Source organism: Xiphias gladius, chromosome 9 (assembly GCF_016859285.1).
Source record: "Xiphias gladius isolate SHS-SW01 ecotype Sanya breed wild chromosome 9, ASM1685928v1, whole genome shotgun sequence".
Taxonomy (NCBI): domain Eukaryota; kingdom Metazoa; phylum Chordata; class Actinopteri; order Istiophoriformes; family Xiphiidae; genus Xiphias; species Xiphias gladius.
In genome coordinates this window covers 14,784,485-15,036,212 of record NC_053408.1, presented here as the reverse complement: position 1 = coordinate 15,036,212, position 251,728 = coordinate 14,784,485, and the positions used below count along the sequence as shown (strand labels likewise).

Below are 251,728 nucleotides of genomic sequence, written 5' to 3'. Positions count from 1 at the left end.
AAAGTTCACTTTATTAGAATTGAATATTAATAACAGCTGTATAGGCTGGATATAGTTATGTCTCTTTATCTTCTCATATTTATGTAACAAAATCTATTAAACAGTTTGGATATTTTGGAGTTTATTTCTTTTGGAGTATCCTTCACCATTTACTTATTTAATAAAAACAAACTCTATTAGAGAATAAAGTGGTAAGCTCTGTGCGTGTGTGTGCGTGTGTGTGTGTGCGTATCTATGCAAACCTGAGAGTAGGCTGCAGCTGATGGCCTCTATTGAACGTAGCCCAAAGTGCAAATGGAGGTAGATTGAATTTTAAAAACGCACTCAGACTCTACTGACAGTGGGGTAGAAAGGGTTGTGATGGGCCCCAGCAGCAGAGCATGCCGGGATGTGTCGGCGTTGGGCTGCCCATGGGTGATTTTAGCAGCCGGCCGAGGCCAAAAACAGCAAGTTTAGTCGACTTAAACCGGAGACCGAGGGTGTCAAGGAGTTGATTTAGCGGCCCGCACGGTCCTGCTGCAGCACCGACGGGCGTCACGCGGGCCATACGTATCTCCATAATTGCATCGCAGGCAATTAAGACGCAAATGAACAAAGTGGTGGACCCGTGAAGTGGAATATAACAGAGCCAGATGTGCAGCCCGTGCAATGTGTCCGCCATAATTCAAACAGCGATCAGGCATCCGTCAGTACAGGCTGGCAATAATACAAACCCAGCGTAGCTTTAGATAAATCAAACTTAAACCTTGTTTCGTCACCTGGTTGTTTCACGTATATAAACCCCACACGTAAGGCTGACATGCAAATGCTTTGGCGTTGGAAAATCCAGCCACCTCGCCACTTTTGGGAGTAGGAGGTGCGAGTCTGCGGCCTCTTGTTGCTCTACTTTCGGCTACATTAAAGACGTCCACGTTTCGCTACCAGTTGATTGTTTGGTAAGACAGAGGCGGAGCAGAGGGGGAGGAGGAGGGGTGAGGGGGTGGTGGAGGGGTCCCCTCTCCTCTCCTCTCCTCTCCTCACCTCACCCCCTTCACCTCCGCTCTCAGCCAACCAACCCCCCACCCCCACCCGCACTGGGATGGAATGAGACAGAATCCCCTACCCTACAGTGAGAAGGCACCCAGCTACGAAATACAATACAAACTCAATTAAATGCAGTCTCCGCTGCGATTTACCGCAATGAATGATAAATTGGTGGTCGTTCTCACACTGTAGGATCTCTGAAATTGCAATAATAGGCAGAATCGTTATGTAAAATATGCATAGGCACTCATTTACCAAATTTAGTCCAGAAGGGGCAACTGTGTCTCTGCGCCTTTGTCAGGGGAAAAAAAAAAATCCTGCTCAAATAACCAGGTTTGTCTCTAAAAGCGTGTGTTTAAGGTCAAACTGCTACATGGGCTAAATTGCCACATTGTTACCCGGAGAGAGGCAGAGAGAGAGGGACGGCCGCTGCAAAATAAAAATGTATCTACGACTTTCACATATTGCAAGAGTGCTGAATAATTTTGTGGCTGTCTAGCGTGAAATTAGTACATGGCAAAAGATGGTTTAGCAGTAAACAGTGTAAACAATAATTACAAAGGGGAAGGGGGGGGGGGGGTCCTTCACCTGCAGCCTCTGGAGCAGAGAGGAGAACAAAACCGTTCAAACTCATTTCAGACATTTTCCAAACCTATAACCATATTCACAACCGTTCCCATGTATTTGCTCTTCGACCGAGAGTTTTGTGGTGAGTTTGCAAATAGGTCAGTGAACGTTTACACAGCTTTTTGTTTACAAATCTGGCCAAATACCACAGAGGGTATAGTACTAATGACTGCAGGAGGAGTTGCTAAAGGAAAACAAGGAAAGGCATTTTTAATCCTCTTAATAGAAATCTCATCAGGTTCTAGCTTTGAAGAAAACGCGTTAACCTTATACACGGTGCGTGTTACTTAGTGGAGAGTAAATCCAAACAAATTTCATATACTTTCATACATGGTGAGGACATTGATGACGTTTTAAAAGTTTATAGTAGAGCAACACACAAAATAAGAGCCTTTTATTGTTGCTCAAAACATTCAGTAACCATTCACTTTAACAGAGATGTGAATAAAAGCACTACATTCCGTGTGAATCTGTAATTGTGTAAATTTTGTACTTTTTCTAACCTATGGATTGTACATCAGTCTCACTCTATGTGCAGTAATGATCATTAGTCAAAAGCTCAAATTTAAAAATTTCAGTACTCCTTTGTCCCCCAGACCGTGCTCATTACAAAATCTCAGGGGGGAAGATAGGGAAAAAAAACTAGAAACAATAATTTACCATTTCATGTTAAAAATATAAATGATTATATTTTATATAGGACTTGACACCACTGCTTTTGGGTAATAATTAAGCTTATAAATCTTTCTACTTTCATTTAAAATTATAGATTTTTAACCAGAGTTACCTGGTGAGTGTGTAAATATGTTGAGGATCAAACCTCTGAAACTCTTTTTATGACTCATGTTCATAGCAAATATCACAGCAAGTGGTATCACACTGATGCCAGCTCTGTGAGCTCGTAAAGTCAAGTGAAAACTATGGTGATTTTTTTAAAAATCTGATTTACTTTTGGTCATGTTAACAGATTTTGCAGCTTCAGAGTGAGAGGGCCAGCGAGCCTATCCACATTCATGCATATAGATTTAACTTGGTGAACAACCCCTCCCATCAGGCTCCATTCCCTTTGAGACATTTAACGCATAGTTCAATTCCCTCCTTACTGAGAGACTAAAACAACAACCCCACGATTCATTTGTGAACATATCTGCACATTCCTTTTTTTTTTCATCTCTGTCTTTACACACCGAAATTTTCTTATACAAGCCTTTCCCACTGACCTCACTGTGCTGAAACACACCAACTTAATACAACAGAAAAAGCAACACAGTGTTATGCTCCTTGGGCTTCTTTGTTTATTTATTTGTTTGTTTTAGAGACACCAGCATGTTGCTGCGATGGGACCAAACATGTTGGAACTGGTTGCAAAACATTATCTGTTAAGTGAGGAACGGTGACCCACTTATACTTTAGAAGAAGTGTGTAGAAATGTTATGGAGACCATGTCAGTTTGGTTTTATTAAAAAAATGGAAAACCTCCAAGGAACTGGTTCATAAACAAATCAAATACTACAATTTCAAACAGATGTGTGTAATTAATTTGGAAGTCTGATTGCAGCTCAGGACATTTAATATTTAGGGTTTTTTTAAGGGGATATCTGGATGTATACGGCAAAAAGCTAGAGCTGAGTATCATGGAAAAATATTGATTTTTGCAGTGGTCTGAGAAAGACAGACCCCCCCCCCTTCCAAACCATACCCCCACCCCCCACCCCACCTCACCCCAAACCCTCCCCACAATCCCTCCTCTTTATTCCATTAATCTCTCAGAGCAGTGTAAGATACTAGAGGGTTAGTCTAAAATATTCCAGCCCTCACTTTGCCTGTGGCATCCATATGTTTAATTTCACTACAAATGTTTTGACAGTAAATGGAAAAAAAAAAAAAAAAAAAAAAAGGAAACTCGTTTCTTTCTCCTCTTTTTTTTTTCCAACATTAGGTTGGGGATTTGTGGAGACCGAAAAAACAGTTCTTTTTTTTTTTACTCTCCGTCTCCGCTTCTAGAGGGCTTCTCTGGAGTGTGTGTGGGTGTGGGTGTTTCAAAAAGAAGCACAGTGATGCTTTATTTAATTGGTTGTGGACCACCTGGAGTTTCAACATTTCCCCTGGCTGATTTCAGACTCCCTCAGGTCAACTATACATGTGATGTCTGTAGCTGAAGGAAAGACAGATGAAATATGTCATTTGCAATGCTAAACTTCTATAATGATGCATGGATTGTGTTTTAAAAATTGTATGTTTTTTTTAAATTTGTGTTTTATTAAAAAAGCTGTTTTATGTCATGGTTCATTTTTTAAATAAAGAATTGAAAGTGGAAATCTTTTAACTTTTTATTTGTGTAACACATAATCCTTAAGCATCCGCCTCAACACACAAACACACCCACGCACAGACACACAAACCTACAGTGTAATTAAAGCACACAAAGCACACAATAAATAAAAGCACATGACCTGCAGGTGTGTGTATGACAGTGGACACCATCGACAAGACACTATACGCTCTGTAGTAGTCTCTCTCTCTCTCTCTCTCTCACACACACACACACACGATCCTGATGTGTGTGTGTGTGTGTGTACAGAGGGTAGACCAGGAAGGAAGGAGGCTTATGAGGTCACCAGGGGAGAAAGAGGAGGAAAGAGGATAGTAGACTAGAGAGAGCAGGGGTTTGTGTCTGTGTGTGTGTGTGTGCGCAGGTGTGCGTGAAGCAGGGCCAAGGTGGCAGGGGGGTTTCTAACGTGTGCTTCCGGCACAGGATAGCCCATTTATCATTCTCACATGGTGGGTTTACTTTGTTAGTGATAGAGAAAGGGGTGAGGAGCAGCACTACAGGGAGAATTAATGTGTGTGTGTGTGTGTGTGTGTGTGTGTGTGTGTATGCATGTGTGTGTGTTTATGTGACTGTCTGTGTGTTGGAGGAGGGGCACGTCAATCGAGAATGAGACCGATGGCCAAACCAGATGTGAAGATGTGTGCATTTGACTGTATGTGTGTGTGTGTGTGTGTGTGTGTGTGTGTGTGGCGGGGTGTGTCACAGGGTCAGATTTACTCCTCCTTCCTCCCCCTGTAGCTGACATACCTGTCATATACCACCTCTCTCTCCCTTTCTCCCCCATCCTCATCTACATAAAATTAGACAAAACACACACACCACACGACTCTATATTCCTCTATAGCACATAAAATCCCACAGATATGCTCAAGACAAACACACACACACGCACACACACACACATACACACACACACACACACACACACACACACACACACACACACAATCACAGCAGAAGATGTTAAGTTAAAGGCTGTCTTGTTTGCGATGACATCACACTACAATTGTTTGTGTGGGTTCAGAGTAGGGTCAGGTGACATAACAGATGATCCCGTCATGTCTCAAACAAACCTCTGCTGCCATGACAACGGCAAGATATGCAACAGGCCATCCTGAGAAAGGGGAGAGGAGGAGGAGGTGGAGGTCAAAGGCTGCAGGCGGAGGAGGAGGACAGATGAGGACTCACATTCTCCGTCAGTGTAAACTTCAACCACTGCAGTGACTTCACACCTCCTCTCTGCCTTCCTCCGGGTTTTTGTCCGTGCAGCTCTGAAACAGCTCAACTGAAACGCCTGGTGCTTCTCGGGGGCCGTCTGCCGACCTCTGACCAGCAGGATCAGCTGGTTATGGGAAGCCACAGGAAGGGTCTTAAAGGATGAGCCACAGCCTCCCCTACTGGACACATACCAAACCGCAATCTGACCAAAAAAAAAGGGACTGGAGTCTGATCCTGAATCATCTGAGTCTGATTAACTAAACCAATTAAAGGATCCCGATTAAAAGTCAGCAGATGAGGTGACATTTGATGGAAAGATTGGGTTTTTTTTTTTGAACCTTTAAGAGGGAGATGGTGAAGGGTGAGAGAGGGGACACTGAGGTGAGGTCGCCGTGGTAACTTGGAATTGGGAACACCTGTGGGATCCTGGGATTCGTCATATCATAGACATGCACTGATGCAGTGTAAATGTGCACGCAGGGTCCTTGTCCTCTCTTACTTTTTTCCTAGAAAACACACACACACACACACACACACACACACACAGTCACAAACACACACACACTTTCCTCTGAATTTGTTTGGGGTCACACAGAGGGGGACTGAAATGAGTTTCAAATGTTCACATTATTTATTATTGGGTATCATCTCACTGTACAAATCCCTTACAGATGTTAGCCTCTGGTGCATGCCTTGGCGTGTGTGTGCACGGGTAGGAAATGGTATGTAGAGACGACACAGGATAATTTTAAAAGGAGGTTGTTAGTGATTGGTGAGGTATGGAAGTCAGTGCATGTTAAGTGATGGTGCATCTTTGTGTGTGTGTGTGTGTGTGTGTGTGTGTGTGTGTGTTTGTTTGGGAGTGTGGGGGGGGGGTATGTGTGGCGGGTACGTGGGGGGGTGTGCTCTGAGTGACTGGAGAAGAAATTAAGGATGATCTTAATGTGGCAGCTTATTTCTTTTTTGTAATGCAAAAGGCTCAGAGGCCCCTAACTGCAGGCATCAAGCCCAGTGCAAGAGGGGCATCCGTCACTGTACTGTCAAGCAGACACCCACAGAACAAGGAGAGGAAGAGAGAGCGGCGCACACGCCGATCTGTTGCGTGATCAGCCCCTTGTGAGCTTCATTTGAGAGAAAATAGCTTCTCTTTTTGTAGAGAGAAAACAAGCATGGTGCAAGAGCAGGAAGATCAGTCACACACTGCGTGCACTTTCACAAGGTAAAGAGTCTGATGATTCTGTGAGGAGCGGGACATTGCACAGTGACGATGTGATCCAGGATCACAAAAGTTGAAGAAACTCTAATGTTACAGAAAAAAAGCAGAGTAAAGGTAAAAGTTTGGCTCTCAAATTTTCCAGCTGTAGATTTTGTTCGGGGTTCTACTTTTTCTTTGAATAGTAAATTAAGACAGTTGTGTCAGGATTTCCTAAATAGTGAGTAGTTTAAAAATGACAAATAAAGGGAAGTTCTCTAATATAGTTTCTAGAGCCGTAGCCCGGAGGAAACTAAGCGCTGTTATGTGAGAATTTGGGAATTTTAGGGACCTGGACGGAGTTTACATACTGCAATTGAGACTTAGATATGGTGGGTATTTTACAAGCTAATTGTAGTGATTTTAGATGGGATTTTATATTTGTTAAATTTAAATGTAACCACCTTTAAGCCAGATATTTAAAAATAAATAAATTAATTAATTAATTAAAAAGCTGTATTTCCCTACCAGAATTTTATTCCGGACTATGTGGACATTCAATCTTGCATTCAGATTTTAATGCAGGGGGGAAAAAATTACAGAAAATACAGCAGAGCAGTTAACCGAATAAATAAAATGTGAAAAAAATAATTTGGTTATTTTACAGCCTCTCTTTTTGTTGTCTGGTCAAGTCAAAACTTTCTGATGTAGTAGAGTTGCACTGGGGGAATTTGAGCTTATGACCAGTATTTCTAAAATCCTGGCTTCAGCCCTGCAATGAAAATTATGTGTCTCCAAATTTCAAGTTTCCATTCAAACTGAGGAATTAAGGAGAGTGAGAAAATCTTCTTTCTTCTTTGGTCAAAAAAAAACTCATGAAAGTCCTTTCGATTACCTCAAAAAGGCATTATCACAAAAATGCAAACAAGGCTGTTTTTCTAAGTTAATGATATAAAGTACAGTCAGCTGAGGTTTTGGACGATGACACAAAACTCAAATCTAAATGTAAAATTAATTTAATAACATTCTTTGTATTACAATTATTATAAGTAATATTAATATTATCATTATCAGAATTAGTATTTAAGTATTTATATAATTAGTTTTATTGGAATTATTACCAATAAATTAAAATGTGGCTTTTCTCATATGTGGTTTTTGAAACTGGTGAATTTCAGAAAACCTCTCGTGAAATAACTGATTTTAGGATTAGTTGGACATAAGGAAATAAATGAGGAAGCTTTACCAACCAATAAGATCACAGTTTATAATTTTGGGCATAGTGTCAGAATTACAAACCGCGAAGGAGATGCCTTAAAGACAGATGAGCTGCAGTTTGTCTGAGGTCTGGTGGCGACGAAGCGCTACGTAAAAGGTCAACAGTGAACTCAAAGGAAAGGAGCAGCGGTGGTGAGGACTGGTTGGTCACCACGTTCGCCTCGGGAAAGAGGGTCAGCCCTGTCGCAGTCTGGATAGGACTGCTGACCTTTCTGGTGTCGGAGCAGGGGTCTGTGTGTGTGTGTGTGTGTGTGTGTGTGTGTGTGTGTGTGTGTGTGTGTGTGTGTGTGTGTGTGTGTGTGTGTGTGTGTGTGTGTGTGTGTGTGTGTGTGTGGATGTGGTCTGGCCTGGGGGGGGTTTGAAGGCAGGTCATATATAAATATGCCCACATGTTGGGCCGGGGGATACATATCGCCTCTGCTTTGGGATTTTTAATTTTTCTTTTTTTTTTTTTGTGAGTGCTTTGGAGTTGGATCTCAGCAAATAAATGAAGAACACGCACACATATAGAGGAGGAGGAGGAGGGGACTTGGGTACTTTGTAAAACACCTCGGGTGTCTGTTTTTGGCCCACACACTAGAGAGTCCTTGGCAGAAGCTAAATGGACGAAAGTAAATAAAAGTGGCCATTATGTGTGGGCTCCAGTAAATAGCTGCTCTCTTGTCTCTCTGTGCTTCAAAAAGAGGGGCGGAAGATGCGATCACGAGGAAAGCCCGTGTCCTTTCTTCTCCAGCCACTATAGAGGGGGCCTGGCTCTCCTCCACTGCCTCCCCCCTTCCTCCTCTTCTTTACTCTCTTTTTTCTCCTCTCTCCCCCTTTCAGCTTTCTCTTTCTGCTTCCTGTTTCTCTCCCTCTCTCTCTCTCTCCCCCCATTTCACTTCTGTCATCCCTCTCCTCTTCGTCCTTCTCCTCTCGCAGTCTCCCTGCCGCTCCTCACTGACGTTAAAATCCGAGCTTTGCCCGCCCAGTGTTTCTCAAACATGCAGGAAGGGGGAGATCAATGGTGTCCTCGGAGAGGGAATTACACAGCTGAATTTCGATGAGAACAGAAGAAAAGATGAGGAAGGGAGAACAAGTAGAGGCGGGGAAGGCATGTGAAAAGGGAGAGAGGGAAGAAGGATAGTATATCCTCCAAGGGGGGAAAAAAAGAAATGGGAGGAATGTGGAAAACTATGTAAAGGACTGGATGAGTGTGAGTGAGCCGTGCAAGACTTAATGCTAAAATCGGGGGGGAAAAAAAAAAAAAAAAAAAAATTGCAAATCAAAATCCTTGAAAATTAATCTTCACGAGTGTAGTTTGAGGTGTTTTTATGTGTGTGTGTTTTGTTGAACTGATATAAAATCCATAACTGTGAGCATCGGCCCATAATTTGTGCTAAAAAGTGACTGCTTGTGCCTGTGTGTTATTTGCGGGGACTGAAGAGATATTTCCTGTTTATTGAGGGGGGATCTGCTGTGTTTGCACACAGTGGACCAGGCACAAGTGGCAAGAGACAGGGAGGAGAAAATCAGCAGCTGTAAATTAAGATTTGTATCATCAGTTAATCCTGGTGAGATGTTAACATGTATTCAGACTTGTGGGCTCGAATGTGACTTATGACCTTTGCTTCAATTCTTTCATTGTACATTTACTTTATTTGTATGCAAAGGAAACTTTAGATTTTTTTTTGTTGTTTTTTTTCAATGTTTCAAGCACCTCAAACAAAATCCCATGTACTTCCATTATACTGGTATAGCAGTAGAATGCTCAAAGACATAAGTCAAAACCTGGGCAAATTAACTACATGGCCTGATATCAGTGGAGATTAGTGAGAATTTTGATTGTAATTTGGGTGAACCAATCATTTAAACTCCAAAGATGACCCTTTTCAAATACAAGATCAGATCTTAATCACATTAAGTGCAAAAAACAAACAGCTAGTCTTATGCATGGCTTCTTGGCACAGGTAGATGACAAAATTAGGCAAACAAAAGTTCAGTTTTGTCCTTAAAATCGGCTTTGAAACCTCCATGTTCCCCTTCTCTGCTGACCCTGCAGCATTCTGCGCCTCCATGTGGCAAGACTCGCACAAGACTCAAGGAAGACTGTGAGAAAATTTTTATTTCACTTGGAGAAAACTCCTTTTCACAATCTGGAAATGGGAGCAAATTTTGCCAAACTATCCAGCTCAGACTCTTTCAGATCGCTAATGTCAAACTGTTGCCTGTTTCTTTTCGTCATGTAACCTATTTGTGGCTAGGAAAATTCATCTCACATTCTGTGCGCAGAGCACATTAAGTGCAATTCAAGAAAGAGACATTTCACAAACATTTTATAAAGGTTTTTTCACTCTGGTACTGCATCATCCAGGGCTGCTTACTGGGTTTGTTGGGGGTGTTGAGTCTGCTGACTATTCTGTCTCTGTCCGTAATAAATCAGTAAAGCAATAAAACAAGCAGGAATAATCCTAATATTCGTCGGGTAAGGACCTGGCTGTTCATGTGGTAAGTGCACTCCTAAAATCCTAATGATGCTGCTGGCACCAGAGAGCCATATAAAGCAGCGTTTCAAATGGAAGGCCTGTTTCTGGCTGAGCAGCCACAGACAGCCACAGAGAAAAAGGAGCAGTGGAGGAGCCTGAGGAGAACCGGGGACAACAGCGTCTCTCCTGGCTCTGAACTCCGCACTGGGCTCAAATGCCGTCAATTACTGCGAGATATACGGGCAGGCCCGTTTCCACCACTTTACTGAATCCCCTTCAGTTGCAGCCCACTTGGACTGTAAATTATCATTCCCCCCCTTTCAAGGTTTGCAGCAGTTTGGAGTCACCAGTGAGACCCTCCTCTGTCTCTTTCCGATTCTGAAGGAATTCCCTCCCCGTGTGTGCCAAACCCCAAGCCTTTGCAAACCAGAGCCGTGGAGCATGCAGCAGCACGCCCATGTGGACACGCTCACTCGCAAACATTGATTTAAACACACACAAATGCTCAAAAATGTTCGTATATGGTATATAAAATCCCCTGGAGCTATAGATCATTGGAAACAGGTAGAGAGTTTAACATACACACACACTCACACACACATGCACAGGCTGTAGATCATTGAGGTGGGCAGGGACGTCAGCACCACCATACACAGTGAGCCTTATTGCAGAGTTTAATAGAGGAAAGCCAGCATGAATCCCCACAGTCATTCTGTTCCAGTCAAACACACCATTCACAACACACTGGCCCTGTGTGTGTGTGTGTGTGTGTGTGTGTGTGTGTGTGTGTGTGTGTGTGTGTTCACACACACATGCACGTTCCTACATACTGTACACTATGTGCTTCAGGATTTACTTTGTGTGTGTGTGTGTGTGTGTTTGGTTAGATATGTATACAACATGCTTATATATGAATGTGCTTAAGTGTGTTCACATGCAAACATGACATACCATGTGTGTACTATATGTGTTGTGTGTGTACGAGCTATACGCGTGGTTATGCATGTGAGTGTGTTTACTGTATCAGTGACATCCGAGTGTGTGTTTGTGCACGCGCATGCGTGTGTGTGTGTGTGTGAATAGTAGGATGGGGGCCATATTGACCCATCAGTGCTGCCCTGTCACCTCTTCTCTTTATGACTCCGGCCTTTTAAAAACACACTGGATTTATGGCCGGTTTGTGCACTATCTCAGACATGGTGTGTATGTGTGTGTTAACTGTCAGAGAGAGTGTTGAGTCAAGGTAAGACCCCCCCCAAACACCAAACCTAATGTAGAAAATTAGTCTTGCTTGCTGTCAAAAGAGGAATTAAACACATAAACATTCAAAGTGACGAAAGGGTTATTAGCGCCACATGTTTCTCCAACCTCACAGTATTGCCTGTCTTGGGGTGTAACTGCAGGAGTAACCAATGAAAACAGGTATATTCCTCATTACCCGAGTTATCTCATCTATAGATTAAACAGCAAAAAAATTATGTTCCCTGCAGCAAGTTTTGGCCAGTTCAACATCAGACACTGGGAAAATAAATGACATTTTCATTAATATACTGCAAACTCAAAAGGAGTAAAATTAAAAATGCATCCGTGGTTCTCTGGTAATCTGTGTTCAGACGAGCACTGAAAGTAAAAATCACTCAAATGTTTTCACAGCACAGTAACGTGTTTAGTTTGGGGGTGTAAACAGTCTGAGTTGTGATGTTTACGTGTGTTGACCCAAAACCAGGTTATATGTGTAAGAACAGAATCCTGCGCGTAAACACGGTAATTAATGTCGATATTAACACAAGCGCATACACACACACACACACACACACATTTTGAACACGCATGCATACAGAGCTGAGCGGTGCAGATGGCGACTTGGCGTCTTTCTCTCTCTGTAACGCAAAAATCCCACGTCATCTTAAAAAATGCTCTGCTTCCAAATTGATTTCACAGTGCGAGAACCCCCCCTGGAGATTAACAAAGCAAATTCCACTTCTACTCTCCAAAATAAGCACCCACAGTTTTTTTGCTTAAACCTCAGATAAGCAGATGTGGAGGATTTTCTTCAGATTATACATCCTTTATCTGTGATTCTAGGTGCTATGTAATTGTGGATGGATTCTAATGTGTGGTCCATTTGCTTCATTAATGGGGCAGACGCAAGGCGTTCAGCCAAGAAAACGGCTATTGTTCCCTTTACCTTCCCATTTTTAATGTGTAGCATTAGTCCGGCAGTTGTTAGTGCTAGACCATAGTGCTTTGCTGATGGTCAAATGACAAAGTCTTAATAGAATATAGTGGGATGGGCAGGACAAAGGTGGGCAATGTTCAGCGGGATGCAGCCATTTTCTGTGTGAGAGGCCTGCCTAAAAACCCCATTCATAGGCCATCTAATGCTGGTGAGTAATTAAATGTGATTACTGGAGCAGAGGGCTTCTCTCTCCTTCTCTGAGGGCCACACACAGGACTGGAGGCAGCGTGCATGCGCTCATTAAGGAGGCGCTAACAGATGTACACAAGCGGCTACCACAGGCATACCTAAAAATCCAAGCCATATCTCTCTCCCTGACACACACACACAAACATAAACACAATTAAAAAATCACGTGTCTCCAAAATGTCAACTCAAGAAAAGCAGGATTGGATTTGAAAGGGAAAAAGCCCAAGGGTGGGAGAATTTTTTTTTAATCGGGAGTATGTAATCCTTCAACTGGACTTTAAAAATGAACTGGAGTTGCAAGTTTTTTTTTCCTGAAAGTTTGTATCCTACCAAAGTCTCTCCAAAATGCACAAAAACAAACAAACACATACCACGCAGCAGTAAATAAAACTCAGGGTAAACTATGACCTTCAGTCAGTGATAATCATAAGGCAAACAAGCAGAAATATAAACAAAAATCAATTATGGTTTCCATCCACACACACACACACACACACACACACACACACACACACACACACACACACACACACACACACACACACACACACACACACACACACACAGACACACACAACTTGTCTGGCTTGCTCTCTGGTCCAGTTTCCTGAGCAGACACAGTCCCCTGGTGCTCATGGGAAATAGTGAGCATGCCAGGCCCCACAAAGGCGTCCTTTCAGTTGCCCGCATGCTTGACCTGTGCAGGGTCACCGCTCTGCTTTGTGCCCCGTGACCCCTTAGTGACCTGGTGTCACGGTGAGGGCCCGAGGTCAAATCCAGATGCCTGCGTCTAATTTCACCCCAACTAGGTTATCCGTCCAAATCTGCCCTAACACCCCCCCCCCCAACACACACACACACACAAACCCACTACTACCTGCACACATGACTGAGTCCCATAGAATCACATAGGTACTCTGCAGTCTAATTGGACAACTGCAGAGTAGTGCTCACACTCAAGCTTTCTGACTCTCTGTCTCATACATGCACACATGCACACATGCACACACACACACACACACACACACACACACACACACACACACACACACACACACACACACACACACACACACACACACACACACACAGGCCTGACCCCCTGTAACTGCACTAATACCCCATCCCATGGCCTTTGGTCTATCTTGAGGGATTAGGTGCAGAAAGACACACATACAAGCACAAATACATCCACATACACACACATGCACGCATACACACACACACACTTACGAGCGCAGCAGGCCTGGCTGAGGGTCTACCTTGAGGGATTAGGTGCAGAGAGACAGGACCCTCCAGCCAATCAACCGGTCTGTCACATTGATTTTGAGGGGTCACTAGTGCACAATGGCCAGGGCTTTCCTGTCTTAACTTCTCTGATCACACACATATGCACGCACACACACTCGTACACATAATGACAATAGACTTCATTTATATCATATACGTAAAAGGCAGAACTATAAAAGGTTTATTTATGGTTCAAAAATAGAAATAAATAATGAAAAATAAAATAGAAAAACAAATAAAAATAAGACTGAATAAGTGTGTAAAACAGAAATCCTATAAGGATTGAAACTTTTCAAATACATAAGATTAAAATGATTAAAAATTCAAGTCTATGAAAGTGTGTTTTCAAAGCAGACTGTTAAAGATGATACTGAAAAAAAGTAAGAAAAAAATCCTCCAACAGGACTTTCCACACGTGTGCACACAAACACACACATTATTACAATTCAAAATTCCCCTGTCTGCCTCTCAAAGCTTCATCACATCCCTGCTTCTGCAAATCCTCAGTCCCCCTGGGGGAAAGCACACCCAGCCTAGGGAAAGCTCCCAGGTCACCCCCCCTCCCTCACTCCATCTTCTCTTTCCTGGTCAAACAACATAATAGTCAGAGAGGGCACTGGGCAGGCGGTTCGGCTAATGGAAATAAACCGGGACACTGCCAGCAGCATTTCAGGTGTTCAGGCTGACTATATTCTAGAAGAAGGAGAATCCTTTGCCAAGTACGTTTTTACACACACAGGAATTTGACCTCTGCACTTAACTCATCCGTGAGCAGTGAACACACACATACAAAAAAAACCACACACACCAGGAGCAGTAGGCAATGAGCACACATACAGTAGGAGCACGCCAGGACACGCACACACTTTTTCTGCTAGTCCAGGGGAATTGAACCGGGGAATTAAACTGGCGACCTTTTGGTCCCAAGCCGCTTCTCTAACCTCTAGGATGCCACAGATGCCCCCATCATCTCTGTCGTCATCCATGATTGCCATGTTCTGTTTCAGTATTTTTTGTTCCCCCTCACACCTTTAGCCCTCACATCCTTCTGTTGCCGGTTTCCCTTTCCGGAAGGGACTCTCTGAGGCATCTGGAAAAACAGGATTCATGCATGTCTGCTGGCATTGTAATCATTACAGAGTCTGCCAGTGGTGGAAGAAACACTCAATTTGTTTTTTTTGGCAAAATTTGGTATAATTTGACCTCTCTGGGTCGTGAGCAGTTTCAATCACAATGAAAAAAAATTGGATAGGTTTAGACAGGAAAATCCCTTTTTGGTGGATTGCTACCAGCTCATAAACATCTGAAGTAGCCACTATTTTTTTCTAAGAGGTCAAAAGCCAACAAGGTTTGGAATCACTGGTTAAATCTTTTTAAAATGTACTGTATTTTATAAGCTTGTGATTTTTAATCAAAATCTTAATTTGAAAAGTAACTAGTAACTACAGCTGTAACATAAATGTAGTGGAGTAGGAAGTACAATATTTACCTTTGAAATGTAGTGGTGTAGAAGTTAAGAAAGGCAGCATTAAAAGGGAAATATAATTGCAAATAAAGTACAAGTACTTCAAAATTGCATGTGTGTAAATGTACTTTACACCCCTAGAAGCTTATGTGTGGTGTTTTGGCGTGACAGTGACTTAACGTAAGACAAAAGAAAGTTTTTCGAAAAATATAATGTCATGATATTACTGGAAGAAAATGAAAGGAGGGGAAAAAAGGGACTTGAAGCTGATTACTTGCCCGAAAAGCATATCCTGTAGCAGTAAAATGATGTGAGCACTAGCGGGCGCCCAAGTATTTCAACAGCATTAAATCCAGCAGGCTGTGTCGTCTTCTCTCCCCTTTTCGACTACAACCCTTACTTCCTGGATACGCACTGAGAAAAATAGCCAGGCTGGATGATATTAGCATCTCACACCGAGTTTCCGTTAACCTGTAGCTTACACACACATGAAGACGACAAAGTCCAGCGATAAATGACCGTTTAATATCACGAAATTACCGATGATAACGTAAAACAGGACAGGGAGGCGGAGGGCGCAGAAGTCGCAGAGGCGGGTGAGTTAGTTCATGAAACTACTAACTAGCTTGCTAGCTAAAAGCTGCACTCGTTATCATCTATTTGTGTTCATTTTAATACGTTTTATGTTAACGTTTGTGTTCGTGTTTGGTTAGTGGGTGTTTTACAAAACAAAGGCAGGCTAAATCATGTCAAATGTTAAACTCAAGTTGTCTCTCTGCTCTTCCTCAGAGCGCCACGTCATTGATCGGCGGGGGAGTCAGAGAAACACACCCGGAACCAAGTCCGAACCCCCACTTTGGACCGGAGATTAGACGATTATACTTCCCCGTTAGCCTTCAGTGTCACACAGACTCCGGGCTATTTTGTTCTGTCTTACCGAGGGACGAGCGGTCAAGGAGCGGGCCAAAATGACGGCGTCCAACTCGGGTCTTATCATGAACGTGGTGAACAGCATCGTCGGAGTCAGTGTGCTCACCATGCCCTTCTGCTTCAAACAGGTGGGGGTCACCTGCGGATGTGCAGGTGCTGGGATAAAAGCCTCACCGGAAACACGACCCTTTATTTTGACCAGATGACTACTCAAGTAAAAGTAGCAGTAGAAGTCCGGCATTCATATAGCTGTGGTAAAAATGTAGTGGAGTAAAAAGTGCCATATTTCCCTCTAAAATGTAGTTCAGTAGAAAAATAAAGAGAAAATACTTAAAAATGAAAATACTTAAGTAAGTACGGGTATCTTGAACTACTTAAGTACAAAACTTGCTTAAATGCACTTAGTAGTAACTTGACCATACACCTGTATGTTTTAATTTGCACAAAAAAAATGATTATATAGGTGTAGGGAAATAGTTCTGGCAACATTAATATTAGCTTTTTATATAATTCCCTTAATATCATGTATCAAGCAACACAAGGGGACATACACACCCTGTAAAAAAAAAAAAACATGATAAAATATACTTTATGTCTGAAAACTTTGGCATGATTTGGTCCCTAGTGCATTATTACTAAACTTACAAAAAAGCAACACACACATTGTCCCACATGAAGTACAAATGCACATGCTTCAGCTTGATGCAGTTCATCAAAAATAATATGATGTATAGTCAGTTGTAGTTTGTGTAATGTGTTTGTTTTACATTAACCTCAGTGATATAAAATAGCAGAAAAAAATGTTAAAAACGCCTTTCAGCATAACACAACGCAGTTCAACAGCATCACAAACGATAGCCCTCAAAATAACCATGAAGTATTTAAATCAACAACTCTCTAAAACAGTTTCAACGAAAACTGAACATTATAACCTTCAGCTTGAGATTGATGAGAGCATGTTTCATTTTTCCCCCTGTGTGTTTTCGGTTGTCATTAGTGTGGACTGAAATTTGCTTAATGAATGACTGTGTTATTTTAAGGCCTGGCAACTTCCTCATAAGATCAATGGATGCTTGGTTGAACATAAACAGCATCCCCATCTGTTAGCCGACTGCATCCAGAGTCTTTATGCTCTTCCCATTACATCATTTAAACACATTGTCTTACATCATTTAAACACATTGTTTTGTCACAAATACAGGGCAAAAGAAAGAGTAAAGTATTGTTGAGTATCATCACAGTGTGATGTGAGGAAACAGTTTGCTGTGAGGCATTTCAGTCTTCTTCCTGCATCCTGCATGTTTTTGTTGTGTGCGGCCATGAACAAAGAGTACAAAGCTAAAAAGAATGTTCAACATTCATGCTGTATTTAGAGGCATTTCAGTACTGAAGGAACTTAAGAAGATAAAGGGTGTTTCACTGACTTTAAAAACCTAGGTCCTCCCCAGAATGAATATTTTCATTGGGCCATTGCCTTGTATTAAAAAAGTATCTCCAATATCTAAAGATCATTTAAACACAACAAAGATTTTTTTTAAAAACACAATTTATTCTGGTAGTATATAGTAAGAGTCGTTACTGTTATTCATCATTATGAAAAAGCAAGTAAAATATATATTGCCTTTCCCATTTTCTGCCACCACATTATCCCCACTCTGTGTTATTTTCATGCAGTCTCTTACCTCAGGAATTGAGACACTGATAAGTGATTTAATTTTAAATTTTAACAGTAAATCCTAGCTTTTGGTTTGTTTGTGTGTTCATTTGGGAATTTGTTTCACTGAGTCTCACATTATCAATTACCATCAGGTTGTTTCACTCATACCTTGTGCTAGTAACAGGCATAGGCTATAATATCACCAGAATTATAATAATAATTCATTTTCTACTGAAAATGACAGTGGAAATTAGTCACATTCAGCATAGCCTACATCATTTACATCATTTTGAGCTCCATTTATTTGTAGTCCTTTTGTTCCTGCTATGTTATCAAACAGGTCTCAGTTAAAGTTTTATCAAACACTCAATGGAAACTCATTGTTCTTTTCCTTTCATAGATTAAACATAAAAGTTAGGTTATTTTGCTACATTTTATGTTTTGGATATCCTGTACAAGGACAAGTTGTGCATGCTTTTGTTTGATCAAGTGTGTGTATAATTTTTCTCAGAATTTTCCTTTCCATGGACCTTCATGTTTTCAGTCAAATGCTTGTCAGAGGCATATTTGATATAAAACTCGCAAATTTGTTTCCTCTTTAGACTGGAGTTGTAATTAGTTTTTTAAAGAGTCTGTCTTGGAGTCAAGATAGTTTAGATGCCATTTTGTTTTTTAGCCAGGGCACCGAGGTTTACTTTTCACGGCGATGTTTATGTAATTTAATCGAAGGGATTATCTTGCATTTTGTATTTAACCAGGAAAACCAGATTTCAGGACATGTCTATGAAAGTATGTATGAGGTATGTTAACTCTCTGCTCTCACAGTGTGGGATAGTGCTGGGAACAATACTGTTGTTCTTCTGTTCCTGGATGACCCACAAGTCTTGCATGTTCCTGGTCAACACAGCCAGCAACACCAAACGAAGGACCTATGCTGGATTGGGTGAGTTTACGTTGTAATAATTGACATTTTTATGTAAATAAACGTTACATTTGCTGCTCTGTATTTATTACTGAGAGTACAGTAGTCTATATGCAGTTCATGAGAGGGTTTGTATTTACCACTTCTAATGTTCTCAGGCCTAGTTTTTTTGGAGGACATGCAGGAAAGTGATGTGTTTTGCATTTTGGTTGGTAGAACCCATTGCTCGTTTAAAATAGAGGAAGAAGTTAGCAGTAGCATCAATAAATATCATGAATGAACAGACAGATAAAATTGTGTCAGCTATAGGAACTCAAACTTAATTTCATGAAAACCACATTACTTCCCACAATAATAGTGAACAAGAATCTTGCAGATCATAAATTCAGGCACCTGTACTGTAGTACACACAGGAAACAACAAGTTAGGTAAGGTAAGCATAGTTATGCTAGTTTGACCTGAGGTATTCACAAAACAGACTATTTTAGAACACTGCCATCTGTTTGTCTTCATGTAGTTCACACTGACATCATTCCCTTCTCTGCAGCCTTCCATGCTTACGGTAAACCAGGAAAAACGCTGGTGGAGACGAGGCAAGTCTCATTCTTTTTCACAATGCACATTATGCTATATATTAAGTGTATGTGGTGACTTCATTTTCTGCAAGTAAATGTTATAGACCTTTGAATATTGGGGCATTTAAAGGGGTTCAGTTAATTCAGAATACCCATTGTATGAGTCTGAAGGTCAAATAAAATTTTCCAGATCATCTGCCCTGATAACAGTTGGTATTCCACCTGTCTCTATGTCGCCTCTCTCTTTGTCCCTGCAGTATGATTGGGTTGATGTTGGGGACCTGTATTGCCTTCTACGTTGTTATTGCGGATTTGGGCTCCAATTTCTTCGCTCAGCTGTTGGGTTTACAGGTTTGAGATCATGACTTTTATATATTTATGGCGCATTCTTTGAATATTTCAAAACACTTATTGATCAAATCATAAATTTAATCTTTTTTCTCTTCTGCCTTTTTCTTAACCAAAATACTCAAAAAACTGTAGCAAATGTTTGAAGCAACAAGCAAACAATAGGTAGAGTCAAGTTTGATAGTGAGTTCTAAAGAAACAGTGTTATACTATCATGTCATACTGTCCTCTAAAGGTGACCGGCAGTTTTCGTGTGCTGCTGCTGATTGCTGTGTCTCTGTTCATCGTGCTGCCGCTGAGTCTGCAGAGGAACATGATGTCCTCCATCCAGTCCTTCTCTGCCATGGCTCTCATTTTCTACACTCTCTTCATGTTCACGGTGAGCACACCGTCACACAGACAGCTGCACTCTACGCAATGCATCTGTATAGACTACAGTGAAAGCACATTTTGGCTTTGCTTACAAAGCTAAACAATCAAAATGCCTTAGGTAGAACCTTCCTTAGAAAAGATAAAAAAGCCCCTATCAAGTTAACTATACAGTATAGGACAGTATACAGTTTACAGTATTATAAAGTGCAGTGATATTCTGACATCTGCTTTACTGAAAGATGACATTTATTTAAATGAATCTTGCTACAGTTAAAAAGTGGTCAGTATGTATAAAAATTATAGATAAGATCTGGAACAGCGTTAAGGAAAGTCATCACTAATGTTGTAGTCATGCAGTCATACTGCATAGTGGATTAGAATCTGGATCAAACAAATTTACCATAGCAGTGGAGGACAATTTTTCTTACAGTATTTTGAGTATTTTTTTACACTAAATGTAAATTGCTAATAGGCCTCTTGTTCTTGCATTCTTGTGTTTTTCTTTAAGTACAGGATTTGATGCCAATGTGCTCTTTAACGTAGTTTTCTTCCTCAGTAGCGTAGTATATATGAACATTACAGACTTTAACAGGTCTCATGTATAACCTGAATAGCTCACTGGATTTACCTTCTGTTTTAAACAGAAACTTGTTAGATTTTCTGAATATCATTTGGGTAAATGTCATTTTTTTGTATTCTGTGTTAATTCCTCCTTATTTTCCTCCATTGTACTGTATGTCTTCCTTACCAACACAATACTGTCTTGCTCCTCTTTTTTTTTTTTTTTTTTAAAGAGCAATAACGTACTAAATCACATCAGGCAGAAAATAATTGCTGCATAGCTCTTTATTGGCTGAAACAAAGCCTTCCCATAGGAAGGAGAAACCACTTGGAAATTGGCCACTAGAGACATTTTTAAGCACTTTAAGTAAGTAAATGGTAAATGGTAAAAGTAAATGGTGGTCAGATGGTCAATTCCTATCTTTGTATATTTGGTCTACATCGGATGTAAATATGTCGAATGCAGTTTCATATATTTCAGACTCCCTCCAGACTTATTTTTCTGGCCGTTCAATTGAGATGCTGTTGATATGTAAAATGCATTTGACATATTACTTGTATTTTTTAGAAAAGTGAGCTTTATTCTCTTATCCTAAGTCAGAAAGACATTCCCATTTGTAAATATGTTTCTGCCCCAGCCAATCAGCAGCCATTAGCATCACAACTATGGCAGATGGCTGCTGAAATATTTCTGAGGTTAATACTTGCCTTAATAATTATATGGACATATCTCCTTCAGGAACCGGAAAAAATAAGATTCAAGTTTGCAGGGTCACATAAATTGCATTTTTAGCCCTGTAGCCCTTCCTCGACTCTTTGATGATGTTGGGGTTGCGTCTTTCTTTGAAACGTTTGAATCATGCTGCACTTCTGGCTAAACCCAAATCAGTGATGTCCAAGTAGCAGACTGTTTAATATAAAACTGTAATGTACTCATTTAAAACATTTTTTTCTGGTTAAAGATACTTTTTTTTCCCACTGTGCACATTGTTTTGCAAGTGATCTTGTAGATGTGTTTGCTAGGAGAAAACAATGAAGTAGAAGAACGAACTGGGGTTGCGTCCAACTAATTTTTTCATTATTGATTAATATCTTGGTTTTTAAAAAATAATCGATTAAGTGTATTGTCCATATAGTGTCAGAAAATGGTTAGAAATGCTCATCACAAGTTACTTGACACCAGGTTGACATCTTCACACAGGTTTTTTTTGTCGAACCCGCTGTCCAAAACCCAAAGATATTCATATTAAAATGCTCGCTCACAGCTGATTAAATTTAGGTTAGAGGGTGGTCAAAGGTGCAACATACTAAAAAGCTTAATTCTGGAGACCACTCTAGCAGCACTTTTCTGCCTCACGTGGTTCAGCTCATTTACTCTTTAAATGTGCACACGTGTGTGTGTGGCTCTGTTTTACTGACTTGAAATACTGCTTCCACAGACTTCAAACTGCTGTTTACAGTGTGATGTGACTTTTAGTTCCATAGCATGGCGATATCCTGGAGCAGTGGTGTGGTGTGTGTCTGGCTTTAGATCCAGGCCTGGCCCAGCCCGGCCCAGTCCAGAACCCTAACCCTCTAACAGTGACGTATCTCCTTCCCTCCCTCCTTTCATTCCTCGTCTTCGTTTCTATCTTCCTTTCCCTTCTGCTCATTGCACTACTTTACTTCTTTTCTTCTTCTCTTTTCCCTCATGTCCTCCTGTTCCTCTTCACTCCCCTCTACTACCTCCTCTCCTCTTCTACACCCTTTGTTTGCTCCCTTCTGTCCTGCTGCTGTTTCTGCTGCTGGTGCTGTAGATAGTGTTGTCGTCTCTGCGCTACGGCATAATCTCAGGCTCCTGGGTGGAGCGGGTTCACCTGTGGCGCTTCAAGGGCGTCATTCAGTGCCTGCCCATTATCGCCACAACCTTCTGCTGTCACCCGTAAGTAAACCATGGAAACCACCCCCAAAATAACACCACCGTAAGGGCAGTGGGGGGAAGCCCGATGTGTTCCTTGCAACTTTACGCTCCTTAAAACCCCCCCCCCCCACCTGAACCTTCCGCCCACTCTTCTCAGTCGTCCCCATTTTCACCTTTAATTAGGGTTTGGTCTGAGCCATTTCAGCTCTGTAAGTCTGTCTGTGTGTGTGTGTGCGTGTGTGTTTTTGGTGGCAGTAGTTACAGGGCAGAGGATTGTAACAAAGCGAAAGTTTTATTTTTGCTGCGCTCCCACCACCGCTTCATACCCAGGATGAGCAGCCTGGGTCTGGGTGTGGAAGGCTGGAGGGTCATGGAGTATTCTGCTGTCCTTTGGGACTTTATCCAGTAATTAAAGGAGCAAGACGTTGGAAACACATGCTGATCGAAAACCTGTGGGGTAGTTTTTGTCTAGATTACCCTTTTATATGCCTCTTCTTCTTTTTTTTTTTTTTTCTTTTTTTTTCTTTTTTAAAAAAATCAAATTTACAATTTCACTGTGATTCATCTCCTTCATTGCTCAACTTTTTCAGCTATGACAGGTTTTTTGTTCAGTATGGGGTTTCCTGTCATGTCTCTTTCCTTCTCTTCATTTTCTCCCCTCATTCATTACTTTCATTATCTGTCTGTGAGCCGTCAGCATGGGTGCAGCCACTCTCATCTTCCTCGTGCTCTCCCCCCTCTTGTCTTTATTTGGTTCGGGCTGTAACCCCCCCCCCCTCCTTCCCCTCAGATGGTGCTGTCCTCGTTCAAACACGGGCTGCTCAGCGGCTGGTGGCTAGGGCAGGTCAATGTGGTGCGCTGGGAGGGTGTGTTTCGCTGTCTCCCCATCTGTGGGATGGCCTTCGCCTGTCAGTCGTAAGTACTCCTCCAGCTCTCCACCCGCACAGGACCATGTAATGAAACTGATTTCAAATAAGACTCTAAAGAAATCTTAATCTGAATGCTCATTGATTCAGAATGACAGTAGTCCTAAAATTATGTGCTGGGTAAATCCTGAAATGTGGGTTTTTCCACTCAGCAATATAGTGAATTGAATTTTTAATTTCTGCTTGTAAAAACTGAGCAAATGTCATGATTAGTGCATGTATACTTCTATCATTCCTTTAAGCCACAGTGGAGGGTTTGGGGTGAGTTTGTCATGTAAAGAGACTCACAGATGTGGTGGAGATGAGGTGGTTGGTAAGGGGTGTCTAGTTGCAAAGGGAGGCTTCTTATTTTGCTCATGTGCTTTTCACAATAAGCTAATCCGTTTCTACTCCCCCGTTTGGTCTGACCTCTATATAATTAACCTGGACCTGCTTTTGTTTTTATCTAATGTGATGAGAATAAAACTCAATGTGGCGGTTATAGAAAGCAAACGTGTTGGAAAACGGTGCCATTCAGTTGTCAAGGTAATTTTTAAGTCACACAAACTCTCAAGTTTGCTTTCTACTTTGCTCCCAGAAAGATAGTCCAGACATTCATAATTTGATTACATGCAGCCAAGTCCTTAAGTTTTAGCGAAGAAAAACTTTCTGTTCATTCTGTTCATTTTCCAATCAGCTATTCTGATCTGAAACGTTAAAATTTGCAAAATACGCATGGATGCAGACAGAGCTTGTGTGGCAAATATGATACATACACTGAGATTTCTTTTATTTTTGCCAGATAGTAAGAGGGTTTTCAAGCCAATCTTTGCATTCCATTCACCTTCCCCACAGTGACGGCAGAGATCAAACTACTACATGTCACTTCTCACAGCTTAATCAGGGCTTCTCTGAGTAACCATATTCATTTATTTCTCCATCTTCACCCATCTGCATGCTCTGTCACTGCTTCTTTTGTCCTGTCTTCTACGCTTTAGTGCTTGCTCGAGAATTGCGGTGAGTTGAGCAGATTGTGGGTAACACATGAAGGTCTAATGGGATCTGGGTGTACGAAATCTTGTATTAGATTTGAATGCATTGCGGGGGAAGGATGTAGGCAGTGTTGCGGTGAGGTCATTAGGGGCCAGATGTTTGGGTGGTGGTGTTATATGGGTTTGTTTTGTGTGAGAGTGAGTGAGGTAAGTGGCAGGAGTGGGTGACTTTAGGTATGAGACTGAAATGAGACTTTAATAAATGTAATCGCACAAAGCCGACATAAAATTATGGTATGGCGGGTGTGTTCATTAGTAAGTGAGGTGTGCTCGTGTTAGAAGAAGAAGAAAGTGTCCGCTTGTGTGTGTTTATGTATGTCTGTTTTGTGTGCTGGTTCCCACTAGTGGTGCTGAGTGATATTTGGCATGGTGATTTCTTGGCCTGTGGTCAGGCCGAGCGAGGCAAGCGCTCCGTCAGGCGGCAGGCAGCTTAAGCCAAACCACTAATCAACACATTGGACTGCCGCCATTTTACAGATGCACACTGATGTATTCACAGGCTGATTAAACAGCTCTCAGCACATTGGATTTTTATTACATTCATGAAATGTGTTTACTTTCAGTTAAAACATTACTTAACATCACCATTATGACAAGATGGGAGCTGGCCTTGTTGTTTTTTGGCTGCATGTTTGAATTGCAAGGAGCAGTGAGCTCATAATAGAGGGACATAAGAAAAACATGTTCGGTGAAAATGCCCCTCTGTGATGCTACTGTCTGCATGCTTTCAACTCCCAGTTAATGATATTATCTACAGCACACACTCTAGACCTCCCGACACACGGACAATTCCACACATCCACTTTAAAGAGCTTCTTCATCATATTTCCTCAGTTTAAAGGGCAGCGTTAAAGCAAATAAAAACACATTAGCCTCTAAGTCAGGACTATTGGGTGAACATTAGATGCTTTAGCTCCCCACTTACAATATGCTGTTTTATTTAACCTTGGGTCTGAGATTTACTGGCTTTGCGGATTAAACAAGCATCAAGGAATAGCACCACGGGACAGTGCTTGCTCATAAAACCAGAGTGTGTGAAAGAGAGACAGGCAAACAGAGAGAACGAGAGGCAGAGAAAGTTATGGTTTCTTGCTCTTTGCCTCTCTCCTTCTCATTTCTTATCTATTTTTCTCCCTTTCACTTATATATAAGAGAGAGAGAGAGAGAGGAAGCAAGCACAAAGAGTCTGCCAGGAAAGTTTATAATGCTGTAAAACCTGCCACGCACTCGCTGTTATAAATAAATCCTGTAAATTCACTGGTTAATGTGCCGATGGTCGCCTCCACGCTGCCACACTGTCTTGTAGCACAGAACAGAAAATTACAGAGAGAAACAACTGGGTTAACAGACAGACAGACAGACAATCTCAGGTTCAACCTCAGCCCACCTTGACTACTGTCACCCATTCTGTGTCTCACACACACAGACACACACACATTGATTCATCTACTGCCATTTTGAAAATCTACTGCAATTTAAAAAAAACAATGGAAAAAGGAATTTTTAGTGAATTAAGATCAACGTATTCATAATGTGAAAAAATTCCACATGCTGTAAAACTAGTTGCATTCATGTGCATGTCAGATGGACGTACAGACAAACAACCTGTATGTTGATGTGCTTTATCTCTAGACTTAAAAGCATCTAGATTATGTCTGCTTGTGTGGGTTTGGAGGCCCACTTTTGCAGGTAATAAGATTGGTTATTGGTCAAAACTGGCTTCTTTGTTTCTTATCACCCATAGATTGATGCCATCTTAAGCTCCAGCAGAAGGGTTAAACCACTGTGACATTTGTTATCTCAAAATAATAAATTAGCAAGATATACGTAGTTTTTATTTGCTTGTTTGACTTTTAAACACATTCTTTTAGTGTAAATTTACATTACAAGTTTGTATTGAACTGCTTTCATTAGGAAACAATGCAGATATCTACATATGAGCATGTATAACTTCAGAATCAGTCAAACAGGAAATCTGACTACAGCTTATTAGACAATACAGATTTTAATTAAATGTTACCGATGACTGCCTTACAGTGTAAAAACTCTAATGGGCTAAACAAGCAAAAAGAAATCGCTTGTCTGAATAGGATGCTGGCAAGGACAGGAGGACAGTGATACATCATTTGATTATTGAGTGGCATAAATGGGCCTCCATATGGCTTCTCATTAAACAATATCTACAGAGCAGTATCCAGTACCAGACTTCAAGCAAGTAGCTGTGTAGACCATGACTGAGCAGCTGTTTGAACAGAAAAATCATGTAACATGTATGGGACTACTTTCCTTGCCCTCTCTTCTAGACTTTGGATGGTAAAGTGCCCGTAGCAAAAGTTGTATGTCTCATAATTCAGACAACACATGAATGCACAACAACAGTACCAGTGTGGTGATGTGTAATGCAGCATGCAGAGCATGTTTTTGGGCTTCTCGTCTCTCACAGGCAGGTGCTGCCGACCTACGACAGCCTGGATGAGCCGTCTGTTAAACGCATGAGCACCATCTTCACCTCGGCGCTCAACGTAGTCACCATCTTCTACATCACTGTGAGTGGAAATGCCACCACCATTCACACCAGTCACATTTGTCTCTGTCAGTGCTGTCGCATGAAAACCTTCTGATTTTGGATATTACAGTGTGTATGCTTGACCTGATCTTTTTCAGGCATATTCAAATCACTGCCTAAAAAGTTGCTGTATGTTGTCAGTTACTATTTTTTAATGTCTTAGTGTTTCTTCTTTACAGGCTACATTGTCTCTTATGAGAAATCCAACATTTTTAATTTTGTATGAGTGATAAAATTGGTCTTTTATTAAATCCAAACTGGCATTTGGATTTAATTGTATTTGACTGTATTGACAGGTGACAACATTTACATCACACAAAACAGCAGATGTCTTATGCATGTGCACACAGTTTCATCTAGAAAACAAGGAATTTAACCCCAGTTCTATTAAAAAAAAAAAAAAAAACAACTTTCTTTCTAAACCAGGTGGGGTTCTTTGGCTACGTCAGCTTCACAGAAAACATTGCGGGCAACGTGCTGATGAACTTCCCCTCCAACCTGGTGACGGAAATGATTCGCGTGGGCTTTATGATGTCTGTGGCCGTGGGATTCCCAATGATGATCTTGCCCTGCCGCCAGGCCATCAACACCATGCTTTTTGAGCAGCAGGTGAGCTCAAATACTACTCATACAATTTGTGTAAAGGGTGTTCAAAAGGACCAGGACACCAGAAATCTCATTCTGCCTGTTTGTGGTTGGACATCTAACTACAAATTATTCCTTGATGTTTCTTGATAAAAATGTAAATAATGTTAGTGATAGAGGGATAAAAATTTTAAATACAAAGAATCTGTGTGTAAAAATAGGTATACTTTCCTTTATATGTATTAATTTCAATCTTTACATTTTACATTTTAACCCATTACTGGGAAGTAGCAGCCACTCACATCTTCTCTTCACTGGAGTTTGACAGTTATAAAAACAGAAATGTGTTGCTCGTAAACAGAGCCCGCTGGAGACACATGCTGTGGATCTTATCTGTGGTATCTGTTGAATTTTTATCAAATCCAGATGTGAGCGCAGGCTGATAAACATATCTGACTTTTTCAAATCCTGTGACATGTACTATTTCTAATGTAGTTAAGAAGAATTTCTGGCATATACAAAGCTGAAAGTTTTTCGGGGGGGATTTCGTAATTCTTTGATGTTCAGAACTGCACCATAAGTAGCCATCTTTTTTGTCTTCCAGTGAAATAGGAAGTCCTGCTAGTGTGTTTTTTTGGTGGAAATTACACAGGGTTTGTGGATAGTACTGGCAATGTTTAGGCCACAACACGAGTGAATGCAGCAGAAACAGAAAGTAGTACAAGCTGTGTGGTGTGTATCGTCAAGAAATGAAAATCAACTTGTGCCCTGTAAAAAAGAAATTCAAATTAAATTGTAAATTTGAGATTGGTTACGCTCACAGCTTGATTTTTATTATTTATTTATGTATGTTTTGTCTTTCCTTCATTTTTCCATCAAATTCACTGTTTCCGTCTTACAGCAGAAGGATGGGACGTTTGCTGCCGGGGGATACATGCCTCCCCTTCGCTTCAAGATGATCACCCTCTGCATTGTGTTTGGCACCATGCTGGGAGGCATTCTCATTCCCAACGGTACATCCTGTGTGTGTGTGTGTGTGTGTGTGTGTGTGTGTGTGTGTGTGTGTGTGTGTGTGTGTGTGTGTGTGTGTGTGTGTGAGAACAATCAGGCATGGAGTGAATGAATTAAAATTGTATGTGTGTGCAGCTAGCTGGCTGGAGGTCTTTAAGGTGCATGTGTTCCTTTATGTGGGCGGAGTAGCTGGGGATCTTTACGACATGTGTGAATGTGACTTTACGAGTCAGTGACTGTCACACTTTAACACAGTCCTTAAATCAGGGCCCTAACTTTTATCTCCTTTTAGACGGGCAGACAGCAAGATAGGGCTATTATTCTCCCAGAGTCTCTCTCTCACACACACACACTTAAACACATGTGCACACCAATACTATCTCTCTGTCAGGTTCTTTGAGTCTTTCTGTCCCTCTCACAAACGGCTCCAAAATGGTGGATATGTCAAGGTTAGCATGAGTTTATGTTTTATTCATCCTTTTATATGGTGGCTGTTTGTTCAACTTGTGATTGGGTAGACACAGACACACGCACACACACATGCATAAACACAGAGTGGGTTTGGATGGCTCTCTGTGTGTCTAATCAGACTAATAGACTGAGAGGAAGGGAGGTAAGGACCCTGGGGAGAATGGACACTAAATCTGAGGGAGACAATATGGTGCCCATCCTCTGGATGAACAATGAGTTTCCAGGCTCGACACCAAGCCGGCCGGGTCTACAGAGACAGGGGTGGGGCTGGGGCTCCCTGCTGCCAGGAACTGGGTGCCATTGATGGGGAGCCAGCACAGGTCTGGGCGGGTGCTGGTTATGAATGGCAGAGGCAGGTATAAATGGAGCTAGTGATAAGGAGCATAGATTTGGGGAATTGCTTTGAGTTTTTTGACAGAAGAGGATGGAACAGTGTTCACACCGGGCCACAAACCTCTCAGCTCTGGCAGTGTTGGTGCCATGTTTTGCCCATTGGGCTCTACAGCAGTAGCTCCCAACCTTTTGGATTTGACACATTACTTATTGACATATTACTATCAGATAAGCTTGGAGTGGCAGCAGCTGGATCCTTCAAGCACTTATACATGACTTTTAGCCAATTATTGCACGTTTATCCATCAGTTACTCTATATGTTTATCCATTCATTTTTGGTTATTATTTCAACTATTTATTAATACAAGCACGTATAGCCTGACAACTGCAGAATTACCCTCGAGGGTACAAGTACCCCTGGTTGGGAATCACTGCTCTACAGGACCACAAGATAATCCTTGTGTTTTTTGTTCCCTTTTCTCTCTTTAGTGGAAACCATTTTGGGTCTGACTGGAGCCACCATGGGCAGCCTCATCTGCTTCATATGCCCTGCTCTCATCTACAAAAAAATCCAGAAGAATAGCATCATTGCTCAGGTTACATAGTCAGAATTTGCGCTTTTCTGATCATTTTCTCATTGAAAATATATGTTTATTCACTGTTTCTGATATTTTATGCTTCTCCTCCTTCTCTCTGTCTTGTAGCTGGTGCTTTGGGTGGGTTTGGGCATCCTGCTGATCAGCACCTTTACCACTCTCTCAATCTCAGCAAGTAGCCCTGGCACCAGAGTCCAAGCCCCTTCTCCTCCAGCACCTGACAAGAACAACCTGCCGCTGCTAGACCCCCGTGAACCGCACGGTAAAGATCATGACATGCACTAATGGCTGGCAATCACTTACCTACTTGATGGACTGTAGATGAAAGTGGTTCACTAATGAGCCATGGAAACATTTACCTTAACGGGCTGGAGCCAGGGTTGTCTGCAGCGTCTGAAATTGAACAGCAGTGCTGCATGTGATTATTTCATGCAAAAGGCACCAGCACCAAGAGACATGTTTATTTTTTGTTTTACTGTCAAAGTCATGGACTGACTGCAGCGCCCTGAAACAGCAACATAAAGAGAATATGAGCCAGTAGCACAGGACCAGTAAAACTAAAGCAAACGCACAAAGCCACAGCAAAAGAAAGGATTTCTTTCATCTCTGTGAGAAGAAAAGATGGAGACAGACAGAGTGACTGATAGACAGACAGACAGGCAGGGTGAGGAGATAACCTCTTGATAATATCTGAGAGCAGCACTGAGTGCTTGACATTGATGGAGCAAGAGTGATGCCTTTCAAATTTCAGCAGTTTCTCTCTACTCCTCTACGTCTGTTCATTTCTCCTCCCACTCCAAAATACATTGTCTACACCCCCACCCCTCCACCCCATATCTCTTGTGGCAGCTATATAATGCCTGCAAGCTCTGGATGTATAAAGGGAAGGGTTGATATGGGTTTTGGAGAGGGTAGAGGGGTGCAGATGAGACATAAAGGAAATCTGTGAGATAATATTCTCAGTTTTAGGGTGAAACAAGAAGGGCTTTTAGTTTCACTTCATCTTTACCTCAATTGTACCTTTATCTCAATCTGTAATTGCATCTTTTTCTAACATGTTCACTTACACCAGCAAAATCTGTCTACCTCCATCATTGTGATTCTTTCTGATCATATGAACTCTTATTTGATACATTCTTTCTTCCCATTGTTGCTCCATGTGAAATTCATGTGGTCTGACCTGCACACCTGTTTGCTGTTTGTCGGTTTCAATTTTAATTTATCTCCTTTATCTCTCTTTCTCTCTTTCTCTCTCTCTCTCTCTTTCTCTCTCTCTCTCTCATTCTCATTTATTTTACTGCACTGTTTGTGTCCATCTTGCCATTGTCAGTATTTGCTGCCACCTGGTGGATCTACTCAGCAGAAATCAGCAGCACAAAATCAATTACAGCTGAGTGTATCAGTGTGTGCAGTCCATGGAAGATATTTCTGGGTGTTAATTATTTTGATGCCAGCAGTTAATGTGTACAATAAACACCAATGCAATACGATACAGTAATTTCACTTTTCTCAGACAAGATAAAATACTGGAATAAATGAGATGTCACATTTATGGTTTCTTAATTTAGATGCAGTAATGTGTCTCATATTTTTCAGATTGACTGTATAGTCTGAGAGAATACAGCAAGTACAAATAAAAAGCATACATGGAACTGTACTTAACAAGACTAGCAGTTTCCTAGTGTGAAAACTCAGTTGTTGTAGTTGTACAGATCTATTAATAAATCACTTATAGTTGTTTTCCCTAAACAGGAAACACAGTTTGGCTAAAGGATCTTGAGAATAGGTTGGAAGTCTGATATTTTCATAGTGGTGATACCCTGTAGCAGTAATCTGTGTTGTAATAGATTGTAATTACTGTGTCTGCATGCAGACAATCCTCCAAACAAAAAGGCAGTGGAAATAGAAAAGCCTGACCTCCCAGCTGTGGAGTTGGTGCACCCTGTGGAGAGGGACCAGGCCGAGCCCCCCCAGATTAAAGGACCAGTGGAACTACCTGAGAGGAAGAAGGAGGAAGAGGCGCAGTTGAACCGTCCTGATGCTGGTAAGGAAAACTGAACCAAAACTGGAATCTTCACTGGATCTTCTATGAACTCTTGAGAATTTTCTGAGGTTTTTATCTGTTTGCTCAGGTGTCGCGTTGCCAGAGGGAGAGGCCCATCGCCATGAACCACCAATCCCTCATGATGAGGTCAAAGTAGACATAAGAAAGGAGGACAAGAAACAACCTGTTGGAGGAGGAGAGCAAGAACCCAAAAGAGATGGAGAGCATGGTTTAGGGAATGCTGAGAAGGTGGAAGAAAAAAAAGACAAAAAGATTGAAGAGAACCCAAAGCCTGTAGAGGTGTTTGTGAGGAAAGAGCAAGCAGATTTGGGTGGAGGTGAAGTCCTGTCCAATGAGGTGCTGGATAACCCGGTGGCAGGAGCAGGCAAAAAGCAGGATGTTCTCCCGCTACAGGAAGTGGAGAAGCTCGATTCTGTGAAAGATCCTCTGGCAGAGAATGCAGTCGTGGTGGCCAATCAGGCTGCGGTTGTACAAGTCGATAAAGTGGTCAAAGCTCCAGATGTTCCAGGGAAACGTAAGTATTTGTTGCTGTCCTTGTAGTGGAAGGTGGGAGGAAAGAAAGATCTAGAAAAATGAAATATTGACCTTGTGATATTTGTTGATTCTTCAGCTCAACTTCCTGAAGGAGAGCATCGTCCTGCTGTAGATGAGGTTCCAGCTGCAGACAGCAAAGATACAGCAGACGAAAAGATGGACGGTAGGAGTAGAAAATGTTCAAGTCATGGGGAGTAGACATGAGTTAAGTCTTTAGTCACTTGTCTGTAAATTCTGAAGAAAATCAGACAAATCCAAATTTAAAAATCACCCTAAAACAAGCTGCACTGCAGGGCAACTTTGGTACTTGGTGATACATTTTTCACTGTTTAATTTCCATTTTAGTTGGATGTGATGTAATCTAAAATATAGCTGCAAAAAAAATTTTATCCAGGTGACTTAAAGTTGGTACACATTTTGTATCAGCATTCAACAATCATACCAAAAGCAATCAGTTAATCAATCAATCAATCAATCATACAGTAGAGGGTGGGGATGCCGGTCTCTCCACTAGCAGTTGCCTCCGTGACCCAAATGCAGTGCACCGCAGCACATGACTGTTTTCTGTGTAGCCCTAAGTGGGTAAAATGACAGCATCACTATTGCATTTTCTACTTTTGTGTATACTGTACAGAAAGCCCTAATGGAGTTGTACATAAGTTATTGTTGAAAGGAATAGGAATTTAATTATATGAGATAGAGGCAGGTTGTGAGAGAGGCTGCACAAGAGAATCAATGACAACACTTAATCATAAAATAACTTCATCACAGGCTGATAATGATTGATGAAGGTTGGGTGGGTGGCGGGAGGTGGGTTTTCCTTTAATTGGCTAATTCAGGTGGTATTATATAAGGGTTTTGCTATGGTCTGCTGCATGCTGTTTATGTCCTTGCCACTCTTTTCCTCATCTCACTTTGCTTGTTTTATTTTATGTAATCTAATCTCCGTAATCTGTTCTTACTTACTGTGGCTATTTTTGAAGGTACACAGGAGAGATGTCTTTCCTATACTTCTTGACCTGGCTTGATACTTTCAGCAGTCTTTTTTTTTTGCTTTTGTTGACTCTTTTTCTGTTGTTTACCTTTGCCCTCTCTCTCCTCCATCTTTACCCCTTTTTCCTTTCTTTCTCTGCTGGACTCCTATCACAGTGATAAAAAAGTTGGTTGCAGGTATGAATTCCCTCTTGCCTTTTCTTCTCTTTACCCCAAGCCTGTCATTCAAATTTTCTGTTATCCAGTCAGTGGGCCATTCATCTATTAATAGATATTTACATATTCATACAGTACATATGGTAATTTGTGTTTTTATCATTTAACTAAACAATGCACCAGTGTAGAATGCTCCCACTCACCTTACCCTCTAACATAGTTTGTGTTTGTCCGCAGCTTCCCATTACTGCCCATTCCAGTTTGTGTTTAAGGCTAAAATCTAGAGATCTGTGTTTGAATGAATACATAAATAGTGGATTATTGTCTATTTCCCTCCCTCTCTTACATAGAGCTCGGCCCTACATCACCCTAACTGAGCTTCTTACAGATCCCTAACCAATGCATAAGTCTCACAGAGAATGTTGACTTCTTTTAATTCAATGTTTCTTTCTGCGTGTAGAGGGCCAGCTCGACCACGCAGTGCTACTGCAGGTGATTAAGGAGCAACAAGTGCAACAGAAGAGACTTCTAGACCAGCAGGAAAAACTGCTGGCCGTCATAGAAGAGCAACACAAGGAAATCCACCAGAAACAGCCGGCTGGTGCGTATACACATTATTTTTCCAGATATCAGTGCCCACATGAGACAGAGAGATGAAGACAAAGTCTCTATATCTTAAAGGTGCTGCTGAAGGCGAGGCAGAGAAAGGCATCCCGGAGCACTTGGAGGTGATGGAAGGTGGAAAGCACAAGGACTCTGGACTGGCCTTAGACCTGAAGCAGCCCAAGGAAGCAGCTGGAGCTGAAGACAGAGCTCCACAGGGTGGAGTGGTTGGACCCCACGCTGTGGCCCAGAATCAAGCTCAGGCTGGGCATAAGGTTGCTGAGGCCGGGGCACCTAAAGGAGCTGTTCCAGCTGCCTACAAGGAGGATTTCCCTGTTGCACCTGGAGGAGATTCTCATAAACAGAATGAGCTGGGGGCGAGGGGAGTTCCACTGGGAAAGAAAACAACCAATGACCATCAGCCTGTGCCTCAAAATGATCAGGTAGCCCAACTTAAAGATGAAGAAGGAACCCTAGATAAGGAAAAGGAGAAAATTGGAAATGATAAAAAACAACAGATAGAGAAAGAGGTTCAGGCAAGACTGGAAAAAGAACAGTTTGAGAGGGAGGTAAAGGAAAAAATGGCCAGAGAGCGGGAGTTAGAGGAGGAAAGAGTAGCGAGAGAAAGGATAGAGAAAGAAGTGCAGGCAAGGTTGGAAAAAGAACGGCTGGAAAGAGAGAGAAATGAAAAGCTGGCCGAAGAACAGGAGCTGGAGAAAGACAGAGCAGAAGAAGATAAACTTGCACAGCAGAAAGCTGCAGATGAGAGGCTCCAGCAGGAGATTAAGAAAGCAGACAATGAAATACTTGAGAGAGTGAGGAAAGAAAAGGAGGCAGAGGAGGCTCAGGAGAGGCTGGCCCAGCTGGAGCGAGTCATAGAAGCCCAGAAAGCTGAGAAAGCTGCACAGGGAGCTGAAAGAGAAGACGGCCAAGCTTTGAAGAAAGGAGGACGAGACCTCAAAGAGAAAGTTGCTGCTCAGGCGGACCCCGGAGAAGGTGCTGAAGACGGGGCTGTCAAAGCCAAGGCTCACCCTCAGGGCTCCCATGAGAAGGTCAGGGATCAGGGGGAGATGGATCTAAGACGGAGGCGCAGGGCAGTGGGACCTAAAGAGGCTGGAGGGCCCCCAGAGGAGACTGGTGTGTCCAGGGGGATGCCTGGGCTGGAGCCCCTGCTGGAGCTGGGGGGCTCAGACCTGCACGCGGCCCTGGAGGAGCAGCTACTGGCCGGGGCGATGGTGCATTCACGGCAGATTAAACAGGCCTCAGAGGATGAGGGAGCGAAATAACACAGACCAGACACACAGATTCTCATTAAATGGTCAGACAGCAAGTTCACACTTACACCTGCAGGACCTTCTAATACTGTGGACCATGATCTTGTTGCCTTACTTCCTGTCTTGCCTTTATGGACAGAAAGGAACATTTTCTTTTTCGATGCTGTGTACTCTGGAAACAACCCAAAGTCTTTATTAAAGAGCAAAGTGTATGTAAATATTAACTTATTTTTGTCTTGTGGTGGAGAATTTGAGGAGTTTGTTTAAATGTATATAAATCTATGCAAATACCATTATATGGACTGTTTTGACAAGGCAAATATATTCATGTTTGTATGTGAGTCACGTTAATTCTTTTCTTTTTTCTTTTTTTAACTCACCAGCTTGTGGACTCTGTACAATATGTGTTTGTGCTTTATCGTGCTGAGTTTTTATTAAAGTTCTGGTCAGTTTATGTGTTTTATACTCTGAGATGTAAATATTGTACATCTGATATGTTTAATTGTGATCAATGTTTAGGGTCTTTTTGAACCTACATTTACCACATATGGGATGTAATGTGAATTCAGGCCCTTCAAGTGTTGTTTCACTATACTTTCAAATGAAAGTCACTGAATTCAACCTCATGATGGAGCTACGAGGTTTACAATGTAGCCTTACTGTTTGCTAAACTGGAACATGAAGCATCTTAACCTCAACCATCTGGATCCATGATTCTCCTCCTAGTTGATTTTATTGGTGCCTTCCAATCCATATGCTGCAGTATTGATGGTTCATCAAAGCAAAATGTGGCAGTTTTTCCCAGTTTGTGGTCTTTTTTTCTTCAACATGATCCCTATTACTGTAAATGGTACAGTAATTTTCATATATAAGATTTGTACATTGTATCCAGAACAGTGGAAGGAAATCTGGACTATGTATTGTTTCTTAATAATCCAACTTTTCCGAAAATTCCTCCATCAGTTAGCACTTCAATACATGTTGGCCCTTCGCTTTGTACAAGAGCTTATTTTTCTGACTATTTTTCTATGTGCATTGCATTTCTGTACATTTTGGTGATAAAAATAAATGAAATATTTAGTACAACAGTGACTGTTGGTCTTTGTTTTGACAATAGACATATTATCAATAATTTTTATTCACATCTCTACAGTACAGAGTTAGATTGATCGTGCATGTTCTAGAGAGTGGCAGTATATTGCTGCCACCAATCGTGCAGCAATATACAGTTTCCACTTCAACACTGTCATTTCAAAAAGGGTCAGTTGATTTTCCTTTTCTTTTTTTAACCCGTGATACACATTCAGTTGATTCACAGCACTAAGTAGCAGCAATGCTATGTTATGTTCAACATCACAAGCCACTCAATACTTGGAAATCCATGTCTTCTGCCACAGCATTAAACGGTTGACCTTTGAAGTTTCTCCACTGCATTCACTCTTCGAACACAACCAGGACGGTTTCCATTTATTTTGCTCTTTTTTTGCCCTGTAATAAAAAATAATGATTGTTAAATGAATGTCCATCAATCACCTCTACACAAGACCAGTAGGAGGATTACTGTCTTTGCCACTTACAGCATTTGTAAAGCAGGTCTTCAGTGCTTCAAATTCCTTGGCACACAGGTCCCTCTTCAACTCCTGTCTGCCTGTTGTGGTAGCTGCCACACACTTCCCATATGTTGCTGCCTGAACAAGTTGACATTAGAGGAAATCAAATCGAGATATTTAAAGGCCCTATCCTTTAAATATCAAGAACAGTTGGTTACTTACTTCTCACTATCACCTGGTTTCTATACACTACAATTTTTGTTTTACTGTATATGATGCATGTATACTGTGTGTCTATATGTTAATGTATAATCTTTTCTTATGTAAATATACAGTAGTGTAATTTTTCTTTATTGTTACTATTACTCTATTATTACTCTATTATCCTATGCTAATTTAATTTTTAATCTTACTCATTCAATTTTTTTTTTTTTTTTTGTTGAGGGGTGACTGCATTTCACTGTGAAAACCTGTATTGTGTAATGACAGTAAAGCTGAACCTATTCACCCAAAGCAAAACCCCAGCCTAAATATACGAATAAATGTTGAATAATTAAATATATATATATACACACAAATAGGGAAGTTGTTTATGGCTAAACAAACAATTGGAGCAACCTTGTAAATTCATAATTACATGTTTTGGGGCATAAGCAGCTAGCTGGACTCAATTTTAGTGTGAAGTTAAAACAATTTCTGAGTCGAAAGTGCTAAGATGTGACAAAGCCCCCGCTCCTCCGTGTCCCTGCTCACCTCTCCCGCACACTGTGCAAAAAGTTCGGGGAAAAGTCTCATTTTCTCTCGGCTGCGACTCCACGCGTTTGACCCAGACATGGTGCTGTTCAGACGTTCACTTGAAGTCCTTTATGTCTAAATCAAATGAAAAAGCACGATAGAGAGGAGCCGATAATTCCGTAACCGACGCTGCCTCACAGCTTGTCAAATTTAGAGCCAAACTTGAAAAATACATATAAACGAGCATATGAGGCATTCTTGTAAATTATAGACAGCGCCATATTGTTGACCCTGCATCAGGGAAACGTCCAGTAAAATATTCGGTAATGTGATTCACTCATCTCCCTGTCAGTCAAAGTATTAACTCTCACTTTACTGAAGCTGATTCGCTGTTTTTTGACCTTAGGCGTATGCAGAAAGCCAATAGACTTGTGAATGCTACTTGCTTTACGGTGATTGGCTAGCTGTCACCTCGAGCCCCGCCTTCCCCCTGTACCCTCAAGAAGAAGATGAGTAACCCGCATCCAGGACTGCTAAATCATGGCAACATTTATGGAACGATTGGCTTTTCTTCAGAAAGTAAGTGCTTTTTGAGGTCAGTGCGACTTCAGAAGACAATTAACAGCCGAACAGAGCGTGTCGAGTTCCACGGAGCGTTAACGTGTCTGTTTGAATCTGTTAAGTTGTGCCATCTTTAGCTTGCTATTAGCCTGCTAGCTAATAACATGAAGAAACAAATTTGGTAGTAGCTTGTCATGTTTACTGGACGTGCCAGGATGTTTGGTACATCAGCAGACAGCCATGCAAAATTGGTGAAAACTAAACCGGTAACGACACCCTGCTGACATATCGAGGTGGTTTCCATTGTCAGGACCCGTTTCACTGTTAAACAAACTGATAAATGGTGTGTGAGCTGTGCGATTGTTGTGGGAAACAAAATTTGACACAACGCTGTGAACTTGTGTGATCTAGACTTGTGTCGTCATTCGTTCCTCCTCTCTTCCACCGTTTTAAGGTGCCAACTCTGATGAAGGCTACAGCAGATGATGAAAACCCCTGTCCCGGCTACCTTTTCCAAGAGATTGGAAGTATCCTTTGGCAGCTACTGTTGCGGTTCAGCCGGCAGCCCTGCCCCTGCTGGCCCCCGTAACCTCTGAAGACGGTATAAATATGATATGTGGCTCAAATGACACATGCAAATAAATTGCTTCAGCTGATATCTGCTGATTGGGTACAGAGATCATCTATAATCCACAAAAAAAGCTTATCTCAAATTTTAAACCTATTAAGAGAAAGTTAAAGGGTAGTACTGTGATCATTATGGTTCAAAGGGCTGAAATCCTTTCAATGATATGTCACATAGCAAAGCTCAATGATGCATCTCCCTTTTTCATGTAAAGGACTGTAGAGTTCTCAAACGGAGAATGGCAGTTCAAGTCAAACTAACTAAACTAATTGAAACTGTTTAGTGAAAATGAATGGACTGAGTCCATTGCCCAGATCCGACATATCTGATTACCCTGTGGTGATATACTTAACCATCACAATAGAAATCTCCCATGAGTCTTCAGGTTGTGGTCAGTGTTTGTTGGAGTACCTTTTGGAGAGGTTGCAAGTCGAGTCCTGTCATGTCAAGCTTAAGGTGAGACCAGTGCATTACTAAGTTTCTGTCTGTAAACTGAAACTTCCAAATAGAGATGTGGCACGTGGCCATGATCCGAAAAGTTGCATTCAATTCTAAATGTTTGTTGTCTTCTTTTCATTATTGTCTGTAAGTAAGTCAAAATTACAGTCTTGCTTCTGGTCTTTCAGGTGCTGAAGATCTTTGTCCATCTCTGCGGACATGGTTCAAACCAATTCCTCACGGAACTTAGAAGGAACTCTACCTTCATCCAGCAGGCATCAGGTTAGACACTGGCGCTTTTAGCTCAATTTAACTCTCAGCACTCTGTGGCTGCTCTGTATCTGTGAGTATTCACTTTGTTTGCTGGTGGGCAACTTTACTCTCCAAGTTTACAGTGGCCCACCTGATCCCAATCATGGCACAGCATTATACCAGAAAGTGAGGAATGCAGCACAGGTGAGAGACAGCTTGTATTTCATCATCTTGTCAGTCACATATCGGTGACGGCTAGGCAAACACACACTCAAATTTTGACTTTTTCTGTTTGCAGGAAGTGGCCAGGTTGCTTTTCACAGATACAATTTCCACCAGAAGCGGCATCTCCCTGCTAAACCTGGCCCCAACAGTGGGTGAGCAGTAAATATGATAACCTACTGATAATGATCCTACACAGCGCTCATCATTAAATGACACGTAATGTAGCGTTATTAATCATTTTACTGAATCCAAAGCCAGTATTAAGTCTGTGTATTTAAAAAAAATAAAATGAAAAACTATTTAGTTTTAGTGTATTTAACAAAACCTGTAAATAATGTAAAGGCCCTGTACACACTCAAAGGTATTTTCACTTATTCTGGCTAGTTAGACATCTGCTCAGGTGAAGTTGGCCATAGCTGTACTGGGAATTAAGTAATGTCCGCATACAGTCCAGAGAAGAAGGCTCGTTAGGCACAAGAAGAGAAAACTCCTGTGCGGGTGTACCAGGGCATTTAATATTTTAAGAGACACAAGTTTAAATGATGAGAGATCTTGGAACCCATTCCTACCGTCATATGTAATAATACTATACATCATCTGGCCTCTGATAGATGTGACCTCAGTTACATAGTAATGTAACAGATATTAGAAGCGCATGAGTGCCTGTATATAAATGATAGAAACATCTTTAATCATTTACATACATTACTGAGTCATTGTATTTTGTGAGCTGAATGCCATGGTACAGTAGGTCTTTTGTGTCTTTCTGTTCAGGTATGGGCTCAGCAACTTCCCACAAGTCAGGCATGCAGGGCTTTGGATACAGTCCAGGCAAGCAGGGGACAGGTGAGCGATGTGCGTACCACAACCACACACACACACACACTCACACTCACACACACACACTGCACACAAATCAAATCAAGCTTACGTCTGTATCTTTGCCTCCCAGCAGGCAGTGAGTCACTATTGGATAAGATCCAGAAAGCTGCAGAGGTAGTAGCCAGTGCTGTCCTTCCGCCAACTGAGCACCAGGGCATCCGTCTCCATGACAACCATTACAGGGCCGTAGTTGCGCCGTCTACACCCATAGAGGTGGCCGTGCCAGCGTGCGCCTATAACCTGCCTGCTCGCAGACCAAAAGGTCAGACAATGTTGGTGTGATGGAAACATGGACTTACGATAAACAGAGGGCTTCAATCTCAAATATTTACTGTAGGTCACAAACGCAGTCTACGAGTCACTGTCAAGCTCACACTGCAGCATTGAGACTCCCAGTTTAAATTCATAAAGGTCACCGTGACACCCTGGACTATCATGTGTCTTCACCACAGCAGTGACCCAGCGGTGCCCGGGGCAGGTAGGAGGCGGCTGGGAAGAGACAGACAGCGGCAACAGCTCCTCTCACAATTCCTCTCAGGACATCGCAGCCAACAGCAGGGCCTCTGCGGGCAGCAAGTCAGCCGGTACAGGGAGCCAATCGGGTGCAAGTAGAGAGAGCAGTGGGGACCTATCAGAACGGTCAGTGGCTAAAGTCAGCCTGTTCATGATGTGTCAGGAGAGATTTTTCTATGAACATGCATTTCTCGACTAAATCACAATGTAATGATATTTGATAGACAGTAGATTTATCTTTGGGTGCCCATACAGTTTTCATATTTCAGAGAAAAATAGCTTTTTACCGGAATTGCCATTTTCCTGAACATCTAAAATAGTTTTCTTTTCTGTGCAGTGTTAGTGTAACATAACACACATAATCTCACTTTTTGTACTTATTTTTTTTTCATTTCTCTATTGTACACTATCTGATCTCAAGGGTTGAGGCTTTGCAGTTGGGGGACTGTGGCCAGGAGATGGCGCTCATCGGCAGACTGACTGAAGGCTCCAGAGTTTTCCTGTCCAGAGAAGAGAGCCAGCACTTCATCAAAGAGTCAGCGCATCTAAAATCAGACTGAAAATAAGAGCCGTTTGGGCTAATCTCTGTTTATATGCTGTAATATTTTTCTGTTTTCTTTGCCTTTTAAATTAGTGACATAATATGTGTCTTTTTTCTAATCTGTCAGGTGCTCCATTCTTAACTGTGAGGTTGTGGTGGAGTTGCTGTCAAGCAGGCTTCAAGATCCCTCAAACACTGTTAAGATGGTAACAATGAATAGGCGTCGCTGATATCCCAGGTTTTTTTTTGATGATATCGTGCAATCATAATGTACATATATTGTTTTCCTCCAACTCTGCAGCGGGGACTGTGCGCTGTCGCATGCCTCATGACCTCTGACCTCCTTTCCCTGGAACAAATGTTTGGAGCTACACAGAGAAGGCTCAGCCAGCTGAGTGAGGGGCCCCCAGGACCTGTGGCAAACAAAGCCACCAAGGTGAGATTGACAGAAAATGAAAACTACACTTGGGGAAGACTCATAGGACAGAGCTGAAGAATGCTTTTCCTTTTTTTTCTTCTTATCTCCTCCTACCAGATCTTGCGACAGTTTGAGGCTCTGATGGGTGGACCTTTGAATGCTCCCAGGCAGGATACAGCGAATAGTAGCCACCAGGCAAAAACTAATCAGCCTCCCACAACTACATACTCAGACCCTTTACTACCAACTCACTCTGCTGACAGCACCAACCTCAACCATTATCAGCCTGACATCTTACCCACAGGGGTCATCCAACCACAAAATCACCCATTTGCCCCTTCTAGCCTGGCCTCGGTCGAGAGAGACTCCTCCTCAGGGGAGCTGCTGAACAACAGTGATGAGGCGAAACTTGCTCCCGTTCAGCCAGAGCCAGTCAGGACTGCTAAGGTTACACTGGCTGCTGAAGACCCAGAGCCTATCAGAAACAGGAGTTCCCCTCCGCCCTCTGAGCCCCAGGGTGAGCAGCCTTGTCTGAGCAGATATTCTCTGTTCAGCGGAATGGAGCTGGTGACCAAGGGGAGACCGCTGTGTGACACGGAAAGAAGAACATCCCAGACAAAGACAGACACAATGGACGACGACTTAGAGGACAATCCGGTGCATTCACCTCTCCCTGGCACCAGTAAAACCAGTGAGAATTCTCCTTCATTTTGCAATTCAGTTGCATCTGAAAGCAGCCAACCAGTATCAGCCTTCTCATTTCTCAAATTTTGACCAACTTTTTACAGATGGAACTGTTCCACTTAAACCAGTGATGTCATCACATATATCCTTTTAGAAAATCTATTTAATTTTATAAACCAAGATCAGACCTGTAAGGTTATACTGTGTAGAAAGCAGATTCACATTATGTTTGGGTTGTCTGTTCGCATCTGTGTGGTGCCTCCGTGGAAGGTGTACTTAAAGAAGCAGATTGGCTCCAGAGACAGAAATTCGGGACTCATAACTGTAGTCCCTGAGGCTGAGCTTGAATTTCTCAAAAGCATTTCACAAGTATGGTTGTCTTGAATTACAGGTTATAACTGATGGTTGATTTATCTCAGGATTTCTTTTAGGTAACAACTCGTACACCTCTGCAGCACGCCCTGAACCTCTGAGGGAGAAGCCCTTGATTTGTAATTTGCACTACAGTTGCTTTTCTTATGAACTCATAAAACTACAAAGGAGAGTTGTCTTCCATATTTTTTGGTACTAAGCTATAATATCAATGTAAATGTTATGAGTGTTAGTTTACAAATTATTTATTATGTCTACCCTGTATTGATTCAAATATACCAATGAGAATGGTTGTAGAGTGCATGTCTATGTTTCAAAAACTAACGTGTGGAGGACTAATGGGGGAAATAATTATTGAGCTAGTCTGTGTCCATAACCAATGTGTGGAATAGCGTTTGATGACACCTGCAATCAGCATAATGCAAAATATCTGCAACTTCATAAACAGTCGCTCATGTCACCAAATAAATAGCAGACTACCGTCACTATATCGCCATTGTTACTTCAGTTACATACTGCACTGTGGTGTTGAGTACTGTGGAATGTAGTACAAACTACATGCCCAAATGGTAATCCAACCTACCAGTACATACAACGAATGCTACTGTTTTGTTTCGCTGAATGCAAGCCATGCCGTTGCACATGCTTAAGAATAAAACATGCTGTATTTTTGCTGCAGCACTAACAACTGCATAAATGAGTCTTGGTATGCTGTATTTAACAAAACTCTAAATGCTCTCAGTGAAATGTTGCAGACATCACTTTCAGTAACACTTTATTTCAATGTCAAATGATTTGGAACATTACATAAAATATGAATCACTATCACTTTTCACACCTCTTATTTTATTTGCAACACAGTGTACTGGTCATATTAAACCATCCATAAACAAGTATGGCTGACAGGCTTATGACACACTCATACACATGATGTGTTCAACGTTAAAGGAGTAAACACCTGACTCTAAATAATTTTAGAGAGCCTTTTCTTGAGGGCTTGTTTTTGTCAGAAGCACTATGCTGAGCATACTGCTGCCAGCGCCACAGACTCCAGTGCCTGCTCTCAGAACTATAATTAGCCAGGGTCTAATCTGAGGTTGGATTTTGGTGGTGAGGCTCATGAAGAATCTCTGTTCCATTACCTTGAACCTACTGACCTGCCACACCTAAATGTTCTTGAGTCATTAGATGGTGAAAATAACTGCAAAATACAGTTTACTCTAACGTTATTACTTTGGTTAGAGAAAACATATAAGGCCTAAAATGTTTTTAACGGGATTGTTTCAATAATGCTCCTTAGGAGTGAATCCGTTGGCCTCCATCAACTTATGTTGTGAATGGGATCACGACAACTCCCACTTCACAGATACAAACGTGCGACTGACTTCCCCAGTCGAGAGTAAACAGAATGAGGAGCTGAGTAAAGTGCTTAGCTTTTTTAAAGTCTTGCAAGCACTTTGGATCATCATCATCACACTTTTCTTGTGTTTAGCACCAATGAAAATGTCCACACATCAACGCACGCATGTAAAGAGAATGATACCTCTTTATAAAGTGCACAGGGTGCGTGCACGCGCACACACACACAAACACGCACACGCGCACACACACGCACACGCACACATATCAATACTGCACAAAAAACCACAGTGGCTGGGCCATGGAAAGGCGGATGTGCTTATGGTCTTGACAAATGGTACATGGCAAGGTGGGGATGAGCTTTTGTGCCCAAAATCTGTAAACCTCCCCACACATCATCCCCCTCCCCCTGACCCGAGTATGTCGCTTGAGGCTTTCAAGGAGGAGCCACTGTGCCAGTAGTGTCTGCACTGATGGGCGAAGGACAAAAGGTCAGGAGTGGGGTCAGAGGTCACAGTCATGTCGAGCCTGGACGCCCTCTGGTCTGCAGACTGCTGAAATGTGCCTCCCTCAGGACTCTGTTGATGTAGTCGTAGGAGACACTGCTGCCGTTGCCATGGAAACCATGCTGCAAGGACCTGGCAGAATCTTCAGGCTTTGGGCTGAGGGAGTACTGGGAGATGCAGTTGTTCTGGCTGTGTATGCATGGTCTGGTAGTGACCACTATTGCTCTCTCTGGACTACTGATCCCATTACTGCTGTCACTGCTGGAAGACTGCAAACACAGAACAGACATGGGCTCTGAATAGCAGCTTCATGAATAGATGAAGACACTTTAAATAAAACATTCAGAGCTTTTCCAGACAGTGGTGCAATGCATATGGATTGCAGAGTGACGCATTTACACACATGATGCCAGGTTGCTTGCTCTATTCACAAACGTCAACATACTCTACATGATAAGCTTTATGAAAGAGAATGCATAACCTTAGCAGAAAGATTTATCCTCTCCCAAAAGATTACTTTCACCACACAGTCAGATGAAATCTGTGTAAATCTACCTCTGTGTGTTGGTCTAAAGATGAATGAAAGATTAATTCGGTCTCACCTCTGAGTCCAAATCTGACACAAGCAGGCTGGGACCCCCTCCTGACCTCTTGGCCTGAGGACTCAGCTGTTGGTCCTCCTCACTGTCACAGCTACGATGGCGCTTCCTGTGCAAAATAGAAATGGAACGGGAGTATTATTAATCTCAGGGGATGGTAAAGTGAACATAAAAGTGAAAGAGAGTGCGACAGAAACGATGCAGGGTTGGGGAAGAGAGGCAGTCTATCAAAAAGAGAGAACATGAAGAGGAACCAAAAATAGCAACACACACACTCAGGCAGTTACATGATCAGATATGTGGCACTCCCATTATGACAACAAATTGATTAACATCACTTCACTGGAGTGTATATAGAGCTTGAACGTACAGCATATGGATATATTGATACTGCATTGACAGATTGAACTGTCTAGGATCTTGTATTACAACAATATGTGATCTAGCTACAATGTTGCATTACAATTAAGCGACACGATGATTAAATGTAATTTTGTGTGGAATATGTAAAAATGGTTCTTCCCGTTACCTGTTGTCTGTCAGCATTTCTGCAGTCTTGATGAATTTTTTTTTTTTTTTTTTTTTGGCAAAGAGAAAGGTTGACACTCCGTTTGGGCCGGGCCGAGATGCCTTATTTTAAAGCTTTGGTTGTGTTACAGCTCCACGACCATCTCGCTGAAACTCAGTATGGCAAGATCCCTCTCATCTCATCAGGAAGTCCAGGACGCGCTTGTGTGTGTGAGCTATCTCAAGCCGGCGAAATCACAAACCTCAGCTGCGGGTTAGTTTCAGCCCTGTCACTGCTCCGTTTCCAGTCCGCCCTGCCTACGCCTCGGCGGGATCACAAACTGCTTCTGGACGTCTGGAAGCTAACCAGCTAACTGCTATGTACTCTCGTTTACACAGCGAAATCTCGAGGAACTCCAGGCATGACAGCAAAGGGAGCAGGCTAGCCTGCTAGCCGCTACCGTGCGACGTTATATCAGCTACTTGTCAAGCTAACTACTTTAGCTAAATACTGCTGCACTATGCTAACCGAAAGTTCTTCCGCTTTCGTATTCCGTCCACCCGCCGTTAATTGTGGTTAACTGTTGCCCGTGCTTGACAGCAGTCAGACGCAAGACGCTCAATGAGTACGGTAAAGAATACGTGCAATTTTAAAAGTTGTCCGAACTAAGTTTACCGATACCCCTGTGTCGTTAGGTGTGCCATCCCAGCAAGCTTGTCTTTGCTTGTCGTCAGTGTTGCCTGAAGTGAACAGCTCCACCCTTCTGTTTACATGACGTCAAAGCGGAAACGGCTTCCGGTGTCAACAACGCGGTGAACTACTTGCCATCGCTGGGCCATGACATCCTCTTTTTTTTTTATTTTTCCCCCCTCGAATAAGCTCATTGATTCGTCGTTAAAGAGAGATTTTGATTGAGTGTCGAGGACAGTCTTTTCCGCTGTCGAACGCAAGTGTTGCAACGTGTTGTATGTTGACTATATGTTAGAAATTTCATAAGTAATTTCATGTAGCATTGAGCTGTGAGTGAAACACATCTCCAGTGTTTGTTCAGGCAGGATTTTACCATTTATGTCCACTCACACACTCTCTGTACACATGTATGATCCTCTGGGTTCATAAACTGTAATTTTAATCCCTTTTTTTAATGGTTAAGAAATGATTTACTACTGCTTTATGTGTAAGTTGTAAGCCATTATTTAGAACAACCTTTTGGTTGCCAGGTTGTTAAAAAGCCTCCTCCAGCATGAACATTTATTTTTCAATGATTCATAAACCTTTATAATTGCAGACTTTTACAGCACTTTCTAGAACATCAGTGGTCAAAGAGTCCTTTAGCGGGGTCTCCCTAATGAATTAAAGAATACCCTAAAAAGATTGATGGTCCAAAACCTGGCAACCCAAATGTTGTTCTTATTAATGGCGTATAACTGAGCTATAAGGCATTAATATTTTCTGTGACAAATTACACATTTTACTCTGCCAGCATCCTCCTTTTTAGCTGCTGCAAAGGTATATATCACTGTGCTTAGATATAACCAGGACTTTTAGTTTTCAGAATTAAATTTTCATTGTTACAGCTCTTTTAAATACAGTATGTAATAGGCATCAATAGATAGCTATAGGGGTACTCGAACTGCAGCAGGGAACAAAAAGAACAAAAATATGTGATGGAATAGACATGTTGCATATTTTTACCTCAACTTCATCAAAGTTAATGGACTATATCTGCTGCAGATGAAGGTGATCCAGCACTCTGCAGAGACACTGCAAACAGCTTTGGCCTCTGATCTTCAGGACTTGGTTAAACTTTACAATAAGTACACAAAAGAAGAAAGGCGTCTTCTGGAGGAAGCATTCCACCCGGGGCAGCCGGGTTCCCTTTTCCAACCCATCGCAGTGCACTCTGACTCAGACTGGATCCCCGCTCACCCTGAGGAGCCTCAAGACTTTGAGAGCTTCTACAGAGACCCCTACCGGAAGACCCCCAATGCAAGCTGCAACGCTATTTATATTCAAACCATAGGTGAATATGTATGTGTCTCCTGCAGCTAGTGCCTCTGTTTTCCTCAGTTCTAATGGAGTGTGTCAGTGGATTTGTGAAAATGTTCTCACATACTGGCCTCAATAGATGGCCATTAGCACTGAACATAGTAAAGGGCAAGTAAGCATGAGTATATTTACTGTTTCTCAGTGCCAGGAATAATGCAAAATTAGTGCCAAATTACATCCAAGTGATATTGTGGGCTATATAGACGGATGAGGCATGTACGGGATGTTGTACAGTTGTTTTTTGGACTCTATTTGCAGCATGTCAAATGGTGGCTTGGCCTTAATTCTACCCTGTGTTTCCTGTAGGTTCCTTCGGGGAGGCGGGGGTCCAGACAGAACAGTATGTGGAGTGGCTTAGACAATACTGTCAGGCCTTCTTCTATGGACTTTCTGTCAAGTTGCTGCCGGCAGTTACTGTGGCTGAAACGGGATGCTCATTCCGAGTCAACAGTAACTCACACAACCTTCAGATCCTCACTGGTAAGTTAGGCAGTTCATTACTTCTTTCGTTTGGGGTATTTCATTCGCGTTCCATGTAGAAATGTGAGAGTGTTGGGGGTACGATACAGTCAACCCAAACTGCACTGTCCATGATATTGCTTTGTCGTTATGGCTTTCTCTTGAAATTTAGGTGACCTGCTACGATTTCTGGTCAATAGGAAACCAAAAGATGCTTTTTGTATCGTTGGAATCACAATGATTGACCTGTACCCCAAAGACTCCTGGAACTTTGTCTTTGGACAGGCTTCTCTCAGTATGGGTGAGATTTTACCACAAAGCCTTAGCTAAGAAAATGTAACTTTCCACTTTCTCTGTGATTATTAATTATAGAAGCTAACACACAAAACTTGATGATGATCCTCCCCTTTATCTCAACATACTGTAAATTGGTTGTTAAAATACCCTGATATATCCAGGACAGGCACAATATCAAAGAAGAGAGGATAAATAAACATCGCTTGATAGTTGAGGAATATTTAGTCAAAGGGAATCCCACATACAGTGTTTTCATGGTCAGTAGTAAAGTCACTTATGATGTAATGCGGTTGTACTACCACTAGACGGTGCTAAGGTGAAATACATACGATCTAGGAGAGCTTTTGTTGCCTACATCCTCATTTTTGTTTCGTAACTGTGCACAGGGATGGGTGTTTTCAGCTTTGCCAGGTATGATGACAACTTCTACAGCAGAAATTATGCAGGGAGGCTAAAGAAACGGCTTCAGCCAAAGCAGGGGGACTACTCTGTGTTTGACGGATATTACACTCCCCCTATCTCCAGCACTCTGCTGCTTCGATCCTGCAAGGTTTCTAACAAACATGCTCTTTCACTCACTCAGTTTTGGTGATATGAACTTTTGAGTGGTCAAAAGTCATCCAACCCTCTACTTTAACCAGCGCTGCTGATTAAAACACTTCACTTCTGTGCTTGTTTTTATTGTGTTGTTATCAGAAAAACCCTAATGTAAAATATTTCTTTGCAGACAATGACGCATGAAATTGGCCATATGTTTGGAATAAGGCATTGCCAGTGGTTGAACTGTGTCATGCAGGGCTCCAACCATCTAGAGGAGTCTGATCGTAGGCCTTTGGATTTCTGTCCCATCTGCCTTCGCAAGCTACAGGTTTCAATTGGCTTCAAAATAGCTGAAAGATACAAGGTAAAAAATAATACAATATAACAATGATAATATGATAATACCGTGTACTTAAGTTTTCTGTTTAAGTCTTTATACAGTATATATGCAGCTTTGCTTGGGTCTCATAATGAAAACAGCATGATTATGTCCTAGTTAAGACGCCGCCATCATAACATTATATACTGGAAGAAGTTCAACAGGACATTGTGCTTCAGCTGACTCTCTTACATAGAGTGGATTCTGTAATACAGACTCAACAGTATAGGAGACGCAGTAAAGATATACTCTACCCAAGAATAGTTCACTCTAAATGTTGAAAGTTAGTTTGGTTGCTCAATTACTTGGTGCTGGGTCAGTGACTTCAGTCCGAGTATCACATGCCAAAGTAATCCTTATTGTCTCAACCCACTTTCTAGTAACATCTATGCACTGCACTGAGAAATGTGTCAGACAGAATTTTAACTTGAGTGTACTGAGATCGTAGATATTTCACACTAATTCTGACTTTCACTATGATAGATTGCATTTTAACCTTAAATGTGTTTATTTCAGTTCCAGCTTTTTTTCCCAGAATTTCTTTTTGTTTTGCCCGTTAGCGGTACCTTATGGCTGCAGTTACTGTGTCAACTTCAATACACTGAGGTGATTTGTTGCACTATGCGCTCGTTTACAAAGAAGCTTCTGGTTTTTCAGAACCACAAGATGGTATACAAAGTCCAGTCTACCAGCAAAAATACTCAAATCGGAAATGCTTAAAGGTAGATTACACCTCGTTAGTAGGAAGTGAATACAACAAAGACAGTGTTTAAGAATTGGAGGGATTTAAAGGCATTTTTTCCGCACCTTCATTTTGAATCAGGATTACGGGAAGATCAGTTGACCAAAAGCAAAGAAACAATCAGATGCACTTGGATTTTTTGAATGATTTGAATGAATGTTTATCTGTGTTTATTAGGCCTTACTGCACTGGATGGAGGAGGATCAGAGACCAACATCTAGACCAGAGGAGGCCTCTGGCTGTCAGTCTTCACTCTACTTTCCCAAACCCACTGAAGCCTTTCATGCATCCACGCTTTGGCTCCGCAGGTGCCTGGACATACTGGAAAAAAGATGAACTATAGTATTTTCCTGGGGATCTGGAAATTTCCTGATCCTATTGATTCTATCTAGAGAGGAATGAGACATCAAAACCTTTCATGTACACCATGCAACATTTTTTTGTGCTTAAGATTTCTGCTGCTGTATGATACAAAAATTAATCTTCAAGTTGTGTATGAATGTTACGCACAATTTCAGAACGACCACAGGGCACACCCCTTATATTTTGCACTAACAGGTGTTGGCTCCCCATAGATATATACAGTATGTGGAAGTAGAGACTCTTCATATTAACATCATCAAGTATATATTGAGTAAGCAGTTTGGACACACACCTTGGGCACCTGTGGTTCCAGAGCAAATGAAAAAATTGGTTCAGCTTAATATGTTTTTTTAATGTAAATTAAGGATGCTATATGTACGTAAATTATTTTTATGTGAGAGGGTATAATATTCTATCAACATGAGGTAAACTAGCTTGGGACACTTCTTATCCACTCCTTTAGATAGTTGTTCCAATAAAGTAACTTGCCTCTTAGCTTTCTGTTAGAGTTCCGAGGTGGATGTGTTTTTTAATATTTGGAATAGCAACCAGAAAAGCTTATTGTAGTGTATCGGATCTTCTTTATCATATTTTGCAGTGAAGATGCGACAAATACAGGAGCACTTTGAACGGTTTCTTAAAGGTAAAGGTTGATAAAAAGAAACCATTACACATAATTCACAGGTTCAAATCACTCCATTTCTTTATTGTGACTGAACAGATTTTCATTAGAAAAATAGTTTGAGTCTGACATCTCATATCACATAACAGTGCATTGTCAGCTTTGTGACAGTTTTATTAAAAGTAAACTTTTAATCACATACCCCTGAGCTTAATGCATTTTCTATAACAGGTGTTACAGAATCTGTGCAATTTATTGTTCTTGCAGCTACATTTACAGTTTTTCTGGCTACCATTATGGTATTGATCCCCAGCAGGTAATTAGTTGATCAGTGTTTAATTGGTCTTCTCTCTGGAATATCTAAGACATCTCCATTAACACACTGCGTCATTCATGGTCCACTTTGAATAGGTCCATACCTTCCAGCAAAATTTCACACCACTGTGCATTAAAACAAGACAATATCAAAAGCTTACTCACTTAAAGCTAATTTAATAGTACACATTTCAATTATAACAGTATTGACTCTGGTAAAAACAGTTTGGTACATTAGGTATGTAAGGCATAATTGCTACATACATATTGTGATCTCAATATTGTGATGTCATTCTCAAGATTGCTCTCAGAAACCAGATCTACAGAGGTCTATGTTAAACACTTCATCTTGGTTGTCTTCTTCATTGTATTCGTGTCACTTCAGCATTCTGGAAGCAGTAGTCTTTACATAGCCTTTTACCTCTGTGTGGCTTGACCCTTTTAATTACCCTTTGCCTATGTTATCAGTTCAACCAAAACGTATAACCTCCTGGACATCTCTTGCAGCCCCTGCTTGGTTGTGGTCCAAGTTGACTTTTGCTTCGGAGCAACCGAGAGGACTGTCAGTTTTGTCCAGTTTATGCTCTCCACTCTTTTCCTCTGAGTCCTCTTTGCTTTCATGCATGTCTTCAGGGTGTTTTGAGTTCCTCTTCCTACAGAGTAATCCTTTCTTAGCAGGTTTTACCAATCCAAGGAACACGGCACTCAGCGCCATGCCGACTGCACAAGAGTAGAAGGCTGAGCCGTAGTTCTGAGTCACATCCACCAGCACACCTGGGGATAGAGGAGAATTAAAAGGAATCATTAAAGGGGCACTCCAACAATTTTATAAAATCGAGTTTGGTTTACTTGCCATGAGGGGTTATACTCATCTCAACAGTTGTAGAATGTCTTTGACTCTGTAGGGAGCTTGTTAAAATATGAGACTGTCGGGGTCATCTCAGCTTGGGTTTGGAGACCGCTTTTTTTTTAAATGTAAGTCCTGCATTACAAACTCGAGGTTTGGGTGTTTGCAAAACATGGGCGTTCACTAGGCAAGCAGGGTCTAATAAAAGATGCTTAAAGTGATGCATTATGGGAAACATTGCATTACTTTCTCCCTCTTTCACCCAATATCTTTCAGCTTGGATTGTACAGTATGTTCATTCTAACTATAAACAGTCAACGTAGCCCTGTATATTTATAGAAAACGTACACAGTTGCGGGGTTTTCAGTGCTAATGTAATCAAAATTAGATTTGTGTCATCAGGAAATAAAGTATCCTTGTGTGATCAGAAGATAAAACCTGTAGGAAAGTGTGACCACAGTATTTCTAGAAAACCTGGGATTAAAAGATAAATCTTACCTCCAAGTGGAGGTCCAGCCAGCCCGGCAAAGCTGTGTATGAACACGTAGACACCAGCAGCTGAAGACATCCTATCTATGCCCACCACATCATCCTCAGCCAGTATGGGGATGTGGGTGCATGCTACTGTCCCCATAAAGAAGCCATACAAAGTGCAGCACAAAGCCAGGCCATAGAACTCCGTAACCAAAGTAAATCCCACCAGATCCACAGTCATTATGATTACACATGCCAGAAGAACAAGCAGCTTCTTCCTCCTGAACTGCTTCCGTGTCAGGATCCACCCAATAGAGAATCGGCCTAGGATTTCAGCCACAGCCATGGTGGAGAGCATGTAGGTGGCACGGTCCCGCTCCACGCCTCGATTCACACTCAGCTCAATGATGTAGAGTTGAGGGGCGAAGAAGCCGAGTGTGGCAAACAGCCCAAACAGAGAATAGAAAATGAAGCTGCATTCTCTGAGGATGGAGAAATCTAGAAGTTTTGAATTCTTTGCAGATAGTTTTTCATCACCTGATTTATTTTCCTCATCTTTCATTCCTTGTTTCTCTGCATCTTTGTTCTCTTTCTCCTCCTCAGTTTCAGGTTCTCTAACCTCTGCCTTACCGTTTTCAACAAATTTCTGCTCTGTCTCTGACCTTGCTTCTTTGTGCAGTAATGTCCTCTCCTCTGGGCTGCTGTTATCTGTGTCGTTTAGAGACTGGACACCAGAGTCTCCAGTGTTCACAGAGCTTCTGGTTAGCTCACTGTCCAGACTGTGTGAAGCATTTCGTGCATGTGAGGTCTTGACTGTCATCGACTGCTCCGGATTCGCGCCCTCTACATTCTCTTGTGCACCGAGGGCTTCCAGTTCCTTTGGGGGCGATCTGTCAGTCTCTGTCTCAGGGGAAGCTCTGGGTTTTAAAACGATTGGCCGAAGCAGAGCACCACAAATGATGATGGTGCTTTGCAAAGCTCCTATCACTGCCATGGTATGTCGCCAGCCAATATGTTCCCTCAGTGCAGAAAAGGCTAAGAGTGAAGCGGAGGTATTCAGTAAGTGTTCATCAATAAAACTACATATGGGGTCTTAGGTACGTTGTGTTTGAGATCTGAATTGTACACAGACTGCTAAGGAAATTAACATAACAGGAAACAATGGACATGACCATGGTGTTGTCAGTAGTACATATAGCTGTGTTATGAGGATAAGGTTAGCAATTTTCTATATTTCTGTTATTGTCAACAAATCCCATGAAAAGACTAAAAACAACAATATGTTTTGTCTGTCTCTCACTTCCTTTCTGTGGCTCAAAGCCCAAGTCCATTACGTCCCACTAAAGATGTTTAAAATCTTTAAAAAACAGGTCATAAATGTATAATGTGATTTTGAAAATAGGCTATATCATTTCCCAGCGCAATGGAGCTTTGTAGTGCTTATCAAACATTACACAAACAGGAGTAAATAGTGTATTTGTTGGGGGCTACTACTGCTACTTTTCTGTCGCATGCTAGTGAGCATTTACAGCAGCAGTACCGTGTAAGTGGAATTGACTCAAAGTAAACTACAGTGCCCATATTCATGTTAAGGAAGAAACATGTCACGCAGTACAATAGTGTGACTAACTGATCTGTTTTTAATAGTTTTTGGACAACAGTGGAGCTCTATGGCCTAGAAAAATAAGCTATATACAGTACAGCTTTGACTGCACTGGTGATACTTCTTAGTAGTATCAGTACATTTTTGGTTTTAGTCTTTTCTTGGTAATTGTTGACAAAAGGATACCAGATTTATCCTTTAAGCTAGTACGAAACCTCCTGCTCATCCTCCACCTAAAGAAAACACTTATTAAAATTAATGGTTTAACCTACACCCTAAACTCTCACTTATCTTCTCCAAATGTATGCATAAAGAGGCTCTTTCATTCACCTGGCGCCAGGGCAAACATGGACAGGGACTCTCCTGTGGAAGCCACAGCTGTGACCAGAGACCGTCGACGGGTGAAGTACTGGGAAAGGATGGTCACAGTGGGCAGGAAGGTCAGACAGTAGCCCAGACCTGGAAAGTGGAAAATTTGCTTTTAAATTCTAATTCAGCTAGCCACTTGGTGAAAATCAAATTCCAAGAGCAGCATAATGTGATGCTCAAAGAGGGAGACACAGGAACAAGAAAGCAATTCAATACCGGCAACTAATCCATAGGTGATGTACATTTGATTGATGGAGCAGGTAAAGCTGGTGGCAATGGTACCCGAGGAAATAAGTAATCCTCCTATCATGACGACAATTTGGAACCCAAAGCGGTTGGTCATCACAGAAGATAGAGGACCTGAGGACCGATGGTGCACAAACAGCTGTTTACAGGAGACAATGGTGCAGTGATTCTCACAACTTCATTGTCATTTCGGTCTATATTCTCTACTTTGTTTTGTTTTTGCAGGGTTACACCCACTTATCAGCTATACTCACCATTGAAGGTCATGACAAACACACAAATGGAAACAATCCAAGAGACTCGGCTGTTGGTCTCTCCAAACTCCGCCATCAGGTCCTGGAGGAAGATGCCAAAGCTCTTGATGGTGCCATACGTGAAAACCTCCACCAAGAAGAAGGCCACAGCCACCACCCATCCCCAGCCTCCATCAGGGGCTTCTGTGTACACGTTGGGCCCCAAGAAACGCAGTGCCATGACTGTAAAAAGACATAGGAAAAAATTCATATGTGCATACTTTGATTAAATGACTGGCTTGAGAAAAAAGGTCCAGTAGCCGTAAATCTTATAAGTCATGCAGTGTGCTTGTTATTGTAGAGGTGCCTTATAAAATGTGAACACACACTTCACACACTGCACTGCACGGCCCTCTGTCCTCAGTAGCTAGTACAGTTTTAGGAGCAGATCTACAACCCATTAAAATTACTTTTTGGCTCTGATTCTGGGTAAACTGAGCATTAGGAAGGGGAGTAAGCATACCATTTACAGCTTTGACATAGTATATAATAAATCCTCATCCAACTAAATCCTGATTACGATCATGGTACCTTTAACAGGGGGTGGCTTTCATAAGCTGCAATGGTATGTTAAGCATAGTGTAAACCCCTTACATCAACTGCTGACTTCACTTCACCACTACTGTGTCCTTACACCTGCTGTAAAGTTTACAGAAACACAATTGCTCTGAATGGTATTTTGTAACTTTTAACATCTAATACATCTGGGTTTTGTAAATAGATGTGCTGACCGGGCAAAAGTGTGTTATCGTGCCCACCTATATTAATACATGCAAAAACAGAATAGCTGCCATGGACAAGTACCTGTACACTGAGTACTTAGTGTACCAACACATATTGAATACTAGTTACGTCTGCAAAGCACATTTAAGTCCCTTAGATTACTATAATTAAGGCACGAACTGACAGTGAGCTTCCGTGCAATAACTCGTGTTAAACTACAGCAAATAATGAACTACACTTAAAAAATTAATATTACAAGAACTAAGACTGGATTACAAAACATCCAAGTACATTAATGGATCAGTTGGCACACACACAGATTACAGGATCAAGAAGTTTATCATTTATAATGTAACATAAGAATCTCAAAGCTACACTTGACCAGTCAACACAGAGGTATAAGAGGTCCATATTTCTATATAAATATATATAGGCATGTATATAATAAAACTGGATGAACACCTTAAAATATATGGAGTAAATACATTACCCAGGAGTTCGCTGCTGAAGGTTCTGAAGTTCTGGTTTGGATTTGCTTTCTTTGAGGTGTTTTTTTGTTTTTGTTTTTTTTGTTCCTTTTTGTACTTCCGTGTTTCCAACAACAAAAACGTTTTAAAGTGGTTCCATTAAGACCACGTTTTATCACAGCATCATTAAATTCCATAATACCATTTCCTTTATGGAATGGGGAAAACGCATTAAGAGACCCCTGTTTTACAGGGTGTTGCTTGTTTTTTTTTTTAATAATTGGTTTTAAACAGGGGAATCTGTTACCTTTATTTCCTTTTTAATTAAGAGGGATGGGAGGGGTGATAATATTGACTTGGGAGCCATATGGTCCGTCCTCGTGAGGGTGACGCAATGGTCTCTGTCCGGCGGCGGCTCGTGTGGTCGGTATAGTCACATTGAGCACAAATACTTCGTGAGTACTTTGTCTCCTGTTTGAGCCATGTATTCAATTCAAGACGGGCTGGATGTAAAGTCTTGACAAAACAGTAGTTCGCCTAAAGCAAAGATAGCCGTTTAGAATAAAGTAATTGCTGTTTTAGCAGTCCGTCTCACCTGTGTGTAGCTAGTTTTCAGGCGGTAACTGTCGTTTCTTCGCTCGACTATTGCTCCTGTAATCCCGCGTGTCTCGCGCGCCGCGTCAGCGAACGGTGGAACTTCACGTACACATCTTCTCACGTGCACACTATTCAAAGGGAGACGCTCACATTGCCGGCACAAGTACAAACATGCTCTGTCTGACTCAAGCTGCATTCATGAAGCGCCCCCTCCTTCACCGGCACGCCGGGTGGGGGGTGGGGGGTTAAAGAGATCTGGTTACAGCCAGTTCTCTCCTCATATCCGTCTGCAGATTCCCCACAACCCCTTTGACTGCTGGGAATTTTACAGTTGTGCAAGAAAAGTCTGGGTTCACATAGACTGGTGTGTGTGTGTGTGTGTGTGTGTGTGTGTGTGTATGTGTCAGAGAGAGAGAGAGAGAGACAGAGGCTGAAAGAGAGAGTTTGTAGATAAATGTTGCCGTGGATTCAATTTAAAAAACAAATAAAAGAAAAAAAAATTAGTCAAATACGCAACCACTAATTATTAATTGTCATTGACATTTTATCCAAAATTCACAGTTTCTCCAAATTCAGAATTTGTGTCATTTCCATTAACGAACGGCTGCAATCTGTCCGGCATCAGTTCTACAGGTTATTTCAGTTTGGTATTCCACATTATTCAGTGTCTTTTGATGTTACAATATGTTTTGTGTCTTGCGTATTTAATAACCTAAACCCAAATTTAAAGGAAAAACCTGAAAAATTAGTGGAGAAACAGGAAGACAATGCCGCCGATCCTTAGGGCACGAGGGGTCGCTGAATTGTTTGATGAGTATGAAAATGATGTGAATCATATGCTGTGGCCTTCGCAGTCATCAGATCTTAACCCAACTCAACACCTATGGGGGATTATGGATTTACGTGTTAGAAAGTGCTCTCCCCGACCATCACCAAAACACCAAATGAGGGAATATCTTCTTGAAGAACGGTGCTCATCCCTCCAGTAGAGCTCCAGAGACTTGTAGAATCAATGCCAAGGCGCATTGAAGCTGGTCTGGTACATGGTAGCCCAGCACCTCACTAAAACACTTTATGTTGGTTTTTCATCTTATTTGTCGCCCGCCTGTATGTTCAGTCATTTCTTTTCCTTGGACTCTATACAGACCTGACATAATGTGAGTGGATGTTGTGGCGATGGTCCATAGTTCTGCTGTGGCAGAGATACTTCTATTCAACCACTGTTTCGACTTGATAAAGAAGTGGTTGGGAATCTAAAACTATGTTTCTTGTTTACAAGGCATTTGTGAAGTTTGGTTTGCTACAGAAAGGTTTCTAAATGATTTTCATAACATGTATTTTGAGCTGTGGGCCACTTTATTCTGACTGGGGCTGCTTTTTTGAAAAACTGTCCAACTCTTCATTATAGCTACACGTCTGGCTCTGCTATGGTTTAGCACTCCGGAGATCAGTCTGACCTCAAACTGTGCGACAAAGTAGCAGACAGCCACCCTTTTTTCTAGGTTAATGGCACTGACTCTCTTAGTATTGTCAGTGTCTGATATTAGTTGTGGAAAAACTACAGCAGCTCACACTGTCCAATAGGACAATACATGTGCTAATGTAACAACTTGAAAGAGAAAAAAACGTTTTAAAAAGTGTATAAGTTTTTCATCTTGATGTGTGTGTGTGGTGTGATGTACTGTAAGTACTTTATATCTGTATATCTGCAGTGCAAAGCTGTTGAGATCAGGAGCTCTGTAGGAGAACTGTCTTGTATTGCTCAACTTGAGCTACCAGCCTTGACAAACACAACTGATTATAAATGTTGTTTTTGCATAAGCAAAATGCAGATTTCATCCTGCACCTTTGCAGATTATCTCATCGGACATCTGGTAGGACTATGCAGCACCTGTCCAGTTAACATGTACTGTATAGTCTCATCTGTGACAAGCTATTTTAGTTAGACTTTTGTTTTCATAGCCTAAAAAAGTATAGAATGTGTAATTAATTTTTACAGAAACATGTTTTGTGGGTACACAGTTGGTGCAAACAGCTGGTCCAAAAATACAACATTTACCTCATCATTTTCCTTATGTATATATTACAAATAGAGCTAGTTTGGGAGGTAAATAGCTACAGAGCACTGTTTCACACGATGTGAACTTATTTGGTTACAGTTCCAAACACAGTTCCTTTTTCACTCTATAAAATCGGTCCCTTCCCTTATTAGTTTGAATATACTTTAAATCCCTCTAAATGCTGAAAGTCAGCTGGGAAATCAATCTGCCAAGTTTCACGGATGTCAGTCCGTATAACAAATTGACCAGGGCTCCCTTACTCAATGTCATCCCTACATTTCCCAACTTTATATTTTTTTAGAATTATGCTGACTTTTGCATTGTATCCTGTATATTTTGTTTATCGTCACATTTGCAGTGTGTTTGCATGCTGTGCTCCCGATGGTTTAAATGAAACCTGTGTAACGCTTGGCAGGTTTTGACCCAAAATGGCGGAGCCTTTCACCCTGTTTCTTCTGACTGGGATTCTGCTGTGTGGGCTGCTGTTCCACACGGTGTCCCAACATGGAGCCGGGGTTGATAATTCCAGCGAGAGGCCCAATTTCATCATCATACTTGCAGATGATATAGGCTGGGGTGACCTGGATGCTAACCAGCCGGAAGAGAAGGCAAACAACACACCTTACCTCAACCTGATGGCCAAACAAGGACTTAAGTAGAGAATTTATTAATTTATATCATACCTGACATGTATGGTATATATGTATATCATACATATATATGCTACATAACATACCTGATATGTTATGTAGCACTAAATTCCATGTCATATTTTCAGAGTCTTATGTAATTCCTATGAACCAACCTCTTTGATACCTCCACTGCTTAAGTGAAAGCATTGAGGTAATGAAAGATGATTATGTTTGGAATGTTTGGCCTGATGTTGGTGTTTCATGGTATTTCAGTCTGTGACATGGTGGAGTGAAAATGCGCTGAAAATGTTACATATGAATGACAAGATACTGAATCAGTTAGAAAAACAGGATGTTTTACATACTATATCCTTCTGTCAACAAGGCAGAGTGTAACTTGTTCCTTTTTCCAGATTAACAGACTTCCATTCCCCGGCCTCAACCTGCTCCCCATCCCGTGCTGCCATCCTGACGGGCCGCTATGGCCTAAGAAATGGGGTGACGCATAACTTTGCAGTGGGCTCTGTGGCAGGTCTTCCTCTCTCTGAAGTTACATTGCCCAAGCTACTACAGAAGGTGGGATATTACACCGCCATGATCGGGAAATGGCATCTGGGCCACAACGGACCATATGGTCCAACTAACAGAGGTAAGTGGGAGCTTGGCATTTACACCCCAGAGCTGTCAGGACCAAACTGAACATTGCAGCCTCAGATCAGGCAGGAATTTGTCAAAGAAGTTTTTGAATTTGGTTAAACTTTGTTCAAACATTGCACAAGGAAAGAAAAAAATCTCAGTTTTGGGATGAGTGAGCATCACATCAAGGCACACGTCATGGGGTTGATAGATAACAATTCACAGAACAGGATTAAACACTGGTGCATTGTGTGTGGGTGCCAAGATAGAAATATTTGCAGCATTTTACTTGTCTCCTGAACAGGTTTTGACTACTACTTAGGTATTCCATACAGTAATGACATGGGCTGTACTGACATACCAGGATATAACCTGCCCCAGTGTCTCCCTTGTGACGCATCTGGACCCCAAGTGTTCAGGTTTGGCTCTGTGCTCCCACTTATTAAATATGACACTCTCACGCCATAATGGAATTTGTTCTACTGGCAGATGTTGTTCTGTTAGATATTCAAATGCATATCTGTTTCTACGTGTACAAAAGCACCACAAAAACTGTAGACATTTCTAAAATAATGAAGACTGAGCCATGACATTTTTATCAGGGGGAATGGTAAAACTTGGCAAATTTATATATTTGATAGAAGTACAACAAGGAATGGTTTTTCAACCATTACTGTAAATGGATGAAAACTAAAATATTAGAATTTGACTTTCAGATTCACTAGTATGCCTCAGTCTGTTTATATCTGTCCATACTGGTATCGGGACTCTATATTTGAAGAGAAACTAAAGGATATTTGTGTCGATGATTTTTTTGCACATTCCAAATTGAAAAGTAATTGTATAACTTAAAGGTTTATCTAAGGAAAACCTAGGATGGTGAGTGCACATGTAGAATTCTTGTGTATGGAGAACCATAACCAGCTTAGAACTTACCAAACACAAACAGACTCTGTCACGCAATCTAAAAAAACTAACTATTGACTGCTTCCTTTCTGATTACACCACACTCTTAATCTGTACTCCTCCCTAATTACACAAACACATGCACACAAACATTTGTTATGTTATTATGCTCTATTGGTCTCATGTTCTAGGTTGAAGAGGAGTGTACATGAAGGCTGTTATTCCAAAGTGGGCCTTCCTCTGATTGAAAACAACAGTATTGTGGAGCAGCCACTCGACCTGTGGACACTAACGGAACAATACAAATCTGCTGCGACAAGGATCATACACAATGCAAGGTAGAATACAGCAGCAAAGATAGACAAAGTATAAAAAGAAATTTATATTACGCTGTTGTTCTGTTTTATGACGCAAACCATTTATACAACATCGCACATTTGAATTTGACATCCTCCTCTCTTTCCCATATTTTCTCCACTACAGTCACAGGTCTGTTTTGTATGTGTGTGTTCATAAATCGGCCACATGTTCAGAATTCAAGAGGGCTGCGGCTCAGTTTGAAAGTCTAATGTCTTGCATCATATAACTGACTATATGTAGTATTGTAATGCCTACATACATTTTCATATAATGATATTGTGAATCACAAGGTTGTGCTGATTCAATTTCTTCTTTTGAGATTAAAAACAACAGCATGCAAGATGTAGATATTTATCACAATAACACAACTCTACCTAAAAAACGACCCAAAAACTTTAGTGTTTCTGTATTTTAAGTGCCCTGTATTAGGTGTTGACAGACTGCTGCAGTACAAATATATTGTGAATGAATTAGTTCTCAAAATACAATCATACAGTACGGTATAATGCAGTCCAATACAATTGACCTACACTGAGTACTGCCTGGGTGAAGCCTTAGTTTATTATTTTCTGTTTAGTATATCAAAGAGATGTTAATCTTGCTGTATTTTGTGATGTTAAATTGAATGGGTAAAATTTTGATAACTTGCTAAGACTAAATACACACGTCATTCAGATACAGAAAGGCTTATTAACTCCAACTGGACTGTCTATTGATATTCCAGTGTGTGTGTGTGTGTGTGTGTGTGTGTGTGTGTGTGTGTGTGTGTGTGTGTGTGTGTGTGTGTGTGTGTGTGTGTGTGTTTGTGTAAGTGGGGCTGGAGGGGGGCGGCGAGCCCTGCTGTTTGCAGCTGTGTGTGAAAGGCAACATGCCTTCATGCTATAGCACGAGGTCATGTGAACCAGTGCAGCGGTTATCAGTCATGTAGCTGTCAAAACCCAACAGTATGCAGGCTTTTATACTATGAAGTAATTTCAAGTAACAAATGCTGTGTTCCAGATATGCTGGAAATTGCCCGTTCCTATAAAGAAAAATGAAATGGCAACATACACTTTAAAGTAAGAAACCTGCTCCAATGTGCACATTCATACCCTGTGAATGCCACACATAATTGTTTCCAACACGATTATATCCAAAAAATATACTTCAATATACTTCAGTCAGTTGAATGTGTTAAATGCCAGGTTTTTCATGCTAGCAAATAGGAAAGACAGTTTTTGCGTGGGGAATGCAATGTTGAGAAAATCACTGGCAGACTTTCACCTTTTCTGCTTCCTTTTTCTAAGCTTGACTGTGAGCGGACATGTGGTAATCCTGATGTAGAAACAGGGTTGTAGTAGTTCCAGCTTTGAGTGAACTGCAGCTTAATAAGGCTTTGTCATGACAGATATGAGGACATGTCATGACAACAGGAAAAGCACAGTTGTAATTAATAACACTGATAATGGCTGCTTTCCATTAAAATGTTTATCTCCAGGATAAATACAAAGGATTGTTATCATCTCTATTGCAGTGACAAGTCAACATGTCGAAAAACAAATCTGAACTGTGGGGATAATGGTGGCGTATTTTTGGAAACTAATGTGTGAGTGGATACTTTGTGAATGAAGAGTTTGTCCTGTCGTTTTGCTTTAACACAAATCTGCTTGTGAGCAAATATTGATTCAAAGAAGCCTTTGTCAGTATAAACTATCAGACAATGTCTCACTTCATTAATTGTCTTTTCAGGAAGCGAGGACAGCCCTATCTGCTCTACATAGCGCTGGCTCACATGCATGTTCCCCTGGCCCCGCCGCTCCCTCCAGATGCCCCTACCACTGCTCACCACCGGAGTGACGACAGAGTGTACAGTGCCAGTTTGCGAGAGATGGACAGCCTGGTTTGGGCAATAAAGAGTGCTTCTGATGACACAGACAAAAACAATACTCTCATCTGGTTCACAGGTGAGTCCGTTGGACGATTTATGTCTTTTCTTTGGCACTACCAGTGAAAGTGTTATCCTAGACAAGGCTTTATTACAGTCTTATGTGTTTGCATTGTGTTTAGGTGACAATGGTCCTTGGGAAAAGAAGTGCCAGTATGCAGGAAGTGTAGGACCCTTCATGGGAAAGTGGCAGACCAGCAGAGGTAAGAGAAATAAATGTGAGAAATTGAAAACTTCTCGGGCATTTAGACACCTGTGGATCATTTGTTACTTGCTAATGCTTGGTGGGTTGAGCAGCATGCTGCTGTGGGAAGCAACATGCTGACTAACTTGACATGGAGTTAGCTGCTTGTAGTCAGTTAACATGCTAGGATCTGGTGATATTGTAGACAAAAGTGAATATAACCTGTTATCTAGAGTAGGTTCGAATCTACTCAGGGACGTAGCATCTTTTATGGCCGTGGCTCAGGTGGTAGAGTGGGTTTCCACTGATTGCAGGGGTTTGTGGTTCCATCCCCAGCTCCTCCTGTCTGCATGCTGAAGTGTCATTTGGCAAGGAAAGGAACCCTGAGTTGCCTCACTTGTAAGTCACTTTGGATAAAAGCATAGGAATGCTCACCCAGCTTTTGGCATATCTAACTACATATTGATAACTGTCATAGCTGGCATGACCTAGTGCTACTGCTGCAACTGGGGCAGCTGACAACTATGGAAAAACAAAGTGACAACCTGGACAGAAAGCTAACAGAAAGAAAAGGCCCCTATTTAGGCCAACATCGACTGGCAATTCATGATGGCAGTGGCCTAGTATTTTACGCTGCACCAGCTAAGTTACAAGTAAGGAAAAGAGCAAACTTCGAGAGTCAGCAAGAGCAGGAGTGGAAGATGGATGGATGGATAGATAGATAGGTAGGTAGGTAGATAGATAGATAGCTATACTTTGTGCTAAATATACACTGTACAATGGTGGTAAAATCATATACTTTAATACTAAGAGGGAGCTAGAGGCTTACTTAGAAAAGCTGCATACAGATAAAGACAGGGACAGGGATGGGTTTAGATTTACTTCTAGATAGGCCCTCAATTGGGACAATTGACCATCCAATGGATGTTAAAGCCACAACTTTGAAAAAAGTAGAAATGGTGGTTAGATGAGCAAGGTCAGCATCAGGCTCTGGGCCTAATGGTCTGCCTTATAGGCTGTATAAAATTCTCCAGATGTGCTGTGGTTTTTGCAGCGGCTTATTAGGGTAGCATGGAGAAAGCAGCTTATTCCTAGGTCTTTGCAAAGGGCAAGAGGGATCCTTATTCCAAAGGAGAAAGATTCTGTTGATGTAGGACAGTTTAGGCCTTTTTGCCTTCTCAATGTAGGTAAGATTTTCTTCAGTGTAATGGCACACAGGTTGTCAAGCGACCTACATAGGAATAAGCTTATTGACATGTCAGTGCAGAAAGCCGGAATAACAGGTATTTCTTAATGCTTGGGGCACACATTCATGATCTGGCATCTGACTGGGCTAGCAAGGACAAAAAGAAGAGACTTGCATGAGGTATTCTTAGATTTAGCAAATGCATTTGGTTCTGTTCCACATAGCCTACTGTGAGAAGCATTAGAGCATTTCAAAGCACCAGACATAGCAAAAGGGCTGGTGAGGGAACATTTTCAGGACATCCAGATATGTTTCACAGCTTTTTCAGTTTATACAATCGCAATAGAGGTTATTATTAGGGCATCTAAGTGTGTTTATAAGGGTAGAGAGACTCCAGGGAGGGCAGTGTTTACAACTTATAAGGCCGTACATGGAAAACACGACAACCATCACTACCACAGTACCATGCCCCAAAAAGCTGCTCCATAAGTTGAACACTAACTTAAAGTGGGCAAGGAGGAAGCATAACACAGCCTAGTCGGAGCAAAGCAACAGCAGCTGGCAGGAGGAAACTGGTTGTAGAGGAAATTCAGAGGCAAGAAGAGGCTACTAGATGGGGACTTAGCTGGAGAGAAGTGCGGTGTATAGAGGCAGGTAGGGTTAGATTCATTCTAGGAGCAACTTATTATGCGCTTCCATCTCTCCAAAATCCAAGCAAATGGATAGGCGAGGACCCAACATGTCCTTGATGTTCAGGTATAGCTTCACTTTGGCACATTCTACCAGGGTGTAAAAAAGAACCTGTCTCAAGGACAATACACCTGTTGGATTAACCAAGTATTGAAGTTTCTAGCAGCAGCCATGGGAGTAAGCGCTTAGAGTTAAGCTCGTGAGGTTTCATGAGGGGGAACAAGTTAGCAGGGAGGGACTGGAAAATTAAAGTAGATTAAGGAAAACAGCTCATAGTTGAAGAAGATAGCTCCCATTAATCTAATACCAGATCTTGTTTTGTGGTTAGAAACACAGTGCGATGTGTATGGAGCTGAGAGTACCGTTGGAGGACACAGTAGAGATGGCCTATAAGAGGAAAAAGCTTAGATACACAGTGCTGGCAGTGGAGGCAGAGGAACGTGGTTATAAACTGAAGGTCTGTCCAGTGGTGGTTGGCTTAACTGTGTATTGATAACTGTCATGCATTCTTTATGAGAGGAAATGATGTGGTCAGTTGCATGGTATTGGCTGGAGCCACTGTACATTATATTGCTGTGAATCCTCATATTCCTAAACATATTTTATGCCTGTGTGTTAGGTGGAGGCTCGGCTAAGCAGACCACCTGGGAAGGAGGTCACAGGGTGCCAACAGTGGCCTATTGGCCCGGGAGGATCCCTGCAAACACCACCAACTCCGCCCTGCTCAGGTTACCAATATGCAGAGACTCAAATAAATCAATCGATTCTATTTTTACTGTATAGATCCTATGTATACATGAAAAGGATGTGATGGGCCCACCTCTGCACAGTGAGGCATATTATTAGTTCATGAGGCAGGAAGATGCTTTTGGAGACAACAATAAAGTTTATCATAAATACCAGTAGCTTAACAGAGCAAAAAATGGTAAAAGAATACCAAACCAAACCAAACCAAAATTGAATACTTTATGCAAAAAAGTCCTCTCTTCTTCTCTATGTGCCATCTTGCAGTGGTATGGACATCTTCCCAACTCTTCTGTCTCTGGCAGGGGTAACACCTCCATCAGATAGACGTTATGATGGCATTGATGCCACAAATATCCTCCTGCATGGCGAACAGACTGGTCATGAGGTACTAAGGAGTTTTAGTTGTCACTTTTCTTTGGTTTACATAAATAATTTTCCTTGTGTTGTCAGTGTGGGTGTGCATTAGGGTCTTGTTGCAGACTCTTCTTTTTTTGTAGTTTCTTTTCCACCCTAACAGTGGGGCTGCGGGGAAGTTTGGTGATCTGCAGACAGTCCGAACAGGGAGACACAAAGCTTTCTACATCACGGGTACGGGTCGAAAACGGGTCATATGTGCCCACAGTGTGCCCACCAGTCCCACTACATTACAGCCAGACATATAGCATATGTAATGTCAGTGATGACGTGTTTATTAATGCATGTCTCTGGTGCTACTTGTTATGACCTGCCACCATGGTGGATGGTATAAAGGACATTAACATGGTGGTACTAGTCTGCTAGCTTGTCTGTTTTTCTGTGCAGACATATTCTCCGAGCATGATTTTAAAGGCTATATGATAGCAGCTCCATTCTTATAGTGAAGCAAGTATGAATGAAAAATGGGATTCTTTAAAGTACTGTAAGTCATTAGTAGTATATTATTCATTAGTTCATATTACAGTTTATCACAAAAAGAAACGAGATAAAAGGCTAAAAAGTAATACAAACACACATCCCTGTCCCTTTGCAGGTGCAGCTGAGTCATGTGGGGGTGCAACAGGAAGGCAGGAGCTCCATGACAAGCCATTGATATTTGACCTGGAGTGTGACGAGGCTGAGGAAGCACCCCTGGAGGTCGGGACACCTGAATACCAGGCAGTAGCAGAGAGGATTGCCCGCAGGAGGGAGGAACTATTATGGGACATTGCCACCGACAAGTCTGTGTCCACTGCGGACTACAGCACAGAAGCTTCAGCGGTGCCCTGCTGTGACCCGAGACAGCCTGTTTGCCGCTGCCACTCTCTGGGCCGAGGATGGGAACTCGCACACAGAAACACTCGCACAAAAGGGCAAAAACGAAGCACACAGATGTAAGCCAAACAGATATGGAGACGAATATCTCCTTTGGATGTGCTCAGCTGTTTGTTTGTGTTGTTCGGGGTGTTCAATGTCCAGGTGCAGCAGGAGACGTGCAAACAAGCAGAGAGAGCAAAGAGAAGCAGGAGGGCATACTTTGGCCAGTCATTAGCCGGGTGGTTGAGAAGAGGTCAGGGTGACGTAGTTCTCTGTGAGATCAATCATTTGAGGAAAATAAGACCTCACAAACCATGAAACAGTTAAGACATGCTACAATTTATGGATCAATTTGTTGCAATGTAATTAAACATTAAAAAAAAGCCACAGTTTGTTGGAACAGTTGAATTTTCAGGGTAGAAATATATAGCTTTGTTATTAGTTCGTTGGACATTTGATGAAATTTAATAAAGGATTTAAACACTCACAGCATAAATTATGCTGTTTTTTAAAATCAGACCAGACAGTGCAGAGGTTGAATCACTTCGCAGCTTTAATGAGTCTCTGTGGTAAATGTTCGGTACTGAACAGCTCAATGCAGCGCAAGGGTGTCCTAACAGTGCCACCTTTTGGCAACTCAAATGGTATCACCATGTTACTTATTACAACAGTACTCTATATAAATGTTATATATACATTATACACACAGTAAAAATCGTCAATGTATATTTACGCATGGTAAGTTTATGTGTTGATGTGTAATACTTAAAACAATTTGCAAAAGAGCATTTAATACATCAAAGTAAAAATGACTGTGACTTCCATGTTAACATATTCAGCATCACGTCGTAAATAAAAAGGTCTTCAGGATATCACTGAAATTCAAGGACCTGTAACTTTGTCACGTACAGCTCATCATCAAGCTTTTCACATTTAGCTGTTGACTACACCTCCCACAGAGCCGCCTCTCCCGGATATATCATCAGGTTACATTTATGACTCCACAGGTTTTTGGTCTCATCTGTCGCTACCATAATTAGTATCGCAGTCATACAATACTTACTGCATGTATCATGACTTAAATAGTGTATCACGCTTACAACATCCTTTTCCGTCTTGAGTGAACTACTGCTTCTCTCTCTCTCTCGAAGTGTGAGACATTTAATGCCCAGTGAAAACGTCCTGATGCCTGATGGACAAATATGCCCTGATGAGAGATATTCAGATGCTAATTCCAAAGATTTTTTGGTGAAAGAAAACAGGACATGTACTTAAAAGATTACACTAATTTTATCAGATTATTGTTGACTGCACTTGGCTTGTAAGAAGCTGCTAAAATAAAATCATAGGTGACTTCTTAGTATCTCTCTTAAGAGCATTTTTGTGAATCTGCCGCCTGGTTACTCTACAACAGCTGCGGGCCAGGCCCATGCCCCTTGGTACCATGATAATATTGTGCAACACTAATGTCACTGAGATGTCAGGTCATTATTTAAAAAAGGATTAACACTATTTTTTATGGTGTAACATGGGAGTTAACAGTGGGACTCAGCAGACAGGCTTTGAATCTGTCTACGCAAAAAGCTTAAAATGTTCTGAATGTGGTTTTTTTAATGATGAGTGGACCTTCCACTCATTTTTTTAGTGGTGGGTTTTTTTTTTTTTTTTTAAATCTTTATTTCTTAAAAAAGTGAGAGGGATGCAGAACACAGAAACACTAGGAAGTAGCACTCTGGTATGTTTTGACCCTAGGCCAGCAGGGCTACATGTGGGAGGATGGGGGTGCCACAATGTCTCAACACGTCAGGAATATTTTTGTCCATCCTCTCGGCTTGAAACAAGTGAGTCTGATTGTTACGCAGGGATGGGAGTGTTCAGGGGGGGGTTTTGGTCAGTTACTCTGGTTGCTGACTGGTGGAAACTCATTCTCGTCATCCAGACAGACGGGGCCCTCGGCAAATTCATGCTCGGGGATAACTTCACCCTTCTGGGCTCCACCGTCTTCAGAGTAGCCTGGGAAGACGAGAGAGGAGACAGAGAAGGTTTTTGTACTGATATCATCCCTATGTCCACTCTAAGTTCCTCTAGCATCAGAATCCTTAGACTGGATTCACAAAACCTTAGCAATCTCAACTTGATAGGTGCTTTAGAATAAATTAATGAGTTGATAATAATTGATTATAGTGTTTGTGTAACTCTTCAAGAAGATGACATCTTTAGACATTACATTTAGATATTAGTTTACTTCCAGTTCCCTAAATTCATTGTCCTACATCCATCAATTAAACAAATCTACTTTTACTATTCACATCATAAAGCTTAATGTATTATTGACAATCCTAATATAATATTGATGCATATTTACATCCCATCTGCCAGGTATGAACCATTTTAAAGTTCTAATTAAAACAAAAGACAATGATATTCAGAAAATACTTCTTGTGTGACTATGTAAGATCTGACTTAAGAGCACTTTTGTTAAGGATTTTACTTTGAAGTATTTGCATTTGCGTGTGTTTTACTTTAAGCAAAGAGCTGCATGTTTTGCACAGGTTTCGAGAGTTGCGTAACAACAGTGGAAGCCATGGTTAAAACATAACACGTGAAACATAAGAGCTAGAAAATTGTAGCATACAGTGGGGTTTAAGGAGTAACTGTTCAGTATCCAGTTCAGGATGCCAGTGTTGCATCTTGGAAAGGCTTATGATTAGGAGCAGCCTACCCATGAGAGTGGTGGAGGAGGGTGGGGTTGAAGGGAGTGCCACAGTGGCAGCGTATGATTGGCTGGCCGGTTGGGGAGCGACATCATCTGGTTTCTCCTCTTCCTTCTGTTCCACCTGCTCCTCACTGGAGTCAAACAGCCTGAAGGGACAGAGTAGACTGAGACTTCACAACATCACAACACCCAACTCACTTTGATAACACAAGCATAAAATAAGATTACGTTGGAAAACTGGAAACCGGAACTGGGAATCAGTGAATTCCACTGACTAAACGGACTACAGTGAGAAAAATGTCGCACTATCACATATTAGGACCTAATGGATTTGCCTAATTTAATTTTGTTGTCGGTTGTTTCAAAATAATAGTCAACTGAATGAGAATAACAGTGTGAAGCAGTGCCTTTTTCCAGTAAATTACTTGCATTTTAAATACTTAAGAGTATAATAGAATCATTGTACCCTTTAAGCAGATATTTATGCATGACGCAGCCCATTAAGACACACACACACACACCTGTGTTTTTGGACGAGGACACACTCGCCTCCATCCTGTGGATCCACATTATAGATGTAGAGATACCCGTCTGAGGATGCCACCAGCAGGCGAGGGAGCTTCTGAATCCTGACAAAGAAAAAAAAAAAAAAAACACACACACACAGGATGTGAATGAACCTACACATAAACACACTGCTTAACACACACCCGTCTCTTGTCCATCTCTCTCTCTCTTTGCCTTACGTGGCCAGGGCGCAGATGTTCTTTAGGCCGAACATGTTGAGTCGTACAGTTGCGAAGGCTCTGTCCTGATGCATCATGTCGGACACCTGGGTAGGCAAGTAGGTGCTGGCTGCTGTGAACATTTTGCCCACATATGCTGACCATGTAGGAGACTCCTCCTCGTGACTGGAGGGAAAAGTGCAAATATGTAGCATTTTAACATCAATAAATCATTACTGGAGGTACTGGAGGTAAGCCACGTGGTCCAATTTTATTAGAAAACTGCTGAATTGCATTACATAATAAATACAGCTGGGGTTTCTGGCAATTCAATGAACCGTGCAAGGTGACAAAAAGGACAATGGAGACTTCTAATGCAGAGAAATCACATATCATTGTACGTTGGTTTGGAAAAAAGCATGTGCAAAATGAATGACATGTAATGTTCATCTTCAAAGGGAAAACCTTTTACAACAAATAAAAAAAAATTCAATTTGACAGGAAATACCAAGGTTTATTTTGACCTGCAGAGAAGTACCATCAAAACCACATCAGCAATATCAGCGCACAGAAGCTGGTTGGTCAATAAATTCTTTATTTGATTTACAGAAAACAAACCGCTGACTTAATTCATCAAGTAGAAACAAACAGTGTGAGTGTTTACCTGGGGCTGTGCTGCTCCAATTTAAAGATATGGACTGTCTCAGTGTTGCTGGAGGCGCACAGGAACTGGGCATCTGCACTGAAGGACAATGAACTGATACTAACATATCTGAAACACACACACACACACACACACACACACACACACACACACACACACACACACACACACACACACACACACACACACACACACACACAAGAAACGAAAATGGACAACAGTTAAGATTAAGCGAACACGTTTTGTTGAAAACCATGAAAACAAGGATGTACAACTCAAACACATGCAAATGATTTTAGAAATAATTAGCCTATATGTGAGCCACATTTTTAGCCCAAATTCTGTCCGGGTTTTAGATGAAATCTGATCATGACACTGTGTGTGCTAAAAAGCAGAGTGAAAACAGCCTCTCCAGTGTGTGTAAGTCTAACGTTTCCACTGTTTCACTGCTCACGCTGCTGTGTTAAACACTGATACTCAGTTACTGACACTGGTAGCTGCACAGTGCATCCACAACCATCTATCATCGGCTACTGAGCGGCAGGAGTTAAGTGTCCTACCTAAAAACTAACTGTTGAGGAATAGGAGGGTCATTTGAACTGCTAGCCTTCCTGTCACACTTTTTTTTTTTATCCTTTGGCATACAGTATGCAAGAGAATCGTGAATCAACTTGTTCACTGTCTATCCACAGTGTGCTTTTTAACAGTTTCTGATTTAACTATGAAAATGCAAGCACTAACCTCTTCATCCCTCGCCGGAATTCGAACAGTCTCTGTCCTTCAGGAGTGCTAAAGACTCTGATAACAGTACCCTGTGAGGCAGAAAATGGTTAAACTGGGGGGTAGTAAAAGAAGCAATAGGAGGGATAAAAGGCAATCAAGTCCTCACCTTCTCTGAAGCGCTGGCCAGTTTAGTGCCAGAGGCATTGAAGGTGAGGGCTGCCAAGGGACTGTCATGGGCTTGAATCAGCGTCACAGTGCTCTACAGGGGCAAACAAGTGCTTTCTGGTGACATTAACACTGGGCTGTTTTTCCCTATGGGCTTTTCAAGAGACGTGACAACAGCTGTAATTTTTGCATTGTTGCTCTGTTAAGAGTTTAATGCAGCCTCACCAGGTTGTTGGCATCATAGATTGTGATCTCTCCAATGGTGGCACTGCCAGGGTACGCCAGATAGGAGTTGCTGTGGTTGATGGAGAGGGCGCAGAGACCTACGAGGAGTAGAGAGGATAATTTAGGCTGTTTGCTGCCTTTTTCTCCTTCCTTATTTTCCCCCATTCTTTTTTTTTTTTCTTCTACACTCTTATTGGACCAATCTTGCCAGTTGCTTCATAATGGAGCTACATTCCGTATATATTATCTATCTGGGGCCATTATTTATTTACCTGCTGAACTGATATTTCTGTACACTTAGTGTACACTTTGCTGCTACAGCCTTACTTGGTCTGGTATGACCAGTAGCGTCTGGCAACTCACGTTAGCAAACTCTAGATATATATGGACCCACAACTGACATGACTATGTCAGCTGACTCTATGACTCTTCTCTGCTTGTGCTACTGTTACACTATGTTTTCGCATTTACCATGATCCTGTAATTGTCAATTATGGCAATACCAGTGTCTTTTCAGCAAAGGTTATACAATGTTGTTTTAAATTGAAGCAATTAACAAGATTTTGGTCAGAGTCTATAGGAATGAATGTACACACTATTTACATAATCTCTATATAGATGTCTATATAACAGCCCAAGTGTACCTGAGGGGTTGGTGGGTGTGTTGAGCAGGGTCTTTAGTAGTTTCATGTCTTTTATATTGTGGATGTAGATTGACTCCTCCAGGCACACCACCAGCCTCTGAGGTAATAGTGACACAGTGAGTGACAACGACAGAGAGATTAGCATGACAGCACAAACCAGAAGGATTACAGGTATGGAGAGGTTTATTTCCCTGTCTCTTACCTGTCTGTTGAGCCTGACGGAGAGGATGTTGTTGGAGTAGCTGTAGTTACAGATCTCTGTACCCTTCTTGAAGTGGTAGACGTTCATTCGTCGTGGCATGGTCAGACTGACCACCACCACCAGACTGCTGGAGAACAGCCGCTCCACTATGTACACGTCCGGACACTCAACTGGAAGAGGCACAAGAGGAAGATCTTGGATACTGCAGGTTACATCTACTCAGAAAAAGCTATGGAAACTTAAATGTAAGCTCATATCACCAATGAACAGTATATCCACCAAGGCAGATGCTGCATCTTGCTCTTTTGTTAAATTCCAATGCAATTTCTTACACTTTAACAGCTTGACTGCAATTATACACTGTGCATTTTACTACCACCCACTTTAATTGCATATGAAAAGAAAAATGCCAGACAAAGCTGCTGAGCTCAAGCTTCCTCAAACTGACTCTCAATTTTCTCTTTCGTTGCAGTTTCTGAGGATTAGAAAACTGAGCGTTCCTCTGTGTTTTCCCCCCTGCTGCTGCAGCAGAGCAAACATGTTGTGGCCTGTCTGAGCTGTTGTATGACCCAGGTGAACCTGACCACAGCTCAGATAATACGGTGCATGTCATCTCAGGGAGGGGAAGCTAACGTGTCGCTGTACCTACTGTATGCATGAAAGCAGTTTTATAAATATACCCACAAACAATTATATTCTGTATTGGTGATATGGGAGCAGTCATGTGGCATTATAGACTTACTGTGGCTGAGAAAAGAGACAGACAAAGAACAGTTTCCGTCCTACCTCCCTCATGGATGCAGTCCAGTTTGTCCACAGCAGTGACTGAGAAGAGCCGGTAGCCAGTCTTCGTGCCCACTGACAGGGAACTGCAATAAAACCACACACACACACACAGACACACACAGACACACACAGACACACACACACACACACACACACACACACACACACACAAAAAAACACAGACCATCTTACCAACCACATTGACCACTATTAAGGTGAAAAATACCTAAATAATTCTGTACAGTGGCTGAGAAAATGACCTCGAAACTGAACTCAACTTGAAATCTGACGCGTTATATTTGCTGTCACATAGATAACACTCACAAACAATTAAAGTTTGTTGTCAACATTTGGGTACACATAAAGTCTACTATTTTTGCAGTAAAGTAATGCCAGAACATTTTTTCTTTGTTCATACCAGAGGAGATAAATGAATAGATTTGGGTAAAAGTAACAGCTTGCTATTGAAAAGCAGAGGACCATCCATGCACAGAAATACAATAGTTAATATAGTCCTGCACATGCCAGGGGCCACTGGCCTTATGACTTTTAGCTATCATTTGAGAGTCATTCCGACCGTGTGGGATGAGTGTGATCATCATACACTTACAGCATATATTCATAGGAGCTGAGGTGACGTCTTTACAGTACTACTGATAACTCAAGTGTCATTGGTGTAATAGAGGCATGAGGCCAGTCTATGGACATAACTGAAAGGAGGCAGTTACCTGGTCAGATTCAAGCTTTACTTACTAATACTGCTGGATTTGTCTGTTAATTCATAGTTTACCCTCTAATAATCCCTGAGCATGGGACAATGGACAAGTACAGCGCAGGTATGACTGGTCAGAATTAGTGGGGAGTCAGAAATATGACACAGGAACTTCTGTTTGTAATGCTGCTTTCATTAAAATTGCTATAACCTCAAGAAATGACAATTTTGCTCCCACTGTTACATATTAATTATTAATTGTATGTTAATTGTTGTCATGCATCAAGGAGGGGGTAAGCAGGAGATAGGCATGAGAGACTTGAATGGGCCCACTGTATGTTCAATACATTGTGTTAAGCTGTGTCTTAGTACACAACAGTCAGAAGTTTGGTTACTAACTGTGTTGTTTGATGTGCAACAGGCCTAGAAGATTAACAGAGTGGCCTACTTCACTTTCAGCTGGTAGGGACTGATCTGGAAGTGTTAATAAGGCACACACAAGCTTGTAGTTTTGTTTTGGACGCACACACACAGCTGCCTACTCGTGGGCTCTGTTACAAAGTACCAGAAAATGAGCCACAGTGTGTAAATGCGACTGAAAACAATTATGCAACAGTCAGGTGCATCAAGGAGATTGAGTTCATGCTGGGCCCGGCCCGCAGGTCGCTTACGTGGTGTCCTGGTTAAACGAGGCACAGATGAAGCCTCGGTGCACTCCGGGGCCGTCCGGTGCGTCCTGGGACTCCATCCGAGCCGCCAAATTCGCTCTCCTCTCGCTGGCCGAGATCGGAGGCCTTGGGCTCGGGTCGATCCCCGCTTCCCCTCCTCTGCTCCCCGACTCCAAGCGCCACGCTCACACTCTTGAGGAGGAGGACTGGGCAGGCTGGCTCAGGTGGCACACATCACACACCGAGCGGACAATCCCGAATCTGAACAACACAAATGACAGACGATAACACCTCCCTATCGAGCCGTTCCACTTTAGTCACTCGACAGTGTTATTATAGTGTTATTAACTTTCAATATTCACACGGCAAAAACAAAAACAGCTGATGGGAGTCTGCGTCAGTCTGAGCTGCATCACGATTGGCTGGCAGTAACATATCGGCCCGCCCTCTTCGCCATTTCCATTGGCCGAGCTTCTTAAAGCGTCTGCTTGATTTGACACGACGGCTGTCAATCAAAGCAGAGGCGCCTAGTTAGAGGTAAAAGCTGTTGATTGGCCAACTATACTTTCAGTCTCGTCACGAGGAATTGTTTTTGATGATTTCATTGGATAAGAGACGTGTATCAAGCTTTGTTGATGACCGTGACGCGGACACATCACCGACTCTGAGAGGGATGTCCAACTGCGGGACAAAGATTTTTTTTGTTGTTCTTGACAAAAAAAATGTCAATAACATTATTAGAGGTTTTTATTAATTTGCCTGTTTGTTTTATTAAACCTTGTTTATCGTGCGAAAAACTGACGCAATCCCCCATCCCCAAAAATTACTATATTAAGATACATATTTTTCAATATTACACCTGATCAGTGATGGAAAGTAAATAACTACTTTTACTCATGTGCAGAAATTAAGTACAATTTTGAAGTGGTTTTACTTCACTAAAGTATTTCTGTTTTATGGTACTTAATAGTTATACACTATATTTCAGAGGGAAATAGTGTAATTCTTACTCCACTACATTTTTCTGACACCTTTAGTTACTTACTTAAGTAAAGCATCTAAAAATACCTACACTTACTTCGGCATCATGTGCAATAATTTATATTACTTAATATTTACTGTTTTTTTTACTTCGCATTAATTATACTGTGATAACTTTAACACGTTTAAATGTTATGCTGCGCAAAGTGAAAAGAGAGAAGTCTGCACTATTTGTTAGTGGTCCTATGACAATTTATTCATCTGGGGGGCCCAACTCTGACTTTTCTGTTCCCGCCAAGATATCTGCCTGTAATTTCCCCAAAATACAAGAATACCCTCATGTTTGAAATCAAAAGTAGTCCATGCACACTTCAGTGACCCGGTGGTTTTACGCATTTCTAAATAAGGACAACGCAGAGACATTCCTGTAATCAGGCTCATTTTTAATCAGATATCAGTCGTTTTTTTTTTTTTTGTTGTTGTTTTTTCCATTTTTAAAATATTTTCTTGACGTCACGGTTTCCGTGCAGTCTCCTTTAAGGTTGCCAGGGGTTACCGGCTCACATGTCAGAACGAGGAGAATTGACGTCAGTGACGACTGTTGATTGGTTCTCAGCCGTATCCGGTGGGGCAGCGGTCCAGGGCTCGGGGAAAAAAAATCGAAGCAAGGAGGATCTGGTAACGGTACGCTTTGAGAAATATCATCCATCCCGAGTCGCTACCGAAGGGCTCGGCAGGAATTTATAGTTTCTTGTGAGTATTTGCGTTCTTTCAGCTCATGGAACATATGACCTCTGGATGGGTGAAATTTGTTTCCTCCGTCTCTCGTTTGTTTATGATAGAACTCAAGATGGCGTCATTGGAGGAAAGCTTTGCCTTTGCACGGAGCTAGCCAGCTAGGCATCAAACTAGACACACTCTATAGCATTACGTAGGTCAGAGATAGTTAAGAAAAAGTGTAACACGTTTATTATTCATTTGTATTTGGTGTTTACTGGTCGCATTTGATTTAGGGTAGATAGTATCTCAGCATTAGTCTGCTTGCTGGAAGTTACTCTGCTGCAGCCGTCAGCCTCCTCATGAAGCCTTCCTGACCTAGACGGTGTTACACACAGGGCATTTGCTTCATACGTTTCTGAAGGCGATGACATGTACTCAGTTTGTACACCATTAGATGCGATATATCACCCATCCTCCCGTATAGTTATTTCACTTGTTCAGCAAGGTCATTTGTGCATCGCAGTGTTTTCTCTAATGTAATTGACAGCCCGCTTCTTAGTCGACAGCAGAGGTGATGCTGCCGCTGAGTAACCGAATTAAAGAATTAACCTGTTAATTGTATACTTTCACTACTTTAGATATTTCAAACTGAATGGGACTTATTAATTATATAAGACTGAAGAGCCCTGTATTTGGATCATGTCTGTAGTCTTAGCTCTTAATTTATACCAGAAAACAATATCATTTATCACTTAGTTATTCCTGTTGTAGGTTTAGAGTAAAGCAGGCCTGCCAAGTTTCCACCACAACTGTAGTTAGTTGCATAAAGCCTGTGCCAGCCTCATCTTTGATAACTAGGCTAGTAATCTCCCTTGGGCCTTGTCAGATTAGAAATTATCCAAATCCTATTATACTGATGCACATGCATGATACACTTGCAAGAACAGGATGGATTGGTCTGTTTGCTCCACAGGACTTGTTGTTCACTCATTTCCTCATTTTAAATGTACATGTTGGTTACAGCTGGGCTGTAGAGGCCTTCCTTCAGATAATATCAGATGATATGACAGAGGCTGATCAGATGATCTGGGATCTGTCAGGCGGTTTTGCTCAGCAACAGTATTGTGGCCTGAACTGTTCAAACCTCAAGCAAGTGCACTTGCTTTTGTGGTTTGGTCTGTTTCACAGTGGATTGATTCACTGGCTTCCACATCACCATTCATCTAAAATTAGGCCTTGGTTATGATACTTTTTCAGCCATAGCCAGTTACTGTCTCTGTGATAGAGGGCTTCTTTCAGGCTGGTGAAAAACTTAAATTGTTTTGAGTAAATAAACCCAACACAGACAGTGTGCCTGTCCTAGTTTGTTGTCTGTAGTCAGATATGTGTGATCACATCATATGACCAGTTTTCACTCTTGACACTTAGAAGCACTCAGGCTCCATGGTGCCAGAACAACACCCCATCTTCCTGTGCCTTCTCACTCTGGTTCTATTTTTCTCACATTCTCTCGTTTACTGTCTGTCCATTTCTCATCTCGACAGACAGACACTTTTATTCTGTGTCACTCTCTGGTAACCCAAAGAATCCGCGTTGTACAGCGATCTGAAATCATGCTCCGTTTTCCTGTTACCATCCACTCTCCCCAGCACAAAGGTTAGAGGTCACAGTGCAGGGTTGCAGTTGTCGTCATGGCATCTGGAAGTACGAGCAGTGAGGAGGAGCGGAGCCTGAGGGAGTGTGAGCAGTACGTGCAGAAACACAACATTCAACAGCTGCTGAAGGACTGCATTGTCCAGCTGTGCACCTCGAGGCCAGACAGGCCCATGGCCTTCCTCAGGGAGTACTTCGAGAGGCTGGAGAAGGTTTGTTTGTGTGTGTGTGTTGAATTTTTTTGTTTTTTTTGTTTTCGTCATTGGTAAGTTGACAGAAAGCAAATCATTATACAGTGAAAGCTGAGCATCATATACTCCTATATTACACCACACAGTTACTGTCTCATTGGCCAGCTAATAATTTCTATCAGAAATTGTAATTATTTACACTTGGTCACACTATATATCCTTTTTTTTTCTCAGGCAGAAAAATACCACCTAATTGAATCCGTTTGTCAAGCGACTTTTCAGTCATTTAGGTTGAAGCATTTTGTAGTTTATGATGTTATCAATATTTTTGTTAAGCATGTTTTGGATTAAAGCTTCTATAACCTTTTTTTTAAATCATTGTTTCCAAGAACAGCATTTTGGCTAAGAGTCACATAGTAATAGCAAAAATAGTTTGTAATATATTCAAATGAAGCTATTTAGCCCTCTAGCTAGCATGCTGACACCACTTTAATGACAGTTGTTGCTGTATTTCTGCCCAATTGCATGCATCAAATTTTATTATTCTTTCTTTCCTGTTGTTTATGTATGTTGATTTGTTCACTCTGTAGCCGTATGCTGTGAAAAATGTTACACGATTTGCGTAAACAGTATATACCTGCTTTGGACAGGATTTTGGACTCAGTAAGTGTATATGTACACTTTGGGATCAGGCTTCCAGAAGCCATGTTCAAAACCACATGCTACATTTACTTTAACTATCTGTAAAAACCTAGTCAAGCAAAGTTACTAATGCTTGATTAAATGATTCATTAAATCAACTATTACTATGAATTGGTTACAAACGTTTTTTCTGAAACTGCTGCTTATATGCTATATAGACCTATTAGTATTCGAGGTAGGATTAATTTTTGAAAATTAATTTAAGCTACTTTTACGGTTTATCGCCTTCTTATTTATCACATTTGTTTTTAGACACTCACCAGACAGTATCCTTCATGGAGTGTATTATTAGCTATACAAACACAAACAACTGAGAAACTTAGCTGACAATATTCCGTTCAATTGAATGGGAAAGTGGTTTGGACGTTTGGACCCCACTGTATATGTTCGTAGCCTTTGCATGGTCTCATGGTTGCAAAAACACTGGGTTAATTCAAATTAGTTTTCAGCAGTTATTTTATTTGTTCACAATGTAAATTTTGATTCATCAGTTTTCTTTTATGTTTTCTTATGTTGTGTTTTATGTGTTTATATAGTTTCAGTAGCACTTAATTACACATTGTTTTATAAATTACCCTTGACTTAACTTGAGTGAACCGCAGCATCTGGAAACCTTGTTGCCTGAAAGTGCTCCATCCGCTTCCTTTTTCCAGGAGGAGGCCAAGCAGATTCAGAACCAACAGAAGGCCAGCAGTTCCCGTTCAGACTCACGCGATGAAGAGGTGTCTCCACCTATGAACCCTGTGGTAAAGGGTCGCCGACGGAGAGGAGCCTTCAGTGCAGAGGTTTATACAGAGGAGGATGCAGCCTCGTATGTCAGAAAGGTAGACATACACACCCGAGCAAGCAGCTGTGAAGTCTACAAGAGTGTCGCAACACTTTAATCAACAATCTCATACTGCCAGTGTTATGAAAAGGTTACTTGCAGTAAAGTTGGTTGAAACTCTTAAGCGAGTGAAAACATCCTAACACACAACATGTCTGCGTGTTGTCCTCTAAGGTCATTCCAAAAGACTACAAGACGATGGCAGCCTTGGCCAAAGCTATCGAAAAGAACGTGCTCTTCTCACACCTGGATGACAACGAGAGGAGGTACCTGTATGCCTGCGAAGCCATGTTTGTTTTTCAAAGGTTTCAGTAATGAAGTTTGTGTAACTGTGTTCATCTTATCAACTCACAAATCTTTCTCTCTGCAGTGACATATTTGATGCAATGTTTCCAGTCACCTACATCGCCGGGGAAACGGTTATTCTGCAGGGTAGGGTTGCATCTTTTCAGCGTTGCGTTGATCAAAAATTGCTCCACATTTATGCGTGCCTCTGTGTGACGTTAACACTATCGTTGTATACATTCAGGTGACGAAGGTGACAATTTCTATGTTATCGACCAAGGGGAGATGGATGTGAGTATCTGATTCTAAACATGGATAAAAAGAAATGTTAAAAATATCATGAAGTTTTTAGTTCTTCCTTTTTCCATATTTTTTTTTTTTTTTTTTGGTCACTGCTACAATTTACTACCTTGGTTTCTGCCCTGCTAATCTGACAGGTCTATGTGAACAATGAATGGGTGACCAGCATTGGAGAAGGAGGCAGCTTTGGAGAGTTGGCCCTGATATACGGCACCCCAAGGGCAGCCACAGTCAGAGCTAAGACCAACGTCAAGCTGTGGGGCATTGACAGAGACAGCTACAGGAGAATACTCATGGTGAGGAGGCATATTATTGTACCTTAGGGTCTGTGATGCAAAGGAAGACTACTGTTCATAAAGCTTGGTTGGGAAATGTTTTTTGTCTCTTCATGTACTGTAGTTTTTTTTTAGTGTATTTTCTTTTTTGCTGCTGTAACAACCTAATAACCCCATAACGGCCGTCTAACGTTCATTGAATGTAATCCCTAGGTGTGCCATTGCGCTTATTTTCAAATTTATAATCCTGCAACAAATTCTTAACTGTCTTGAGTTTCATTTTTTCGCAAGTGCACTAATACAAATACCTTTCTCTTTAGGGAAGCACTTTGAGAAAGAGGAAGATGTATGAGGAATTCCTCAGGAAAGTGTCCATTTTAGGTGGGTTCATTTTTTTTCTTTTTTTAAAACAGCCTCATCCCAGAATTTAAAAATAGAAGAAGAGAAGCATATTACCTGTTTATGGTGCTGAGATTAAAATAACCTGAAAGCGCATATAAAAATATCTCACCTAAAAACAAACCAGTCACTTTCAAATGAGATTTTTTTTCAGCTTTTTCTGTCATTTCAACTGAGAACTTTCTCCTGTGTTCTCCCTCCTCAGAGTCTCTTGACAAATGGGAGCGTCTGACAGTCGCTGATGCCTTGGAGCCCGTCCAGTTTGAGGATGGACAGAAGATTGTTGTGCAGGGAGAGCCTGGAGATGAGTTCTTCATCATCCTAGAGGTATACACATGATCGCTAGCTCTCTCCACACACATCTTCATACTGGCTAGTTTTGACGCAATACCAGGATTTTACCTTTTCAAATATAATGTGTTCTGAAGAGATGACAGTAATTAATTGTTTTAGCAAAGTTTGCCTGTGTTGTTTGGGTGTCCGTCATTGTCACTTATTGTTATTTAATCCGTTCTGTATGTAGCTGTTGGCCCAGTTTCGTCAAACACGTCAGAGGGTGTTGGATCCACTTGTGATTTAATGCTGTTTCATGTTTTCAGCTGAACTATTTTAATCCATGTTTTATTTACACACACACACACACACACACACACACACACACACACACACACACACACACACACACACGCGCGCGCCCTCTGCTGGTGGAAAAATGTTGCTTCACCCTCAACATGCATTTGATCTAGAGCTGAAACCATTAGTTTAGGTGACAGTTTAGCAACTGCTGACATGACTGATGACTAATTTTTCAAGTAAAATGTGAAATATTTTATGGTTCTGGCTTCTGAAATATGATCATTTTTTGCTCTTTCTTTTCTTTATTATTTATTAATTAATTTGGGGTTTGGGACAGTTGATTCAGACAAATAAAAGAGTTTTCAAGATGTGACCTTTGATTCAACAAGATTCTGATTTTTAAATGATATTTTTAATGTTTTGTAGTTAAATTGATTAATTGATTAATCGAGACAATAATTGGCATTATAATTAATGCCAATAATTGATTAATCAAGCATGAAAATAACCATTATTTGCAGCCCTAAATTGTTCAAAGTATAAATAAAACTACGTATTGAATTTATTGTTGCTTAATGGTATTAAACTGATGGCAGTATTGTAACAGAGCCTACATGCATGAGATGCAGTAATTTCACTAAATTACTTATCATATCTGTGTTTCTGCTTTTGCTTAAGAACCTGTTCAGTTCACTGTTCTTTTTTTGCGTTAATTTGTTTAACTGATTGAATATTATGTCTAATTATGTGATTTGAATGTGACGACTCAGGGCTCTAAAATTAATTGGTAACACTTTATCATAAAGGTAAAAAAAACAGATGCTTAAGTAATGTGTAACTAATGAATATGTAACTTATGATGATTTCAGTGCTCACCGTTGAAAAACTATGAAGAGTTTATGTAATTAGTAAATGTTTAATGGATGATTAATTAACATGTAACTCAGGTATTGGAAAGGTTCACTGGTCATTTTCAAAACCTATTTAATAATAAGGGAAGCTGGTGCAACTAAACTGATCTGTTTTTGTGCGTGTGTGTGTTTTCCAGGGTTCTGCAGCTGTGTTGCAGCGTCGCTCAGAGAACGAGGAGTTTGTGGAAGTGGGGAGATTAGGACCATCTGACTACTTTGGTAAGAACTAAAACATTATCACAGCAGTCTTTTGTTTCATTTAATCAGTTAGCATTGTCATTTTGTGGTACTGTCGTGAGTGAAAAAGGAAATCAAATGCACTAGTGGCTCTAAAAATGGGATTTTGTTTAAAACTAGAAATAGAATCGTGTACTGTGTATATGCCTCTTGTGTAAACTGTAGAGATGGGTTAAAATTGAATACATTTATGACTCATCCCAAAATGAATTCCTGTAGGTTTTGTCAAAGACATTCTGTTAGTACGTTATTGAAGGATTCACGTTTTTTGAGATTTTGAAACTGTGTGTGTGTGTGTGTGTGTGTGTGTGTGTGTGTGTTTCTCTGTGCTCTCCAGGTGAGATTGCTCTGTTGATGAACCGTCCCCGTGCTGCCACCGTGGTCGCCCGCGGCCCCCTGAAGTGCGTCAAGCTCGACCGGCCTCGCTTCGAACGCGTCCTGGGTCCCTGTTCAGACATTCTCAAACGTAACATCCAACAGTACAACAGCTTCGTCTCGCTGTCTGTCTGAAGGGGGCGTGTCTCCCGACCCTCCTCTCTCTCTCCACCCTTTTCCCTTCTTCTCTCCTTTTAGACCCAGGGTCCACCAATGCAATTTGCTTTTTGTCACTTTCTTCTTCTTTCTGTTCACCTTTTTCTCCCCCCCATCTTTGATTTACACACACAGATCATTTTGTTGTTACCACCCATCAGGCAGAGGTGACTTTTAGCCATTCACCAGCGCTTGTACCAGCTGCTGTACGCTACCTTGTAGGCACAGATACATCATGTTACCTATGTTATATATGTATTTGCTGGTTACGCTTTCTTTTTTGACTTAAACACAAAACAGGATTGTCTGGAGATCTGAAAGACATTTGGGTCTCAGACTGATGAGACAGGACAATCAAACTTAACATGGCGCTTTTGGTGAATTTGTTACAGATTTATGTAGATTGAAGTGAAGAGGACTGCTTCCTCCCGGTTTCAGAGTTTCCTTTTTGACATCAAATAGCCTGATCCAGCGTAGAGCAGAACCTAGAAGCTGTAGAAGGCAAGAAGAATATGACTGCTTCAACTTTTTGTTCTTAGGTTTCAGCTGTGATAAGATGCTCCATTTGTTGTTTTTTGGTTACCTTTGATTGGTATGATGAGACACTGATGATTTTGCTTAGCTTGAGAGAGCTTGTGCAACTTAAGGTTTTTATTTAATTGTGCAGCTACCAGGCTAGTGCCAAATGTTGATGATTGTCCCAACGCAAAGATGCATAGCCATGGAAATGCAGTGCGTGTTCTATTCCCTGACTATTGGGAGCTCCACATAGGAAGTAGTTTTTACCCTTATTGTCCTCTTAATCGGTAGAATGACCATACAAGAACTGCCTTGACTGCTCTGAGGAAAAAAAATTTTAAAAAGAAAGAAAAAAAACGAGTATTAAGTGTATTTCAGTATTCAATTTTTTTAGTATATGCCAAATAACTTGGTCACTCTTCTGCTATGGTTTGTAATCAAAATGTTATCATAGTATAGTTAAAACGATCATAGTTCTATTATTATCATTAACGAAATGATAAACTTATGGTTTGGAGTGATGGTGATCTTAAAAATATCTTTAACTGTCTTTTGTAAACACTTATTTTTCCATAAATTCTATTTTAGGTGTCCAGTGCCACAAAGTAAATAAATACTTCTTGTCAACTGACAAAACAGTATGTAATTGTATTGTGTAAAACGTCATGGGTTAAAACTTTTTAAAATAGATCAAAAGGGTAAATACAGGTTTATTGAAGTGAAGTCTTGAAAAAAAAAAACAAAGGAGATGGTTTATGGATTTTCAGGACATCTGAAGTATTTATGCATCAAAGCATCACAGGTGAGCTGACAGGCAGAGTGAGCAGATATTTATTTAAAACTAGTGTCATTGCTTATTGCCTATTTGAAAAGGTGGCTGTCTTCTCATCAGAGTAGCTTGTGATCTGTTCTCTATGCTTACTTGGCATGATGTTTTAGGCATCCAGTGATCCGGTATGAATGGAAGCGTGAATTTAAAAAAACGTGCCCTGCAGCTGCGTGCAGAAACAGGAACTCTGTCAAATATTTGGTTTGTTACTCCCTAGCTTAACTGCTTCATGACTATTTAGATGGCATAAATTGTCAAGTCTGTCTTTTTTTTTTTTTTTTTTTTTAAAGAACTTTACCAAATCACACAATGTTGACTTATGGATTATAGGCTTAACTCTTCATTCCTGCCTCACTGTCTGTTAGCAGAAACGACCTAGAACCAGTCTCGTTTCTGTTTCTGTTTTATTTCATTCAAAGCACTTGTATGCGCCTAGAATCGAGATGTATGTTTGTGCGTCCAAAAAGATTTGATTTTGGTGCCGATTGCAGGGTAGTCAGGTTAGTGACGAGAGTTTTTGTTAATGTACAAGAGCATATTTTTCTTTACAGTTAAATCGAGCATCTTCATCTGTTCCCCCTAACCCTCAGGTTATCCTTGTGGATGTGGTTACATGTGGATTTGTGTCCATTGGCAGCACATCCTGTTGATCCTGATCCACAGGAAATGACTCCGTTAGGGGCGAGGGTTGGACTCACCTTTTGTTGAAATATTGTTTTCATGTAAATAGCGGCATCATCGGTTTTATTCCAAAATGTTTTTAGCCACACTGCAATCGTCCCGGTTTGCCTTAGCTTACCTAACCTGGGCTTCAAGTAGTAGTCGGTCACTCCTGTTAGCCCGACCTTCAGTGAGTTTGCTAGACCTGCAGCGCAAGAGAGCTGCAGGCGATCAGAGGACCATTCTTTTTCTATTCTACCCTGTATTCAGTTTGACCTCCTGTATGTGCAAAGATGTTTATCCTTTTGGTATAGATTGTTCCAGATGGCAGTTTAAGCAATAAAAAAGTAAAAATGATTCAGCTTTGTCTCAGGCTTCGTTCTTTTTTTCAGACTTGTGTTGTACCTTTGACCGTGTTACTGGTGGGATGATGGGGTTTGAGTTCATGATGCTTATTACCAAAACTGTACTTTTAATGTAACTGGTTTAAATGAGGTGGAATTTGTTTTGAAGACAATCCACCTACAGCTTCAACCAATAATTATTTCCATTATTGATTAATCTCTGATCATTAATCTATTAATTGTTTGGTCAATAAAATGTCAGGCCATAGTTAAATATGTCCATTCTAGTTTCCTAGAGTCCAAGTTGACATCTTCATGTCACCAACAATCCAAATCCAAGAAATATTTTATTTAAAACAGAGAAAAGCATTAAATACTCACTACTGGAAAACTATAAAAAGGGAATTTTGGGCATTCTTGCATTCTCACCAATATTGGGAGTGGAAAGAGGAAAAACTGATTGGACCGACTCTGAGGGTGAGAAACAGTTTGGAGACCTGCTGGCCCAGTATATGTTCAAAACGATGTAATACGAAATTTGTCCACTAGGGGGAACATAATGGTGCCCTAAGTCAAAAAAAGCCAGACAATCTTTGGTATTCATTCAATCCTGCAAAAAAATAGTCTATTTTATTTTTAATTTATACCAACATTTTAAATATACGTGTCTCAATCCTCATTATTTTACACATTCTTTGTCTGGTTAATGCTAAGTTATATCTTTTTTTCCTTTCCCTTTTAAGAGGATTTTTATGATTTTAGACAACTTAGATCATTTTTCCATGTAGTGATAGTTTCAAATAACGAGCAAAAGTTTTAAACTTTATTATTAACAATAGTACTTGGCTCTGGGAAACACCAACATTGCTGCTTTAAAACAGTTGCTCGTAGTTATTTGGAGTTTGGAAAAGTTCAGTCTGTTCCTTCGCTTCCTAATCGGTCATCCTTCATTTTTGACAGGGTTTTAAAATGTTTAGTCCTGTTGCTAGGTGTTAGTGAAGATATACTGTATAATTGCTGTAGTATGAAGGGATTTACCTGTGCTTGAGAGCAGATTTTATTATATGAATGTTTATCAGCCTCTGACTTTATTTGGCAGGATTCACCAACTCTTAAGAGCTCTTAAAAATATTTGTTGTTATTCGTCTTCACATCAAACCGAGATCCTGGAACAGATCAGGACTGTCGGATAAGAACAAAGAAAATAACAAAGGCCAAAGCACAGACATGTTCACAGAGGAAAACACACTCAGAGGAGTTGGCTTGGTTCAGAATTATTATAGTGGTGTGATATAACACGTTTGCTGTTTCTCCATCTCAGCCTGTTTTAGTTGACAGTGATGTTGTAAAGCTCTTTAAGCGCTCCGATGAGACAGAGAAGGATTACAAGTCTGGAAAATGGGGTGGAGTGAACTAAATGACTATTTAATGGGCAGCACTTTACTCACACAAACACACACAGACCGACTTACACTGTTACTTGCAGGTGATAACTTTTCCTCAAAACATGCACAGTCATCACATTAAATAACTATTTTCTAAGTATAACTTCACTTGGACGACAAACAAAACTTTCTTTCCACAGTCATATTATTCACCCGTTTTAATTTGATATAACAAAAACTTATCCAGTGCATCACAGCTCTCTTGTATGAACTTCTTTGCTGATGTTGATGTGTACGACACTGAGAGCGCGCCTGTGGCTTCATGTATGAATGAAATCGTCTGTATTCCCTGATACTGTTTTGTTTTTACGCTCCCAGCCAATTTTCCAGTTGAAGTTGGGCTTAAATCGTTCCTGAAAAGGTCTTCATTTATATGTATAAACCTTCTAACCACTCTGACCTATGTGCACATGGTGTACACGAAAAGTAACAGCATTCACATAAAATGCACCCTTGGGGGAATTTATGACCATGAGAGAAGCAAAAGAAAATAAAGGTATGTCTCCCTTGGCGATAGGAATTTGAGGCCTGCAGTGATTCATGTTCTGAACCACCACAATGAGATTCCATGGCGTCTTCCTTTTATGGCTTGTTCCTTAAATCGAAACCATCTGAGCCTTGTTAGGTCACAAGGTGACTGTGTCTTCACCATCAAGTCTTCTGTGGTACAAAAATCAAGTATGAAAAGGAAGGATGAGCCTGTCATCCTATGTTACCTGGTCTTTTTCATCTCTGTGGCAGTCTGAGGAATGGCTGTGGATTTGAAAAAGTCCTTGGTGATCACCTCGTTCTTGCCCAGCCTCCGGACGCAGCGCTGGACCACTCTGAGGATCTTCTGTAACCGGCGGTCCAGCGCTAAGAGGTGGGGTTCCGTCAGGATCGGACGTAAGGGGTCTCCCTCCAGGGACTCCCTCATCAGGTCACTGAGCCTGAACTCTGGTTGGGCCAGGAGCTGGAGCCGCAGCAATGTGGAGCGCTTTATCCTGAGAGGATGGGGACGTGGGGAATGAGAAGAGTGAAATACAACCATTTTTGTTTTGTTTTCTTCACATGAAAACTTAAATGGACATTTTTTGAGTAAATTATCCCTACGATATTTATGTATAAAGTAGCATTTTTAATTGTACACATACAATTTTGGTACGAAACCCTTCATATGTTTATCCACAAACAAACAGAGAGAAAAGCTGGTTCTGCTGCACTAGACTACATCGTACTTACATGCAGCACTGAGATAGTGGTGCCAGGATGGACATCTCATCTTGAGAGTGCTTCCCAAACCTGAACATAGGATGTTATGCCACATGAAGCATGTTACATGCTATAAAACATAATTTCACAGTAAATTTAATGCTCAACAGTGTTTTCTTCTCACCCTCTGGCATTGTCCAAGTGGAGAAGAAATCCTTCGTCTCCAAACTTGGTAAAAATCTCATAGTGATGTCTGTCCATGTTACCTGTAATAGAGGTTCAAAACATTTACAGAAATGTGTGGAAAGATGTATTGTGATAGTGAGAGATCTACTGGTTATATGAAGAGTAGAAAATGCAGTGGAATAAAATACCTATAAGGAAGTCAAAGATTGACATGTCTATGATGTTGAGGAGCCTGTTGCCGGAGTTATATGGATACAGCTGCCTTATGGTGTCACAGTAGAACGGATTCACTTCCCACCTTTAAAAACCCACACAGATAATGAAGACCAGTTAGAGATTTATTGAGAATATTCCTTATATAATAATATGAAAAAACATATTTGTAACTGTGTGTCATATTTGCTTCTTAACGTCCTTAAAACACTTTCCTTGCAACATTTCGTTTATTGTGCTGTACGTAGTATAGTATAGTATAGTATATAGTTTAAAGGTAAGTAAATGACTGCCAGGTAAGTTTTGTTTTTGAGTCATTATTATAATGATGTAACACAACAACAGCATCTTTGAAAAAATGGGTAGCCTCTACACTGCATTTCATATTGTGTGTCCCTGACACTGAGGTGGAGTTAATGAGAAACCCGCTTAGCTGATTTATTGCACAAAACAGGAGGAGGTTGCTGTTTGTCTGGGGCAAATTGGCTTCATAGGTTTCAAAAATAGTGAATGGTGTGCAAAGAAAGAAAGGATATTAGAGAAGAAGTCTTTGACAATAGGGACAAACATCCAATTTGATTCAGTGCTAACAGGATTCATGGGAAATCTGTTCTTTTATTTTATTTTAAAAACACTAGAATATAATTTATAATCTTGCTGAAGACCAAGAACTGTCTCGACCACAGTTGATTAATTGTTGGTAAAAGACATTACACTCAGTTTGCACCAGGCTGTATGCTACACAAGACAACAATTTATCAAATGCATGTATTGTACTATAAGATAAAATATGATTCTTCTAGAGTGTACAGAGGAGTTCTTACTCTTCCCGTCCGGTGAAAGTGTACGATCGTATCCAGGGGTTGGGGATGGAGATGCGGGGAGCGATGCTGAGGCCGGGCAGGTAGGCAGACAGGGAGCCCTCCAAGAGGTCAGGGTTCCCACACACCGCATATTCTGTCTTACACACATAAAGGCACTTGGCGAAGAAACACGTGTTGTTCGCTGTTTGGGAAGCAGAGCAAAAAGGTGGAATACAAAATGAGTTTCCACTTCACATACAATTACATGCTTTTTGATCAGCTCTGCCTTTCTCTGCAGCTCCCTGCTGTATCACCAGCAAGAAAAACATCAAACCAGAACCCAAATGACTCACAGAGAAGCTTAAGTTTGTACAGATATGCTTGGATTGTAAAGATATAGGAACATACTGCGGATATTAAAATGTTACTAAAAATCAAATATTGTCCATGTAATTTGTGGTAAAGAATACACTTGATGCTGAACATGTTCTTAATGCTGTCACCCTTGGCATGAATAAAAACATTTGTGGCTGTAATTGTTTGGCTTAAAAATATGTAAACCCAAACAAGCAACATAAGCTACAGGACATATGAAATACATTGACATTTTGGGAAACACGCTTATTCACTTTCTCGCAGAGACGTTAAATGGGAAGATTGATACCCAGTCTCATAGGTATCTGTATGGTAAATATGAAGCTAACAGTTATGGCCAGGAGACGGCTAGCATAGCTTAGCATAAAAACTGGAAACAGAGTGACACAGCTAGTCTGGCTCTTTCCGAAATTAAAAAAATACTTCCCTAACAGCACCTCTAAAGCTCACTTATTAACATGTTATATCTTAATTGTTTAATCTGTAGCAAAAAAAAAAATAAAAAAAAATAAAAAATTGTCAAAAAGAAAAGTTGTGGTTTTACTCTGGGTTATGTGACAGACTGTTTCATGCTAGGCTTCAGGAAGTCACTGCTCCGAGCCAAGAAATAGCAACTTGTTGATTTTAAACTTTCTGGTTTTTTTTGTTTTTTTTTTGTACACTAAACAGGAGCGATATAATGTTTTAATTGGTGAGCCTTAGGGTAAGCTGTCTTTTAACGTCTGGACCAAGGCAGGCTGTTAAGCAATGTTAAGCTAAGCTAACATTCTCCTGGCTGTAACTGCCTCATATTTCATGGATAGACAAGGGAGTAGTACTGATTTTCTCAAGTAACTCCTGGCAAAGAAAGCGAATGAGCATATTTTGCCAAAATGTCACTCTTTCTTAAGAAGAGGTCTGCTGGTGCTTTACCTGGCGAGGTGAAGAAGACAGCTCGCAGGTCTTCATTGTGGGTGGCTCGGAGGACTTCTCCTGTGAGGTTTACCAGCCTGCCAGCCACTGGCGGCACCCTCCGGAAGTCCAGGATCCTAACAAAGGCATTGATGAGATTCAGTGGAAAACCCTTTTGGAAATAAATTATCTCTATTGCAAGTGTAAGGAACACTTTACAGTTCACGCAGTTTATGCTTACATAAATGTAACGTGAACCCACTGAAGGTGCTGGTAGTCTTATCTCTGTCGCCTCACCTCATTTCACAGGAGCCCACGGTTCATATTCACTGATTCTTATCAATGAAAGTACCCAACTGACAGTCTCTGTCAGCTGTGTAATTTAGCTGGCTGTGTTCATGTTACACTATCAAGAGCGTATACCTCCCCGAGGGCCATATTTCAGTCATGTCTCACAAACAGTAATCAAACAACCATCAGTGTGTGGAGCTGAATTGCTGTTTCTCAAATTTCCGGCATTCCCCAACTACTGATTGCGAGCGATAATGATACGGGTTTCTGGCAGCCAAGTCAGACACAACAGAGAGAGACAACACACTGCTACGGATTAAAGACAGACCGACATAAATTAAAGCTGGGAGAGAGCAGAGAACTGATCTGTGTATCTCTGTTGTGTTTGGTGACAAAAAAAGTGTTAATGATTCTTACATTTAAAAGACAGTCATTTAAATAGAGCAGCTCTGCTGTTGAGTGGAATTATAGTTATTGAGTTGTTGACATGGCAATCTTGTTTTCTGTCTTGTGTGGTGAAGCGATGACTTATTGTGTCTGGCTTCTTAATGACACTGTCTAAGTCAGATGACTGTGTTTCAGAGTGAATCACCTCACCTCAGCTGATGTTCAAATTAAACAATGACGTACAGTATGTGTGTATGTTTCCTTGTCTGTGTCCATAGACTGTGGTTTATACTGATCAGCTAGTTGGAAAATCCTGGGTTTGGCAAACATGTTGCAATCTTTGTGGAGGCTGGGTGGTTTATTTTTGGCACCAGGAGAAATATATTATATACGTATTTTTTTTAAATGATTGCATCTTCTTTTGGTTTATAAGTGGTATCCTATTACAAGAATTCTGCCATAGTACTGCATCTTTAAGATTGCAATCTAGTTTCATCATTGCCCCTCTAAGACACAATACATTTGTATGTTTTTTGTAATTTCAGTAATTTATTACCATATAAATTTCAACAAAACTAAGAGTCTACAGCCATGGTAACAGCACTTGAGGCTATACTTAGTGAAAGCAGTGTTTTGAGCTAAATGCTATCGTCAGCCTGCTAACATTTTCACATTGACATGCTGATGCTAAACAGGTATAATGTGTACCATGTTAACTATCTTAGTTAAGCAAGTTAGCATACTAACTTTTGCTGATTAGCACTAAACACAAAGTACAGGTTTTGGTTATATGGTCACTGGACAAATTCAATTTTAACCTCTTGATAGCTCTAGATGAAAATTCAGAGGATCACCAAAGTTATCACGAATGCTGGAACCAAATTTTGTGTTAATCCAGCCAGTTGTTGAGATATTTCATTCAAAACCACAAGTGCAAACCTCAGGGTGGTTCTAACAGCAAAGTCAAGGGATCACCAAAGTCAGTACGATTCATCCTGTGAGAACCATGAATGAAGGGGTTGGCCGATCAACTGACAGACCAACATCCGTAAAGCCATGCAGCTAGCATGGCTAAAATAGTTATGATTCAAGAGTTTTTTTTTTTTTTTTTAAATTTGCATCATGGATTGCCAATTTAAAATAAAGGGCCCAATGAAAAACATTTGTAGCACTTCATTATGCACCAGAACCTCAACTGGGACCCATAAAATGACAGATGTGCAACCAAAACTAAAATTACCCCTAAGCAACACTGCCGCATATATTCACTGAGGGACCACTAAAAATACACGGAGTGTGACAGAGATGATAGTAAAACTTGAAAAACAATTAAGTAATAACGACGCTGCACCTGTCCAGGTGAAAGGCAGCGATCTCTGCATTGTGTCTCTGGAAGTCAACAAAGTAGAAGAAGTCTGCTGGAGTCTCCTCATCCCTCTGCTGCCTGACACACATAAACATGCACACACACACAAACACATAAGAAGTCAAGACATTCACAGTGATCATGCTGTCAGTTATAATAGTCAGTAGTATATAATCAACACAACAAATACTCTAATTTTACCAGATACTAGATGATTTAGCCTGACAGGACATGAGAAAATGCACTGTAATATTTTGTTATGTAACCTAATGTCACATTTCATGGACGCCTACTCAGTGTTTAAAATGGATTGCAGAACCACATATTCTTTGTATTGTTGAGATAGAAACCTTTAGTCCCATGCTTCACCTATCGAGCACTGACATAAATAGCTTACTGATGACATATACGTACATCAATAGCTTATTGATAGTGTTTGATAAAGTACAGAGACTCTTGAGATGTGGATTCAATCCTGACCTCATTGGTTTGAACATAGCCTTGGCAAAGTTACGCATTTTCAGAGCCAGTTTCAGATGATGTCCACTGGGCTTCACCACTATAATAGAGAGACAGAAGAAGAAAAAAAGCTTTAGATGGTCAGTGATGTTGGGTACACATTAGTGGAGAACAAGTAACCTTATACACACGTTTTCTTTACAATATGTGTAAACTATCTGACATCTATTTTAATTGTGCGTTTGAATGTTGACAACTTGACAAACTTGACAAAAGTAAACATTACGCATCAGGTAACTGAGTCATTATTTGGTTTTTAGCTTAAATCCCCAGAGGCCAGTTCAAACTGTGGAATATTTACTAGATCTGCCTGTTCCCTGTGATAAAGTAGTTGGGGCTTGCGCTCTGCTCTCTCGACGACTAGCGTTCCTCTCTCTCTGACTGGTTGTATATTATGTCACAGCAGCAGGCCAGACTGACCGCACACGCGCCTCCTCCTGCTGCACTCTGAAACTTCAGGGTATTAATCGTTAACAATCGTACAAGGTTTACAATCTCTACTTTTTCTCTGGAAATCGATCAAAGGGGACCAAACTCCTTTTGTGGCACTTAACTCCATCGCTCTTTGGTTACTGAAAAAACTCAGGTTAAATTTAACCATGAGGGACAGATTGTTTTGATGCCTTTCTTCTTGGCAGTGAATGATGTTTGTGTGGTCAGCCGCCTCATTGTGCAGGGACGCTGGAGGGGCACAGACAGAAATATGCAATATAACTGACTTCACATCCATATTGAGGTGTGTGAGAGAAGTATGTATTGTTGGCAGTAAAATGCAAAATATCAAACCATTATTTTACTTGAAATACTGAAAAATTTGAAAGCTGGCCACATCTCTGCTCCATCCACTATTAAACACCACTTCTAGTTATTTCTACTACATTAACATCTATTAAAAGTAACTTTCAATTATCCATCCATACATTTTGCAGCTTTGGTTTGCATTCTGGCCAGAGGTTCAGTAAGAGATGACAGCGTAGGTGGTGGCTGATTTGTAGGCTGAAACCTGAAAACGTGTGTGCAGTCATCAAACATTTAATTAAGAGCTTTGCCTTTGAACACAAATGAACGCCTGTTTTGCCCCAGAGCAAGTTTCTTATAAAGAAGAACAAATCTGAATTTTGGTGCCAAATGAAAAACAAAATCCTCACTATCACAAAGGCAGCAGTGTGTTTGTGTCTGAGGTTACGCCAACCAGAAAGGAGAAACAAAAAAAAAGAGAAACAAAGAGGCTAGTCAGAGATCGAACAGTCATGCTGTTTTAGCTGTACACAAAATACAGAGCTACACAGCATGAGATATGAGATAAAGAACATCAAAACCCAAAATCCCTGAAGTCTAACAATATAAAAACTGTGGTGACATGACCATACCTTGGGTACAATCGCATGCTCCTTTTAATGCCTTCTCATCTTGAGTGTAATCTGTAAGACATAAAGGTTGTTAGTTCATAATTTAACATACAATAATTATCTTAAAATTTTTAACATCAATAATTCATCACCACTGATTTGGATGGGTTCATTGCCAGAATATTAGCATCTATATCAGCCTCTGCTTTCCAGCATGGTGTCAAGTAAATTAGAAAACTGCTCAGTTGCTTTTTGGCACAAAAGGATATTGTTATATGTCACAAAACAGGAAGAGGGTGCTGTTCTAGTGAAAACAGAGCTAAACCTGCAGAGTTTCTCATAAATTTTAGATGGTGAAAAGCTAGAGGAAAAAATTGAGAAATATTAGTTATTTATAGGAAATACGGTCTTACTTTTGAATCAAGTTACAGTGGTACAGATATTGACAAAGAGGCTACCTTCTGGGTGGCCTACATTACGTTCGTCCATATTGCATCAAGCTATAACAATTCATTTGTACAGACATACAGATGTTGTAAATCCCATCCGTCCATCCCTCACCTGCACTGATGACAATCATGCCCTCCATGTCCTTGAGTAATTGTGGGATAGCAGGGTCATCGCGGGAGTACAGAGCATAGCGGCTTATTCCCAGGTGGAACTTCAGCCAGCTGGCGTCGGGGTCAAAAGTCACTTCACGTTCAGGCACGGTAATGTTGGAGACAGCCGCTGCCTCGCTGTAGAGTTTCATATGCCTGGGGAGTGAGACGTTGAACAAAGGGTAGCTTTAGTGACGGGATACAAACAACTCTATCCTCCATATACTCTGTACAACATACATTCTTTACAACATTTTTATGGGTAGAATTTTATTTTGAAAGGACAACACAGTACAAAGTGCATTCAAGAGGTTTTCTTTGCAGGAGACCTTGCAAGAATGTTTTAAATGAAAGAGGATATGAGGAACCACATGGCGATGCAGACATTTATTGAATTATTATACACACTCTGTTTTATAACTTGTTTCCCTCTGTAGGCCAATTTTTCATTCACAAATAGAATTTCATTAGTTATCTTATGGGCTCTCAATTGTTCTTCAAAGCAGCTGTGACAAAATTTGGAATTTCCAAGTCCTCCTTCCCTCTCCTCTCCTCTTTGCTGTATTTAAAATTTGGTGTAAGAATAATCTGAGCGCAAAACAAATAAGGCGGCGGTAAGAGGGGCACCACATGACCAGAGCTTACCGCACTGAGTGGGACGGTCATCTCCCAACCCAAACACACTCCATCATGGGGCTGGATAACATACCGTGATAATGGAGCAAACGTATATAAATAGGAGTTCGTTCACTGGTCATCCTACCAACTCATCAGTCATCTAGCAAGCTGAAGTGACAGATCAGGGTAACCAGGACAATGGACAAGTGCAGACCACAGACGAAGGAGTATAGAGCAGAACAGAAGATTGAAAAAGTGGAAATTGTTTTAGTGGCAATTACTTTCAATGTTTGCCAGGATGGACACACAAATGTACACGGGTTGTCCAGGAAATTAACTTTGATCCTGTTTCCTTTTTCAGCATGTTAAATCAATAAAAAACGGTTTTAACAGTTAATTTGAGAAGCCCCTGTCATAAAGCTCTCCTTAGATGCGTTTGTTGCAGTATTGAGATGTTGTTGCAAGATATTGCAAGTCTTAAAAAAGCCTTTGGGCTGTCCATTGTTTTTGTGCACATTTATACGGCAGCAGAGAGAGGAGATCCATTGCTCATATTTCTTCTTATTTTCCAGCATAAGAGCCCAAAATCGGAGGGAGTGCACTGTGTTGGGACAGACAGACAGCCTCGAGACAGCCAAGACAGCTACGACTCCCACAGATTAAGATAATCTTCAGCAGTTTTAAATCCTTGTTTACCTTAAAGAGAGCGCTCCAGACGCAAGCTCTCAGAATTACATGTTTGCGAGGGTTTTCTACACCCAGCCCACTCACTACTAAACTGTTTATTACGCACAGAACTGTCTAAACATCCCAATGTCCGTCTGTTGGTGTACATCTGTTATCATGAACAAAAGTTGTTTATGTACGTGGATGTGTGTTTGTGCGTGTCTGCATTGGGTTTGACCATCATGTCACTGACCCTGCCTCTTGACTATAGTCAAGCCTCAACACGTGCTTCCTCAGTGGGATTTGTCAGCCAAAATGAACATGCTCCTCTTTCACAATAAAATGAAGTAACACTGAGTCAAATTTAGCTGTCAGACGTTGCATAAGCAATTGCACTTTGCACAAAATCGGCAGTGTCTAAATGTGATTCTTTTCTGAATCTGAAAAAATTACACCAGAAACTGACCTTTCCCAGCGTGACACCTTTCTCCTGTAGTACTCCATCAACTGCTCTACCTGCAGCAGGCTTTCTTCCGGCCCCACTGCCGGAATCTGGATGTTATACAGAGGGTGAGCAAACAGCCTCCCCAGCTTCGAGCCTCCATCTGCTGGGTCAGCTGTAATACCAACCCGGGGTGATGCAGAAGTCCAGTTGGAGAGCTGTGGTGTGGCGAGACCCCCCTGGCCAGGCAGGGTGAGGTTGTTGGGACCGCATGAGCAAAACTGTCTTGATCCTCGTCCCAAGCTCCGTAGCTTTGGCAGTAGAATGAAGTAAAGGTCAGCAGAGAAGATGGCTATGAGCGTCACGGCTAAGAAGAGACGGTCTCTCCTCATCATTGCAAGAGAGAGAGGCAAATGTAGAAAGAGAAGAGAAATAAAAAGAGCAGAGAAACCTATAGAAAGTCCTGACTATGTGCTGCTCCAGAGTGTGTGAGGCATCACTTGTAGGCAGCCTCCAGTCTCCCACACAGTCAGCCAGGCAGAGGCGCGAGGTAAGCAGTCAGAGCTTGGTCCAAATCTCTCTCTTTCTTTTTTCTATGTGTGTTTCGGTCTGTTCCTTCCACCCTCACTTCTTCTTCTCATACTCCTCCTCCTCCCTTGGCAGCAGCCAAAGAAAGAGCCGAGCTAAGAGCGAGCATGTGTTAGCAACAGTCACTGGCAGTTTGGCTGCTTCCAGGGACCTGCTGCTCCGAGGACAAGAGAGCGAGGGAGTGTGTGTGTGTTTGTGTGTGTGTGTGTCCAAGTGTGTGTGTAAGCAAGAGAGTAGAGAGGGAATGTGTGTATGTCTGTGTGTGTGCATTGTGGGTGTGTCTGTGCAGGTATGTACACAAACATCAAATGACAGGTTAGCAGATTGAGAGTGTGTGCCATGAGGGTGCAGAAAACACACTCTCTCTCTCATAGATACGCACACTCTCGGAGGGTTAAAGCAGAAGTCCCTGAAAGCAGGAAGGGGGTGGAGACTTCTTCTTATCACAGCAGATCTGAATGAAAACCACGTCCAGTTGGCAATCTCACTCTGATGCAATGTGTGTGTGTGTGTGTGTGTGTGTGTGTGTGCATTCGCAAAAGTAGGTCCAAGTCCAGTTTTCATTCACCCGTGTGCGTATGTGAATTGGCTGACTTCCTCACAGATTTCTGGCAGGAAGATTATGAGCGCGCATGTGTAGATTTACAGGTGTTTGTGTAGAAGTGTGTTAGGTGTGTATGAGTGTGCGACTTGTCTTGACATCCCCCTTTTTTTTTCCCCAAGGAGGCGTGGAGACAAGATTCCCTTCCCTCTGTCATCTTCTCGTCTCCTCCCTGCTCCTCCTCGTTAAGTCCACTTTGACTCCTCCCTCATCTCATCGAATCCTCTCTCCTCCTCCTCCCATCCCTTGCTTCATCTCATCCCTGCTTCAAATTTTCACTGCTCCTCTGTCAATTTTCTACCTCTCTCCTTCCTTCTCTTTTCCTTTATCTGTCTTTTTGCCACAGAACCTCCAGTCTGTCTCGCTCCAGGCGAAAATTCCCAGCTGCACTTTCCTTCCTGCTGCAATTCCCGCACTTGAATCCCTCACTTTTCTCCCTGACACGCTGATCTACAAGGAGACACAAGTTCAGAAAAGGCACTGCTGGGGAAAAAAACCCAAAAAAACCCCAGTTCTTGCACAACTTCAAATGAGGAAATATGCAGGGCAAAATAGCTCCTCCCTTCATTCACAGGCCTCTCTCTGTGAAAACATACAGTGTATAAATTACAATCGCTGCTCGTTGCCCATGTCTGCTCTAAGCATTTTTATATTGAAGCATGAGGATCTCACGGGGCATTTCCCAGCCTGCATCTGGGCTGTTGTTACCGTGGTATTTTAGAACATCTGTCGTCTGTTTGGGTATGTGTGTGTGTATGTGTTTGTGTGGAACTCTCAAAATTACGTGTCAATGTCTGGGAGCTGCTCTCCAGGGTGTTTTACCCTCTCTGAAGAGAAAACAGGCTAAGAGAAGCCTTTCCTGATGTTGGAAATTAGTGAAAGACAGCTTTAACCTGCCATTTAGCCAGATTGTAAAAGAGCTTTTGTTTTGCCTCCACAGACAGACAGAGACACACACACACGCATGCACACGCAGGCCAAGTGGGTTACTTCTCCTTGAAAGACCCCAGCTACAAAAACAAGAGAACTTTTTGTTGTTCTTTTAACACAAATGCACAATACAAAAAAAACATCTTTTAGACCGGCAGAGGCTACATTTTTCATACCAGAATAAGATTTCCATTTTAAGTTTCTGTCCGTTGTATATGGTCTTTTGAAACTGTATTTTCAAAGTGACTTTTAAGGCAGAAAAAGCCCACAACTAAATCTCCCTCTGTGGTCCATCAGGGACAACAAACTAAAAAATGCTCAAGTATGTCACTTAGTTTTTATTCCACTGCACAAAAAAATGTAAAGATATGTACTTTTGGTTGAAAATGTAATTACTAAAGATCAGCTGACAGACGATATTTCATATATATATTTTCAACATAACATATTGGATGGATTTCAATAATGCTGTCTTATCTTACAGATGCCTGAGGGGGCAAAAGTGCAGTCTTGATGACTTACCCTGAGTGTCCCAGCTGTGTCTGTCTGTATTTATCCCTGAGAAACAAACTCGAGAAAGGGCTCTGGGCTCGCTTCCTCCCCCGCCCAAACATCCAGACCAGTGCTCAAAATAACCCGATTTTTAGGGATGAGCGGGCAAGGACATGTAAAGAGGTTTCAAAATCGAAAATGGAAAGAAAACAAAAATAGGGCACTGAGTCTTGCGTCACCAATTTGTGCAATTCGGCAGAGCTGTGATGAAAAGTACAGGATGGCTTATGTTGAGATAAATGGGTGAGATGGCTCAGATGTCTGTCTGTCTAGATTTCTGTCTGGATGACCCAGAAGTCTCAAATATCAGGAAATTTCACTCTGCTGATAAAAGAACTACAACAATCACAAACACAAGGGGAGGATGCATAGCAAAACATGATTGCTAAGCAGAAGTTTGACATTTTGGGAAAGACCCTTACTTGCTTTCTTGTAGAGAGTTGAGAAGATAAATTATAGTATGTCTTTCCATTAAATACCAAGCTACAGACAGCACCCAGTTAGCTTAATTTAGCATTAAAACTGGAAAGAAAGATCTGTTTTTGTAGGGATTAAACACACAAGATGTAATGTGTTAAGAAGTGAGTTTTAGGGGTGCTGATAGGCAGACGTTTTCACCTTCAGCCAGAACAATGCTAGCTGTTTCCCCCCGTTTCCAGTTTTTATGCCAAGCTATGCTAACCGACTGTTGTCTGTATCTCATATTTAGCGAGAGCAGTATTAATCCTCTCATCTGACGCTCAGTACATAAGTATAGTTCCAAAAATGTCAAAATTATTCATTAAAGAAAATATGTTATCAGTACAAGATGGACCAAACAACAGGAAATATAAGCAGAGTTTGGAGTGAACAGAATAAGAAAAAAGCTAAAAGCAAGAGAAAAACAAGGTGGTGAAAAATACAGTAAATGCCGCACGGAAAAGACAGTACAGTGTATATCATATATAGGTTGTTCTGAAGGAGAAAAATCCTCAAAGCACAGTATTTATTTAACATATTTAAACAGACAGATTAAATTTTCAGTTTCAAGACAGCTTAAATAACCACTTAGATCACCAACCACTAACAGGGAAAAACAGTGTTCATGTCTGTATTTTCATCCATATCCGACTGGACAGGTAGGTAGCTCACTTTTCCTTTCAGATGCTGTGCGCCAAGCTTCGTGTTGCAAGTCTGATACTACACCTGGGGGATTATGGGTAAATATGCAGTGGAGGCATCTCCTGGAAAAAGGAATAAGTAAAAAAGAAGAAAGAAATAAAGGACAGACTTTTCAGCTCCAGGTTCAGAAAACAATTTTCAGAAATATGTAGCAGAGTTTATAGAGCAGTATCATCAAGGCATTTTTTGACATTCTTCCTTCAAAAAACATCTAAAGCAGGGACACAAATCGATTGAAGTCTTTTTAACTTCTTTTCTGACCTCTAAGCGGTCAGTCCACATGAATTGGCAGCTACAGGAAAAGCCTCTGTCTAGGCCGCAAATTCAGTGTGGCAGCACAACACACAATATAAAGAGACAAGGTAACAGTTGAGAGAAGGGGACAGAGAGAGGATGAAGAAGCACTTTAGGTGTGTCACCAGGGAGATGTCAAGACAAAACAAGAAAAGAAGGAAGTGGGAAAGACATGCATGCAAATACTTAAATCAAGGAAATCTGTTTTTTTCCCATCATATTTATCTAAAATAGAATGGCAGTAGTCTTCTCCTCCTTCTTTTATCCCTCTCTCATTATCCCTTCCCATCAATCACATTTTTTTGGAGAACTTCAGTCCGACCATGGAGCGCTGCAGCCACAGCACCAGGACGAAAGGAAGAGGAACGGCGGTGTCACATTCCTCCAGAATTGATCGAGCCTTTTATAGCAACATGCACTGACCAGTATTTTTATTGTGGCCACTACTGGATGCCCACAAACCTAGACTACCACTGACAACAATAAACATTCCCACTACAGAGGACTTACATAATACATTGAAAATAAAATTGTACTGTCCAGAACTTAGCAGAGCACACCAGTAAAATAAAATGACTTGTGGGTGGAGTGCTGATGAAATAAATTTTATTGATTGTTCAGGGGAAATGAGTCATAGAGGCAGAGAGCAGAGCATTTTCAGAGTCAATGTGAGGCTCTGTAACTTTGCTGAACAGCAGCTACTTCACATCACAAGTCACAATTACAAGATAATGGTACGTTAAAATGTGAACACTAAAATAGGTTCTTACTTAAGAGTCATGAAGTCAGCAAACTGACCAACGAATGTCAGTCACACAGCAATATCTACCTTAAGTGAGCTAACATCAGCTAACATAAGCTACTGGTTTTTCCAGACCAAGTAAGGCTATAGCAAACCCCCCCCCCCAATGTACTGAATTCAGCAAGGGTGTGTCTTATTGTTTAGTAGTTGAACTTATCATTTGTACGCTACTTTTTACAGCTGAACCTGTAAAAAGTAGCTTGCGTATTTAGCTTTAAACCTGCAGTGTGGACTTTTGCCCCCCCCTCTGGCAGTGAGAGTGATTACACAAACACTGTCAAATACAGAGAAATTTCCACAGTTCCACGACAATAATTCATTATTTAGGTAGAATATCTGTAATAGCCACATAGCCTAATCCAAATTTTTTACAAATGCCAACCTATCGAAGAGCAGTAAGGTGACATCTGTGTGGGCTCTGAGTCCCTTCTTTTCTTTCAGTGCGCTCCAACGAGAAAAAGCCACACCAATGGTAGCCCATGTTTGTCCTCGCCATTGATCGCTTTTTTTTTTTTTTTACACTGCAATACTTCCCCTGAACACTGAGTTTCTTTTTTATCTGGAGCATAAGAAACTTTTCTTGAGCACTTTCTAGGTTTTTCTGCCATAGGCTCCACCATACTCCTAGTTGCTGTAGCCTACTCCATCTCCGTTGCTACGGTTGCTCCTTGCTTTGGCAAACTTGCTGGTTGCCATAAAACGCATCGCTACCGGTGTGCAGCATGGGAATGTCGTCACAAATACCAGATTTAAAAGTCCAGTATACTGAGAAATACAGAGATTTACCTGGTGCCGATAGGCTTCATCAGCATTGTGTGAACTCGTTTGGCAAGGGCTTGAATGTAACAGATGTTCATTTATATGTAAAAGTCAAGTCCAGTTTTAAGTTCACAACAGATTAAATAGTTAAAGAAAGAGTTTAACGTGTTGCGAAATATGGTTATTGGCTTTCTTGACAAGTGTAATGTGAGAAGATTGATACCACTCTCATGTCTGTCCGACTTAAAGAAATAGTTCAACACTTTGGGAAATGCATTTGCATACCGCTCTTCACGGTTTGCTTGGCTACTTCACAGTGAGGACAAGACTCTAGGAAATCACGGCAACTTGCCAAGAAATAGTCCAACACATAACCCTCTGTTAAACCACAAATTGTTGTTTATACACTTAGTTTTTTTGTACGAATTAAATAAACAAGATATAATGTGTTAATTAGTGAGCTTTAGAGGTTCTGGTAGGCAGATTATTTTAGTTTTGGACAGAGCCTGGCAAGCTGGCCCCCGTCTTCAGTCTTTATGCTAAGCTAAGCTAATTGGCCTCTGGTTGTAGCTTCATATTTACCGTATAGACCTTAGGTGGTATCAATCTTCTCATCTTACTCTTCACAAAAAAGCATTTCTGAAAACTCTGAACTATTTCTTTAAGATTTGACGAGTTCATTTGCACACTTTTTGGCCTCTTTGAAAAAAGTATAGTTAAATTAATTATTTGTTAGTACAGTCACTGGGTAGCAACAGAACACAACGCTAAGGTATTCATCAAGGCAGCAGGAGGTAAAAAAGAATGGAAAGGATTCAGTAATCAGTACGAAACTCACGTGCAGGACCAGAGTCTAATGAAGCAAATCAACTCAGCCAATCAAGAGTGATTGCTGTGGTCAATGTCATCAAACAGGCATCTCTTCTCACAACATGAAGCTAACGTCTGGCAAAAGTCCTCACACAGATACTGACACACAGATGCACAGATGATGGTTGGATGGATGGATGAGCATGCATGGAGGGAAGAAAAGAATACAATTAAGATGACAAATGCGTGTGTGTGAATGGTTTCAACATCCGTTGTTTACACTCATCGGCAGCTGGTTGTATGTTTGCAGGTTACCATGGGCTGCTGAGGTTGCTCTTGGTCATTCTCTGCTGGGCTGGTGGATAAGGCTAAAGTGGATGACAAGAGACAACATTAAGTGAGTTAATGTGTGTGTCTGCCTGGGTGTGGTTGCTGAGAGAGCACAGTTAATCACTTATTTTGGCAATTTCTGAGTGAGGGTCTGACAGTGGAAGGAAAAGTGTAGGAAAAGTCTTGCAGATACACACTCACACACAGCCACGCAAACACAAACCTTTGAGCATTTGTTCACTTTTAAAAATCTGGCCTGCGTCTCTGGAGAAGAACATTGCCCAAATGTTCCCAAGCTGAGCTCTAGACTTCAGTGGGGGAGAATGTGAAGAATGCTCTGACTCTTCTCTTCATAATGTGGTGAAATTGGACGTGATTGAATCAGAGTATCAGGTTTAATTGGCTTGGAAGGCCATCCTGACCTGTATGTTTAACCCCTTTTTATGGCTATCTCAAGCGGCAGCTACACACACGCATACATAAGTAGAAGGATTCTGACAAAAGTGGTAATTACTGGAAGGGACATTCCCAGTATAAAGCCAAATGGGACTGGAGCGGGCCTGGGCCAGGTCATGTTTATGTGTGTGTGTGTGTGTGTGTGTGTGTGTGTGTGTGTGTGTGTGTGTGTGTGTGTGTGTGTGTGTGTGTGTTTGTGTGTGTGTGTGTTTGTGTGTGCAACACTTTAAAACACTGAATGTATACCTTCAGAACTGCATTGTTCCTGTGAAGTTTGACTGTTGGTGGGGTCAGGTGCCTGACGTCTGACCTTGTTGGCTCCCACTCTGTCACTTTCACTCCTCCCCTTCTCATCCGTATCTTCCCTCCGGTTGTTCCGTGTCTCCCTATCAGTGTCAGAACAAAAAGTTATCAGCCTTTGCTGAAGGCAATCCACTTGTGCAAACACAAAGCTGTTTGCTTTAGACAGAGCTTTCCCAATTTGGCTCATGTCAAGGTCCTGAAACGAGACAGGACTCAGATCAGTGATCTCTGTTGGATATTTTGTCACCGAGTTTGATATCTGTGAGGATGTTTGTTGCTAGATTTGATTTAAACCAGAATTGGAGCTGTTCTCCGTCTCTGTGGTGTTGTTGGCCTGCACTTGAGTACTCTGTGTGCTCCTGTGTGTGCGTGTCTGAGTGTATGTGTGTGTGTGTGTGTGTGTGTGTGTGTGTGTGTGTGTGTGTGTGTGTGTGTGTGTGTGTGTGTGTGTGTGTGTGTGTGTGTGTGTGTGTGCATTATCGGAGAAATTTTAAATTGATTAGCTGTTAAAAAAAACATCTGAATTGCTCTAGATGTTTGTGGTGAAATTAAGCTACAAAGAATTTAAAGGATCATTCCAGTTTGTTACAACTTGGGCCTTATTTTTGGCAGTTTTGGCCATTAATTCATATCAGTAATAATAAGATTAAACTCACCAAGTTAGAGCTGAGATAATGGCTGAGATCTAGTGGTGCGGTAACACTGCAATAAAAAGTCAGATGGGGCATGAAACACCAGAAGTCAGACGATCATACAGGTTCTAAGGAAACCCCAGTGTAAGAACTACTTTAGTTGTGGTTTCAATAATCTAGCTAAACTGCTGTAAACCCATGTTTACAACCAGTCAGATCGTCTGAACAATCAAGTTTCTTGACCCATCAGATGTCATTGTAGAGCTGTTGATGTGCTGCCAGATGTTAATATTACTTTGGTTTGTACAAGTTGATACAAATTTCTTGTGTAATTATGTACACATGGAATTAGTTTACGGAAATTTGTGCTATTATGCTTTTTTAAAAGCCCTTGAGTCCTTATTATTTTTCTATAAAATTAAAAAGTCATAACTAAACAGGCAAAATCTTGATTGGTGCACTGAAATATGTGACATCAGCTTTTTCCAACTGAGCCCACCCACCGCAAACCAGTTAGATGAGCACGGAAAGAAACACAAGCAAAGACGTATCTCAATTAAGAAAAAAAACAACAACCCTGGTCTAACTTGGGCAAAAAAATAGTGTGTTCATGTAGGACCCCATTGTCCGTAATAAGACGCTGATTGAAAAAATAGATTTCCAGGGCCTTAAAATATGTGATAATAATTACACTATTTTCTGATTGGTTTCAAACTCGTTAATGTTTGAAACTGAAATGCTGAAATGCTGTCTAGCACTCTTTGGCTGGTTGACCAATCAGAAGCTACAGAGACAGTGACAGACAGATGGGAAGAGGAGCACAGTGGAGAAGTTGATACAAACAATATAACTGACTTTAGGACCACCAACTTTTTCTCTCTCGCTCTCTTCCTTAAACACACACATACGAACTAATTAACCATAACCAGTAACTCAAACTTCAATACAATAATCCATGTGGTATGTCTTCTTTTTCCGACCACAAGAAGCCCTCAGCAGCATGTCTTGACAAGAGTTAAACCATAATGTTAAATGACGTAATGATTTTGCTTCTGAGTGAGTTTCATATATTCAGATGTATATGTATGTATGTAAGTTTGTGCTTACTGTCTTTCACTTTGGCTGCACTTTTTTGTCTTCATAAATTAAAGTACTTCAGACTGTTCTCCCCTTTATAGTCCATGTTACCTAACATGTGAAAGAAATACAGTCAAGCACACAGCAAAGGCCCGCGCCAAGCTAGAGTTTATGACCTTTAACCAAACAAGATTCTATTAAAGCCTCAAACAGCTGTGGAAACGAGGGATGTTTCCTTTTGAGGAAGCACTCAACCATGATGTATTCCTCTACATAACATTCTCTATATTAGATTTGGCACATATAATTTAGGGCTCACTGTTGACAGCATTACTTGTTTGGACATTGTTTGACATGTTTTTTTTTTCCCCCATCTGTTGATTTTGTATCATGCATTTAAATATATACTAATTTGGTCCTGGATGTACCTATAATGGTTACTCAATGTACTGCTGATTCCAAGCTCCCTCTAAATAGTTTACATTCTTCCTGATATTTGAGATATACTCATAAACTCACCTCTGGTACGCAGCTGCGTCAGCGACATTCCACATCACCTCCTGCCCAAAAGATCCCACATGATCTCCGTCTTTTGTCCACAGTCCAGCAGCACTATCAGCTGAGGCTGTGAGGATGAACAGCCTGTCAGCCACCTCAAGGACTTCCACAGTTACTAACCCTGTCCTATGTGCCTTCCAGGACTGAAGCAGAGTAGGCCGTTCACAAACTGACTGTGTAGAAAGAGAAAACCTTAAGTACATAGGGATGTACAGTACACATTGCATTTATTTCTTGATTTCATACCAGCTCACTTCATGTTGGATGTCCAGTGCATAGTGAGAGATGTCCCAGATCTGAAGCCAGCCTGTTGTGTCTCCAGAGACCAGGAGGGTGTTTTTAGCCTGATCTGAGCTCAGGCTCAGTACACGCTCACCTTGCTGCCCTGGAGCATAAAACTGACCTGGGATAAGGAGAAGGATCTGAATTGTAATAATGCAGTTTTCCAAACATAAGTAAATCAAGTAAAATCTAGATGATTTTTAATTGTAAGAATAGGCTCCTGTCGGTTTTTACAAGTAGAAGGTCAACAGGGAAAACAGTGTGTTCACTTAAGTTGCTGCAAGCAAATCTATTTATGATCAGATTTCTTGCCAATTTCAAGGATACTGTTTTGACTTAAAAGACAAATGTTCTTTTGAGGCAAATTGCTACCTTTTAATGCTGTTATGTCACACCTCTCCCTGTTATGTCATGATCTCAAATTTCTCTCTGCTAGAAAAATGCATGGACACATATACAGACCTATGGACACACACACAGAAATGCACACTGGATCACTCATATGCCCACATACACCCATGCATGCTCATACACATATGCAGCGGTCACAGTGCATGAATCCCACACCACTAAACACAGATGGGATCTGGAAAGAGACATAGTTGCGGGCTGCCAGGAATGGCAGGCCGCAACTATGTCCAAGTCGACAGTTCAGCCTAACTGTCACTGCTCTGGCTGTATGTAAATCCATATTACGGGAGGATCATTAAAACTGACAGCTGCTTGTCAACTGCTTGTACACTTTAGTGCTTCAAACTCCTTCATACTGTTAGAGCTCTGTTTTGAAATTGATGTATTTCAGTTTTGCTGCCAGTTTTAATGAAAGACTTCAAATCAGTCTAGCTTGCAACTTCTCCCTCAGTGTCTCACTCACCATAAGTGTGTGTCTGTCCAGTGATACTCCAAAAGGACAGATAGCCACCCTGTGATGACACCAGGACACCTCTGTTTCTCAGCTTTCTGTTGCCAGCTCGATGCTGCAGGAACAAGAGGCTGTCCACAGGGGGCACTACCCTGGAATCACACAAGCTGAGGAACAAAACAGACAAAAACAATGTATAAGTTGGCACCCACTAAGGATATCTGACTATCTGTTCTTTATCTTCAGTGGTGTCTGGAATTGGAATTAGTAAACTTTTGCACATTAAAATAATATTTAACCATCACAATTTTAAAAAAGGAGGTCAAATTATGGCTTATGGAAAACACAAAGTGTTCATCACCATCCTAGATTGGAGTGATTTTACAGATGATTATATAGGTATTTATTGTGTTTGGTTTCCTAGATCTTTGCTATCTTTACATCAAGGGCCTCAATGGAAATAAGTAAAGATAAATTAATTGATTAGTCAAATACCAGTAAAAATACCAAATGTTGCATTGTGCCTGCAATTTAATGACATCACCTTGGGCTTTAAGAAATTATGATGTGTGTTTTCCACAGTTTTCTGACATCTAATAGAATCAAATAACTAATATGAAAGTAGCTGTTAATTGCAGGCCTAGAAATAAGTCTTTACTTTGTTATTCTTGACAGTGTTGTAGAGTAAATATTGAAGAGTGCTGGGGTGCAGCAATGAGATGCATGTCTTTCCCAGCGTTTAGCAAAATCTCATTAGTGTTATATGAAAACCAATTATAACATATAAACAAATGCGGAAACATTTAGAAATGAACAAATCAAAGAATGATAGTGATCTATGAATGTCTATGAGTTTCATTACGTCTGTTCACTGGTGTTTATGACCTCACAAGTGACAGATGAAGTGATGACACAGTCTTTGTCTTACTCATAATGAGTTAATATTAACATGATAACATAAAGACCAGTACTTACGCTTAAGCGATTCATACATTTTAGCAAGAAACCACATGCATGCTTTTATCCCCTTACCCTGCCTTTGTCTCTCCCTGTAGGTGGAGCAGTGGTCCTTGTGTCTCCAGCCTCCAGATGATGACCTCTCCATCATGGCTTGCTGTGGCAATGACCCCCAGAGCAGAGCACTGACACACGGCCAGGATGTCTGACTTATGGACACCACTGGACTTCCACGACATGTCTACTCTCACATACAAGTCCTAGGGAAACATTTTTATGCAGTATTAAGACTGACTCTTACCAGTTTAGGCAGTTTTGTACTAACATAGGAAAGGTTTTCCCAAAAACAAAGTGCAATGTTGTTTTCAGGCTTTAATGTGTGCATGGGCAATCACTTCCCACTGTGTGACAGTCTACAAATGGTTTAAAATAACATGTAATTGTTTGTGTTACTTTGTGGAAAGCATCTCTGTTTCCTTCTCTGGTTCACTGATATTGTGTATACCTCTGGGCTATGATGTTGCGGTCAGCTCTTTAAAATGGACTATCCTGGAAGGTCAGCGTGGTAGACGTCATAGAGATACTGGTGCAGATGTCTTGCATGGCACACACGTCTTTGAGCTCACCAGGTGGATGTGTAAATGTAACCATAATTTCAATAATTCGCTGATATCACTCATTCCCCACCAGTTTTTTGGACTTAAAATGTTTTCTCAAAAACCTGGCTCTGCTGACACGGGGAGCTTGACAATGAGAAACATTATGACTTGGGGAAAACAGCATCAAGAATTTGCTGCAGAAGCATAAATACTGAATGTTACTGCTTAAGACTTTAAGGGATAAATTTAACCGCAGAGCAGATGGTGGTTAAAGGTTGAGAGGTAAAATGTAACACAGTAATTTGAGGTGTGAAAATATGCATGTCTGCACGCCCAGATTTCTGTCTCACAATGCAGTTCATTCTGGTGTTTATACTGACACTGGCAGTACGTCATCTTTATTTATTATGACCTGTGTATTAAAGTGTAGGTGGATGTGTGTATGTATCTATGCCCCGTAAAAAAATGCAATCATGTTTTTTACTAGCAATAGAAAGATATAAAAAGTATGACTTAAAAATATCACAGACTTAACAATGCATTTGTTTGATTTAATCGGATCAGTTTTGTGCCACTATTGAAGGAAATATTTTCTGAGGCTAATTTGGGACAAAGTGTTTTAAGTCTGTATCAGGTTAGTCACCATGGTGACAGCTGTTTGTGTGGGACTCATCATGATCCTGCATTCACCATCTGGGGAAGAAGTTGTGGAAGAGCAAAAGTCTAAAAGGCCAAGACACTGGTTGGGTGACCTTTTTTTTTTCTAACATCTTCATATATTTATGCCTTTTGGTCATTAGTGTATGTTTGTGCTGCACTTCACCTGTCAATCAAATGCTTCTATAATGTATTTAATGCTGTGATTCTGTTTTAATAGGTGGTTCTCCTTCCTTGTCTGTCCAGTGATGATCTGTGTAGATGCTCACACTAGTTACACTATTATTCTTCTATTTTTCTGCTATTTTTTCCAAACAAATGGCTATTACTTACACAAATATGACAAATTACTTCCTGTTCAGCAGAGCATTTTCCCCTGAATAGATCCACCAGACACTGATGTTTTCCACAAAAATTTAAGATTTTCTGGCATTTTTGTTTTATTTTGTTGGTACTGTTTTCTATGTCCAAATCACACTAAATGTTCTCAACACTACTTCAGGTTTGATACGTAAGGTACCCTGTGGAGGTTTTGACCACAACTAATGTTATGGATCAGTGAGACTTGATCCACGATACACAGTCCTGCTGATAGTTTCATGCTATTCCACTGGGTTAATTGCTGTCTTGTGCCAGAATAAAATCAGCAATGCACCAAAAAAGGAAGAAAAATCTTGCTTGCAAGCAATATATGTACAGTATTAAAAAAAAGTTTCTAATCATTTCAAGAAATAGGCATTGAAAATGTTTTAGGGGAAGAGAAATGCATTCCACACATTTATTAGATATAAAAGGTATACATAATGTGTTTTGTGTGAAACAGTGACTGTAAACATAATTTTGTCTGTTTACAAAAAAATTTCACAGGGTACCTTTAATGTTTTACCCTGCCTGTCTCTTGTCTTTCAATTAAAAACAATAAAACAGTAAAACCTGGAATAGCAGGTTAAAATATATTTTGTGGCATCAATCATAAAAACAAAAATAAGAGTACCTTAACACCCTCTGAAATTCTTATTTTTACTCATCTCCAGTGTTTTAACTTCTCATCTTGCGGCAGTGATGTACAGGTGTACTCCAGGACGCTGTGACATCACTGTTGGGTGTGGTTACAGGTTCAACAGAGCACACTTCTGATCCCTCCCAACCACACCTATCACTGATGCTTGGTGTGGTCAGAGGTGAAACCGGCTTGTAACTTTCAATCAGAAAGGGTAGTGAAACACTGCTTTAATTCTACCTTGGCTGCTGCAATGTCATACTGAGCAATCCGCTGGCTCCATCCCACAGCCAGCAGCTTGTTGTCATGGAGACAGGTCAACTTGGTGACTTCAGAGTTGGCGACAGGCTCCAGCTTGTGCAGGTTAAGGCCATTTAGCAAGTTCCACACCTTAGAGTGGTCAGCAAGAGGGACTACTCATTAACAAACTCTTTTTTAACTGTCTCATACATTTGAATTATAGATGTATGCAACTTCCTGCATATAAACAGCCAGTTCACTGTATTTTTGTACAAACTGATAGTGGCAAGATGTGGTTTCAAACCTTAATAGTGCCATTGCGAGCTCCAGTGATCAGTCTTCTGTTGGAAGAGTCCAGTGCCAGGCAGAGGAGCTCCTCTTCTCCATGGGCATTTAAGATCTGAAGACGCCTCCTACCTGTCTCTACGTCCCACAGGGACACAGATGAGTCGGCATGTCCAGTAACCACCTGTTTCAGGGTAGGGTTGTACAGAGCACAGGAAAGGGCCGGACCACTTTGAATTTCCGGTCCAAATTCCCTTCCTTCATTTGTCAACCATCCGCCCCCTCCTCTCCTCATTTTGGCCAGATTGAGCAGCGCCAGGTAATCTTTGCATCCCACCACTAAATGAGGCTGTGTCTCTTCAGGAAGAGTATGGCTCAGCAACAGGAAAGGGAAGTTGCCATGTTCGGGGATTCGACCTGGCTGCAGGCATGGGAAATGCAGGCTAACAGATTTCAGACAGTGATGTGTGGAAATGTCCCAAACCCTCAGCTCCTGACAAAGGAAAAATACATTACTTCATTCACTAGATAATATACAGGCTTTCTTGTAGTAATTGATTATGGCAAACACCCACTGTCAGGCCAGTTTACTGTCTTCTAAGCTTCATCTTTAATGACTCACAGCATCTCTGGAGTAGCTGAATAACTGCTCAACAGGATGGTAGATTGCAACATCCAATATAGTGGCACGGTGGCCCAGCAGTGTAGCTAGAGGACGTGTGGTCACAAATCGAGTCCAGAGTCGGACGGCTCGGTCACAGCCTCCTGTGACTATCAACTGCAGAGATGCATTGTAGTCAAAACATTTGGTCCCCTGAAAAGGAGATAAAAAAACCAACGTTCATGAGTCAAGAATGCTCTAGTGTAGACAGACATGTACATGAACTGGTGTTTAATGTCTCTGTACTTTGGAAAATAAAGCACCTTTCATGACACAAATCTAGTTAGCTGGTCTCATTAGTTTGCGTAGAGGAGTTTTAAAGGGTGGCGTCATTGTTAAAATGTCCAGACAGTTAATTAGAGTGTAAAATTACTGTGCGTCAAAAAGCCTTTGTGCATAACAGGAAGCATGACCGCCCAGTTTAATAATGCATTTTTGTGCAACAACATTACTTCTTTTTCTCCACAGTTAGTGACACTGTCTGCCACTTCATGCTGGGTGGGAGCAAACTTTATAAATGAGTAACCTGACTCACATCTCATATTTGTTCTTCTAGATAAGACTGGCTAGGGGTAATTCACTAAATGAGTTGTGTAATATAGCATATGCCATGCAAGGACTTTCAATGCCATCTAAAAAGTTTTCAGGACTTTCAAACCTTGACCCACCCAGTTAGGTCAGTGTCACCCAGACCAGTTGTTTTACATTTTATATTATCATACTATTTGTAAACTAAAGTCTATAAGTACACTTCTGATGCATGAAAATATATACTCATTCAAATACACTAAGCTATGATTCAATGTAATAGTTATTAAAATAGTTATTAAGGAGAATATATAACACATGTATGTGATGTTACCTGATTAATTTTCCAAATGTAGGGCTCCCATTTTAGTGTCACATTCAAAAAGACCAAAGAGGTGGTTTCACTTTCTGAGGATGTCATGATGACATTGGTATTGGGCTCAAACATTACTCTGTTGATTCCTGGTTCCTGGTGGATGTTGGGGATGTGACGGTAGGAGACCATGTTGCTGTGTTCACCTAGGTCCTGTTGTCAAGATGGATAAGAATGAATATGTTGTTTGTAATCAACAGGTGCACATCATTGCTGTCTGTCTGCTTCTGTGGTTTCTGCTGGGTACCTGCAAGGAACCCTTATCTGCAAACATCAGAGACTGAGCTCAGCAATTAAATAGAGATAAGAGAAATTAGATAAGCTTACTGGGAAAAAAATCCTGTGTGGGCCATTCTGTTTCTTAGAGGGATTCTTAAAAAGACCTTTAGAGGGGTTCAGAAAGTCCATCAGGTGGACTCCTCCCTTTTCATCCCCCATTAGTAGCAGAGGGGAACGCTCTGGACACTTGGAGGGACAACCACAGAAATTTAAGAGATTAATAATTTGCTTTCAGAGTCATCCAACATGTCAAGGGAAAAGTGGTCATACCTGGACATCATGCCAGTAACAAAGAGCTGTGGGCACACTACGAAACCCTTGGAGCAATGATGAGACAGATAGATGAGTTAACATTTGAAAAATTTGATTTTTGACCATCTAGTACAATTCAGTACATGTTAACAATCAAGTATACCAAATAGGTGGACATCCTCAAATACACTGGCTGTGGAGACATTGACGAAGTGCAAGTCCCTGCAGTCGGTTGCTATGGCAACCATGTGGCAGTTGCCCATATAGACTGCATCAGTGGTCCAGCCTCTGAACCTCCTCGTGTTGGCCACTTCCTCTGTTGGATCTCCAGCAAGCTGAGAAGTAAATGTAAAAAATGTAAGTGAGTGTGCTGTATTTCCTTGTGGATGTAAAAGTAGTACCATGATTTCACTCACCCCAAGGGTTTTGAGGATGTGTAGGCTGCTGTTCCAGACAGTGATCTGACCCCCCTTACTGACACTTATATAGCGGAGTGGAGGAGGATGGGAAACAGCAACCACACGCACTGTTGGCTCCCGCTGCAGATGAGTAAATATAATTAATAAAAAAGATTATTGGAGGAAAGTACTACCTGCAGAAAAAATATGTAGAAGGAGAGCATCGAAAAGAAATCGGGCAAACTTAGTATAGCATGATGAAAAAGTTTTAAACTTGTGACGCGGGCAAATTTTGTAGCTTTTACTCTCAAGATGCTTTAGCCTTCATTATAGCATTAGGACCCTTTTCATGTATCAGTTGTAAGAATAGCTGAATATGCTTTATATTTTCATACTTATAAAACCAGTATTCTTCATTTGTCAAAGCCTGTGTAAGATTTGACTGACTTCCGTGAGTCCTATTGACAGGAAAAAATACAGGCAGACTGCAATGCCCTTTCTAAACTTCCCAAGCCCCATGGCACACCATAGTCCTTTACCCTTCTCTTATAGGGTAAAGGTATTGTGCATGCTGGCTAACTGTCACATTGTTACTGTTTACAGGTGCACTTGAACAGAACTGAGACATTTTTAATGTAATTAGTAACATCTGTGTTTATCCTGATAAGTCAGAACTGTTCTGATAAGTCAAAATGCCTGCTGTGCCAAAGGCCTATAAAATATAACCCGATCTGGAGACAACAAACAGACAAAACAATTTTGACCAGTAATGGGCAGAAAAAATCTTAAACAAGATGACAGACCCTTACCTGGCTAACATGGCTAGCATGTTAGCAAACATTTGACTACTTAAACACATAGCAGACACAGAGCAACACTTTCCTCCCAACGAAGCTGTATTTCTGGCCACCTGATAAATGTAAGTCCAATATCTACTCTCCTTTTTTCCTTTGTTACATTGAATGCCAACTTCTGAGTACAATATCTGCCTTTTAGCTTGCTAATGTTTATCTTCAGCTAGCTAGTTGCTAACTTTTGTCTGTCTGCTCTTTAGTGCTGGGCACTTAGCTTAGGTTAGCAGAGCATTTTTGCTGAAAACTTCTACCTGGAAGTTGGTAAGAATAACATTGAACTGTGCAATAAACTTTTGGGACATATCAAAAATCTAAAATAATTTGTTAAAACATCCTACAAAGCTCTGTTAGAGAGCCACTGGGTGATACAAATAAAAATGTTGATTTTTCACTATGAGTGCAATTTCACATTAAATGTAGTCATATAATTCAATGTTATAAAACGTATTAATTAATTCAACTTTATATATTAGGGATGATTGGGGACAAGTAAAGGTTTGGTGTGGTTATGTTAATTGTAAAAATACTTTGTTACATTTGTTTGTCAGGGAGCATGTACAAAAAATAGTAGCTAATCTCATAGAAATTGAAGAGATGCTTTGTACCAGATTTAGCTACTTGCTAATTTCCATCTGTAGTCCCTGGGCTGGTAGACACAAAGTGGGTGCAGCCTTTGTCTCTACTCAGGACTACAGTGGGATCCATACTCTTCTTTCAGAAAAACATGACTTTTCATTTTGGGGCCCATATTAGCCATTTCATTGTAATTGTTTAAACGTTGGAACATCCTACAAAGCTGCACCATTTCCTCTCAATTTACCACAATTAGATTGGTGAATTCCTACCTTGTTGTGAGAGCAGTGTCTGATCTGCGGCTGTGAGTCCAGGAGAGCAGGTGTGGGGATGGAGGCGCGCTCTCTCTCAGTGTACTCCAGAAGCAGGTAGGAACACAGCTGTTGCCACCTCACCTGTCCTGTACAACTGATATCTACCTGGATATAAAGAAGTTTAAAAAGTCAGTGCCCCTACATCATCATGACCTGGAAGCCATCCTATAATTTTTTGGATGGCATGGTTTGATTATGCTGATGAGATGTGATATGTAATGTAGCTTGTGTGCTGTTCTTTTTAAATCTGTACTTTCAAACAGATATCTATTTATTCCTGTTTACCTCACTGAAAAATCTCTCCACCCATGTGTCCTCAATATCTGGTCCTATCACCGACCTCAGAACCTCTCGAAACTCTTGGAACTTCATTCCATGTTCTTCATTTCTTCCTCTGTTCTTTCCACTCTGCCTGTTTTCATGTGTCTGAACTCCAGCTTTTGGAGACATAAATGCATTTCTCAGGAGCTGCAGGTGATCAGGGCTCAGTTTCTCTGCAGGACTGACTCCACAGGCTGGATCACTGCAGCAATGACCAGATAAATGAAAACATTAATTTGTTCAAAAATTGGACAGCTTTCAAGACCTCATTAACTGAGCACCAGTTAAGGACTGCATAGGTGTATTTCCCAAAGAGGTTAAATAGAGAAGATCTTGACTGCCATCAAAGACTGCCATCAGGAGCCACTTTTAGCACTGTTTGTATATCACACTTACTGATTTAGGAGTATACTGGATTCATCCTGACTTTCCGCAGTTTCAGGAGCTGGTGCTACTACTAAAATGTGTTGTGAGAGGGCTAACATCACCATTAGTCTTTATGGTTTTTCTTAAGTTGGAAGCTACTCTTAGTTTTGTGACTACAGCCCCTGACTCCGCTCCTCAGGTGGACGGGTGTGCTGGCGTACAGTTAGATCAAAACATGCAAGACATAAGCATTAAGAAATAAGGACAATATACATAGGTGTCTACATGGAGGACTGAAGCCAGCTGAAGCCAAAGCTCAAACAGGGACAATTTGGTGTCTTTGCAAAACTTATTTTAGTCTTTGTTAATGAGTTGCAACTGTTTATTCATTCCATCCAGTCTCTGGTGAAAGGCTCCATGCAGAATGAAAGCAGCGCTCCCAAGTGGCAGCATTGGGACAACACACTACAAACATTTAAAATTACATTATGAAGTCTCATATAATGCATATTATCCTTAGACACACAATAAGTTGGAGGGATATAAGTAAATTGAATGGTTGGTCTTAATGTATGTACTGGGTGAATGTTGCAAATAGAGACTAAGTGAGGGGGTACTAAGTTAGGTTTGGGGGATGTGTCTAAAAGATGAAAGTGTCCCTTGCCACCAGCAGCTCCTGTGTGGCCCTGTTGCTCAGGGTGACTAGAGACCGAAACAATAAGTCACATGTCTCAACATTGTGAGCTCTTTTTCAGGTCCATCAGGACATGCATGAGTGGTCCTTTACATCATACACGTTTCACACAATCAACCAATGGAACCATAAAATAATTAAGTAATAAAAGTGTAGTGGTTTGCTGAAAAGGGAATTTAAATAGCTGCTGTAACTGAAAGAGTTTGTGGTGAAACTGTGTGGGGAGGATGGATGGAGAAATTCTTTTCAATGTCTAAAGTGATTGAGTGGAGAAAAATAGGAATAAAAAGGTCACTGGGACAGACTGCGATGCTAATGTACAACTTCAGCTTTGACTTCATATATAAGACTTGACATAAGTTGCTTTAATAGAGCAGGTAGATGGAAGAATGGATAGAGGGATTGAGGATGGAAGAATGAAGATTAAAACCAACTTTTCTTCTTTACTAAGAGTTCAGACACTGTCTGAGGTGATAAGATATCAGAGGCCATGGACTAAACAGATACAAATAGAGAAGTGAGACAGTAATTGTATGATTAACATTACAGCAGCTGTGGATATTGAGGTGCAGCCTACATAGTATATGTTGCATGCATTAAAATTGGCTTTTGTATGCAGTAACAGGTCATACACGATTAATTAACAGTGATCAGTTATATTTATCAAGATGAAATACATAATGATAAACTACAGAAAACTCACCAAAATCTGCTGTGTGGAACCTCTGTCTCATAAAGCACCCATGGATTTTTTTGGTTTCTTAAGGTATCCATATTAATAACCCGAGCTTCACCGTCTGAACCCCCTTTTAAATTCTTCAAGCACCAGATACTGCTCCATCTTTTTCTGTTGAATTTCTAATCCAAATTTAATCCAGAGTCAGTGTTTCATGTTCTTTCAGACCATAGCCTGGTGATAAACGAAGATGCAGCAGCCACAAGTTCCCCATGAAAGCACTGAGGCCAGTCTGAGATCATCACAATGCTCTGAGTCTAAACACGCAGAGCCTTTGTTTCCATCCCTTACTCTATCTTTTCAAGCAAACCCAATTTACTTAAACAAAGCTTCTTGTATCCGGACAGGAAAGGAATGTCCACATCCAGGGATCAATAAGCCATCCGTCACAAGTGTTTGACCACACCGAAAAAGGTAAACCAACACATCACTGAAGAGAAGACCATAGAGAGATGGGAGTTTCCAAAATAACTGCAAATCTGCTGGGGGTAACAGAGCCACAAACCCCACAGACAAGCCCTCAGTGGGTTAATCATTTAAAGAGGCAAAGTTAGCAAGGACACAGAAGAGTTTAGACTAGTTAACTTTTGCACAAGGACAGGTAAGCTGCTCTGACAAAATGAGGACTATATAGAAATTAAATCATAAATTAGCCTGTGTCCTATGCAAATTTATTCTAAATCAAAAAGAGTAAAAGAAACAACTTTGTCATGTTCTTGTAGCCTCACAGAAATCTATAACTAATGCAGTTTAATTATTGCCAGGTATCACACAGCTGTTTTGCTTAACACTTCAATGAGCATGAGCTATCTAGAGTGGCCTCTTGTTATGTTTAATGAAGGTACCCAAGTCCCAGTGGAGTCTGGTCTGATGGGCAGTTCCTTGCACCTGGTCTAATATTACGCCTATTCACACCAGTAGTCTATACTGTGACCGGCCCAAATATCTATATAATTCATCTGCTATATTATGCAAGGACCAGCAATGGACTATTTTATGATGTCTGTCATCGTGGTAAGGTCATCCATGGGTCTTTAAAGGTGATTACAGACATCTCAAACGGGAAACAAAAAAAAAATGTTGAAGAAAAATTAATATGGAAAGGATTTTTTAAAAATTCACAGGGACACTAATCGGGATTAAAATGACTAGTTTTCAGCTGCTATTTACATGCTATTCAAAGTTGTAAAAACAATCCCATAAGCAACAAACATGAAAGTTTAAGAATATATTATACAAAGGATCACAGGTCTTCTGTCCTATCACTTAGAACCTAGCTTATTATTAAAAAACCGAGCTGCTGACTTGAGGAGAACCATTAGTATAGGGTAGTGTAGGGTAATATAAGGTGGGGTTGAGCTTTCTCCGTAGCTGGCCCTTGTGTCAATTGTGGAACGTACACGTTATTGCCAAGTACAGCCACTGGATGGCGCCACAGCAAAATAGTTGATCAAATGCGATTTTTTTTTTTTACTCCCTTTTGACAGTAGTTAACAAACAGCCAACATCTGACGAGATTCACACTCACTAAACTATCACTCCTTTAGACTGCTATAGTATTTTTTTCAAGATTCAATCAAAAATCACTACTAATACCATCCACTCCCGCTGCAACGTGCGTTTATATTGAGTCACTATAATATTAGGAGGATAATTTATATCATTTGCTCAGTTTAAAACACGCAATTTCTCCAGTAAGTAAACCAGATGCAGTTCTTCATTTATGTACCCACAGGGTGGCAGCAGCAGCAGCAGCGGCGGCAGCAGCTCAGTCGCTTCCACTCAGGGTAATTTCACACCCGTGACCCGCCCTCGTTTCCCTTCGTTTTTTCATACTGGACTTGGAAATGTGCTCCCCCAGCTCTGACTCTTTCACAGTGATGGGACAGTGAGGATGTGAGAGTACGAGAGTCTTGCGCGGACTTTGTTTTTTTTACGTTTAATTCCCCCTTCACTGATTTAGTCTTTCTTTAACCTGTTTTTTGCCATGTTGCGGGTTGTTGTAGAGTCGGCTAAAAGTCTGCCTAAAAAGAAGCTTGGAAGTCCTGATCCAATTACGTCTGTGATTTTTAAAGGTAAGCGTCTGTTTAAGAGTCTTGTAAAGTTTTAACTGTAAATAATCTGCTTGGAAAATCCCTTCTAGCATAATAGTTGGTCATATACAGAGACTTAAGCGTCTTTAGAACTAAATGTAAAGTTTATAATCACCTAATTGATTATAAACTTTATCTAGCATGACCTCACTCTGTGGACTATATAGTTTTTCTGTGACTTATTATGTAGCCTATGCAATAAATAGATTATACAGCAGTGCTTCTCTTTAGCTACTTCTGCATGGAGGCCAGATAGTCAATTTAGAACTTAAAAATTTTAGACTGTAAGTGTCAGTGTACTCCTTCTAAATACAGTAGATTTAAGAACTTAATGAGCACAAGTTGGGTTGCACCATTGAAGACTTTCCCAAACATGTCACAGCAATCCCAGATGCAAAAACAACTGGCCAGGGACAATGTTTGGACCTGTAGGACATAGTGTGTATGAGCTCAGAAGAAGAAAGAAGCCTGTGGTGAAGGGAAAAGACGGGTTAGAAAATGCAGGGAAATTGGCCTTGAGCTATTGAGTTCAAATTATGAGTCACAGTTCCGTATCAGACAAAGAATGGTATTTCCTCCTGAAGAGGGTTTGATGAGCCTGGCAATCAGCCCTGGTTGGTCTCAGCTGTTTTGTTTGTCCTGGTGTCCTCATCATCATCACCTACAGGTGTGGCAGCTTTGTTCCTTTTTTCCTGCTAACATATAAAGTCAATATCTGCCGTCCACTGGCATCAATATCACTCTTTCCCTGAAGCATGCAGAAAATGACTTGTTTAGATAGTAAAAACTGTAATTCAGCAATTTCTTAGCACTAACTTTCCTTAACGTTGTCAGCAAAGCAAGTGGGTAAAATGACTTTAGTTGTATTGTTGGGTTGGTTGTACTATGTGTGTCCTAATCTTGAGAAACCTACCATATTTTCATTGTAGAGAAAAAGCTGATGTTTTATTTTTAGATGAGTGTCCAATGTCAACAAAAAATGCATATATTTTAAATAAACATTAACAAAAAAATGTTTCACTTTCAGATGAGAAGAAAAAAACAAAATCAATTGACAGTGAGGTGAATCCTGTATGGAATGAGGTAAATCTCCATTATACTCACAAACCCCCACACAAAAACGCACTCACACACAGAGTCAAACATGCAGATATCCCCTCCTCAATCTTTTATCTTTGATTGAAAATCAAAGTGAGTTTAGATCAGTTGCTTTGGAAAGCAGGAATTGATTGATTACAAGATATCCCAACTTTAAATACAGTACTAGATATTTAGACTTCTAGTACTGTATCTAAAGTGGGGATTCTAAAGCAATCAACACATGACTCTACAGTGTGTTTTTACCATGTCAATAGATTATGACGTGAGTGAAGTAGACGAGTTTAGGAGTTTGATATAACTGTTTTTTGGTGTTTTGCATCTTATTGGCCGAGTAGACAAATCATATTTGTTACATTCAGTGAAAGGCTCTGCTCACAGATAAAATGCTGCCTCTTCAGGACATGACAGCAGTTGAAGGACCATATATAATGGTTTGTGTCCCCTTCATCTTGTCTTGCAGGTGCTTGAGTTTGATCTGAAAGGCATTGCACTGGACTCCAGCTCCTACATAGACGTGATTGTGAAAGACTATGAAACCATTGGGAAAGACAAGTAAGTGCAGTACAGCTCCTGAGACTGAGCTCCTTGTTAACCTTGGCTTCATGCTTTGTGCAACAGTGGAATAACAGTGTTGAAAGAGAAGCTATACGCCTCACCTTAATGAATCACAGTGTCTTGTCTTTCTTTTTCAGTTACATGTATGTCAGTTTTTTCATTAATAACTCAGCACAGGCAGTGTAACATTAGCTGTCATCAAGCCAGTTTTAATCTGAAAAACTTCTGATGTACTTTGGCTGCTAAATTATTCTTTGCACATGCTACAGGCCTGCTGGTTAGGATACACATTGTTGTAAACACTGACACCGTAATATACAAGGAAACTAAGTAAGACATTTTCATAGTAGACCAGAGTTTGAGTTATGTAGTTGGCTGTCTCTGCCCCCTCACACCCTGTTTGCCATGCTGAGACTTGCTGGGCTGTGTGGGATGCCTGATGCTGATGGGCCAACAATGGATGGATGAATTGCTGTTTGTCTTCTCTCTTGCTGGGACTTGTGTGGCACTGTGTGTCTGGGAACAGGGAAAGTACTCTTATTTGGCAGTTACTTTCCAAAATATATTGCAGAGGAGTAATTTCTGTAGGTACAGTGTGTATATACTACTTTAAAACCGTTTAAGGAGAAGTGCTGTAATGCAAAATGTTACTACGTCACTCCAAAACAGCTCAATGCAGTTACTTCCAAATAAGGCTGGAATCACATATGGGACCAATTTAGACCAACCGCAAAGAATGTTTCGTCGACATCACTAATTACTGCGATCAAAGTCTTGTCTATGGTGAGAAAACAAAGCACATGAAAGCGGTTCTTTCTTATGAAATAATTAAAAATTTCAAACAAACTGTTTTTCTTCTGTTCATGTGCTTTAGTGAGTAAAAGTTTCCCCAGTGCATGGGACAGTCATAACTGTGGGAGGAGCTTTTAAATGGGCTTTTCCAGCACACGTGTCCATGTTAAACTGACAAGAGTTTTCCACTGGGCTGGCCCATCTGACACACTCCCTAAAGATCTACAAAGTGGGAGCAGAACAGGACTTCTCTCTCTCAAATGGTTTTCTAGCTGTTATGGGTCCTGTTGTTGTTGCAACCAAATTTTGGGGGGGGGGGGGTGAACCAGTGTTTTGGTGATTTTTAGAAAGGAATCAGAAAACTAGGACAAAGTGTGGTTTTTAAATACAAAGTAGGTGAGATTTTGAACTGTATGCATGAGTTCAGTTCTAAAATCTTTTGTACTTAAACCATGACCGAAACAGTTTCAATGAGTAAGTAACACCCTGAGTTTCAACGAGACATTGACAAAATGTCTAATTTCCTTATACCTATTTTTTGGATTTGAAATGACATGTTTGAGGTCTGATTTTCATGTGTTTAATTGCAATGTTTTTATAAATTATTTGAAGAGGTAAAGATGTTTTTTTTTAAGTTAAAATTTAATAAGCAGAGCTATTGACTGTATTGTTCTGCAACAGGGCTGCAGGCTTTTACAAATTATTGAATAGTTATGGTGATACTTAAATGACATGAAATGGCTACTTCGTTACTGTTCTGCACAAATACAGTTAGGTCCTCAAATATTTGGACAGTGACACAATTTTTGTAATTTTGCCTCTGTAACCCACCACAATGGATTTTAAACAAAGCCATCAAGATGTAATTGAAGTGTAGACTTTCAGCTTTAATTCAAGGGGTTTAACAAAAATGTTGCCTATACAATTTATGAATTACAGCCATTTTCTGAAAATTATGGGCTTTATGCCAAAAGTAATTGGACAAACCAACATAATTAGAAATATAAGTATCATTTTTAATACTTGGATGAAAATCCTTTGCAGTCAATGACTGCCTGATGTCTGGAACCCATGGACATCACCAAATGCTGAGTTTCCTCCCTTTCCTCCTCCACTGTGATGATGTACAATGGCAAATTTATGAAAATTGTCACTGTCCAAATACTTATGCCCCTTACTGTATATTTGGAAGGCAGAAATGTGGGGATGCCAAAAAAGCAGTGCAAGTAAGTCTTCATGGGATATGGCTAGAAAAATTCACATCAAAACCAAAGTATTGTTTAATTTCCTGTCTTATGAAAAGCATAGTCAGACTTCAGTGTGTCCAAATATTTCACCTACTTTCACCTAAATTATTTCTGATAACATATTTCTGAGATTTATAGTCTTGAAGTGCTATTAACTCTGTTGATAAATATGATATAACAGTAATAATCAGAAAACTGTCAGGGAATCACTAATTTTTACACTCTAGCCACAGATCTGAGATGAGCTGTTATCGTCACATTCATCCATCCCAGCAGATCTTTGAAAGGAAATGAATGTTGACAGGGGGAGGGTGTTAACCTTTTGAACTGAAACCCACCCAAGGACACTTAGAGCTGCTTGTGTAGAAAGTCACTTCTTCCTCTTCACGGATATATATATATCTATATATATAATTAGAGAGAGAGAGAGAGAGAGAATTCATTATACTATGAGACACAAAAAGGCCCAACAGTTAAACTTGTTTGTGTATGACTACAAGTCTGGTGACAAGGAGCACCATGGTCTGTTGTTCCATTACCTATGCAATGCTTTAACATCCTGATAAAGGGAAGAATTGTATCTAAATTCAGTAATAACTCTATCCAAATGACTTTTACCTTGTCTGAGGGTGAGTGTTTGCAATTATTTTAAAAGGGGGAATATTTCTTTCTCTGTGATTCACCAGAGCTCAACAATGCTCACCAAGTGTGTTTTGGTCAGTCCACTGTGTGTTTACATGGAAAACGATGGAAAAATTGTCAATCCAAGCACGTCTTCCCTAATCTGTTCACAATATACACAGTACTGTGTTGTAATAATTTTCATACAAACTGACTCTGGAAGTTCAGGCCAGTGTCTGCTGTCAGTGTTTGATATAGTAAAATCATACTGTGCGGCTTAATCTCTTTTCATATTTGAATGCTTATATCAGAACGTAGTCATGCTGAAAACAAAAGAGATGCAAAATGAAAATATTTCAGAATCCAGGGACAACCCTATGTCTGAAACACAACACCTAACCAACCTTTCTACCAAATTAAAAAGTTAGTTTTAAATGTATTGAGGTTATTAAAAACTTTGGAGACAGAAGCAGTTGTTGGCAGCGTTGTTACAAGGAAAAACTCTATCCACTGTCACATCCTACCTGAGGCCATTCTTTGATGAAGTTCAAATCTTGCTCACATTACTTCGATGATGCCATTTTAAAAACTGCAAATAAGTATTGTGATTGTGACTCAGATTTGAGGCAACATACCAGGTTATTAAGTCACTGATCCCTGGAGAATCCATTTGTCTGCCTCCTTCCTGATATAAAGCTGTGTGCTGCCAAAACAATAACACTCCATCCTTTCTCCTCTCAATAAAATTCTGTCCCACTATTTGTGCAGTGACCTAAAATGGTGGTACCCTGATACGCAGTTGTTCAGAAAAAATCCTGTCAGAGTAATTTTGTATAGTACATTGAATCATTTCTTAGTCTTTTTCATGGATAAAGTGTAACTATATTGTCTAAAATTATGTATAAAATATATTTAAAGTTTATTTTCTGATGCCATTTAAGCTTTCACACTTGCATGTTAGATGTTTTTGCTGTTCAGTATTAAGACAAGATCATACAAGTGTTCTGATCTCTAACACTGCTTTGATGTATGCATCTACTGTATACCTTATCTTGTAGGTTTTCTGATCAATGAATAGTTACATTAAAAAAAAAAACTGTTGTGATAGAAGTCATGTTTAAGTCACTTGATCTAAGTTCAGTTGTCTTCTCTCGGAACAGTGATTTGATTTTCCTTTAATTCTCTTTGTCTCAAGACATTTTTCATCCAGGTCAAGTAAAGGTTGTTAGCAAAGGGGGGGAGAAAAATAAATAGTTTTCAATATTTGGGTCCGGTTGAGTCGGAGGCTTAAATGTCAAACTACAAAACATTATTACTTAGTCCACCCAAAGTGATACATTGATACAATGAGTGATACATTTTACATGATGTAAGACATTCCATTAGCTAACTTACTTTGGACACAATACAGTGAATATCATTTCATCCATCCAAAGATATGTTTCAACTACCCCAAGCTCATAACGGTTTAGTGGCAACTTTTTTTTTTAAGAACCTTTTTTCTTCTCAGCTCTAATAGTGCGTTGTTTCACTTTTACTTACTCATAGTCAGACCTCACATAGCCAGACACTTTCCCATATTTAGTTTCATTTCATTTTATCATTGAGTTATCAATGGACATAACAGAGGAATCTGATTGTACATTGCTACTTTTACCAACTCCAGTCTTGTTCTTAGCCTTTTTTTTTTTTTTTTTCAACAGTCATTTGATTCAATAGGTATTTTTGTCTACTTACTCATTAGTGTTAATGATTACTTCAGGAAATACATTAATTAACATTCCATACAGAAAATGTTTGACTAATTCGCAGTGGCAAATAACTTAATGGAAAACCTGCTATAATTTTCACAGTGTATGGCACAGATGGTAGGAATAATGTTTTCAGTATCAAGATGTGATTTTCAGCCAAGGCTGGTAAAGAAGCCAATTATTAATAACAAATTACAATATTTTTGTTGTTGTTTTGTTTTGTTTTTTTTAAATTCCAGGTAGTTACTGTAGATTTTACTAGGTGACTGTGTGTCTCATGGACTTTCAGGTTTACCGTATTGTTATTTGACCACTTGGAAAAATAGTATCATCCTTGTTCTGTTTTTCATAGCTGGTATTAAAGTTACCCCCAAATGGAAAGAATTGCATGAGTTTTTTCATTTCACTTCTTGGTGCAGATGATCACGGGTGATCTAAACACACTGTAAAATATCTGATGGGTAGCTTTTGTGCACTGATGACTGTGTTCTGGCTCATGGGGTGCGTTTGTTTGTCTGAGCAGGCAGGGTTTGTTAGCTCTGGGTGGTGACCTCCTATATGCCTTTTTTTTATGACGTGATCACAGCACAGAAAAAGCATTTCATCTCTTTGTGGTCTGTAACTTGATTACTGTCTAGAACGGCAGCCTGACAAGCGTTTCTAATATCTTGTCCAAATTATTCATATCAGTAAGGGTAGACTAAATAATATAAACACCCTCCAGTATAATGCAATATAATTTAACAGCACAACAAACTGCAGCCTCCAAAATGACCACAGACAGTTGAATCAATACCTCTCTAAAATAGTTCCAACAAAAACTGAACATTATAACCCTCACAAAGGAGGATTTATTGCAAGACTGTTGTAGTGGACTGCATAATTTTTAGCTAGGTGTACCTAATAATAATGTGGCAACTGAGTGTATCTTTCAGGTTTTAAGTGTGCAAATCAGATAATTGTATTTTCTGTGGCTATGATATACAGTACTAGGTTTGCAATCATTCTCTAGTTATGTCAGACCCAAATATCAGTGGGCTAGTCAGTAATATCTTCTCAAGGGTAAGACTAGTCCTATGGTAAATAAATAAATCAATGTTCATCCATTTTCTATGGAAGCTATTGTCTGAAGCTAGTATATTAAACTTATCTGACTAGACCGAGGTTCACCACAAGCAAATTCTGCCCAGTCACATGTTATAAACACATAAAATGACAGTATCTGACAATTGGATATAAATCTTTCTGTATTTAACGTTAACCTGCTGTGTTTTTTCCTAACAGATTCCTTGGATCAACAAAAATCACTTTGAGAGACCTTGCCTCAGGTCAAGTGAGATCACTGCCATCCAGAAATGTGCCTTTGGTCAATGAAAGTGGACAGAATATTGGAGTATGTTTCATTCTTATAATATGAATTTAGAAATGCAAAAAACAGGAAAGCTATCTTCATTTTAAAGAAATGAATGGATTAATAGACCCACCAATCATTTACTCACAGGCCACAATCAACCTTGTGATTGGCTATGATCCCCCTGCCAATGCTGCATCAAACCCCAATGATCCTCAAGCTGGAGATGCTACATTGGGTGCTGGTATGTTTATGGAATTCTTAAAGATACAAGGTTTAGTGGTAGCATTAAATTTGATTATAGGCATGTTGCTTATTTCATCTTTGGTTATCTTGTCTCTCTGGTGATTAGGCGGTGGCGGTGCTGGTGAAGAGGGTGATCAGACTCTACCAGATGGTGGTCAAAGTAGCTCTGCAGGGAGGCCCTCATCCACTGGTCAGACTGTTAACCTCCGCCAGCGGCTGGCCAGGGCACAAAATCGCCACCGACTGGTCAATAAACCTCAGGACTTCCAGGTCAGTGTGATAGTGCTTCACAGTTATCAATGAAGAATAACAGCTACTGCACATTCTAAATTATAGTATGCAGGTCAAGAACAGAACCGCTTCTTGTTTAGTTCCAAATCAAGTACTTAAAGCCACCATTTGTAGGGTTTGTTATGTGACTAAAGTGTCTTTTTAAATCATTCTGATGGCATACATTTTTGTTCGTAGAAAAATTATGCAATCCTGGCAAAACAAGGTGCAGTCTGTGTTGCTTTCAGACATTCATCTGACTGTTCATGGGGGAAGGGATTAGCAGCGTGTATTGCTGTCTGCATGCCACTAATGCAGTTATTCAGCTACTTGTCCAATAACAAGAAGCTGAATAACACTTAAATAGCTGCTTGTGGTTTAGGATAAGAAGCTCATAAGCATGATCTTCATTCCTTTCATTACAAAACAATTATGTACTGCAGGTTGCCTTTGATAGAATACTTTTTTTCTTTGTAATCTTTTGACATGTTTAAAATGGTCGGGATGTTTGGAAAGAAAGCCAAAAAATAGTTTTTTCCTCTCTCAAGTTTCTTTTAGGTGGCCGCAGCAGTTATATCTGGCTATCTTAGCTCGTTACCTTTACCCAGGTTATGTATCTTTAAGTCTATAATGTATGTATTTACATAAACAGAGATGCTCTTGGTCAGAATCAGTTGCCCTTATACTCTCAGGAATCATATACGTTTATCACTGATACTGTGACACTATGTGTCTCTCAGATCCGTGTCCGGATCATCGAGGCCCGTCAGTTGTCTGGAAATAACATCAAACCAGTGGTGAAGGTCAACGTCAACGGACAGACCCACAGGACAAGGATCAAGAGGGGAAACAACCCCTTCTTTGATGAGGTACTGACATGTCACTCTCGCAGCGAGACTATATGACACAGATTTAAGGTGGAATAAAAATGGGTTCATTTTCATTTTTTTTTTTTTTTATTTTTTTTTTTTTTTTGCAGATGTTCTTTTACAATGTCCACATGCTACCATCAGATCTGTTTGACCAGAACTTTAGCTTCCGGGTAAGCATGATGCATGTCAGTTTTATGGTCCTATCCTCTGTCAATATGTATAAATAAATAAACTATGTATTGTTGCACTCCTGTCCTCAGGTGTATGATTCCTATTCACTTAGGGCAGACAGTCTGATGGGGGAATTCAAGGTGCCTGGTCTCATTTGCTCTTCACATAATTGTTAATATGTAAAAAATTTGGTTAATGTGTTCAAATGACTCTGGCTGATCTTGTTTTGTTCTCTCACATAGCTGGACATTGGTTATGTTTATGATGAGCCAGGTAAGCTTGTCACAAACCACAAACTAGATTTGTGTGTCATTTACATGTGCATAGATGGTTGTCATTTACATGTAGATAGACAGGGCTTTTGTCTGACTTCTATAGGTAAAAATGAGACAGGGTTAGTATAGACTTATATTTAGTTGATTTTTGTTGGTTTGTTTAATTGATTTTGATCAGAATATGTATTTTGTAGTGTAATACATGATAAAGTTAGCAAGATTCTGAACAAAAGTTAGCTAGCGAAGTGGAGCATTTACGCTAGCAGCTATAGTAAGATATTTTCCTCAGGGGTTGGTGGAGACGAAAACAAAGTTAAAACGAGAGTGAATATTGGACTTTCACCAGAAACATGACTCCAAATAAATGCTAATTTTTCTCAGTGTCTCTTGGATGTGTAAATAAATGTTAGCTAACAAGTTTGGTATGCTATATCAGCTTAAAAGGTGATCATATGTCAGTGTTGTGTTCACAGCTTGTTTCCGCTACCCGGTAGTGGTAAAAAAAAAAAAAAAGTTACTGCAGGTTTAAGTAAAATTAGACAAAAATTATATTTTAAAAAATTATATTAAAACTATCTTTTATTTATCCACTATACAAACAAATAGTATCCACTATTAAATTATGTCTGTCTATATTAATAAAGTCTGTGTATCCTTTATGTGATGCACTGCATATGTGTTTGTGTCCTATTGCAGCCCACTGTGTCATGAGGAAGTGGCTTCTGCTGAATGACCCAGATGACTCCAGCTCTGGTGCTAAAGGCTACCTCAAAGTCAGCCTCTTCATAGTGGGGACTGGAGATGAGCCTCCGGTATGACAGACATGCTGTCTTTCACTGGCTGTTTCTTTTTTCCACATGTAAATAAGGTGGCTATGCCCCTTACACTCTCTAATGGACTCCTTTCTGTTTCCTTCCATCTCCCATACTGTAGTTGGAGAAGAGGGATTCTAATGATGACCAGGATGACATAGAGAGTAACCTGCTGCTACCGGCTGGTGTGACTCTGCGATGGGCTACCCTGTCTCTGAAGGTGTTCAGAGCTGAGGACATTCCTCAGAGTGAGATCATAATCATAATTATGAAAGAAAGATGTGTATAAACATACTGTATATTACCATCAATTATGATTGATAATTGATTAATTCCTTCAATGATTTCTCATTTCAGTGGATGATGCATTCGTTCAGTCCATGAAAGAAATGTTTGGAGGAGATAAAAACAAGAAGAACCTGGTAGATCCTTTCATAGAGGCTCGCTTCGCAGGCAGAAAGGTTCCTCATGTTCATTATTTTTCTATATGTATATATATTTTAGTCAAGCTGGATATTATATTGTTGTCTAACAGAAGTAAAACTAATGTGTAGTTTTTCTTTCTCTCCAGCTGTGTACTCAGATAATTGAGAAAAATGCAAACCCTGAGTGGAACCAAGTACTGAACCTCCAAGTCAAGGTAACAAGTCCTCATGATAAAAAGCTGTATTCTGCAAAGCAAAAAACCTAAGAAAGTAATAGACATCATTAATGGATTTTTTGTCTTATGCTGTTTTACCTGTTTCTTGTATTTTCTGCAGTTCCCCTCCATGTGTGAGTCTGTCAAACTGACAGTCTTTGACTGGTAGGTCAAACAAGGTTGCAATTTCCTTCTTTTAAAAGATTTTGGACTTTGGTTTGAATTTGTGTTCAAGAAGTAAGGAGCATGAAGAGGCAGTGTCATTTCATTCTCAGAGTTCTTTGGATTTGAGAGAGTGCACCACAATATTTCTGCAATGTGGTTAGCTGCAATGCATTGTAATATAGCAGCATATGACTCAGGTTGTGCAGGCTCCTCCCTTCCCCTCAATAACATGCTCTGGGATCCTGTTGGCAACGTCTCTCAACTCATTTTCATCATTGTGTGTTTGAGTAAATGAACAGTCAGATAACTCAGGTCCAGGAAGGCTGAAGGGAAATAAGTGCAAGAGGAAATGTTAGAAAAACATTGTGCCCCTCAGAAGGTGTTGAAAGACCACTAGATATTAGAGCCAACACTAGATATTTTTCCCTTTTTGAAAAATAAAACCTTTAGATTCAAACAACAAGACAGAGAGATTGTTTTTCTATTCTATGTACTTCCTTCACGGAGGTAGTGAACCAGGAGAGCAGTGTGCCAACATTGTGAAATCTGCATGCTATTTAACAGTTAATCACATGAATGCAGTGTTATGTACGTATGCAGTGTGACTTAAGTTACTGTTTGATTGCAGGGATCGTTTGACAGGGAATGATGCTATTGGCACCACATACCTGAACTTGGCCAGGATAGCCTCCTCTGGTGGAGAGATAGAAGGTATTATTTTTGGAGAAAACATGAAAAAATGATCAATTTTGGGCTGGAAATAAAATCCCCTAATAAGTCTGGATCTTTTGTGAAAACCCCAGTACAGAAGTTCATAGCCTTTGTATTGCACCTAAGATGTTTATTGTTGTATTACTGTATGAAAAAATTCATTTTGCAGTAGCTATTGTTACTGTGATGTGGCTATTTGGATTAACTTCTAAATGGTACTTGAATTGTCCTTTTTCTCCTGGCATAGAGGAATTTACGGGAAAAGGGGAAAAACCATCATATGAAGGTTCACCCGTGCTTTTTTTTGCTCTCCTTTGCATGAGATGTGATGCATAATGCATGTTGTGCACGTTCATTTGCTGAATACGTCTAATTCTGTGTGTGTGCATTGTAAATAAAGCTGTGCTGTGCTCCATTTTCACATTAGTATTAGGATTTAAATGTTTAACCGTTTTGTTGTCGTAATGCCTGTCACTGGCTTTCCCAGCATTCAGTGTTTCCACCTCAATCTGCCCATCACGACTGCCTCACATAAAGCAAAACTGACATACTAACATTAGTGCTTTGCTTTGATTAGCTTGAGTCTATTCATGAGGAGGTTAATTCAGTTTCCTTCTCTCTCCAGCTAACACAGGGGAGTCTGAAGTGGGTTTCCTACCCGTCTTTGGGCCCTGCTATGTCAACTTGTATGGCAGCCCTAGAGAGTTCACCGGGCTGCAAGACCCCTATGAGGATCTCAATTATGGCAAGGTAGGGATGTAGACATGAGTAGACTCTTATGTTTTAGTTTTCCTGTATCTTATGAGTATGTGCCCGACATTCTCTTTGATATCTTTTCAATATTTCACATCAATGTGTTGTCACAGGGAGAAGGAGTGGCATACAGGGGCAGGATCCTGGTCGAGCTGTCCACTAAGCTAGAGGGGAAAGTAGACAAAACAGTTGACGGTATCCATAGTGACGACATCCTGGTGGCACAGGTATTGTAGCTATTTATCCACTGAGTGATACCTGACAAGTGTGATGGAGTTTGACAGTGGTGTGGCTTCACTTCACTAAGGTTCTGGACATGGTGAGACGTAAACCCTGTTAGGGAAGTGTAACTGGTAATGGATTGCAGACATTGGATGTCTGGGTGTGGTCTTTGCTTTGTTTAGCTTTCTTTTCCTCAAAAGCCTTGTTTATGATCCGACTGTATGTGGAGAGATACTAAATTTTAGTTGGTTAAAATATTTTCTACTTCCCTTCCCTTTTACCCTTTTTTTTTTTTTTTTTGCTTCTCTACATCAGAAGTACCAGAGGAGGAGGAAGTACTGTCTGTGTGCAGTCTTCCACAGCGCCTCCATGATTCAGGAACCTGGAGAACCAATCCAGTTCGAGGTCAGCATCGGTAACTATGGCAACAAACTGGACACCACCTGCAAACCACTGGCCTCCACCACTCAGTATAGCTGTGCTGTATTTGATGGTGAGTGACAAACCTACTTTCTGATGTGATACTTAATCTACTCATGTACTAAAGACACATGTAAAACCTGCTTTTTTGTCAAGAGGATTTCTTAATTGGTGTGCAATTTTTCCAGGTAACCACTACTATTACCTGCCCTGGGCAGATACTAAGCCAGTGGTAATTGTTACTTCATTCTGGGAGGACATCAGCCACCGCCTGGACTCTGTCAACATCATCCTCTATATTACTCACCGCCTGGTAATACTGCACTATCCTCTGTGTGTAGATATGCAACCATGAGAGTCTGTCATAGGGGTTTAAGATGGGAGTGTAATCCTCACCCCTCTTTTTTTGTTATTGCAGCAATCCAACCTGGAAGCATTAAAAACTGCCATCTTGGCAAAAGTCTCTGACAACCAACTAGAAGAGATGTGGATGAAGTTGCTCAATCAGCTGATTGAAGACCTAGAAAGGTAAATGGAGGATATACTGTTGCTGAAAAATACTGCAAAATCATTTGTGTTGTCTGTGCATCTTGTGCAGTATGCAGAAAAATGTCAGATGAAACCAAGAGAGTCAGAAAAAGGGTCACTAGTTATTCAGTGAATAACTAGTGAATGGTCATAAGTAGCAATCCTATAAAGATTAGAGAGTTTAATGGGTTATTATTTAGTATAATCTCAGTTTATGTATTGTTTTGACTGAACTGAATAGCATATTGTCTGCTCTCCCCCAGTTTCCCAACACCAGAGCTGGAGGGCCGCTCCAACCTGACATCTCTGGACATCCAAATCAAAAAGCTGCGAGACAGCGCTTTGACTACCATAAAGGAAGGAGCCAGACGCATGACAGATGTCATGGACATCAGAGACACTCTGTCTGACATAGAGTCCTGGGCAGACAAACTTAAAATGTTGGCTGAGGAGGTACAAATATAGAAAGAGAGAGTTCAAACTTGAATGTATTTTTTTATTTTTTTTAGTCATGATTATTTGTGTGTGAATGGAGGCGATGGCTCAGAGGTGTTCACTGGTACATACGTATGTCATGCACTCTGCCTTACTGCTGCGTTTACTTTGGTCCAACGTCCTGTTACAATAACAAGTCAATAGAAGGTTACACATTAGCATTTTTACTGATTGGCCCAGGCAGGATCATAATTAATGTTCAACATGTTTATCATAACTTCATAGATGACTGTCCGTAATGCTGTTCATTTCATCCATGTTCTTATTCTCACTGTGTCCAGCCCCAGAACAGCATGCCTGATGTGATCATCTGGATGCTTCGGGGTGAGAAGAGAGTGGCCTACAGTCGCATCCCTGCTCACCAAATCCTTTTTTCCACATACAGTGAGCAAGCCTGTGGTCAACACTGTGGCAAGACACAGACTATCTTTTTGCAGGTACACAACTGCAGGGGAAAAAAAAATTGAAGCAGAGATTAGAAAAATTGATGTAGTGCATCATTTGCATTACATTTTGTCTGAACAGCTTTTAGTGTTTGTCAGTTAAATAAATAAATTTAAAGAGTGTAGCAGAAAGATACTACACTGAAATTATAATGCTCATGTGATCATTATTGTTTTTTTTTTCCCCATTCTCCTCAGTACCCCATTGATAAGACCAAGGGCTTAAAGGTGCCGGTTCAGATTAGAGTCAACATGTGGCTGGGTCTATCTGCACTTGAAAAAAAGTTCAACTCCTTCTCTGAGGGAACATTCAGTGTGTTTGCTGAGCTGGTATGTTACTCTAAAAAAGCATAACTATCATAGACACGCATGAGTGTGATTATTGTATATGTTATGTCTATGTTAACTTGTCCATGTTTACTTGTCTGTATTCACAAAGTATGGCAGGAAAACGTTTAAAAATTTGTTAAACTCAAGTATATCTTTGAAATTCCTGTTCCTGATAATTGTTGATATAAATGTTCACTTTACTATTCAGTCAAATCAGCATCTAAATCTAAACATGTCCTCCTTTGCATTACAGTACGAGAACCAGGCCAAGGTGTTTGGGAATTGGGGGACCACGGGACTGGTGGGGCGCCACAAATACTCAGATGTAACAGGCAAACTCAAGCTGAAACAGGAGTACTTCATGCCCCCCAGAGGATGGGAGTGGGAGGGCGACTGGGGGATTGACCCAGAGAAAGCGTGAGTATAATTGGAGATGACAATTTGGGATCTCTCCTCTAATGCAAAACATTTGACCAGGATGAAGACCTTGTGATTTGATGGTTTTAGGACTGAGGCTAGTTTGTCTTAATGGAAGCTTCACTTTTGGTTATTTTGGTTGAATGTGTGTTTTTCCCACTGAACAAACATTTGTTTGGACTGTTCTCTACTGGTTACATTTCTCTCATGCCATAGGAAATGATTTAATTACAAGTACCAGTCTGCCAGTGAGCTGGAATTTATTTACATTAACTTTTTAATCTAAGTCCTCAACTCAAGAACAACATCTCCCTCCACTTCAATCCCGACTCCAAATTTACATGCATAATTGCTTGATTTTTCATGCCAATATCATCACAATATTTCTGGGAGCAAGTGCTTCTTGAACATGAACTACTGTACATCTACTTCGTACAGACAGGTGACAAAATAAAGCAAAAAGCCAAATAAGGCGGAGAATCATAACAAATGCAGATTCCTTCGTAAGGGCATGAGAGGACAACTTTTTTTTTTTTTTCATTTAGAGGTCACCCATCTATATAATATAAGTGAACCATTACAAGTTTATGAAAAGTAAAATTGCCTTGAGAATCAAGAGGAATACACACTTTAAAGATGCACCTTGACCACTTGATTGAAGTCAGAACTTTTAGCTGGGTTGCTCCCAACATGCAAACACAGTCCCTCTTAAAACATGCAAACCTTTCCCTCTCTCCCACACTGCACTGACATCTTACAAAAACTGCGGCATGCATTAGTGTACCAGGGTGTAGTTTTTGATATTAGCATTGAGGAGTGCAAACTCATAGTGGGCTTAAGTAGGTTTTTTTTTTTTTTTTTTTTAAATTTTGCACACAGGTACTACATACTTTATGTTTTGACATTGTGTTTCAGTCTGCTAACAGAGGCAGATGCAGGACACACTGAATTCATGGATGAGGTGTTCCAAAATGAGACTCGTTTCCCTGGTGGAGAGTGGAAGGCTGCCTCCGAGCCCTTTACCGATGTGGTGAGAACAGCTGACTTATATTCACAAATTTGTGCAGGGTGGCTTTAAATATCATACGCAATTACCTCTAATGAAATAGGAACCAAGAACCTATACTAATAAACGAGAGGGGTGAACACACGAATAATAGAAAAAAAAATTCAAAATTAATGTGTGCAGCTAACAGAGATTTTGTTGTGCAGAATGGAGAAAAGAGCTGTAACCCTGGAGAGTTTGATTGTCCTCCAGGTTGGATCTGGGAGGACGAGTGGACTGTGGATGACAACAGAGCTGTGGATGAACAAGGTGCAAACACACACCTAACCACTTAAAGCTAAAAAGTAGCTTTGTTTCAAGCTGTTTACCTACAAGTGTATGTAGTCGATTCAAAAGGGCAACATGGGACTGAAATGTGTACACTGTATTGAATGTTTCATATTTACATTTCTAGGTTGTTTGTTTGTTTTTTTTAACCTCCATGTTTTTGAAGGGCTCTGACTCACTATAGCCTCCTTGTCAGATCATTGGTATATTTATGATAAAATAAACTCATAAGGTAGAATTTAAACCATAAGTTTGTGTATCCACATTATAATAAAAGAAAGGAAAACTAATATTGTGATTGTGCGCGCGCGCGTGTGTGTGTGTGTGTGTGTGTGTGTGTGTGTGTGTGTGTGTGTGTGTGTGTGTGTGTGTGTGTGTGTGCACATGTACACTACAGGCTGGGAGTATGGAGTGACCATACCTCCAGATGACAAGCCCCGGTCCTGGGTCCCTGCAGAGAAGGTGTACCATGTCCACCGCAGGAGAAGGCTGGTTAGGCCACGCAAGAGAGCTTCACTCCCTGCAGGAACAACTGTGGAGGTCAGCATAGGGCAGTACTATATAATGTAGCATCATTCAAAGTTTCATGTTATGCAACCTCTCTTTAAACAGGATGCTGTTTTTCAATGACACAACTCTTGACTACGTTATAAAGATTGCTAGGGACTGGTGTCAAAGTGTCTCTGCCACAAATTTATTTTACAGTATATAATTGAGCATTACTTATGGTTATAACAGATTTTCCTTAAATAAAAAGTTTGAGCTACATGTTTATCTTTACACACAGAGACGGGATCAAGGTGACACTGAGGGATGGGAATTCTCTTCTCTGATTGGCTGGAAGTTCCACAGGAAGGAGCGTTCATCAGATACATTTCGTCGAAGACGCTGGAGGCGGAAGATGGGACCAGAGGACCGCCTTGGAGCATCTGCCATCTTTCAACTGGAGGGTGCATTGGTAAGTAAAGAGGGGGGGGTATTGGACCACTTGTTTGGGTGCCTAACCTGCCTAACCATGGCCTGTGAATATACAGTAGTCAGAGAGGAGGCATACAGTTTAACCATTAATCCGTATATAAATAGGAATCAAAGCCATAAACCATGAACCGGATCTGAGCTCATAAAGTCACCAAATATTGTCAAATATTTACTTATGTATTAAAAAATTCACTGTGCCATGGTGTGTTTTTATTTAGCAGCATGTGACTCATGAACATCAAGAAGCTTTGAGATTTCTGCTTTGTTAACTCTGCAGGGTGTTGACACTGAGGAAAAAGAGAGAGGCTCGAAGGTTGATACCACCAGGCTGTTTGGTGCCAACACACCCACTGTGTCCTGCTCCTTTGACAGTGAGTGACACAAATACCAATGAATGTACAAATTAACATCCTCTTACATACATATGCATGAATATATGCTATACACAGACGACAAACATGTAAATGTACACAATGATACACAGCTTGCACATATGATTTTGTTCCCTTTTTTTGTTTCTTTCTCTTCTATAGGGTCATATATGTACCATCTCCGTGTCTACGTCTATCAGGCACGAAACTTGACATCTATGGACAAAGATAGTTTTTCTGGTAACATTTTACTCGTTGGTCAAAAATATAATTACATTCTTCAGTTTCTGATAGCAGTATTAAGTCTGCCAATGGATTTGAAGAGTTAGATTTAAAATTAGATGACTATCATTGCAAACGTGGTTGCTAACTCTGGATGCAAAAAGATAACGTTTAAACCACCAACTTGTTTCCTTCACAGATCCCTATGCACATGTCTCCTTCCTGCATGTTAGTAAGACAACAGAGAAGCTGCAAGCAACGCTGAACCCAACCTGGGACCAAACTCTGATTTTCAATGATGTGGAGATTTATGGAAACCCCCAGAACATTGCTAACCACCCCCCTGGTGTTGTGCTGGAGTTCTTCGACAAGGATCAAGTTGTAGGTTGTGGAACATATACACAGGGAAAGCTTTTATTTAATACAACCACTCCATGTTGTTTCAGTGCTCAATGAAGTGATTTGTAATATGATATTCTACACCTAAAGTTGACCCTGTATTGTTCAAAAAAGCCTCTCCGTTTTGTTACATTCCTTATTTGAATTCTCTAGAATTTATTTAATGTTGCACTCCTAAGTATTAGGATACATATTCTTGGAATTTTTAGCTAGGATATAATTGTGCCATGTCATCCTCTGCATAGGGGAAGGATGAGCTGCTGGGCCGTAGCGTTTGCATCCCAATGGTGAAATTGAATCCAGCCATGGATCAGACGCCTAAACTTCTGTGGCATCCCATCATCCAGAAGGGACAGAAGGCAGGGGAGGCACTGGTGGCTGCTGAACTTATCCTTAAAGACAAGGTTTGCAATGAAAGTAATGGAGAATAGTCTACTTTACAGTATTTAAAACAAGACTATGGTTCTCCAGGCCTGTGTGAGTGTGACCTTATTTAAAACACTTAATACCCTCACATTATACAGCATTCCTTGGATAATTATAGATGACTTTTTTTATTTTTTTTGAAGGGTTGAGAGGTGTTATGTCATCTTCACATGCTCATACAGTTTGTCATCCAGTGTGATGAAACTTAAAATTACTGCAAAAAAACAAGCATAAGGGTAATCCATACTCTCTTGTCTCTGTAGTCGGGTGAGTCGGATCTTCCTCTGATTCCCCCAAAGAGAGCAGAGAACCTCTACATGGTTCCACAGGGCATCCGACCTGTGGTGCAGCTCACTGCTGTGGAGGTAATACACTATCTTAAATGCTGTCACCCTGAACTGATGATAAATATAATGTCTCTAAATCTTCCCCTGTATGTGAATTTCTGTGTCCAGATTCTGGCATGGGGTTTGAGGAACATGAAACCTTACCAGCTGGCCTCAGTGTCTTCACCCAGCCTGGTGGTGGAGTGTGGGGGGCAGAGGGTGGAGTCAGCTGTCATCAAGAACATGAAAAAGAGCCCCAACTTCCCCGGCTCTGTCCTCTTCGTCAAAGTGGTAATGGCAGGGTTACACAAGCTAACGGGGTGTGTGTGTGGGAATTAAGCTAGCAAGTGTCTGGGATGAAGAAAAGTTTGATATGATTTTTTTTTTTTTCTGGCTTTTTCTCTACACTCTCCATCCAGCTGCTTCCAAAGGATGAGATGTACACACCTCCCATTGTGCTGAAGGTGATCGATCACCGTCCGTTTGGCAGGAAGCCTGTGGTGGGTCAGTGCACCATCACTTCTTTGGAGGAGTTCAGATGTGACCCATATGTCATCACTGCAGAGGGAGCCATGTCTTCCAAAAGTAAGGAGGCATACAAAAAAATACAAATGACTCAGAACATTCGGATACAACTTAAAGAGGCAAAAATCCTTGCTCTGTTGTTGTTCTCTCATCATTGACAGTGGCCTTGATGATGGCTTCCCCTTCCAAACATGTGTCTATTAACATGGAGGAGTCGAGACCACTGTTAGAAGCTCAGGTACACTCTACCACTTTCCGCCACTAACAGTTACTAATTCTGTATGTAGATCTTATTAAGTAAACTTTTATTACTCTTTTTAAAAATGCATTAAGTTGCCTCTCTTCACTAAAAAGTGCAGAATTTGACTCTCTAGTCAAATTTGACAGTCTTTATTACTCTGGATTACAGTTCATGTACAGCATGTCAGCTGCTGTCAACAAAATGGCTTCTCCTACCTCCCACTTTGTATGTATGATTACCTACAGTATTCTAGCTTTCTAATTCACAAGGCTGTGTACCAATAAGACTAGAAGGCTCGGGTCACTTAATCCACAGCGCTACAGCAAGCTCAGCAAATGCCTCATAATAATGACACAATGCCATTAATGTATGCGGGAATTGTCACAATTAACTGCATTTGTACTTAATTTAATTGGCACTACTTGAAATGAGCACATTTTTTCAAAGCAAGGGCATAACATGTAAATGGGAACAAATTAGGCCCTCAGGCAGCTCACGCACATGGAAGTTGATTTTGCTATTGAATTTCATTATTCTGCTTAAAGTAAAAGTGACATTTTGTAAAGGAGGCTTATTAGCTTTCTGGTTGTTAAATTGAAGCTACAGACTGTAGCCGGTTAGCGTAGCTTGTCAAATAGATTGAAGACATTGTTTTGGCCAGGGATTAAATCCCAGTGCCAGACAAGAAATCGATCACAGAAGAATCAATGCTGTGTTGAGTGACAGGAGAAAAATCCACATTTGTCATAATTTGAGGCCTAATCTAACTCATGGCAGGCAAGCATACCACAAAACCACCAGTGCCATGTTGCACATAAAGGGACAGGTGGTGTTATTTAGTGAGCCCCCTAAAGGCCTGGACCCCTATTACAGTTGCCAACCTTGCACTGCCTATTGTTACGCCCTTGTTTCCCATTTGTTGTCAATCCTAAAATTGCAGCTGGGATCTCTTTATCAACCTTTCCTTCACCATAATTCACTGTTTGACTTTCTTGACAATATTTTTATCTTATTGTACATACTGTATGTATGTGCTTATGCATTTGTTACTGCTGTATGTGTATGTTCGAGTGACTTATTTTCTGTTTTGTCTCACCTTTCTCCAAAGCATATAGAAAAGGTGAGGGTTTACAAGAGAATTATGACTGAGATTTCAGACTCTTATACCAAATGCAGATAATTATATATATGAATATTAAAAATATGCAATTCAATCTACAGGAAAAAGAGACAATTGATTGGTGGAGTAAATTCTATGCTTCAACTGGAGACCAGGAGAAATGTGGCCCTTACCTCAAGAAAGGATATGACACCCTCAAAGTCAGTTGGCCTAATTTCTGCCACAGTATTGATTCACTTGGGTGTTTTTATGTCACGGCTGTATAAATAGTGATGATCACTAAGTGTTGCTTATTTTCTGTAGCTGTAGGTGACTTGAATGTGACTGTGCATTTTCAGTTGTATGAATGTGAACTGGAGGATGTCCCAGTGTTCGAAAGGCTGACAGATTTCTGCAACACCTTCAAACTGCAACGTGGCAAGAATGAAAATGGAGATGATGACCCCACAGTGGTTGGAGAGTTCAAGGTAGTTTGACACCATTCAGAACACTAGCACTTGATTAGATAGCCTGCTATCAAAAATTGTGCAAGAGATTTTATTAGTAACCAATATATTTTGACTTAATTTACTTCTGGAGAGACTATAGAAAGGTATGTAAAGCAATAAAATGAGCTCAGTCCTCAGCTCAGGACTGAGTCCAGTTTTTAAGATTCACAAAACAGAGAGTAAAATCTGATTTGTTTGCTTACTTGTACCTGCAGGGTTCATTCAAGGTGTACCCTCTGCCGGACGACCCAGGTGTTGCTCCTCCTCCCCGGCAATTCAGACAGCTGCCTGATAGTGGACCTCAGGAGTGTCTAGTCAGGATTTATGTGGTCCAGGCCATGGATCTGCAGCCCAAAGACAATAACGGCAAAGTGAGAATTAATCTATATTACCAGCAATAAAAGCAGCATATTTCAACACACCAGTCAGCACCTGCTGCTTAAACTTGTCTTCTCTATTATGCGCAGTGTGATCCATACATAAAGATATCACTAGGAAAGAATACGATTGAAGACAGAGACCATTACTTACCCAACACGATCAACCCTGTGTTTGGAAGGTAAATTTTAGGAATTAACAAATTTAAACGATGGAAAAATAATATAGTCTAGATAATATAAATGGGGAAGCTCACTTCTCCCTTCTCAAACACTTTTTTTGTTTTGTTTAGGATGTTTGAGATGACCTGTTTCCTGCCCCAGGACAAGGACCTGAAAATCTCTGTCTATGACTATGATCTCCTGAGTTGTGACGAGAAGGTCGGTGAGACAGTAATTGACCTGGAGAACCGCTTCCTGTCAAGATATAACTCCTACTGTGGCCTGCCACAAACATACTGCATGTAAGGAAACTCCATGGGCAAGAGTAATCTTAAGACTGAGGGGAAAATGAGGAAAAAACAGAAATAGTCCTGGGAGAAAAAAAAAATAGTCATGATAATTCTCTTGCCATCTTAGTTCTGGTATTAACCAGTGGAGGGACCATCTGAAGCCATCTCAAATCTTGGAGAACCTGGCCCGTCTAAAAGGCTTATCCAAACCCAGGACTGAAGACAACGGCACCTCACTCACCTTCAATGGCAAAGACTACACACTGGCTCAGTTTGGTAATGTCATTGGTTTAAGAGTGTAATAAATGAGTGTAATGGAGTCTCATCGAGTCATAGTTACAACCAAAACGATTGTAAGTTACAGTGGTTTTATTTACAATCTCCTCATAATTTTTTTCCCCTCTGTTGGTGATGTACACTTTGTCTTTAGCACAAGTTAGTAACCAATCTTACTAAAGTCGGTATTTAAGTTAATCTACAGTCAAGCTAGCAGCTCTGTGAGGCTGTACTTTGGCACAGTGGAGCTTTAAGCTAAATGCTGACACCAACTTGTTAACAAGGTCACAATGACAATGCTAACATATTTGTGTTTAGCAGGTATAATATTTACCATATTCACCATCTTTAGTTAGGTGTGGTAGCGTGCTAACATTTGCTAATTAGTGCTAAGCACAAAGTACAGCTAAGCCCGATTGTCTTTAGTTTTGCTGGTATTTGATAATAAAGAAAAGTACTGGACATATTAAAACTTTGGTGTGATGGTGCCGATAGTGGGAAAGTCAGGATATCACCAAAATTATTATTCATTTTCTTTTTATTTTATTATTATTCATTTATATTTTCTGTACCAAATGTAATGGCAATTCATTCAACAGATGTGGAGATATACTAAAAAACAGAAAATGTTGACGACCTTGTAGCGCTAAAGGAAAAGTCAGGAGATCGCCATGGTCATTAGGCTTTATCCTCTGGGGAACATGATAACGTGTACATGTAAAAAATTTCATGGATTTTAGTTAGGAACAAAATGGACCAAAAAAATAATTTACCAAGCTGGTGTTGCTAAAAAATAGTATCACATCTTCAGTTTGGTCATCATGTGCTACAGGGCATTTCAAAAACATGCTATTGCACTCTTAATGCAACAGTAGAATGCAGTTGTTTGACTAGTTGACATTTATTGACTGAATCTTTTTCCCACATCTGATTTGACTGGTATAATGCAAGTCTAATACAAGTGCAAAATGGTTTCGCATCCAGAGAACAACAAGGAAATTCATCAACACTTGGGTCCGGCCCGAGAACGACTCTGTCTGCATGTGCTCAGAACACAGGGACTTGTGCCAGAACATGTGGAGACCAGGACTCTCTACAGCACCTTCCAGCCCAATCTCTCTCAGGTGAGATGTCATGACTTACACATATTGTATCTACACAATTCATGTCCACCTACACTTTTTGACATAGCCATTCTGTGTAACCTGTACATTGTGTTGATTTAGGGAAAGCTTCAGATGTGGGTGGATGTTTTCCCAAAAAGCATTGGCCTACCTGGGCCTCCCTTCGACATCACTCCACGAAAGCCTAAGAAGTAAGTGCTGTGTTGCTCTTCGGTACTTCGTCACTGGTCCCATTAGATGCCAGTAAGTTATAGCATCCACTGTGTTTGAATGTTCAGGTATTTCCTGCGTGCTGTCATCTGGAACACCACAGATGTGACTTTAGATGAGACGAGCATCACTGGGGAACACATGAGTGACATCTATGTCAAAGGGTATGCTTGATTATTCACTCAAATTAGCTTTGGCCTATTAATTTTATATATACTGTGTATGCCTTAAAGCCAAAACTAGTGTTATATCTATGTCTGCATTTATGCTTTTGAAATTAATGTTTGTTTTCTATCCTTATAATGCTGTTATCATTATCATTTCTAAAATGCTCTTAAAACTAAAAATATCAATGATCACACCTGTTCCCTGTGCCAGCTGGATGCCAGGCATGGAGGACGACAAGCAAAAGACTGATGTCCACTACAGGTCTCTGGATGGAGATGGTAACTTTAACTGGAGGTTCACCTTCAGCTTTGACTACCTGCCTGCTGAACAACTGTGTCTTGTGTCCAGGAAGGTGAGGCCTGTCTGGACTATTGACCTATTGGCTTATAATAAGATAAGGACCATTTTAGATTGAAAAATAAGGTCTGTATTGTTCAAATTGCTCATCTAAAACATTTTTTCATGTTCTTTTTTCAACAGGAGAACTTTTGGAGTCTTGACAAAACAGAGTTCAGGATTCCCCCTAAGTTGATTGTTCAAATATGGGATAACGACAAATTCTCATTGGATGATTACCTTGGTAATACACTTCATTTAAAGTGAACCAAGAAAACTTTACTTTTTTCAAATGTTTTATTTAGAGAGATTACAAAACCTGACAACTGTAGCATAATACCCTGTGATCCCAGGCACACTGGAGCTGGATTTGTGTAACCTGGTAGCTCCTGCGAAGACTCCAGAGAAGTGTTCTCTGACGATGATGGATGTTCTGGAAATGGGAGCCCCACACAAGACAGACCACGCCAAGTCTCTGTTTGCACAACAGTCAGTCAGAGGCTGGTGGCCCTGTTCCATTGAACAGGATGGGAAGAGAGTCCTGGCCGTAAGTATGACAAGAAAGTCCACCCAGAGATAGAGGGATGCATTTTTTTTTTTTTTTTTTTTTAGGTGAACTGCCTTGTTCAAACCTGAACTACTGAGCAAATGAACGAGCAAAAACAGGGTTGGGTCGGAAGGAAATTGAAGTTGAGTTGAATACTTTTTACAGGACTTTACAGGAACTTAGCAGGAATTGTTGAATAACATCAGACAATGTTGACTTATAACTGTTTTAGGTTAACCAACAATAGGAATGACATGCTTCCTGTTCAGTACTGCAAAGTCAGTACGAAAAAAAGAACAGAGGAAAATAGTCTTTTCTGAAATAAGAACATTACCCTGCTTGAGTTTTAGCATCAAATGCTGCATTCCATATTCATTACTTCTAAATAAACTGTTACATGCAGAAGCCTGTCGATAGATTCTGTTGCATTTTGAATTTTCTGAAAGCGTCAGAGGTCCTCATTGCTATTCTGTTGTTGTGTCATGCTCATTAAGTCTGCTTGTCTTGTGTTTGTAGGGCAAAGTGGAAATGACATTGGAGATTGTAAGTGAAGCAGACGCAGATGAGAGACCTGCAGGAAAAGGCAGGGATGAACCCAACATGAACCCAAAACTGGACCCTCCCAAGTAAGAACTCAGTGGAATGACTGTGAAACATAACTTATTGTACATTATGCAGATTGGACCTTTGAAAACTTATGCCATCCATTTTTTTTTCTAGCTTTTAGTAGACTATAATGCATAAAAAGCACACTGTCTGTCTTTCATTCTCCATAACCACCAGACGGCCAGAGACGTCCTTCTTCTGGTTCACCAACCCATGTAAGACCATGAAGTTCATTTTGTGGAGAAGGTTCAGGTGTCTCTTCATCGGACTCATCATCCTCATCATAGTGCTTCTCTTCCTCGCCATCCTGTTGTACTCTTTACCGGTAAGGACAGACAAGAGGTAGACTGCCAAATAATATTGGTCATATATTCTGACGTCATTAAGCCACTGCTTTGAGGGTGTGTGCTTTACATACACAGTAAGGCCTGGAGAGAAGCAGTGATTTGATTGTTCTTTTTCCTTTTTCAGAACTACATATCAATGAAGATAGTAAAGCCTCTAAAATAACTTTACACTGGAGGAGGACCAGTGGAGCTGTACAAGACAATTCAAAAGTGTACAGGATCACACTAACTGACCACGACTACTACTAAACCATCTAAAAATCTTTTGTATTACGTTTGTAATATATCAAAATATTTTATCATTAACACTTTGTCCTACAATGCTAAACTGTGACAGGGGTGAGCAACACATTAGTAACTGGACATCTGTGATTTGTTTCTCAACCACTGCTTTTATCACACACGCTGAGTAACCCCTGTACACTGTAATGCAATCCAATACAACAGTCCTGTGATAAACTATTACAGTTCTTACTTGTTAGGGACACTTTGTGCAAAAAGTATTGACTCAGCTCTTTTTTTAGCGGTGTTTAGTGGTTATGTTGTATTGGGTTGCACAATGTATGATGATTCTAATATTTATGCATACTGTATGTAAATGAGGTGACAACTATTGATAGTTTCACTACTTTATTATGACGGTTCTGTTAGATAGCATTACAATGTACAAGGGTTTCCATCTTATCACTCAGTGGAATCCTGCCAGATACAGCTAAAAGAAGATTTTATTTACAAAGTCATGTCAAGTGTCTGTCTTTTGTATATTAAACATACATATATATAAAAATAAACTAAATAATAGTCAGGTGTCTTTGTCCATTTATCAATGGGGAAACAATGTATGTTTGTGTCTAAAACAGTAGTATGAGCAACAGGACTGAGAGTGATGTTTCTCATTAAAAAAATTTCATTCTTTTAGTGTTTACCGCAAAATACGAATAGTTAAGAGTCAAGTAAACTATCCTTATTTGTTTCTAATTGGATATAAAATATTCATTTGTATTGAGCCATTGGTGGGTTTATTCTTCCTCTGAGGTGTGATGTTTGCAGTGCTGCTGAAGGAAAGCCTCCACCTCTCCTCTCCGTGCCAGACTGTTGGCTTTGCCTTGGAAACGTCCGTTTTTCCCTGCCCCCTTCCCTTGGAGCATCTCTAACACCCTGGAGAATGCAGAGAATCATACAGTACCAACCTACATTAACAGAAGAAGATAAATATATATGTGGTGGTGTGTCTTACCGTGGTCCCATCTCAGTCACTGGTCCACTGGCTCCAGCTAACAGAAACAAACCAGGTCCCTTTTCTTCTCCAACAGTAAGGAAAACTAAGGTTTCCTAAGAGCAGTCACAACAAGGCTTAACAAAGTTATTTAACTGCTAATACAAAGAACTAAGGAGTCAGGTCATGATCTTACCTGAGTGTTTATTTCATTGGCAATGATACTCATGAACTCATTGTCGCCCTCTTTTCTATAGAAAGAAAAAGAAACACCATTTTCAAACCTGATGATGTCTTGGTCATTGCTGTGTTTTTTTTCAAGATGTTTAACAGCAGGACAACGTATACTGCTGTACCTACAAACACGTCCTCAAGAACTTCTTACTTGTGCAAGCTGAAGAAGTTGCCTCTCTTGGGGTCGTTCTTAAAGTTCTGAGCGATGAGCACAGCCATGTCTCGCAGCAGGTTCAGGTTAGTCTGCCAAAGACATTCTTATGATGGTTAGGGAGTCTATCTGCAATGTGATACCGTGTTTGTCAGATGGAAAGATTGTCATTTAATAGGGGCTCTCCGTAGCTAATGATCTCTTCTGGCAACTAGCATGAATTACAACATCAGTACTACTTCATTCTCCTACAGATCTCAAACAAAACAGTATGGGCAGTGAGTGAGCATCTAGAGAAGAGACCACTGATTCTCTTACTTTCTGTAGTAGCTTCACAGACTTCTGCAACTTATCAACTGCCTCAACATGCTCATCGGGTCCAGTTCTGTTCAACAATGACAAATATTTTTTCATTTCAAACTTGCTGAATGAGTTTAACTCACACTGATCATTTATACTTTGAACTTACTTCAGAAGGGACACCAGTGAGCGCTCTGTGCTGTAGCTTTTCTCTGCATACTTCAGCACCCTGTTACCTGCTAGGAAGATGAGGTTGGTTTTGTTTTTCTTTCCTTTCTCAGTTCCCAGTAACTTTATTACCTTAAATTCAGATAAAGCAAAAATGAGGCACACAATGAGTAATTTACTAGAATAATCCGAGATACACCCAATGTTACAAATATGACATAAATATGTATAAAATAATATGCATACAATTTCACAATGTCAGAAGTCTTAAAAATGATCCAAACGTTATAAGGGGCACATCGTAAGTGTTTGCGTGTCAGCATGTGTGTGTGAAGTTGTACCTGTAAGTGACTGAGGTTAGACACATGGGTTCCACAACACATGTTGGCATCGATGCCCTCAATATCAATGATCCGAATCGGCCCTGCATGGTCCTCTGGCAGCCCTCGACTCCTCACCTGGTTCACAAGAGCAAATCGTGTAACGTACTGCATGTGTGAAATTTAAATATTTCTGGTGAAGTTAAAACAGTAGATACACCATATTTAACAGGAGATTTGTGTTGAAAGAATATCAAAAACGTTTGAGCCATTGATTGCAAAGTAAGAGGAGTGTTTTCTAGCACCAGTGAGTACAAAATACGTACCTTTTCCACAGCAGGATCATCTATAGAGAGAAGCTGAACAGTGACAGGAACATGAGCTCTGATCTTCTCATTAATGGCTTCCTCCAGGGCCTGGAGTTGAGCAGGCTTCACGGAGGGAGTGTCCAGCTCAATGGTGCTTCTCTGACGCCCCAGTTCCCTTAAAAAAAAAACCCAAGTGACACAGGTAAATCCACAAGTATTTCATTTTACAGGGAAAGGGATCTGTGCAGTGCTGACGCACCAGGATGTGGTCTTGTATCCAAACATTGTATCTGCCAATGCTGTGACCAAATGCTGACCTAAGAGTCAGGAAGAAAACAACTGAATTTAGGGCAAGTGTGTAATAATAATATATGACCATAGTCATGTATAACAGTCTCTGGCCTTATTTGTTTAGTAGTCCTTACCTGAGTGTTGCTGCATGTGGTCAAACCTCCTCTCCCAGTCCACCTTCACCTGCACCTCCTGACCTGACTCCAGAGGTGAACTCACAAAGTGTACGGCCTCTGGTCCCTGCCTCGTCACCCTCAAGACCGGGACATCTCCGATCAGCCCATGGTCATCCGGCTGAAAGAAGATAAGACATGCTTTTGATGACTTCTAATACAAGCAACTCCCATTGGAGCAATGTGAAACTTTTTCAGATATGACTTGCTTCATGTAGAAATTGAAATAGATCATTCATACATTTAAAAAAAAACAATATTTTAACAGCAGCTTACTTGGCCTCCTCCTTCTGGAAACAAGATGGTGTCTTGGAGCTTGACATGGAAACCCTTGAGAGTTTCTTTCTTTCCACTGACTTCTTGCTTTAACTCAGCTGGGCAGCAGGATACCACAGAGGTAACAAGCTAAAAGGCAAATGAAAAAATGAAATGAAACTTACACGTTGTAGAAAGAGTGGACCTGGTACGCCGCTGGTGGAGTGTGTGTCGGTTTTTCACTTTTTTACGAAATCCTGGGTTTGCACAGAAATTGATAACCAGCTACGATTGAATTTACGTGAGTGGTTTTTAAACAATAGGATAGTGTTTAAAAGTAAAGTTCCTCATTTCCACTGCATCCCTCACTACATTTAATCTGAGTTTAGGATGAAAACAGCATTATAAGCAGATATTCAGTGCGTTTATCACTTCATAAAGGCGTCCATCTTAATAAATCCAAAATCTACGGTTTCCAAAAAATATAAGTACAGCCAGCTACAGTGGTAGGGGGCTGGTGCTTTGAATACGGTGTCATTAGCAGCCATGCTAACCACTTCTGCAGAGAATGAATGTAAAACTTCAGCCACAGTTTAGCGCTGATAAATTGTCTTAAGACAGTTCCATACCTCTTTCATGTAGCAGTCTCGTTGACACTGAAAAGCCATTGTGGAGTGTTTTTGAGGGAAAACGTTGCCCGTAACACGAGTTAATACAAATGTAACTGACCCAGTTACAGCTGTCAGCTCAGTACGGGTACCAAGATAGTCCAAACTTAGTTACACCGACGTTCATCGACCTTACCTTTTTTTTCTTGTCTTGTGTTTTCTTTTCTTTCTTTCTTTCTGTTTTACTTTTTTTTTTTTTTTTTTAATTTGACAGAAAATCACGCAAATAACATATATAAAAGGGAAATATCAGAGGTCGAGTACTTTAACTTTATGTTCCCACATTGTTTTTATTTTAGGACAGGGTACATAAAACAAGATCAAATACATAAACTATGTGGTAGAACACTTTGCAAAAGCTAACATAACATGCAGTGTATACAAAGTGGAAGCATAGCAAAAAAACTGGGGTTACATCAACACATCACCATCCAAAAAAGTGGTTAAAAACATTACACATTACCATCACCAGCTGTTATGTAAAAGATATGTCATCTGCTGATATATCATGAGCATTTAAAGCATTTTTATGGAATTAATTTAAAAACAAAACAAAAAAAACAAAAGCTGTGTCTCTCTGCGTGGCCAGTGTTGCCAGTGCGCGTCTCCACCAAGAATAGAATGAGGAATGAATGAATGGGGCTGGCATCCTTATTGCTTCATTACTGCCATCTTCTGGAGTTACTGAAACCAACAGCCATGTTCTGCCAAGTCCACCTCCACGCTCCAGTACTAAGCCCTTTATTTACTAGCCTGTTAACATAAAAGATGTAACCCACAAGCACCATAACACCAGATCATGACTGATACATCTTATTTTTATTAAAACTGACAATGATATGTCAGTGTACAGTGGACAATAAATAATCTCATAGAAAACATTACATATGTAAAAACAGTACTTTGGACAATAACTCATCAGATCATCAGCAAATATTAAAAGCTTCAGCAATCACAGGAGAGAAGGTACTGTGAGTCTCAGTCAGACTGTAGGGGGAAAAGGAAGAAAGTGGTTAATACCAACATTTAAATGATCAACACACGAAAGAATTGAATTTATGTTGTGATTGTCTTGGAGTCTGAATGGGTTTTGTTCATCCAAATTATTGTAAAACCAGTTGATTTCATAGATTACAATGTTAACCCTCAGTCTGTCGGCAATTCTCCATATTACATTTTAAATCTAAGCTCCCCATCTACCAGAACTCCACACTTACATCACTAAGATCACCCATATCCGGTGTTTTTCCTTTATTACTGGTAGCCATTTCTTGCATCATCTGAAAAAGGAAAGCCAGGTATTTACACACACACACACACACACACACACACACACACACACACACACACACACACACACACACACACACACACACACACACACACACACACACCTAAATCCAAACTCTCAGAGAAATAATGTGAACATTGCAAAGTACATGCACAGTTTCTTATGCTCTTTAAGATGATCAGAATTTAGTTGATCTTATTACTTTACTTACATCCATGTATCTATCGTACTCCTCCTTTCCCTCATCCTCCTCATGCTCCCAGTCTCTCCAGTTATCGAAGTCTACAGAAATCCAACTGGGCTGCAGAAAAAGACGGCGAAATAACAAAATTAGAAATTTTATCTACCCAGGAGAAGCTGACAGAGGAGCACCCCGATCCATAGCTATACTCTTACACACTTTCCCACCTTTTTTGCTGCTCACAGTATAACAAAATGTATCACATCTGTATCACAATGTAATAGTAGCTTTGGAGGAATTCACTTTTGAACTGATACCTACAAATATCTAGTATCAGGACCGTGTCTAACACAGCAACCACCACAATTTAAAACTGCATTATTCCTGGGGTCATGAGATTTTTCAGAACTAAATGTGGGACAAAGTAAAACCTTGTGACTGATCAGTTTAAACACACACACAGAGTTACCTTAGCGGGATCCTTCTGTAGACGAGGCCATGCATAATCGGGCTTCACTTTCCTTAGCAAGACATTGATGGTGCGGTCATAGACTCTTTCCCTGGAGTCCTTTTAAGGGGTTAATGTTTAAAAACACACCTATATTTAATGTCACAATGGCTGTATATTTCAACATACAGCATATAAAATGACTTATATTCCGTCATGCCTAAAAACTTGGATGCTTACATGGATTTGGACTTTGTCGTAGAAGTGCAGCTCATTATAGAATACATCATCTGTGTCATTTTTGCAGCTGTTGTAAAGACAGGACAGGGTTGTCAAGGGAGCAGTTTAGCACAACATATACTCAATTTGCAACATTTTATAGTATTGACAACTGCCCACATTATCATTTCACACCCTGAAAACAATGGCTTTCAATAAGATTTTCAACAAACCCTGTTACACTACATATATTACCTAAGACAGAGATAGCAAGCGAAAGAGAGAGAAAAAACAAAATGCCACCTATGTTGTAAACTCACCATAAGATCATTTTGTCTGGCTGGATATCAACCTGGACATCTTTAGGTTTATGAACCATGAAGTTGATGGTGACATATTTCTTTCTGTCAAACCACACTGAATGTGCTGGCTGGCTGTTGAGACACAGAACAGCTATTAAACATATGAAGGAAATATATGATCATTTGTATTAGTTTTTTTTTTTTCAGGAGTGACACCTCTTCATAATCAAAAGGATCAGTAAAAAAGCAAATGTGCTGGTCAATATTAGTAATGTAAAGAGAAGAGAGACTGGGAGCACTTACCTCTCCTCTGGTCTGACAATTTTGGGCTTGTTCATTCTAATTCTCAACACAGTACTAAAAACGGAAACTACTTCTTATTCCTTTGACTATGGAAAAGTAAAAAGCATGTGGCTTGCCCGTGTGTGTGCTCTAATGCAGTGGCCAAGCCCTGGAAGGTATTTATAGAGCAGTTGGTATCAGCTGCTTGGGTGACTTGCCTGCCACAGCCCCTTCCCCTGCCCTTAATAGTATGACAGTCGAACTCTCGGGAAAACAGATGCATTTCCTGGCTTCTCCAATTCTTCAGCCACCCCCGACTTGGTGCTTAACAGGGTTAATGTGGGGGCAGGGAGACATGCCAACAAATGGGACATCTGAAAATGTAGAAACAGCACTGGGGACTACAGAGGTCGGTAAATACCTAATGTAAACTCTACTCAGACTATTTATGTTGTTCTTAAAACTTTTTTTTTGTCTTCGTAGACTACATTAAGTGAGCGAGTAAATAAATAATAAAATACTTTTCTGTATTTCTCCAATTATTTAAAAGTTTATTTATTTCCACTTTTTAAATTACATTTATTTAATTTTTAAAAAGAGTAAATAAATGCTGAAATAAATAATTTCCTGTGTCACTTTTGGGCCCCCACAGTAATTTGATTGAATAAATAAGTCAATAAATCTAACAGTTAATAAAAATATTTGGTGACATCTCCGGATATCAGTTAATGATACCAAAATACCATCTGGAAGCAGATATTATACTGGTGTACTGGGAATCAGCTTGCACTGAGAGTCATACTCAATCAATCAATACTGGACTCAGTCTAATATAATATAATAGTATAAATAGTTAATGTGAACATTTGTCACTCTAGTTAAATTAAATCAGTATAACAGAAATATCACACCTTTCTGCACTAAACGCAATGAGGTGAAGGGGACATTGTTTCACTTTGTTTGGCGATGCAGGAAGAGGAACAAAACAAAATGGAGTCTGGGTTTTTTATATCATGTTTGTACCTGGAAGGCCATAACTTTATCAAAAGCGTACATATAATAATTAAAATGTTCTATGTTTTTGAAAAAGTATAACCGGCCAAGTATGACACAATAAGCTGGGAAGGTACTGTAACCTCTTCAATTACAAAAAGGTTACTCACATACGAAAAGGGAAACAGGATATGTTTGTAAAGGTTTGGGCAACATTTATTGCTTTTGTAGTGGATGGACTTAATGGATAATGGAGAGGAGGAGTGAAGTGACTGCTCCTCGGTGTAAGCCTTGCAGTCTGTTTCGGATGAGATCTCTAGACAGTAATTATGTGAAGTTTAATCAAATATAGTTTGATAGTTTATTTTCATTTACATTTTCTCTATTAGGAATTAACTAATGTATGAAAGGAATGGTTGGAGTCTGAGAAGTAACTTTGTTGTGTTTTATGTTGTTTAATTTTAATTGCCTCAGTGTGCTCTTTGGATTACGAAGCATTGATTTGTTTGTTGGCTTTTGTATGTGTGTGCGCACAAGGCAAATAAACAAACAAACAAAATTAATCAAATATAACCTCAAGGACCACCAACTAGCTTTTCCCAGAGCTTTCAACCGTATTGCACCATCTTGTGAATGGAATTAAAACCTTATATTAAACCTAAACAACTTCGATCCATTGAAGCAGACCATTAAATACGTTTGAAAGCTTAAGAAAAAGCTAATTGTAGATTTTTTTTTTTAATTTTTTTCAAACTGAGCGTGACCGTTTGCAGTGCAGCACAGAGTCGCCCCCTGCTGCTCTGGAGGCTCACGCACAGTCCATTTCTCACCGGAAATGCAATTCTCTGCTCTGTCTGTGGGGAGTGTGGCGCGAGAGATCCTGGTAAAGCTGTGTACATACAAACTTCTGCCTGGAAGAAATCGATAAATTGTTTTCTTTCACCTGTTTATCTAAAGTCTGGGAAGTTTTACCGTTTGTTTCTTCAAATCCACAGGGAGTAGCGTTCAACAAATTGAAAATGCCCCGCAGACGACAGGTAAGAACAAATCTAGCTTGCACAAGAGGGTAACGTTAGCTCAGTTAGCACCGATGTGTTCTATTCTCCGGATGGCGACAATGTTCCACCATATTCCAATCAATAATCCGACAGTTTAACATGCCAAAACGTGGTAGTTACACTAGTTGTGCATGCCATCAAGAAACATTTGATTATATCAGTGATTTTAATTGTATTAGTTACATTAATGTCTTGCTTTTGTCAACATTTTTTAGCTAACGATAAAATACAGTTTGGTTGGCGGTAACGTGCAGCTAAGCCAAATCTGAAAATTTGACATAGGTATTTTTGAAATAAAACGAAGTTTTGGGGACCATATGTTTGCCGAACTCACCACAATACCGCAGTAACGAATCATATAAAATAATATGTTAATGACACCGGTAGGAAAGCTCACCAATAGTCAATACAACTTAAACTCTGAGATTTGTCAATAGTCAAACTCACCAATAGTCAGTGAACCTTAAACTCTGAGATTTGTCAATGCAGTTTGGTGCCACAGTCTCTTAGCCGTATGAGAGAACGGAGGCAGCCTAGCTAACGTTACAGGCTAAGCTAACAATAATAATAGGTTGTTGAGGTGCTAACTAGGCTAACTACTTTTTGGTGTAACCACTACTGTGGCTCGCAAATGTAACATTATCTGACTAACCTAGCGTCAGTTGCTCTTTCAAAAGTACCAAATGCTAACTGTGGTAAAATGTATTAGTTAGTCGTAGACGTTACTCGTAGCTGTTTAGCCTAACGTTACTGCAAACCTAGCTAACAGCAAGCTGTCAGCTGTCTGCGGCCTTTCTGTCAAAGCATGATTACAGAGGTAGCTTGATTAAAAACGGTGGGTAAAACTGTAAAGAGCTCTTGTTACACAAACATGCCTTTGTCCCAGATTTTGGGTAACAGCTATTAGCAAGCTAACCTCATCGTTTGTCTTTTGTAAGACAGACCCTCATTGTTGTCATGTCTAATTTACATCACTGACACTTTCCATGGCACATAAGCTTTTCAGTTTTTGAACCAGGATTATGGAATTTGTGTAGGATACCTCTAATTCAAGTTTTTTTTTTTTTTTCACTGATAGAGACACATGGCTGGGAGCGGTTCAGATGGAACTGAAGACTCTGACTCGTCTGCTGAAAGAGAGCAGACCAATAGTTCAGAAAGTGATGGAAACATGCCCAAAAGACAGCGTCTCACCAGAGCCTCCACGCGCCTTAGCCAAAGCTCTCAGGGTTGGGCAACATATCCCGTTCATGTAATATAAAGCTTTTACAGTCTTTTTATTCTCAGCTGTTTTATAAATGTGATGGTTGTTTGACTTTTGTTGCCTCAGATACTCCAGACCTGAAACGAGTTGCGGACCATGATGAATCTCCTCCACTGACGCCCACAGGAAATGCTCCCTCCTCTGAATCTGAGCTGGACATCTCCAGCCCCAGTGCCTCTCATGATGAGAGCCAGACCAAAGACCAAGCCAACAGAGACTCAGATAAAGACCTCTCCCATCGACCCAAGCGTCGCCGCTGTCATGAGACCTACAACTTTAACATGAAATGCCCTACTCCGGGGTGTAATTCACTTGGTAAAATCTTATATACAGATAATCTTATAGGAATTTCATTGATTTTTAATTGTATTTAATGACATCCTCTACAGTGATAAAATTATTGTATCAATGTAAATAACTTCCTTTTCTCCAATTGCCCAGGTCACCTCACAGGGAAACACGAACGTCATTTTGCTGTGTCAGGTTGCCCTCTTTACCACAATCTTTCTGCTGATGAGTGCAAGGTGAGTATCTTAAAATAGTTAGTTGTAAATTTGTTATCTTTGTTCTGCCTTGCTACTCGACACTTTTGTCGTTCTTAATCTTCCATGATTTATTTTATCCCCTCATGATGCATTCCCTTTAACAATTATGATATTTATACATCTATTTTACGCGATACCTTTCGGGGTGTCCACAATGAGCTGCATCAGTCAGTTTAATTAATGGGTATTTAGTATCATAGTCAGACAAAACGGTGTAGAACTGTTTACTGTAGCAAGGGAGAACTCAATTTAATTGTCCTTGCCATATCACTGACTTACAGACAAACAATACATAAAACAATAACAAGAATTAAATATCAGAGAATTTCAAAATTACATGTAAAGTCACATATCATAATGAGGTCTTACTGTATAAAAGAGCTTCAAATAAACCTCAGAGTGCTATTATACAGTAAATTAATAGGCTTATGGAAACACTTTTAAATGTAAAAACTTTTTGGCAATTTGAGTAGTGAGGTGTGGGTTTTTAATTTTTCTTTTAAATCTATTCATTTATTTATTTCTTTACCTAAACTGTAATCAATCCTTGACTCTTCATTTTAGGTGAAAGCCATCAGCCGCGAGAAACAAGAAGAGGAGGTGAAAGGGCAGGAAGAAAGCAACTCACGCCATGCAACTCGTCACCAGGTGGTTCCATTTTGCAAAGATTGGCATTACATCTGTTAGTTTTACTTTTTTTACCAGCAAGTATATGAATGTTATGTACAGCTGCACAATTAATAGTGTGCAGTTTTCCCTAGTACAGGTTGTCTGCTTCTGCAGAATTGCTTACAGCGTTATTTAATGTACTGATAGTGTATTTCTAATTATCTATCTTATTATAATTTTAGATTTTACTGGCCAGCTCTCATATCTGCATGAAAGTGACTGCTGTATTTCTATTTTTCTTTACAGACACCAACATCGAAACAAAGCAGATACAAAGAGCAGGTGGCTGAGATTAGGAAAGGGCGAAACTCTGGCCTGCAGAAGGAACAGAAAGAAAAGCACATGGTACATCACGGGCACTCCAACATGCAGTTCTTCATTAGCTGTCACTCCACATTTTACTATTACTAGTCGTACTGCAGTACACAGCTGGTATGTTGTCTCATCTCTGTACTTCCATCTGTCTGATCCACAGGAGCATCGGCAGACACATAGCAACACCAGAGAACCTCTGCTGGAGAACATCACCAGTGAATATGATCTGGAGCTTTTCAGGAAAGCCCAGGCCCGTGCATCTGAAGACCTGGTAATGGGCTGTTTCATGTGTCCATCAGTATTACTCTTGCATGAAGATTTTCTAAACTAAAATAATTGGTCATAAATACCAACTGTGTGTAAGAAATATCCTTTTTGCTTTTTACAATTGAACTAAGGTAGGAATAATGACTTGGGCAGCTTGCTGTGGTGCTCTTCTGTAAAGTAGGACCTGCTTGGATGTTTGATACAAACACACTGACCATACGTGTATCTTTCTGTTTCTATATTCATACACTTGTTTATCTGAATAGCCAGTTGTCACTCAGTTTTCAGTATGTTAGCACCTTATCACATATGTTGATTTTAAGACCAGTAATAACAGCAGGACTCCTGCAGGAGAAGCTGCGTATCCAGGGTCAGATCACAGAGGGCAGCAACATGATCAAAACCATCCTGTTTGGCCGCTACGAGTTGGACACCTGGTACCACTCACCCTATCCTGAGGAGTACGCACGTCTGGGTCGCCTCTACGTCTGCGAGTTCTGCCTCAAGTACATGAAGAGCCAGACCATCCTCAGGCGACACATGGTGAGAGTCAGAGGCTGTGATACACCATTGATGTCTGACCATCTGACTGATAGCTCATAATAATTTAAGCTAAAAATAGAGTTAGAATAGAATAGAATAGAATTTTGGCAAAATAAAAGTTTGTTACTCATATTACATATAATTCATATTAAAACTGCATTATGGCCCTCAAATATATATGTATTTAACATATCTGTTCATACTCCTAGAGTTATTTGAAGGTAATGCTGATGTGTGTTTTATTTTGTGTCTTTTCAGGCAAAGTGTGTGTGGAAGCATCCTCCAGGAGATGAGGTGTACAGAAAGGGGGCTATATCTGTGTTTGAAGTCGATGGCAAAAAGAATAAGGTTGGGAAACTCAGACATCAAAATTTTTGCTTTCTTTACTTCTACTGGTTTTGTTTAAATTGGGAAATTGGTTAATATACAGTTAGGTAAATAAGTATTTGGACAGTGACACCATTTTTTAAATTTTGCTTCTGTACACCACCACGATGGATTTTAAACGAAGCCATCAAAATGTGATTGAAGTGTAGACTCTCAGTTTTAATTCAAGGGGTTTAACAAAAATATCCCATGTACCATTTAGGAATTACAGCCATTTTTATACATAGTCCCTAATTCCAAAGGCTCAAAAGTAATTGGACAACCAACACAATTAGAAATATAAGGATCATTTTTAATACTTGGATGAAAGTCCTTTGCGGTCAATGACTGCCTGAGGTCTGGAACCCATGGACATCACCAAATGCTGAGTTTCCTCCCTTGAGATGCTTTGTCAGGCCCTTTACTGCAGCCACCTTCAGCTGCTGCTTGTTTGTGGGTCTTTCTGCCCTCAGTTTTTTCTTCAGTAAGTGAAAAGCCTGCTCAGTTGGGCTGAGGTCAGGGGACTGACTTGGCCATTGAGGAGTCTTCCATTTCTTTACCTTGAGAAGCTCTTGGGTTGCTTTCGCAGTATGTTATGGGTCATTATCCATCTATACTGTGAATCAGCATCCTATCAGTTGTGCAGCCTTTGGCTGAATCTGAGCAGATATTATAGCCCTCTACACTCAGACTTTATCCTGCTACTTCTATCAGCAGCCAGCCACATCATCAATATACACCAGTGACCCAGTTCCATTGGCAGCCATACATGCCCATGCCATAACACTGCCTCCAACAGGTTTGACAGATGATGTGGTAAGCTTTGGATCATGAGCCGCTCCTTTCCATCCCCATACTCTTGTGCTTGCCATCATTCTGGTACAAGTTAATTTTGTGATTTTCCCCTTGTGGTAAACCCTCTGTATTTACATTAATGAAGGCGTCTCTTGATTGTAGAATTTGACAATTATACACCTGCTTCCTCCAGTGTGTTGTTGACCTGACTAGATGTTGTGAAGGGGTTTTCTTCGCCAAGGAAAGGATTCTGTCATCATCCACTTTAGTTGTCTTCCGTGGTTTTCAGGCCTTTTTGTGTTGCTGAGCTCGCTAGTGCATTCCTTCTTTTTAAGAAATGCACCAAATTGTTGATCTGGCCACCCCATTGGTGGCCTCCTTCATTTGCATCAACACCTCTTTGGACCGAAATTTGAGAGTTCCCATGAACAGATACAAAATGCAAATTCAACACCGGAATCAACGCCAGACCGTTTTATCTGCTTAATTTGTCTTGAAATTGTCATGAAACAAGGTAACGGGCAACACCAGGCCATTAAACTGTCAGTCAGTTGTCCAATTACTTTTGGGCCTCTGAAAAAGAGGGACTATTTATAAAAATGGCTGTAATACCTAAATGGTTTATGCTATTTTTGTTAAAACCCTTAAATTAAAGTTGAAAGTCTGCACTTCAATTACATCTTGATGGCTGCGTTTCAAATCCATTGTGGTGGTGCACAGAGTTAAAATTCCTAAAATTGTGTAACTGTCCAAATACTTATGTAAATAACTGTACATCTGTATAGGAAGTATCAGAGAAAGTGAGGTCTTTTTAGACAATCAAGTAAGGGACTATAACAAGTGCCGTCTTATCCCCAGATCTACTGCCAGAACCTGTGTTTACTTGCCAAGCTTTTCCTGGACCACAAAACGCTGTATTATGATGTGGAGCCGTTTCTCTTCTACGTCATGACTGAGGCTGACAACACGGGCTGCCATTTAGTGGGATACTTTTCCAAGGTAAATGAAAAACAAGAGTATTAAATGTACACACACACACACACACACACACACACACACACACACACACACACACACACACACACACACACAGTATATAGGATTTATATTTCTGTATACAGAAGTACCTAAATGTTTTTGTTTTTTTTTTTTTACTTGAAGGAGAAGAATTCTTTCCTGAACTACAATGTATCCTGTATCCTGACGATGCCACAGTACATGAGACAGGGTTTTGGCAAGATGCTCATTGACTTCAGTATGTACATGTTCACAAATTTTGTTTTTTTTTTTTTTTTTTACATTTCTCATCTTGTTGGTTGGTTACTGTGCCAGAATGGTTTGAGAGAATTATAACTGCCCAAATAGTAGGATCAATCACCGATGGGGAAAATTGCTTCGTGAGTTAAAAATTGATGTGTTATTTGGAAAAGACCTGTTCATGTATGTGAACACTGAAAAACTGAACTCTCGGCAATGAAAAATGAGGCAATGGGAAAGACTGTTCACATAAGAACTGAGACTGTCTTCTCCTTCGGGATGCCATGCTAACATGAAATATTTGACTTCCCTCGGGCAGTTTAGTGAATAGCTCATTAAATATAAATTAGAAATACTTATTGGTTTACCTTGTTCAGTTAATATAAAGTCAGTTCCCTTAACTCAGAAGTTTACGCACTGTAGAGGTAAACTGTTAATCTTGCCCAGCTTTATTGATCTTAAAATGTTTCTTTAAATGAAGCTGTTGTATCAGTGCAACCTTGACGGTCATGTAAGATTTTGTTGCCTCTTTCTCAGTCAACAGCATTGCTTCATTAAGGTAGTATTTATTGCAGGGCTCTTGTATTAGACTGCAATTGACAATACAGTTACTAGTGATATAATGTCCACCCCTGTAGTACCACTTATAATGCTAATGCTGGCATCAAAGTAAAAAACATTTTGCATTCATTAGTTATTAGCCATTTGGTATAAAATTATCTTGATTGGTCTGTTAATTTCATATACTGATGTATTTTGTGCCTTTTTAAAAAAAAAAAAAAAAAGTATATGGCATTTAGAAATGCAGACAACAGAAAGTAGATATAGGTTCTTAATCTTGAAAGCATTTTTTATATAAATGCTCTTGTTGACTGCGCTCTGTGCTTTGTTTAGGCTACCTGCTTTCCAAAGTGGAAGAGAAGGTGGGCTCACCAGAGAGGCCTCTATCCGACCTGGGCCTCATCAGCTACCGAAGCTACTGGAAAGAAGTGTTACTCAGATACATGTACAACTTTCAAGGCAAGGAGATCTCCATCAAGGGTGAGTGAGAACACTGAATTCATATGCAGGTTTCATTTGTATTGTTCTTCTACAAAAACGTTCAGTTTTAAAATGAAGCTTCGTGTCAGGATGGGAAAGATTTTTTTGTTTTACCACATCACCAAATGTGAACATTAATTTCAAAGTGTTTCAACAACGTATAAACACGTATAATAATATAAAAATATTTACTGTTGTAATATTTGCTTGATGCACAGAGATCAGTCAGGAAACTGCTGTCAATCCGGTGGACATTGTGAGCACGCTGCAGTCTCTTCAGATGCTGAAGTACTGGAAGGGAAAGCACTTGGTGTTGAAGCGACAGGTAAGATGCCTGTGTTTTTTTGTTGTTGTTTTTTTTTAAACTGTTGCAAGTTTATCATCTCTAAGTAATTTTATTATGCCAAAATGGTCACATTAAGAGATCATGTTGCAAACTTTCACATCTAAATGAAGTTAAATCTTAAATACTTTAGAACTTTGGCATTTTCTTCTGCTGTAACAAATTTAAATGCCTAGATAATGTGATAATTACCATAAAAATCTTTTTCCACATCCGTCAGTCCTAAACCATCTTTCCTGTTGAGAAATGACCACTGGTGCTTAACTTAAATTTAATCCTTGTATTTGACAGCCCAGTTTGTTACTTTTTCTTTCTGCCAGGACCTGATTGATGAGTGGAAAGCAAAGGAGATCAAACGAGGCAATAGCAACAAAACCATCGACCCTAGCTCACTAAAATGGACACCTCCCAAAGGGACATAAACACTAAGACCCTCAGGCTACTGAATGAACTTGCCCACAGCCTCACCAGCCACAAGTAGCCTAGACCTATGAACTGTCAATAAAGACCAGTGTTTTTTTCTTCATATTTTTTATCCTGCTTTGTTCTGCTTATTTGTGTCATGGAGCTTTTTTTTACTTTTATATTTTACGTTCATTCATATTTTAAGCACCATACGTTCCAAGACGAATGACTTCTACTCAGTTATTGTTAAACAGTTAACGGTAGTAAATCTGTTTGTCCTGTTTTCAAACTGCCTACGTCTACTAAGCTTTGAATGTTAAATGATAAACGGTCCAGTGTGGTGGATAACATGAATGTTTTGCTTTGCTTATGCAAAAAAAATACGTACCTACATTTGGCAGCATTTACAGGCTTTTATTTTTATTTCTTTCAGGAAATGTGCGTTTCGAAAATGGTAGTTGTTTTTGTTTGGGATTAATACAGTAATTGTTAGCATGAACTAAAGCCGTAAGCAGAGTATATTTTGAGGAGTATGATGTATGGGTAGCGTCTTCTTTGGTTGGTGTAAAATTGTATAGATCATAGTAATGTGTACTATTCTCTCCCCTAGCGCCATCAATACAGGATTTGGACACATTCCTCTGATGAACCTGCCAAATAATGGAATGATAAATTGAGATATTTTTAATTTGCTGAGAATATGATAAAATGATGACAATACCACTGTAAGAATGCACATAGAAATAAAACAAATATAAAACTCAGGTTTTTTAATACTGATACAATCATACCTTGCTTGTGTGGTTTCTCTGAAACATCGATCCCAGTGGCTGTTGCAGATGGATTTATTCTGGTAAAAGATTCTGTAATAAAAACAGAAAACATTTTAATGGGATTATCTTTGCCTTGTATTGTTGATCATAGTTGTTATATGTGTATTAGCAATTTGATATTTTTAATATCAATAAAGCTGTATTAATATTTTGAAATGAGTTGGATTTTGTTTCTTGGTGACTGTGCTTACCACCGCTGGAAATGCTTCTTCCCATCAGGCCAACAAACATCTCTCCTTTGTTTCCTACAATTATAAGGAAGTTGATGACAATGTTTGAAATATGTTTTCAGAGATATATTGGTTGGTTTTTCTCAGTGTAATTATACTGTCATTTGAAAGCAAAATCAAGCTACTTACGTCTATTTACTTGAAAGGGTTTCTTAATACCTGCAGGGTAAAAAAAAAAAAAAGGACAAACAAAAAACAAAACAAAAAAGTTTCCAGTCGATCTATTGTTTCATCTTCATTAACAAAGACATATAATGGAGCTTATTGAAAAAATTAAAACACAAACAATATTCATGTCATTTTTTTTTATGGAGGCCACCTGAGCGTTTTCCCATGAGTCCGTAGAAGCGAAGGGCTTTAGATCTCTTCATCAGCATGTCTATCGGGTGGGTGAGATCGGTTTCCAGTGACTCATCCTGCCAGAAAATTCATCACACATTTAACGTTTTATTGTAACATTATAAAAAATAAAAAAATAAAAAAAAATTGAAATTAAACATAATTTTTAAATTCTCACTTTTAATTCACACATCACATTTAAGCCACAACTCCTTGATATTTATTATAACTCAATCAGAAATTGCAGAGCATTTCTCCAATAAAAACTATTAAGTCGTATGTGTCAATAACTGTATTTAAATTACTAATGCTCACCTGCCAGTTTTTAGATAATCCACTCTCCTCATCCACACTAGAAGACAGTCCCTGATAAGTTTGCAACAAAGCACAAAAAGTCACAACAACAAGCTGGATCTTCCAGTTATCCATTTTTTGGCCAAGGAGAAATCCTTTGGTTCTGAATGTCTTCAATCAAAGCAGTATTTTTTTTTTTAGTCTGCAAAAGCTAAATACACGTTTAAGAATGATGTCGGGAGGATGTGATTCAGTGTTATTTTGTTTGTCCCAGCCGTATCCTGGGTGCATTTATATCTTTTGTATCCCTGCTCCTAGACCCCTCCCCTCTAAACATGATAACACGCTTCATTACATTAAAATCCTCCAAATTTGTTATGTTACAGCATTTTTTTTAGAGGATCCGGCTTTTTACCTTAAAGTACCGAGCAGCCATCACAAATTAAAAATCAATTTACGTGGTGAATTAAAGATGTTTCCCATTGAATGTACTGTATATCTCCAGTTGTTCTATAGCTGATACTGGGATGTCCTCCAAAGATTTATTAGCAGTCTTAAATTCAAAGCCCACATGTTCAGTAATATTAAAGCTTAAATATTTACTTTTGAGGTGTTCACCTTTCATTTCCATTTTTATTAGACATCTGGATTGCTATAGGTCTAAAAATATTCTCCTGTTGCTCATTTGTGACCTTGTGATGTGCACATGCTTCTTTGATATCAGCGAGGAAGAGGGCCGTGCAGGCGGGGCGGCTCTCTGAGCGTCGCTTTCCAAATATAACCATCTGCTTTGAAGGTAGAGCTTTTATTGGTTAGCCAAGTGACTTGATGCATTACTGCTCGTTCCAGATTTATTGAGCAGGACAACACAGATGTGGCATCTAAAGTCAAATGGGCTGGATTAGATGTATATTGATTTATTAAGATTAAGAACAGTGCAGATACACTTAAGGTTGTATCTAACGCTGATGATAAGAAGTCACACAGCAGATGAGGAAAATGTGCTCACTATTTATAGGTTGCAGGAAATAGACAATTGGCATTTCAATTGCTATGAAATACATATGAATTGTGTTGCACATCATAACCTGAAATATACTGAAATAGTTAACCCTGTTGATGTTTTCATGATCTTTACTTACTTAGCCATTAAATGCTCTGTTTTCATGAAAGCTGAGCTCTTTTTCCGACAATCTGGCTATAGAAATTTCAGGAGAGGCAATTACTTGACAATCTGTGCGCTGCAAGGACACCCACGTGAAACAAAGCTGACACACGCATCAAATGCTTTGATCCACACACAGGTGCTTCTAAAAGCAAGAAAAGCCTGGGGCAATTAGGCCTGAAAAGCAATTACACCTGAACAGCCCTCATGTGCACATAGTCCAATCCACAGCTAACGTAAAGTGCCGTATCAAAAGAAATCAGAGGAACAACATTTGCATATGAAATGGTTGAGTCACAAAGAGCTCCCGTAATGACAGAACACTGCATTTCCATGTGACGCAGGGGAGCAGCCGAGTAGGCCATTTCTGCTGCTCACTGCCGGTGATTCACTGCAGGGTGTTGAGTCCGATGTTAACTTCTGATTCATTCCACCTTCACTTTACGTGACTCTTCTAGTGCTTTTATGTTTTTTTGTTTTTTTTGGGGGGGGGTTATGAATCTCATATGACATTTCAAGTGGTGCACGACAAATTAAGGTACGGGCGTGGGTCACTGTGCCCTCTTCAGAGAACGCCAATCCTGATAAGACACGGGACATGTTACCTTGATTTCCGTGGATCGCAGTTTCTTACAGGTGCATCATGGGTCATGCATGGTTGAAGAGATCAGCTGTGCTGCATTTTATTGGGAGTGACTTGTCCATATAAAAAACATTATGTGTTTCTATAATGTATTGGTATTGGTTTTTATTGAGGTTTTTATTTTGAAATAAACAGTCTCATACAATTCTTAATTTAACCAATACCAGGTTTTCCTGGTTAACCCATCTGAGTAGGCTTTGATTTTGAAATGTTGACTTAAATAGCAAACTTAACAACATAGTCCTTGTTGGCCCAGCTCATCAAGTTGAGGTTTTAAGGGTGTACTGCACTCCACGGATTTTACACATGAAGATCAGTTTACTCAGAAGATTTACCAGTTTTACAAACTGAGGAGGTGGACTTTGACAGTAGCGAAGCAGAACGGCTGCAAAGAAACATTTTGTTTAGTTGAAGTGTAGAAAAAGTGGGAAATGTTGGCTCCAGTGTGTCTGTAACTTTATCCATACTAGAGACTATAAGTTAGAATATCTCAACCTCTGCTGCTTTGATTTGAACCATTTCTTAAAATCTGGCTCTTGTGAATATCCCAACTCTATGTTTTAATAAGGTGCAATACTTAATTGCTAAAGTACCCCTTTAAGGCAGGTTTCAAATAGTGCATTTGGTATTTCCCAGGAAATCCTCTTTATCTGCTTCATGTCAAAGGTTTATTACTAGTGTCCAAACATCTTTCACTGAGTTAAAGACTTGACTGACTACACTTATTCAGCAGTGGATATTACTTATTTTGCCCTGAAATGCAGTCTACTATATTGCACTGATCACCATCAGGCAGGGAAATTGTACTTGACAGATACAGAATACAGTATCTGTGCATCAATGCGGTCTGAAGTAATAAAAACCACCATTTTTTCTATTCTTGAATCATGTGCTGAACCGATTTCATGTGGTGTTTTAGTATATGCCAGTCTCACTGTTTTTCTTAGACAACTGTTATATTTATTGGTCTTAAAATCAAATATAATGTTATTTTATTCCTCACCTAAGAAAAGTTACAGGTAGATGCAGATAAATGACGCAGGGAGGAAAACCGATGGAGGACACCTTATTGTTGGAGCTGAGGGCCATAATCTCCTGTTGACAGATACTGTGTTATCAGATGAGCCACTGTGGTGAGTTTAGTCTGGAGGCCTGATATCATCACGTCTTAGCCTGACAGAACGCCTTTCAGGCCGACTGTTAGACCTGCTATCTCCACACAATCAGAAACCATCTTAACACTGACAAATTAGTCCATTCATTGGATTAAGTGGGCTTTACTGGAGCTGGTCAGTCGGGTGAGAGGAGGAAGAAAAGTCACACATGTTCGCTACTGTGCTCTGCAATTATAACATGCTATAGAAACTATTAATGAGCCTTAAATTATATAAGGGTGTCCATGAAAATAGTAATGAGAAGTTTGGTTAAAATTAAACATTTCATCGCCATCCTGTGATAACCATCTATCTCTCAGATGTTTTCATGTGCTAAGAAAACTTGCTCCGCTTACACAGATAATCATGTCGGTTTCTAAATGGTTTGCTTTGCTTAAGAAGTAGCAGGAGCATTTTCTAAACCCATAAACGAACACTTCAATCCTTCACTTTATCTGAAAAATTACATATCTCCAAATTTAGAGATTTCACTAGATAGCAATGGTGTTTTGAAATGTAATAAAACTCAGTGAATGAGCTTAAGATGGTAAGTGTCATTGTCAAATGTCGTAAGAAATGTGTTAACTAATTTAGCACTGTTTACTTTTTAAAAAACGAATTAGTAGCAGGTGTATGTGAGGTTTGTCTATCTGCAGTAGCCTTTTTGGATTTAATGCACGGTATGTGACAGATTACAATGAACATCCTATGCAGGAGGTGGCAGTGTTCTCTAACAGATGAACTCACAGCACCTAGACCTGCAGTGCTGCGGCCTCCCTGCCAAAATGTTGCCACCACCTCGCTCTAGTCACTCATGATGAATCTTTGCCTTGTTTGCTTGTTTTGTCTATATGCTTGGCTGACACTAAAAACGTGAAACAATTTGCAAGTATTGTCTTGGTTAGGGACAGTGTGACACACATTATGATTTGTCTTTGATTTTTGTGGTTCCTTTGTGTTCTACTTGTAATTTTTAAAATTGAAACATTAAAGTGTCGGCACACAACATTTTTACCACCACAAAGAAATCTGGATATTTGTTGTTGTACATAGTGATCTGGCGAAGTTCTCGCTGTATTAAATTAAGCATATTAAAAGATGAAAACCTTGTAGTTGCAAAATTCTTGTTTTGCATAAATCAAGAAAAACTTGGGACTTTGAGTAACGACATCTACTTCAACCACAATGTAGACACTTTCAGTACAGGAAAAAATAAAGTTTCAAACTTGGCATCACAATAACTTCATTAGGACATGATGCTAATGTGAAATTATTTTACATCTACAGCACAAAGTCAAAAAAACAGACGAAGGCATGTAACAAAGGTAAATCCATAAGTAAAAATGATATGCATTTCTTTATGAGGAGGTGCATCACCAACACATATCAACTGCACTGTCTTAAAACAGTATTATTACTTTCAGAAGGATGACACAAAATTGTTTCATGTTAAAGTGTCACACACCAGAATAGATCAGACATTATATGATTAAGACTCCATCCATACATGGTAGGCAGGACAAGCTGGTATACAAGTAACTATAAATTATCTAAGGAGTTTGTTACATAGCCTGAATGCCTCCTAACTCTTTTGCTCCCTGAGTTGTTTTTCCCGTTTGGTGCCCTGTGGCACTTTAGTGTGGCTTCTCTAGAGAAGCATAAATTTGGCTCTTCAAGGCTCTCTGAGAATGAAATACCACTGTCTGCCTTTGCATGCTTAGACTGGGGGCTGTAGGCTCATACTGTGGTGGTTCTACCTCTACGTATCCAGCAGTGTGAGACAGGCTGGTGTCATAGGGTTGGCTGCACCAGTCACGAACCCAGAGGAACATGAGATCTGTATTTTGTGTGTTTGTATCTCACCACCAAACACCAGAGCAATGGCACGCCAACGTTCTCTTGAGGAAAGGCAAGAGATAAAGGCGTTCCCCCGCCCCGAACACAGAGACATCGGCAGGTTGTGTAGATGTCTTACCACGGTGGTCACACTTTTTTGAAGGTGATGTTAGGTGGCGGAGGTTCACTGGAGTTTTCTCAAACACAAACAGCAGTAAACAGATTTGCCTTGAGAGGCCTGTGTTAGAGGCAGCCGATTGTTGGCTTTGAAGTTGTTCAACATCACTGTGATGGGATTGTGTTTCAGTGATACATCAAGACTGAGAGGACATGTTTTGTAAAATACCAACATTCCTCAGTGCTGCTACTACTCTGGCATCGTTCTCAAAAATAATTCTTTCCTTGCTAAATGGTTTGAAACTGGGTTATGATGTACATATGGTTTCAAATTTGCATAATTGAACCAGAAAATAATTACATAGCTGCATGAGCTATTATTAAATTGTCATTACTGGGTGGTTATATACCTACCTGTGGTATTCTTTTGCTGGCAAGAAACTTACTTCAATTGGATTAGCTTACCTTCATTGGTCATGAGAAACATTTAGGTTGTGTTCAAATTGACATGCACTATTGTTTTCAAGTGACTAAGCATCTTTTGACTTAAAGGAATAGCAGGACGAAGGGATAGATGAGGATATCGATACCACTATCATCTTTGTATACTAAATATGAAGCTACAGCCAGCAGCCAGCTAACTTAGCTTAACACAAGACTGGAAACAGGAAAACAACTAGTACGGCTCAGTCCAAAGGTAACAAAATCCTTCTAACAGCACCTCAAAAGCTCACTATTTAACAGATTGCATCATTTGTTTAAAGGTGCTATATGTAAGTATTTTAGCTAAAAACATTCAAAAATTAACTGAAATTGTCAACAGAATATGAAGAGATAACAGTTTTGACGTTATGTCAAAGATGTCTACATATTGTGTTGCAGAGATATCTGCTGAAGTTGGCATTCTAACCAGCTAGCCCCGTTCCGTCTCGTCTCATAACACCATTTTGTACCTCAAGGGGCAATAGTGAGTGACTGTAATATTTAGTCTGCCCTCAGTCCAAATTGAGAGGATGAAGAAGTAGCGCTGCTCAGAGGGCAAGAAACCACATTCGGGGGGAAAGAAAAGAAGTGATAGAAATAGAAGAAAAACAAGAGTTAACATTGCCGTTGTTTTCCACTGCTGGAGACAGCTCCTGCCGAGTAAAGGAATGATGTTTGACGCTGAACTTGCAATGTTTCTTCTAGACTGCTAAGTAAACAGCTGTTAATGCTAACGTTGGCTATATAGCAAGAGCAAACACTTACATAAAGCACAATTAATCTGTACAAAAACCAAATTGTGAAAAAGACAATTTGCCATTTTACGGGGGTGTGGAGGAATATTTTTGGTCGGGACCAGCTGCAAACCAGTGGCAATTTCAGAAAGTTACTGGCCCTGACTAGGAAATATGCTGCGTTTATGTCATATCATTTAAACTGTAATTACAAACAGTAGAGTAGGAAAAGACATTCACCTCGGCCTCTGACTTGCTATTCGGAGGTGGAGATATTTGGAATTTCTGACACAGGCGATATCTTCCACCTGGTGAAAAGAACTACAGACATGTCAACAAACTGTTGGCAGAATGTCTGCAAATGCACTGCCACTGGCAGTAGTCTGGCTCATAACCTCCTGTAAAACAGCGATTTATCGTTTTTACACTTACTTTTAAAAAGAGCTAGTATAGCTATTTCTCTGTTTCCAGTCTTTTAGATAAGATTATTTGGCGCCTGCTGGCTGTAGCTTCATATTTGTTGTACACACATGAGAGTGGTATCAATCTTTGTATCTAACGCTCAGCAAGAAAGCAAAGCTAACTAAGTGTTTCCCTAAGCGTTGAATGTTTCCTTTAAGTTTTAGCCCTTATCTGTTAAGTGAGTATTTAATATGTTGGATCCCTCTCTCTCCATATGATTGTTTGTTGTCTTTTCCCAGCCTCGCTACAGTGCTCATCTGTTGGTTCTTAGGTCAGAACCCACGGGTTCCCAGAGGCCCATAATTGGCCCTGTTAGTGATGTTCTTGTTTGCTGGGCTCTTGTGGCTTCTTCGACACTCTCAGCCTATGGTAAGGCCTCGTTCGGTCAGATGTGCTTACTTTGTAGAGGAGCCAATCACCAATTCATTCCCAAAGCCTCAGAGGTTCAAAAGCCAAGTGCATAATTGCCCCTTAAATCAATCTGCAAATGTCGTGGTATCCGAGCTGCAAACAGTTGGCCTGGAATCATTTATTCACGAGGAATGGCTGTCCATGGTATGTATTTAGAGTCACAGAAAATACTACAGTGTCCTGGGGAAAATTACATTTGAGTCAGGAAAGATACATTGAATTATGGGCCTGTGGTTTACATACATTTTACATTAAGCTTAGTACAATTCATCCCATTTGTTCAACCTTTATGGGTATCACTGTGTTTTTGTGGTTCTGATGGTGGTACAGGCCACACAGCAAGAAATCTGCATCTCAGAGGCATCCCCCCATAGTTTGAGATTTGTGTGTGAGACAGAGAGACATAAGAGGCAGACAGTGTGGTTGCAGCAGTGTCACTTTAAAAAACAGACAGGACTCATCTTCCATAGTCTCTCCACCTTAATAACAGCTCCTGTACACACACACACACTTTGATGGCTTGGGCTTTACGAGTCCTGTTTAATGCACACCATCCTGCTCACTCTTTTTCTCTGTGTCTCTCTTGAGTTTTCTGTCTCTATCTCCTTCTTCCTCCTTTCCTCCCTCCTTCTGTCTTTCTCTCTCCCTCTCTTTATTCCTCCTCCTCCTCCTCTCCCTGCTGTATTTGCAGGCAGCTTTAGTGCCAGACACCCTGAGGCAGCGGTAGCGCCAGCGAGTCTTCCCACCTCTGTTTTTGTGGTGGGAGATGACATGTTGAAGCTTTGAAGGGCAGGGGAAGGGAGGGAGAGGGGGAGGGAACGGGAAGGGAAGGGAAGGAGGGAGCACATCACTCGGCGCAGAGGAAAAGCAAGGGACCCAGAGAGAATGTCATGTGGCCTGCAGTCAGCCCAGATATTCTCTTTCTCTCTCTCTTTCTCGGACTGTCTATGTGGGCAGGCATGAATGGCGACAGGAAGCAACCCCCCCTCCTTCCTCCCTTCGGCTCTTCACTCACTCACTCACTCTTCATATCTCCCCCGCTTCACCACCCCCTTTCCCTCTTCTGAATCCCACCTTCCACCAAGCAGCTCGTGCTTCTTCTCTCCCCTCTCTGGGCCCAGTTTCTGTTGTGTGAATTTCCCAAACTGCATTTTTTTTCTCCCCCTTTTTCGGTTTGTCTCGCTCCCTCACCCACAGGCGTGCTTGTGCATCATAACTCAATTGGTGTTGAAGTGTGCTGAGGTGTGTTGAGGTGTGTTGAGGTGTAAACTGTGAGTGAGTAGCAGACAAAACATGTTTGATTTTAGATCCTGAGCCATTACTCATTCTCTCATGTGAGAGAGGAATGCACCAGTACTTTTCCAAATGTGTAGGCTCCATATATACGTACTGTTCATATATTTTAAATGGAATATCATATGCAGGTCCATGCAACTAAAAATAACTCCTAAATGGGCCTTAAAACACTCAACAAAGAACTAGAAATAGACATAAAGCCTAATAAAATACCTGGAAATTTGGGCTGGTCTTTCAGGTATTTAACTGTTTATATTTCCACGGAAGGAATTCTGGGTTTGTGTACTAATTTGTGTATCAGAGCATAGGGATTAGTGCTGCGGCAGACAGGATGGGGCCACACTGAAATGATCAAACATCCTCTCAGATATGCTCAGTTGAATGTATGCAGTAAAGTCTAGCTTTGTTTGGCCCACAGAGAAAACACAAGACGGTCACAGTGATTTCTCCCAGTAAAGCAAATAAAATGATGAAAGGGAAATAAAAGCCCCCACTAAGGTATAAAAAGTTTCCACTGACTTTGATATCGGCTTCTGATGGTACTTCAATCCATACCTGCCTGTTCTTATGTGGCTGCCTTACCTGTGTTCTTTCAAAGTGATCATACAAAAGTTACAGTGTAAAACATCCTCTAAAACAGAGACAGGGACTTTTTAGATGGGTAGTTTTCAAAGTAGAGAGAGGAGATATACCATTCAGTGCCCAAAGAGACACCAAAACTCTTTTCATTTTATCCTAAATTAGGGTGTGAGCTGTTTAAGTCTTATTCATTTACTTTTCAGATCAACAAAGACAGCATAGGATCAGTTGGAGGCAAATAGCCTGAAGATAAAAAACAAAAAGAGTAAGTTACCTTTTCTGGCTTAGATGAGCTCACTCGATGATAAAATGTGTGTGTGTGTGCATTTGTGTTTGTGTCACTTTATGACATACTATTTGTGTTTGAATTTGTTTGTACAGATTGTATCACTGCAGGCCAGTTTGATATTTCGAGTCATTACCAGCGTCAGAAAGAGAAGAGATTACAAGGTACAGCAGCAATAACACACACTATTAGCAAGACAAGGTGTTATTATGCCTCTGGTGTCAGGTGAAATGTCAGAGCAACTATTCTGTGTCATGCTTACAACTGCTGGATCAGCAGGCTTACAAAGTAACAAGTGAGTAATACAAACACATTACAAAGAGGCGACTCTATAAGTCTTTTCTGAACCTTTTCTTAGTGGAAAGTCATGATTTTCTGCTTTGTATTTTGATTATTTAAGCTATTTCTGGACACGTTCCTGGTTTTAAGGTAAAATATTCTGCTAGAGTACATTAAAATTGACACAACTTGACATTTTCAAATGCCTGGTTGTGTAACTTGTCATCACATTACAACCCTATTGTTTGGTTAGAATCACAAACTACTGTTACACTGCAGTTTTTTCTTTCACTTTCAGATTTGAAATTTTCTCTGAGAACTCTTCCCTTTACAGTACAATAAGTGTGTTAAAAGCATTAAGAAAATGCTCACGGCCGCAAATGTGAATGAGCACATAAATTTTGCCTGCCTCTTTTTCCCCCTCTGCCTTTCTTGTTGCGTCTAAATTTTCCATGCCTGGCCTCCCTACTGCTGAGAGTGCTGTTCCTCGAAGCCGCAGTGTATTTTAAAGCAAGGTCGGGAAAGAGCCAGAGGCTCCAAAATCAGGCACAAGACTCCCAGTGTTCCACTGTTCGGCTTGCTTTTGGCACCAACTCCTGACCAGAGAGGTCTAGCTAGCCACAGCCACTGTGTATGTGTGTGTATGTGTCTGAACATATATAGCCATCCCCTCTCCCAACTTCTAAGCCTATATGGAAATAGCTTTGGTTGACTAATTTATGGGCTCTCCCACATAGAAACAGTACCTAGGTGTGAGTCAGAAAGGCTCAAGCACAGTTTCTGATCGAAGAGTTTTCAGTTTTTGTTTTATCCCCCAATCCTTACCCCTCAGATACACACAGTCTCCCCAATTGTAATGTATACATGTAACTGAAGTTGAGGTGAGCCCAGATGTACTGGAGTTTGACAAATCTGAACACACAAGCAATTCAGGGGAGCTCTTCTAAATTGGTTCCATTCCTTGGCTGACAGTGGTGAGGTCACCCACCATAAAAAAAGAGTCTGAGCTGGTGATTCTGACAATGCTCAAATTTCATACTTTCCCCCGCTGCTGTCATTATAGACCATCATACAAAATGTCAAGTCTTTACAGGAGGATATTCTGTCTTCAACCATAACCTGCTCTGAAAGATAGACCTACAGCATTTTGTTTGAAAAAAGAAAAAAGAAATTGTGTTGGGGGATGGAGGTGGACCACACATCAAAACCTCACACTCGATTAACACATATGGATCTGACATTAATCCTGAAGGTTCCCTTAAGTATGTCAATGGAAAGTCATCCATCTGTCTTCGTCCTCAGACGGAATATCCACCCGGGGTCTGGAAGTCTAGGACGCAACACGCAAAACCACAGCGAATATAAATAAATGGCTGTATTTCTCTGCCTGCTTTTGTCTGGTCAGGACACTCCGCCGAGAGCCTGCCAAGTTGTGCATCTACATTTGGGTTTGGCTGTTCCCCTCTCCCGACTGCTGAGCCCAGGCCAAACCACAGGAAAAGGAAGCGAAAGGTCCTCTCTGAAGGGCTTATGAAATATTGTCCCGGGTAAAAAATGGCATGTGAATGGCAGCATTCAGTCCTTCCATTACAAACAAGAGGCATTTGAAGGAGAGACATGGGGTAGTTGTTGCTGTTTTTGCTCCCTTTGCTGCCCAAACCCTCGTGTTTTACTGGTTATTGACACTGTCGATGCATAGATATAGTTTCAAATTACCTGTAAACACCATCTAATATGAATATTGTCAGTGCTATCACTGCATATAGAGCATATTTCTAAAATTCTACACATTCAGATGAGTTTTTTATGCCTTGGAAATGTACATAATAAACTGTTAAGTCATACGTTTGTATCATTTTCTCAACCAATGACTCTAGTTACATGCTATTTCAACTACCGCAGTTTAATCTGATATCAGTCAAGTGGGACTGGAACTTCCCTGGTTCAAATCCACAAAACAGCTGGGAAAATCTTAGCTCAGAAGAAGAGCAGATTCACTTTCTTTGGATGTGTCTTTGAGCAAGACATCCAGACCCTTAACTTCTCCAGTGTAGCTGCTTAGTTGCTAAAAGTCTAATTAGTTTGTGGTTTCCCTAAGCATTGCTGGAAAACATTTAGTGGATTAAGAAAACATTAGGCTAAATGGCCAACTTTAAAAATAAGGATATTTTATTTTTATGTTCAAGACGAGGAATTTATGTTAGGGGTCCTATTTAAGGAATTAATTGTACAGTTTGGGACGCTTATTCGCTTTCTTGCTGAGAGTAAGATGAGAAAATTGATACTACTATCATGTGTTCGAGTGGTATCAATGTTCTCAGCCAACTCCCAGGTAAGTTTATTTACCAGAGTATTTCTTTAATTACTACCGTGTATTCCTGCAGGGCTGGTAAACTAATTAGTTACCCTTAGAGCTCCATTTCAGCAGCACACTAGTAGCAATGTAAACTATCAGCACATTCAGAATCGCTTTTATAAAATAAAAACATTCATAAACTGTTGGATGCCACATCAATTAAGTGCCAGTAATCCAAAACCTGAAATCTGTTCCACAACAACTGCAAATGGCTGCTATAATTTAACCAATGCACAGTATACCTGCAGTGTAAATGCCTATCTGTGAAATTCAAGTGATATGTGATATGTGTTCATGTTTTTTTTGCTCTCCCAACAAACATACAAACACACATATATAATACAAACCATTGTCACAAATACTTAAAGTCAAACAGTAAAGCAAACTAATCGCCTTCTACACACACAGATACAAACCAAACACACAAACATGCACCAAACACATCCTCCCATCTTCCCACCCTCTGTCTCTTTCCTAGACAATGTCTGTGACAGAATATAGTTGCACGGTTATTGTGCATGGATGTGCATTATGCGTGTTATGTATCTCCTTGGAAGCATAAGAACACATTAGGTGTGTGTTTCAGTGCATGTGCACATACCTACAGACTCAGGAATACATGGCTTAATGCACCAATGCATGCAGTATACGCACGCATGAGGTGTGTGTGTTTGTATGAGGGCTCAGCGTTCCCATGTGATGTGTGTGGAGGGCCATCTGGTCACCCCTGCCATGCCGTGGTCCCTGTGAAGTGCTGTCAGCGTGGCCGTTGTGGTCTCCCGTGGCGACTGGAGACTTGCTGCACAGCACTTCCAGCCCAGGGAGCCGACCTCAGAAAAGGAAATTTGGGTCGCTCAAATGGAGGGGTTGCTCCTGAGCTATTTACAGAGCCCTCTACCGGTCCAGTGCCACCCACGATATTCCATATGAGAACCAGTGTGTGTGTGGTGCCTGGTTGGGTGGGTGGGGTGGTGGGATAAGTTTGTGTGTGCTTGTGTGCGTATGTACATGTGCTTTTATGAGGAAATGCCATCTTTACATTTATGCCTGCGGGCATGTGTGGTGTGTCCTGGCAAATAAACGCATGTGTATTTAATGCTTTATTGAAACCCATTATTATATATATTGTATATTCATATATTATCCTATTATCTGAAACCATCCAGTTTACATTTTGATTATGACCTGCAATTGATTACATAATTAGCAACAGATGTAAACATGACACCTTTACATGCACTGACTGATTAACACTCCTCATTCGTATACTACTGCACAATAAGAACATAAAACTGCAAACACACATTCCATGATTCACAAATCATAAATCACTGTCAGATTTATGAATACTATATCTAAAGATTGCATACCAGAGCTGAGATCGAAGCGATCCTTTTCTAACCTTGCCTGTATAAACATCTGAGGAGTGATGGTTGCTGATCATGGAAATACGATGAGGATACAGAGAAGAACGGAGCCTCAGATTAATGAGAAACCTGCCTGTAGGAAACTTTGGTTCAAGTGAGATCATGGGCATTTCTCTTTTGATGCCCATCAATTGGGTTTAGTGGTTTTCTGGTTGAGCTCTGTAGACTTGGGGAATAATGCTGAAACAGGACTGTGGATCTGTTCGCCAAGATGCTGAAGATCTGATGCATATTCACAGCATTTCAATGATAAACCACATCACGCCTACTGCATACATTCATGGCTTGTATTGAGAGTTGGGAAAATCACTTAAGCAGATGTACATGTTTATAGCCATATCATAAGCTGTGGTAAGATACGTTTTATGTACAGGAGCTCAAATGCCTACCATGCCTACGTGCTCTTGATGTATCTAAGAGAGGTAAGCAAGTAAACAATCTCTTAACGCCCACAGACTGAGGACAGTCCACCGCCACCCAAGGGGAGACCTCCAGCATCTCTCAAAGTCTCCCTATGTTGTGAATATTAGGTTAAGGTTATTTTAGGCCGACCCGCTCCAGAAGCAAATTACAGTGCAAGAAAGGGGGTGAAAAACCAAGTGGGCTGTCCACCGTGTAATTTTCCTCTTTCTCTTTCAAAGGATGAGGTATTCCTCGAGGAAGCCCTGTTAAATTTACAAGCCATGACCCCACATCAGCGGGCTAGAGGCTCCTCTGACAGGGAAAAGAAGGCATGGATGAAGCTGTATGACTTTATGTCCTGAGCTTGATGGAGTTATGTTGCTGCTTTTCATCACCTTGAGTTCATTCGATTCATAACAGGTAATCAGAAGTTGTCTGACTTTGGCTTGGCTTTCAAAAGAAACTAGCATGATAAATCATTCACCTTGGGCACTTCTGTCGCTGTTTAGCAGTAATGCTCATGCATACCAAACTTGGCTGGTATAAGATTCCTGAATAAGACCCTCTGGCTAATCTGAAGAAACCTCACCCTGAATAAAGGACTTTCCTGCCTGAACAAGAGAGCAGCCTTTAGGAGAATGAAGATGATCACTGCTTACTGCTCAAGTGTACCTTCAGATGTCTCAGCCATAATTATGCCAGTCTGGGAGAATTACAGATACCCTGGCATTACTTCTTATACACTAAGATACACACACACTTACCTGTTCTTAATCAAAAGGTACTATACTTGTGTTTTCTCGTTCTTCAAGTTCACAAACTCTTCTGAAAAGCGTTTAGCTTTGCGACTTTGATCTTTGTCAAAAGTGCCTTACTAGCTATAATTATGTGTAAAACATTGCATGCTAAATTGCAACCAAGGAATTCATGACGCTTGAAAGTAAATGACTGAGAGAGTTGACACATAATACTGTCAATACTAATATATACATCATCGATACCTCCTCCTCCAGAGTCTTCCAGAGCATCCTCATCCACAAGCTGCAGTACGAGGCCGTATATTCTTCCTCTGTTTCCAAGGGGCCCCTGCAGTACTACTTTGGGGAGGGGGAGGGGATGTGCACTGCAGTGCGGCTTGCTGGTTAATTATGGGTCGCGAGCTGCAGCTCGGCTGGCCTGGGCGGGTGTTGGAGCCAGTGGGTCTGGCACAGGGAGGTCTGGCCACAGACCCCGGTGGTGACGGCATGAAGTCTGGGACGAGTCAGAACACCAGCCCAGGGTTTGGAGCATTCCTCGCATTCCCTCCTCCCATGGCTGCCTGCCTGTGTGTGTATGTGTGGATGTGTAAGAGACAGAGAGCAAGGGAAGAATATGTGTGAAAGATGCAATGTGTGTGCATGTTCATGAGGGCATGTACACATTACGTGTGCATGTTTTACATCCGGGCTGCATGTGTAGTGTATCCAAGCCAAAAAACAGGGCAGCATCAATGCAGGATCCATCTTAAGAAGAGGCAGCTTCCATTATATCTGAGCAGTGAGTGAGAAGGACAGCTAAGTCCTTGATGAAAATGCAGTCACCAAATGGACAGATTTCTCTGGCACACTTAGACTATATAAGTAACTCTTGAATGATTTTGACATGCACAACCAGTCGAATATCTTGTGGACTTGTTTAAAGCAAAGCAGGGCTCAGTTTCATATGTTTTCCCATACAACTCTGCCCTGAAGGCAGAAGGCAGAAAAGTTGCGTGAATTATGTGAGTTTCCACCATTAAATTCATAAAAATAATTAGAAACTGACTTTTTAGGGGCGAGAATGAGTCTTCGAATCCCAAGCTTTACTTAATAAGCGAACTTTGATGACACAGAAGTACCCATATGCCTTGAAACTCACCTTCATATAGTTTCATAATCGACATGTTTTCAAGTGTCTTCTCTGTGGAGGTATGTTTTAATATGACATAACAGATTGGCAGCAGGACAACACATGCTGGGTATTAGACACTGCAGAAAAAATAATTGATGCATGACTCAAATTCATTCAAATACCTCTTTGATTCTTTTCACACTTAACATACATTTGATTTTTAAAGAATCCTTTGCAACAATATTTCAAATGGAATTAACATGAGACACACTGTTTGGAACCTAGTTGTTTAACATTTTGACACTAAAAACGATTTCCTAAAACATTAGTTATTTTGTTTGAATTGCAATTCCAATAACAGTTAATTTTATGTTTTTGTAATTTTTTTGTTTTTTTAATTATTTACTCATCATTCTCTTGTAAGTTTACTGGAAAGAACTACGTAACTTATTATGACTATTTCTAGTGAAAATAGGAAAGTCCTTAAAAGAAAATCTTTTTAGACTCAGTTAAATATTCTTGAATAACTCAAATATAATTGAATTTGCCAAATGGGTTGAATTTTATGCTTGCCTGCTGACAAATTTTACATTTTTGCATGCTCAACTAAATTTGTTCTGCACTTACTATGACTCATGAAATTAATTGACTGCCTAATATTAACACCAAAAGAAGCCAGAAGCTAGAAGTTTCAACAAAACTCCTAGCAAATGATGTATCCTTAAAATAAAGTGTTACCCAAATTCCCTGTCGTCTGATCTGAATGTGAACTATACTGTTTGTGTAGTGCACTAATAGACAAAAGGGCCTGAGGATGTATTCAGTTATAAGGCGTAACACAATGTTTACTCATGTCTGTAACTAATGTGGGTGAATGGCCCACTTCTTGCAGGTCCCTGTATGAAAAAACGAGTATCATAATTTTATGAGTCTGGGTCCCATTTATTAAGAAGAGGCCTTACATTATTCTAAGTGGAAGTTAAGTGATGAGATTTTAGACTTATGCAATCTGGTCAGAGGCTACACAGCAGGTGAAAAAAGCTTTCTTAAAGCATTTTTGTGTATTCAGAGGAGACGAGACTTGCTGTAGACACAGACAGGTGAGTGGGCTGCAAAGACAACAAGGAAGTCTCCGCAAGCTGCAAACACAGATCAAAGCAGGCCGCATGTCAAGAGGCTGCTGTTTGTTCATAGCTCAGGCAGTTCTCTACAGTTCTTTGCATCTCTTTCTCTACTGCCATGTCCAAGGATTTCAGCCTTTTTTCAACCCAGACACGTCAGCTCACCTGCATGTTGTAATAAATGTGTCATGTAAATATGCTGCAGGGTCAGTGTCAACATCTTGACATGTAGTAACCTTTCTCATTCAGCTGCGGCAGTTTCACGACTTTAAGAGAGGGCCGCAGACTTATTTTTAGCTCTCTTGATGTTTAGCTATGCTTAAAAAAACTCTTCCAAGGAAGGAACCTCCTAAAATATGTCTCCATGTATCATACTCAAATCTATGCAGCTTCACCCATAGGTAAAGAGTTAGTTTGCTCTAAAATAGCTCCAAAGTGGGGGAGAGGGCCACCAAAAAAATCCCTTTTTCTTTCTCCCCACACAACCTTTATTTTGACAAGGCTGGGAGAATAGGGTATTTATATATGGGGCTGTGTGCTGTGGTTTCTCTACAATTACAGAGTGGCAGTGCTTAGACTGGGAGGCGTGCTGGAGGTTTATGGAGGGGGACATGATGGAGCGGGGACATGAGGGGACCAGCCCTCCTTAGCCTCTTACAACCTGACATATAGACTCAAGTACCACACATCTGTACAGAAACAATACCTATACCTAAATACTCACAGAGTCAAGTTCAGGAGCCTTAGATTTGCTAATAAACAAACTCCACAAAAACTTTTAAAAAAAAAGTAGATCTGTTAATACGAATATGTATTTTATGCATTTAAAAGTATTAACAGAATTTTTCTGTGCTCAGCCAGACCTCTGTAGCCCCAAACCTTTACATTGCAATGAGGCTCAATTTCAGTGTTTAGAAGGTGGTCAGTAATGTTTTGAATGGTTCTGGCGTAGGCTGGAGCTTCTCTTTGTAGATCTACTGTATTATGGTTGCGATATAAACAAGGATTTTCTACCAAACGTCTTGCACAACCACTGCAGGCCACGTAGAGGAGAACAGTGGGAGTTTGTGTTTGTTTCGTGGATGCTGTGTTGAATCTGGCATCGGCCTCTGCAGGGGTGAGCAGAGGGGGGAAGCAGGGTTTGTGGTTCTGCCGGGGAGCCTGGAAGTCAGTCAGGGCGGTGGCTGAACCACCTTCCCTCCACAAGCCGACATCCACCCCACCCCCCAAACACACATATACAGTGCATGTAAACACACATTTTCACAGACGCATACAAGCACATATAAGTACATATACACAAAAACTCACAGACTTCATCTCTTCTTTTCTTCTTTCAAGCTTGTCAGTGCAGTGGATCCAGGAAAATGGTGTGCAAGGCAGGCAACAGGAAATACAAGATGGCCTTGTTTACAAGGACAGAACGTGATTCAGCAGCTACACACACCGGAGAGGCTGGTGTAGAATTAGAAGAGAGAGTAAGTAAGAGAGTAGAATAAATGAAACACCTTTTGAACAGTCTACAGCAAACCAAAGAGGTAGTTCTTTTGATGGAGATATAGAATTTTATTCTCATTTTTTTCTCACCACTGAACTTCATATTGCTTCAGACCTGCTCTTGCCTGTTTATATGTCAAGCCTGGCTTTGAAATGTAATACTTCTTTAAAGGGTGTGAACACTCTCAACAACAGGCAGTCAGCGTGTTGTGTCTCTGCCTTTGAATGACAGATACCTGAAAGTGGAAAACAAACGCGAGTAAAGCTGGTGCTGATTGATAGGCCATACGTACGGTTTTCTTGTACTGTACTGACATACATGTTTTTCTCTGGAACACTCTGTGTGGTGCTATGTAGTGACGGCAATTTCATCCTACTGGTTTTTAATAATGCCAACCTGATCATCTGAGTCTCCTTGTTCCTGTTTCCAAGCTTGCTCTTGTTTCCTCCTATGCCTGGATTTAATCACCATGGTGGCAAAACAAATGGTTGTATCTAATGTAGCATTTCAATCACAAACCCTGCATTTTCTACATACATTAAAGGATAGCATGGTTTCGGAGAGAAGACAAAGGTGCATTAAGGTGTATAGAAACTGTGGCAAACTGTGGCATTGTTTGCATTTGTGGTTGGTAGTCTTAGGGTGTATTGTGACGTACACACTGTGGTTTCAAGCATTACTGAGAATAAATGGGAGAATTTCGTGATGTCACAGGTACGGTGAAATGTTAAAATGCCGGTGGCTGAGACAGTGAATGACTTACTGTAATACAAGCTGACTGTAACCATACCCACGCGTCTGGCTAAATGTTTTCAAGGAAATATGATTGTTGGATCAGTTTTCGCTGCTACAAGATTGTAACTTTGTTTCAGTGTCATTGGCCAGCCAGACATTACACTAGATTTTTCAAAATACAATACAGATAAACATAAATAATTATTATATATTATATAATAATAATAATTATACGAAAAATGTAAAAAAAATAAAAGTAAGTAAAAAAATGTACTTACATAAAAGTAGGTAAGTATTAACAACAAAATGTTTACATTACTAAATTGAATTATATATTATATTCTATTATATTATTGGACTATTTCTTTTGATGCATTAACATGTAGACAGCATTTAAATGTTTTAGCGGCTTGAGATAATGGTATTTAAACAACTTTATATTTTGTGGGGTTGATTGATCCATAGCAATGCATCATATTTTATAAAATAGTATATATGTATGTTTTGCATGTCAAATCATCAAACCATCTGCAAGTTTATGATCTACAGTAACTATAACTGTCAAATAAATGTAAGTGTAAAATGTACAATGTTTTCTGTCTGAAATGTAGTGGGATAGAAGTATAGAAAACAGCGTAAAATGGAAATATTTGATACAAGTATGAGTAAAAAATTGTACTTAAGTACTGTACTTGAGCAAATATACTTATTGTTATTTCTCACTACTGATCACTAACATGGAGTAGAAATATTTCACAGTGGCTTTATCAGCAGCTACTGTAGGTATACGTGTTACCACCTCACAGGTTTGTCACCAGAGATGTATGTAGGGCAATTTTATTTTCTCTGGTTCTTCCTCCTCTCTCTGCACTCAGTGGCAGATCAAATAGGAGCTGTTCCCTTCACCTGTCAGAGGAATGTGCCAACACTTTCATCCATCATCAGCAGCACAACTTGAACAGGCATAACTGTGGCTGCTGTAGGCCCCAAAGAGCCCCCAGGGAAGCAGCGCCTTACCTTATACATCAGCTAGTATGCGTGTTTTTCATGCACATGTGCATGTGTGCTGGGTTTACAGGTAGAGATCAACACACGGGTTTGCACTCATGCATGTTTACGCAGCATCGACGCAGCCAGTGGTTCCATCACGTGATGAAACATGTCTTGCCCTGCTCAGCGGCCTGTATGATGTCTGCGGTTTAGACAGGGCGTTCCAGCATGTTCACCACCGACCTTTGGAGAAAGAGGGGGATTTAGCATGTGTCAACAGGCATACCTGTAACCTGGGAGATGTGCCCTGCAGGCACCTAGTGATTTTCTCATGATTGTGATGGCGAGACGCAGACGATAGGGCTTGCAAAAGTAGACTCCTCAGCAGGACTGAGGTGGCTTAGTGTGGCGTCAGACACACACCACTACATTCCATTGGGATGCTCTTCATGCAAAGGGAGGGGTGTTATGTGTTTATGTGTGTGTGTGTGTGTGTGTGTGTGTGTGTGTGTGTGTGTGTGTGTGTGTTTATGTGTGCCTATATGCCTGTTTGTGCAAGTTTATCACAATTACTGTTTGTGTTTGTGGCCACTGAGGGCCAGTGTCATGGTAGTGCTCAGGGAACAGAACACAGGTCCAACCCTGAGAACCTGAGGAACCTGAATAGACGTCAGGGGACTAACGGAGTCTAAGGGGCTTAGGTCTGGCCCGACACAAACACTTACCTTCTGTTTCTGCTGTCTCCGTCACTGTGTACTGGAAAACAAGAGCTTTGGTGGAGACACTGGATCCAAGGGGTACCCCTGGGCTGCTACCCAGGCCTGAGCTTTTTGTTACATATCTCTTGTTTGTTTTCGGTTTCTGTCATGTTGAAACGATACTGTATCGGTCACAATATTCCTCTTGTATTTTTGTCTCTCCCATGTCATATTCCAGTTTCTTCTCTGCGGTTCCCAACCCCAAGCAACAACAAGGTGGCCCAAAATGTGAGGTAAAGGTGTGTGAGCCGTATTCATCTCGCTCTGTCAGTTTTGAGGCAATAGAAGCCTCGCGTGTGAGTGTACGGGGGTCTTTAAGTGACGAATGTCATTGCATGACAAACAAAAGGAAGTGATTGCCATCAGCTGTCTAAGGCAAAAGATGAAACGCTTACTCAAGACAGATGAAGAGAGTAACTCCTACTGCTGCTTTCCTAGTACTACCACACCTCACTCTGCTCTCTGTTTGATCTCAGTTGTCACTGTGGCCTTTGTGAGCTCAAGTGACAAAAGAGAAGTGTTTGCCCATTTTCTTTGTCAGTCATGAGGTGTCGGTGCATGTGTGCTCACGTGTAAATATTTCTGTGTGTTTGTAGGTATACACACTTAATGTACATGTCTTTATGCGTGTGTTATATCTGCTCAAATAGCAATTGACCTCACATTCAAATTCCCATTTGAATCGTGATAGTTTTCATTATGCTGTGATTAGTCCACTTTCTCTTGTCGATAATTTACATTAGCACTGTATTTTTAGTCCTTGCACATTGGCTCAGGCAAAAGCCTCAGTGAGGCCAGCTGATATGATAATTAAGATAAACTGGTTGTAGACCCTGAGGTGAGTCTTCCTGGTCAAATTGTGTAGCAGTAATAGCAGGTTTCCTCCACGACCAGGGATAGAGTAGCAGGAGAATCTCTAATTGCCCCAATTATCAAGGGAAACCTGCATTCCAGCAGGTGGTAGAATGAGTCGGGAGCCGCTGAGTGTTATGACATTAACTGTGCCATTAGCGGCTCATTAGATTGCTACACTACAAACAACTGGAGCTCAATTTCAACCTGTTGTTTGCTGGAGTAATAACTGAGTGGAATGATATTTTTTTCAGTTGTTTTTAAATAAAAGTGTTAGCTAAGTGAATATATTGGATAGGTTTATGACCTTGGACAAACAATGTTTAAGACTGATTAAATGTTCAATAGGGCGACATTGCTTTGGGTGTGGTGATTTGTGTGTTCTTCCAAGGGAACGGCACTGTCACCACTGACAGAGGGTGGCACGCTGGATAACAACCAAACACACTGAAAAAAATCTAATAAAATATTCACCTCAGATGAACCTAACTCATTAAGTTCACAGATTGCTTAAGGCAAAGTTCCAAATAGAGTTTTCTCTTTGTTGCGGTGCCAGTTTGTTACTCTAGATGGACTCGTTTTGACATTTTAGATGCAAAACAATTTAAATAGTTGATTTGTCCTTTGATAATGAGAATATATAGGTGCTTAATTTGAATAGATTACCCTGCCCAGAATACACACATAAACAAACAAATAAAAACATTTAAAGCATACAACTCCAAGGCCAAGTGGCACCGGAGCATGGGAAGCGTCAAGGATAATGTTGTGGCTAAGCCTCGGCCATCTCATGTGAAGAGGTTTGGATTAGTCACACTCTGAGGTGTACCATGTGCATTATTTATCAGCAGGCTCCCTTGACACTCCCAGCCCCCCACAACCATCTTGCTGTCCCTGCTCGCTAGGATTTATACCTCTGGTGTAGCTGGCAGGAGAAAGAAGCACACATCAATTAAGGAAATGGAGACAAAGTGTAGCCGGACTGCACTGACACCTACATAATACCACTGTCCTGCTCTTCTATGCCTATCCAATTAAAATCATCATAGTAATATCCACTACAAAAGGATACAGTTGATGAGTAGTCAGTCAGACAAAGTTGGAGTCCGCGTAAAAGCTGATATTAGTCACTGTCACTGTCAGAGAGCGCTGACAGGCATTAATGGAGGCAATGGGGAGTCACGCTCTCTTGTGTTGAAGAACTTACAAAGTAGTGTTAGGCCAGAGGTCTTAGAGGAACTAATGGACGGAGATGAAGGGGTTTCAGAGTTGTCATGAATTATTAAATATGATCAGGTTTCCCGTGTTCTTGTATAGATACAAATGCTCGGGCACAGGAAGGAGCAGGACCCTTGTTCCTCTTGCGCAGTGGAAAGAAAACCAACACCTCTAATCCCTACAAGGTGTAGAAGAGCGGAGGATCAGACTGCTGGGATCTGAGTGTGTTTTTGGGATGTGTGTTCCTTCACGTGGAAACCCGTGTGTGTGAGCTAGAGACATAAGGCTGTTCGATAACCACCACTAAAAAATTCAAAGTATTATGTGTACGTAATCATTTAGTGTTTATTTGTATTGTTCATAGGATCCCCATTCCCTGTTAGCAGTGGGTGAAAGCTGGACATTCAGAATTACAAAAGAAAAATAAACAAGAGGAAAATAAAAGGCAGCAAAAATAAAAAGAATAAAACAAACTAATACAAAACCCAAGAGGAAAGAAAAGTCAGGTCAAAAAAGATGATTACAAAGTTAGATATTTACATTGGTCAGTATTTTCCAAAATATGTCTCACTTGCATTTTTAAGGGCTTTTTTTGTATTGGTAATGTATTGTATATTTATTTAGATTTTCTTTCCAATCTGAACAGGCTCTTTATAGAATAATGTTATGTTTGGGAAAACGCAATACAATTGACCCTTGTTAGCCCTTCCAGTAAAATGCTGGTGTTCTTAGCTGATTTATATCTAGCCTACAGGTTAACTTAAACCCGTCATAACCAGCCGACTGGGTGGCAATGGAAAGAGCTATAAACACAACACTGGCATATTATCAGATCATATCATCTTTCAACTTGATACGGTTTATTTGTTGGCTAAAACTTGCCTCATTACAGATTAAGCAGATATGGAGCAACATTAGCATTCATTTGGAGTGGTGTTTCTGGCCACCTGACAAATTTAGAGTCCCATATTCACTTTCCTTCTAGCTCCACTCCGCTCTCCACTAACTCCTGAGAAAAAACATCTGGCTCTTCAGTTGCTAAATGTTCCAGTACGTTTACTAGCTAGTTGCTAACTGTGTATGTCGACTGTCTACTGGTGATGAGAAGGTAGTGTACAGTGGGCTTTTGGAGAAACAAAAGAGAAATTGTGACCTGGGAAACAATGACTGAAAAAAAAACTGCTACAAAGCTCCATACGAGCTGAAGTCAGTTGATAATTCTCTGCGGGTTCATCACTCTGAGCAGCTCCTTTTCACATTACTCACAGTCATTTGATCCATTTTATTATAGCTTTAAGAAAATTGTTGTCAGAATAAAGTTTGGCCATGACAGGTAGCCCCGATAGTGCATTTTGTCAATGTTAATGCAATATATGTGATATGCTGTCAAGTGCTTTACTTAGTAATTTAAAATAAAATCATACACTTGCTTGTGAATGTTACTGTGTTTTTTTTTGCATCGGCATGCTTATACAAATGAACTTGGCGTGTACTTCAGACTCCGTAAAGCAGCGGCTTTATTGCCATCCACACTGAATTATTCAGCCACCTTTACCTGCAGTATCTCAGATCACCAGGAGGTGTGGTGCGCCCCCCTCAGCTCTTGTTTCCTCCCCATCACTAATTACATCAACATTTTGACGGCCCGCCCGTCTTCTCAAGAGAACCACTAATGAAGTGCTCTCTATTAGAATAATAGCAGAAGACCTTGAACTAAAAGACTCTAGGGACATAAACACTTTGTTAATCCCTCCCAAATGACTTTCATGTTTTACCTGGTTTACTTGTCTGTCCATAAGTAAAGACTGCCATCGATACAACCCCTATTATTATCTTTCTATGAGGTAACACTTGAAGGTCTTGAACAGTCATTTACATAGTCATCTTTATTATTTGACATACTTTGCTGGAACATTGCCCTTTGTGATTGTCTACTTTGTTACAGCACACAGTTAGCACAGAGAGTCAGCCCTGCCTCTGTATTTAGGAATACATGTAAGAGCTGTGCAGGGAGAAGAGAGAACTTGCTTTTGGCATTAATGATGAAAAAAAAAAGAACCTGCTGATGACCAGGGAATAAAATCAGAGCAGCTTCAATACAGAGAGCAACTCTGAAACATAAATCATATTTTCATATATTCAGAGGTGTCCACTGCAGATTTTTCCAGCTATGTCAAGCCCTCGTCTTTGTTAGCTCACAGCGTGAGGGGGGAGGGGGGTCTGGGCATACTCCCTCCAGGGTGCAATGGAAAATCCCATCCCATCCTGTCCTATGCATTTCCCTGGCAGTGAGGTCATGTTGTCTACTTAACCGCAGGCCTCAGCACTGAAGCCTGGTGACTGACTGAGTGACGTTATTTCTCTGGGTGAGATCACTGGGTGGCAGTGTTGAGCCAGAGAGGAGAAGGACGGAGGATGGAGGAGATGAGAAGTGGACTAAATTTTGGCCATATGCGCACACAATACAGTATGTCCAATAGAAATTGGTTTAACATGACAGAGATGAAAAATACAGTGCAAACAGTGCAGATTTCTGTTGCTGAGTTGTTCCCAGGATCGTGTATTACTTCCTGACCATCACCCACCTGTTAGTTTCAGGTGTAACAGCAGCCAGTATACAGGGTGCCCCGCACATCCCAGTCTTTTCTGACTGAGTGACCCCATTGTTGCCTTAGGACCCATGAGAGACTGAGGGCATTGTGTGTTGCCACTGAATCTGAGGGACTTACCTGTCACCAGCTATAGCCCAAAGGACAAGCCCCTGTCTCAACTTTGTTGTAGCTGTGACAGGGGGACAAGAGGATAGTTCCAAGGGAACCTTGTTCCAGTGATCAGATGATAAAAAAGTGATGTGGTCTGGATTCACAAGTGTCGATAGTGGCTGTCACCGCTTGTTTGATTGGGGGCCGACTACTGAATTGATAAATGTTAGGAATCAGAGACAAAAGAAATTCTTTGCATATGATATTTTCTGCATGGTTTTAGAGAGCGCTTCATTTATCAGGGATAGACAATGTGCAATGTGTTGTTTTTAAAAATCTCAAAAATAAATTCCATAAGTCTTTCTCTGTCTGAAGTCCTGACCCTTTACAGACTTTCTATAAACCTCTCTGTCTCAGTTGTTCTGGAGTGGAGACATGCCCAGCTCTCCTTAATGGCCCTTTGTTCAACCTGCAGGCTTACAGGTCAGGGGTCAACTGCACCTGAGGCCGATTCCCACAAACAAAAGCTCTGTGTTTACTGGCACCAGGCCACCACTTCCCAGTCTATTAGGGGGGGACACACACAAGACAACACGATAGACTGGCTACAGCAAGATAATGTGAAAAACTGGTTATTTTTATTGTCTCTGTGTCTGTATGCCTCTGTATTTGTGTGATGGTCAATATCATGACATACAAAAACGATTTACTCCTGTTTTTTTTTATAAACCAGTTTTTAAAGTTATTATCGTAGTTCAGTTCTCTGGGGTATTAAATGGATGAAAAATTTATTCAAGGGTTGAAGAACACCAAGTCCATCCAAAAACTGGAGCTCAAGATCTTCTTATATTATTAAATTGCAGCCTGAGCTTACAGGAAATTTGTTATTTTTTGTGTAAAAATATAATTCCTGTTTTTCATCTGATAGAGTGAAAAAGAGCAGGCTCTGTGGGCTCAACCAGGGTGGCATTTTAGAATAGAGAAAGTGAAACCATGACCAAAACCTCACCATAACCTTAATCAACATAGCCAAAATAAATTTAACGCAACTTCAGCCCCAGAGATCAAAATCAAAACTGAAGAGGTGGGGGGTGGCACAAAACTAATTTGAAAGATAAAAATTTGTATTAATATTACCACAATTTTTAAAGGGAATATGTTACAATGATTACAAACACATCTGAGAAATGATCCCATGAAATCTCATTAACATCTGTGTCTGTGAAAATGATTTGAAAGCAAGAATTTGTTGTTTCAACAGCAATGGTAAGTATCAATACTTCCCACTGCTTCCAACACAAATATCATGTAATGCTCTCTAACCCTGAGCATGGAAATCAACCAGGAAGCAAAGCCTCAACAATTCCCTGTACTTCCTGCAGCAGACAGCCATTCCCAGCTCCTCTGGCACCGAGTCAAGGACAGCAGATGGGAATCTTTAAGCTGCCACACATCCACCCACGGACGGGAGCATAAGGGGGCTGCACTGACCAGATTGAACCCTGAGATGGAATAAAAGAAACTGTTGGGTGCTGCTTAGGGACTGGGTAGCGGTGGTTCAGCCAGTGGGTGGGGTTGCTGGCAGAAGGGGGGATCCTACCTGTCAGGACATGAGTGGAACAGGTGAACCCCCTTCCCCAAGGCCCTGCTCTCATTTACTTGCACTCGCACACGCACACGCACGCACACACACACACACACACACACACACACACACACAAACACACACACACACACACACACACACACACACACACACACACACACACACACACACACACACACACACACACACACACACACACACACACAGGCCAACCCCCTCCACCTGTCACTCTGTCACTTGGATTGGGAACCAGCAGGGTGCCCCCCTCCTTCCATCCCACCCTCTTTCAGTTCCATCCCATTAGCTTGGGGCTACCCGTACTGCACCTCTTTCCTTTCCACCTTTTAACCTCTCTGCATAAAGTTCTCACCTATTCTTTCTGTTACCATTACATTATAACCGTTGATATGAATGCAACAGTAATTTAAATAAAAATCCACCTCATGAAAGGGTTTTGTTTGGACCAAAGAGAAGAACTGTATAGATAACATGAGCAGCAACATCTGTCACATTTGAACAGACAACGAAAAAAAAACACAAACAACATTAACAGAAATTGCAAAAAAAGACACCATAGTTGTGCCCACACTTTTTGATAAACATTAGATCACTGGGGAACTGCAACACGGAAAGACCACAACTACTTAGCACCACATTGGGACTTAAATGTGGCATTAAAATGGAATTTTTGCCATAATTTAATGCAAAGGCTTGTTTATCTTTGACATCATGTGATTACCACAAAGATCTGCTATCTGAGAGCAAAGGATGAAATCAGGTGACTTAGTATAATGAGCAGCAAAGTCCTTGTTACACCGTTTCCTAACTGGGCGTGATGGGGAAGGGCGAGTGAGTGAACATCAGATTGTTTCAGTGTTTTCCAATGAAAGTGTCCTAACCTGCTCCGTGCGCCAGCAAACAGGCCGAGCGACGTGTCGCTTGTTTGAAAAACCACTCACCCTGGTTCTATTTCTGCTTAAGTTTTGTGCACTTGCACCACTTCCAACCTATTTTCATATCATGTTTTAGATTTAAATCTGTGAATTTATACCTGACTAGCAGCTAGGTGCTAGCTATATTGCAAGGTCACACTGTTATTCTGACAGTAGCCTAACTGACAGTAACTGACAGTCAATCAATATCACTCTTTATTACAGGCCATATAATGAGCTCATATAAAATATAGGGATGTACAAATCCAGTTGATTGTGCTGAAGCTGGCCGGCATGGTGAAAAGAACAACGGACATCCCTGCAGAAATTAGGAAGACACATAGAGTATGCAGAAGAGGAACAAAGTGATTAGGGAAAAGAGCTGGGTCCGGAAAAAAGAGACTGATGGAGAAGAGGAGATATAAGCCGTATCTCCCTTCTATCGTCATGGGCAACGTGAAGTCTCTGGACAATAAGATGGACGAGCCAGCAGCCCTAGTGAGGAATCAGAGGGACTTCTGTGAGTGTATTGTTATGTGTTTCACGGAGACATGGCTACAGGAACATACTCCAGATCTCATCTCTAACATCGACAGCTTTCAGACAGTTTGGGCAGACAAGAATAAATCCGAGAGAGGAAAGGAACGAGGCAGTGGGCGTACTGCTTTTATTAAAAACGGATGGTGTCACTGGGGTCCCATTACCATAAAGGAAGATTTCTGCAGCCCGGACATTGAGCTGTTAGCTGTGGGGTTCCGTCCATACTACATACCCAGGGAGTTCTCACACGCCATCTCAGTGTGTTCACAACTGTGTGTGACTTCATCCACTCTGTGGACCCTACACTGGGGTCCAGACTCTGCACGCATTTGTACATTTTTTTTGTTCACCTGTTTTGTTTTTATTTTTATGACTATTTTTTTAGTTGCTTTTACTTTTATACTGTTTGCTTCCTCTTTCCTAAATGTATGTTGAGGAATCGTAACAAAGCTATTTCCCTGTGGGGATCAATAAAGTATTTCTGATTCTGATTCTGAATGGCAAAGGTTAACATGCTAACAAACAAACTAAGAGCATGTTAACATGGTGATGAAGATCCACAGTGCCTAAATACAGCCTCATGGAGCTGCTTGCTAGTTTGTAGACTCCTTATTTACCTCTGATTCCAATCCATTATCGTCAACTGCATCTCTACAGTTGCAAGAAATCCTTTCACTGTAACTTCTGAAATGTATTCAATCTTTTATTTTAAAGATTTGTTTGAAGGTTAACCTTTTTAGAAGCTGAATTATTTTCTTTGCAGGTGAGCTGATCAAACTTGTATTGCACTGGATTATATTTGGGGAAATCCTTAGGGCTTTGATCTGAATGTTATAATCCATACCTGCTTTATATCAATTCCATGATCATTATCACTGTTACCAACTTTTTTTGCTTTCAACCAGTGTGACAATAGCACATATATTGGTTGGTTTAAATTTCCCGCCCAGCTTTGTTGAATTCAAGGAAACTGAACAGCCTACTCCCTCCCTTCCCTTAAAAAAAAAGTCTTCATGGCCCCTTCCACCTAGGTACTTAACCCCCAGCTGCATCAGTGAAGCTGCCATGCAGCCGGCAGCAGATGACTGTGGCTATACAGGGCAGCCTCTGGGTTTGAATCTGAATTACTGTGTCATTGTGCAGCTGCTAGGAAAGAGCATGCATGCATGGTTAGGTTTCGCTAAATATATACTGGTTAAAATAATAAATAATGTTTCGGTAGAGAGATGACAAGCAGTGAGTCACCCTGTGCAGCATGGTCTGATTCATCTCAACCTTGCCATGAAGCAGACAGCTGCTGAAACCTGTTGTGATGAGTAGAGACACAGAGACTGTTAGCTGCCACATCTATCTATCTATCTATCTATCTATCTATCTATCTATCTATCTATCTATCTATCTATCTATCTATCTGTATTGTCTTTACACTTATTTGACACGGTGGCTCAAAGGCTTTGTGGGAACTTAGGTGTTCATGCATTTTAACATTATGATAATGCCTGTATGCGCAGCTACCTAGGGGGATTGCTGTTTTACATGGCCTTTTAAAAGTTTTTGTGGGATTAAAGAGAGGTTAGATGCACACAACACACTGCTATTTCCCTAAGGCAGGAGAGGAACCTTTCCACTCTCTGCTCACACACCACACTAGTCACGCAAGCCCCGTCAGAGATAGGTTTGCACACACACTGACACACACACACACACACACACACACACACACACACACACACACACACACACACACACACACACACACACACACACACACACACACACACACACACACACACACACACACACACAAACTCACACACAGTCATAGGAAAGCACACAGACAAAAACCCCACACAAACAAAATGAGTCAGAGGAGCTATCCAGGATGGTAAATTCATATGTTGTGCAAGACTTTGTTTGTGTTGTATATGGTTATTTGAAATTTTAAGAGATTCACACATCCTATGCAACCTTGAAGTACCTGTGAAGTTTAGAAGTATCTGTGTTGCATTAACCTCACAGATCTAGTGAGAACTTTGCGTCATTACTAGGCAAGTTGGTATCTGTATTACAGAATTAAACAATGCCGTAATAGTATAGCAGTTGACACAGCTACTAGTGATACACAAAAGCAAAACAAAAGCAAGCTAACAATGACCTTCCGCTACTGTGATTCCGCTTTGGTTATTTAAAGTGTGTGTGTGAGCATTCTGCATAGTTTTAGTAAGTGTGTGTGTGTGTGTGGGAGAGAAACAAAGCGTAAGAGAGGAGGGCCTATTCAAGCAGGATGCATGCTTCAGAACAGGCTGCAGGGCATCACTGAATGACTGATAGGAGAGACCTTTAAAACAAAGCTCCTAACACACACATGCATGTTACATTGACACACACACACATGCACACAATCATAACACACACAAATACGCACACTACCCCACACATTCAATCCAAAATGAATAGAAGAAAAATCTCCACAAATCCTTCCCTGTCTTTCTCCTCATCCTATGTTGACAATTTTTTCATAGCAGTTCATGACACTCACAATCTACTGTAGCCACTATAATTCACAGCGATCACACAGAGACAAAAGCTTTCATGCTTGTCTTTCATCGATGGATCCACCCACTGGCACAAAGCAACTAACCAAGTGTCAACTGTCATTGCAGGCGATGGGTGCTTTCCAACCTGTCACAGAATTTTGTTTCTGTGTATGAATAACCTGTGTGTGTTTTCTACATGCACAGCGCTAGTCAGGCATGGAGTAGGGGTTTGCGTGGAGGTCAGGAACCGTCTTATTTAGGTCCAAATGTCCTTGGTTGCAGATCTTAATTTTGCTTAGACCTTCTGAATTCCAAAGCTGTATAAACGTTCACAGATGCTTGTGGGTTAAAGTGTGGAGGGGTTAGGTGTGTTGCATGGGGTCTTGCTCCCATGCAGGGTGGTGTGCATCTGCTTGTGCGTAAGACAAAGAGAAAGAGACCGAGAGACAGAAAGCAAATCCAGACAACCAGTTTGTATGTGGGAGAACTTCCCAGTCTCTCGTGTGTGATCAGTGGCATTGAGGGTTGGAGACTTTTGTAGAACTGGCAGGGCTCTTGAATTATAATGGCCACAAAGTGTCACCACCTCTCAAACCACACGGGGTACTAGATGCACATTAGGGCCTCATAAGTCTTGAGCATGGCAGCTTTACTGTAACTCTGTGCTTGTTGTTCCTGGAAGTCCCACACAATGTGTCCAATACTGTTCTATGTCAAAAGACAATCAGGCAGTTGTCAACTTTAAACACGTATTGTTCACGTTGCTCAGAACAATCACTGCAAGATAATTCAAAAGCACCAGAGAGAGCATGATTTCACTCTTTAAACCTTCTCTCTTTTTATGTTTAGATAATCCAACATGGCTGCCGCTCCTCTTCCTTTCCCAGTGTCATCAGCAGCCCGGGATGGCAGAGCAGAGCTGCTTAGTTCATATACAGTGTGCAGGAAGTGATTAACAGTAAGAGATCAAAGGCGGCGGACAGGATAAACATTCTTCGCCGGGACCCTACTCCTCCAGGGTATACAGCACCACTTCCTCTTTTTACAGACTGACTGCTGCCTCCACCACCACAGCACAGCGCACACATTGTCACCACATGAGGCAGGGACCCACAATTCAGACAGTGTGTGTGTGTGTGACAGACAGAGAGAGATGGAGTGATAGAGACGGAGGAGGTGGGGGGTATGCGTTGTGTGGATGATGCGTGTATGACTTCCAGTATGCTGACTCCCAGGCAGCATTTAGAGTTTGAAAATGATTATATTATTATGTTGTGCAGATGCAACAATCAGTTGAGGGCCTCATCTTATGCTAATTTCCCATATGATTCTCTCACTGGTGCACAGCTGTTGCCCTACAGGACTGCCATTGGGAGTTGATTATGTGACTGCAGCTGCAGGTGTAAGAGTATAGGCAGGAAGTGAAGGGAACCCTCTCTGATGTCAGCAGCACTGGATATGGATTGCAAATTTGAACCAAAGCTGTTAGTGTGCAGAGCATTTTTTACTGCATGAGTGGGTTGAGGAGCGACTAGAGGTGATGGACTATGTATGTAAAAGACGAAAAGAAACAAAGACAGAAAAACACAATCTCTACTGAATACCACACACCTGATACAACTATTAAAAAGAATATTTTGTACAACATTGCATACGAGTGACCTTAATCCTAAATACCTGCATAAATCCTCCGATTCATAACCTCACATTAAAATGTCTTTGATATCTTTGATGCTGTCACTCTGTGTTAAGTATTGCACAATACACACAACATAATATCACTGCTCTTCTTGTGAATCCAGTTTTAACCTTTTGATGTTAAATCTGTGTTTACATCAATATTAAGGCCTTCCTTTTTGAACCCCCCCCCCAACCTGAGGTGAAACATAACCTCCTTTTGGGCTCAATGGATGGCAGATCACAGGCCCTCAAGATCTAAAAGACACAATTATCCTCAATTGAAGGTTGACAGGAAGAACAAAAGCTTCATAAGTGGTGCAGGGGTCTTTCTTTCTTTCAGGGGGATTAATCCACTGACAAGGGGTCACAAGAGTGACCAGGTCACCTTATAGCCAGGTGAAGGACCCCATGACCCATTCTCTGAAAAACAGGATGATGGCTGAGTGATCATTCATCTGTGCATGTATATGGGGGAAATTATCAAGACATACCATTATGTAAGGTCCAGTTTGACTTACAGTGTCGCCCAGAACCAGAGACTAAAAATACAGTGTTTGACCTTGTTGCTTCTTTGAAGCTCCAGTCTCAGGGACAATGTCTTTGTATTGGGTTCGATGATGGCTCCAGCAGTCTTTGCTGTGGTAGGCACAGAGCATTGAGTCTAAATGTGGGTTTAAAAATAGCGAGGCCTCCGGATGTGTGGCTAGCTCTTGCTGTTTCTCTTGGCAGATTGAGGTCAGAACATATTGCCCATAATCCACTTCATATGTAAAGCTACATAATATGATTCCATGTCTTAACAGCCTGCCAGTTATTCTCATAGTCAATCAGATCCGAGAACACGTCAAGGATGGAGTGATATTGACATAAGGAAATAAATTGTTACACTGCTGTTGTGTTTGCTGTCCCTGAGGTAACAAACAAGAAATTTTCTTCCACGTCTTTGCCGGAGCTTAGCTTTTCGTTCACATATTGGTTACAAATGAGCCTCATTTGGAATGATAACCAGAGAAATGCACATATGGCTTCTAGTGAAAGACCCACATTTGGCCTCTCTGCCTGCCATTAAAAAACATTTAATCTGATGGAATCATTTGTCTTTGTGTCTCGGGCCAGGCAAGTCCAAGGGCAGCTTCCAGCGTCTAATTGGTTGAGAGGATCATTGACATCACAAGAGGTGAAAGATCAATCTGGGACAACCTTGCAGGTTCTTTGGTGCCAAGTTCTGTTTGAGAGTTGCCAGGTGTGAAAAGCTTTACTTGTTGTTCTTGGGCCGATGTGAACATCTGCGCCAGACTTCTAGCCAGTGCAGAGAAACAGAGTCATGAAGCTGAGGACTTTGAATTCCCCTTAAAAACATGGATAATTTAGAGAAAACACACTTATGGTTAGGGAGGAAGATTGGGAATTGAAAGTCTCTTTGTATCCATACATCAAGTGTTTTGCATTCCTTCAGCAAACTTACTATCAGGATTCAGTCTTCTTTCATGGAGAGTCACTAAAATGTTTAAAGACACATTTTTTAGAAGCTATTTGTTGACTGACAAAAGAGTTTGACCAGGTATACCTAAATCCCCTATTGAATTTGTGTTTAAAGTCCTTCCAAAGTTCTTAGTAACTACTAGCTTTGCAGTTGGTTCAGTTATGCAGTAATTACACTTGGCAGCTACTGGGTATGACCATTTGGTAAAAACTAATCTCTATGTACAAACTAGTTTGAGCAATCCATTTTAATTCATTGATGCATAAATCTCAATTTAGTAAAGACTTATGTTACAACTAGGCTAAGTTTAAACTTTGAAAGAGCTGTTGCAGCTGTTGCATCTTGGGTCCAAAGCTCAGCAAGAATTTACACTCCTCTTATGATATAAATAGACAGTATTTACTCACACATCTAGTTTACCCTACAATGGCCTATCTCTACGCCTGACCCCTAACATAAACACAACATGGCTCCTTTCCCAAGTGACCCAGAGGGGTGCAGGTGGTCCACATGGACACCTCTATACAGGTTCTGACCCGGGTTCAAAGGTCAGACCCCTCAAATGATGGCCTTCCTTGCCGCCCCTAATTGCCCTGTTTATTTTTAGTCCACACTGGGCCGTGTTGAGCTATTAAAAGAAACATGAACATGAGGCCGTCGGCTAATTACTGTTGGGCCAGCAGACCCTCACTTTCGGTGATTACTACCATATGCTAACCCACTCAGAGGAGAGAGTCTCATCTGTCACCTTCACTGTCTCCCAGTGGTTTTGCTGTTTACGTAGCACTGCAGGGTGGCATTTTGCTACAGGTGTGTTAATAGAAATGTCTGCTAGTTTAAAAGTGTAAAAGTTACATTTTGTGGAAAAATGTTGATAAAAACAGCTAACGTCTAAACAAGATAATTTGGTGTACTATAGGCATGAAAGCCACTGTCCGTAGGATAGATTTGTCTGCAATGAAAGTAATTCTCAAAGGTAAGATTTCTGTCGCTCTCCGTCAGTTCGTGTAATGTGTCGCAATGTTCTGATATTCCTCAAAGTCACAGCAGAGAAGCTCACATGAAGACTGTCATTTCACAGGATACACAAGAAGACAACAGATGAAGCAGATAGCTATGACTGAGCCATTGCTGACAATCAGTGAATCTAGTTTGAGGATTTAAGGAAGCAGTAAGTAATTGGGTCGATTTAGACCTATTTGTGGTCAAAGGGAGATTGAAATAATGCAGCAGAGGAGGCCATCTTGCTGAAGTTGTGAAGTTTACCAAGGTTTGATTGCAGTAGGAAGCTGGTTGTGTGGATTAGCACAGATGGGTCTGGACAAAGAGAGTACATGCTTCTGTTCAGTCTTAGAGACTGTTAGAGGTGCTGCCGACATTTGATATGACAATTAGAGAGCTGTTAGTGAGTTAGCGCAAAAATATTTAACATTTTGCTTTCAAACTAGAATGAGTAGGAAACTGTGAGATATATTAAATTAAATGTTAATATCTGAATGATGAACTAGGATAATTTAATTTTTTTAATTAAACTGACATTAACTATTAAAACTGTGGAGACATTGGATGTTGGAGGAATTGGCATGAGTCACAACACTTCTTGGTCATTTTTCCGATGTTTATGTGTTGATACAGGTCCTTTAACTTGGTAGAATTCCTCCTCTACAACAAACCAGATCTTTCATTTCCGCATTTTCTGATATGTAGCTACTTGTTTCTTAGTTTCATCCCTCAATGCCAGCTTATGTTGCTTCTACCACATGTGTCAGCAGTGAAGCTGGAGCTGTCAGGATGGTGTCTGGATATTGTCAGACAGAACAGGCCCACCCGCCTTGCTCTACCTTGATGGATTGGGTTTCCGCCGCACCTAGCTGCACACAAACCTGCAACTTCCTGCAGAAATGAATCACTGAGTAGGAGAAAATAGATATTCACAGGAGAGCAATGCATTATACCACTTAGACTTGTTAGGTAGCTATGAAGTGATGTTATGCTTCCCTAACAAATTAATTACTTTGGAAATGTCAACACGAACGCAAAGCCAGACCTGTTCATGGTCAATATCCAAAGGAAATGCCCTAACGCGAGGATGACTGGGATCTGGCAAGTTTAGGAGATATTGATTATGACTGGCAATTCATTTGCATAAGGCTTATGCTCTGGAAACGGTCATTTGTTTGGCCATTAAACACAGTATAATTATTTGTTGTTTAAAACGTGCAAAAACTATATTAGGTAAATGTTGTCAAACCTGATACTGATCTGTTTTGTTGGTCCTTAAATTTAAATCCATGGCTGGGTGTTCATGGACAGACTACTAAATGGGCCTACTGGGCAAAGGCCCCAAGGCTCAAATGGTCTGGGAGCCCCTAGGCTTCACCTGCAAAATGTCACTGAAAGAGACACATACCAACTACAAAGAGACACAAAACAACCACAAAGAGACAAAAAAACGAATACAAAGAGACTTAAAAAGCTACAAAGAGACATAAAACAACTACAAAGAGCTGCAGAGCAGCAAAAAATAGGCAAAACAACCACAAAGAGATACAAAATGACCCCAAGGAGACATAAAACAACCACAAAGACATGTAAAATGACTACAAAAAGGGGGTAACAACCTCAAAGACACATAAAACAACTATACAGTGATGCTAATGACTACAAAGAAATGTAAAATGCCTACAAACTGTTTTGCATCTCTCTCATAGTGGGTGTCTTGCTCTTAAGTAGGTGAGGTGGGGGAGCCTTTTACATTTGCCCCGCGACCCATTTTCCCAAAACCTGTCCATGAGGGTAGTGGCACATAGAATGTGAATAGTTGGATTAACAATGTTATTTTCATACATGATTTCCTTCATTGGAAAAATTGCAAATTAATATTCGATAATTTGAGCAACACTAACTTAGTCTTCTACACAATAAAAATAACTGACAGCAAAATGATGTTAGTTGTAACATAAAAGGTTAAAAAAAAAAGGATGTATAAATTATTTACCTAAATGATTCAAGCATATTTTTTTTCCATATACACCTCAAGCATATACAGACCAAAGTTACTAGACAATCAGAGACAATGTGTGGAGTTTTCCAATGGCACCAAAGTAAATATATGGTAAACTATGTACAATAAACTATGCTTATACATACAGTTGGTGAATGTCATGAGATCCTACTCAGTTACTGAAACATTTAACACTTAATTGCCAGTAGCCTTTAACGTGCCAAAAATGTGCAATTGTAAGTGTTTCTGAATATGTGCAGCTGCATAAACAAGTATTTTGTTTGCTAGCATTGTTCAGTTGTCTATGATTACCATTTTCCTGACAGTTTAGGACAGTGTAAGGTGACTCTATATGGAGCTTGATAGGAAGCTTGAGGCTAGTCATTACCCTGCTACACCTCTGTTAATCCACACTGCCACCACCCAACTGCCAGTCAGCTAAACAGAAACAAGACCTTCTCCCTCACTGCCTCCGGTCACTCACATGCGCTCTCATAAGACATTCACTGTATCAAAATTAGATAAGTGTTTCTATGCTTCACGTAAAGTAACACATATTTCCTTTTTACTTTGTGTGCATGTACATATTATTTGAGAGCTCTGTATGAGTGTGTCACACTGACTTGAGAAAAACATTTATCTGTACATTCAGACCAAACTTATACCAATTGTATGTAACAGGACATGAGGAAAATGTGATAAAAAGAAACTAAAGAGCAAAGATTCGATAACCTGGAGACTGATGACCATGTTGTGGCAGCATCTGGTAACACTTTGTAAAAATGGCCGCTAACTCTGGTTATCAGGAGTGAGCACTTTGGATTACTCTTTCATCTTAGCATTGGAGTTTCAAACTTTCTGCTTTGTGAAAGCCTTAATTGTGGAAAAACTTAGAGTTTTTGGTTTTATTCTGCTGAGGCAACACCCAGCTGTTGCAGTGATGTTAATATCTGGAGTGCGTCAGGAGCTTTTCTTGCCACTATTGCTGTTGTTTGTCTTTTCACCCCTGCGTTACATGGTGTGACTTTATATGGTTGAGGTAATCCTTAAATGTGCCGTGCAGATGTACAGTAGATTTCATTACAACATTTTTTAGCTGTTTGCTTTAGGACATTTTGTTTTGGCATGCTTCACTCCTCTGGACATGATTATTTGATCCTAGGCATGCAGCGAAGAGCCTTTTTGTAATTTATAGTCCCACACACAGAAGCAAAAGCATTCAGGATAATTTTATAAATGTTTAAAAGTTGATCCTAGAATTAAGAAGTATCAAATGCACAGAAAACAATGTTTATTAAAAGGTTTGTGGCATATAATAAGATTATACCAAACGTACCAATTTATACATTATATTAGCTATGTGAGAGTTTGCATATACAGGCTGTGGTTATGCCCTCATGCTCCCTGTGTAACCAGTAGGGGACATGTGATATCAGCAGTTGGTGGGCCACTGTTGAAACCCAAACAGCTGTTGTAGAGCAACAAACCACCTGATGAGCGCCTCAGCATGATGAACACACCTGATGGCACTCCCTGTGGTTCTGTTCTCTCAGGAGCCTTGCAGACGGCTGGAACGTTGGTTTTGGGCAACGCTCCAACAACAACATGGAAGTCAACGGAAACCAAGTTTGAAAGTAAAGCTCATAAAATCACCAATCACACTTTTATGTTTGCTAATAGTCTGCTGCCACCGAGGAGAAGCCTCTTTAATGAGGCTGCGTTTAGTTATTCATAATGGAAGGGCTCAGTAATAGAAAACTGCTGTGTTGCAGTTGCATTGGTTACACATTTTTGAATAATAGCCAAACCAGTGAAGCATAAAAAGCCTACAAGGTTGTTGCAATACAGCATGAAATTCAAGACCTGAGTGTTCCAAACCCAGTATCTGGTCCTCCTCCAAAAAACTGGAATCCTCTCCAACTGGGATCAACACCAGACACTCCCAGTTCCTCTACTACCTCCTAATCTCCCTGAGAAACCAAGGTGGGACTTCTGGGGGAAAAGGTCGCTGTCCTCAGCATTCCTGGCTTGGCAGGGGGGGTAAGGGTTGAGCTGAAATGGAGGGGAAGGGTGAGTTAAGCAGGGGCATTGTATGTCCAGGGGAGGTAACTTAGTTGGGTTTGGTCTTTTGGCTTTTGTTGATGTTTTTTGTTGTCATTGTTGGTCAGACTTAATACAGAATTCCTCCGGCTCTTCAGTGAGTGTGTAGTGGAGAAAAGTAGCAGTAAGGGGGAAAGTTGACAAAACAGATGGGTTTTTAAATCTTATGTGAAACAATAGAAGGTGACCCCCTGAGCCATTTTGGGCCCTGATGGCCTTCGGGGCCTTGAACAGAAAACTGCATGACAATGATAAACAAGCAGAGAAAACTCGAGCAACCTGAGGAAAGTCACCCGAGGAATGATTTACTAAATACAGTATTTACCTATGAAGTCTACTATAGATTGATTTTGAAGTAAATTGTGAGATTCCAGCTCAATTATTTCACTGTGTTTACCTGTAATACTTTGGGCAACCTTGCACTCCTTGTGTTTTTGCCTCTTTAGGATGCCAGATTTGATAGATCGCTAGTTTATTGCCATCGACCGTTCAGTCCTGCACTTCACGCTTCTCATAATTAATTTTCCTGCTCATCTTAAATTCACACATCCCATATTTCAAATTTTCTATCTGCTCATCTTAAAGGCTTGGTTTGTCAAAATCCTTTCAAATCCTCCTTTTAGATGACCTACATAAAAACAAAAATTCATTAGTTTGCCTGAAGTGACTTAGGTTAATGGGGTCAAGAACTGGTCAATTGAAGCTTCACCTATCTCCTTGTCTTTCTGTTTTCAGGTTTTGACGCCGCCAGGCCTGCCTCACTCATTTTAGGCTGGTTTTAAAACAGATTACAGGTAAATGGGTTTTGTTTTTTTTGTTTTTTTACCCCGGAGCCTTCTCTCACTGAATTATGGATGTGTTTGAAGTGCTAACCTCTACACAGCCAACGAAGAGGTTACATGTTTGTATATGAGCAGGATCAGTCATCCTGCTGGCGTGATCACTACCAGTTTGTCATGTGTGCTAAAGCTTGGCTGAATTCCTCAGCCCAAGATTACTATCCTCAGGTTATTGCTTGCTCCTCAGTTTCTCTTTCTGCTTTTTTAAAGGCACTCTTTGCACAGTGTGGCCACAAATAAATATGTTAACAGTAGATCTACATTGGATGCATGGTTTTGGCTGATTTTTTGGTTATGAATTGGGTAAGCTCTCATAAGCAAAAGAGAAACAGCGCAGTTACTCAGCTGCCCGCTCACCACAAGACATATTTGTCTACACATGCAGATTTTAAGAAGTAGCTATTTCTGTTATCTAAAGTTCCACATTGAGAGAAAGAGACTTTCCTTTCTGCCTCATTCAAACAGGAGAACTGCCAAAGCTCCATCCATCAGATAAGAGATTTTGTTTTTTTCATCTTTGGGTCAGGCACAAGAGGAACATTTTGCTCGGAGCATTTCTATGCAGTTGCCAGGCAAAGGTTTTTCAAGGCGGGCCCTGGGGAGCAGATTATGACTAATGAGGTCCAAGTTAATGTGACCAGAGGAGGCAGCTGGCGAGAAACAGGCCCCAGTTTAAACTGTTATCATGAGATCTCACTGTGGGCCAGACTAAGGGACAAACCCACAGGAAGTACATCACTGCCGACGCCGGTCACGTCCGCCACGAATGAGCTACACTGACTTATAAGGAAATTTTGGAGAAGACGAGACATTTGGGTTTACACTGACTGCTTATTTAGAAAGACATTTTCAGCACTCAGATCATTCTATTGTGTTCCATTTACCTCAACTCATGAGGCTACTACATACAGTACGTGTAGAACACCTGTTCCCTGGTCCCCCGTGTCCCCAGTTTTGTTTTTGTGCTCATGTTTTAAGAAGACTGTACATTATTCACAAGGGATGATTAACAAATGATAATGTTTCATAAACTGTATTCATTGATTGATTTATAAAATGAATGCCAAAAAAATCTAAATTGCATTTTGAATTTAAAATTCTCCATTTTCCTTCTATGTAATATACATACAAGCTGACTGCTGTTCCAGTTTTTGCAACGTGAGCTCCGGTCCCCTGTGAACAGTTTTGTTTTCCCCTCCTGCTCCTTTATTGAAACCCCTGTTGTCATAGCTGACAAACAGAAATGAGTAATCCGTAATTGTTTTGTGGTTCTGTGGCTCAGAATTAATTATTATGCCTCCACAGCAAAAATTCTCTTGGTTGATTTAAATACGAGCTCCCAATAGGTAAGTCATCAGGGCTAATTGAAATCTGGGGAGCTCCACTGAAGGATGACGTTGGTTTTCAAGTGGTTGGTGGTGATGTGGTGCAGCATGGTCCCTTGAATGTTTTATCAATGGAGAAGATAACATTAATTTAGGCATACAGGAAACCAATCGAATGAAGTCTCTAACACCTAAAGTTGTTAGCACAACATCCTTATAATAAGACATTCTTTGTCTAGTTTGTGCAATTAATACAAAAATCACAACTAAAGCACATTTACCTGTTCTCCTCCCTGTGGCACAGGACAGCCATTGATAGTGCCAAGGTGTGAGCAGCAGGTGTGGGAATAATCTGGGACCCACCCACTTTGCCGGGGCCCCTATTCACACTCCACCTAAGCTTCCATCCATTGTCTCCCAGTGGCTGAAGAGGAGCAGATGAACAAGACAATTATGACATTATGGCTGGATGGCTGAGCAGCAGTCCCAGTTGGTGAGAAACAGGAGGGAGGAATGGGCAACCAGACAGCGACTGTTCCCACAGGAAAGCAATCCACCACATAGAGAGATGATGTTCTGTCTTCATCAAGGAGTGTCTTTGACACTGCTCCTTTGGTAGTAGAGGGGTAACGATTAGATTTGAATAGACTTGATTCCAGTTTTCTCAACAAAGATTTATCGTATTAAAGTCTCATATTCTGCCCAAGATTTGATTCAGTTCAATTAATTTCTTTTTTCAAAATACTCAGGTCCATATATTAAAATTGTAGAGCTGAATACCAGGCACATTGTCAATACATAACAACTTAAAATGAAATTACCATTGTAGGATATATCCAACTCATTGACTCTGTGATTTGACAGCAATGTTCCACTCTATACTTTTCCTAACAAACAAGTAGTAGCACTATAGAAAATGCTACTTTGTAATAGCAAGGTAGTTGGAGCTAGCTTTCCAGCAGTGTCTTATAGTGCACCAACTGGGAACGCTCTCATTTTAGGCACAATGAAAAGATGATGATACCGAAGCTGTCTGTACAGTTGGGCACACCACAGCTAAGAGTCACCAGCAATGAGTTCTTGCAACATACTGGAAACATGGAGGTTTCCAAATGACTTATTTTGAAAGTCTTTGTCAGACACTCGTTAAGTTAAACTATTAAATAGTTTAACATAACGAATGACAATTCAAGACTCATGCTGAGTCTACAGCAGTGCTATCGGCTCTCTCACGATGCTAACATGCTCAAAATGACAATTTTAACATCCTGATGCTAAGCAGGTATAATGTTCATCATGTCGGCCATCGTAGTTTAACGTGTTAGCACGCTAAAATTTGATGATTAGCACTAAATAGAAAGTACAGCTGAGGCTGATGGGAATGGCACTAGTTTTGTAGGTATTTGGTGATAAACCAAAGTATGTGACAAATGAAAATATTGAATTGATGATGGATTCAAAAAGGGGATCACTAATCAAGGGGGTTACATGAATATTTGTACCGATACAATTTCATGACAAGCCATGCGAATGATTTAGAAATCTGCAAAGTTACAAATTTGATTTTATGCCTTTGAAAGTTTTATTAAAAATACTTAGCTACCTCTTACCATACATTGCCAATTAAGCATTTTGACCACCTTAGCATTATTGATTATACTGCAAGCTTTTATAGTCAGTTTCAGAACCATAGTTCAAGAACTTATATGTATGTGAATTTATTTTTTGTGTGTGTGTGAGTCTTGTAATTTTATTGAAAATGAGCTAGATCTGATGGGAAATGGCCTAGTTCTTGATTATTGTGATTAGGGACCTGTAGCAGACAACCTACTGTACTGTATGTTTTCTACTGGATGCTGTAGCTGACTTCCACCTATAGAAGGTGGACTTCAATAGGTCAAGTTCTTCTAGTCACTAGATGCCTTTTATAGTTTAAGTCATGGGATTCATCATGTTTTTGCCAGTTTCTATGAGACAGTCACTTATTTCTCAAAGTAATTTATCTGTTATGGGTGTTTCTCCAAACACCAGTTTTATCTGGATACCTTCCAACTGTGTTGACTTACATATTATCATACAGTTTAATATTTATTGTATACATTGCTGGAACATGGTATCGATCTTAATTGCATATATGTCATCTGCTCCTTCACCATCTAAGCTGCATTCCTGTTTAGTTCCACTCAATCCTGGTGTTTGTGTCTCCCATGTCATTGCTTTGTCCTCTACACCTGACCACTTTGACATCAAAGCAGAGGTGTGTTGTTCCCTCTCCACACTGAGAAGAATGTCATGGGAGAATGACCCTGCAAGACGCTGGTCCAGCCCCAGGACGATGTAGAGCCACCGAAGAGGAGCGGTCAGTGCATTCCTCAGTGTGTCTGCTCTGTAAAGGCTGAGTGACCTGATGCTTGGCCAAAAGGCATCACATGTGTGAGACAGAACTTGTTTCAGGGTTACATCTGAGCTACAGACCGCAGCTGGGTGTGTCACACTGGGGTGAAACACCAAAGCAGTTGGTAGCATGTCACAAGACCAAAATTGATGTCTTATTCCAGAGAAGCAAAACATAAGTTAACAACATTCATACTAAAAGTGACCTGTTTTCCTCCTGTGGGATTTTACCATTAAATAGATGGGTCCAATTCCTGGGTCAGCAAAAAAATGTTCACTAGGTTTGGGCTGAGTCAAAAAAACAACATTTACTTCTCAGATAATATTAAAAATACATTAGCCAAGTTAGGGTGAGGCTTCCACCTGAATGTAAATGTTCTGAAAGTCCTTTCTTGAAGGATCAGTGTGTCTGCCCTTTTGCTCTGTCCAGTTGCATACCTGAACTGATGTTGTAAGTAATAAAGTAGGACCTCTTTTGATCTGATGTCCCACCCAGAGGCTTCTCCCTCCAAGCAGACAATACCCTAATTCATTACTGAACCTGCCTCTTCAAAGCTCGACCACTCTGCGTCGGGAAACTCTAAACTTAGGCCCCAGACAGGCTCTTTTAAACGCCCACTCACCCCCTGGGCATTGAGGTGGTGGCTGGACGAGTCCACATAAGTCATGGTAGCCTGCACATATCCCCTCCTTAGCCCTGCAGCACCACACCTATCTCCCTCAGGTGACAGGTGGATTATTGGGCATCAGTATTTCTGCATTCTCTCGCCCAGTTATAAGCAGTTCATTGACCGTGGGAAAATGTCACTTAAGTTCTGCAAAAATTGTCTGAAAATTACTATCAGAATGTTACTGTAAAGCGATTTCTGTGTTTCTATAAGGAGTTCATTCAAACTCAGACTGTGCCCCACTGTGAGCTGAGGTCACATTTTGAAAAAGATGAGAACTTTTATGAGATAATTTGCACATAAAAATCAAAGTAAATCCATAGCATCCCTTAGCATCCTTTGTGTTTTTTATCACGTGTTTTCAAAGCATCACTTACACTGGGATGTGTTTGTTGTTGCCATGTAATCCCTTGTTATGACCTCAAATGGACTGAATGACTGACTGGGAACTCAGGAGGCCATTGAGTCAGGTTCCAGGAAAGTGGATCTGTATAAAGTGCTGATCCATAACAAATTTTGCACATCATTTTTGTTTCGATATCAAGATAGAAATTCAGAATGGGGGTGTTATTATGAAGGCCTTTGAGACTGTGAGGCGTGCACAAATAAACATGGCTTGGCTTAACTTGTTTTCATTTTAAAAGTATTTTAGTTGTTGTCAATACACAGCACCAAGGATTCAGTTAAAGCTCTACGCATGATTGTTTAAGTCATCCCATAAACAGAGATATGCTCTTACATAACTTGATATGCTGAGGAGGAGTTTGCCCCTTGGGTGGTAAGAAGTTGTGTCAGAAAATCCTGCACATCCCAGCATCTCGTTTTTCTCCCTCTGTCTCTCTGTCTCTTTCTCCCTGACCCTGTTTACCCACTACTCACCAAGTCTGATGTCAGCCTGCTGCACACAGGGTCCCTGAGCGAGTGTACAGTTTCTGTTTTGACACCCGTTCCTAACTACACATGTAAATGATTGATCACCTGGACTTGGCAGAGGAGAGCAGAGATGGAAGTCCTTGTTACGTGATGGCTCTGCGATTATGTCCAAGTTCAGGACAGTTTCTGCTGCTGGGTACGGTGGAAACAGATACTTGCAATGGCCCAAGAGTTGGGAGATTAAGTTCTGAGCACATGGCATTTGGACCAAAGACTCTCCCTATTAACGGTCCTTGAGGAGCAAGTTGCACAGGTGTGGCAAGATATCTATGGCTCTTTGTTTGGTCTAATCCCACATAATTTAAACCAAGGCTCACTGCCTGCACTTTTAAGCCGACACTGAGACACCTGAGGGTCCTGGCCGCTGAAAGCAGAACTCCAGCTACTTTTGTGAAATGTGATTTGGCTAATTGATTTTGGAGTGGCCAGTCTAGAGTGCCTGTGGGGGAAAAAAAGCACAGGAATGGACTGTGATGGAAATTGAGGCTGCTTCCTTCATGCATAGCATTAATGAACCTGCTGCTTAAAGAGCTCTGTCCTTTCAGGTGTGAAATGATGCTAAATACAAAACAAAGACATTTTAGCTCAAATCTGTACAAAAATAAACAGTGAGCCGAAGCCAGAAACCGTGTAATGCTTTTACAGATGGGGGTGAGAACCTCTGTTTGACTGCTCTGTCCGGCAACAGCTGTTGGTTCGTCTGTGCTTTCACTCAGGTATGGAGCCAATCTGAGGGCCAGGAGGGTTTTAACCCCAATCTTCTCCTCTCTCATCTCACAGCCTGGCACACATGGGCTGTGCAGCTGCACTTCCCATTGATGTACTGGGCTGCCTGGATGGCTGGCTGGAGGGAGATAGATTGGAGGGGAAATGGCTTAATTGTCCTCACTCTCACTGCTGGAATGCAAATAGCCCTCCACCACTGGCCTCCATTGTGAGGAGAGCCCCACGATGAGAAGCCAAGGTCCTATTTATTGTGGTGAAGAATAAAAATTATATTTATAAGTTTTTTGTCAGAAACGTATCAGTCCATTCTAAAATAAACACACATAAACATTTTAGCATCGTAATTTTTATTTTCACAGTTTTGTTTTTGTCCAATAAAGAAAAATGGCAGTCTCACAGAGTGCCAATACCATTCAATAGTCAGAGGTCAAACAGACAGTCAGGTGAAGGGTCATGACTCTCATAGAAAAGGCAGGAGATGAAAGAGTTAAACACAGAAGCCTATGTATCCTGTCTGACTTTGATCTCTGCCTCAGGTAGCTCTTTTATAGCCATCAATCTTGGTGAGGAGCTGATGGGAGGCTGCTCCCTCTCAGAGCGGGCTTGCTCAGACTGAGAATATCGCCTAGCCTTGACAGAATGCTGGCATGAAATGCCAGACAACCACACAAAGTCCAAAACAAATCCTCAAAGGTGTTTATCTTTTAATTTTCCACTTGGTCTGATTTTTTTCTATCCTGTGTATCAATTTTATTTTACTTTTTTTTTTAAACTAAGAAACAACGAAACTGGTGATGTTGGGTAAGAATGCAGGCAGGGAGGGAGTAGAGAGGGCATGTTTTGGTGAGGTTCAAAGATGAAATGAGCAAGTCTCCAAGGCTTTGATGTTTCTTGGCGGGCTTCAGCCAATCACAGACAATCTGATGATCTGGGAGCACAGGCCCTTTTAAATCCCCGGCCCATCCTGGCCCCAGTCGTCTAGCCCTCCAGTGACAAACGCTTTAATATGACAAGGTTAAACACCTGAAGCAGCGCAGCAAAATGTTCACGACGACGCTGGGGTCAGGGGTGCAACTTTAAATGCCCAGCAGCTTAGTAGTTTACTATGACTATTCACTTATTCAAGGTTGTTCTACACAACAACAGGTCTCCCCTACGTTTGTAAATTGATTCTTAAAGAAGATATTGTCAAAAATTTCATGTTGATTAAAACACCAATTAAAGCTGCTATAATCAATATTTTTATATCAAGTATGGGTCACATGAGTAATTGTACCTGAAAGGTGTTGCTTGTCGTGAGAAAACCTACAGAGAATTATCAACTCTACATTTCCCCTCAGGTTTATAGAGATTTATGGTCTCTTTTAACTGATTGTTTTGGTTTTCTGGCCAGAAACTTTTAGGTTCACTCCCACCGTGCTCAACATCGTTTTCACTCGCAGCACTCAGCTTTTTTTTTTTTTTCGTAGCAAAAAAGTGTTAATAAACTCACGGTACACTACAAGCTCAGCAGTAAACAGCAGAAAGATAAATTTAGAGACTAGCTTGTGAACATAGTGGAGCATTTAGCAGCCAACTATTCTCCTCAGGAGTTGACAGAAACCAAAAACAGAGCAAAAAGAAAGAATATTGGACTTAGATTCATCAGGTCGGTGCAGGTCTGATGGATATTGTAACTGTTTGCTAAAAATTGCTATATTAGCTTAAAATGTGGTAATATGTTACTGTTGTCTTCAAGTTGCCCAATAAAACTTTACAGTCTCCTTATTTTACTTCCTAAAATTCCTATAAATATATACATTTTGTTCTTCAAATATTTCTCATTAATATAACCTTTAACTTTTTTTTGAAAGTAAGAATACTTTTTTTTTGCTAGGCTGACTTACTATTTGTATAACTTTATCTTATTATTATTTTCCTTCATCAGGTTAAAGTTTGTTGTTTAGATGAGCACTGAGGTTATGTATTTTTCTTCATTTACATTTGTATGTAGTTAATAAGAGTAATTTTTTAGTATAAAATTAATGAAAAAATGGGCACTTTGATTACTTCAATTCCAAAATTGTTAATTTTTCTGTTATCTGTCTCCAAAAAACTTTAACCAATCCCTGCTCCTTTTTTAAAACGTTTGCATTTACGGTGCATTGACTAAAGAATTCTCACATACTCCCATGCTGCATGATGTGAAAAAACAAATGATACAAACTGTACAATAGACACATAACTTAATATCAGTTTGCCAGGTTTTTCTTTGAGAGATGCTGTCATTTGATAGGCAGCGTGGTACAGGCTTGGTGCTGCGGGGCCATTGTTTCCTATTGTAGGTCACAATGGAACTTAACACTTTACAGAGCCAGGGCTTGTTGTCAGGAGCTGAACTTGATCCTGTCAAGTTGTTCCCATTGAAGAGCTATAAAGAAAGAGCTTGGACCTCACGGCTGTGCAAGCTCTATATCAGGCCTAATAATAATTCTGTATTCAAAGGATATTCATCTACAATAGGAGAACTGCTGCAGGTGTCTGTACTATGCTAGAAACCTGTTTTGACACATAAGTTACATGTTTCTTTTTGAAAATTCTCACATGACTCATTTTTGATGTGAGATAATGGTGGAAGATTGTGTACCAACTGTTCTCCATAGCTGTCACCCGCCCAGACGACTCCTTCTGCCGCCCAGGCCACCGAGGCTTGTCATTTCCATCACCTCTGGCACATCGAACTGACGCTTGCCCTGCACACTGTTGCCCTGCAGACCATAAAAGGGAGTTCACATTACTCAGAGGGGCAGGTAACTTCAGATGGATAATCCTTGGACCTGGTAAACCTGTCTTTAACTGGACCTACTGTTTAAACCTGGCAACTTCAAGCCATGTGTGATTGTATGTTGATTGAGTGTGCATGTGTGACTCCCCTGGGTAATCATTTTCCGGTATATTCAATATTTCCACCTCCATCAGTCAGCTCATCTGATCAGGAGAGAGACAGGAAAAATAAAAAATTCAAAAAGGTTCTGCATGTCTCATATTATTTTCGTGTCTAAACATCTGCAGCTTGTTAAGTCTGTAGGCCTTTCTAGTGACTTTATGGGAACTGTGAATCTTTTTATTGTTGCTAGAGGAGATTTATGGCCTGGACACATTGTCTTTGCAGTCTTCATACTGTATTTTCTTCCCAAAAGGCCTCAGTAGATGTTCTGTGAAAGACTGCTGGAATGTAACATCAGATGCCTCCTCAGATATCTCGTCAGATGCTTGTAAACAGACGGTTAACTGACCCAGCAGCCATGGCAGCTCCCGATGCCACTCCCCCAGCTGTTTTTGACCTCAGCTGAACTCATATGCCATCTCAGCCACCAGGCATGATTCTCACACAGAGCCAACTGTCTCTCTTTCACTCCTCGTGCCACTGCCACCCTCTTGTCGCACCGCTGATCCACACGGGCTTCCAGCTTTTGTTTTTCTACCCGCCCTCCCTTGGTACTGGGGGCAAGATTTACAGTGGAAAAATATAGTATATTTTTCCCCCCATGTTGAGCTGTTGAGTCTGGAATGTGTGTTTGGGCAAGATTTTGCGAGGAGTGTGAAAAAACAACAGAGCTGTAAACACCAAGGGTAGACCCAGACTGGCTTCTTTGTTCCAGATGTGGAGCAGGCACACACTATTAATGCAGCTCCAGCCAAGAACTGGGCTGTAACCCAATACACTGCCACTACTGTCCCACTGCTTGTCCATCAGCCGCGCTCTCACTGCATTCATAAAGGCAGGTTACTGCCTGATTCTGCAGTATTTTGAATGAGTGTGTGTGTGTGTGTGTGTGTGTGTGTGTGTGTGTGTGTGTGTGTGTGGGTGTGTTAGTATGTGCCAGCGCCCACAGTCAGAATTGGTACCAAATGCGCATTTGAGCTGCAACCAGACGACTGAGGAGGGTTAGAGAAAAAAAAAAAAAATCAACAATGTATAATTTAGACACATGACCTTCGTTCTCCACAAATGAAGCGCTTTTTTTTTTTTTTTTAATCAGATGCCCCGTGCGACACCGAGCTCAGGTTGCACCAGAATGGCTTATGCTCGTCTTACGGTTAACGGATTCCAGACGTCCGTCCGCCCCCCGAAGATTTGCCAAGGCCTCTATGTTCAGCCAATCAATTAAAAGTTTAAGTCTAACAGTCGGCGGCAGTGGGCGATGCTGCTGTCACCCACTGTCTGGCAACAATTATGCCAATGATGAATTCAAAGCGCGAACCCAAAGTCCGGTATTTCCCACGCAATTCTACTCGTTTTCCGTCACTTTAGTTTTAGTAGTTAATTGTACGTGTATATATATATATATATATATATATATATTTTTTTTTTCCTTTTACTAATTAAAATTATTATTATTTAACTGTTCTCTTTTTGCACCCTACAGGCGCTCGATCCATTCTTCTCCTTTTTAATTTTGCCAAACGGTCACAAATATCTGACTGATTAGGTATTAGTTGCTGGGTTCAAATTGAGACAGTTTTACTCTCAGCTCTGACTGGCCGGTAAAAAGTGTACTTCCGAAGAAATTCCACAACAGTTCAGGTAATCGGTGAGCATGTGGGGACATGAATGGCAATGCATAGAGGGCCACTTTTACCGTCAGATAACGTCAAACAGAATTAAAAACAAGGATGAATGAATGAAGGAATAAATAAGTAAATACATTTGTAGACATACAGTTGCAGAGACAAAAAAAAATGTCCTACCATAATTTAAATTAATTGTGCAGAATTGTTTTATTGGAATACTGATATTAATTTTACATTTACTTACAATAATTGACATATAATTTTTTTTATTAGTTAAACTCTATTTTGTTTTGATTTATCATATTGTGGGGTCAAAAAAGATAAACAGAAAAAATAATTTCAAGAAATTCAAACATTGCAAATATATATTGCTAACTGCAAATATGAAAGTTTTCAACTAAAACCCTATATTTTCAAAAGCAAACAGCACTTGAGCATGAACATGTGAACATTACAGTTTAATATTTACAGACAAAAATTGAAGCTCTACACAATAAATAGCTCAAATGCATTATTTTAATACAAAAAAGTCAATTAAAGCTTTTCACACTTTTAAAAATTGGGAAATCTTAAATAAATTAATTAAATCTTAATTGCTGTTGGCATTAAAATTGCAAAAGGAATGTAAATGCCCATTATTTGTGGCTTCAGAAATAGAAATTGGCCAAGTCCTTACCACAAATAAATCTAAATTATGACAACATGATTTGAACCACTCACCTTAAAGCTGCCAATTCTTATCAGTAGTATGTGATTATGGTTAATAATTGTTTTAAAGGCAAAATTTAAACGAGACAAATCCATAACCAATAAATCAGTCAATCCATTTTGCAGATGCATAGTCCATATAGTAGCAATAAATTACATTACATGAATAACATGTAAAGTAAATTACATGATCAGAGGTAATTCTGTAAACAGGTGTGTTCCTTTTTCCTCAGCTGAGCCAGAGTGTAAACATTAGATCTGTCTGACTTACAAACATGAGTGAGGCTGATCATGTAACACCGGTGAACTCTCTGGGCCCTCAGAGGCTGGCAGCACAGGCACAACACACACACACACACACACACACACACACACTTCAGCAGCAACATGGCTGCACTTGAGGAATGAGACGCCGGCCTTGGAGATATTAGTATTCCTGTGTGATGGCGCCTGGAGGAGAGATTAGGCTGTTCATCCTCTGCACTGCTCCAGCTCCTCCTCTGCCCTCTTCTTTTCCCTGAGGCAGAAAACAGTCACAGAAAAACGCAAAACCTATTGTTTGCATTGGCTTTGTGGATGCAAAGGGATTGGAAAACAGCTGCCTTGTACAGTAGAAGGTGTTTCAGTGACAGACACCTGCTTCTTTTTGCATAATAGCAAAGAAGGGAAGCACAGGGTCCATATGGACAAAACGTTAATATTCCACAGTGTAAAACATACATAAAAAAAATCAATACACATCACTGAAACTATGATGAAAGTGTCTGGTTTTCATCTGTCTAGAAAATACAATTTTTGGAAATTTTTTTTCATGTATTTTCATGTTTCTCACGGCTTGTCCACACTTTGATTCTGTGATGCATTGCTGGTGGGATAATTGTGTCAGAACCACATCTCAGCTTCACACTCATCATAGTGTGCTGCTGAAATGGGACATGTGGGTCTTTATTCGTGTCTATTATGTGGTGTGCTGAGCCTATGATAATAAATCCTGACATCCTGTTGGGGTCGTGGACTGTCAGTCTGAGTCTAGGCCTCAGCTCGGCCCCAGCAACAGAGGGTTACTTGTAAAACATGACGTGCCAGTGGGGAAGATCACAGCCAAGGCAGTTTCCTGGGAATGTGCTCTTGGTTTGTACATAAAGAATGCTGTCACTCTGCATCAGTGCTGCGTGATGGACAAACTTGAATGGTGTGAATGTGTGTGTACGTTTGTGTGTGAGAGAGCAAGACAAAAGACACCTATGTCTAACACAGCTCTGTAGACAGATGCTCATGTGCACTGTGCAGCAGAGTAGACGTGAGTGAGTGTAGGTGGCATTCAAGGTGACTGCTTTTAACGTCATCCCTTTGCATGTATCAAGAAAGCCACGGCGCGGACCCGTCCTTGCTCCATGACTGCGGGGCTCGCCTTTGTTCTTCACCCATAATACAGACGTAATTACAAGCCTTAAAGAGCCTCCTTTACCTTGCTTTCTCTCTCCCTCTCTTTCTCATACACCTCTTGTGCCCACACCTTAGCTCTGACAGACATTCAAACCCAGGACTCAATCGTTCGCATTCAGCTGCTGAAGTGCCTCACAAGAGAGCTGTGCATATATGCCCATAGGCCTCTTTGTCTTCAAAGCCTCGTATTTTGTGTTTATCTTCATTTGGCCTCCCCGATCCCATTCATCACGTCAAAAAGTGTGACTTTCCTGTGAACTGCATCCACAAAGGTTGTTTTCCTGCTGATAACGTGGGCTCTAAACAACACCTGCTCCTAAAGCTTGCTCTCTTGTTGGTGTGATGGGAAAATGTTTATTTCTCATTTGATTATGTTCTATTTTTCCTTCAATGTGTGCTTCCCTTCCTGTGTAAAGGTTGACCCATGTCCTGTAGACTGAGGCCGATGTTCTGTCTTTTGAGCTAAGGTTAATTGAACTGTTTGTTTAAAATTATGCATTGCCTACGTGACCCCAACTGTATATAAAGACAGGATTCTCCTATTGAAAGCGTCCAGTCTCTGAAACCTCTGTGGTGGAGAGAGACTGCACCCTATTTGGTCAAATAGTACTGAAGAGCTCGTCTCTGTCTCTGTCTGATGATCATTGCTGATTATTCCTGGTTGTTCACTTTAATTCATTAAATATTCTGTAATAAATTCTTAGAATATCAGTAGACTCATTGTTGTCTTTACTTCCTCGCCATAGAGCAGATGCTTTCTCCTCTACAGTGGCCAACTGCAAATATTGCAACCTTAATCCCACCACCAATAATGTTGCAATTAATTCCTAATGGACATAGCCACAGTATTGCATTTATAATAAACCAGTATAGATTTACAGCTACAGGCCTTATGTGTAAAGTCAGAAAATTGTTGCCCACAGTATGAAACTGGCCACTCTGCAGCCTTTTTTAATTATTTTTTTTTTTTTTATTGTGACTGAAATTTTACTATGATAATAATTTGTGGCTTTGTTCTGGCTGGCTGTTTGGCTGAGGCCTGTGGGGAATCGGGAAGCGGTCCAACCCCCAGCAGGCCTCTAGTGCTGCTGGATTCCCAGTAGTTCCAGGCCGGGTAGGACATGACCAAAATGACGGGGTTGGACAGCAGCTCAGCACCACGCTCGAACCCACCAAACATTCTGTTTATAATTTGACTGCAGCCTACATGTGATTTAGCTGAGATGAAAGGTGAAGTCTGTATCAAACTGCACTGCAACACATGGTGACTAGATTTTATCGAAAATGTAGGCTCAGCAGCAGGATATCCACATTTCCTCCTTTCACCGTGTTTTTCTCCACCTGTGGATCGACTCTCTGCTTGAGGGTGAGTCAATAAAGGCTGAAATATGGAGACAGGGTTGCTCTTTGAGCCTGTGGTCACAGTTTTCTCCCCACTCCCACACTATATCCACATGCACCTTGTGAGTTTTGCTGACTCTGCCGTCTGCACCACAATCCCACCCTCTCTTGGCAGGTTTGTGTTTCCCTTATTTTATAAACCCTGACATTTAGTTAGAAATAATATGAGTGACATGTGGGCCGAGTATTTCTGTTTCAAATCAAACTCAAATCAAACATCATTTGGGTTGAGAGTTTGTCATTCTTTTGTCTCCTTTTGGTTACCAGATCATGAGAATATTTATGTTCATTCATTTTTAGAATAATCACACAAACACACTGCACATGTATTAAAGCATTTATCCAACTCTTTTTTTTTTTAATTTTGTTAATGAATATCTAAATATTCTGGAGCACTGGCGCCTGATTTTTAATTATGGTTACTGTACATCAGTTACCCCCTTATTTGGCCAATTTATGTGTTGAAACTATGAACGAGTGTTGGATGAGCAGTAAAATTTGTAATGATCCTTCATAAAACAAGCCTGAGTCACCATGGCTGCTAGGTTAGCAGCCACAAAGCATGCTTAATGGTGTGTTGACATACTGCACACACAAAACCTTCTGTCTGTAGCTAATAAATCATTTTTTTTTTCTAAACTTGCTGTTCGACTTTTCTTGCAAGAAATTTTTAAAATTCTGTTCGGGGATAAAAATGTGAATGTTTGCTGCAAAGGAGCAAAAAAGCAAATTTCATGAAATGTTTTCTCAGTAATCGCGAAGATTTTAGAGTTAGTGTGTGCTCTCGGAAACTCTTCACTTGAATTTGTCTGTGCCACAGCAGAAAATCATGTTTTAGTAAACCGTTAATACGCTGGGAATGAGAAACTTGCCTGTCTGTCATCTAGGAGAAACCTGGCGAGTTCTTACACTATTTAAACTATTATCATAATAACGGAAATTGAAACCAGTTTGGTGAAAATTAAACGCATGAACTTCACAAACGAAACAATGTTCAATTTCAACTTATTTTGGCCATTAACGCCGGATAAAATTAGGTGAATAGGTCTAACTTGTGTTTAGACTGCATACGCTCTCGCATCAGCCACTGCAGGTATCAGTTCCCTTTATGTCATATCCATAAAAGAGCATTACACATATTTTTGGCCAGTCTAATTATCGAACCTTGCCTCTTCTAACTCCGCTAAAACGTCCCAATAACCAATGAAACTTTATTTTGAAAAGCATCACTATTATAATTATTATTTCGCGAGGTCTTCCATAAGTTATATAATGTATTCTATTTTTAGGACATTGCAGCTATATCAATACTGGCTTTTGAGGCGTTTTTATTTGATGGCGTGAATGACTTGGCGGTATTGTAAAACAGCCTTGAATAAAATCCCTACCTATGAGCAAATGATATTTATTTCATAATCTATGGAAGGAGGTCCCTCCTGGCTGCAGAGCCGCGTCCTGTATCATATGTTAATGAAGTTAATGGTGGAGCTCCGGTGACAGCCGGCCGCGGAAGACCAATCAGAGAGCTCGCAGATGGAAGGCAGTGTGTCTGAGGCTCTGCAGGCAGGAGGTGTTTGAAGAGCCATATTAGCTCCTGCAATAATGTAAAGAAGGATCCCTTTCGCTTTTAGCCGATTTTTTCCCTCCTACACAGCCGTGAACATGCACACTGTAACTTATCGCTGCGGGGAAGGCTTTTTCACGAACAATACGTTGGACTTAAGTGTGGATTTGTTCCAAGTTTTCCTCGCTGCCTGACAGAACTCATGAGACCCTCTTCCGAGCGACGGGTTTATGGACTCGCGTATTAGCTAATGATGTCTATGGGTTTCATGCCTGACAGTCTGAATGCCTCCGATCCCTCCAAATCGGCCTTTCTAGAGTTCGGCCACGGACATCCGGCACACCAGCAGCACTCCCCCGGACTCTCTCACATTTACCCCGTTCATGGCTTGCACGCTGCTGGGCATTCCCAGCACGAAAGTCCTTTTCCTGCCAGCGCGTCCTACGGCCGCTCTTTGGGCTACGCCTACCCCGGCGCGGTGAACACTCATCCCCCGTCTGCTTACATGCCCTACCAGCACAGCAGTCACAGCAGCAGCAGCAGTCTGGCCCACAGCAGATTAGAGCAGACAGGTATGTGAGAAATTCAGATCGACTCGGACTGAATTGTGTGTTATTAACGGCTGTGAGATTCTGATTTGCCGCCATGCCTGAGCGCAATTACGCACGGGGCGCGCAACTTCTCTGATATTCTCCTGCTGATAAAAACAGTTCACGTGAGGCTTTAGTAAGTTAGCAAACATAAGTCATTTTTTTCGTCATATATACTGTCTAACATTGAGAATTTAACTGCACCTCAGCAGGCAGATCCTCACTCGGTCACTAATGTCCCAGCAAGGTTTATTTAGACGTTCCCTCTTTACCATCCTTGTTAAATAATGACGGCAGATGGCCCCATTAATTTTATTGACCATAATTTTCTGTGGGTAAGTCCAATGATAGTCCATGTAGCCCGAGCCTACCTCGGGAACTATTTTCTCCCCTCATTGTTCGTGCACATTAAGAAAGCCATTCCTGGAAACGGGATTCCTTTCATCCCTGTGCACTGAGTACTGATTTCCCACTTTAAAGACGATTCTTCCTGCATTCTGTGTTGTTGTAGTGTGAAGGTATCATCACGATCCAGCGCAAACTTCTTGCCAATGCCACGGAAACCCCGTTCACTAAAACATTAAGCCTAGCTAAGATAACATTCATTCAGTAAAACTATATTCAGGCCTTTACTTGCCGTGGGATCTGATAATGCCTTAACGTGACGGCCAAGTAAAGACGCAGAAGTTAACTTTCAGTTTTTTGTCTTTCAGGCCCTGAGACTACTGTGTTTATAGCATGCAGTGCAGGGCCTGTGAGTTTAGTCTGCTTAAAACACTCGGGAGACTACGAGAACAGTGGAAAGCCTGTTTAAATCTGACATCTACGACTTTTGCTATTTGTCTTGACGTAGAACCTGAGAGGGAAAAGCCATAAATCACAACTCCTCTCTATGTCATCTCTTTCTGTTTTCTGTTAAACCCACAAGATCGCGAGAAGTCCACGGGGATTGAGAACAGGGACATTCGCCTAAATGGCAAGGGGAAGAAAATCCGGAAGCCTCGGACCATTTACTCCAGTCTGCAGCTGCAGGCTCTGCACCAGCGCTTCCAGCAGACCCAGTACCTGGCCTTACCGGAGCGCGCAGACCTGGCGGCCAAACTGGGGCTCACCCAGACTCAGGTGGGCCTTCGACTCACCCTGCAGTCCTGAATGGATAATGGGAATGTGTAGGGCGTAGAATCGAGGACATGTGCACCACATCAGCGTATAATTGATAATAATTTAAGCGATGTCAAAATTATTAGGCGTAACATTTCAGCCAAAAATGCCAGGCCTGCAACATTTAGCATTTGGAGGCTTATTATACAGCACTAAGGGGTTTATTCCCTCAGTTAATGTTTTCTTGAATTAATCTACTTATTATTACAGAGTGATAAAAGATGTTGTTGAAACAGAGGATACTTAAGAGGAAACCTCTTATTTGCTGTATTATTAAGGATCACAGCGCATCTGGAGATAAAACGAAAAAACCAAATAGTTGTGATTTGTAACTCAATCCTTTAATGCATGCCTTATTTACTGTACTTAATTTCGGGGCTGTATTTCCTTTGTCAGCTTTGGCCCTTGAAGTGTTCCCTGTGAATGAGACATGACCGCAGTTTGAATTTTTTTTTAAAGTCATTACATGGCTGCAAAACGGGGGCTTGTCAGAAGTGTTCTGCAGTAGGTTATTATAAATTATATCTCATGAAATGAAACCAGTTCCCGGTGATGTTTATTTTATTTTATTCTAATTTATTTTATTTTGATTTGTTCTGTCTTTTTTCGGGGTTATTTGTTAGATTTTAAATTTCAATGTCTGTGTTTGGTTAGTATATGTAAAAGCCCATTAACGCAAAGACTTAAAGAGTCTCATGCGTAGCCTTTATTGTAATTCGTCTTCACACACCTATACACACACACCCACAGACACGGAGCCGCGCACGCGCATTTTGTGAATTCAGTATCTAAAATGTTCAAATACTGAAATGAGCAGTATGGGTATAATGGCACGTGCATCTGTGAGTATAGTTTGGAGACAAACAGGTGCACTTGTCGTTGTCAACTTATCATTCTCAAATGGGACAAAATGAGGTCTTCTCTCTCTCTCTCTCTCCGTCTCTCTGTCTCTCCACTCTTGTCTCGAAAATGACTCAGTTGTCTGGCTTTAGGTTGCAGTTTCAAAATAAGAGATAAACTAATGAATCCACTCTGTCGTCTGCGCTGCCTCCTGCACACGTCTCTGAATCCCACAGCAATTATCTTCCACTTGTATGCGGCCTTTCGTGTTGCTGTTGCTTAGATGTTTATAGACTGATTCCTCGACCCTTTGATGCTTTTTATTAATATTCACACCATTGTTCTCGTGTAAAAATAGCCATTTTATTTTGAATCAGCAGAAATTTCAGTGACCCACCACCACGCTCTTGGGGCTGTTATTATTTCACAATACTCTTAGTCTCGGCTTATAGCTGTCACACTCATGCACCATTGGACTCGTAAAAAAAACAACAATAAGAGAGTTTAGCTTTAATGGATTACAAGTATCACTCAACCATGAGGCTGCATGTAACAATACGCCAAAACAGGCCTGGGATTTGCAAAAACAACACGGAAAAGATGAGAGTGATGAAGAACTTTCTTTTTTTTAATTATTCACAATCTTTACTTCAGGCCAATTCTGAAAAGTGTGCTTGGTTTAACTCGGGGAAATATGCTAATAAAAAACCCCTTCACAGTATTATTTCCTTTATAAGACTGCTGATTGTTGACCACAGTGACAATTATGTGCATTTTCTCTTTTTAGGTGAAAATATGGTTTCAGAATAAGCGCTCCAAGTATAAAAAGATCATGAAGCATGGCAGCGGATCAGAGGGAGAACATCTCCACAGCACCAGCTCCATCTCCCCCTGCTCTCCCGGGCTGCCCCAGCTTTGGGAGGTTTCCATGGCGAACAAAGGAGCCTCAGTGCACCCAAACAATTATATGAACAGTTTTGGTCACTGGTATCCAAACCACCATCCTCATCAGGACTCGATGCCGAGGCCTCAGATGATGTGAGTGGATTGTTTTTTGGTGCCGTGCAGGCCAGGTGCCTGTAAGGGCCTGTAAGAGGCGCACTCCAGGCTAGACTGAACTCGCTGGTTTCTCTCAAAGCCTCCTCTCCCAGAACTGAACTGTGTTTTAAACGTGTGTTTAATAGAACTTGTTCATACTCACTGTATTCCATGTGCGTTTGGAATTATAACTTCACAGCAAAATCCTACCAGGCATTAAATGCTTTTTTTTTTTTTTTTTTTTTTAATAATGTCGCTGCAACTTCTATTGCACGGCCTCATCTCACGGAAATGTGGATTTATTGTGTGCAGTTTACTCAGAGACTCTGGATAAAGGAACTTTTAAAAAACACCTTGTGTGCATGGGTCTACTTTATTAGTAATAGAGTTTCAGCTGCATATGCTATGAGCGTTATGCAAATAAATAGCTGTCGGAGTGGCGTTGGTACGATTAATTTCTTGAGATGACAATTTTGTTTAGGTAGCTGCTTCTTCCGTGGAACGTTTTCACCTTCAGTGAAAAGGTCAGTAAATCAGTGGTTTTATTGTGAAAGAGCCGCCGCCTGCTCACAGAAGTCCAGATGAGTGACAACCGGACTAACCGGCATCTCCGGTTTAATGTACAGAGTTTGTCAACAATAACTCAGCCTGCGTGATAATTCGTGTCTTGATTGTCAGCTGCCTTTTGTCCATCATCACGTCTGCGCAGCTACTGACGTAAAAAAAAACTCTTGTCAACACGCTTGGGGACTGAGTCCGGTTGAGGAAAAAAAAAAAAAAAAAAAAAATCTTGGTTGCTTACGTATCGTCCACTGTTCATTTTAGATTTCATGTTTTAGGATAATCAGTTGAGAATAAAAGCCAACGTAATCCGCCCACCTTGAGAGAAAAGGTACTTAGGTGAACCAAAGGGATGTGAGCAGGCACCTTTACGCACGGTGCTCGTGTTCAGTTTTACCTTTAACGCACCGGACAATGGGCTTTTTCGTCACGTGCCTTTCACGTTGTCTCTTTGAATTTGAAGGTCAGAATTACAACAAAAAGACAGCTTGATATGTTTAAAAAAGTTACATATTTCACATATCTAGGCTGCATTTTTCTGCTTTCTCTGAAACAATTACTAAAAGTTTTTTTGTTTTTTGTTTTTTGTTTTCCCACACCGGAGAGGGACGCATGCCGTGAGGAGAGGAGAAGGGACGTGCAAGCCAGCATTTTAACGATATTTCCCTTCTTCTCGAGTGAGCACAAACCCGCAGACTCGCCGCTGTCATAAGAAAATGACAAGTGGCGGTGCTGTCCCTCCGGCAAACTGCGCCTGAGTTACAGTCCTTTGCACGGATCTGCGCAATCTGGCGCTTGCTCCATTTACACGCGGAAAATGAGTTATTTATATCGTTGCAGACACTTTGCCGCGGTCTGGGCCGATGCTTTTGATTAGAGGGGGGCTTAAGCTCCGATTGGTGAAACTGAGCAGTGCGTTCAAGAATCATCCAAACGGCTTCTTGTTGCCTGTCATCCTCCTGCTGTCTTGACTGTCGGGCAAACATCAGGTACAGTTTGTCTCATGTCATACTCAGGGCTTAGAAAAATAACTAAGCAACCATAAATGCAGTTTTTGTGGAGGTATTTTCTCCTAATATTACTGTTACGGAGAATTTCATCGCAGCTCTTCGTCTGTGATGTCAGTTAAAGGGTCATGGCGAGTCCAGTTTTCCGAGGATTTTCATGCTTCAGAGGGGAAATCGATGGCACGATGCCTGCACAAAAACTCGTTTAACCATATCAGGTACATATCAGTAAATGAATTCAACTTTAATTTTGCACTTGTCTCAGTGAGGACTCGGTGCAGCTGTTTTATTTAAGATAAAACTATACTATTAAATTAAAGCAGAGCCTCTCTGCATAAGCTCACATATTGTTGCATGCAAATATAATGCCATACCTACTACTAACGTCATCTAAGCCGCTATCCACACCGTACACTCAGTCATGCAGGCTTCACTCGTTCCTGTCTTACCTTAGTCAGAGAACTGCAGCCTTGTTCAGGAGGTTTTCAGCCGGCAGTGGTGCTTCTCTGAAGAACAAAGCCATATCAGAGCCCTGTGTTTGCACTCCTCCGAGCTGATTTTCTCACACAACGGCAAGGATTGTGTTACATTAACATCTCCTTCTTCATATATAAATACACCCTCATGCCCTTCTCCTCATTCCTGGTGATTATGCGCCTTGTTAAACACGCGGACCCGGGGAAGAAGAGGCAAGCGATGCTGAACCAAGTGACGGGGCATCAGGGAAAATTATAGGCAATTTCACATCTCCAGATTAGAATAATGGCTTGTGGAGTTGGACAGACAAGAGTGGGACCTTTCAAACGGGCCCCAATTATCATGCGGGCAGATTGGAGGGAAAGTGAAAAGGCTCCTCGAGTAATAGACAAGCTAAGAGGAGGGGACGGCAGGCTGGGAGATGGGTTGAAGGGTAATGATAAAGGCAAGTTTGACTGTATCAATGCTGTGGATGGTCGGGGTCATCAGATACGAGGTGTCCCGATGGGTTTTAATTGCCGGATAGCAATAAGAGAGAAAATAGCTTGTTATTAAATCCCAGTTGCTTTGAATGGGCGCACGGCAAAGCAGGTCTCTGGGGTGATTATTGTTATTAACTTGAGTGATCTGACATCTCTGTTAGAGGGAGCGAGGGCACGATTGGGTTTCATCTGAAGGAAAGGCTCGACTTAGTTCGAGGCGTGATGCACACACACTCTGGAGGGATTAAAAAATGTAATACAATTTGGCAGGCTGAAAGGCATGCACACACACACACACACACACACACACACACTGAGATTACATTCAAAACACTGGATTTAAGCAGGCCAAGCACAACCAAAAGACAAAACAAATGGGAGTAAAAGCAGGAATTAAAACTTCTTTTCATTAATTTCTATTCTTTGACAGTTTTAATGTCTGTCTTTTGGCTCAAACCCGTGTCTGGAGGCCAAATTGTCAGTTTTTAGGTCAAGGTGGGCTCATGCCGCCGCAGCATCATTGGGAAGGCTCTATCAGGATGTGACGACCTGCTGTGAAGCATCAGCACACAGCCCAGCCCAGTCCGGCCCTGGCCTGAGGTCAGCCAGGGTTCACGAGTCCACAGCTGTCAAGGATGCCTTTCCCCCTTCATTTCATCCCAGTTTACAGCAAAATGGACAGAATGAGTGATCCTAATCCAGCCGAGGCCTCGGCCCAGGCCCGGACTAAGTGTCGGACAGCTGCTACAGTCTTTCCATGGATGCGTTTCAGTTCCCGACCTCCATCTCAACCCATATCGCTGCACCCCAGGGACAAGTGCTGACACCACAATGTTGACTGTTGCGAGGGTGGGGGAGATAAGGGCTCGTAGGGGCCCGGGCACTGGCTCTATTTAGGGTGCTCTGATACTGTGCCATGCAGAGATCACATTCAAGTTCAACAGTTCACCTCCCTCTCCATGGCTTCTTACACTTGTTAATGTTTAAGAGATGACATATATGGACCTGTCTGACAGCCCACACACACCAGTGCAGCCTGTAGCGAACACACGTTTGTCTTCGGCACAAATGTTTCCCCTGACAGCCACAGCCAAGGGCCACACATGTTGAGGGAGTCACCGAGGGGAGTTCACATGTACTCTTGATGAGATTTCATTGATATTAAAATGCAATAGTAATCATGCTGCTTTTGTCAAATCAACACAGCGCACTGACATGGTGAGTGATGCTATAGACAACTGGTGTTAGGCTCAGGGAAAGAAACCAAAGGAAAGACATTAGGGAAATAGAATTAGGAGCTGTGACACATTTCATTTTTTGTGGCAAAATGATGAGAGAATGTGTGTGACGGTCGGTGAAAATGTGTTCACTGTTTTGTAGAATAAACTAAATGTCAAAGAAACCAGGAGGTGCACTAAAACCTTTATGGTAAATCTATGAGTGAAATATTTTGATTTTAGCCCAAAGGTCCTTTCAATCTGAATTTCAAATGGTTGAAATGATAGTTCATTAACACCTCCACATGATTAATCCAGAAGAAACTCTGGAAAATATTTTTACATTTTTTTCAAATAACAGACTGCATGGCTGAAATTATAGTAAAAACCCATGTGAAATGTGCTTAAATAAATGAAAATAAAATAATAATTTGAAAATATTAGCTAATGTTGATCACATGTAAATAAATTACATCCCTAGAGGGTGTATAGGTTAAGTCAACATTCCCAGTGTATTTGTTAGCCATATGTTCTCATATATACTGTAAAATAGTCAAGTCAAGTTCTGCTCAATTAAGGTGAAAAAATATTCGTCCAAAGAAATTATTTAATTATATAGATATTTTTGTTTCACTATATATATTCTATTTTTTTTCTCTGAATAGGTCAGTACCAAAATAATGATTGCATTTGATTGTGATGTGTAGGAATCTGTATCCAGAATTTGATTAAATTAAGTCAGGTTATTTGATAATCAGTAGGGATAATAGTGGAGTAATAAGCTTTATTCCAGTATATTTCCTCCTAATGCAAGTAAATCCGGAAGTGAGGTAAATTATCAAATTTAAGATAAGTACAATTTTAGAGCACATTGTGAGACTTAATTTAAAAACCCACCGATGAAGCTGCAATGTGCTGCACTTAGTGTTATGTCCCAACTTTGCAGTAAAGGTTCATACAGTAACACCTCCAGTCCCGGGCGCGTACCATTCACTAAAAGTGGTGGAATGGGTTATAAAACCACTAATGCCGTGAGTAGCCTACATTTTCTCCCCTTGCGTAATGGCATCTTGGTGGTCCATGCGGATAAGATCGCCATTAGCGGTTTCTCCATCGTGTAATTTTTTTTTTTTTTTTTTTTTTTTTTGCAGCATATTTAATAATGCATTGTTAATGTGGCCAAACTGAGGTTGTTGTCTTCCGTCACCGGTCATTAGTTTAGAAGACAGGAGGTTTTTTTTTCTGAGTGGCTCGCTGTCGCTGTCATAACAGTCATTATTGGAGTAGCTGTCATGCTTATCGAGCATCTCTCGGCTAATTAATATCAGTGTATTCTCACCACAGTCACCTGGGAAGACCTTTTGCATAAATAAGAAGAAAAAAAAAGGTGTAGGTTTTACCACGTGTTGTGGAGCACACGCTTCAAAATTGGATTAAATGTGCGTCATCAGATGAATGACCACTGAACCCAAGAGTCAAAACCTGCTTATCAGGAGTCTTGGGGTCTCACTTTTTTTTTTTTTTTCAGAACTACTTTGCCAAATGAAATAGATGTGAAACGCTTAAAACCAAAACAACAAAAAAACAAAAAACAAAAACAGAGCACTTGTGTTTTCTTATACCTTTAAAATCTGGCAGCGTTTCTATCCATCCCGCTGCGCCTGTGTGTCTGCGTGAGATCCCCCTTCACCAACAGACTTGCTTCACCCCGACACAGCCCCACCCACCACCCTCTCTCTCTCTCTCTCTCTTTGTGCAACGTGCTGAATTCTCTCTTGTTATCTGGCAACAGAATAGCAATAAAACCGAGTGACTCCAACATGTCTGCATGTATGTCGCCTCCTGCTGCAGCGCTTTGCACGCAGCTCCCAGAACCAAAACAGGGGGAGTCAGTCCACGATAGTGTGAGCAACATAGTCTATACCTCTGGGCAGAAAGTGGAGCCTTTACCTTTGGGGAAAATGAGATAATTAACCTTTTTGATTAGTAGGTAATGAGGATTTAAAAATATCTCGCAAAGACAAACGGGGGGAAAAATAAAATTAAATTGAACTAATCAGTGCATGTACCTCAATTGTAATAGGCATGGATACTACTTCTTTAATACAGCCTCACTATAATCCCCTGCCCATAATGATATGGCACCGAACTGTTATTATGCAGGTGGATGAGTAATTGTTCAAACCTAAAGATGCGTGTATTATCATTTCATGTTAATTGTGAATGAAGTCGCTTCCAGTGCAAGAAATTTGTAAAAAAAAAAAAAAAAAAAAAAATTTAAAAAAAAGAATTGATCTTGATTTAAGATGAGTAATCTGAAAATGTTATTAGATTCACGAAGACTGCTAAATCAGGTGAAAGTGCTTCGTAGTCATAAAAATGACTTCACCGTATTGCCTTTTTTTTTCTTTCCTTTTTTGCCTTGAAAAAAAAATCCTGCAGTGTTGATAAGACTGTAGTTTGCGGTGACATTGAGCTTATAGACCCTACATTTAATGACCTGCACGGTTTGTCCTGCACCTCAAAAAAAAAAAAAATGAAATTTAAAAAAAAGGCGGCTGAGCAATAGACCGTTTATAAAGGCGCTAGACACACAACATGCAATTAACACTTTTATTCAATTGACAAGAAGGCAACAAGTGGACTAATTACATGAATATAAAAAGGGTTTTGGAAGCACCACAGTGCAGTCGTTCCGTTTCAAACAAATATGATCATAGTGGTTTCTGCATATAAACACATATTTACAGCCTTCGACGTTTTGTACAAATTCATATAAATATGACCTGAGTTTTTTTTGTTGTTTTTTTTTTTTTGTACGCGCTCTCTACAAACCCGCATGCGTGATTTGAATGTAGCATGGGTCAACTGCACAGTTTTGTCAATATTCGGTTTGTGGTTAGGCTACTTGTTAAAAAAAAAAAACTTTGCATATTCATTTACAAAAGAAGTTAAGGAAAAACAACAGAAGCGATAAATAATTTAAAAAACCACGCCAGATGTCCGTTAAATATGCTGCCACAAGTGATCAGAAATCCCTTATGTGCTTTGTGAATGGAAAACCCAGTCCTGAAACATTCTTGATCATCCAAAAAACCAAAAGCAATGTTTCACTTCAGGCCTGCTCCCGGTCCAGTCAACCTTCGCTCTGCAGAGTCATTGTGGAGATACCTCGTTTGAGAAAATTCTGGAGAGATAAATCTGCTCTTGAGTCAGTGTTAATAAACAGCTCCCACACTCTGCTGCGGGACTGGGTGGTGCACGGTGCCCGGGTGCTGTAGGTGTGATCCCTGCTGGTACCAGTGGTTATAATCCTCCAGGTATGGCGGTGACGAGCTGTGCGTCGCCTGTGGGACCTGAGGTCTGCTGATCGGGGTGCTCTGCGGGGTGCTGTTCTCCCAGACTGCGGGGGAGGGCGGTGAGTTGCAGGCCATGGAGTCGCTGGCGTTGGGACTGTGCTCCAGGGGAACCTCGCCGTTTTTGTACAGCTTCTTGAACTTGGACCTCCGGTTCTGGAACCAGATCTTGACCTAAGAACGGAGCGTGTACATTAATTGCAATGCAACACAAAATGCAGTGGTGAAGAGCTACAAAATACGTATTTTATAATATTTGTTTCCTTGTATGTAAACGTAACTATAACACAGTTTGACGGTATTTAACTGGGAGAAAATAGAGCATTTTAATTGTTTAACTTTTAAACTCCAAAGCGAGAGACATAGAAATCCAGTGCCTGATGTGCGTAATTACGCAGTGATGCATAATTACAGAGCGACCCGTTGACCACATTGGAGGGTCCTGACTCACGTGACTCTAAAAGTATGAAAGAATGATAAAATATCAGGTGTTGCACCGGGTCGGCCCGCTTACCTGTGTCTGAGTGAGGCCGAGCTGAGCGGCCAGCTCCGCTCTCTCGGGCAGGGCGAGGTACTGCGCCTTCTGGAAGCGCCTCTGCAGAGCGGCGAGCTGGTAGCTGGAGTAGATCGTCCTCGGCTTGCGGATCTTCTTCGGTTTTCCATTCACCATGCGGACCTCGGGCTCGGGCTCCTCTTTCACTGCAAAATACGGCAAAAAGAAATAAATCAAACTGACCAACGGGGCTGCTTTACAGTTTGACTCTTACGTATAAATCATTCAGGATAATGAATTAGAAGTGAAGCCATCACCACGAAATGTTGATGAGATGGTACGGAAATTCTGAGGATTAAGAATGTTTTCTCATTTTAATGTGGCCAAAAGTGCGTAAATTCGAAACTAAAATACTGCAGCTTCAAAGCTTTACAAAACACAAATGACGCAAAGCAAAGCGCGGCCGAGTCAAAACTAAATTTTCTCAAACAGGGTAATTCGTTCTGTCAGATCTCCAGTTTGGCCTGCCAGCGGTAATATGTTGACATTGCTGGAGTAAATAAAATATAAGCTTTAATCGAACCATCATCGTTTTATGGCCAGCTGTTAATGGCTGGCTCCTTCCCAGGCGGGCTGTTAAAACATGACACGAGCACCAGGCGGTAGACTGCCGCTGAACTAATGTTTTGATTTTTTTTTTTTTTTTTTTAAACCTGTAAATACATAATAAATCAAATATACTGGCAAGTGGATGTTACACTGGTCTTGCGAGGTAAAATTTATGAGGACGCGAAAGGCAGCTAAATAAAGCACGTGATTTGGCTTCAGTCAGCAAGTCACTGCACATTCTACGTCTCCCATTTCTTGCACCGAGGGTCTCCAAAACCTTAAGGGAAACCTAACGTGACATATAAAATAAAAACGAAATAGCAAAAACAAATTGTGCCACAGTGTGACTCGTATTTTCGTATGTAATCGGGGCTCTGTATGCAAGCAGCTCTCGGGCCGTGCAAGTGATTTGACCCTGACGTGACAGAGATGACTCTGTGCGTTACTGCAGATAAAGAAGCGGCGACTCTCACAACATTTACCTGAGCTCGGAGGCGAGGCCTGCAGGTGGTCTCTGTTGTAATGTCCGTACTGTCTGTAGCTATTTGTGTAGGGGTATTCGGATTTGGCGGCGTACGCTCCAGCAGCTCCCATTCCGTTCAGATTGAACTGGTGGTGGTAAGAGTTCATGGGCTGTCCGTACGGTTGACTCTGATAATATTCGTGGTGGCCGTGGGACGCCTGTCCGCTGTAGTAGCCCATGTCCGTCACCGATGACTCCGGGAGAGTAGGAGAGTCCTTGGAGCTCGGGTGGCAACTCATAGATCCCGGTAGATCGGTTAAAATACTCGCAATCTTCTTCTCATACGTCTGCCCGGCGCTCATGGTGAAAGCAGCCCTCCAGAGTAAAACCAAGTCCACTGGTGGATTCTTTCGCTGCGGATTGCTCAAGGCAATGAAGAACTGGTGTGTGTGTCTGTGTGTGTGTGCGTGTCTGTGTGTGTGCTCTTTGCACGCACGGATTCGGAGAGCCTACAGTCCACTGAAACTCTCCCAACTGCAGAAACTTGGTTGTGGCATCGCTCAGCCCCTCGTGACACAGAGTTATAGAGAGCTGGGCTGGATGCTGCCTTCCCATTGGCTCCACCGTTTCCCCCCTTCTTGCGCTCCAGGCGAGGTGGCGGTGGTGAAACCCAGCCTTCAGCCAAGAGCGCCTGTGCACGCATACCTCAGTACCCGGAGTTTGTTCTTTAGATTTGCATGTACCTGCTCACTGGGCGAATGTGCAGCTCTGTAGGCCTTTAGGGGCTGTCAGCCCCCCCCCCCCAAAAAAAACCAAGCACCTATGTAGTTTTTCTCAACAACTGCATCATCTACAGGCTGGCACCAAAATGTTACAACACAATAGTGGCCCAGAGCCTTTGTAAAGGCCAATCCTGCAGCCAGAGCGTCTCCTTAATGTTTTTATGCAATGTTTTCTTAACAGTGCCTAGAGATCACACTTTATTCAGCCTATTGAAAGGCTGCCAGCCTGCCTCCCACAGACTCCCATTGTCATGCAAAGGTGATGGCGGACAGTGAACTTTACGTGAAAGAGATAGAACAGATAGGCAAAAGACTCGTTCAACTGATATTGCCTGCGGGAAAATTCCTCTGCACTGTCCGTGTTGTGCGTGTGTGTGCGTGTAAATGCAAATTCTATCAACAGTGTTCAGAGGGAGAAGACTGCAAAGAAGTGCACTAATTCACAGTGGGCAATATCGTAGGTACAGCAGTTCGCAATTAATCCATTCATTTTGATTTATCTTGAGGAATAGTTCGCCGCAGAAAAACGGAGAAATATCGTTTTGTCATTGTCATTTAAACGGGGGGAAATTTTCATTCTGTCCATTTTTCCTGCCGCTTTTTTTGCCGTCAGCTGAAAGCACGGTGCGTAGCGCCCCCTGCTGGTATGCACTCGTAAGTGTAACTCTAGTTTTCTGCCTGCAAAATAGATACATGCAGATTTACACAGCTTAAGATGAAAAAACTGTGTATTGCCGGCAACTGCCGACACTCTCCATTGTTACATTTACAGTTTACACAGACCGTAGACTTTTGTCGTTTTTAAATGACACCGATATAAAACGCATTTCCTCCGCAGCCCCTCATGTCTGATAAACGTCCGCCATCTTCTGGTGGGTTACTGTAGCACTGAAGTGAAGTTTTAAAGGGTCAGTTCACCTAAATTTAAATAAGAAAGCGATAGAAAAGAAGAAATAGAAAAGAAAATTGAAATAACCCACTTATTTCTAGCATGAGCTAAAGTCTCCACGAGAGATGCAGTTTTGCCTATTAAAGCAAAATCTGATTCTGTATATAAAATTAACAAAAACAAAGGATGGCTCCTTTTTGAGGCAAATTAATTGTTGATAACTGAGAGCATCTCTCTGAGCAACCCATGGGATTTGGGTTTCTCAGAGAGATGCTCAAATGAAAGTCTAGTGTTTCCACCCACTGTCGAGGACAAATGAAAGCTTTAAAGCATCTGCAATCTGAGTCCTGAACACAAATGAGTAAACAGTCTGTTCTGAAACTGGACTCACTGACATGTACCGCTCTTGCATTGTTACTATCAAGTATTAAAAAGCTGTTACCGATCTGTTGAGTCATATGTTGTCTGAAGGTGCTGAAGTTTCCTCCCCTGCCATTTGGGGTCGTCGACACACAAAGCTGAATTGTGCAGATTTAGCTCAAAAGACACAAATGGAGGAAAAGATGTTTGAATAGATTTTGGTGATTTGAAATTCGAACTTAAAACATACATTTGATTTAAAAAAAAAAAAAAAGTTGTTGAAAAGCTCTTTTATTTTCCTTGGGAAGTTGCTGTGGACTGGACACATGTGAATAAAAGCAGGAATGTTTTCTTCCAAGCTCATAAAAAGTCATTTTATCCTTTTCATTGGGAGTCGCGACAGTTTGTATCACGTTAAGGTTTTCAAAATATCTGTTTCCATTTACAATAAAAATCTTATGCTCAGATGTTTTTGTCTTCAATCAAAGAAAAGATTAAAGAAATATTTGAACCTTCTGATTTTTATTTTTTCTGTGGACAAGAAAACCTTTAATCAGATACTCTTGAAGGCAGCTTTAAAACATCATGATCCATGAGTTTTTCCAAACCTAAGTATTTTTGCCAAATGGCCCCAGACCTGACAGCATCTCTACGCATGCCTGAGAGAGACTGTGCTTGCCTCGAGTTGCGTCAAGTCTCACACTGAAAAACAGCACTGGAAGATTATGATGTAGATTGTATGACACTAAATAAATGAGGAAATAGAGACACAGTCAGTCAGTAGTTAAACGTTAAGAGACTCTCCCGACCAAGCGTGCATGTGATCGAAGTACAGAAATGTTTCAAATACATGAGCAGAACAAACATACACACACATTCAAAACATACTTAAAACTGCTTGTAGAAAGAAAATCTGTCACCGAGTAACAGTCTACCAAAATATCTTGACTCCAGAAAGTCTTGAATGAATGTAAAGGGCAAATACAGTAAGCTGCTGCTTTAGTGTAAAATAGTCGGGCTTTTGTAGTATCACAGAACCACCAGTAGATGGTGCATATGGCTTAAAATTCAATGTGGTGACATACTCATGACACACACATATCACAAAAACATGGTGGAAAATATATGAAAAGGAGAAGATAAAAAGAATCCAACCTCAGCACTTCAGTATCCGTTCATGACAGTGGCTCTGTGTGTGTATTTGTTGTTTGATATTATGTGTGTGCATCTGTTTAGGCAAAAATAATCGTACTTGTATCAACACCGGGCTCCTCTTATGGTTGGAATAATGTGAAGATCAAATAATAGACTTTTTACTGAGATTGCAATTTGAAGTTTCTTACATTTTCATTATATTTTAAGTCTTTGCCTCTGAGACTCCCTAATTGCTACCTGTATGCATAAACTCTTTGACACAGTGGTTCATAGTCTGATGTAGTTGCTCCTCTGTGAGGTATAAATGTGTGTACAAATAGGACATCAGTCTAAACCCTTGGCTCAAATCATGTTTTTCTCTTAGAGAATATGTGATTCATTTTTGGGTGGAAATCTGCCCTGCAACCAGTCAAATGAACTCTCTAGACTTCATGGGTTGTCAAACAATCAAACCCTCACAACACAGTAACATGAGGCAGCATTTGGGGACATGTTTTGTCCTTTTCTAGTGCAGTGAGTAAAAGTGGAACAGCTGGCTTGGCTCCAGCACAGGACAAGAGTTCAGACCAGCAATTACTGGCTAACTAGGTCTGATCACTGTTGAGGTTTAAAAAAAAAATAAATCTTTTGTACTGTATGTTAAAAATAAAGTTTTTTCCTTCAGGGAAAGTAATTTTCTTCCCATTTTAAACTTCTCAAATCTTCCTGAGAGTCATCAGTGTGATCAAGGGAGCCCGTTTAAGCCAAAAAGAGCAACACTAATAGCTGTGACCCTCAGATGCGAATGTGAACTATGTGGGAGAATCAGAGACAAACCAGTCTAGCAGTTTTCTCAGGACCTTGATAGGATGACAGTGGCTTGGCTGGAAGCCTTTGTTAGCGAAAAGTTTCACTACAAGTACGAAATGTACCTCTTTTCTGTATCTCTCCCTGCAGCTCTTTTCTGGTTTTTCAATTTTAAAATACCAGCTTCAGCATTCCTGTTTGAATTGATTCTCCCTCAGACTTTACACAGTGTTATGAAGCGCTCAAGACAAATATTGCACATTCAGTTTTCTTGTGCTCTCGTGAACACTTTCTGAAAGCGTGAGAGAACTGCAAGTTATATGCAGAAATGCCTTGTACCTGTCTATCAGTACAAGAATAACTAAGGGAAACACTAATACTGGATATGTATACACCCACTACCTCCTGCCCAATTTGAACTGTAAGCCCTTCTATAACAACACTGAGTGCTATATTTAACCCCCTACACACATAAACAATCCAGAGGGATCCCCATCAGTGCAGCAATGTGCACATAATACCACATGCTCACACCTACACTGCAGAGGATGTTTAGACTTTAAACAAACTCCGTTCATTGCTTCCTGCTCCCCCACAACCATCAATGCAATTTCATCTCCCTTTGAAAATTTCAAGGCAGAAGCGTGGAGCTCCTTGAGATAATGAAGCGCCACTGGCTGGTTTGTGCTGATCTGATTGAATAGTTGACTCACTAAGGGAGTCGGGGCTCTCATGAGTGGGAGACCTAGAAGTCTATTAACTGCTAACTCTCTCTTTCTCTCACTCACCCTCCTTTTTCAGTCCTGATTAGAGATAAAAAGAGAAAATGGCAAAGAGTCAAGGACTCTGAGCCATCAGTGTAATGTAGATCTGTGTGTGCAGACAGGAAAAATCACGTGATGCTTTTTACTTCTACTCGTCTTTCAAGAGTAAACGCTTGTCAGTCTTTAATCTAAATGTTTCCAGAAACAGTATCTATTAAGTTCAAGAACTGTGAAATGCATTATCCAAACACTGACTTAATGTGTACAGGATAACAGTATGAGATTCAAGGCCATCAGAAAACTAAAGTAACTGGCTTCCCCTGAAACTGGCCAACAGTGCAGCGCTCCCATCCCTTCAGACTAAAAATACTCAACTTGGTCTGGGATTTTTCTGGAACAAATGATCGTTCCAGCGGCGTTGTGACTTGGCTCAGCTACATGGAATCGAGGCCCCACTGTTCTCAGGCTGCTTCACACCAGGACAGTGTCCTACGCAAAGGTGGTGTGTGTTGTACATTGAAAAGCACCACAGAAAAGAGCCCAGGTAAGACCTGGGTAATGTGCTCCCAGGGGTCCCCAGCTGCCGAAAGAGTCTAAAAGCTAATGGAAGACACATGTGGCCAGATGTTAAAGGACATGACCTTTTACACAGACACACACACACACACACACACACACACACACACACACACACACACACACACACACACACACACACACACACACACACTCACACATATGCACATAAACATATCCAAAACACCTTCTAAAGCTAAATGTTCCCCTGTAGAGTTGCTTCCACCCACACTGGCTCTCCTGTGAGCTGAAAGGCAGACAAGGTACCACTGCTATAGGTCATCTGTTGCCTTTAGTGGAGCACTAATAGCTCTTGTCTCTCTGTAGTCACGCTCCGCAGTTAACACACTTCCTTCACTCCTTCACTTACACCCGGTTGCATATAGAGTATAGGTCACCTTTAATGTGAATTTGTATTTTTTTGTTTAAATGTGCAATATAAAATATAACGAGAAAATTAGTTTAGTGAAGTTGGAGCTGAGCCATGATTCAAATATTATGGTGATATTGATCATATTGTCTATATATTTTACTTTTTTCAAAACTCTGATGAATGATTTCAAGCTAAATATGGCTTAAACTGACAAAATAAGTAATCAGTGTTTTTTATGTATAAAAATAGCATGTTGAGAGCTCACGAAAACTAGCCTGCTAGTGAGCAGAGAGATTGAAACTGTCAGCTAATAGTGATGAATAAATGGCTGAAATTGTAAATGGTAAGAGTTCAGATAGTTAGCCAAATGTAATGGGGAAAGAGTTGAAATAGTTATCTAAAATTTGTAAACAGTTCAAATGATTAGCTTAGACCTCCTGAGGTATACAAATATTCAGTCTGCAGTATGTTTGAATGTGGGGATGTAAACAAACAGCCTCCTGGATGGAGACAACAGGCGTCTGACCCGGACAGCATTCCATGTCAATCAGCATTTGCAACAGTGCACTGCACTAATTGAGTGGTCTGTTCCAACTCGGCTGTGAGCACAGCCAGACACAGTGAGCTAGACAATGGCCCACAATAGCCCACCATTGTGTTCTTTTATATACATAAAACGACAAGATGACCTCATCAAGATCTGACGCATCTTCCGTTCAACGATCGCTTCCAGTGTCATTCCATTGTGGGTTTTTTCAGTTGTATGAAATCTTCTCCTCCTCCTGCCGTCCAATGCTCCCATCCGTCACCTCCTAAAAGTCCTCTCCGTCTTTTCCACTCAGCTGGCACCAACACTAGAGGCTGCACAGAGGCATCTGCACAAGTGTCCTAGTCCTGGCAGCCCCAGCCTCACTGACAAGAATGCATCTATTCTCTAGCTCCACTCTGCCAAGAGTGAATGAGAAACAGCGGCCTGCAGGAACAGCTGTTCAAGGAGTGATCAAAAGGAAGAGAGAGACTCCTTTGATTACTACATCTTTTTTTGCCCTCCACTCAAACTTTCGTATTCACTGAGGCCGGGCTGCAAGCCAACGGAATGCAGAATGCAATAATTTGCTTTTTGGATTGAGGATTTATTAGTATCTGTTTGTATTTTAAAATAATCTGCTGCAGAAAAATTCCAATCATCACTTCCCAATGATGCTCAATTGAGCTATAATGTTTGGAAATGTCTCAGTCTCTCATGACTCTGAGCCCCCACTCTCCCACAGTTCATCTTGACCCCTCACCCCTTTGTTACAATCTCTTTTGGAGCTTATCACTGAAGAGTAAATATATAGCCTTGGTTACAGATACACTCTCCTTGAGTCTTCTAGGTTGAGATGCCCTCTCCCAGGAATCTCACAGGAAGCTCCACCCTAATCCAAGCATGTTTGTTTTGGCTCAGATTGAAATGCATGGAGGACTATTTGAAACTGCTTTCTTCTATCTGCTGATTATCTTCAGGCAGGATAACAATTAACAAACAATCAAATATTTCCGGGTGTTTCTAGCAAGGTCTGCCCTTCACTTTGCTTTTTAGGCTACAGCAATTCGGCCTCATCAAAGTGTCAAAATGGTCACAGTAAGTGTCAGGACAAGTGGCTTTAACACCCATGATGTGATGTTATACATTGTTGAAGAGTAAGTGTAAGGTATAAAAAGCCACTTGTAAATAGCAAGGCTTTCAAGAGTGAGTTTGCCAGATTAGTAAAGTTTGTTCTATCTAATCTTCATTGCATGACATCTTAAATAGAAAAAAAAAATCTATGTTTCCGGGAAGTTGAACGTCTTAAAACATCTTTTTTAATTTCATGTAAATCATGGCCTAATAATAACAAAATATTAAATTCAAATTCTTTCGAATGTCACAACATTCAGAGGCACATGTAAAGGTCCTGACATCCAGAACCTCTGTGCAGGTGTTCGTCATAAACCAAATCCAAATGCTCAGAACAAACGTACTCGAATGCCTTTGACTGGGAATCTTTTGTAGGGAGGAAATTCACAGAAACGTCTTGTGTAAGACATCCACCTAGTTATTTGGTGGGCTTGTTAACACTGCATAGAGAGCTGTCATTTTTCTAGGCATGCCCGAGCAGAGTGCATGTTGGGAGTTGCCGTTATGCCCACTTTTTCCTCCTCTGCTTACACAAAAGCTCCATGATGGTTTCTCATCTCCATTTTATAAACGCGCAGTCATCACCATTAAATCAAATGTGGCAGAGTGAGTCAGTCAGGTTGTTAAGGTTGTTTCAGGTTGAAACAAAGTGTGTCTGTCTACAGATACTCTAATCCACCTGACCATGAGTAAGTTCCTGCATAAATGTTTGGCCCCAGGAGGTGGGGGCCCTCCCTCCGACCACCACTCCCTTGTCTCTTGTGCAGGCTTTTGTACTGGATCTGGTGTCATCATGAAGTGTACTGCAGGAAACAGGGCATATACACGAGGAGCTGCTCTGCCAAAAGCAATGATTCTCAACCGGGATACTGGTACCTCAGGGGTTATTTCTGCTGTTGCTTGCGGGTAGGTGGAAAGTATGTATTGAGTCAGCCTTAAGAACAGTTCCCCGTGTATTGAGGGCACATGAAAACTAGTTCGCAAGTGAGCAGATAACTTCAAACAGTTTGCTAAAAGTGATGGAGAAATGGCTGAAATCACTAATGGGTAATGAGTTCAAATAGTTAACAAAATGTAATGGGTATACAGGGGAAATAGTTAACTAAAAGTAGTGGATGAATGGTGAAAAGGGTAAAAGAAATAGTTAGCGAAAAGTAATGTATAGTTCAAGTAATCAGCTTAAAGTAATGGATAAATGGGAAAAATAAAAAGCTCAAAGGTAAAACAGTTGAAATAGTTAACTAAATGTAAAGGATAAACTATTGAAATAGTAAGCTAAAAGCAATTGGTAAATGGTTGAAATAGCTGACATTAATGGATGAACAGGAAATAGCGGCACTGATGAAGGGGTATGTCAGTTCATCTGACAGGGTTGTGGGTGGTACCTCTGACCAAAAAGGTTGGGAACCTTTGGTTTAGAGCATCTTACAATTGATTTTATTTATTAATTTACTATTAAATATGAATGAAATAAAAGCTTAGCTTGTGCCTGCTCACATGAAAATCACAGCAACCTTTGAGCACCTTTTCATCATGACATTGGTTATCTCAGGTGCTACACTTGAAAGCTTCTACCACCCAGTGTTGCAGGCCACAGTGTGAGGAACATTGCCCCCCAGACAGGCCTTTCTGTGTTTGGTTTGCTGCCGAGTCCCCACCAGTGTCCTTCGCTACTGAATGGACATTTAATGATCTGAGAGGGCCATTCAATTGAGTGGAAAATGTGTAGGTCTGTAGAGTACAGCTCTGCTTGTCGTCGGCAACAAAGGGGCTGGCTTTGTAATCACACGCATGCAGTGGAGGAGGACGGAGTAGATTCATACACTGGCTTGAAAGGAAGCTGAGCACACACATGGCATGCGTGGCCTAGGAAGTTGTTCACACACTTGAGCACAAATCCCTCACAAACGTGAGCCTTCACAGGAAAGATATCTACACTGCTGTTTGTTGTTTTTAACAAAGAATTTTAACCAGGATGAATGGTGATATACACTACTTTTCAAAAACATTTCAGCAATTCCAGCAACTAAGAAGTCTTTCTAATGTGAATTATTGAACAGTTAAACAGTATCCACAGATACTATCTCCTGTTTCTTCATCAGAAAACTCAGTCACCTGAACACACAGACTTACATCCTCATGAGTTTATTAACATTACACCAGTTTCACCACCAATCAAATCTGAACCATATGCCAATCTCAGCACATTCACAACAAACAAACAATGACCACATGTTTAGCTTGTGAAAACCAACACATTTGTCTTCAATAAAAAACCCATCCTTTTATGTTCCAACATTTATTTGCAGGTCCTACAAGCCCAGCCATAAACAAAGTGGCACCATGTGGTTACTTGGGATCAACTGCAAACAGCCGATCAAAAGACGACAGGAAAAGAAATCCACCGAGTGTTTATAAGAGGTCTAGGGGATGACCAGTGAAGCCTGCAGGGGTCGGGCAGCCAGACAGCCTCTACGCTGCGCAGACAGGAAGGAGGCTTTAAAAGGAGCATTGTAAACCATAGCAACTCACTTTACCAAAGGAGGGAAGATGAGCAATGTGCGAGTGTGCTAGCATTGTGTTTGCTAGTCAGATTTACTGCAGTTACCCTCCAGATTGTGTCATTAATCAATGGTCTGTCCACGAGATTACATTAGGCTTGGTCACAGCACCATGCATCAGATTTACTGCCCTATATATTCACCTATTATCCATGGTGAAGAATAGCAAGGCTGTTAAAAATTGGATTAAGTGATGTAGATAGGAATATAACTATCCAGTTTGTCAACGTGGCAATATAACTTTCAAAGGCATTTGTAAACCAATATTCCCTATCCTTTCATGATATTTAAACTCCAGCCATAAGATTGTTGTGTTAACCGGAATGAAGTGTAGCCACATGTGTATGTTTTTCCTGCTGTGCGCCCATAAAGGTAATGCAGCACTTTCTGAAAGAGGGGACTGTTTATGTCCCCAAGACGGTTAACTGCTCTTTTGGTAAACACTGCAGACAAGTGATGGTGTGGGCTTCACAAGGTTGTTAAGTATCAAATTCTGAGTTAATGTGTCCCATGGGAAAAGGAGAAAATCTTGACTAAAGGGAAATGCTCTCCTGACCTTTTTGAGCTCACGCAGCACCCAATCCTAATAACTCGTGAAGTCTGATGGAAAAACTCAGTGAGATTCCTGTTATGACTGAGCCCTGGCTAAAGGTCAGGCCAGGGTCATTCCCCATAGAGATAGCCCCTTCATCTACCACTCCGTTAAAGTTCTGTATTTTCTAACTGACATATACCTAACAAAATTCACTGGATGAATAATAAATGTACGGTTGTAGGGATTTTCTGGTGGTTATTGCTTCTCTATATCTTTTAGACTGAGAGCTTATGTACAAGGTTATCAGTCCTCTGGGCGGAGAGCCAGATTAAACCCAGCCTCCCCTCAAACATTTCTTTCTTTACCTATGACTCCTCTGCAGAGAATTGTTCGTTTTAACAAAAGTGTCTCTATGGGCAAAGGAAGGAATGCTGCATGTCGGAACTCCCTTTTTAATGATTAAACATTACTGAGTGCACCACTGAACCATTGAACCACTGAAATTTTCTTTTCTGCCAATGATTTGTCTTAATTCTTTACAGTGCTTTGAAAACTGACAAGAGGCTGCTGGAAGAATGAACTACTCAGCTCTAAGTGCATTTCTAGCAAGTTATAAATTCCATTAAAAAATCCTATCACCCCCAACATTTTTAACATTTTCTGATGCTGTGGGTTGTTGCACATTACTTTGTGGAAAAACACCAATTTGTTCAAGCCAAAAGACCCCTTAGGGGAGTAAATTGACCTTTTCTGGCGATACCCTTATTTGCTTTCTTGCTGAGACTTAGGCAGAAGATTGATACCACCCGTTCTCATGCCTGTACTGTAAGCTACAGCCAGCAGTCAGTTAGCCTAGCTTAGCATAAAGAGTGGAAAGGGGGGAAAAGCAAGCTTGGCTCTGTCCGAAGGTACTTCACATTAATTTCTTGTTGGTTGTCCCAGAGCCTTGTCATCGTGAGGTTGCCAGGGAGGTCACACTGCTCACGGCGAAGAAATAATCCAGCACATAACCCTTTGTAAAACCACAAACTGTCATTTTTGCAGTTTTTGATTTTGTATTGACTAGACAAAAGAGATTTAACATGTTAACTGGTTAGCTTGAAAAGTGCTTTTTTTTTAACCTTTGGACAGAACCAGGCGAGTTGTTTCCCCCTTTTAACACTCTTTATGCTAAGTTATGCATGTAAGTATGGTATAAATTTTCTCATCTAACTCTTGGCAAGAAGACAAGCAAGCTTATTTTCAAAATGTCAAACTATTCCCTTTACAAAAAGAAAAACAATTTGTGGAGAGCTCATTGTTAAGCCTGGGGTATTGTATTTATGACACGAGTTTGTGTAACAGCTGTTTTGTTTCCACAACACAGTGACTATGCCCCACTGTCTCCCATCACTCTGTCTGCCTGAAAGCTAAGCTGAAAAACAGGTGCCACTGGACAGTGGGAGAGTGTTCGGGGCCACGCCTTCCACCTCAGGCTATAGATTCCTACACTTAAGCGTGAACTGGGGTCCTGAAGAACAACAAGACCTTGTGTGGGTCCCAAACCCCTGCTGCATTTCCTTCCTGCCACACACACACACACACACACACACACATACACACACACACACATACACATACACCAAACACTGAAAGTACACCCACATGTGGATGCTGCTATACAGCCCCCGCACTCAGAAGAACAAATGTGAACATATACTCAGAGAAATTTACACACACACACACACACACACACACACACACACACACACACAAACACACACACACAGACATACATAATGTGTATACCATACACATGTAAACAAACACATATAGGCAACCTAGAGAAGTCATAAAACATTATTTTCACATTCAGAGACTTTGTATGGAGAGATATCATATAAAATAAGGCCAGTTGTTCCATATTAGATATATTGTACCAAAATATGTGGTCCAAAGTTGCAATTCCATCAAGTTGAATCCCAAGATTTTTTTTAAAAATGAGTTTGTAACTGCTAAAAGAACTTGATGCAATTGGTGGTGTTTTGGACAATATTTGATGATTGAAATAACATATTTATTATACAGTGTATGATCCCTCCCTTCATACCAAAAATAGAACAAATAAAAGTATAACAAAAATGTGGTATTATTATAAAGCTGCATGTTATTCGTGTAATGTGTGCAAGTGCATAAATGTGAGTATGTTTCTATGGTAAATTCCTGGTTTAGTGGACAGGACTGAGTCGATCATGTTATATTCCTGTGAAAGGTCATCTGAGCCCGGCAAGAGTCCTGGCTGGAGTTTAAATAGACCACACTGTCTTCCTCCACAGACGCTACCACCACTCAGAACATACTGGCTTCATAGCAACTCCCAGCTCCATGGCAACGGCGGGCTCTGTCATTGCCGTGCAACGAGGGCTCAGCGCGAGAGCGTGCTGTGTTTCATATTCAACCAATGTCCTGCTCTGTATGTTAAGTTTGCCGGTCTAGCTGATGTGGATTAATATTCATGGAAATTCAACGTGAAGCTGACATCTAGTTATTTTGGGGCCTTGTTTATTTTCATGCTTAGAAGGCTGAACTGTGCAGTTCTCACATTGCTTTTCTTCAGTCTTTCCCAGCCCACTGCCTGAAGATTTTACACAAAGCCTACTGAGTAAGTACAGTAACAATTCAGGTCGATAAGTTTAATGGGACTATTGTGGAGCATACTGATGCTCTTTTTTCTCCTCAGCGCTCTACAATAGCATGTCCATTTCTGCTATCACACATTCACATCAAGAACTCAACATAGCATCCCACTCACCCACCCCATCCCATCAGCCCTCAGCTCTGTTTCAAAGGCCTTGAGAGGATTTTGTGTAGCCATTTGGGATATACGACAAACCACAAAGCAGCAGGAGAGAGGAAAGTTGAGAGGAAACATGTTATAATTATGTAGGATTAACCTACTCAATTAAATTCTGGATATTATGAGGCAGAAAGAAAATCATAGGAATAATGAGAAGGGAGAGGACGGTGGTGGGTTTGGTGAGGGAAAAAAAACAGGAAACTGGGAGATAAATGGCAAATTACATTCCATATGTGTTGTGTGGGCTAAGGCTGGAAGGTTCCAGAGCAGGGAGGACTCTGGGGCAGCAGCACCTGCATTTGGGTCTTTGTCCCTATGGCTCACATTGGCTGGTGCTGGTTTACAGTTGGGTCTGGGGAATACACATTTAGAGGCCAGAACCAGAACTTTTTTTTCTCTATTATAATCTTGGGCAGGGAGTGAAAGTGAACTCTACTCTTGTGTGAAAATCAGATACAGATTCTTTTACTTTCTCATTACTAGGCAACTCTAGTAGGAATATAGAGCCGTAAGAGTGATTTACAGTGGAATTACACGCCCCATGGAAGACTGTATCTTTTTCTGACAATACAGAAGAACACAGCTTGTCAGTATCGTCTGTCACTTTTCAAGAGTGACATTTTTCAGATGTTAATGGGCGGGTCTAAGACCTAGAGGGGTTAAGGATCACGTGCTCTCCAGCCCTTTTGCAAAATGCATGAGATCAGTCCCAAAGAGCAAAATAAAGGGGTAGGTCAGATTGCTCGTATTATTATGGTTTGGTAGCTTTAAATTCCCCTGTGCTAATGTCTCTCTTGGGATGTTTGTCTAGTGTCAAGTCAGGGCGATCAAGCTGGGTCTTTATTTGCATGATCACATGGATCTGTTCAGTGTCAGTGCTGTAGCAGATGCATGCCTTGATAAGGCCACAGCAGGATGTTGACATTGTATACACTGGCATGTTTTGTGCTCACCTTTGGGCTGAAAAGCATTCACTTGCATGATAATGTGAAAATGCAAACACAACGTTTAAGCCTGGATTAGCTATGAATAGGAGTTCAAATGTATGGTTGTCCAGGGTTGTTAAATTTTTAGGCAGATTTGTATTGTTTTACATTCCATGGAATACACATACTTTATGTTTCCTGGAATCAAAAGGGAAGTTATGTATGGTTTAGAAGTGATATTATATACGGTTTTGCTATTTGTCACAGAACACGGACCCATATAAGGACCTGTAACAACACAGCTGACAATATCAAAATAGAAACAGTTGAGCAGGATGTGCTTGAGAACATCCATCCCTCCAATTACTGAAGGCAGTGTTTCTAGAAGCACACAGAAAGCATTTGCAGTTAGCCTGTGGAACATGCAAAGCGAACTACACCCCCGCTGGGGCATTGTTCTACTTGGGATGGAGGAGAGTCTAACTCTGGGTGAGAGAAACTCCTGGAGCGTGAGGAGATGCAGAGTAGGAGTTGAGCTCATCAATTAGAGGAGGTCAGAGATGCCATGTCTTAGACAGGACTCAGCCAATAAAGCAGACATGATGAAAGATCGCGCGTTGACCGTGCAGATACAAGCAAACGGGGAGGAGACGGAGCTGCAGTCGGTCTCTCGACACACGGGGGTTCCAAAGAAAGACAGAAAAAAGGGAAAGGGGCAGAGGGGGATTCAATTCAAAGGAAGGGATACTTTTAAAAACTCTGATCTGTTCCATGAACTCTCTAAGGAGATTAAGGGTTTAATGAACTGCCTATAGGAAGCCAGAAGTTTGAGGGATAGGCAGTGGAGCAAGGCAGAGGGCTGTCACAAGGGTGCTCATGTGAGGGCGGGCCATGCGTCTATTATTGGGCTTGGAGGAGTTTACTCCAGAGGCTGGACTCTCATAAAATAGTCCCTCCTACACAAAATATCTTGCGTAGAGGTAAGTCAATTGATAATTTATAATTAATAATAATGATAATTTAGCTTTTCTGTGCCCTTTCTTGAAGGTAATGAATGCAAAAAAATGTTGAGTTTAATATTTTTGAGTAGCAGACACTCTCACACTATCCAACGCTCTCCTGATGTTTCTTCCGAGAAAACCTCCAGACTTACAGGTATTGTCTGACGTGCTTTCAAATTTGAATTGTAATGAAAAAAAGGCCAAATGAAAGGAATTTAAGTATTAGCTCATTTCATTGTTAACAAATCAGAACATTTGAATTAAAGGAAGGGGAATCAAAATGCTTTTTGACATTAAACTTCAACTTAAAAAAGAAAAGTCAGGTGTTTTAATCCACTGAAAGCCCATCAATACAGAGTTACACTGCCAACAGTGACTTCATTTAGTACCACAAACTTTATGTAACTGTAACACTGCACTGAGCATGCTGTTGCTGGTGGTGGCATTTAAATGCACGAGACAATAAGTTCCTTGAATCCTTGACACAGAGGCCAGAGGCGTATATGTTTTAGAAATAAGGTTGTTAGTTTTAGTTTCTTTTAGTTAGTTTCAGTCGTTTCCCCCGAGAAACGCTTTGTAACGTCGCTTTCCAGTGTTGATTAAGGGCCACAACAGGGAGGCAACGGAAATGCTGCGCGTTTGTGACATAAAGAAACAGAGACAGGGAGGGCCGGGGAGACAGACGGCGGCTTCGCACAGCTACCCACCCTCCACAGTGTGCGAGCGCGGCGAGCGCACTTGTTTCAAATGGGTGTGGAGGGCAGAGAGGAAGGGTGGAGAGCGGGAGGGAGGCAGACACCGACACCTAGGCAGTGACGCTCTGAGTGCGAAGGGGGACAGGCGGCCCTCAATGGGAAGGTCTCAGTGAAGCGGCAGCCCACCTGTTGGAGCCCAGTGCGGGAGACGGCCGTGCCGGAACCACGCTGATCGTGGATCTGCGGGAAGCCCGCTGCACCTGGGAGACAAGAACAGCCCGAACGATGTCTCCAAGACTATTGCTCTGCGCTGTTCTGGCTGTGTGCCAGGGGACGCAGACCTGCCGCGGATTTAACATAGATGAACGCTTCCCCGTGATCAAAGAGGGGAAAACCAAGGGGAGCTTCTTTGGGTTCTCAGTGGCTCTGCACCAACAGACGACGGGCTCCAGGAAATACCTGTAAGTTGTCTGCCGTGCAGGAAAAAGCTCCACATCTGTCTCATTTAGAGGTGAAAACAATGTCCGCGGTCAGACAGGCTACGCACCTGCTTTAGACCAGGGGGCGTAACGAAAAACAACCATTTTATCCGCCAGAGAAGCTTCTCGCGCCCAGTTACTGCGCAGAACCCGCGACGAAGCTCCGCGGCCCACACAAGCTGCGTGTCGTTTGATCACTTCTCGCCCGATTATAAAGTGCGCTTCACACACCTGCTAAAACACTTCCGAGGGATCCATTCGCAGTACACGCTTCCCTTTTTCTACACGCAGAGTAGTTCCTCCTCAAGTCAACCACCTGTTAGACACGGTTCCAATCCCTGCCGATTTATGTAGGCCTGCCCTCAGAGACAAGTGTTAGTGCATGAAGAATATTCCTATCTCAGACAGGCATCCTGTCCTAGGTCTTAGTAGTTGGCCGTTACCTGGGCCTTTATAAATAAAGTTGGTTGGCCGTGTATTTCAGTCAACTTGTAGAAAGCAGTGAAAAAAAAGAAATCAAACAGGCATCTGAGCTATGAAAACATATGTGAATGTATTTGAATCCATTGAATTTTCGATGTTTGCCTTTTTTCTTGGCTGCCCTTTCTGTCCGAAACACCGATCGATCATTGCAGCAGTCATTCCCCCAACATTTAC

The 251,728-nt window shown here is 40.8% G+C and overlaps 19 protein-coding genes across 47 annotated transcripts in view; 9 read left to right on the top strand and 10 right to left on the bottom strand.

The window, feature by feature from the left end:
- The first annotated feature begins 15,690 nt into the window (after positions 1 to 15,690).
- On the top strand, positions 15,691 to 36,066 carry slc38a10 (solute carrier family 38 member 10). 4 transcript variants are annotated; one of them, XM_040134924.1, is made up of 18 exons: positions 15,691 to 15,911; positions 16,105 to 16,373; positions 18,728 to 18,845; positions 19,372 to 19,417; positions 19,657 to 19,750; positions 19,983 to 20,126; positions 23,371 to 23,495; positions 26,981 to 27,083; positions 27,530 to 27,712; positions 28,590 to 28,701; positions 29,994 to 30,100; positions 30,209 to 30,362; positions 31,974 to 32,144; positions 32,233 to 32,679; positions 32,776 to 32,862; positions 33,849 to 33,869; positions 34,309 to 34,449; positions 34,530 to 36,066. In XM_040134924.1, the coding sequence occupies exons 2-18, from the start codon at positions 16,284 to 16,286 to the stop codon at positions 35,735 to 35,737; spliced, it is 3,351 nt and encodes a 1,116-aa protein (XP_039990858.1). In that variant the 5' UTR covers positions 15,691 to 15,911; positions 16,105 to 16,283; the 3' UTR covers positions 35,738 to 36,066. The 4 variants fall into 4 exon arrangements, with proteins under 4 accessions (XP_039990858.1, XP_039990859.1, XP_039990860.1 ...); XM_040134925.1 differs by lacking the exon at positions 23,371 to 23,495 and adding an exon at positions 22,477 to 22,601; XM_040134926.1 differs by lacking the exon at positions 33,849 to 33,869.
- Positions 36,067 to 36,824: 758 nt separating this feature from the next.
- On the bottom strand, positions 36,825 to 38,341 carry ndufaf8 (NADH:ubiquinone oxidoreductase complex assembly factor 8). The gene is made up of 3 exons (XM_040134928.1): positions 38,029 to 38,341; positions 37,303 to 37,413; positions 36,825 to 37,213 (listed from the first exon to the last, which is right to left on the bottom strand). The coding sequence occupies exons 1-3, from the start codon at positions 38,107 to 38,109 to the stop codon at positions 37,193 to 37,195; spliced, it is 213 nt and encodes a 70-aa protein (XP_039990862.1). The 5' UTR covers positions 38,110 to 38,341; the 3' UTR covers positions 36,825 to 37,192.
- Positions 38,342 to 38,476: 135 nt separating this feature from the next.
- On the top strand, positions 38,477 to 44,207 carry tepsin (TEPSIN adaptor related protein complex 4 accessory protein). 6 transcript variants are annotated; one of them, XM_040136163.1, is made up of 13 exons: positions 38,477 to 38,589; positions 39,026 to 39,098; positions 39,561 to 39,652; positions 39,823 to 39,916; positions 40,023 to 40,090; positions 40,185 to 40,263; positions 40,886 to 40,957; positions 41,067 to 41,255; positions 41,449 to 41,632; positions 41,928 to 42,041; positions 42,175 to 42,253; positions 42,349 to 42,483; positions 42,583 to 44,207. In XM_040136163.1, exons 1-13 carry the CDS (start codon positions 38,551 to 38,553, stop codon positions 43,237 to 43,239), a joined length of 1,875 nt encoding a protein of 624 aa, XP_039992097.1. In that variant the 5' UTR covers positions 38,477 to 38,550; the 3' UTR covers positions 43,240 to 44,207. The 6 variants fall into 6 exon arrangements, with proteins under 6 accessions (XP_039992097.1, XP_039992096.1, XP_039992094.1 ...); XM_040136162.1 differs by having other exon boundaries at positions 41,446 to 41,632; XM_040136160.1 differs by having other exon boundaries at positions 41,064 to 41,255; positions 41,446 to 41,632.
- Positions 44,208 to 44,279: 72 nt separating this feature from the next.
- Positions 44,280 to 47,260, bottom strand: si:dkey-21c1.1 (protein FAM104A-like). The gene is made up of 3 exons (XM_040135390.1): positions 46,515 to 47,260; positions 45,989 to 46,094; positions 44,280 to 45,655 (listed from the first exon to the last, which is right to left on the bottom strand). Exons 1-3 carry the CDS (start codon positions 46,529 to 46,531, stop codon positions 45,398 to 45,400), a joined length of 381 nt encoding a protein of 126 aa, XP_039991324.1. The 5' UTR covers positions 46,532 to 47,260; the 3' UTR covers positions 44,280 to 45,397.
- A 31-nt stretch (positions 47,261 to 47,291) lies between these two features.
- Positions 47,292 to 52,105, top strand: LOC120794364 (archaemetzincin-2). 2 transcript variants are annotated; one of them, XM_040135387.1, is made up of 7 exons: positions 47,292 to 47,458; positions 48,228 to 48,516; positions 48,849 to 49,022; positions 49,174 to 49,302; positions 49,685 to 49,848; positions 50,026 to 50,202; positions 51,137 to 52,105. In XM_040135387.1, exons 2-7 carry the CDS (start codon positions 48,228 to 48,230, stop codon positions 51,293 to 51,295), a joined length of 1,092 nt encoding a protein of 363 aa, XP_039991321.1. In that variant the 5' UTR covers positions 47,292 to 47,458; the 3' UTR covers positions 51,296 to 52,105. The 2 variants fall into 2 exon arrangements, with proteins under 2 accessions (XP_039991321.1, XP_039991322.1); XM_040135388.1 differs by having other exon boundaries at positions 47,293 to 47,439; positions 51,137 to 52,104.
- Positions 52,106 to 52,244: 139 nt separating this feature from the next.
- On the bottom strand, positions 52,245 to 58,139 carry LOC120794358 (monocarboxylate transporter 7-like). 3 transcript variants are annotated; one of them, XM_040135370.1, is made up of 6 exons: positions 57,877 to 58,139; positions 56,053 to 56,274; positions 55,769 to 55,912; positions 55,514 to 55,642; positions 53,605 to 54,615; positions 52,245 to 53,033 (listed from the first exon to the last, which is right to left on the bottom strand). In XM_040135370.1, exons 2-6 carry the CDS (start codon positions 56,270 to 56,272, stop codon positions 52,729 to 52,731), a joined length of 1,809 nt encoding a protein of 602 aa, XP_039991304.1. In that variant the 5' UTR covers positions 56,273 to 56,274; positions 57,877 to 58,139; the 3' UTR covers positions 52,245 to 52,728. The 3 variants fall into 3 exon arrangements, with proteins under 3 accessions (XP_039991304.1, XP_039991305.1, XP_039991307.1); XM_040135371.1 differs by lacking the exon at positions 57,877 to 58,139 and adding an exon at positions 57,305 to 57,869; XM_040135373.1 differs by lacking the exon at positions 57,877 to 58,139 and having other exon boundaries at positions 55,769 to 55,937; positions 56,053 to 56,162.
- arsg (arylsulfatase G) lies at positions 57,643 to 68,879 on the top strand. 3 transcript variants are annotated; one of them, XM_040135376.1, is made up of 12 exons: positions 57,643 to 57,736; positions 60,354 to 60,593; positions 60,984 to 61,219; positions 61,511 to 61,625; positions 62,304 to 62,450; positions 64,201 to 64,415; positions 64,519 to 64,599; positions 67,076 to 67,184; positions 67,468 to 67,588; positions 67,701 to 67,791; positions 68,005 to 68,101; positions 68,213 to 68,295. In XM_040135376.1, exons 2-11 carry the CDS (start codon positions 60,367 to 60,369, stop codon positions 68,058 to 68,060), a joined length of 1,398 nt encoding a protein of 465 aa, XP_039991310.1. In that variant the 5' UTR covers positions 57,643 to 57,736; positions 60,354 to 60,366; the 3' UTR covers positions 68,061 to 68,101; positions 68,213 to 68,295. The 3 variants fall into 3 exon arrangements, with proteins under 3 accessions (XP_039991310.1, XP_039991309.1, XP_039991308.1); XM_040135375.1 differs by lacking the exon at positions 68,005 to 68,101 and having other exon boundaries at positions 61,529 to 61,625; positions 68,213 to 68,879; XM_040135374.1 differs by lacking the exon at positions 68,005 to 68,101 and having other exon boundaries at positions 68,213 to 68,879.
- A 1,226-nt stretch (positions 68,880 to 70,105) lies between these two features.
- On the bottom strand, positions 70,106 to 77,096 carry LOC120794361 (WD repeat domain phosphoinositide-interacting protein 1-like). Its single transcript, XM_040135384.1, has 12 exons — positions 76,709 to 77,096; positions 75,326 to 75,408; positions 74,540 to 74,709; positions 74,338 to 74,434; positions 73,694 to 73,791; positions 73,470 to 73,562; positions 73,322 to 73,392; positions 72,581 to 72,688; positions 71,938 to 72,102; positions 71,713 to 71,820; positions 71,198 to 71,337; positions 70,106 to 70,488 (listed from the first exon to the last, which is right to left on the bottom strand). Exons 1-12 carry the CDS (start codon positions 76,783 to 76,785, stop codon positions 70,367 to 70,369), a joined length of 1,332 nt encoding a protein of 443 aa, XP_039991318.1. The 5' UTR covers positions 76,786 to 77,096; the 3' UTR covers positions 70,106 to 70,366.
- A 1,192-nt stretch (positions 77,097 to 78,288) lies between these two features.
- LOC120794363 (cAMP-dependent protein kinase type I-alpha regulatory subunit) lies at positions 78,289 to 87,661 on the top strand. Its single transcript, XM_040135386.1, has 11 exons — positions 78,289 to 78,439; positions 80,056 to 80,271; positions 81,606 to 81,776; positions 81,953 to 82,044; positions 82,149 to 82,210; positions 82,308 to 82,354; positions 82,501 to 82,659; positions 82,959 to 83,019; positions 83,243 to 83,364; positions 84,662 to 84,743; positions 85,099 to 87,661. The coding sequence occupies exons 2-11, from the start codon at positions 80,098 to 80,100 to the stop codon at positions 85,269 to 85,271; spliced, it is 1,143 nt and encodes a 380-aa protein (XP_039991320.1). The 5' UTR covers positions 78,289 to 78,439; positions 80,056 to 80,097; the 3' UTR covers positions 85,272 to 87,661.
- fam20a (FAM20A golgi associated secretory pathway pseudokinase) lies at positions 87,642 to 102,059 on the bottom strand. 6 transcript variants are annotated; one of them, XM_040135380.1, is made up of 12 exons: positions 99,174 to 102,059; positions 99,010 to 99,095; positions 97,222 to 97,415; positions 96,682 to 96,732; positions 95,273 to 95,351; positions 94,778 to 94,870; positions 92,770 to 92,885; positions 91,504 to 91,684; positions 90,655 to 90,764; positions 90,465 to 90,546; positions 90,311 to 90,370; positions 87,642 to 90,072 (listed from the first exon to the last, which is right to left on the bottom strand). In XM_040135380.1, exons 1-12 carry the CDS (start codon positions 99,378 to 99,380, stop codon positions 89,802 to 89,804), a joined length of 1,530 nt encoding a protein of 509 aa, XP_039991314.1. In that variant the 5' UTR covers positions 99,381 to 102,059; the 3' UTR covers positions 87,642 to 89,801. The 6 variants fall into 6 exon arrangements, with proteins under 6 accessions (XP_039991314.1, XP_039991312.1, XP_039991313.1 ...); XM_040135378.1 differs by having other exon boundaries at positions 99,010 to 101,184; positions 101,627 to 102,059; XM_040135379.1 differs by having other exon boundaries at positions 99,010 to 100,624; positions 101,627 to 102,059.
- Positions 102,060 to 102,484: 425 nt separating this feature from the next.
- Positions 102,485 to 123,131, bottom strand: LOC120794356 (WD repeat-containing protein 49). 7 transcript variants are annotated; one of them, XM_040135367.1, is made up of 19 exons: positions 123,076 to 123,131; positions 118,238 to 118,475; positions 117,911 to 118,057; positions 116,230 to 116,352; positions 115,977 to 116,148; positions 115,832 to 115,878; positions 115,610 to 115,747; positions 115,244 to 115,435; positions 114,343 to 114,534; positions 113,740 to 114,213; positions 113,436 to 113,585; positions 111,015 to 111,199; positions 109,995 to 110,149; positions 109,093 to 109,241; positions 108,800 to 109,011; positions 106,515 to 106,654; positions 105,798 to 105,850; positions 105,511 to 105,641; positions 102,485 to 102,879 (listed from the first exon to the last, which is right to left on the bottom strand). In XM_040135367.1, exons 1-18 carry the CDS (start codon positions 123,084 to 123,086, stop codon positions 105,552 to 105,554), a joined length of 2,868 nt encoding a protein of 955 aa, XP_039991301.1. In that variant the 5' UTR covers positions 123,087 to 123,131; the 3' UTR covers positions 102,485 to 102,879; positions 105,511 to 105,551. The 7 variants fall into 7 exon arrangements, 5 of the variants coding, with proteins under 5 accessions (XP_039991301.1, XP_039991299.1, XP_039991300.1 ...); XM_040135365.1 differs by lacking the exon at positions 123,076 to 123,131 and adding an exon at positions 120,037 to 120,638; XM_040135366.1 differs by lacking the exon at positions 123,076 to 123,131 and adding an exon at positions 120,037 to 120,638 and having other exon boundaries at positions 109,995 to 110,134.
- Positions 121,778 to 148,465, top strand: LOC120794355 (myoferlin-like). 5 transcript variants are annotated; one of them, XM_040135360.1, is made up of 56 exons: positions 121,778 to 121,856; positions 122,076 to 122,144; positions 123,190 to 123,245; positions 123,724 to 123,815; positions 129,514 to 129,622; positions 129,731 to 129,824; positions 129,933 to 130,096; positions 130,837 to 130,965; positions 131,076 to 131,138; positions 131,229 to 131,279; positions 131,382 to 131,412; positions 132,111 to 132,226; positions 132,348 to 132,474; positions 132,584 to 132,687; positions 132,798 to 132,866; positions 132,988 to 133,031; positions 133,660 to 133,742; positions 133,990 to 134,028; positions 134,368 to 134,492; positions 134,609 to 134,722; positions 135,033 to 135,210; positions 135,326 to 135,450; positions 135,556 to 135,665; positions 135,929 to 136,118; positions 136,442 to 136,597; positions 136,802 to 136,933; positions 137,187 to 137,350; positions 138,266 to 138,380; positions 138,563 to 138,665; positions 139,081 to 139,223; positions 139,471 to 139,641; positions 139,939 to 140,032; positions 140,195 to 140,272; positions 140,454 to 140,635; positions 140,899 to 141,057; positions 141,343 to 141,444; positions 141,535 to 141,696; positions 141,825 to 141,990; positions 142,092 to 142,168; positions 142,340 to 142,396; positions 143,280 to 143,291; positions 143,393 to 143,491; positions 143,630 to 143,758; positions 143,995 to 144,150; positions 144,247 to 144,338; positions 144,450 to 144,620; positions 144,736 to 144,884; positions 145,869 to 146,008; positions 146,111 to 146,199; positions 146,287 to 146,382; positions 146,597 to 146,738; positions 146,867 to 146,966; positions 147,076 to 147,269; positions 147,786 to 147,895; positions 148,053 to 148,200; positions 148,347 to 148,465. In XM_040135360.1, the coding sequence occupies exons 1-56, from the start codon at positions 121,793 to 121,795 to the stop codon at positions 148,383 to 148,385; spliced, it is 6,273 nt and encodes a 2,090-aa protein (XP_039991294.1). In that variant the 5' UTR covers positions 121,778 to 121,792; the 3' UTR covers positions 148,386 to 148,465. The 5 variants fall into 5 exon arrangements, with proteins under 5 accessions (XP_039991294.1, XP_039991295.1, XP_039991296.1 ...); XM_040135361.1 differs by lacking the exon at positions 133,990 to 134,028; XM_040135362.1 differs by lacking the exon at positions 142,340 to 142,396.
- Positions 148,466 to 149,140: 675 nt separating this feature from the next.
- Positions 149,141 to 152,411, bottom strand: aarsd1 (alanyl-tRNA synthetase domain containing 1). The gene is made up of 12 exons (XM_040135385.1): positions 152,268 to 152,411; positions 151,660 to 151,788; positions 151,345 to 151,504; positions 151,179 to 151,236; positions 150,938 to 151,094; positions 150,633 to 150,749; positions 150,293 to 150,423; positions 150,142 to 150,208; positions 149,824 to 149,915; positions 149,635 to 149,689; positions 149,460 to 149,554; positions 149,141 to 149,380 (listed from the first exon to the last, which is right to left on the bottom strand). The coding sequence occupies exons 1-12, from the start codon at positions 152,304 to 152,306 to the stop codon at positions 149,242 to 149,244; spliced, it is 1,239 nt and encodes a 412-aa protein (XP_039991319.1). The 5' UTR covers positions 152,307 to 152,411; the 3' UTR covers positions 149,141 to 149,241.
- A 176-nt stretch (positions 152,412 to 152,587) lies between these two features.
- ptges3l (prostaglandin E synthase 3 like) lies at positions 152,588 to 155,187 on the bottom strand. Its single transcript, XM_040135389.1, has 7 exons — positions 155,051 to 155,187; positions 154,766 to 154,879; positions 154,467 to 154,533; positions 154,248 to 154,346; positions 153,809 to 153,898; positions 153,524 to 153,586; positions 152,588 to 153,293 (listed from the first exon to the last, which is right to left on the bottom strand). Exons 1-7 carry the CDS (start codon positions 155,083 to 155,085, stop codon positions 153,285 to 153,287), a joined length of 477 nt encoding a protein of 158 aa, XP_039991323.1. The 5' UTR covers positions 155,086 to 155,187; the 3' UTR covers positions 152,588 to 153,284.
- A 1,830-nt stretch (positions 155,188 to 157,017) lies between these two features.
- On the top strand, positions 157,018 to 165,020 carry kat7b (K(lysine) acetyltransferase 7b). Its single transcript, XM_040136148.1, has 14 exons — positions 157,018 to 157,059; positions 158,159 to 158,309; positions 158,411 to 158,659; positions 158,786 to 158,868; positions 159,454 to 159,537; positions 159,805 to 159,903; positions 160,034 to 160,144; positions 160,492 to 160,683; positions 160,942 to 161,031; positions 162,703 to 162,843; positions 163,006 to 163,099; positions 163,996 to 164,142; positions 164,361 to 164,467; positions 164,806 to 165,020. Exons 1-14 carry the CDS (start codon positions 157,042 to 157,044, stop codon positions 164,905 to 164,907), a joined length of 1,668 nt encoding a protein of 555 aa, XP_039992082.1. The 5' UTR covers positions 157,018 to 157,041; the 3' UTR covers positions 164,908 to 165,020.
- A 423-nt stretch (positions 165,021 to 165,443) lies between these two features.
- On the bottom strand, positions 165,444 to 167,022 carry LOC120794703. The gene is made up of 7 exons (XM_040135956.1): positions 167,002 to 167,022; positions 166,608 to 166,658; positions 166,273 to 166,369; positions 166,083 to 166,112; positions 165,915 to 165,968; positions 165,682 to 165,753; positions 165,444 to 165,540 (listed from the first exon to the last, which is right to left on the bottom strand). The coding sequence occupies exons 1-7, from the start codon at positions 167,020 to 167,022 to the stop codon at positions 165,506 to 165,508; spliced, it is 360 nt and encodes a 119-aa protein (XP_039991890.1). The 3' UTR covers positions 165,444 to 165,505.
- Positions 167,023 to 222,649: 55,627 nt separating this feature from the next.
- On the top strand, positions 222,650 to 226,032 carry dlx4b (distal-less homeobox 4b). The gene is made up of 3 exons (XM_040135653.1): positions 222,650 to 222,971; positions 223,918 to 224,111; positions 225,778 to 226,032. Exons 1-3 carry the CDS (start codon positions 222,650 to 222,652, stop codon positions 226,030 to 226,032), a joined length of 771 nt encoding a protein of 256 aa, XP_039991587.1.
- Positions 226,033 to 232,736: 6,704 nt separating this feature from the next.
- dlx3b (distal-less homeobox 3b) lies at positions 232,737 to 235,231 on the bottom strand. The gene is made up of 3 exons (XM_040135605.1): positions 234,713 to 235,231; positions 233,643 to 233,827; positions 232,737 to 233,302 (listed from the first exon to the last, which is right to left on the bottom strand). Exons 1-3 carry the CDS (start codon positions 235,053 to 235,055, stop codon positions 232,991 to 232,993), a joined length of 840 nt encoding a protein of 279 aa, XP_039991539.1. The 5' UTR covers positions 235,056 to 235,231; the 3' UTR covers positions 232,737 to 232,990.
- A 15,481-nt stretch (positions 235,232 to 250,712) lies between these two features.
- Positions 250,713 to 251,728, top strand: part of itga3b (integrin, alpha 3b) — a 26,503-nt gene continuing 25,487 nt past the window's right edge. The window contains exon 1 of the mRNA XM_040135104.1: positions 250,713 to 251,053. Within this exon, the coding sequence (XP_039991038.1) occupies positions 250,878 to 251,053 (176 nt within the window). The 5' untranslated portion in view covers positions 250,713 to 250,877. The remainder of the gene's footprint in view (positions 251,054 to 251,728) is intronic.

What these genes read in the sequence shown, in the direction of transcription:
- LOC120794363 (XM_040135386.1), top strand. Translation starts at nt 80,098, where the DNA reads ATGGCATCTGGAAGTACGAGCAGTGAGGAGGAGCGGAGCCTGAGGGAG. An exon ending in CTGGATGACAACGAGAGGAG is followed by an intron (nt 82,045 to 82,148) that starts GTACCTGTATGC and finishes TTCTCTCTGCAG; the next exon opens with TGACATATTTGATGCAATGT. An exon ending in CAGGAAAGTGTCCATTTTAG is followed by an intron (nt 83,020 to 83,242) that starts GTGGGTTCATTT and finishes CTCCCTCCTCAG; the next exon opens with AGTCTCTTGACAAATGGGAG.
- LOC120794703 (XM_040135956.1), bottom strand. Translation starts at nt 167,022, where the DNA reads ATGGCTGCTCGGTACTTTAAG. An exon ending in GATTATCTAAAAACTGGCAG is followed by an intron (nt 166,370 to 166,607) that starts GTGAGCATTAGT and finishes ATTTTCTGGCAG; the next exon opens with GATGAGTCACTGGAAACCGA. An exon ending in AAGAAGCATTTCCAGCGGTG is followed by an intron (nt 165,754 to 165,914) that starts GTAAGCACAGTC and finishes TTTTTATTACAG; the next exon opens with AATCTTTTACCAGAATAAAT.
- dlx4b (XM_040135653.1), top strand. Translation starts at nt 222,650, where the DNA reads ATGATGTCTATGGGTTTCATGCCTGACAGTCTGAATGCCTCCGATCCC. An exon ending in CAGCAGATTAGAGCAGACAG is followed by an intron (nt 222,972 to 223,917) that starts GTATGTGAGAAA and finishes TAAACCCACAAG; the next exon opens with ATCGCGAGAAGTCCACGGGG. An exon ending in TGGGGCTCACCCAGACTCAG is followed by an intron (nt 224,112 to 225,777) that starts GTGGGCCTTCGA and finishes TTCTCTTTTTAG; the next exon opens with GTGAAAATATGGTTTCAGAA.
- fam20a (XM_040135377.1), bottom strand. Translation starts at nt 99,380, where the DNA reads ATGATGAGGAGAGACCGTCTCTTCTTAGCCGTGACGCTCATAGCCATC. An exon ending in AATCTTTGACTTCCTTATAG is followed by an intron (nt 90,547 to 90,654) that starts GTATTTTATTCC and finishes CCTCTATTACAG; the next exon opens with GTAACATGGACAGACATCAC. An exon ending in CCACTATCTCAGTGCTGCAT is followed by an intron (nt 90,073 to 90,310) that starts GTAAGTACGATG and finishes CCATCCTCTCAG; the next exon opens with GATAAAGCGCTCCACATTGC.
- LOC120794364 (XM_040135387.1), top strand. Translation starts at nt 48,228, where the DNA reads ATGAAGGTGATCCAGCACTCTGCAGAGACACTGCAAACAGCTTTGGCC. An exon ending in CAACCTTCAGATCCTCACTG is followed by an intron (nt 49,023 to 49,173) that starts GTAAGTTAGGCA and finishes CTTGAAATTTAG; the next exon opens with GTGACCTGCTACGATTTCTG. An exon ending in ACAGGCTTCTCTCAGTATGG is followed by an intron (nt 49,303 to 49,684) that starts GTGAGATTTTAC and finishes AACTGTGCACAG; the next exon opens with GGATGGGTGTTTTCAGCTTT.
- dlx3b (XM_040135605.1), bottom strand. Translation starts at nt 235,055, where the DNA reads ATGAGCGCCGGGCAGACGTATGAGAAGAAGATTGCGAGTATTTTAACC. An exon ending in GGCCTCGCCTCCGAGCTCAG is followed by an intron (nt 233,828 to 234,712) that starts GTAAATGTTGTG and finishes CGTATTTTGCAG; the next exon opens with TGAAAGAGGAGCCCGAGCCC. An exon ending in TCGGCCTCACTCAGACACAG is followed by an intron (nt 233,303 to 233,642) that starts GTAAGCGGGCCG and finishes CTCCGTTCTTAG; the next exon opens with GTCAAGATCTGGTTCCAGAA.
- kat7b (XM_040136148.1), top strand. An exon ending in AACAGAAAGAAAAGCACATG is followed by an intron (nt 159,904 to 160,033) that starts GTACATCACGGG and finishes TCTGATCCACAG; the next exon opens with GAGCATCGGCAGACACATAG. An exon ending in CAAGGAGATCTCCATCAAGG is followed by an intron (nt 164,143 to 164,360) that starts GTGAGTGAGAAC and finishes CTTGATGCACAG; the next exon opens with AGATCAGTCAGGAAACTGCT.
- LOC120794358 (XM_040135370.1), bottom strand. Translation starts at nt 56,272, where the DNA reads ATGGCACTGCGTTTCTTGGGGCCCAACGTGTACACAGAAGCCCCTGAT. An exon ending in CATGTTTGCCCTGGCGCCAG is followed by an intron (nt 54,616 to 55,513) that starts GTGAATGAAAGA and finishes CTTCACTCTTAG; the next exon opens with CCTTTTCTGCACTGAGGGAA. An exon ending in GGCTGGACCTCCACTTGGAG is followed by an intron (nt 53,034 to 53,604) that starts GTAAGATTTATC and finishes CTCTATCCCCAG; the next exon opens with GTGTGCTGGTGGATGTGACT.
- si:dkey-21c1.1 (XM_040135390.1), bottom strand. An exon ending in TGTCAGATTTGGACTCAGAG is followed by an intron (nt 45,656 to 45,988) that starts GTGAGACCGAAT and finishes CTGTGTTTGCAG; the next exon opens with TCTTCCAGCAGTGACAGCAG.
- LOC120794361 (XM_040135384.1), bottom strand. Translation starts at nt 76,785, where the DNA reads ATGGAGTCCCAGGACGCACCGGACGGCCCCGGAGTGCACCGAGGCTTC. An exon ending in TCGTTTAACCAGGACACCAC is followed by an intron (nt 75,409 to 76,708) that starts GTAAGCGACCTG and finishes GTTTTATTGCAG; the next exon opens with TTCCCTGTCAGTGGGCACGA. An exon ending in CACACCCACCAACCCCTCAG is followed by an intron (nt 73,792 to 74,337) that starts GTACACTTGGGC and finishes TACTCCTCGTAG; the next exon opens with GTCTCTGCGCCCTCTCCATC.
- slc38a10 (XM_040134924.1), top strand. Translation starts at nt 16,284, where the DNA reads ATGACGGCGTCCAACTCGGGTCTTATCATGAACGTGGTGAACAGCATC. An exon ending in ATGGCCTTCGCCTGTCAGTC is followed by an intron (nt 23,496 to 26,980) that starts GTAAGTACTCCT and finishes CGTCTCTCACAG; the next exon opens with GCAGGTGCTGCCGACCTACG. An exon ending in TCCAGATGTTCCAGGGAAAC is followed by an intron (nt 32,680 to 32,775) that starts GTAAGTATTTGT and finishes TTGATTCTTCAG; the next exon opens with CTCAACTTCCTGAAGGAGAG.
- arsg (XM_040135374.1), top strand. Translation starts at nt 60,367, where the DNA reads ATGGCGGAGCCTTTCACCCTGTTTCTTCTGACTGGGATTCTGCTGTGT. An exon ending in ATGGCCAAACAAGGACTTAA is followed by an intron (nt 60,594 to 60,983) that starts GTAGAGAATTTA and finishes TCCTTTTTCCAG; the next exon opens with ATTAACAGACTTCCATTCCC. An exon ending in ATATGGTCCAACTAACAGAG is followed by an intron (nt 61,220 to 61,510) that starts GTAAGTGGGAGC and finishes TCTCCTGAACAG; the next exon opens with GTTTTGACTACTACTTAGGT.
- ndufaf8 (XM_040134928.1), bottom strand. Translation starts at nt 38,109, where the DNA reads ATGTCTGGGTCAAACGCGTGGAGTCGCAGCCGAGAGAAAATGAGACTT. An exon ending in TTGCACAGTGTGCGGGAGAG is followed by an intron (nt 37,414 to 38,028) that starts GTGAGCAGGGAC and finishes CAACTTGTTCAG; the next exon opens with GCAGCAACATATGGGAAGTG. An exon ending in AGACCTGCTTTACAAATGCT is followed by an intron (nt 37,214 to 37,302) that starts GTAAGTGGCAAA and finishes TTTTTATTACAG; the next exon opens with GGCAAAAAAAGAGCAAAATA.
- LOC120794356 (XM_040135365.1), bottom strand. Translation starts at nt 120,107, where the DNA reads ATGGATACCTTAAGAAACCAAAAAAATCCATGGGTGCTTTATGAGACA. An exon ending in CACACAGGATTTTTTTCCCA is followed by an intron (nt 115,436 to 115,609) that starts GTAAGCTTATCT and finishes TCTTGACAACAG; the next exon opens with GACCTAGGTGAACACAGCAA. An exon ending in ACATTTGGAAAATTAATCAG is followed by an intron (nt 114,535 to 115,243) that starts GTAACATCACAT and finishes TCTCCTTTTCAG; the next exon opens with GGGACCAAATGTTTTGACTA.
- tepsin (XM_040136157.1), top strand. Translation starts at nt 38,551, where the DNA reads ATGGCAACATTTATGGAACGATTGGCTTTTCTTCAGAAA. An exon ending in CTTCATCCAGCAGGCATCAG is followed by an intron (nt 39,917 to 40,022) that starts GTTAGACACTGG and finishes TTACTCTCCAAG; the next exon opens with TTTACAGTGGCCCACCTGAT. An exon ending in TGGCAAACAAAGCCACCAAG is followed by an intron (nt 42,484 to 42,582) that starts GTGAGATTGACA and finishes TCCTCCTACCAG; the next exon opens with ATCTTGCGACAGTTTGAGGC.
- LOC120794355 (XM_040135360.1), top strand. Translation starts at nt 121,793, where the DNA reads ATGTACCCACAGGGTGGCAGCAGCAGCAGCAGCGGCGGCAGCAGCTCA. An exon ending in CTCAGTCGCTTCCACTCAGG is followed by an intron (nt 121,857 to 122,075) that starts GTAATTTCACAC and finishes GGGTTGTTGTAG; the next exon opens with AGTCGGCTAAAAGTCTGCCT. An exon ending in TTAAAATGTTGGCTGAGGAG is followed by an intron (nt 136,119 to 136,441) that starts GTACAAATATAG and finishes CACTGTGTCCAG; the next exon opens with CCCCAGAACAGCATGCCTGA.
- ptges3l (XM_040135389.1), bottom strand. Translation starts at nt 155,085, where the DNA reads ATGAACAAGCCCAAAATTGTCAGACCAGAGGAGAG. An exon ending in CCAGACAAAATGATCTTATG is followed by an intron (nt 154,534 to 154,765) that starts GTGAGTTTACAA and finishes TCTTTACAACAG; the next exon opens with CTGCAAAAATGACACAGATG. An exon ending in ACGACAAAGTCCAAATCCAT is followed by an intron (nt 154,347 to 154,466) that starts GTAAGCATCCAA and finishes ACCCCTTAAAAG; the next exon opens with GACTCCAGGGAAAGAGTCTA.
- aarsd1 (XM_040135385.1), bottom strand. Translation starts at nt 152,306, where the DNA reads ATGGCTTTTCAGTGTCAACGAGACTGCTACATGAAAGAG. An exon ending in GAGACTGCTACATGAAAGAG is followed by an intron (nt 151,789 to 152,267) that starts GTATGGAACTGT and finishes TTTGCCTTTTAG; the next exon opens with CTTGTTACCTCTGTGGTATC. An exon ending in TCACTGGTGTCCCTTCTGAA is followed by an intron (nt 150,209 to 150,292) that starts GTAAGTTCAAAG and finishes ATTGTTGAACAG; the next exon opens with AACTGGACCCGATGAGCATG.